The sequence below is a fragment of the Falco rusticolus genome, chromosome 3, assembly GCF_015220075.1.
Source record: "Falco rusticolus isolate bFalRus1 chromosome 3, bFalRus1.pri, whole genome shotgun sequence".
Classification (NCBI taxonomy): domain Eukaryota; kingdom Metazoa; phylum Chordata; class Aves; order Falconiformes; family Falconidae; genus Falco; species Falco rusticolus.
In genome coordinates this window covers 75,722,821-75,935,305 of record NC_051189.1, presented here as the reverse complement: position 1 = coordinate 75,935,305, position 212,485 = coordinate 75,722,821, and the positions used below count along the sequence as shown (strand labels likewise).

At 41.5% G+C, this 212,485-nt stretch overlaps 1 protein-coding gene across 2 annotated transcripts; it reads right to left on the bottom strand.

The window, feature by feature from the left end:
* Positions 1–23,538: 23,538 nt before the first annotated feature.
* Positions 23,539–195,882, bottom strand: EPB41L4B (erythrocyte membrane protein band 4.1 like 4B). 2 transcript variants are annotated; one of them, XM_037380279.1, is made up of 25 exons: positions 195,502–195,882; positions 140,556–140,660; positions 132,548–132,590; positions 130,224–130,302; positions 127,550–127,594; positions 126,726–126,778; positions 122,339–122,459; positions 121,591–121,678; positions 120,973–121,061; positions 120,575–120,644; positions 120,243–120,412; positions 120,033–120,142; positions 118,275–118,305; positions 117,764–117,797; positions 116,648–116,715; positions 98,149–98,330; positions 92,620–92,735; positions 83,036–83,161; positions 71,874–71,941; positions 59,419–59,523; positions 54,899–55,034; positions 54,377–54,454; positions 33,980–34,048; positions 30,021–30,184; positions 23,539–28,415 (listed from the first exon to the last, which is right to left on the bottom strand). In XM_037380279.1, the coding sequence occupies exons 1-25, from the start codon at positions 195,793–195,795 to the stop codon at positions 28,346–28,348; spliced, it is 2,514 nt and encodes an 837-aa protein (XP_037236176.1). In that variant the 5' UTR covers positions 195,796–195,882; the 3' UTR covers positions 23,539–28,345. The 2 variants fall into 2 exon arrangements, with proteins under 2 accessions (XP_037236176.1, XP_037236174.1); XM_037380277.1 differs by lacking the exons at positions 23,539–28,415; positions 30,021–30,184; positions 33,980–34,048; ... (5 more) ...; positions 92,620–92,735; positions 98,149–98,330 and adding an exon at positions 113,530–113,853 and having other exon boundaries at positions 195,502–195,873.
* Between the last annotated feature and the right edge of the window lie 16,603 nt (positions 195,883–212,485).

Genomic DNA, 212,485 nt, shown 5'->3' with positions numbered 1-212,485 from the left:
TTGTATTTTTTGCAGTGGCACTGCAGCGGTACAAACGTGCTGAAAACCCGGCAGGACTGAGAGAGCCCAGCTCGAGCCCCCACGGTTTGCTTGGGCTCTCCTGAGTGTGGCTGGACGCGCAGCTAGGCGTTGAGGAGACCTTTGCGTTCTCGCTGTGCCGTGATGTCTCTGGGTTGATGGAGGAGCAATGACCGTTCATCACCCGCGTTCGCTAAAGTGGCTCTTTTCTCGTGTTTGGGTTGCTATCTTCTGTTTATAACTGTAATTTCTTTTTTGTTTTGTTATGCATGGTTACACTCCCTCCTCTGAGAGTCTGGAAGCAAAACACCAGCGGGGAGGGAGGGAAAGAGAAGAAGACGCAGCGGTTGGCAATATTCTGAGAATTAAAATAGCCTTCAGTTTAAATATCTTTTTTTTTTTTTAGTATCAGTGACTCAACCGACTTACTTTTTGATGGGCCACTGAGACTGCCCGAGACCTAGGCTGCATTAGGAAGAAGTTCATTCCCTTGGGCTGAGCCATTGCTTGTAATACCCGAGTGTGCTCAGCCACATCGAATGGAGGGCGTTAATTCATGTCTCCTGCTTTAGTCTGGTGGAGTAGCGTCCTATCTCACTGCAAATAGAGGACCAGCCACACAGAAGTAAAAAAGAAGTTGCAGAAGCAATTTCGATTGCATGCAAATTCAACATGTTCCATAGTATCGTGTGGAAAAACCTATGCGAGAGCAACACCAAGCTCAAGTGCAAAATAACGAGTCCCTTTTTCCCACCTCGCTGAGCTTGGCAAACTTGACCAAGTGGAAAACAGGCAAACAAATGGCAATAGAAAAACCCTTATAAATCAAGCTAACAGGAAAACAAGGCTGCAGCTTATTCTTTCTGGCAATAATACACTCTGATGAAGGCCTCCTGTCTCCTTTTTGAAATAGCTAGCTGAGGGTTGTGATGCCTGTGAAGAAGCATTTGCTGAGTGAAGGAACAGCTGTCAGCTGCATGCTGGTTTTTCTTCCCTGGAAACAGACTTTAGCACACTGCAATACAGGCAATGCTTCACAGTCATAGTAAACACTTAGGATATTTATCATGTATTGTTTGTACCTACATGACAGCTATCATTTTAAACCTGACAGCTAAGATAACTGTCTGTGATTACAGTGGAGCTGCACTGATTTCCTAAGGTGAAGAAGATACGGCTAAAAGACTGACCCTATTACAAGTGCCTCCCTCCTAGTAAATTGTTAAAAATTAAAATACTTTAGATGCATTTTTTTCCTTAGCAGAACCTCTTGTGTTTGCCTGAAGGTTGTACAAAAATGGATTGCTTATAAGAAGCAACATCTTATTGCTGCTGGTGGAGTGCTAATGAGTACCTGCAGTTTTCAGCAGACAGGAAGGTCTATGTGGCAACTAACAGCACTGCCTATGCAGCAGCAGTTCTGCAGGGAAGATCCTTATGGGACCAAGCAGTTGAGGCAGCCATCAAAAAAAGCATTAGCAGAAGTTGTCCACACTGCAGTTGCATGAGCAGCATTAATCCTAAAATTTCTGAATGCTGTATTTCACAGCCTGTACATGCTGGTAGCACCTTTCTTAGGTGGGGTGTACACATGCCCTGTGGGAACCTTGGGTTGGAAGGCTTCAGCATCACCATCCTCTGAAAGCAGGAGTCTTCTTGCTTTTAGCGAATTAGAGATGTGGTCATTTCTACCACTTCTTGTGCAATTACCTCCTGCCTCAGGTGAATCCAGCAGTCAAATTCACTGCATGATTAATTGCCCTAGCTTGGGCAATTCTCTGGTGCTGGCACTCAGACTAGCAGTGTCTTACCAAAATTGAGACTGGGATTATCCCCAGCCATCCCTTGAACCCACCCTGCCTTCTCTTATCGCTCTGTTTGTTACTCAAAGTACACCTTTTAACTGGAGGCTCATGCTTTTCGGGGCACTTGGACTAGAAATGAAAGCTTCAGGAATAAGTAGTGGTTTGTATAACAGACAGGAAAGAAATCTTGTCTTGGAGTCTCTAATTGCAATATTCAGGAGTGGCTGCAGCTCCCATGCTGGGGGGTAAGAGGGTAAAACCTCACTAGTCGTTTAAGAGCATGGCCTGACTAATGAAGAGAGGAGTGGGGAAAGGCCAGTGATGCTGGCAGACCATTAGGCTACAGAAAGCCCTAATACAGCATTCTCTGTGCCCACTCTTCCTTAGGGACCATGCACAACAAACAAGTTTTGCCCCCACTGCTATGGCAAATTAGGCTGGATCCTGCTCAGTCTAGTTGCTTTTCTGCTTCTGTGCATGATTTGGAGGGTTTTCTCCATTTGCTAGTCCTCTTATAAGAGGCTCAGCTTCCTTACTCAGCTCTTGATAAGTTATTGCTATTCCCAGTTCACTCCAAAAAGCCAAAGCTGGTGAAGTTCATACTGCCCTGCCTCTTCCCAGCTACTCCCTCAGCATAGCCATGCCTCAGGAACAGCTCCATGAAGTTTAGTGCTCCTGGTTCTTTCCATCAAATCCATGTGTATTTAAAAAGCAGTATGTATCCACCAGTGTTGACTAACAAAACTCCTGAGACAGCAGTTTTTGTACAACAAATTGAACCAGAATTTTTAATTCATACGCAGTTTTCTCAAACTATTACTATAACATTGTTCAATACAGTGAATGTATCTACACTACCAGTAATTTATCTTGGTCTTTCCTGTATTAATCAACAATAAATATTTTAGAAATAGAGAAATCACTTTGATTTAATTAATAGTCATTCATCTCATGCTCTACATGTGCCTATAGAAATATGCTTGCTGTGTTAGTTACTTAGACAAAGATATGTGAAAAAAATATGCTAGAAGTTTCTTGCAAGCAGAGCTTTTTCACAATGTACAAAACTGATTGACTCAGGAAAAAATGTCAAATGCCAATTCATTAAGAATGTCTCCCGTACGAAAAGTAAAAACTAAGTGATTGCCTTAGAAAAAACAAAACACTATGGAGGAAAAATATGTGTGCTATTTCTGAAAGCTTCTAAACAAAGAGATGAGTGAGCTTTTTAGAGGTATGGTACTGCTTCTGGTCTTCTGGAGAAAGGCAAGAAAATAGGAACTCTAAATATGTTATCGTCCAAACAAAAACTGCATTAGATCATTTGATATTTTTTTGCTTAGCCCTGGTAAATCTTTCTTTTCCTCCTACCATTGAGTTATGTATCTGGTCTTACTCCAAGGGCAATCGTGCCTCTGCAGCCAATACTGCTCACAACAGCATGCTTTCTTTAGAATTAATCTAATGTAAGAAAAAAGCAATGTCCTCAAGCTCTTTTCCACAAGCATAACCTACACCAATGTAAAGACTAAGTCCACCAATCTTAGACAGTGAATCAGCAAGAGTTTTGCTTTAATAAGCACTATGGACCCTTCCCAAGGTATATTAAAACTGTGTGGTTTGTGTGTGTGTGTGTGTTGGTTTACATTCGGCAGCTTATGTCTTTTCTTCCAAGACTGCATTTTTTTACCTCTGGCAATCTTTGCTACCCCAGCATGAATGCAGTGCTGGGAGGTGTACCTGCCCTGAAAGCCAGATCTGCCAGATGGTGGCACAATGTGCACCAGGAGATTTTGGAACAAAAGTTTTCACATTTCTTAAAAAGTCCTTGTTACAAAGAGGTTATTTATAGTGTTATTCTAATAAGGAGCCGAAACAGAGCAGTCTTTTATTAGAACTCGCAATAGAGGGCATTACATTAAGGCCTCCCTGTGCATAAATACCATTTACTTATTGTGCAAAAATTGGCCTGGAAAGCTGAAAAATTCAGCTCTTATTAGCAAGGAGCTCATTTAGGTAGGAATGTTTTAAAGAGTTTAAACAGTACTGGCAGAATTCAATTAATTTTGTGTTTGACAATGTCATTTCATCCTAATTAGTTAAGAACTCAGAAATAAGAAAGAAGAGAAAACCCTTTTCCTCGTGAGACTCCACCTGAAGGTTACGATAAAAGTTCTGTAAGTTTGCCTGTTGGAAAACAGTCATTTAAAACAGCCTTTCTCCAACCCAGATACCTCTGAGTCTAAATAATGATAGTAATAATAATAGTAGTAGTAGTAATAATGATAAGGATGATGATAATAACAACAACAACAACAATAATAATAATAACAACAACAACACCCTTATCTTCCAGGTGAATATAAGCAGGCAGGAGAGATCAGCAGAGAAGCCCCTACTGGCTTGCTCCTCTGCAGTCAAGTTACTTTCTATACGTCATCACTGAGGCAGCCCCTGCCAAGGGACCGGGGTCCGCAGGTCCCTTGTCCCCTCCCGGGGAAAAGCAACAGGAGGGGGGGATACTCCGCTTCAGACAGCCCAGAGAAAAATTCCTGGCTTAGGAGAGTTTTCTCTTTGTCCCGGGGGCGCTGGAGCCCAGGTGAGGGGCAGCCCCAGGCTCCTGGCTCCAAGGGGAGCTCCCAGCCTGGCTCTGGACTGGGCACCCCGGCTGCCCCGGCCGAGCCCCCCAGCGCCTCCCCCGCACCCGCCGGGGCCCGGGGCGCAAGGCGCCCGCTCTCCCCGCAAGCGCGGTAACGCGCCGCGTTACAGCTGCGAGTGTGGCTGCGTTATTTTGAGGAGGGGGCGAAGGAGAGCGGGGGGGGTGAGAGAAGCGGTGGGGGAGAAAGGGGCGAGCTCCCCCCGCACACACCCCCGCCCGGAGGACGACGCAGCCGGGAAAGCGCAGGGAGCTGCGCCCGCCGTGCCCTTCCCCCGCCGGGGGGTCCCGGCCGCTGCCCCCGGCCGCTCCCCGGGGCGCGGCACCGCCGTCCGCGGCCGCCCCGGGAAACCCGCGCCCAGGCGGCGGGCGGCGGACAGGGCTTCCCGCGGCCGCCGACCGGAGCGGGGCCGAGGGGCGCTCCCGGGCGGCCGGGCCCGGTCGGGAGCCCGAAAGGTGACGGCGAGGCCGGGGAACACGAGGCAGCCGGGGTGGTCCCTGCGCATCCCCACCTCTCTGGTCCCCGAGCACGGGCAGACCGGCCGGGGGGCGCCAGCCGTCAGAGGGGTGGGCTGAGCAAGGCGTGCGGCAAATGACCGGGAGGCACCGGCTTCTGGGGCACTCGAGCGAGTTACACAGTGCTGCAGGGAAACTCCGGCACAAATTCCAGCACAAACTCCGGCTGCTGTCTCAAGCTGCCCTCTTTGCGCATCAGTACCTAAAGGCACGTCCCCTGTCACCCGGGTGGCAGAGAGCGCCGGGTGCACAGGTGGCTTCGCTGACTTAAACGTAATCCGTTCTCTTGTTTGCATTTAAAACAAGTTCGGGAGGCTTTGGGTACCAAATTCGTACGCTAGTGGAGAAGGGACATGCCCCTTAAAAGCCTCACTGCAGGCTTTGTTAGAATCCACCATGTGGGGATGTGGGGATGAAGTAAGTGTAAAACCATTTACTCTGAAGTAGAAAAGATCCCATACATCTTCTAATGGTATAACAGCAAGCAGCTTTGGAGAGCTTCGATATATTGTTTTGAAATGCTCATAAACTAAGTTAAGAGAACTTTTCAGTGTTCTAATTTATTTAAGTTGTTACTAATATTTAAATTATCAAAGCCAGGTTTACTCCTCCTCACAATGTCAATGAAGTCAGAGTTCAACGTGGTTTATTTATCTAGAGATGCTAGAATACAGGAATGTTTTATAAAACACAGTGTTACTGAACAGAACAAAACACCGTGTAATGGCCAAGATTTAGAAACACAGCAGTTAATGTGAGGATACAAACATTGTATTGGAGGGTTGTTAGAGGAGAAGTTGCCTTCTTGAGAAAGGATCTCTAACCACAGTTACATCTCTTGTTCCTACTAACCAAAAGGTTGTAGAATTGATAAATGGTTGGAATTTTCTTGTTAAGATCTTACGTGACACCAGCAATAAGTAATACTAAACTTATGTTTTCTTGTTTCTACTGCGCAGCTACGTAATATATCCTAAGGTTACTTCAATGTTTTTCATGCAGATGTTTACAAGGATAAACCTAATTATAGAACAAGTATTTAACTGGTTTATTTTCATTTGACCATCAACATGTGCACAGAAGAAAGGTTTCCAACAGCCTAAGGTGTATGCTGTGCAATAACTTCTTCCCTTACACTTCGAATAAATGAGAGTGTATTATGAATTCTGAAGCCATTTCAGTATGTCATTAAGTCGATGCTTTTGAGTTTTGTTCTGATGCTGTTGCTATGCCACTTTGAGACAGGAAAACAGTCTCTGAGCATTTACTGGAAACAGGGCTTATCAATGGAGGAAAAAGAAAACAGGAGGGAAAAAATCCAGACAACAATCTGGTGCTTGGAGAGAAATTCACACTCCCCTGTTCTGATGGTTGGTTCTTCAACACGTGCACTGAGCCCCCTCCCTGCCACAGTGAAATATTCACATGTGTCAACGCCCCCCAAATGCAGCAGCAGAGAGCAGAAAAGCACTAAGCTGAGGCTTTCCCACCACTCCTCACAGGCAGGCTGCGGTGTTACTCTGCTGGCACCCAGAAGCTTCACTAAGCTCAGGCCACACAGGGGCAAGAACCATTTTCTGCATACGAGTAGACATGTACAAACTCCAGACCCAAATACAGGAAAAGCAATTTAGCTGGTAGTTGCTTTATGATGAAGACACTTCAAATCTGCCATCTGAGTTTTTTTCTGGACATCCCCAAGTTAGTTCGCCCACTCCCTTAGCCCTTTCATAGCCTGGCCACATGCTGAAGAGAGACATCCCAGGCGGATAGCGCTATGCGACTGGTGGGGAGGTGCCGTGATGTAATGGTGCAGGCTCCAGGCAAAGCGGTAACTGTCAGGATGCTGCTGTAGTCCCAGCTCCACGTAGCCCCTCAAGGATGGAGTTAATGTTGTGTGGCACTAGTGCTTGCGAAGCAGCACAGTGTTTTCTATCCATAGTAAACAATGCTTCTTGTTGTAAAATGTCTCAGCATTTAGCTGGACTACTTTTAGAAGCGTTCACATTTGCTAAAACAACACAAAGTGAAAAACCTCAACTCAGAATTCTCATCTGAAGTGAAGTATCAGTATTGGTAATATTTTCAAAGTAAAAGTCAAGAACAAGGTTTCAATTTTCTTATTTTCTTTAGGGAATCAGAGTTCTTTGATTTTTTTGCTCAAACCATTTTGTTCAAACTCTCGACATCATACTGTTCTTATTATATTCATATTTATTTTGTTTGGCATTATCCAAAGAGTTTAGCAACATCAGAAAACTGAATTTGGATCCTTTTTTTTCAGTTTTATGCATGGGAAATTTTTTATTTTCATTCTCAGTTAGAAGGAGATTCTTAAAACAGAAGAAACTCTTGCTTCTGACCAGCTCTCCTCTGAAGATCAGCCTGTGCTGAAGTTAAAGTTGCTAGCAGTTGCCCCAGCCCCTCTACTTGCATGACTTAACTTCTAATGACACAATCACACATGAGTTTTTCCACACCGCCTGCCCCATTTGACAGCCTGCAATGAATGGAAGGGTTGAGCAATGTTTATTTTCATATTTTCTTTTATATTTGAGCTCTGCTTTGGAGGAAACTGCCAAAAGCCTATTTAACTGCTTACTTTTAAAAATTTGCACACATCCTTCCAGTCTTGGCCCTGCACTTATGAAGTTAACCTTCAGAACTACAGCTAAGCAAAGTTACAATTTTTTAGTAGAAGACTTTACCTTTCCAATTATATTAAATAAGGGACACAGGAGCATGTTGCACTTCTCATAAGGAAACCAGGAGACCCGTGTAGGCTTGAGATGCAGTATTAGTATTTCAACTTTGGGCAGAGAAGGCAGCCCTTCCAGCTCTTCCACAGCACCGTAGTTTTGAGAGAGTCATCCTGCCCCATTTCACAAAGGAACACTGTTACAGGTGTTGCACATAAAACATTTAGCAGGACAGCTGGCCGGGGCCCGAGGGATGCTCACAGGGAGGCTAGCTAGACAAGTGCTAATTGAACAAATGTGTAGGCAGGACCGCAAACCCAAATATTTCTGGTTCTTCCTTGATCTTTGTTTGAATGATTGATGCTCATATCACTTTCCCTTTTCTTCACTGGTTGTCCTCTGTTGTCAGAGGTCTCATCTCCTTGTGCTGTTCTCCTAACTGTTCCCATACTGGGATGGTTTGACAGGTACCTGACTCCAAGAGGGGGCTGGCAGAGGGCCTGAATGGATGCTGTGTGCTCTCTGCAAACCCTCAACATCTTCTCTTACCTCAAAATTTCCTCTTCAATCATGGCAGTTCTTCCCCTCAAGTCCACCTGCTGCCTCCCACTGCTAGGTATCTGCAGGCATCCTCTGGTTGTGCATGACCATGGCAGGCAGCAGCTCACCCGGCAGCCTGTTCTGGCTCCTCAGGTGTGCTGCTCAGCCAACAGAAATAGCAAAGTGTATATCCTTCTAGCGTAAGAAATGTACAGCAAAACCTTTGCTATGTAATGCTTGCATAGATGAGAGCGTGAGAATTTTGATCCATTCGTCGAGTGCTTTCACTTCTCCACTTGCCAGAAGGAGAAAGTATAATAACCCTTTTGGGGCTGTGCAGGGGACCGAACCCTAAAACTTCCACGCTTTGGAATAACAATTCCCATTTACTCATGTCAACCCCTGTTTACGGATTAGTCCTGCAGACCTCTGTGACCAGGTGGCAAAGGAGCAGTTCAGTCACAGAACCGTATCATTCATTAGCGCTGACCAGGTTCGTTGCTTTCTCTGGCATGATGGGTGAGCAGGTTGGCTAGTTTCCTAACACATGCAAGCACCTGCGGTCCCTATTTGTACAGCTGTGTATCCTTCAGGTGAGCTGTGCACCTAACCTGGCATTGTCAGATGCCTGAATTGTATTGCAGGTAAGTAAAAAGGAAAGCACTCTCCTGGATGCAACTGCATACAGTGACTCCATTTGCACACTGCTTTGCTTTCAGCATGTGGTAGAAGAAAGTAGAAAGTGAAATTATGACATTTACGGTAGCTGTCAGTGGAAAAAAATGGGAGGCTTTATTAAAAAAACCCTCTTTTCCAGTTATTATTCACATTCACATCTAACAGCAGTTTTTCAGGAACCTTCCCATTCTGCCTCCCATTCTTCTCCCCCAGATTTCTGCTCAGTAGGTACCGCAGGGGTAATAAGTAACCAAGATCTCTATTTATAAACTATTGGTTGTTATTGTCATACGAGGCCCACAGATGAGATCAAGGCTTCATTGTTCCAGGTGATGCATCCACATGGATGTCATGGGTCCCTGCTGGCACTGAAATGAGGCAGCAGGTCACAGCAAGCTTTGAAATACTATCCCCAGCTGCTAGCTCAAGGTTCAACTAAGCCAGCAAAGTTCCCCAGAGAGTGACATTACCAAAATCTCTTGATGAGCTGACTCCACAGGCTAGAAGGGAAGAATAATATTTCAAATAAGTGGACTGGCAGAGTTCAAAAGGATAATAAGTATTTAAATTCAGCATGAAAGACATCTTCCTCTGCGGAGCTTTAGGATGGAGTGTAGCCAGGAAGATAAACTATTTAAAAGCTCCTTTAATCAAGGCTATTAACATGGAGATTTTTGTCTTAATTAAAAATATCCCTTTTATTCAATCACATTAAAGAGAAAGTGATACAAAATGTAATTTATTTTTCTATTTGAATTTTTATAAAAGAACAGTAAAAACATTTTTCCTTGCAGAGAATCACATCATGATTAACAACTATCTTTGAGAGAAGTTTCATATCTATTCCGTTGCTCACATTTTAATTTGCAGTGGACTGTCATACTCATACTTCAATGGAAAAGGTAGGAAGCCTACTTTTTGGCTTCCCAAATGTTTCATTTTCTGCCCATAAGCAATAGTGAGACATCCTAAAAAGAAAAGTTTTCCTGGGATCTCAAAAGATGTAGAAAACAATGCTAGATCATGTATAAAGCACATTGTGTGTGTGCTTTTGGAAGCAAACCATGTTAAAAGGAGCATTCTGCAGAAAGCAAATCAGTCAGAATATTTCCACGCACTTGGATTCAGCAAAGCCTTCAGCTGAGCACCCAAAAGGGGAGACAACGCTACAGGAGCCAGAGAGGACTGCCAGCACACCTCCCTCCTTTCCTCAGTTAGGGCCTCAAAGTCCTGCCTGCCACCAGGCTCCTCTCTTCCCTCCAAAATAGCTGTCGACTATTTATCTCTCAATGATGAAGTCCAAGAGGAAAATGAGTAGGACCAGGGAAGCCCTTGCAGAGCGGTCGCGGCAGGGATACTTCACATAGAAACATGACATCTGAATGGAAGTAGGCAGTCCTTAGCAGGACAAGGGTTGCTGTTCACTTTATTTTCAGCCCCATTTGCAGACCTGTGTGGTTACAAAGGAAGATTAGCATATGGAACATGTGAAACCTCACTGAACCTCCCACACAGTGCTAAACCTGCCAGAAAAGAAAACTAACCCTGGGCAGGGAAAATATCACGCTCTGCAGAGCTTTTCCAGTGTGAAATAGCACTTCTCACAAGCTGAGAAGTGGTTCAGTGGGACAGCTGTGCTGAAGCTGAGGACATACCCTGTTGGTGTTACTAGACCTGAAGAGGTTGCAGGGTCATTTGCTCATCAAGCTCTTATTGCTTTGCACTCTTCAGACTTTTAGGTAATGCCTTTGCTGTGAATCCATCTTCATACCCAAGATGATACTGACTAAACTGGCAGATCCAGAAGAAGGAGCTTATACGGCAATATATCAGACGCATCAGTACGGTGCTACATCTGGTTTATATCACAGCCGTTTGCTGACTCAGCTACGTTGCTTTGACCCTGGGACTTGGTTGGTCAGCTTCTGCAAAAAGCCTTCTGTCAGGTTGCAGAAAACTTAAAAATAGCTTTGAAAATGCCCCATGTTCTCCATGAGGTCTTCAGCAGTGCAATGTCAAGGTGCATCTTGGTGCATCTCATGGTGCCCACGGTGATCAAACATCCCCTTACCCAAACTGAGCAGTGCTGGAGCAACAGCATAACTAAGCACCTGCTTGGTAAAGTGGAATGTCCCCGCACAACAACCCATCCGTACAGCCTGGCTCTTCCATACCTTCCTCAGCCCTACCACACTTTGCAAAGCTAGCTTCAAATGGCAAACATTTCAGCTTTGCTGCCTTGCAATAGTTGCATTAACTTTGTCCTGCATTAACTTTGTAGCTGCCCTGTCTGGGCAGGAGAATGTATGTTGGATGGCAACTGCATTCTGAGGTTGCTGCCTGACAGGGCTCTTCAAAGAGGGAGGTTGCTCTCTGGAGCTCACTAGAAATGTGTGTGTATATCTTGTCCCATAGATCTGCGTGGGTACAGAGCAGCATCTACCTTTTTACAGTGAAGGAGCATCTGCATCCTAATGTCTACATTAAGTTGTCTACAAACTTAATGTAATATTTTCCAAGCAGGTCTAAATCACAGGCATCATATTCCTTTACTAGACAGCTTAGTCCTCTATCTTAGCCCTTAGAAACTTGATGAAACATGTTAATTTCCACTAGGCTTTATTTGCTCCTGTTTCTTAGAAGGTGTTTGTGCAGGCCACGAGATGAACAGAGTTGTGCCAGCTTACGGCAGCAGGCATCTGGCCCATACACTCTTGTGAGCCATGGTAAGACTTGCTTACTAATCCTTGAGCGTTGCCTTGCTCTGCCTGGTGCGTTACAGACAACCTTTCCTTGAGCATACATTTCTGGAGGAACAGAAGAGGCAGGACCTGCCTGAGGTGTTTGTGTAGCTCCTAGGCATTAAATCTATTTAGTTGCTACTTGAAACTAAATCCATTTGAGGGTTGTTCAATGACTTTAGTTAATTAACCAGGCTTTTATTTGATGCTGGTTACTCTTAACATTCAATGAAAAAAGATTATTTCCAGTATTGTCTCTTCAGATAAAAATTAGCTGCTTTTTCTGATATAATCACCTCTTAGTAAGTAGCCAAGAAAGATTCATTATTGCCTCTTGAAGCTAAAGAAATGTCAGAGGTATTAAAACATTGACATTTTGTTGCAGTGAGAGCTGTGATAATAGCCAGACATCTGCCTGAAGGCAGCTCCAAGATTACTCATCCGATTTTGTTGCTGTGATATGGTATCGTGCCATACGATTGCTGTGACTCAACTCCCTTCCCTGTCAAGCTACACACAAAAGGCTTTGCCCCATTTTGTTGTGATTATAATGGACTCGAAAGGCCCAGAACTAGAAACTCAGAGCTGTGTGTGGTGCTGGTTCTGATAATGAAATAAAAGCTTGCTAGAAGTGCAAAATGAAATGCTGCACATGACCTGATAGGCAGATGCTGAGAAAAACAGTATTAAATCCTTTGGGTGCAGGTGTTTTGGATAGCTCAGCAATGTCTAAATGCCCTAAGAAATGATTATTTCTTCTAAAAGACTTTCCTCCCTCCCTCCCTCCCTCCCTTCCTTCCTTCCTTCCTTCCTTCCTTCCTTCCTTCTTTCCCTCCACCTTCCCTGGTCCCATTTTCATTTTATTACAGTCCTTTCCAAGAGCAATGAGAAGATGATTTAAAAAACCTTGCTTGGTGAGAAAAGCTCACCTGTCTGTGTGTCCAAGATGCCCATTCTTCTTGGTCACCTACTGTGGACTCTGGATACTGTTCAGCTATAGCTCTGCCCTTCAACCTTGTGCTGATGCCTTTCAGTTTACCATTGCTCATATTTTTGGTCTTGATCACATTAGACCACACAAATGCAGACAGTGTCATCCAGCATGTAGAAGCGGCCTCAGTTTCTCTGTCTGCTGGCCAGGACAGCCTGTGGGGTGCCCTTGGCTTAATTCACCAGTTCTCCAGGCTGCCTGAAACTGTCACAGGTCACAGTGGGACATCCATTTCACTAGCACATTTCTTCCCTTTTTCTGATTGTGTGTTTTAGAGACATTGAATACTATTGGGCATCACTTTCTTTTTCACAGAAGAAAAAAGGATGAATAGGTTTTTTTGACAGTTTGAAAAAAGCAGTTTTACTTTTCTCCTTTTCTTTGTGGAAGGAGGTGTTAAGTGATGTGCTGTAGCAGTACAGCAATGAGATTCAGCTGGCAGCCATTTCTTCTCCCCTAACCTACCATCTAGCTGGGCACACAAACCTGTGCAAAAGCAGAGGCCTGAGTTACACTAAGATCTTTCCTCAAATCCCCATTTTTGAACTGGAATGGGGTTTAAGATAAAAAAATCCCAGCACCACCATCACTGTAGTCCTTACAGAGTAAGGAAACTCTGCTCAAGCTACAGCAAGACCTTACTTACTGTCTTCTAACTAACTCTGCTCTTGGCCTTGGTGTTTCTACTGCATTTTGTGCAATGGTTCAGAGCAGTGCAGTAAAGTCCAGGAAATGCACTTTTTCTCAGCTGAATATTTTTAAGTCTTACATATCTTTTGAAAGGTTTGAAGCCCAATCCACACAGGAGCATGGTACATTTACAGATTGTGGTTGTATGGGTTTTTCTAAGCTAAGTAGTAGCAGGCATTCTCCAGGTTTCTCTCTCCTGCCCAGTATGCAAAGCCTTGTCACCATGGTCACAGTATAAATCAAATAGGAAGACAGTTTCTTCTAAATCTTTCCTTGTCCCCAAAGGCCCCCAGAGCTCTTTCCTTGAGCCTGACCTCAAGGCAGCAGTTACCACTGCTTGTGCCTGGGATGTCTGGCTGCCTTTTATCCTGTTCCATTTTTGCCTCTGCCTTTGCATTTACAGACCATGGTAGCTCTGAGGAAAAGCAAAATGTAAACGCTTCTCAGCAGGACTGGTGAGTAGCTGCACCTTGCCAGCTTGTACATGGAGCAGATAGCTCTGCCCACAGAAGGGCTTTATTCTCATGCATGTTTACACAGCCGTTGTGCAGAAAAATGCAATGAAGTTTAAAAATGCTAGCAAACCATCATCTGCTACCTCTGTGAAGTACAAAGCAGAGCAGGCTGAGGGTAATCCCTTCAGGCAGAAAGAAAGTCCATAGATTAGAGAATGCAAGTATGGCTATGGATGAAGCCTTTTCCAGTGAGTTTGGAAGGCCATCAAAACAAATACACCCGGTTGTTTATTCTTCATTGGTTCCTTCACGGATGTGGACATGTGCATTTATCCACATGTAGAGAGTCATCCTAATTCTGCCTCTTTATTTCCTAAGGTTTTAGGTTTTGTGCTGGTTTTCCTCTTTGAGTATTTCTGAAACACTGGTCATGCTGCAGTATGACCTTCTCTGGCTAGTGCCAATCCTTAAGTCTTCTTTCTCAGGAGAAGAGGTCTTTCAGTTTGGAATGGCACTTTCTTCAGAGTGGAGGCAATGCTATATTCCTCTCAGCTCCTGAGCAAGCCTGACAACAGCAGGGTGTATCTTGTGCCCACAAGAAAGGGATTTACATCCGTCTCTATCCCCCTGGGGCCATTCAGCCAAGGAAGTTCTGCCAAGATATAACCTCCTTGCCTCACTGCAGACTGCGGGTACCTCTGTTACCAACAGTTTCTGTCCATTTTAGAGTGTTTTTCAGTAGTGAGACCTCTCCCTGCCTCATAAGAGCCCAAAGGCAAGAAAAGCTTATTCAGTAGGGCTGCCATGACTGTGGGTTTCAGTTTGTTTTGTAAGTCATCCCATGTTAATCACCAGTCTTTGCCTTTGGAAGGATCCTCAACACCAATGCATCCTGCTTATACATCTCTTTCTGGGGCTACAGCTGGTCTTTCTGCAGCTGAACTATCTTCAGACAACAAGAGCTGAACCACCATGCTATTCTTTATATCTCGCTGGTATTTCACCCAGTAGAAAATCTGTTAACCAACTGCAGTTTTCACATTTTCCAAACTTCAAGACAAATTCATGGTGCTGGCAAACCAGAAGTTCTCAAGGTTAGCTGTTTAGACATCGTCTCCTGTGTCAGCAACCCAGTTGCTCCAGACTGGGCCACAACTGCACTGTTGTGAGGCAGTTGCTGCATTTTCCCAATGTCTTTCCACTGCAGGAATGCCAGTACCAGGATTTTCTTTAGATTTCTCTACACTCCTTCTTTTTCTGAGAGCTCACACTTCTTTGGGTTCAATAAATACATAAATCCTTAGGTTCAAAAAATTCATATGTCCATTGCATGTCTTTCTGAAGTGGTCCTGTTTCCATGTAGATGCTTTAGATGAAATCCCATTGTTTAAAGTTTATTTCTGTTGTAACCGTGTACACACAAGAAAGAGAAACCCAGGAACACAAAAATAAGTCAAGTATGGCAGAGTAACTGCAAGCCAAAAGCTATCTTTTATTGCTTTCAAAGCATTAAAAGGCCCAGAGAATTATTTCTCCTGTCTTTCAAGTCCATTTCCACTTGCCAACACACATTTTAAAAGTATTGTATTAATAAAAAATAAAAAGAAAGAATACTACAAGTTAACACAGCATGCTGGGCTCATCTATTTGTACCAACATAGAAAAATTACCCACAAAACAGCCGTAGTTTACTGCTGCCTGTGCAGACTCTGGTGCAATTCTCTTTCCCAGCCCTTTCTCTCAGTTCAAAAACCAGGAGTCTGAACAGTCTGTACAGGCACTTGTACCCCTGCCTACTTTCTCTGTTGGATAAGGAGAACATTTCCTGTTCTCTAACTAGGGGTTCAGACTAACTGCTTTGAGGAACGTCCTCTAAAAAGACAGTCGATGACTTAAAGAATTGCTTTCTCCCTGCAGGAATGGTTCAGCCCCTACCAGGCCTTTGCTCAGCCATTGATGAGCGTTTCGCTTTGTGTTTGGGCTCCTGCTGCCTCTTGGAAATGCTCACAAAACAAAGTGGGGCAAGATCCTCTTTTCCCATTTGAATTTTAGTTGCTCAAGTATCTGCAAGACATTTCATAAGAGCCCTCGACCATTCCCCACTGCTCCCTTGCTGGACCGCAGCCATAGCTGCTATGGCAGCAGGTACGGCCCCTGCCCCAAGGAGGAAAGGGCACAAAAACAGCCGAGTCACCCTGGGCTCTGCAAGCCAGGGGTCACAGATACATTTCCCACATTTGAGCCGGAACCTCCCACAGACTCTGTTTGAGAAACGCATTCTGTACCCAGAGTCCTCTCCACATCCCCTCTTCCTCACCCAAGTTTCATGGTCATGTCTTGGCCTTGATTTTGGGTTTAAAAAAAGATATCTCAGAACATCCCTAAAAGCCTCTCGCCATGTATCCAGGGCCAGACGCAACCTGCACGCAGCCTCAAACTTGGCAGGGGAGCCAGGGCTCACAGCGAACCCAGGCTGGCACCAGCATATGCGGCATGGATGTGACCAGGAGAGGGACATCACCAAACAAACAGCAGCAGTCCACATCACAGCTTCCAGTCCTCCTCTGCTTTTCTGTAGCCTCCCCTGCCTTCAGAGTGCAGAGGATGGGGTGTATGCCCTGTAACACACCTTAGAAAAAAGTCAAAGTAAAAAAACCAGCCTTCTGGGCTTTAGCTGCTTTTGGATCTCCTTTCTCCTGCGCCCTGGACCCTGGAGACACCCAGGTACCCCAGCCAAGCCTCCCACCCCAGGCCTGCCCACAGCACTGCACTCCTTTCCTTTAATTTCCTAGCCAAGTTGTCCCTCCACATGGTGCCCGACTAACCCTCCTCCCCAGGGCTCCTGCCCCACATCCCCACAGCCTCCACCCTCGTGCGGTCCGTGCTCAGCCCTCAGGATTTATCCAAACCTGGCCAGGCCAGGTACAGAAAGAGCAACAACGCACCTATCTTGCCTGGAGCAGGCTGCAACTTCTCATCTCTGTTACGTGTTATTCTCGTCATCAGCAAAAAAGCATGCAGGAAAACAGCCAAATGTAACTTATTAATGTGCCTACTAATATATCTCGTGATTTAAAGCCTTGGCACAGCACACAGCACAGGCAAGTGCTTTCGCTGCGACTGTTTGAATTACCCCAGCTGTTTGGGAGGGAGGCTGGGGAGGCTGGTCCCAGCCTGAAGCTGGGCATGTGTCAGCGCCTTGCTGAACCCAGGCCAACTTCTTTCCCTAGAAGAAAAAGACAGTTTGTATAAGCATGGAGGAAAAAAAAAAAAGTAATCTTGTCCATTCTTTTTCCCATGAGGCATGGATATAAGGAACAAATCAACAGTAAATTAGCTAGAGATGCACATTTGGATTCAGATTTCATAAGCTTGCACATCTGCCTGATAACGAGGTGTGATTTATTGGAAGCTTGTAGCAGATGTATGGGCCTCTGTTTAGTGATTAGGGAGAGGAGCCCCCCTCCCACTCCCAATTGCTTTGTTTCCTGTTTTAATTGCATAATGGACAGTTTGAATTTTCTACAAACACTAAATGGGATCTGTTTTCTCTTGTGGGAGTTTGCTCCACCACATTTGGTAAACAAGAGATGAGAGGGAAGCAGCCTTTAGCAGAAGATTGATGGCACAGCCCTGGGCACAGTCTGCTGGGATGGGCTCGGCAATGCTGCGAGAGCAACTGTCTGCCTTGGTGGGGAAGATTTTCGGTTTACTCCAAAGGACAGCAAAGTGTTTATAAAAAGACATTCTTTGATATTAATGGAATGACTTGTGGTAAGTTTGCTGAAAGCTGAACTGAGCCCCAGGCATCTGACAGTGACATTAGGCACTGCGGTGTAGGGGCAGCAGTGCTGGCCCTGGGCTGTTTTGGGGAGCTGCAGGTGCTGGGACTTTTCCACCACCAAGCCCCGTCCTCCTGTCCTGTCCTTGCTGGGCTGCTGCAGTTCTCAGCCAGCCCATGGGTCCCACAGAAGTCTTTACACCCCAAAACTGCAGGATGTTACCGCCAGCACAGCCCCATGGGGGCCAGGCATTGGTAGCCCACCCCACTGCTTTCCTTCCCAGGAACTCTGCACCCTTAAATAGCCTGATTTTTAAGTCTGATGTTGTACAAGTCGCCTGAAAGGCAGTCTCCACCCTCCTGAGAGGGACACTGGTGGGATAAGATTTGCATCCCTTGTCAGACACCTGAGAACACAGAAATGCACAGGTAACTCCATGCAACCCTGCATATGTTCTTGTTTACTCCTAGAGAAAATTTAGCCGGCAGCGTTAGGTGTGCAAGTGAAAAATGAAGCAGCCGTGGGTTTCACACTGTAGCGAGTGCTGAATGTGCTTAGATACTGCTCAAGCCCACACAGTTACAGGCTGTAGAGAAGATACATGCATAATTCATATACTTTTAATTAAACAGTAGTATCTTTCAATATATTACATTTATCTCTTCACACTCTTTGACCTACTGAAGCATTGCTTTTTCTTTCTTTCAGTTAATATCAGCATAAACAACAGTAATTCAACTTTAGGACTAGACTTGCCAAAGGATGCTCAGAGCTGTGCCAGGCTTTCCTCACTGGAGAGAGCAGTGCCAGAATGGGATGCCCAAGAGCTGCTCAGGGAGACAGGAGCTGCCCTGAGATGGCCCACAGCTGCAGGGGACAAGTCCTGCATGATCTAAAGCTCCTCATGGGGCTTGGGCACAGCTTCCTTGGAAGGGTTTTCAAGCAAATAAAGCTGTCCAGCAAGAGCTTTGTTCAAGCAGAGACTGCTGTGCAGCCAAGGCTCTGCAAGCAGGGGTGAACTGGCCAAGTGGGGACAGTGGCTTCGGGTTGGCAGAGATCCCTTGGAGATCAACTGAGCCATCTTAGTGTTGCAGAAAGACTTCTTTCAGGAGCAGGGTGTCCTTAGAAAGTGGAGCCTTGAGCTTTTGTCACTCCCTTCATAGGTAATGCACACAGCTAGAAGATCGGGCTTCTGAGACCTACCATGGCAAGCTCTTCTCTGCCAAATTTATTGCCGAGCTTCTCAGGGTCTTACGATGGGACCTACCAGGTCCCATGAAGGGACAGCTTACCTGCACCTGCGAGCGTCTGGGTCTGCTGAGCTGGGCAGGCCAAGGAGCAGCAGCTGTGGGGACAGCTCTTGTGTGGGAAGATGTTTCAAGCCACTGTGAATAGGACACAGGACCAGCAGTGCAGGGGTTCAAGTCACTGTGCAGCTTTTCCAGAGAGGAACCAAGACCACAACAGGAACAAGAATGTACATTGTCTGGAAATGTCCTTCTGACTGTAAGAAGAGTTTTTTTCCATTCTACAGGCCTGTTTTTGTTTTGTTTTGTTTTTCTGAGCACACAGACGCAAAGGAAAAAAAAGCAATTAATACTGTTTCACTGAGACTGAAGGATATGTCTCTCATGTGAGACCAGGTGGACAAACCCTGAATTTTGTTACTGATTTCATTGCCAGAGCAGTAGTTTGGGTTTAGCAGGTGAGAAGTTGTGCACTTAAAAAATGAAACAAAAAAAAGGAGGGAGAAAAGAAAGAAAAAAAAAGAAGAATAAAAGAAGAAAAGCACCCAGCTTGGGCTGCCCTCATGATTTATTACCACATAATATGTAGCAAGATTAATTTCAGCTGTGTTGCTTTGGGAAAAGAGCACTTGAGATCACCTGAAGGGGATTAATGAGTTGGTAGTTTGGCTTTATGAAGAGGTGAGACCTCTCCTTCTCTCAGCCCGCCCCCCATTTCTTTCCAGTGCTCCAAAGTTTGGTGCAGCAGTGTGAAACAGCACAGCCACAGACCTCATCCAGCTGTAGGCAGATGTAAAGGGATGGCCATGGCTACCTGGCAGGAGTCTGGGGTGGAGAGGGAGGCTGCTGGAACACACTGTCTGAAGAAAGAAAGAAGGCAAGCAAAGGTATCTTTGGTCATATTTCTTTGGGGTCCCTCTGTTCACTGAGGCCTTACTGTTAAAATGGAGCTTAATCCTCCAAAACATGAGAGCAAAATCACTCACGCCAGCATCCCCTCTTTAAATCTACTCCTCCATGCCCTTCCTGCCTCTGGTGCCATGGAACAGGCAGGAGCATCACCAGGGCTGAGCACTGCACCCACAGGTGTTTCGGCTGGACTCAAGGAGAGCTGCTGTGGCTGGTAGTGAACCCTTGGCAGGCAGCTGGTCCCTAATGAGAGGTCATCTCATGTTTCTGGCTGACAAGGAAACCTGTTGTGCTGTAATGCTTGGCAGATGCCGGTCCCAGGGAAGGATGGAAGCCTGACAGTGATGAGCAGGTAGTGAGCCAAGGCAACCATGATGCGGATAGAGCTAGCCAGGGGTGGGACAGACGAAGGGGAAATGGAGAGATGAGTGAGACACAGCAGAAGGGTAGAAGACAAGTGTGGATGGAGGAGCAGCTACTGAGGTCCAGGGAAAGCAGGGGCTAGCAAGGGGCTTCAGAAACCCAAAAGATTTTCATCTGGAAAGCGAACAAAGCCAGAGGTGTTTGTGTGGGAGAGGAGGGATGTTCATGGGGGTGAAGGAAGCAGGTGTGTGTGCACCAGTCAGCAGTTGAGTGCTGAGGAGGGAAAAGGATTAGCAAAATGGCATGGAGAGACATGAAGGGGCTGAGGAGCAGGTGGCTAGAGGAGATACGTTGTGCTCCTGGTGGCTTGCGATAACCAGGGCAAGTTGTTGAGGTGGCCAAGGCCCACACTGAGCCTTGGCTTGTCAGGCTGGAAATGAAAAAGAAGGACCCCTCTTTGGCTGTGAAGCTGTCAGCTCCAGGGCTCCTCCTCCCTGTTTTCACACACCAGCATCCTTGGCGGAGGTGCTTCTCAGGAGTTGTCATCCTTGCATTGCCACAAAAGAGCTGTGAGCCAGTGTGATGAGGGCACTGCCAGTCTCATTCAGAGCAGGCACGTGTGCAGCCAAAGCACTGACTGCAGCGCCGCCACAGACCTCGCTCTGTTCCTTGAGCAAAGACCGTATCTGTGGGGTTTAGTTGGTTTGAAGGGCACAAGTCTGAAACCCTTTTGCAGGAGGGAGGAGTGACCAGTCTCACAGTGATGACCCTGCCATTAAATCCCCAATTTTGTACAGCCAGGTAGAGGGCAGCTCATGCTGACCTTTCTCCCCAGAGCCTCCACATCCTTTCAGGCCCATGCAACCTGGGAGCAAGGCAGCCTCCAAAATCTCCAGAGCTCCAGCTCTTACATGTACCTCTTGCATCCATAAGCACCACAACCCTCAGCCCCAAACCCTCCCCAGGTGACCCTGGAGCTGCAAGCATCTTCCCAGCTCCCAGCAGGGCAGTGCACATCCCATCTTGGACGATGCAGAGGTTGTGTCAGCCACAGTAAGAAGTGTGCCTCAGGAGGGAAGGAAGTGCTGGGGTGGTGTTGGCAGCCCACCCCCCAAAAAAACCCCCAACAACCCTTGTTCTCTTCCACCAAGCCACCCCGTGCCCTTGCCAAGCCTGGCACTGCTGGAGGGGGCCAGCAGCCAGAGCAGAGTGGGATGCAGTTAGCTCAGAAATCATGGGTTTTTTGTTGTCATTTTCAAAAGCAGCAAGGCAATGATTTTATAAAAAGAAGATACTCCTGTTCTTCACATCATTGAGGCCCTGTGATGCTAAGCATAACTGATCAAACATCTTTAAAGAAAGGAATTTGTGCTGTGTTTTCCTTGGATTTCCAGAAGAGTATGCTAATGAGAGGCAAAGGAAGAACGATGAAGGAGGGTAAGTGGCTCTCTGCTTGAAGAGCTGGATAATCAGCGCATGAAACAGTAAAGATCCACGTGGCTTTTACACCTCACTGCTGTGCCAGATACTCTGATGGCAGAGCTGTGCAGTCACTGGCATTGTATACCACACACACTGTAGAAAGCCCATTAAAAAATACATAATTAGTATTGATTGCATATTACCTATGTAATCTCGCAATTTTATATATGTAATTTTAAAATCAAGCGGCAAACACTGTTTTAGGCAGTGCTTTGCCATCAGGCCACCCAGCAGGTGATGGTGAAGGTTGCTTGCTGCTCTCTTTCTCCCTGTTGTTTTCCTCCCTGACCTTTGCAGACCCTAAAATCTGGTGAGAAGGCACCTCACATACCATATGTGCTACTGGCAGCACATAAGACATAGCTGCAATGGTCAGGGTTGTCAAACGCCTGATGCTGTGGCTAAGCTGATCCCACGCTCTGTGTCTCACAAAAAGGGCAAGTCCTCTCTCCTCATGGGACACCAGCAGCTGGGGATGCTCCAATGAACCTTTCCTGGGGAAGGGCAATGGCTGATCTTTTATTATCCTCATTCCCTGGTGTTTCCTCCAGCTGGTCTGGTGACAGCCAGCCCTGACACTGGGTTTGCTGTAGGGCTGCCCTTTAGGGCAAGTTGTACTTGGATGTGGGGATCCCAGTGCTGGCCAGCCCCAAAAGCTCCACTGTGCTTGGCGAAAGCATGGTTGTTGCCTTTTGCAAGGGTTGGGGCTGTTCCACCCATCTGCACCTACATCCATATGGGCGCCTTCCTGCCCCACTGTTGCAGCAGGATTTGTGCAACGCAGCCAGCTGGTAACTGTTGCCTCACCTTCCCCTCCTGCCCCGAGTTAATAGTGCCTGCAAGCAAAGTCTGTTTTCTGCTCTAGAAAGCATGTCCCCTGAGAAACAGAATTTATCTCAAGTACCTTGTGCCCAGTCCCATAGATCAGTCACCTGATAATAAACGAAAAAAATTGTTCAGATTTACGTCTTTGAAGTCCTCATGCTTCTCAGTTGCAGCCAAGTTACATGGGAGTATTTGCTGACACTTTAGTGCACGGCTTCTCATTCCCCTGCACCCCAGAACACTATTTCTTTAGCAAAGACATGTATTAATGGGAATTAATTAACTAGGTTTGCTGGCTGGATAATCAGTTTTCTTGGTATAAATTGAGTACTGATGGAAGAACGCTGCTCTGCTGCTCCACTGCTTTCCCCGCATAGAGATTAAAAATAGAAGAACACCCAGCTGGAGAATTTGGGATGGGATCATATTCCTTCCAAATATAGAGTTTTGGCAACCTCAGAAAATGGGGTGAACATTACTGGGATTACATTTCATCAGTGCACTAGGAAAGTTAATGTCAAAATGTCCTAATTTAGAGATCTTTGAACAAAAGAAAAAGGAAACATTTCATTCTGAAGCAACTTTTCATATAGACATTTAAAGAATGGCAAAATCAAGGCAAAAATCTGAGTGAAATGTTTTAGTTGTGTTAAAACAAATATTTACAATGAACAGGCCTTGTTTGTTGTGGGGGACTTGTTTTGTTTGTTTGTTTTAATTTTCCTTCACCGAGCAGTTTCATAACTTGGGGTCTCTCGGCCCTGTGTGAAAAAGATTTATACCCACCCTTTCCACTTCAGTAATGCTTTTTGCTACCTTTTGCGTCCCATCTGAAAGACCAGCAACATACCATGTTTCATGGTTCTCTACTTTGATCCTGCCAGTGTTTTTCCAGCTCTGGTATTCAGCAAAGCATGCCCCAACTAATGACCCAACAGATGATTGGCATCCTACAACACTGGTCTGTAACTTTAAGTTACCCTCTGGGCTTTTTGAAGAAATTCTCGATTTTATCTTTAGGTTGTGTTTTTTTAGTGAAGGTGGATCTATTCTATTAGCAACCAAATGTTTCCTTTAGTTGACATACTGCCCCATGCCTCCTAAGTGACTGATTTGACTACAAATTGCTCAGACTCCATGATTTATTTTTCATCTCATTTATTGCAGGCATGAATACAGGAACAGGTAAACAGCTGAGCCGTAAAAGTTTCTCTCTAGGCATGTTTTCAACAAAATGCCATCATACATTGTTTGGTGATACACGCTGCTACTCAGATGAAACGAAATGGTGTGAGCAATCTTACTTTAAAGCTGCTACCCACCAGTCAAAGCTGCAGCTGCCGAAGAAGCCTTCTCCTCCACTTACTTTCTCCCTTCCCTCCTTCTCCATGTCATCCACAGGTTCTTTTACGGCACTTAACTTTACAAAACACAGTTGTGAGGCTGATCTTACATGCAATTACAGATCAGCTTCAGTATATTTATTGCAAACTCCTTGAACATCAGGACATTAAAAAAAAAGAAAAAAGAAAAAAGAAAGAAACAATATCCCATTGCATAATTACGAGTAGATTTTTGTAGCCAATGAACCAGAAATGTATTCAGGAAAAAAGAAAAAAAGAAAAAAAGAAAAAACAAGAATATTTGTAAACAGTTCAAACAAAACACGATGCTGCCTCCAATGAAACATTTCACTGCAGTGCCGGCTCTGTTTTAAATGGGCACGTAGGCATTCTGTTGCAAGAGAGTTGTGAAGCCACAAACTGAAACCTTGGAGTAGTTAATTTTCAAACATTGCACTTTCAGGGTCTAAGTATGTTCAAAATGTGAAAAATCTGCACACACTGTGGGATCTGATAGAGATGTGGGATCTCAAAAGACATTTCTAAAGAAAACCTGGTTATTCCTTTTAAAACAAGATAGTGAAAACTGCTGAACCACACAAAAACAAAGCACAATTGGTTGGCTTCCGTAAGAGACTGCAATATGAGAAAATATTTAACTCCTTGCATAGCTATTTAAATGGCCAATAAATTTTGCTGGAATCACCCAAACATGACAACATTGCATTCTGCCACTTAGAGACTTCACGCTGGAAAGCTAGGATCTGCTGACCGGGTCAGAGCATCACTCAGGGCACTGCTAAAAGCCAAGGCCACCCCTTTGCCAGCGTGGCTATAGCGGGAGGTTTCATCAACCAGCTACTCCTAGACTCAGTGCAACTATAATGAAGCCTCCGTGCTTATGCCACTGTGAGTTACTCCACGTCTCTGTTCTCCCCATAAGGGATAAAAGCTGTTCTGACAACAGGGTGTTTCTGGTAGTATATTTACACCTAATGTTCAAGGCTTTTTCTGGCAGAGCTACACTGATCACAAATCATACCTCAAAGCACTCTGGATGATGTAGCCACATTGGCCAGGGTTTGCAACGTAGACCTAACCAGAGGGACGGTGAGCAGGATTCATCTCACTGAAGTTTAAGCAATATAAAGGTAGACATTTAAGTCAGAGGCACCTCTGGAAGACAGTTCCTTTGATCTCTCGTCAGGTGAGAGTTGGGCATATTAACATCAGGTGACATGAACCCCTTTCCAGGAGGGCTGAAGAGATGAACTTTCAGCCACTCTTACCTGTCACCAGCTCTGCACACTATGCTTCAGAAGGCTGCTCTTCAAATGTGTTATCTTTACACGTGTCAATGTACATGATAATGATAGCCTGTGCTGGGCTTCATGCTGCCACAACTACGTATGCAAGCTCATTAAAGCTAGCTCAGATACTTCTGCACTATTACATAGACATACCCTCAGGCAGAGTATCCTTTAACACCTGTAAAGTTCAAGTCCAGGGGCAAATCTAGACTATCTGCCCCTCAGCATCTGTTCACGTTGACATTGTCTTGTTTACTGTAGTTTTGGGTAACAGGTGTCCTAACACTGTAATTCCCAACCAGAGGCGAGGCAGGAGTGTTTATTCAGAGGATTTGAAAACTGAGACACTGAAGAGTGGCTGAAGAAAGTACATAGTAAAGAAAGAACAAGGTGATGACATTCCACAGGTAAAAGCTTAGTTTGATACCAGTAAAACAGTTTTAATAAAGCTCCATTAGACTGCAGAATAGGAAACGATGGCAGCCAGTGGATAAGACACTAAAACAAGACAAGGCAACGTACCTGGGGTTGTTCTGTGGAAAACATTCCACAGGAACTAAGCGGCCACGTGAGCCTTTCCTTCCTGTCCTGGGGGGAAGCCAGGAGGGAGAAGTCTCTGCTCTTTCTCAGCTGTGCCAGAGCATGCCTCAGCTATAAAGACTTGGCCACTGTAAAGTAACCTTGGTTCATGTTTCTTGTTTTCCAGTTCTGTTTCAGCTGAAGAATTTTTACACAACGGGAGCGAATTGTTGCATTTACAAGAACAAACTAACAGCTTGTTTACAAGCCAGAACATCTGATGGGCTGGTCTGAGTCAGGCATTCAGTTTTGTTAAAGGCTTTTGCTTATGTGACCAAACCGCCCTAATGCAGGTAAACAGATCTGTTTGCCCCAAACCTGAAGGCATATTGCCAGGTTTTCAAAGTCCGCTCCATGGCAATCAGAACGACCGAAGTGTGTGTTCAGATCTGTTTTTTCTGGTTTTGCTTGACAATGACTTTGTGAAACTGCTGCCAGTTCACACACAAATGAGGGCTGCTTAAGAGCAGGCAGAAGATCAGATTCAGCAAGAATCAGTGCTGTGCCATTCTCAACCTTACTTTGCTTTCCTCTCCCGAAACAGCACCTGTAACTACAATTTTCTTCTATTTCTTCTTCACAACGCTCACTTTTACTTGGGAGCAGACAAAATGTGCTGCAGCTTCTCTCTCCCCCAGTACCTTCTGGGAAGTGGTGAGAAAAGAGTAACAGGACATGGAAGGTGCAGCCTTTTGTGTCTGTTGCATTTTCCCCACCTTTTTGATTTCTTCACAGAGATTTAATGTTCCTAATCCATTTTTAATAACCTTGGGTTGATGGAGCAGTACATTAAAACATTAGGACAGAAGTGTCCCGGCACCGTAACTAGAAGGTGGACAGCATACAAGTCGTATCTAATTATCCAGCAGAGTCACGTGAGCACTCCGAAATCTGCAGTCCAGGTCTATTCCTATGGCTTCTTGTGCCCATCACTCACGCAGAGCTACTCCATTACATTTACTGTGAGTTTCTACCTAACACTTGTGCTATTTATTTTGCCCTGTTTTACGGCAACCAGAAAGTTTTGGGTTTGTTAACTGGGGAGCCTAACACTAATTTCTTGTCCCAGGAAATATAAAATAGACAAGTCATTTTATACCTCCACACTGCAATCCACAGTCCTACAATGCTCATTTCATTTCATTTCATTTCATTTCATTTCATTTCATTTCATGCTTCGAACTCTCATTTCAGAAAAAAAGCACAAGCTATCTCTGAAGGAAACCCAGTCTCACAGCAGTCACTTCCCAGCCTTCACACAAACAAACTGCTTAAGCTAAATCCATCATAATCAGTGTCAAATTAAGGGCAATCTTTTATCTTAATACAAACAAGAGAACATAGTGTACAGAGTAACAGAAAAATATACATCTTCAGCCATACAAAACACACAAAAGCTTTCCTGTTGGAAGAGTACCTTGCAGCTGACAGTTGTTAGTAGCTTTCTAGATGACCCTGCACTACTGAACAGGGGGAAATGGAGAATTTCTTTCTTCTTTTTGTTCCTAGGAAATAGTTGGTAGTGTTACCTGTACACCATAAACACCCTCCCTAGGGCTGCAGTTCTGCTAGTGCTGGACCACCCACCCCACCTGACGCCTGAGATAGCTCCACTGAACGCAGAGGCTGCTTGTGTGCTGGAGGTGAACGGGACGTACAACCAGGCGTACCCTCCACAGGTTTGCCAGTACACACGTGCTGATTAGTAAAGTGAAAAAATGGGTGTAGACACAGCCATGCCATAAACTATCATTGTTATTATCCTTTTGATCAATCAATTCATGTCAGACAGGAAGGTGGTTTATCTACCCAGGAAGGAAAAAATCCTCCCTGCGGGAGCTACGTCCACACTGCTGAGGCTCTGCAACCCTCAGCGCGGGCACAGAAGCTCTCTGAGTGTGGGCGCACCCTAATGCCTAGGCAACCTGGAGAAGGTAAAACTTCTCAGTTAAAAAAAGTCAGTATCAAGCTAGAAAGTCAGTAGCAAATTACTTTAAACAACTGATTTATTTTTTTTTTTTATTAATGGAAATACGGTAAGATTTAGTCAAAGGTTTATGTCAAGATGACAAACTATAGGGAGTGTTGTGTGTGTATACCTGTATGGTGGGGTGTCTCTCCCCCTTGCAGCTATTTATATCTCTGAGTGAAGGTTAAGGTTAGGAATTTAATAAGACAGCCATTTATTCTTCTGTGGAGACTAACAGTCCTGGGGTTAGGATGTAATAATCATTCTTCTGCTTTAAAAATGGTTCTTTAACAAATAGCAGTAGCTCATTGCAATTTTCAGTTGTACAAAATGACGTATTTTCTATGTTACTATCAAAATATTCTGCATAACATTAATTTCTGTGCACTTATTAACATATGTACAGAACAGTGTTTCCCAATAGAAATCAGTATGCTCCTTGCTGATCCTTTTTGCCCTAGATTTACCAAAACCAAACCAGAAATTAATTGTGTTAATAGTATAAAATCTCAGGAGAGATAAAGGATTGAAGGTTTATTTCCCAGCAGCAAATGAATGAGGGAACTCCTTCAAGTTAAAGTCTAGCCGAGACTCAATTTTAACCAACCACGGTGAATCCAGGCGAGCCAGGAATATCACACATTTTCCCGATGCATTATGTTGAGTACACAGAAGCAGAGGAATGTAAACAGACAGAAGGCACATGAAAGGCCCCAATCCATTTTCCATCTGACGGAAGTGTGAATTTCATAATTCTGTCATCAAGAGTCTTTTCATCATTTTCTCTCTCTCAAGTTCACGCCTCAGAGTCTCAGCACTGTGTAATTAATGCACAAACAGCCAATTATGGGAACAACAATAAGTCTCAGATTTCAATTTAAAATAATTAACATTTTCAAAATACCAAAGGAGGGGGAAAAAGGTCAGACTCAATTCAGTGAAAAGGCTGATAACTGATGGCTGATTGAAAAACAAGTACCGCTTGATATTTCTGAAGAGCAAACAGAGGCAAGAAAAAGGACATAAAAAGAGGCACATGGATAAAACAGTTCGGGGTTTAATCTCACCCCCATTAAAGGCAACTGATTTCAAAGGAAGCTGGATTAGGTCTATAAAAATGAAACAGCTACAGTAAATGCCATCCCAAAAGACTGGTGTTACAGCCTTCTGTTCCTCAGCACGGTTGGATACTGGGGGACGTCTGTATACGCTGAATTTACTACAGTCCCGCACACATCGAGGTGTGGGAAGCAGAGCCGAAGTCCTTGCTCTCACACACTGACACACTCTGTAGAGTCCCCAGGCTCTGCAACACTGGGAATACCCTGGGTTAGTGATCCCATTTCTTAGTAAATAGTGTGGGGGAAAAAATTCTGTTTGCTCTGTTGTTACAAGAGTTAGGTATCTAATGCTTGTAAAAGAGATTGGAGATTTGAACTGCACTGCAGAAACCTTGCAGCCCATTCATGGACAATCAAGGGTGGAATCACCCATTTGTGCTCACGACAACCTGCAGAAGCTGAGTTCAGCACTACAGCTTCAGAAGTACACTTCCACTGGAATGATAAATTTTAAGATGAGTTAGCAACGTTGAACAAGTGTGCAGGTGCAATTAAACCAACATCTGCAAAAAATAATTAACAAATGAAAATGGGAATTGTCTGTGAATCCAAAAGCAAAAAAGGCTCATTTATTATGATGCCAAAAAAATCTTTTCTCTTCAGCACAAGGCTGGGATTCTTTGTGCTCCAGAAGTATTGAGTATATCCACTCCTACATTTGTATTCAGTAAATGATCACCTTGGGAAATTCAGCTTTGATTAAATTCTAGAATAAGAAGCCAGCATGCAAAAATGGTAGGATGGAAGAACAGAAAACTGAAAGCAGGCTGCCTGTGGAAAGATGAGGTGGCTTGTTTGTCTGAGAAACTACAAAAAAGACCACAGTACCTTGACATTACTAAAAAAAAAAAAAAATGACGAGGAAAAAGAAAGAAATCCAGTGACTGTTTTTAATTTAGAAAAGCAGGCATTTCTCCACCTCAGCTTTCCCCTACAGACATTTAATTTCAAAAAAACAAATTGCAACAGCAATTATTAAAAGAAAACCTTTGTGGTTCAGACAAAATAACTTGCCTGAGGAAAATCTGCACAGCCCTCTCTCTCCAGGCCACTGGCCACAGAAGTGGTATGCTGCTGGCTGCAGCAGTTAATTAAGGTAGGGTTTTTTTCTTGGAGCAGATATGACTTCCAGATCTCTTTATATAACCCACGTATTCTGAAGTAGGTGTCAAACAGCAACTGGAAATCTTTTGGTATGAGGGAAAATGGCATTTTATGGTAATTATAACAGAAAAAGAGAAATCAAGCTGATACCTTTAATGCAGAAAGCATAGTATTTCTGTGAAAGAACTGCACAATACCTGTCTGCCAGTGAAATCGGTTTATGCGACGTATATATTGTCTGGACCGTTGGAGTTGGTATAGTCTCTGCCAAAGATCTCAGTACAGGTGACGGGGTTACCAGTGTTATCTTAGGAGATGACGGCACCGCACAGCATTGTACTTTGCTGTCTGCAAATTCTGCCTACAAAAAAATGTATAGACACAGAAAGAAAAAAAGCATAGATAAATGTCTGCTACCTTTCTGCTCTTGCTACCTTTCAGCATCCAATTTATTGCCAAACACTCAGTAACAACAACGAATAAGAAGAACAAACAGGTGGCTGTAGCTATAGCTGCTCAGTGCAACCCCTGTAGACGCTGAACAGCCATCTCTTTTGATGGCTTTTTCAGAGCTATGCCTGAGGGACGACCCTGATGGCAACATGCACTATATGAGATGAAACTCCACGTACGGGGCTGGCAGCATTCAGGTAAAAGACATAATCTGTTTGGAGAAGGCTGCTTATCTTCACTGCATTTTCCCTAAAAATAATGCAGGATGATGACCATATGAGATTTCTGGACTGTTTTTCAGAAATCCTATACAATTCCCTGGTGGGTCCTCTCACTACTGTATGTTTTTTAACAGCCAGGAGTCTGGGCTTGTAGGAGTCTGGGTTTCAAAGTGCCCACCTCTTTCCCACATCTGCTAACTGGAGCATGCCTCAGGAGGAGTATTATTGCAGTATCTAGTGACAGGCAACTTTAAAGCAATAGTGGAAGTGCTAGTTTAAGACAAACAGCAAGCAACCATCTCCTGTCTTTCAGGTGAGGCATATCAGCGCTGCAGTATTACAGCAAAGGCTGGGCCAGCCTATGCAACTGAAGGGGAGGATCCCTAAAAATAAAACAGCCCTGCCTTGCATTTTGGCATGGACTATTTCTCATGCCAAATCACAATGGCTAGTGGCTGTGGTGCATGTATGACTGTGACCCGGGAAGAACAGAGCAGCTGCAGTTTGTCAGTGCATCAGCACCATTAGGACATGCTCCTACTGATATCAGCTGCATTCCTTTCTTGACGACTTTTTCTTTTGAACTTGGTTCAGACTTGAAGGCAGGGAGGAAAAAAAGTCACCACCATAAGGGAGCAGTTATTTGAATAACAACTTTTTCGTTTTCTTTGTCTTAATTATTTCTCAAATTCTGCAAGCCACACAGGATCAATGCTAAACACAAACAAATCAGTTTGATCAATGGGACAATTATTTGAGCTCAGGGAAATATGCTGTGTTAGGTTTGCTTGCTTATTGTCATTTTTTAATATGTCTCTGCTTGTATTTCAGCTAAACACATCTGATATGCTCCAAAACAACTTCTGAAGCAAAAGGAATTCCATTAATTCCACAAAAACAGTAAAATGGAGAATGTAAAACCAGCTAAAGAAACTCTCACTCCAACCCTGGCCAGTTACGTGCGTTAATACTGGCCAATAGAACCTGTTCAAACTTTTCTGTCATTTAACTTTTAAAATTCAACCATATAAGCTGCAGGGGTATCAGATTTGGTGTTCCTGTGCTCTGAGGACTGCCAGATCTTGCTTTATGGCATGAGAAGGAGGCATCACTCTGTGAAGCTGATGTAAATTCTCCCAGCCTGAAATTAGCAGAGCAATGACAAATTATATTTCCTGAAGATTTGCCCTGAGTCCTAAAGTGTATTTACTCTAGATAACGTTTTTATGGTATATATCCAAAATATCTTTTAAAATATATCTGCTTGCATAATATATCTGAGCCAAATATTTAACTGGTATAATTAGATGGCTCATACCAGCCTGTGAATATGGTCATCAAGCCTGCCATCTCTCTACAGAAATCTCTGAAATTCAGAGGGGTTCCTGGCATGAAGGCTTATTTTTAAACTTTCCAGGCAACCAAGCTGTCTAATTTTTCCTCCAATAAAATCAACACAACTGCATATAAACCACCACATTAAAAGCTTTACACAAAAGTTAAAGTATTCCAAATGTCACCGTTCATAAACCTTTTTTCCCTCAGTAACATTTCAATATTCTGTTCCAAGCAAAAAAACCAACCAACCAAACAAAAAAAGTAAAGGAGAAGCAAAGAAAAGAGAAAAAAAAGAACAAAACAGAACAAGGGAACAGATTAATAAAAGTTTCCATTTGGGACTGTGTGTGACTGGAGAACATTCAAAGTTAGATCTGCCTGCAAGTTCTAACACTGATCTAGATCTTTCCGGCCTGTGGTGTAGCAATCTTCAAGCCCTTGGCAAAGCCCATGCATCAAAATAAACTGAAACGCTACTGGGGAGCAGCACATCTCTTTGGGCTGGGGCAGAGGACCATGAAACACAGGACTGAAGTCCAATTAACCTTCCTCATTGTTTTCCCATCTTTATGCAGTCCTCTAGGTAGCTGCTCGTTTACCACAGATATTCGTGCATAACTCATTAGCAGGAATGTATGGAATCATATGATGGATCACACACTGTTAGATTTTTATTATAATGGTGGTTTAAATATTTGTGATCTGGATTTTCTGCCCTCCACCCTGCCCAGGGAAATAGGACTGTATGGGGAAAAGAGGGAATTTCAGAAAGATTAGTTTGAATTTCACTTTTCTGCTTCTTTCCTGACAGAGCATAACAAAATCTCAACATTTGAATTTGCTATGAAACAGCCATTTTCTACAAGATGGAAATTTCTGTGGATGAGTGTATCAGGATACCTTCTGTTTATATTTTAAAGTTCTACACACACACACACCCCCAACGATAAAAATATATTTTATATAGCCCTCCTAAATTTTGCTTTCATCATAACTGTCATAGGCAGGTAAATATTTTCCTGACAATCATTATTAATTAGTGGGAAAGCGATTCTGGGCATATCTTTCTGCTTATATAAGCATGAAAGACACAAACACTGTAACTCTGGTTTAGCTTTTACCACAATTGTACTATCCGGACTTGGCTGACCTAGTGAAAAGCTGCTGTGGCATAGTCCTGTGTATTTTCAGATACCTTTAATTAGAGCTCGACAGTGGCACTGACACAGCTTGGGGAGCCTAACTATGCCTTTAAAATACCTATTTGGAGAAAAACAACATTTAGATCAAATCCAATGATCAAGTTTATTGTGAAAGAAAAGCTTTTTTTTAAATCATCAAATGCAGTTACTGCACATGGGCCAACAATGATTGAAGTTTACTGTTCTCTGATTATATGTCAGATATAGATTGCTGCTACTGGTAGAAGTTAAGGTTAAAGTCTGTAATGCTTCATTTTGTGAATATAATTTAAAAACTGGAAGTCAGTTACGGTGGTTTATAATTATAATCAGGGAGTGTTTCTTATACAGTAGATAATTTTGTCATACTTATTAGATAATGCCTCTACCCTTAAAGTAGGACTTAGATCGCACTTATTTTTTAAATTGGCAAATAATTGTTTCCTGTATGCAGTTTACCAACCCTACTTGATTCAAGTTATTAGGTAAACATGGAAGTTTGTACAAAGATACCATTGTAGTCATCAATACACTAACTATAATTCCTTAAAATTCAGATGTAAATGCAATGAAAATCAAGCCCCCCTTTTTGCGATGATGGCACAGCAAGCAGTTTCAGGCAGAAGGCCATGCAATTGCTAGACAGAGGACTAAGTCTTCCCATTCCCTTATTGCTCTTTGGAAAGATTCTGTGGAGCTTCACAGGTGTCCTCTACAGTCTCACATTAGTAGTGAGACTTGACCTTTAACTCTTAATCCTCTGTCTAGTAAGCAGCAATGTCTGAATGCAGACAAGTTGATTATTTGTATAATGGGAATATTTAACTGATTTACACTCTAATTTCTACCTGGAATCTATTTTTTTTTTTTTTTGAGGACTGCTTAGCACATAAATTTCTGACACTTAAAAAATCAGTTGGAATTGTGTTAAATACACAGTTTTTAGTTGCACGTTCTACTTACAGAAAACTGTGGTACTGTTGTAAAAGGATCGAAAAAAGGATTAGATGTATCAGCAGGGAATGTCTTTATCTTTAAAAAAGATAAAGAAAAAGATGTTATTTTCAGAGCATAAAAATGCAAAAGAAAAAAAAAAGTAGCAAAGCATTGCAACTACAGTGACATATCCAACAAATTAGAGCAGTTCAGCAGTGCTTGGACCAGACCAAAAAAGACCCCTTCAAAAATGCATACAGAAAGCTGATGGTGAATAGTCAAACCGTAAATATGAAAACTTGATAAATTGATTTTACCATGTAATTAAATCTATTGTGCAAATACAGAACTGACTTCATACAATGTATCTTCCAATTCTGTTAACAGCCATTGGATCATTATCTGCTTCCTTCAGCCAGCACTACCTTTTGAAATATGTAATATGAAGTGCAGGAACAAATTCTGGAGTGAGGAACTCTGGCTAAAGAACCTTGTGCTTCACATATTTCAGACTTCTAAATTTTCAGTTACACAGTTGCTGCCAAAGGCAATCAATCACGTAAGGTGTAATCAAAAGAAAACCACATACAAAAAAAGTATTGGGGACAACTGTTTGCTTTGGGCAGCTATGAGGCCCTGTGTTGAGAGAAGGGTTGTGGATAATGGATGACTTTTGGAATTTTTTTTCAAAATGTGCCTGGAGACAGGGAGGTGAGAGACCAACACATTCATGTGCCAAGAAGCTCGAGAACTCTCAGGGCTTGGTTCATGAGCATATGGCCACCGGTGTGACCAGGCCCTGCTGGAAGTCACTTCTGCCCTTAAAATAATTTCAACATTTACTGAAGTTAAAGAAATATTAAAAGCAGCAACAATCTCTGTCCCACTTAATTGTAAATGCTGTTTCTCATGTTTTTCCTCTTTAGAATGTAGATATTATTAATTAATTCAAAGAGAGGACAAAATAGCAAATATAGGTGTCAGTTTTGAAGTGCCCTTAATACTTTCCGTTTGGAAAACCACATTTTTCACTGTAAAGGTGTGTTTTTTACTTTATTATAGAAACTGCTGTACATTTGTTTGTTATGCATGTCTTCAGGCATAATTCACTAACTACAGCTATATATCTGTTGTTTAATAATGAGGAAAGCTACCTCGAGGGCCCTGAGCCCTTGTAGGCCAAAGCAAAACCTGAAATTATGACGTCAAATATAATTAAGTAAATGTATAGTGTTTATTTGGTAAATAAAATAACAGAAACATATTGGCTTATAAGGATGCCAAGGGAAATTAACAGCCATCTGTGGGCCCACTTCTGCAAACGTGGAATTAATCTTGGCATTAATTGTCAGGCTTCTTACACACAAGAAGTATGGATAGCAAAGATACAGTCAAGCATGTAAATAACTTTTTAGCAGAATAAAGGTGTTTTTAAGTCAATTACACAGGTGCAAATGAACAAAAACTGTGCAAGAGAGTAATTCTTTTAAATCACAATTTTCTATGCAAACATATTAAAGAAAATTTCACACTCCTGTTGTAGTCCTGTGTTCCTGTCTGTTCACAAAGTGTAGGCATACTACATTGCTGATTGAACCTACTCATTGGATTGAAGCAATAGTTCCTTGCAAGTTTGTTATTACTCCACACCCAGAGCCAAGTCTGTCACTGCAAAACACGGAGAGCTATAGCATGTCTCACTCTTTTGAGAGACAGCAAATACCCACGAGCCCAGGCTGTCATTCTCAGGTTGTAAAAGGTTTACAATATGATGTTACAGTACAAAATACAAGTGCACTCCATTACAAACACAGTCTCTGAGCCAAAGGCAAACAGGGATGGGAAGTTGGTTGCTCATATGCAGTATGAGTTTGATATTCTACAGCCAATACCTCTCTAATTTTGCATGTTTGTCTCGTTAAGGAAATGAAGCACAGTTACTGAATACTGAAAAGAAAGATGACACAACAATATTCAAGAGCCTGCTGGGATTTGGGACCAGAGGCACATAAAAGGAGTCAGCCCTGATGACATGCTGCAGCAGACAGCCATGCAGGATACTCTCTTGCAAAATCAGTACTTCAATCTGTGGATGTGCCTGGCGCCAGCCTATGTATCAAAACATGGCAAAACATGGTTCATTTGGCTTAGTTATTAGTGTGAGCTCCTCTCGCAGGGATCTGTGCTTATTTAATCTCAGGAATAAGACAGTCTCGACAAATGAAAGGTTCTCTAGGTTCTAAACTCACCGATTACCAGCATTTTAAAGAAACTGAAAACAGAAATTAAGGAACACAGAGAAAAAACCCCATACTTGTGTTCAATTTAAGAGTGATAAACAGAAACCATCTGCCTCATGATTTACTTTATGATTTACTCTTTCTTCCTCTCATCTTTTTCCCTCTGAGAAGAGACCACTGTTACTCAAACGGCACAACGGAATTTACTGGTTTGGTCCAGGTCTTGATAGGAGCGCTGCTGCCAGCTCCCACAGGCAAAGGGGAGAGACAACACTTGTTTTCTGCTGAGCACTGGTGAGAGGTTCTTATCTATTGATGGCTTGGCTCTTTTGAGTAGGAAGTAGGTACAACATCCTCATGCATACAACAGCAGAAAAATTCTGTATATTTGAGAATACTTTTCAGTCTAAGAATATGCAGGATGTGGAGGCAGTATCATGGAAAACATTAGTTAAGCAACTGATTTATGTGAAACTGCGTTTGGAAATTTGAAAGGTCTTTTCACCCAGAACAGTACTTTGGCCTGACTGTCCTGCATGCCCACCATGGCCAGCAGTGTGCTGATGGCAGCAGCAGTTGCCAGCACCTGGGAGGAGGAAGAAAACCCTGTGATTCCCAACCCACCACACAAGGAAAGCAGCACCATGTGTGAGTCTCTTCCTGACCCTTGTCTTGGGGCTGAGTTTCTTGTATGGAGTCAAAACTCTCAGAGTAGCTCAGAAAGCAAAACAACTCCCTGATCAGAACAGGAGGTGAAGACCTAAATGTTATGCATTCCCCACACAGTACATAGACCCTCTCCTTGCACTAGCAGGAAGACGCACCATACCTTTAAACATCTCTTGACTCACAGGGCAGAAGCAGACCCTAAACTTCTGGGTGTTTTCTTCTCCCTGCTGCAGCAGCATCTGTTGAAAGATGCCACCTGGGGACTGAAAAAGGAAGAAGAGCAGAGCCATCTCCACCACCTACCACAAACCTACAGTTCCTCCAGCCTCTGAAGACCTTTAGCAGCTTCCAGGCTTTACCTGGGATTGCAAACACAAGGGAAAAGGAAAGAGGAAAGAGGAGGTGGGCAGCTGCTCAATTCAGCTGCTCAGACTAGCAAAACACAGTAGCTGTTAGTGCGTGGATTGCCCATAGATAAGCTGCTGAGGTATTCTGTCTACGTTGGTATAAGATAAAACAAGTCAAATAACAGCTTTGAAGTTTACAGCTGAGCAGAGAAATTCCTGTGGTGGCAGGTGGAGCAGCAATCGTGTCCACATTGCAGAGCTGCTCAGATGAGCCTGTTCTGGCACAGTCAGGCTCTTCCACAGGAGCAAAAGGGACTAACTGGTGTCACAGGGGCTACAGAAATATCATGAGCAACAAGAGGTCAGAGCTGTGCTCTTGGTAACAGCATAGACAGGCTTTTAAGTATAAAACTTGATTTCAAGCACATCTGCTCTCTCTGCAGGAATGATAACAGTCTTGCAGCTGAAGTCACAACCATAAAACCTTTAAGGCAGGTCCCATAAGTAACTGTCACATCACAGGGACACAGTTGGGAGTAAAGCTGAAATGGGAGTAAAGGAATTTGGCGTTCCAGCAGCATCTCACATCCTAAGGGCTTGTTTCACAACCTCAAATGCACCTTACCTGAAAGGTCAGGGTGCATTACCACAGCAGAACTGCTTTGGACAAGCATCTCCTTGTCTGGAATATTTAGCTTGGCAAGTTGAGAATTTGCTAAGCTTAAAAGAACAGTTGACTCTTGGCAAAAAGAAAGGAAAAAAGAAAAGAATAGTACAAAAAGGATCAGCACAGTCTCAGGAAAACTCCAATGGTTGAGTAATCTTTAAGGAGAAAAATCTGAAAACCAGTCAATGTAACGGTCACATTGATTTTGTGGGAAAATGAGTCAAATCTTATTCCTCTGTGGATAATTTTCTGCTAGTACTCAAAGATTCTTGTTGCATTATTAAATGACTATTGGGGTGACATATTTTGGAGGCAACTTTGCCACAACCAGAAAGAATTAACAGCACTAATTTTCTTTGTATTTATACCATGAGGAAGAACAAAGGAAGGTAAGAAAGAAAAGGGGCAACGGAACAAGAACCTTCCCGTTTTCTTTGCATTTGTGCAAAGAGTTCTTCTGGACAGAATTTACAATGGTACTTTCCTGAAACATCTTGTAGAAGGGCTAGGAGAAAAAACTAACTTTCTCATAAAAGCAAATGGAAGTGGAGGGAGACAAAGAAAGAGTACTTTAATCAAGTTAATTGATATAAAACTAGCTAATTTTGGTATTTCTATCAAAAGATAATATTACAAATGTCCTTGCTGTGACAAAAAAAATACCACTTTTAGGAGAAGTGGGCTTAATTTGGATATGTCCTTTTACATTTGGGGTAGTCAGTATATTCACTGCCCTGCCACAACTTACTTCCTTTCTATAAAGGTCCAGTAACATTTTCTGCCGATGTCACTCCCATTCCCTGCACCTTGACTGGAGGTTGTTATAACACGATGGATAAAATGTGTGATCTCAGTGGGTTTGCACTGTCACTTTGTATACCAGCCAGACGGAAGTCAAACTTTACGCCAAACACTTCACTAAATTCCTGAGCATCACAGCAGAAGCAGAGATGCTAACACCTGAAGTGGTGTCAAAAACACAGCCCTCAGTACACACATATAGCCAGAAGAATATTCCATGGTGCTTTATTTCAAAATACTTGTTATAAGTTTAATACCATCACATCCATACAGCACAGAAACTTGTTTGTACTCATCAAATTGGAAAAGATCAGCAGCCAAAACTTCTGGAGTATGTTGCATTAGCATTTCCCAGTCCTGACATGTGATGTGACTAAAACCATCAGTTAACTATTAGTCCTGGTTTCCAAAACCAGTGATATGATTCTGGACTCTGCAATTGTTCAGTAAAGCTCCTTGTCTGCTGTCATACCATTTCAGTGGCTGAAATGAAAAATGAGGTGGAAATGTAAAATGAGAGTTTCTGGTATTTTTCACTATGCAATACCCTCATAGCCAAAAAAATTCTTTTGAGTGGGAGTAGTTCCTGGCTCCAGTGATCGATCACTCAGGTAATATCAACCCCAGTTCACTCCCTTTGCAACAAAGTGGCAACAAAACCAGTGTGATAGTAGGCAGGTGTAATCACTGCCTGGATGCACAGGGCAAACATCAGACCAAACCAGTGCAGTTCAATAAACTTTTACCAGTATGGAGATGTAAATCAGTAATACCATCAGCTAATCAGTCTTGGAAAAGGCTATGCAAACTGAATGCCTTAATGAACCATACTTGGTGTGAATCCCATATGCATTGCATCACAGGCCAGCTTCTTTTCATGGGATTCAGGGTTTCTTCCATTTGTTGAAACAATATCCAGGTGTTAGTATCAGCAGACAGATTTCATTCACACACATTAAAGATGGGCAGTTGTACAGAAATGTACTGTTGAAAACACCCTAAGGCACCAAATGTGAAGTTTCTGAAGAGGACAGGTTTCTGTGCAAGCCACTAAGCCAGGGAGACACTACACGTTCAGAACCTCCCTGCCTACTGTCACTCCCTCTGGGGATATAACACTAAGAAATCTCTCTTCTAGCTCTATCTGGTTTTTGGGCCTCCCTTGCTCATCTTGCAAATAACTGGTGGAGACTGGAGTTCAAGGAACTGCTTCGAACAACATTCATCGACACCGAAGAACCAGTGTAAGTGAATCCTACAGTTTGACTCATTTGACTTATCTGCTTTGCCTGAGTTTCCACAAGACTGCAGGACTGCAGTACAGAGTCCCCTCCCCACAGGTACCACTTAATTCTTTGTGGTAAACTGAGAAAGCTCCACCTTGAAATTCACGTCCATTCCATGGTATCCTTGCTGAGCCAAGTTCTCCTGGGGTCCCCTCAAATGGTGAGCTTGCCGTTCTTCTGCTCACTGACGTACACCAGCCCTTCTCTGGACCTTGCCGCAGGCTGAGTCCACCTGTTCTGCAATGTGCCCTGGCAGCATACACCACGTTCTTGGTGTCTCACTGGGTGCTTGTACAACAGAGTTAATACCTTCCATCACATATTTTCCTCCCTCTTGAGCGTCTTTGCGCAACACTTCCTAACACCGAGGCATTGTCAGGAGGTGGCCGTGTGGCTCCTTGGCTGTGCCCCAGTGACTTCTGGCTCCCAAACAGGTGTTTAAGGGAGTTCACAGGAGTGATGTACAAGGTTCAGCCTCTGCTGAAGCTTGGCTTTGCTGCAGTTATAGCATTTTGCAGATACTTAATGCATAGTAGTTTGTGCCTACAGTATAAGCTACTATTTACAAGCAGGTCCAACTAAAATACAGAAGTTAAGATGTCCCGGATAAAATCCTGAATCTTCATGCCAACTTTTGTACTAATTTGCAAGGGCAGCCTTGCAAATTGTGTTGGTGCTAGTATCCCTCTTATGCTGCTTTTAAAGATGGAGTACTCTGTTGATCTGCACTCTAAGGATTGCAATTATGGGTTGCTAGCAAAGCGATTTCAAAGGTATTGGGAGGGGACAGGGGATGATGCTAGCAGCATTATTAAGCCAGGCCAGCATCTCTACAGCACATTGGAAAGGAATGCATGTCCTGGGTCATTTTTACAATGTAGCTTTGTCTTGAGACTATTTTTGAGAAGGCATTCTTCAAAAGAATACAGAATAAGAACAATTATATTGTGACAAAAGCCAGACAGCATCCATGCTTTCACAGTCTTCAGGATTTTCAGTACTCTCTTGCTGATGCTGTGAATGCAAGCAAGCTTAAACAGAACATAACTTCAGCATGGGCTGCCAGCCCAGTCACCATCCCCTGAGGAAAACATGGCAAGGCAAACTGACGTCACAGTCTTGATGTGTCGGCTAAAACGTAGAATACAGATTGCAGCATTTGCTTGGTCTTTGTTTAAAACACAGAAATGAAGCAAACAAAAAGTAGTAGGTATAATTGCTGGATACGGTTGCTCTCAAACAGTGCTGAAGAGTAAGTTAGTTGCATTTCCAGGACAGCTAATGCACAGTTACCTTTTTGCCCCTTGGTCTTTACCAATGAAATCAATGACGATCCAGTGCCAGGTGTCTAGATCATGTGCACAGCCAACAAAATCAAATGGCATCTTCTGCAGATGGAGGCTGTTGTCATAGAAGAAAGTCACTAAAGATGGATAACATGAAGAGGAGGAAATGAATACTGTGATTCCTGCCAGCTGAGAGTGCCCCCAGGTAAGCCATATATTTCCCAATTTCACTGCCAGCAAGCAGACTGTACATGCACTTTGCACCAGATGGAAACTCTCCACTAGCCATACCTGATTATTTCTAAGCATAGACACTGAAAGCTCATTATCCAATAACTGTTGGTTCACCGTGCCTTATTAACACAGAGACTTCAAGCCCTGGGACATTTCAACAAAGGCTAATAACCACATGACATTGCTGCACTTTTTCAAAAAGCATCAGGATCACATTCCTCTGTTGAAAAGTTACGAGAGATTGACGCAAACAGTGCACTGCTTGACCCTGCCCAACACAAACAAATAGTTTGGCTTTCTACTGTAATCAATCTCTACTTGTGTAACAGTAAAAGCTGGCTGAAAGTCCTTAAGTGTCCAGGAGCTCAACCAGTCACAGTCTCCTTGAATGTCAGGATAGCAAGAAATACTTTGCATTAATTTTCCGTCCTATTTTTCTGGGCTATTGAGCTCTGCCAAAATCCCCAGGAGTTTATACAGCTCATTATTCTAAAGGAAAAGAATAGCACAGGTAGATTATAGTCAGTGGAGCTGCAGAAAAAGTGTTTAAAATTACAAACGGGTGCACTACTTATATATCTATTCAGAAGGACACTTGAGCATATTTCCAACTTCAGCATGTGACTAGTCCAAGTGACTACTGCAGCCTTAATCTATGTATGTGCCCACAAATTTTTGTGACCTCTCATGGATTAGGGTCTCCTAAATGCACATATGAGTGCAGACTGCTGCGCTGTGCTGCAGTTTGCCAGTCTCACTATGCTAAAATTCTGCTCTGAATTAAGCTTCTATATGACAATAATCCTTTCCCATGACAATATGCCACCCTTTCCAACACGCATCATGGAAACAGAACACTGCTTCTTTAAATGTAGTAAATACAAAACTATTTGATCTTATCAGTAAGACCAACTCCAGTAGAAGCTGGAAGTCTAGAAGGATCAATGTTTTGCTTGATTTAAGAGTCATGCATGAACAAATCCAATCCCATATGTAGTAAATCTTTTGTGATAAATGTTATGTATAGAAATCTATTTATTCATAACCTCACACCCTTGGCTATGGCATCATTCATATTGCCAGCCACCAAGCACTGAAAAAACACAAAGATTCTGTATTAACTGCAAGTAAAATCTTGTTGTGTTCCAACACAAGAGCTCATTAGGCACATACATTTACAGATTCAAACACCTGCATTGTAATATTTTGCCAGTTTGGTGCCATGAAACTCATTAAATGTTTCTGTGTCTGTCAAGTCCCTCATTAAAGCAATCCAATATCAAAGTAAATGTATTGTTGCTTTTCCCAGCTTATTTCCATCTTTTCAAGAACAAATAGGGATGCTACCTTAAGAGCCAGTCTCCTAATCTGGATACTGTACTCAGAGATACTGTACTCAGAGATTAGTCCCAACCAAGGGATAATCCCAAGTGATAATCCCAATTGATTAGGGCTATTAGCACATAGCTCACTCTCACCCATCCTTAGTTACAGCAGAAATTTCTCTCTTGGACTGACAGGAAACGTACAGAACTCTTCTGCTTGGTCCAGGAACAACAGCGGTTTCGATGCCAGAAGGCTGCTCCATCATTTGAGCAGAGCTCTGCTTCCCCATAATTTGTTTATTGGGAAAAGGATCCAGGGGATCCATTATTAAAGACATCTCTATGAAAGTGACTGAAGACTATAATACCGCAGTGAAGGGGAGAAGAAAAGGGAAATGGGAGAGAGGCCAAACAATGACAGTCCTCTCCCTGGAGGCCTGCTTGTGGCACTTCTTCAGGGGAAGAAATACACTGTGAATAAAATGTCACAGGCAGATCCTGGTCCCCAGTCAGTGATTTCCTGCCCATCCCAGCAGGAGCTCACAGGGAAGCCAACCTGGGAGCTGGGGATTTCCTGCAAGGCACGTTTCCAGCACTGCTGCCTCCAAGGCCCCTTCCCAGCACCATGTGGTGATGGAGGAGGCCAAAACACACTGTTGTCTGGCAACCTCTGCTGATGTTACGGTTCCTGGGAAGATTATAGTTAACTCATTTGATTCAGAAAATCCTTTTAACACTTTCTAAAATGTAACAGGAGCAGAAACTTGTCCTGTCAACTTCATAACAGGGGAACAATGAGGGGGCTCGCAGCAATTACTTTTAACTTTCTCCTCAAGAGCCCTGGAATAGATGAAAGCTATGACCTGGGATACCTGGTTTTCTTGTTGGAGGGTCATTCTAATTTGTTGTTGGGTTTTGGTTGTGGGTTTTTTTGTTGTTGTCGGTGGTGGGTTTTTTTGTTTTATTTTGTTGTTTTGTAATCCTGTGCCTGCTGCTTTCTCAGTGTGCTCTCCAAGATCTTGGGAACTAACTGTTCTTGGTGCAGGAGTATGCCCACTTCAACCACACTGTAGATGTGAAGAAAAGCCTTTAACCACACTGCCTCAGTGTCCCTGTTCTTGGTGAGGGAGGAAGGAGAAAGCACAGTTTCTGCAACCCTTTTCCAAACCAGTAGCAGCAAGACAGGAGAGATCTGAAGGACAAAATGACTTTAGAAGCACACACAAACATGGGCTCTGCTGGTCACAGCCATTTTGAAGAGAACAAGCTTTGACTGAGGTCTGGGCAGCTCAGCCACTGACACAAACACATGGACTCTATGTGGATGTGAGCACTTGAGCTTCATAGTTATTGATTTTGACAGTTTCCTTGACTCAGATATAGCATGAGTGCCAAATTGTGCATAAATTCAGGTGGTCAGAAGCCCACTGTACTTGGCACACAATTTCCCATCTCCAGCACTGCCAACAGGGTTCTCAGCAGAGCACATGCACATGGCTTGGTGCATGCGCCAGATGGCATGGGCAGCTTCTTCATCAAAATCCACCCTGGTAATACCTGGCACTTTGCCAGAACTGTCCAGGTGATGTTCCACAGCATCAGAGCACTTGCAAGACTCTAGCCAACTTTTTGGCAGAGGAACAATAAATGACATCAACTTGCTAAATTACTTTTGTAGAGGTTCATTTTCCTGAACCCACTGGCTGTTCCTCTGGGGAGGTGGGGTGGGGTTCGGTTGCTGAACATGAGATGAATGCCATGCCATAAAGGAAGCCATAAATTCACAGTTCTGCCATAGCGATGGTTTTGTGGCCAAACTGCAAGGAATAACTCTAGTAAGTACTGTTTTCTAGTCATCATGTTTAAATTGGATGTACAGGACATCTACCTACATAGAAATTTTCTTGCTCAGCAGAAAACAGTTTAGCATTTTGTTTTTCAAATGAAGGGTAGTGAACAGAAGAGGACCCTTTCTGCTGCATTCAGTGGTTTTCAATCCAGTTACCATGATTAGCTGGTGTCGTGGTTTAACCCCAGCTGTCAACCAAGCCCCACGCAGCTGCTTGCTCAGGATCAGAAAGGAATGTAAAACTTGAGGGTTGAGGTAAGAACAAATAGGGAAAGCAGAAGCCGCTCATGCAAGCAAAGCAAAGCAATGAATTCATTCACCACTTCCCACGGGCAGGCAGGTGTTCGGCCATCCCCAGGAAAGCCGGGCTCCATCACGCGTAACGGTTACTCAAGAAGACAAACGCCATAATGCCAAATGTCCCCCCCTTCCTACTTCCTCCCTTAGTTTATACACCCAGGATGATGCCATATGGTACAGAATACCTCTTTGGCTAGTTCGGGTCACCTGTCCTGGCTGTGCCCCCTCCCAATTTCTTGTGCCCCTCCAGCCCTCTCACTGGCAGGGCCCAAGAAACTGAAAAGTCCTTGATTTAGTATAAACATCACCCAGCAACAACCAAACCCATCAGTGTGCTGTCCTCACATCAGAGGCAAAACACAGCACTGTACTAGCCACTAAGAAGAAAGTTAACTCTGTCACAGCTGAAAGCAGGACAGCTGGAATTAAGCCACTTCTGTTTTCTTCCTTCCACAATTAAATTGCAATTTTCCTCTATGATCTACAATATTTGGGACATGGCACAGAAACTGTGGGATTACTACAGACATGCTGAGATTTATGCAAACTTCAATTTATCAGTTTAATTTACTAGTTATTTCTACTACTGCAATTCCTCCAGGTTCTAAGACTTGTACTAGGCTCTGTACAAAGTCAAAGCAAAAGATCTGTCCTGATGTAAATCTCACAAGCCAATGACTAGGTCTCTGTTTCGTTCTTGCTTGCTAGTAGCAGGCAGACTACAACAAATTAAATAATTATTGTGCTTCAGTAGGGAATGATCCCACTGTTATGATAACAGTAAAAAGCAGAGGATGAATCAGTAGATAAGCCATGAGAGAAGATCTCTGGTCACTTATGCACCACTTGCGGTTCATCAGAAGAGACTGCTACTGGAAATGCTTCAGAATTCTCATCAAAAAATGCCTAGTTATTCAAACTGAATGTCTTACAAAAGAATTGGCGCTGATACAATTTTCTCTATACTTAAAACCTCCCATATTTTAAAAGGGTTCCACTCAGCATTTTGTTAGAGGAGTTTTTAGTGCCTACTTTAGAAAGGACATTTTGTTTGGAAACATGAGCTCACTGATATTAATTAACAGACATTACTTGAAACTAAAACACTTCACAACTGCTAAAATGAAAACATTTCAAACTGGTCTGATCCTTCTCTCTACCATTCTTACCACTCTTGGACATCTGGTTCAGGATGTCTTCCAAAGTACAGGCTTTTGAAAGAAAATGTAGATCAACCAGATTTTACTTTAATCAAAGAAGAAAAAGAAGAAGAAGAGAAAAAAAAGAAGTTTCCTATCAGTTCTGATTATTCAATTGAGTGGCAAATGAAAAGAAAGTTTACTTGCTCTTTTTTGCTGGTTGTACAAGTTGAGTCACCCAGCCACTTAAAAAACAGCTCGGGAAGCAGATGTTTCCATTTTCTGTTGGAGCTTGGAGGCATTCAGTTGAAATTCCACAGAACAGCCAAGCAGTTTACATCACACTTGCTATCACACTGGAAAAATGTGAATTAGAATTACACATATATCAATTCATTAGTGGGTTGGAAAGAAAACAAACACAAGAGTTACTCACTGGAGTCTAAATGCAATTGTTACTGATCACAGTGAGAAAGAGAGATTATGAACTTCATAGCTGCTGAGACAAAAGGAATTATGTACTTCTCAGGCCAAAGGAAAGGTGATTAATATGCCTTTATCAAAAGACTTTGAGACGTAATAGCTTCATCACTATACTTGTCTCATTGAGAGCAAATATAAAGAGATATATCTAGTTTCAAGTAGGCTTTTGCACAGAAGCTGAACATTTTTCTATTACACTGATTATTGTAGACAGGAAAAGGAAACTCTGCCAGTACATCCAAAAGTTGATGGTCTATGTCTGAAAAGCCCTGTCTACTCACTTTTATTCTACTTAGGCAGATGTTACATCTGCTTACGGCTGCTAAGGACATTAAACATTCATTTGAAAAGTAAAGCAATAATCTGAAATAAAAAAAATATATGAAGCAGAAGTATGATTGAACATATCACACGATTTACAATATGCAGGTTCTAAAAGATTTGCTAAAGATTTGCCTTCTCAGCTTCCAGCAGGAGGTAGATGTCAGCCAGCTTAAAATCTGTTTGCTTGCATTTTCTTGATCTCCTTCATTTTCTCTGATGTTAATTTCAAGCAAAAGAGAAGCTGCTGCTGTCACGGAATGATCAAGTTTTTGATGAGGAGGTAGGAGAAAGGGATTGCAGGTAGCATTTTCTATTTATTTTTTTTTAAGCTACAATGATGTTTATGATCCTCAAGTTTTCTGACTTTCCTAAGCACTGCTGAAGTGACGCCAATCTGTATCACTTCAGAGGCACTTAGAAAAGCTTTGGACTAGAAATGGTTATTGCACTTTTTACATGAAAAGAGAAGCACACAGTCTTGCACTGCCCTGTCTAAGGTGTTAGGCAGTTTCAGATGCTCTGCATTGTTAGGGAGCAATCTCCCTAGGATCTTGCCTGTCAGTTGGCCTTAAGTCACTGTTATTGCAGTCAGATAGACTCCCTCTCTTAAACTGATCAAACTTCATTTTAAAGTTACTTCAACAGGCAAAGTAGACCCCAGTCTGGAGTACTACTCCAGGAACTACACTGCTTGCAAATGTGCTTTATCACTCCCAGAGTCCTCAGGAGAACCACCTGTGAAACCCTGTGGTTTCACAGATGATTTGACCTAAAGCTAAAAAATTTTGTCTGTGGGGTTAGTGTTCAGCTGGATCAGTGATCCAGCTCCTGTCACAGCCCCACTAAGGAAGCTGGGACAGATGAAACCATCCAGTCCCCATCTACAGAAAGATCTACATGGTCAGCTGTGAAACCACAACCTCAGTCCTCCAGCTTCATAGGCAAGTCTGTTAAATGGCCATCAAACCACCCACTGTACAGACACAGCATACATCCCGCCACTATTCAACAATCTCACAGGCTTTAGTTACAGAGCAGTAGCCATTCTCTAAGCTATTTTCCTGGCTCTATCTCCCTGCAGGCACACAGGTGGTAGAAGACCCACCAGTGCTGCAGTGTAAATGACTTCCCAAATGAGCTCCCACCATGTGGCAGGCCTGCTATGGAGTCCAGCCAAAGTTTTAAGATCCAGGACCAGCTCTGCTTGCAAGATCTGGCAGAAACTGGATTTATGGATAGGCATTTGCTTATTTTATAATTTCTACAGGCATGGGGCAGGCACACGGAATGCCAGAGGATGGTTAAGACAGCATTTTAAAATGTACAAAGGTGACTAAAAATAATTGTACGTGGCAGAATTTATCACCTCTCCAGGGAAAGGCTTTTGATCCAGACTACCTTCTGACATTCCACCCTTAACTTCATCTCAAGTTTTATAAAAAGTTAGCTGGTGGGCCATTCATTATTTAAAAGCAGTGAATTAGAAGATATAAAGTAGGCACAGTGCACCATCACACGCCTGCACTTTTTTCCACTTAACACCTTCCCATCTTTTCAGTACTTTCTCTTGCTCATGTACACATCATATCCAATTTATCACAGTGTCCACTGGTGCAAAGTCAGCAATAGATTTCACTTTGTGGATCTTTTTATTTCTTGCAGAATTCACTTTCAGTAAGTTAAAGAAATAGGCAAGTGTTGAATCATCTGTCACACATCTATAGAACACACTGAGTTCTTCTGCTCAGCATACACATAACGGGGAAAAAACATTAGTTGAGCCAATGAATTTAAATCACTTAGAGGCAAAATAAAAAGTAAATCTAGATATTTACAGTTCATCTTTTAGCATTCTCTCATTTTGTTTCTTCACTGACTCTGTGTGTCCTTCTATAATGGATGAATGAGAGCAAATTCCCAAATAGCTGCGTAGCAGTCAAAGGAGTTTTACATTTTTTTAGCGAATGATCAAATAAGATCCAAGAGGCAGTCTCTGAGCCTGACACTCAGTTATGTTGCACATTAGTAATTCAACAGACAGCTTATGAGACTGGCATCCACCAATAAAGACCTGTGCTTGAACATGCAAAGACACATATTAATTGTAAGTCCTATTTATAATGCTTTAATCTGTGCAGCTACCAGGGAGTGTGAAAGCCCAGTCCAAAATGTATTCACCCAATATTCTGGCTGCCCAAGTGCCATGACTGTTTTTAAATGTGCTATGTCCCCTCTTTAGTTATTAGCATGCTTTATATAACCTAAATGATGCTCAGGTAATTTGTATTTGCTTGATTCAGACTGTGTGCTCCCAGGAGCCTTGCACTGCATGCAGCACTGAGCACTTGTTGCAAACCTTCAGTCAGTATCTCGTACTCAGTTTGACTGGGCATTACAGTGCACCCCTTTGAATTGTGTTCTTATCTGGTTGTAGCCCTTTTCTTGCAGCAAAAAAAATGGTCCTTTGGAACATTAGTAAATTTAGTAAAATTTTCCTTTAGTTCATATGGAACTAGATTTATTGCCTATTGCTACAACATTTTTGCATGAAAGTTGTTTGCTTAAAGCAATTGCTGCTCTTTGTTTTTTCTTAGTTTAATATGGAGTTAAAGGGTGTGAACTTGAAACTGGGAATAAATGCACATTTGACACGTTGCTTACTTCTTTTGGTTCTTAATGGTATGTATAACAAACAGACTGCTTTTTTGTGCAAATTCCTTTGCTCATAATGGGCCATTGCATATCAGCTTGAATGTGCAAATACAGTTAACTGAGAAGCTGGCTTGGAAAATAGCATTTTTGAACATTCTGCTTTGAATCCAGGTCATGGTTACTGTTCCCAATACATCTTGTACTAAGGAAAAATATATTTTCTTGTTATGAAGAAGTAGAAGTAGAAAGCTTCTAATTCTTAAATATATATCACACAGCCTTCATAAGTTTATGAGGAAGACCTATTTTATCTTCAGTATGTAGTTCACCATAAATAAAGCATTTATAAATTCATCTCTGACTGAGATGTTTTAAAGACTTTTGGGGCATGCAGAGATAGCTGATAAATACTTTCAGCCAGTTAGACAGGAGATACATGCTATCTAATGCTCTTATCAAATATTAGTCTTGAATTCCATTACAGCCACTTTTTCTTAGAATTCAATATGAAAAGGACTTGTTATGGAAGTATTAGAGTTTGATATGTTTGCTTGTCTTTCACTGAAAAATTGCGTTGCACAGTAAGTGAACAATTCTTTAAAATGAAAGCAAGAAATACTGAACTCATTTCCTACTCTTTGGCTTATTGCAACCTTGCAAAACCATCATAAAAATTTAGCAACTAAAAATCCCATCAACTTTTCTTTATAAATATAACAAATGTTAAAGGGGAGTGGCATGAAAAGGTTCCTTACCCATTCTCCGCTATTCACTACTCCTTGCTTGCTCTAACTATCTAATGAGAGTTTGCAAGGATGTTTTATTGCCTCCATAAAGATACTAATACTTCTCAGAACTTCACCATGAGATGATTGGCTTTTGACCTGGTTACCTTCACTTTGTTTCCAAAATAGTAGATATTAATGCATCAAATTCTGTACTCTTTCAGACTCAGTGAGATTGCTTTCAATGAATAGAATTGCATAGGCTAGTAATGCTGCCACTGAAATAGAAATATTAGTTTCCAACTCATCTTAAATAAAAATATCTAGTTTTACACTGAAGACCATTTATTTTTCTTTTTAAAATTATCATACCAATAATTTATACCTCTTAAATATTTTATCTCGTTTTGAAAAGGAAAATAATTTTCTACTTCCCGTTTTCCACCAATAGATGGCAGGTGAAGCTCTAGAAATTTATTGACTCGATAGAGGATGAAAAAAGAACACCTATAGTTCGCAAGTACATAGCCAGCTGTAAATCAGTGCTCTCTTGATATCTCTTCAGATGTGATCATGATTTAGTCCTAGACCACACACTTTGCATTATAAACTTTAGTCCCAGTTTAGGAATAGCTACATTTTATATACAGAACTGTTCATTCTTATTTCTTTTTTCCTGTTCAATTAGGTCAAGCCAAAGTTTGCACACTGTCTCTTTTGGTTGAGAAGGTATTTGTCAGCATGGTGTAGCAGCTGTTACATTCATTTAGGGTGGTAGGACTGAGCTTTCTGTAATTAAACAAGACAGCTCTGCATTCATACCCATGTCACAAATCACACTGATTGTAATCTGGAACAGAATAGCTTGAAGCTCAAGCTCTGATTTCCAGTTCCATAAAAGCTAGAAACACAAGGGGTATGGGGGCTGGCAGAAAGACCCTACTACACTGATAAAATTAATTTTTATAAACCACAATAAAGATGCTCATAATGGGTTACTACAGTTCTTCATATATAATTCTGTATTTTTTTAAAAAAATCTATTTCTTTTCTGAAACATAGAAGCAGGAGGGATTAAATCTTGTTTATATACAAGCCAGGTACAGTGCTCAAAGTCACAATGGAGTGGTATAAAAACATAGAGATTTTCTTCTGCACATGTTACCACACTTTTAAGGACAGCAAGTAATGCATTGTAGTCAACTAATTGTAAGATATACTTGAAAAATGAAATGTGAATAAACCACGTGGTTTGAGAAGTGCAGAGCACAAAAAGGCACCTTTCTTTCTAGGCAATTTGCATTAGTAAATGTACATTATTTCTTCTGCAAAGTTATTTCCTGAAATATTTTTTTTCTGAAATCATCAATTGCTCTGCTGTTACTGGCAGTCTAAGTATTGATGACTAAGTGACCATTATAGATCAGATGGTTCTTGTGTATGTATCACAGTAGCTCCTCCAGGCTGACTAAGTAGACAAATTTGACTGCTCTGATCCCTGCATGGCAGCCTGAATGAATCCTATTAATCCAACCCATTCACTAATCTTTCCATTTTTATATGTTAATTTGGTTTTGTGAGCTCCAATTCTAACTGTAACTCTCAGCATGCATTAAAGCTTCCACTATATGGGCAACAGCAGCAAAACACGGATAAAACCCAAGGCCATCAAGAAGCATCATTGATTAGACACTGAACAACAAAGATCATGCAGTTGAGTCAGTAACTATTAATCACTCTCTACCAGTAAAATTATAGAAGAGAAGGGAGGAAGACTGAAACTGCTTCAAATTAACAGCTCTCCAGTGAACTGGGGAAATTTGGCAGCATATATCATGATGAAAAGAAAAAAAAAGAAAAAAAAAGTTGATTTTAGGTGTCTAATTTATGTGCCTTGTCTCTTGTCATCTAGTCCAGATGACAAAGACAGCTGTTTTAACACCCCTCTGCAGGAAACCCCCTGACTGTGTAGGAACCTGAATTTCCAACACTATCACCTCAGGCAAATACCCCAAATCCAGTGGCGTGAATGACACCTATTATATTGTACCTGTCACTGAACGTGAAACAAATGGGTGCAACAAACAAGCAATACCCCAAGGGCCAGGTCATAGCATGTAAAACCAGCACACTACCACCACCGACAGCAGCACGATGTTAAACTGTACATGATCTTGACCCTATTATTAAATAATCAGACTGGCTCAAAGTTACACATTTCCCCTTAGCTTGCCTTTGTTTGGAGCCTCTCCCCCTGAAGAGTAAACTTTTTATTCAAACTTCAATGGAGAGCAGCCTGCAGCCAGTGAAATTGCAGAGAAAGGTCTGTAAACAATAACTGCTCTGTAGAGAACAAGCTGACCTTTATAGATGTTAAACAAAACAATGAGGGCTGATTGATGCTGTGCAGTACATGCTCTCCAAAATATTAAACCCAAGAAAGTCATGGAAGGTTAGTTTATGAACATACGGCATGATAAATTATGTCAGCGGACGGTGGGGTAGGGGAGGGGAAAGCATGATTAGGTAAAATATTTAGGGAAAAAAACTTGTATTCTCAGCTGGAAACGGAAAAGTGTGTAATGCTGACTTCTATTAATGGAAACAAAAAACAATCCTATGTTGCCTAGAGCAGGTCAGTTGCTTAAGCCTCCATGCCTCATTTTAAAAAATTCTGATTAACACAGGAAGATACGGTATAATGTTTTTTAGAATAAGAAATCTATTAGCACTTTGATGGAAGGTGATGAACATACTTATTGAACCTCTGAAGTTATAGAAGGACCACCAAGTGCCCTCAAGGACTCTGTGAAGAAACAATTCCACAGGCTTGAAACTACATATGAGAGGACAGCTTTGCAGATCTCGCTGTCCTTCTAGGGAGGGGTGTCCATTCCCAAACTGCGGTATACCAGGCACAGTCTCAGCTGCTCCCTAGTTTCTGCCCAGTCCCCTACGTCAAACATGTCTTCCCATCTACAGCAGCAAGTCTTTAGGCATAGTACACCCTGTGCCCACCTCAACCTGCCTCTGAAGCCAAAAAAGCCACAGCTGAATATTCACATCCCTTTTTTGAAGTAGGGAGAGGCCTAGGAGGGGTAAGCCTTCACTTCATCAGACCTGCAGGGGAAGCCACATCTCTTACCCAGTGGTAACAGGACACACGCAGTTACTTACAGACAGGTACCTCACCGTCTTTGAAGCAAAAGGTACATCCCCACAACGCCTTTCTAAAACTGTAAACAAGGACCTAACAATGTAGTGAAAGCAATGCCCAGGACAGAATACTCTTAATGTATCTTAATACGAAAGTCTTTATGCCAAAAACATAGTACTTTCCTTGTTGTGCTTTTTATGTGCTTTAAACATGGTTTGTAGAAGACAGCAAAAATGGCTTTGGACAGCAGAGGAGCTATCTGGCATTAGAGCTATTTGCAATGCAGGATGACTTGGAGAAAGTTAAGGATCATACTGCGATCCTTCAAGTAATCTGCTCGGAATCAGAGATGAAATCCTGGGATCACTGGAGAGCATTTTGACTTCAGTGGGACCTGCATCTCTCCTTGGCTTTTAAGAAAACAAACAAACAAAACACGTTCCTCTAAAAAAAAGAAGTTAATAATAAACATGTTATAGACTATTTTGCCTTAAAGTGAAGCAAAGGAATCTGCTAATGAAACGTGGAAGTGCAGGTACACGTCTTTGGATTGTCTAGTGGGTAAGTCTGAAGAAAACTTGTGGGGAGAAGGGACTTTTCAGACAACACTCCCAAAAGCAATCTGTGATCACATTAGGAACCTACGTTAAAAGGACAAAGAAGCTCCTGAAACCAGTGCAACAAGGTGTAGAGATACCCAGGTAGGAGAGAGAAATGAGAAGTTATCCAACAATAAAAAAAAAGCACACAGAAGATCATTGTTCTTGTGGACCGATTTTCAGAGATACTGAGCTGAGTTTGAAGGATGCATTCAATATCAAGGAAAATTATGTCATTCCTGTGCACTATCCAACACATTGCACAGTATCTCATTCTCTTAGCTGCAGAAAAATTATTGAAAACTGTTAAATTTTCCTGGTTGCAAACTGAAACTATTTACCATAGGTGTGGCCTCTGTGAAATCCATCAGGAGGTCACCTGGCTCCAAAGCAAAGGTACTTCCAGCATCTGTGGAACTCTAAGGGCAAAGAAGAAACCCAGCATTGAAAAAAAACCCATTTAATTTCTGTAATTCTGTTTGTTGTTTGGTTGGGCTTTTTTTAATTCATTAAAGCATAGATTGCCAAATGTATTTCAAATTTCCCACCATGTTTTTTAAGGATGGCTATTCAGGAAAGACAGACAACAAAATTATGCACTTTTGAAACCAAGGTAAACATTAACTGAATCCAGATCCACTGCCCCCTAATGTTGATGAGAAACTGTTACTGATTTTAGCTGGGCCTTGGAGCAGGCTCTAAACATTTCTTACACAACAGGTTAAATGTATTACTGCAACTCTGCATTAAAAACTACTAAACGTGGACTTACTCCACCCGAGGAGAACATGTTATCTGCAACTCCCTCTGTCCCCTCCTGAATACTCTCTCAACAGAAATAAGCTGATTTCTTTGTGTATTACCTTGCCACCAGGTGAAACCTGTGTTTGTCCTTCTGATGTCTGTGGCGTACAAGTTTTCTGTGACCCAGGAGATGCTGAAGACACAGGTGTCGATGCTGCTGCTGCTGCCAGTGCTGGAGGAAGGTCATCTTCATCACTGCAGTTGATAAAAGCAGACAGATCTTCTCACTAGAATATGTCACTGGACTTTGACAGTACTTGTGCTGGAGGAGGCCCTGGTAACCTGTCAGCTGTAGTACTTTGCAATGAGTTCTATTTATTCTTCCATCTGTAATGAAACTAACTTTTCAAGTAAATTAGATTTTTAAGCTTTAAATATTCCATAGAAGTGGATTGGCTAGGTAACTCCCATCTGCAAATGGAAATCTTACGGGTATGATGTGCAAGCAGTGTTTCTATGAAGTATGTATATATACATAAATGAACTTATTTGATATTACTGTACTTCATTCTTTTCTGCAGAGGCTGGCAGTATTGATAAGAACAGATCTGGTTCAATTCATCCATGGGACTGACTGCTTCATTGGCTTTAGACCAATGGAAGATTTGATGCCTATTACTCAGCTAGTCTATGCTATTGTTTTCAAACTGTTTTTAAAGGACTTTGATTGACTCCCAAAATGAGCTCTTTAGAAACATTCTTGTGAGGGTATCTTTTTCATGTCCCATTTATTCCATTTACAAAGAAAATATTTTATTTAAAACCAGATTGCATGCTTCCCTTGGGCTCTAGGCCATCAAGCTGAACTCTTTTGTCTCACCTACTGTCACCTCTAAATGAAGGCCAATAGAGAATATTATATCTTCATTTACTTTTGTAGAGTCCCATTGACTACAAATGATTGGGATCAATCAGCCCTGAGTCAAGAATATTTCCAATTGCTAATTGCAATTGCGTGGAGGTAAAAAGAGTCACAATTTGGCCTACAGAATCTGTATTACCAGGACTGATGTGTTAAAAGGAAAGGCTACAGCTTGACAGTTTAAAGAGAGGGAAAAAATGGTGAGAAAAAATACTTCTTATAAAATGGCATCAATTTTAACTACCAGTTAGGTAGTCACAGTGCACAGAAGCCTGCCATGCCAGTATAACAGACATTTCCAGAACTGAACAGTACTTGGTTTAGTGCTACTTGAAGACGGCATGCCTGGGCCACACGGTACGGCAACTACGTGACATAACAGGGTACACAGCCTTAGGGTAGGTTGTTTGGGTGATAGCGATGGGTTTTTTTATTATGATATAAAGCTATGGTGATTAATGTTATCTTTTCCAACTTCGTTTTTTACTTCTTCTGAATAAGGATAGAATTCAGCACCAGAGCATGTACAACACACTGTTTTTATGCTGGAAAGAAAATGCAAAATCTTTTGGACCTGTTCAATAGATGTTTTATTAATGCAACAAGCCAGAGTTGGGCTGTTGACCTAGTTAATCTCAGAAACATTGTAGCTGACATTTTATCAGTCCTTGTTCCCTCTCTCAGCTGGAACACACCGGTATCCTTGCTGGGTAAAGCTGCTCTGTTGCATACAATGAAGTGGAAAACTGTTGAGAATTTGCCAGTTCAGAAAGGCTTCTTAGTGTCTGTGATCCAAAGCTAAGGGTTGGGGTCCAGTCTTCTCAGTCATGAAATATTAGCATGCTAGCTATAAGACTGAGAATTGGCCTTTCTCACTATATTTCTTTCACAATACTCCATCACTGTTTCTTTGCATTTCCTGTATTTGCATTCCAGACACAAGATAATTTCAATTGCATAGAATTTGGGTCTGCCAAAAAAAAAATTAAAAAATATCACAGCCTGTATTTTTGACTAATGACTCTTCAGCCCTACACACGAGCATAGCATAGGTGACAAGTTTGGTTAGATGTGTTTATGTGCTGTTCCTCATGACTAACACCGGACAACTGAAAATCCACATGGGGGCAAGGCATGCTCAGAACTGGTTCCTCAAAAATCACAATCAAAAATTGAGAATTCACTCCTGAATACATAATTTTTTTAAAATATACTGTTTAAATGTTGCTTGTCTGTGTGTGTGTATCAACACCACCGCCTTTTCCACCACATGACCCTGCCTCTAGTCTCCTTTCCATTCTACTTGCCTCCCACCGCACTGTTCATCACTTCAGCTCTTGCCTTCTCACATTCTCCTCTGCCCACACACTACTGAATTATATGTGGCATTGTTACTCGCAGTGGCCCCTGGCATTGTTTCCCTTCTCTCGAGGACAACCTCTCACCCATTTTCATTTACCCTCTCCTCCTTCCCTCAGTGCGTGGGGCCACTTGTTCTGCAGGTGCTCAGCAGCTCTGGGGGACCAGCCGACTGTTCATGTACAGAAAACGGAGGTGTTGGTCTCTGGTCCAAGGATTTTCTCTTTGCCCTTTAAGAGCAGGTTAACTAAACACTTTCTCAGACAAGAACGATCTAGTAATAGCTGATTATGCTATCGCTTCAGGGATGACCCCCTGAGGTACCTATTTTCATTATTTGATGTCCTATTACCTATTCCTCTCCTTTGGTTGTTACCTTCTATTTAATGGTAAACACACCCTCTCCAGCAGTAACCTACCCAAGAGCAATTTTTTTCATCCAGATTCTTACAAACTGATTTCTCAGTAGCTACATTTGCCATGTAGCAGTATTTGAGGACCAGGTTTAACAACCTGTTTAGGTTAAAACTTAAATCAAAAACTTTTCCAAGTGTGTGTACAAAACCTGTGATTATACCTGCAGTAGAACATTAATTCTTGCCTGTCCTTACACATCAGTGTCTTCAATGAATAGGATCAACCGCTACATCCCGTTGCATTACCTGCTATATGAAGAGCATCAAATAATTGGTTCTTCTCAATGTCACAGCCTTTTCCTTTGCTGACTGCTATCTACAGGTCCCTGCATTATACAAAACTCTGAAAAATCAGATGCATCTTGAAATATGTAGGAGATTTCCTTCCCCTGGCTTGTAGAAAAAGACGTAGAAGTGGTGTTTTGTTCAAGAAAAGCGTACTGCTGTCTGAACTATGCTAGGCAGAGTGAGTGAGCAGGTTCATTCAGGCCTTAGGAAACTTCTCCTACCAAATGCTGCCAAGTTCCCTGTCACACATTACCTTCAGGATTAGCAAATAGTAAGGGAAACTGAGTTCTCTTCCAAGCTTGAATTGACAATTCCCATCTCCTGTAGTAGGAAAAATTTCTTCACAGAAAGTAGTCAAGCCCTGGAACAGGCTGCCCAGGGAAGTGATTGAGTCCCCATCCTTGGAGGTATTTAATAGACATTTAGATGTGGCACTTAGGAACATGGTTTAGTGGTGGACTTGGAAGTGCTAGGTTAATAGTTGGACTCAATGATCTTAAAGTTTTTTTCCAATCTATTTCCAACCAATTTTACGATTCTATGTATCATAGTAAAAGACAGAATGTTATGTGGTCTGCTGACCAAGCTGTGGCTGTGTGTTCCTGTATGTCAGCCTTGGTCTCTTGGACAAATACCAGTTTGGCTAATTACTCATTTTCCTCTTAGTTTCAATTTGATTCATTCTTCTGTTTCTTCTCCTGAATAATTTCTTGGGTTTCGTGATGCAGGTTGTTACTTTTTTTCCATAACAAAAGCCAGTGTTCTTAATAGTGAGACAGAAAATAATTACATACTGAAATTCATTAGAATCTTTCTGGAGAGAAGAAAAACTTTTGCTAATGTTGCTGTATATTTAGTGATGCTAGAATGTTAAATTGCTAGAGGGACTAACAGTTGCCATTCCATGTAGAAAGCATACATATTTTTTTCTTCATTATGGTATTGGCGTTCTTGTACTAATTAGTTTATGCTGACATTATCCCTTTTTTTCCCTAGTTTCTGGTGGCTTTGCCTGTCCTTTCATATGAATGACAAATCAACAAACTTATTTCCACATCTCTTCGGTACCTCACATCTCTAGAGACTCTCAAATCGGATGAAATATGTGTAAATGGGATGCCAAAGCCCTATAGGCACACATCACAGATCACTCTTACCAGATCTAAGGGACTTTGCTGAGCTGCTACAGCTACAGCCAGTAATTTCCGCTTATGACAAAACGATAGAGAGAGAGAGCGCACTTTCTGAGAAATAATGGCTGACAGCACAGCTTGACCACCCAACAACTCAGGACTATTTTCCTCATTTTGCAAATGGGGTTGTAATGAAGCAGACACAGCAGCTTGCTCCAGCTCACACCAGGTCTTTGACTTTTCATGCGGAAAAGAGTTTTTTAATTCCTAACCTATAAACTCAGAAAAAGGCAGCAGGCCTGCAGTGCTGAGGGTTAGCAACTGCTTAGGGCCGGCAAATTCATTTTGTATTAAAAGCTTGAAGATTCTCAGTGATGAAAGGAACTGTATCAGTATAAGATCATTATCATGTAATTGCACTCATGCCTTTCAGAAGGCATAGCTAGAGCAATAATTAGCATCCCCATTCATTTTCAGCTGTAGTAGGCAAAAACACAAAGACCATGCTACACGTTACTCACAAACTGTACTGCCTCGTTAACTTCCTCACACGAGAAACTTTAATCTCCTGCTTTTCTGTAGGGCCAGTTGATGGCGTAGTTTCAGGTCGCACTGGAGCAGGACTTCTAAAAATAACAAGAAAAATACATGTGGCACAGTCTTTATTTAAACTACTTCAGGCATATCAACAAAGTTCTAACCCATCAACACATATTTATCTTGCAAAGTGGCAAGTGCTCATTGAAGTTCATCCTTTTGTTCCATTTATAGTTCACAAGCCAGTGTGCATGAACAGAAAAGGATATGCGAACTCACCCTCCTGTGCATTGCATACCATTTATAAAAGCAGCAACTGATTACAAATGCAGAGCCTATGTAAGAGACCATGTGGAAATGTCACTGTTTCCAAAATACAACATTTTAATAACAGCCCAGCAATTCAGTCATGTCAGAAATACTTTTACAAAAAATGCATTTAACAAAAAACTATTTTATGAATAGTGAAGCCTGCTCTGTTTAAAATAGTTTTTACCTGAAATTAAACATTATCCTTCTGCATTTGAAAGAGCAGCTCAAGGGAAATGAACTAATGGATTTGATCCAAGAAGAGGATTGCTAGAAAAAGATGGCTTGCTAGAAAAAAAGCAACACTCAGACAAGTTTCAGATGCTCATGAATGTTAAACACATTTGCAGATCTCCAGCAAAGTATAGAAACGGGAATGAGGAGACCCACACAAAAGGATCTCCTCTTTAACCATTTATTAGTAGAGTTAACTAACACTTGAGTACAAATAGCATAAACACTAGATACAAGATCTTCATGGCCTTGGGAGGAAACCATTTCAACTGTGAGCTTGAGTGGCACAAAGACACATGAATCATCTTATCTACTGCTTTTGTTTGAAGCAACACATTATGATTAAATACACCTATGTGTATTACAAATGCTATAAACATAATAAATGTGCCAAACATTAAGAGATTAATTTGAAAGTATTGATTGAGAATTTGTGAAATGGTATTCTGCCATCGAATCTTAAGTCAGATACTAAGTACTTCCACAGCCCCGCTGACTGCTAGTGGGACTGCTCATGCACTGAGGCACATCCACAACTGGCAGAAGTGGCACAATGTTGTCTCTAACACTACAAATTTGGGTTGATTTTTTTGAGTCTTAGCAACGTGTTAGTCTTCCAAAGCCATAATAAGATAAGCATATTTAATTTTCACAATTGCAGCTCCCTCTGATGCCCTTGTAAGTTTTAAACTTCATTAACTCTCCCCAGTAACTTCTGAACCTGCTGTCCAGCTACAACAGAACCTACTGGGATGGCACAACCTTCAGATTACATCTTCAGTTTGGCGGTGCTTTTCAGTCTTTGGGGAGGTCACAGAGCATAAGATGGAGCAATGGGAAGTAAGTATTAGAGTATAACCGGCATACGTAATTCATAACCCAAAAGTTTATACATAAAGTTCTACTTCTCATGGAACAATTTTTGTCATTTTTTTCTTTCTGCTTTTTGATCCCATTAATTTCAAGAAGTCAGTACAGATAACAGGAAGATTCATATCTTGCCCCTTCCCAAATTCCAATAGGGCCAGTCATTTATATCTCAGATTCACAGTGAGATTAATGCAGAACAATCCATTCAGATTTTCAGATGTTTTGCTGAGCTTGTTAGGCTGGCAAATAAAGGGAGGATAAGAGAAGAAAAGCGTCCAAATCGTCTTGTTTTTATCTTGAAGTCAGTATGTCTGATCTGGAAATCAACATCGTGATGGAAACTTCCAATGTAATTTTCATTGTAGATGACTGCTCTAGCTATTCTTTTCTTAGACAACTTTGCTCAAACAAAGGTAGCTTTTAACAACTGAAAAAAATTACTAGTTCTATTTACCTAAAGCGATTTTCAATTCAAGTTCTGACATAAGAAGTATAAATATGTTAAGATCCATTTAAAAACTAGATCTGATGGTCAGATCCTCAAGGGGTGTGAATGTGTGTAATGCCACGATTTTTACCTCATGTCTCCTGAAATACATTAGCTGAAATTCTTGCTTCAAAGGAGTAGTCCTCACAATTCTCCAATACCTTTATAAGAGGGTACTCACAAGCTTTAAATCTTTTCATCAAACCAGTGAAAGCAGGAACAAAAATAGCAGTATAAACTACACGGGAGCTGAAAAATGTTTCCTCAAAATGATAACAAGTGATGCACTAATACTATCAAGGGGTTCAGGAAACAGCAGTGTGCAACAGCAAAGCTGGTAACAAATATATTTCCAGTTCATGGCTACTTCAAATTTCTCAAGGCAACTTTATAATCTGTAATGAAAGTAAATCAGATATTTTCACACAAAGGAAGAATTGAAATGATAATTTCAGTTCCTTTAAAAAGTTTCATTTTTCAAAGCCTATATATCTCCTTTTGAATCTCATGTTTTGCAATTTAAAAAAAGCGCAGGAGATGGGACTTTCGAAGCATTTATTTCAATTGTCAAAATCAAACTTTTGTTTGAACAGATATTGTGCAATTTTGTAACTAAAGCAGTTTATAATTATTTCAAAGTGAGTTATGAAACTGATTTTATATGTGAAACATTTAAAAGTTCTAAGTCTGAATTAATCCTGAAAAATGTTCCACATAAAAAATTTCACTCAACTGTGATTAAAAGTGTTTGAGACCCAAACACGTCTTACTCTCTAATCCAACAAATCGATGGAAAAGTTATTATTTTCCTTTGAATGCTGCAAATTTTGAAGTGAACAATAGGAAAAAAAAAGCCAAGATACAGTAACACTGGGCACACCTACTCCTGTTTCAGTGGTTGTAACTGCTCAGATAAACTTTACTTGTATTTTGTAACATGCCAGTAAAGTATCCCATTTACTTGTTTTACAAAAGCAACACAATTTTAAGAGCAAAAACTTCTTTCCCTTTATTATAAAATGTTGCCATCATTTTTGTTGGAGGCTGGATGCAGTGACTATCTTTGTCCTGATAGTTATCAGGCCTCTGGGAGAGACACAAGTGCTATTTAATGATGCATTTGAGAAGCTGCAGGTTAGCTAGGGTGTAAATTCAAGCTACCTCTGAATGAAAAGGAGCAGTGGCAATGCCTCTACCTGAAGAGGCCACTAGCACGAGATGAAATGTTAGACTAGCCATACCAACTGCAGAGCTGGATTTTTGCCCTCATTAAAACCTTGCTAAGTTAGCTCTTTTCACACCAGCCTAAAAATTCCATGACACCTCCTGTTTCATCTACAAACACTCTTCCTCAGTCTGAAAGTGCTCAAGGCTGTTCCTACTCTCACATCAGCAACAAGATGCACGAAGTGCTCATCTTGATCCACTCAGAGCCTGATCTGTGTTTAAAAATGGCAGACTTTTAATATCATACAAACTCTTAAAAAAGATCTCACTGATACTCCTGAAAAAGAAGCAACTATAAAGCAGAGTAACATCTATTGTTATGTTTTGAATTCTAAGCTAGAATGTATTATCTTATATAGAAATAAATGGCTCTTGAAGAGAAGCCTTGTAATTGTACCAGCTATTTAAATTGTCATTATATGTAGATATCACCATTTGTAGTTTATAGCTGTATAAACTACATAGCTATAGTCTTATATAAACTATATAGCTTGAACAAAACCTGAAGCGTTGAAGGATCAATGGGACTCGAAAAAGAAAATGTGCAGTGTATTACAGTTCCTTTATAAGGATATTTTTCGATGTCATTAATTCATAAGAAACCTTTTTCCTGTAACAGTATCCAACCACTACAGCAGAAAAATGAAGGTACTGAACCAAGACAGAGTTACTTAATGACCTGGCACCTTACATAAAAATCTGTCACTTCCTGGTGAGAATGACAATAACAACCACGAATGTCAGCATGCAGTGGCAGGTCATCAGAAACTGCCTGTGCACTAAGAGCCCCAGCACACTTCTGAGCAGCAGCCAGCATGCTCCACTGAACTGGCTTCGGCCCGTTTCACAAGCCTGCACAGGAACATAAGTCATAGAGAGAGATCCCCCCAAACCCGAGGAATTTGTTTTGTTCTCAGAGCAGCCAACAGGGCTATTGAAACCAAAACTGCTCACAAAAAACACGCATTGTGGAACATTTCAAGTGACCACAGATGTCCGCTGTTTTAGCTTGAATAATATTCCTTGGGGACATGATGTACATGCTTGTGCCGAGGGACTCAGGGTATCTCACCCCACCCTGGCCCAGCTGTAATGGGCAGACTGGTTCAGAGGGCTGGGGCTATGCTGCTGCCTGCACCACCCCTTGGTGCACCCTGGCTTCTACAGACTGACATGCCCTCCTCGTCCACTAAGCCAGCTCTGGGCAGACCTCCATACTTGTTTGAAATGTGGCAAGTGGGCTGTGTGGGAGCAAGTGATTGGGCACCTAATAAGCTGAAAGGGATGAAATAACTTCTCTTTCCCTGGAGGATCCAGTATAGAATTTTAAAGCCACCAAAGTCTGCTGGGGGAACCTGCTTTCTGCATTTGTTTTTAACAGGTTTTGTCCTCTTCCCTTCTGTTTGTGCTGATTTTGCTGTCTGGAGCAATCTCTCTCCCTCCACCCTCCCAGACTAAGGCCAAGAGGCAGAAGCTAAAAGCCCCATGATTTACAAGGGTACAGCCATCTGCATGAAGGTTGACCTGCCTTCGGGTACCGAGTCATAGGGGAAAAAACCAACAACCAACCAACCAAAAAAACACCGTCTGATTTTTGGTTTCAGAACTCGCTTTGAGTGAAAATATGGTAGTGAAATCTTGGGAAGGAAAAGCAAGGAAGAAAGAAGAGGAAAAATATTTGATAGATGCATTCTTGTGTGTATCAAAGATACAGCCTAATAAGCTAAGCAAACACACACAAACATGTAAATCTTTTCTTAGTCAGTTCTCTAAGTGTTTCACACTTAATTCTTTTCCAAAGTAATGGCCATCTGAAGTTAAGAAACAATAATACGTGCTTTTTTGCTTCAATAAAGTAGTGTTTCTCAGAAGTCAGGTTAGCTCTCCAAAAAGTTATTTGGACATTTGAAAGCTATCACCAGCATCAAACTTTCTGAATAAAGGTTTTTTCTTCTTTTTACCTCTCACCCTCCCATATAGATTGCAGATGTACAACAAACCTCCTTGTTACAGAGCAGCAGCCTAATCAAAAAACAGCTTGCGGGCTTTCCTTACCCTCCTCACTTGAGTTCTTTTTGTTTTCAAGGAAAAAATTCTCTCCCTTCCCTTGTCCTTATAATGAAAATGTATCTGCAGTCTAGATGAAAATGTGATGCTCCCATGGTCTGACAGATAGATAATGATGATACAGAAACTGCTCTCCCCCAGCTCAGAGTAACCTTGCAGGTCAACATCCAGTACCTAAGGTTAAACTGAGCTACAAATCCTCTCTCTCTCCATACAGCAACCAGGACAGTCACTATAAATGCTGTGGTTTCCAAAGAGCCTAGGCACAGTTTAAGGGACACAGCCAAAGACATGCACCTTGAGTGGGTTATTTCATCAATTTAACTTAATCTGAAAGGTCTGGGTATTGCTCCTTTCTTTGCAGTTCAGAGATTAAGAATACAATTACAAATAATTCATCAGCATCTGACTTCAAGCAACAGGACAAAGTGGTCTTTAATACTTGGGAATGAAGTCAAAGAACATATCGAGGTGCCCTATCTGCAATCTGTAATGAAGACTGGCATGCAAAGGGTACAGAAGATTTCAGCTAGAAATTATGATTTTGACGCAGAAATTACTGCATGGGTTTCCTACAAAAAGCCAGAGTAGCAGATCCATTAACCTGTTCACTGGATTGAGGCCAGGCTGCTGTGTATTTAGCTATTCATTTTGTATTGGGAAATGCTGGCTATTATTTTCCAGTTGGAGAATGAATGTTTTTTATTTTTTAGGATGCAGGTTGAATGAAAAAGGAACTTCTTATAAAAGCAATTACTATTTGTTAGGAAGAAGTCAACATAGATAATGTTTTTAGTTTTCTTAGAATATTTCACAATACATTAGAAGGAGATACTTAAATGTTATGTTTCAGACTCTGCCTCATAGAGTTAAGTCCATTCAGATTCTAGGAAAACAACCTGCTTGAATTCACTGAAGCTTATGTCAGATCAAACCAAGCACATAGTTTCTGATCAGCTTTAATTCTCACCTGCCAAAAAGTTTTTGTACATATCTGTTTTTCTAGGGAACTGAAGTCTTTGACTTGGAGAAACGAGCTGTCCATAATCATCGGGTGACATGCCTATTAGCCTCCAAATGTCAACGTGGACATCTACCACAGCTCTTGCTGGATGCCTGGTCCAAAACTTCAGTTCTGTGATGCTTAGAAACTACCTACCTACCTAGAAACTCCATGGTATCAGTTTGCAGTCTTTTTAAGAACTGCTGTTAGATAGTGTCCAAGACAGCTTTGTGAGCCACAGCCTTCTCTATCAATTGAAATTTCTAAATAAAAATCAGTTATTGTACCTTGAAGTCTTGAGCAGCTGGTAAGCAGCTGTATAATAAGTTCCACTTCTCTAAGAATACTACTCCCACCGCAGAACCCTAGCTTTCCTTACAAAAAAGAAAATAATAAAAAAGTCAGTGTTCAGAGTACATATTGTTGGATAAGCTAGAACAAACTCCCTGAGCACATACCTATATGCTGTTGGAAAGCTACCCTGACATTCACTGGATATATACTGTATATATACACTGTATATATAAAGACAGATACTGAGGTGTTAGTTTCAGATCCAAAACATGTACAAATTAGGCAAACATCAGTTTGCTTCTTGCTTATATGGTCACGTCCTGAGAGCACCTGCAGAAAGCCAAAGTTCTCTGAAAATCTGGTTCAGATTCACACTGCACCAGGTATGTCAGCAGGATGTTAGCTCAGATACCAAAAGATGATAACTCAAATATAGTCTGTGTACGTGAGAAAGGAAAGACAAAAACACAGGAATGCAGACATTACTTTGAGTGATGCTCCTCCCTTGATGATACAGGAAAGTTATATGTAAGAACTATCATCACTTTGGTCAGAAAAAGTGTAGGACATATTCACGTAAATTGAAAGGCAGCCAAATTCAAAGTCTACCGAAGATGCACAAGCCACAGCAGGGAATCATATTCTGAAATCTGCATGAGTAAGGCTTACTCTGCATTGGCCATTCAGAAGGGTGCCTGCAATTACTTCTCCTGATGCATCTGTACCCTGTATAACTTGATATAATTTAATATTTCCCACCCTTATTTTCTGGTGTGCAGCATCATCAGGCTCTGTGAGATAACATTTAATTTTACGTTACATGTTGAGCAGCTCCTAATGTAATTAGTCTTAATGTAATAACGTAATTCGGTTTTGGATGGGAAGATTTACAAAGAAAATTAGAATAAATGAATGTACAAAGCACCAGCTGGTGCTTATACCTACTCCAACATAAGAAGAATATTGCTATTTGCAATCCTATGAAAGATGAGATAATTTGGATAACAAGGATCAACAAAGGGTGATGCAGCAGTTGGTCTAAAAGGAAAGAAATCCACAGACAAATCCTGAACCATGTGGGAAGCAAAGCACGCCAAAGCTGTTTGCAATCCAAAAGCATGTTATAAGGGAAAATAAATATTGCAGTCCATGAATGTACCACATGGCGCACAACAGCAAGTGGCAACAGTGACAAGAACAGTAATAGCTGACCAGTCAACTTGAGGACTTCTGTTGAAGAGGGCTTTTGACAACAACACTTGGGCACCTGCCTCAGAAATGCAGGAACTTGCATTTACACATTTGATCAGTACTTTGATAAGAAACTGGGTGACTACAATTTTCATTTTTATATTTCCTACAATATTTTATACTTCCTTCATAATACTAATTTTCTGGCAGACAGCCTAAACCCTGATCTCTCAAGGCTAAAAGAATCAAACGAGAAAATCCCAGTTGGAGGCAGGTGATGAAAGCCTTACCAAAACTATACATAAGAACATGCAGTAACTTCAAACTTGAATTAAATTAGATATCTAATCAGTAAATTCTCCCTGAGCACTTCTTTAACATTTCCATCTGAACGCCGAGTCAGATACCTGGGTGTAAGGAAGTTTCTAACAGACAGGGAAATGCCTCTGTTACTTCCTCATAATCCCTTCTGGCCCATTCAGTGTCAGACAGTGACAGACTTCTCTTACAACACTAAAGAAGAAAATGTTCTGTTAGAAAGGCTTTTCTAGCTATAGTGGAAGATTAATTCCTCCTGCTGGCCATAAAAAGGACTGGCATGATAACTGCCTCCCTTGCAGACCTGGGCGCTACACCCCAAAAGGAATACTGTTCAAAACCATTGCAAAATGACTGACATTGCAAATTCCAAACTTGACCAATGTTCACACAAACACATTTTTACTACATGCCTTAACAAAGCATGCCTCACTACGCAAGGTGGTAACTATAGACTAACTGTATCTCTTCTTGATTAGACACAGGCAATATAAAAAGCAAGACAAAACAAGTACATAAAGAACATGTTTTTTTCTGGCATTTCTTCTGTAAACAAACATTATATTCTGCCTTGTTCAAAATGCTTATGCCCCAGCTCTATAGCGGGGTTGTACTTCTCTGTATGTATTACTTAGGTGTTGATGAAAATGTGTGTGCTTTGAAGTTCTGTTACAACAGAGCTGTAATAAAGATACGTCTAACTCTTCTTGGTAGGACTCCTGTGTCTTATCAAGATAACTCGTGGCTCTCCTACTTAACCTGCTTTTGAAATTCCCCTCCCACTAGTTGCTCTCATTTGACTTCAGCTGACAGCTCTGTCATGTGCAGCCCAGTGGGTCCAGCTGAGGTAACCATACGACTTCCCCACTGCCACTGTTCAGATCTGCTGCTTGCTAGGGGTTATCGGCGAAGCAGCAGGGTCAATAAGGGGAATGTATGACTGCGTCCCAACTCACGGTGCGCTCTATCAATCTTAACTGAGGATTAAAGAAAGTGTAAACTAGGACACTGCAGCACATATTGGGTTACTGAGTCACCAGCATTTTCCTCACCGAATGTGGGAACCAGCACTTGAAACAGTCTGGGAGAAAAAAAAACAACTATCCAGAGGAGGGAAAGCTATAGACATGCAGCACTGCTCTCCAAAAGCAAAAATTCTGTGGTCCCACATCCTCTCCTGCAGCTTAATCTGATGTGTACAAGTTAGCTATTAACAGGAAGATCAGGATGCAACCTTGCACTTCCAGCCTGCGCACCGAATGACAGAGCAATTTTCAAAGCTTTCCCCTCCTGAAAGCTGACAAAATAGTACGATTTCAGCTTCAGCTGTGTTTTTTCCCCTCATAATTAAAATGAGTTAGATACAGAAGTATCTATGGTTTGCCAACAGATGCAGAAAACAAGCAAATAAACTGGCTGATAAATGACAGCTTTGCATAAGCACAACATTATTCTGAGGCCATGCCCAACAAAATTATTGAAGACCTTCTTGTAATCAAAGTAGCTATACCACACATACATATGAGTAATTACTAGTTGAACCAGAACTAATTCTACAAAGAGCTATAGCAATTGTTAGCCAAATTGAGTCTGCTGTGGCAGATGCTAAAATAATTGCTCTGGGGGATTACAGGTCATATCCAAGCAGTTAATTCACTAGAAGTGCAATATTCACCGTGGCAATGGACGAGCAGACAAAATGGTAGCAAAGAGAGCATAGCTCTTTAATCAAACAAGCACTACTGCCCTCCTTCCTCATCCTCCATTTCCCTATTTGTACGAACAGTTCATGCTTCAGTTAATTGTCAAAACTGCCTATGTTTGCTTACTAGCTAGCCTGAACAAATTTCCCAGCGTCTTGAGTTTGGAAGAAAGAGAGCATTTTGCTAGCGCATTGTACAGTCATCAGTAATCAAATACATGCAGTGACTCTCCCTGCTAAAAATCCCTTGCATGAAAAGAATGGAGTATTTTTGAAAAGCTGTGACAGATACTAGTTTCAGCTGGCAAGATATTTCAGCAAACAAACATTCCTCAAACGTCCACACAGGTATTGCTGCAGGAATGTCTGCATAGGTACTTGCAGGAATAAAAATCATATTCCAAGGGGAGAGCTTTTTTATAAAGGATACTTGTGTATTTCTCAACTAAAGAAGATAAAACCTCCTAAGTGACTTGTTTGAGCACTACAAACAAACCCTTGGCTCTACTCAGATGCAATTCTTAGCAGAGCAAAGGCTATTGATGTCCATCCAAGTCCACAAAACAGAGGTTATAGAGGATGTTATTGGCAAATAGGTCACATGCTGGCTGTCTGCAAGGATGCGTATGTCCCTGAAGAGAGGGAAGCCACTTGAAGGAGAAAGAGAATTGGTTAGACACTGAATTTATTTTGCATTATTCTCTGAGTTTTGAATGCAGACTGTTAAAATTGGTCTATCCCTGAACATTGATTACTTGTATATTTGCACCTCCAGGACACAGACAGAAAGCAATAAAACAATACAATTTCATTTGGCTCAACTGACTGTAGGGGAAACAATGCTTGACATAAACCAGATAAAAATAAATATTAGACAAATATACACCAGACTGCTGCATACTGAGAACTCCAAAGTGGCTTTTATGAGTTTATGTGCTTGGATGTGTGCAAAATAAAACATTAAAATTAGCTTTGCAGCCAGGTTGGCATCCTTTCTCATGTTGAATAGTACTTCACACAAGTCATTTACAGCTCAGCATGATGAAGCAGGAGAGAATCTATTAAAAAATGTGAAATAGAAAGGGTAGATGTTATGCAGAAATTCAGCAAAGGTAAGGAAAACAAGTCTGTAGCCAAGTACCAAATCACACAGAGCTTTACAAACCAGGTCCTCCTGAACTGCTTCTGGAAGTGACAGCAACCCAACAAAAGGTGTTGTGGCAAAGACAGTACATGACACCCAGTTCTATTAAACAAAGAAATAGGCCACTGTGTAACATACATAATTAGTCAGTGGTTTAAGAAAGTTTTGCAGAGGTCTAAAAAGGGCAGTGGCACAGGAGGAAAGTGGGTGATTCTAAATATCAACTAGACTTTGCAGTCACTTGGACAAACAAATGGGAAAAATCACAGCCTGCCAGGCTAGAAGTTACAGCTCTCCAGGGTGTCCTGAGATGAGAGACGTGGGGAACCGGGAATAACAGCTGCACTGCAGGCAAGTCAGGGACTGCCACGGAAAGCAAAAGCATCACCTCTCATGTCTCCTCCTGCCTCAGCACCACCAAGCATCTTCACCATTCTTCTCTAGGTAGCTGCTTTCACTAAGCAAACGTAGCAGCTCTGCTAGTCCAATCTGACCAGAAAGGCATTTTTTGAATGAAATGTTTTTTGAAGACTGTTGCTGATTTATTACCTTATGGGAAAGACACATTTGAAAAAAGGGTTGACAAATTTTCACAACCATAACTCTTTCTTTTTGTAGTTCAAAATGATTTGTCAAACATAATTCATTACCCCTCTCATCCAGACTTTTCTATAAAATGCTTAAATGTTTGCTTTCAGTTGCAAGAGTCACCACTAGAAAGTTATAAAATAAAATCATGAGATGACTAGTGCTCTAGCATGTATGTATATTACATATGCATAAACATATATATAGCATATACACTAGCATAATTAGCTGATTAGCAGCCAGTGTGATTGCCATGCATTACATCCATGGTTTTTTTCATCAAACTCTCCTCTCAGATTTGGATACTAAAGATGTCCAAAGTGATGACACTACCTACATATAGAGGCAAGCAATTTCCAAATACCCATGCTGTAACCTCCTCTCTAACCACCTGCTGAAAAACAGCATACTCTGCCATCCAAATAATGTTTACAATTAATGTGCCTCTTCAAAATGGCCACCCCCAAAAAGGAAGATTATTATCTACCGTCAACAAAATAAAAGTACAATCCAAAGTAGTCACTACTGCCTGCAAATGAGATGTTTTTCTGAAGGCTGTATACTAAAGGCATTTTCTTCTGAAAAAAAAAACCCTTTCCACACATCAGAAAAACACCAACACAAGGATATTCCAGCTTGGACAGCTAGCATGTTTCTGATACAAAAGTTAGGAACACTGACTTATTTTTATATTAGCTTTTCTAAGTTTGCCACCAGACCTTATTTTTTACCTTGAGCTTTTGTCAACTTAAGTACATATACTTGGTCTGATTTTTAAAGTTGAGTTTTTATTAATTCTTCAACTATATCAGACGTATGTGTATAAAATAAGCACCCTGCTAACAGATACCTTCTCCTCAGGTCACTGCTTGGTGAACTTTACCTAGCAACTTGGGGATGATGAGCAAATTGACATGTAACACCTGTCTGAGATAATTTTTGGAAAATGCCTCACTATATCATGCATTTATTTGATGTTTTCCCTACGGACAAGAAGCAACAGACCTTACATTAGGGTCCTGCAGGCTGGAGGTCTTACTGGGATTTACAAAAGAGGTCTCTTCTTTCACAGCCTGTTAAAAGAAGGAGCCAAAGTTTAGTACAACACCCATACACTTAGGATATTACAACTGTGTAATGAAGAAATATTCCTGTAAGCACCCCAGAAAACTGCGATACCCAAAATGCCTACTCTGCCCAGATTAAAAAGCACAGTAATTTTTTTTATCATCTCCTACATCTGAGATTCACTGTGATGAGCTACAATATACAATATGCAGAGCAATAGTGTTAGGAAGAGACTTGATAAGGATGAAGGAGGAGAAAGAAAGTAACACTGGTATTTATGGTTCCTCCAGAAACCATTTGCACAGAAATAATAAAAATCAACCCAAGCAAACATACTGTAGTTGAGTTGCTCTGTTAATTGGAGTAGAATAAATATTTATGTAGTCTAATCAAAATAATGATGCCAACTTTTCATTCAGTCTTTGAAAAATTAGTTGAAAAAACAGATCCCCTACATATAATCACACTACATGCAATTCACAGAAAATCTCACCCACTGCTGCTCTCTACTAAATTACAGAGTCCTGCCTCTCACATACCATTTGTCTATAGAATTGAAAATACTACTATTGCAAAATGACTTACATGAAAATTGCTTGATTACCCAGGAAATGCCCAATTCAGGCAGGTGTTGGTAGATTATACTCTTCAACTGAGATGCAGGGTTCCACAATTCATGTGTAAATGCCAGTGTCAGTGCAACACTGCACCCATCTAGAGAAAATACTGGTTGAAGACACAAAAGTATCTCCAAATCAGTAATGGACCTGGCAGGTTGTGACATTTCCATTCTGCTAAATGGACAGAAGGACCCGATGTAGTCCTATGACAGAGTGATTTTTCAGTGTTCAATATCTGTACCATAGTAATTTGAGGTCAACAGTCCAGATCAAATTGGATTAAATGTGTCAGTCTCATCCTCTTCGAAAAGGATGAGACAGGTTTCTTCAAATCCATCAAATCCAAATCAAAGGATTTTACAGGCATGTAAAAATACCGTAAATCTGACATGAAACTTTCCATTCAACACAAATTGATATATTTCATTTGAGGGCACTTACAACAAAAAGAAACAAAATTAAAGCTGAGTTTCTTCTAAGCCCTTAGCAATGAACTACAAAGTATCACTAGGGATGCTCAGTGAGTGTGGAAGTTGCCAAGTTGTGATAGTTTTAGGTTTGTTTTTCTCTTGTGCCAGAGAGGTAGAAATCATTACCAGAGAGAACTCATTACCACTTCCCAGGTCATTATTTACCAGAGCATCAGCCATGGTGGGAACAGACTTTTGTAGCTTGTGCACACTATTAACTTTATGGGAAATTAAACTGGAACCACTGGGCGCCTGGCAGAAAGTGAACTTTGCTCTGGGCCTACTCCAGCCCAGACAAGCACCTGAGGTGATGGGTTAGGGAACGTGTTGAGATAAGTCCCTCTGTAACCCTTCCTGTTAGAGCTGTCACACCTTCTATATTGATAGCAAACCCACCATCAGTAGAGAGGGGACCCTCTGAACCTCATCAGCATCTTTGTCCCTCTCCTAGGGGGCTAGTTTGCACAGAGGGAGCTAGTTTATTCACAGAACAGGATCAGCAGTAGGTACTGGAGAAGCTCCACCCCAACATAGTGCTCTTACATATTTGGGTTTAATCTCCCTCAACCAGAGGTTTCTGCAGTCCTGGGAAAATGCTCTAAACATGAAGGAATCAGATAAAAGTGGGACATAATCACACCACCATCACCATTGTAAACTCAATCACCAAATGTTTTGCATCTAAGGTTTTCAGTGAATCAGTGTCACGCTGTGCATAATTTCAGGACCAGTAGTGTAATTGTTAAATTTTAATAAATTCATAACTTTAAGAAATATAGTTCAGCTATAGAGAACTTTTTTCTTATAGTCTTCTAGTAGCTCTGTCTAGCATAAAGTTTATTCAAAATCTAGTGCTTTCTTGAAAGGCAAGAAAATATTTTTTTAAGGAATCAAGATAAAGCTTTGAAAATAATTCTTTGTTGGCATAGACGAGCACTGAAGTAAAATTTATTTGTTCTACAGAAATTACAATGCTTTTCATAAAGCTATTGGGTTTCTTCTGAAAGCTGTGAACATGAATCCAACTGTCAGGAACTTAATATGCAGTCTCTTCTTCCATGCTGATGTCTTAACAACATTTTATTGTTACGCCTGACAAGTTAGCTGCTTATTATGTGTCAAATTGGCTACTTTTCAAAACCATAAATTTTACTTTTTTCCAATTTTCACCAAATTACTTGAGTTGCGTTTTAAGATGCAGTTGAACACAACAACAGGAAAGAGAATAGGGATATCAAGGACACAGTGCAGGGGCTGTGACCAGTAATTAAATGATTAAAATTCCACCTACTTAAACACTATAAGCCATGGAACTCACTAGCCAGTTGAGAGGGCTTCACTGTATTAGTCCCTAATAGCTGACCCTTGGTTTCTTCTCACCTCCGTGACTACATCACTACTCTCTTTCGCCTTCTCTGCAGTGGAAGGCTAAGCCTGCATCTCAGGAAGTGGTATATTCCTAAAAGGCATGATCAACGTCCTGAGGAACTTCACTTGGCATTGATTTTCTCCATTATTACTCATGCTTTAGAGAACAGAAAAGACTCCTGCACCCACAAGTAAGTACTGCAGCCTGGTGAGCAAGTAATCCCACTCTAAACTGGAGGGAGAGAGAAAGCATGCAAAGAAATGGAGAGGCCAGAACAGCCTCAGGTGATGAGGCATGCACGCTGGGTGACACGGGTGTGCATTGACAGGTACATGTTAATAAGAATGGGCTAGTTCTCCTCGCCCTGCGCCTCTGCTCCATGTCTATGGATGAACAGACATAGGAAAATGTTATACCTGCAAACATGTTTACAAAGGACTTCAGCCATTAGAACCTGTACTGCCCTTGCTTTATTGTTGGCTTCTTAGCTTTTCATTTCAGGTTTTGTTTGTTTTCAGAAGGGGGTCAGTAAGTCATCAGGTGAGAGCATGTTTCTTTTATTTTTCCTCCTAGCTCCACGAATCACACTCACTAATCACACAAGATTTACTCAGCCTTACTGAAAAAATGTGAACGTAAAAAAAGGGTTATATTTGTACACCGTTCTCACAATAAAATTCCTGGATGGTTTGCCTTCATTTGAATACAAGTGCATGTGCTAGGGCCAGGATTTGGGTTTCCACTGCAAGATGCCCTCCATCAGAGGAGCAAGGAAGTTCAGCCAAGGCTAGCAGGAAGTACGTGGTGGGGAATGGATACGGAGAGCTGGGCAGAGGCACAACCCCAGGAAGCCCAGCATTGAGCTGTGTAAGGACAGAGGCAGAAGCATGGAGCTGCTCAGATCTCCTTAACTAAGGCAGAGTCTCCCCTCACCCAGAGGCTGCTGCTCTGAAAGGGAGAGGTTTCAGGGCATAGCAGTCCCGGAAACTTCATTTATATAGAAGCAGATTCATTTAATAATTACTCAAAGAGAAACAAACTGACTCTTCTATCTACCAGACTGCAAACCAAACAAAACCTAAGATTGATCCAAATAATGTATCCACACAACATCATTCTCTTTCCTTACCTGCCCTGGGCCCAGAGCAAAACAAAAATTACTAATGTTCCAAATTCATATGCCATGAGCTTTCTGGATGGTGTTAGAAACAAAGGTAAAGCATTACTTTATCATACTAGAGACAAGAAACATGCCTGGGTAGAAATGCCATTGTACAGTCTCTCTTCATAGATGATTGCTAAGAAATACAAGTTTCACCAAAAGATGAAAAGAAGAGAAAAACATCTAAGTAATACCAAATTTTGCCTGCAGCTGACTAAGCGATCTACTTATGGGCTGACAGTTTTCAGACTGCTTTTCAGTTGACTGCTGGGCACCCATAACCGCTGCTGGTGTTCCAGCAGCCAGGTCCTTTGGAGCCTTAGAAAGGGGGTGAATCCTCCAGGGACACTACATCAGACCTTGCTGAACTTTTCAGCATGGGTGGGAACACTTTCTGGAACGTGGGAGCAACTCCATGTATGAATTCATAGGCCTTGGTGGCTGGATTTGCCTAGTGAACAGCAGCTCCTTCTATCTTCTTCTGAAGGAAGACTTAGCCCCAGGATGATGGGGAACAGAGCCTCAAAAAGGGAACTGGTTGCACTGGGCATGTACCAAGTGGGAGAATACAAGAAAGACACAGCTTTGGCTGCAGCCTTCTGTGCACAGACAACTAATTCTGGCTGGGACTGTGGGCTGGTGAGCCTGCAGTGGGGCACTGTGCAAGTCAGGCTGTGTTCTTCAAACCCCAAGAAAGCACCTCAGGGAGCTAGTGCCCTCTGTGCCTCTACTCCATCACACTGTGGCTCTCATCCTGTCTGATCCACAATAGGAATATGTTGAATAAGCAAAAAAGACTGCACAAACAATCTGATCACTGCAGCCAGGGTGTGCGTGTCAGGTTCTCATCTGAGAAAGGCAAGGGTCTGGAAGGCTTATATGAAACATATGATGCCTCTTATTTAGCAATTTCACAAAATTCCCATTTGCAGAAAGGAGGGGGAAGCAACACAGCTTTCACATGTTTGGAGGTCTTCAAAGGCAAGGAAGCAATGGCTCTCACTGTAGTGGCCTGAAAATGCTTCTTTATCTTGGCTCCTTTTGGGTCTGTAACGATGCTAAGAAGGCCTGAAGCATATCAGATTTTTCAGCTCTTAATCAACATTTTTGCAATTTGTCAGCCAGGCTGATTGTTGGCTGAGCTCATTGGATAATACAGGCAAAGCAACGTATCATCAGGAAGAATTAGTAAGGTAAACCTACCTTGGTGATTGAATATGTCAAATGTATCCTTTCAGGCAGAAAAGCATCACGGTTAAGTCTCTTAGGAACAGACTACTCTGTTTTTTCTGCCTTCGAACAGGGCCTGGCACCATGTATCTCCTGGGCTATGGCGGGGCTCCTACACATCACCACAATTAACAGCACTTGTCTCGTCATGTACTAGCACATGCCAGCTAAGAGACAAAGCTGATCCATCCACAATGCGTTGTCACAGTCTTGTGACACCACTGCCACATTTGCCTCCAGTATCCCAGGGAATAAATGAAAGACCTACCTTCTCCCACATTCTGTTTATCTAAAACCTCTTGTACCTCAGCAGGGCTGCCGCATCATTTCCTCAGCTCCTTCCCTGACTGTGAGGTATCATTGCTGACACACTTCTAATGAACTGCCATGTATCATATATTGATCATCCTGGCCCACACACATTCAAAATCTTGTGTTTTTATACCTCTGACACCCTTCATTTCCTGTAGCCTCACTTTTAAAGCCGAGCAAACTTGTTTCCCTGTAGAAAATGAACACAGAGAATCTGAAGCTGAGCCATTTTTAAATTCCATTGTTATGAGCAATTATAACTGACGTGATGTTGTGCTCACTGCTGTTCCAGTTGACAGTCCCAGTGCAGTTGCTTCTTTTTACTTAGCCTGAAATTCACCACTGAGTTTATTGCTCATCCAAGCTGGTGACTAACAACAGCAACAGCTTTAGCAAGGAAGGCGTCGCGTACATAAGGAGCTGTGCAAGCTTCCCCCACAGCCTGAACACCTCAGCTGTGACCTGTTACACTCATGTAATTCCAGTTGCGATCTCTGTGCAAAGGCTGTCAAATTGTGCAGTAGCTCTGTGCTGTGAATAAGGACGGGTGGAGGAAGGGAGGAAACGGAAGCAAACAGCATCTAATTTGTGATGGAAAGAGGTTAAAATGTTGGAAAAGCTGATCCTTTCAAGGTACTTAAGTCAACATCTAATGAAAGCTAAGAACTCCTCTAGGGATCCAGAAGGATTTGTTTAAGTCCTATTATAAAAAAGATCGCATAAGATTATAAATTCTCAAGTGTCTTCCCCTCACCTACTCTATTTTCATTCATGACCTGATTAGAGTTTGAATCCAGATCCCCTTAAGTGAATAAAGCTCCAAAGACCCAGCTCATATAAAGACAGTGATTTTTTTCTACAAATACATGGCAAAAGCACCTGGACTTTGAAGCTGACATGTCCTTACACTTGAATCTTTCCTTAAAGGAGACAGCACAAAGAAAAAAAGGCAAAGAATCATAAAAAATGTAGCTAAGACAGACTAGCTGTGAGTCACCTCACTTATGCACCCTTTCTACCATAAATAATGCATAGATCCCAGTATCATTTACCTTTGCAGCCATGGCTTGCATCTATGTAGAGAGCACAGGCTTCAGGATGGCACCAGTACCCATGCATGTCCTGAGACATTTTTCTGCACTACAGTCCAGTCCTTTCCTCGAGGCAACTGTAGACAGCACAAGCAACCTGCACTTACCCATATATTTGCAATACTAAAGCAAAATGATGTGATCATCCGTCAGTACTCCTTTCTAGGACAGGGAGGAAAAAGAGAGATGGCTATCGACCTGACCTAAAAATTTGCATGTGTATAAGCTTGTGAGGAAAGTTAGTGTGTGAAAGGGGCTAGAGGATTGAACTCCCTTTGTTCAGAGGAACTGGTAAATGTCCCTTCGTTTATTGAGAACCTAGACAGGGGAATCAGTTGCTCAAGAACCCAAACCTGGCTGACAGAAGATACGTCTCACCAGCCCAGAATTTCCCTTGGGGTTGATAAAGCAGAATTGAATGTGATTTTGTATGGTCTTTGTAAATAACTCCACACCCCCAAACTACCTTTCCCACCACCTTTTTTACTCAACAATCCATAACGTCCAATAAGAAACAGCTTGGTGGTAATGTCACCTCTGTGTTCCACAAACTGCACTTCAAAAATTAGCTTGGCCTTCCTTTGTCTGCAGACAGAGAAAGATGTGAGTAATGCAAAAATCAGCTCCAGTAGATTTCAGTTCCTTCCCTGTGCTAACCTGCTAGACTTAGATCAATGCGAGGATTTAGAAAAGCTTGGGTAACAGGTGGAGAATACAAACACTACTTGTAGATGACAAACTACTAGAACACAACACACACTGCCCGCCAAAAGAAAAAGCCCTGCTGACGCAGCTGTACATTTGCTCAGGAGGCTGTGCTTAATTCTAAGGATAATTAGGATTTGCCCAGAGGCAAAGTGGATATAAATAGCAATCAAAACCTGCTAGTATCTTTCCTCTGTCAGTTGGGCCATGAACTGTTTGGCAAAAGGGACTCTGTGATACTAACAAGTCGTCTGCTCAATCACAGCATATCAGCACTGACTCATGCAAGCTGCAAAGGGGTTTTAAATGCCAGGGAGAGCTGGTCTTTTGTATTCTGGCAGCTTCTTACTGCTGCTTTATACCACTTCCTCTCAAATGAAGAGTCTGGAATAAATGCAAAAAAAGGAAGGAAAAAATAAGATATCAGTTGATTCACAGCGTTTAGTGTTCCCCTTGAGCTTAATTTTGTGGGAACTGTGATATGCAGTCTGTCAGCTAGAAGGTGGCAGATCCCTGTGATGCAGTTTGAAAGGTGTGCTGTGAAACACTATTCTTTGCTCCAGGCCTACAGATACTGTAGTACGGCATGCCCTGTGCAAACCACAGGTTTCAGCAGTTGTGTGCGGGTTTCTCACATTTCTCACCTATGGTGTCTGCAGCAGTGTGCTCCCAGGCTCATATTCCAGCATCCTCATCCACACTTTAGTTTAATTCTCCATCAAGTAGAATAGCACATAAATATTTCCACCTTCACCAAATACACAAACTCACTTGTGTTACTTTCCTGCTGCTCTATAACTAAACCACATGCAGGGCTCAGTGATAGGCACCATAAACTTACAAATTTTCAGTCTCTACGTCAGGACTATAGCCGTGGGAGATGGGTCATTGCTCCCTAGGAATGTGATAAACAGCTCTTCAGCATAATTCTGAACAAAAGCAGTGCAGACACCATCTTCCAGAATGTCTTTTCAAATGTATGCCATAATTTCCCCCGATTCTTTTTGAAATCATAAGCATTGGAATCATTAATTTCTAAGGCTCACTCTTGTGTTGGTGTCTAGCTGCCACAAAGAAAGAAAACTACAGAAAATTTCTGTCCCCGTTTGTATTTTCCACTTGCAAACATTCAGTCCATTCTCAGAATTAACAACAAACAGCTTCTTCCTCTACCACATGCAGGAGATCCCTTCATAAACTTGTCACATCCTGATGTTAGTAGCATATGGTATTGAAAATATTCCTACTGCTTAGAAAGAGAGCTGTTACAAATATTTCAAGCAACAGTTTGTTAATTTTGGATCTGATCCTAGAGTGCACCAATATTTTTGTCATGCTTTTATACCTAACTGTATGATGAAGATGCCCCATGAAGTTCCATAAAGGACCAGTTAGACCATAGAGTTTTGGGGCCTTTCAAAGCACATTTAGTTTCAAATCGTGTGTGTATAAGAGTCTGATTCTTTCTTCTTCCTTTTACAAAGTGGAGAGGAACAAATCCTCATCGTTCTTGTGATACCATGAGATAAAGGAAGATCTGTGCTGTACATGAGGAAAATCAGCCTGTCTTGGTTTACAGCTTAAGGAAATAGGCCGTGCCTTACGGAACCTAGATATACTTCTTTCCCTGGCTACCTCGTAAGTTAAAATACAACAGTACAGAAAACAAGATATGAGAAATCGGAGTCTTACAAATAAGGCCAAAAGGCAGGATTTCTCAGGGATTTAATATGGAACCAGAGTCAAGATAGAATTGCGCCTAGGACAACACCGTTAGTTCGCCAGATACACTGGGCAGCAGGATGTGTCAGATGTGGTCAAAGAGGGCCAGGATCAAAGCCCTGGAGGAATACATGGAGTTGTTGTCTTTCATGAAGAAACTATTTCTCACCTGCTCGCTCAAAAGTGCTCATCGTGTCTCTAAGCAGTGTAATGCCATCCCAGCTTACTTTTTCCAGAAGATGACTGCACTGCCACTGGGAAATGGCTAAACTACTGGTATTTAGCTGGCTGTTTGGCAGGAGGGGAGGTGGGTGTGGGTAGAGAAGGTAACTGGGTGGTTTTATGGTGTGCTGGTACAGTGGTTTATCTGGGCCTCCAGTAGCCCCCTTCCCTCCTCCCATTTTCTAGGTGATGGATGGTGTGCTTCTACTCATTCCTTCACCATGAACATTTTGCCGATCCTTCCCTGCGCTTACGTAGCCACAGCTTCTTACTGTAATGGCTGACCATTGCCTAGCCTCTAAATACTTATTTTTACAGTGTATCTGAGAAGGGTAATCTTTCGTACTTGGCAGGAGGGGAGCTCAAATGCAGAACTCATCTCTAGTTACACAAACAATTTTGTGGCTAAGCAGGGAGTTGAATGAAGATTTCTGAGATTTAAGGTGACATCCTAATTTACTGGCTATAACTCTTAAGCTATACTTCGTTAGCACTTTAAGCTTCAGGAATTTCAAACTGAACTGTATGCCATTATTTTTCCACAATACATGCTATCCTGCAACAGTCTTCTTTCCCCTCCTTCCCCCTGAAATCATAAGATTTTTCTCACTGAAGCCTAGAGACATCTATTTAATCCAATATGACTGCTAAAGCCTTGTGCAAAACAGGTAAGAAGGAAAAAAGGAATGCTCAGCTTGCTCTGAAACTTATTTACAACATAGCAGCAGCTAAAGAATACAGTTATGGCATGCGTGCAAAAGCAGCCCAGGATGTTCTCACTTGGAAAGCCTCAGAGTGAACAATTAAGGCAGGGCAGGTGAACTGAGAGATGCATATGTTAAGCACATTTCCTATCTTGCCTTAGTAATGCTGTATTCTGAATGCAGCAGCACACACTGCTTCCAGTCTTTAACTACCCAGTCAAACATGACCATTAAATATATTCAGGAGAAAATACAAATGTGAGGAATATACCACAACATCCTGTAGAAAAGACACACAGGAAAAACAGAGGGCAAACCCAAGGGCAATCAAAGAAGAAACATGCTGCATAAAACACAGTTGAGGCAACACAAAATTTAGAGAGGCGAGAGAACTGCTTTAAGTAAAAACTAAAAGAAAAAAACACAATTTTCTTCCCCCACATGCTGTCAGATTTATGGTTCCTGTTCTTGAAATCTAGGGCAGTTAGAATAACCAGATTTTGATACTTCCTTAGGCCTAGCTGGGCCAGATGTAATCTAGCTCTCAGATGAAAGATCTGCCAGGGAACAACAAAAACACAGAGATGATTGTTAACAAAATCCTTTGCAGGGCAAGTTGACCTGATACGTTATTATGAAAAGAAACAAAGTGTTGGAAATACAAAGTTTGTATTCAAAGAGAGTAGTATGCACAAGGATACCACAGGAACTTGGGATAAGAGTCATACCAATCTTTCTGCCTCTACTTTTGTACCTAAAGCATTCTATTTGGCTTTATTTTTGGCACCAATGGCATTATCTTTTGTCCATGAATTACAATTGAAAAGAATCACATATTTTAGGTTTCACTTAGATTTACCTCTGATTGGGAAATTAACTTTTTACAGTCATGCCATCTAGCAGCAATTTTTAGTTACATGATGTCATTACAGGACTTGTGGTGTTTTTGAAACAGGATGCACCTGATGTAAACACTGACCAAGCAGTGAAAATAACAGCTTAAAATACAGTTTAAAGCACAGAAACAAGTAAGAAAACAATAGACTAGCTAACATTCACACTCAGACATGTAAAGTTAATCCCCTAAAATAAAGGTTGCATCAGGATGCATAGATATAACTTTAGAACACCCTTAAGCACAATTTCCATGAATGGTGGCTAGCCTCAGAAAACTCCACACATTACTGTTTCTCAGCTACAAAATAAGTAAAAGCTACAGTGACAAAATCAAAACATGGACATTTCCTGGGGCCCTCTCTCCTATTTTTCAGCCTCTCCTGGTGGTATTAATCATGTCAGTTAGGACAAATTTCCTACTTCCATTATATCAAGCACTTTGAGTTACCTAAGAAACTGCAGAGCAGCTAGAGAAAGCTAGGTCAATGTGGATACTTGAGATAAAATAAGGTGCTTCCTCAGGAATGGTATAATTTTGGAAAACTGGTGTAAGTTGTTCCAAACCTATAAAGGCGAAATATTAAACAAAGATTACCTGGGCGCCTACTCTAAAAGCAGCTTCCACTTGAGCTTTAAGGATGTTGCACTTCATATGGTCAGGTAGAGATGAAGGTGACACAGGGGCATGAAGAGTTTTTTCAGATACTTTCTTGTCTTCACCCTATATTTAATATAAAAGACAAACACAGTGACATATATGAGATAAGTTAAGAAAATGGTCAGGTCAAAGGGCAAATTTTCACTCAATTCATTAACTGGATAAAACTTCCCTGTACATACCCTGATAGATACATCTTAGAATAAAAAGTTTTCAAAATATTTAATGACTTGATACTATTTTCAAGAAAGAAAAGCCTCAGGGAAGCCTGAGTAATAGAAGTAAGAAACTGATGTGGGATTAAAACAAATGGAAAAAGCCCAGCCAGGCTCTGGAGTGGTTGCCCAAACCTGGGGTCATACTGAGGAAGCAAAACATTGTCTCAAAATATCTCATAGCAGGCCGTAGAGGAAAAGGTTCACATCACTCAACTATAGTGAACATTGGTTTCTTACAACACCCTAAGAATGTAAAGGGGCTTTGCAAATTTAACCAGAGGGATCTGAAGGTATCTCCACATAATTGCAAGCCAAGCAAAACCTGTCATCAGAAAGAAAAATCCAGGGAGTTTAAATATTGTTGCTGCTGTTTCTACTTGATGTCAACCCTTTACCCATGCAGTGATCTGGATCAGAAACCTAAAGCTTCAGGACAGCTAGTTTAGTGACCTGTTCAAATATGACCTAAAAGTCTTGTGCCTTGAACAAACTACATTCAGCAGAAATGCCAGCATGGATAAACTTCCCATGCAGAAAAGAAAGAAATAGGAAAAAAAAAAAAAAAAAAAAAAAAGGACAATGTAATACTAATGTACAAACAAACAGGGTATGAATGGTACCAGGATTGTAAATGTGAAGTCTTAAACAATCACGCTGTAATATACTATAGATTTTTAAGGAAGAATTAGACAATGGCATAACAGCAATTGCAAACTTTTCTATTCTTCCTAGAAATAAGACCTGAATTAGAACTGAGGAACAGCCTAGCTAAGCATTCATTTTCCACTTTCATTGCTGCGAAGAGTGTTTGTATACACCCAGACAGAACAGATATGTAATACTGCCATTCAGATTTCAGTCAAAACAGGAACAAGGCATCAGTAAACCAGGTCCAGAGAATCCTTGAGGTTCATCTCTGGCAAGTATTTCAAGACAGAACCAGTAATTTTTTTAGCCACTGAAATTACCATATGATTAGCCCTTTAACTTCAAAACTCGCCTCCTTTATCCTGCCTTCTGCCCTTCCCCATTGCATCATGCTGTCTGACAGTAACTACAATCTTACTGGCTCTTCTCTCAAGTCCAGGAACAATCACAGAAAAAAGGGAACATCAAGATTTAGGGGACATTTTCCACAAGTGGAGCAAATTACCGATGCAATCATGTTGCCTGAGGAAACTGTTTTGCAAACACTGGGGAGGGAAAGAGCCAGACCTATGCAGAACTCTATTGAGACTACAAGGTATTTCTCACATGTAAGCAAAGTTGGTCTAGCAGACTTCTGCATCCAAAATACCACAGCTGCCAGGTATGATTTTGAACAACTGTTTGTTAAAGGATTGCTCATCATAAGGGGTTTTTTTTCTTATTTCTAATAATTCTTAAATGTTTATTTTCTAAGCCTCATTTACTGGTTTCAGTGGAAGATATTTTTGGAGTTTTAATTCTTCCCACTTTCTTCCTAAGGGGAAAAGAAAATACTTAAAACGAAAAGTGATGGCATCTAGCTGGAGCAACTTATGGAACTGTAGTCATCTATCCAGTCTTAAATATAACATAGTTCTGGCAAAGACATGAAAAAAGACATGAAATATTTGTTTGCCATAGATGTCTTTTCCAGGGTACTCATGAAGCTGAGAAGTAGAGATACTCAAAAGGACAAAATTAAATGTAAAGAAAACACAGCTTTTCCTTCACCAATAGGCTTGGTAGTTACAGTGCACTACTACACACTTTAAAAGGGTGGCTATTATTGTCAACTTTTAAGTGTATTGATTTCTAACAGCAGAAAGAACAATGCACTAAGCAGTGGCATTTCTAAAGGCCATGCAAAATTCCACCTTTGTTTTAATACTGTATACTAATTAAATATCATTTCAGTCAAACAAGATTAAGCAACTGTATTTTACTAGCTAAATCAATACAGTCTATGCTTGTTTAGGACATAAACTTGCTCTGTAACTTAAAAAGTTCCTAAGTCCCATCCATCTGTTATTCACATGCATATGGGTATTTTTCAGTCCTTCTGTTTTTCCACATTGACCAAGAGCAAGATGGAAGTCCTCAGGGCTGCCTTGCAGCTGGGAACCCTCAAAAGGTCTAAATGTTCTGCTGTATTCAGGATCATACCAGATGACTCCACGTAATACAGACTGTCCCCGCTGCAGGATCTGATGCACAATTCTCACATTGAGATTCTCACTTGAGAGGTCCAAACGCTGATGCTCGCTGACCTAGCTGAAAAGAGAAAGCTGCTGCTGCTGCAGATTTCTTAGAAGTCATTCCTGGGCATTCAGTTCTGCTTTAGCTGTTGTTTGAGTCACTTTTTAAGGGTTTCACCTTCAAGGCAGCAAAATTTGCTTTGCTTGCACCCCAACAGTAGCAGCAGCACCTTTAGTGGCTGATCACACATGAAGAACAGACACTGCTGCAATCGCTGCTTGGCCTTGTCCTGCTCGCCAGATGCTGAGCCAGCAGCAGAAGGCCACCACCTCCCCGCACTGCAGTGGAAACGCTGACTGCACACAAACCCCGTGTGGGGCTTGGGAGCGCTCAACCTGACCCAGACCTCCTCTAACTTCTGAGCATACGTGAGAGGCTTCTTTGCCAGCCTGCCTTGGCAATGATGGACTTTTCTGACACAGTGCAGCACACCCTGAATCATTACTGAATTCTGCTCTCACACAGCTGATTAGCTGGGACAGTTACACCTATAGTCAGTGGCTCTGAAGATCCAGACCAGAAGTGAACTCAAATCACAGAACAAAGCAGCACCTCTTTACTGCACACTATTAGCACTTCTAAGTATCTGTATGATTCTGTTGTTCCTTAATGCCACTAAACTTTACACATAAGTCCGTTCATCCCCCAATTTAACTCCTAAAGTACAATTGCCATCAAGAAGGGAAAAGAAGAAAAATATTTTAGTACTATACAAAACCATACAGTACCTTCTATGGTTTGTTTCACCAGTTTACAAGAAAATGAAAGATCTAAAACCTGCCTGCATTAGGAATCTCTATATACTATTGCTGCAAGAATGAAGGCTGTAATCTACTTTATTTTGCTGTAATAAAAAACCTTATATTTCCATAATCCTTATTGCTTGTAGAGATGAGTGAAACATAAAGATAGCAGCTGGGTATTCAAATGTTATAACAAGTTGGCAGTTATTAAAATTTTATTTTAATTTATAAACTAAGTGCATTCTATGTGTAAGTAATTATAGAACTAAACGTGTCATAATGTCAATAAAAATTCCAATTTTGTAATCTCTTATTATGTAATTTCAAAGAATCTGAGATGTCCCTTTCAAGTGAATGTCCAAGAGTCAAACCTGCATTTGAAAGAAATATTCTTTTTGCTTAAAATTGCCATCTAAACTCATCCCAAAAGATTTAGAAATAAGGAAAAAAAGACTAAGTTAAGATATGTGATAACACTCCAATTTTCCATCTCCAGTGCTAAAAAATAACAATGTGTTCACATCACTTTTACCATTGATGCAGAACTTCATTTTTCCAGAGAAAGAGAACGTTAGCGAACTGCATTTAAATGGGTTTGATAGAAGAGGGTTGAACAAGCTCAGATATATACAGACATAAAACTAGATGCCTTTTTTTCTTTTTATAATTGAGGTCTTAGGTTTGCTTTTCTCCTCCCAAACATTTACTTTAAATTCAATTACATTTGCTGATACTAGAACCAAAGGGAGATTTGTACATCATTAGATAACGATGACAGTGGCTTTGGTTTGCAAAGCTAACTGAATATTAAGTACACATACAAAATATAAAAATAGTTGCATGAAACACAGCAATACCACTCCTGTACTTAACATTTCCATTCTCTCTGCTTTAAAAAGTTCATGCTTTGTTCCACATCAAACTTTGTACCAAGAGCAGGATTCACGATCTTCTGCCTCTGCGAATTTATCAATAGTCTCTTCTTAGCCAAATGATATGTTTAAAACACGTATTTAGCTGGAGGTGTCTGAAGAACAGAATTACTTGTTCAGGAATGCAGGTCTATTCTTTGTTGCTAGTCATCACTACTAGTAGGAGGTAAAATTTTAATGAAGACAACACAGATATATAGGTTTTGAATAAACATTAGCTATGTAAGGTCAAACCCTTTGCTTTCCCAGGACTCAACATCTGCAAATGTGCATGAAAATCTACAGACTCTTGTCCCTTTTCCACCAGGAGATTTATTGATTTTCTTCCATGTCATAGCTAAGACCAATTACGAACAGATACCACAACGGTAAAACCTGTATGATTATGTGCTACTCTTATTTGAGGCAAAGTTTGCAAGCAGAAGCTGTATTTTTTATTAGAAAAATACATTTGGAAAAACAAATAAACAAAAAAACCCCTCATTAAGCCATCAGATACACAAGACCTTCCTCAGGTCAACTATCAATTGGTCTAACAAAAGATGTAACTCCCAATAAATCCTGCTTATTTAATGCAAAGATTATAAGTAAAAATGCTTATACCCTTAGAGCAAACATCTTTAGTTCCTGGTATCAAATTTATTTTAGAAAATGCTATTGGTTAATATTATTAGACCCTGCATTTGTCAGTGCCAAGCTTGGGTATACCCTCTGATCAGTGTATCACACAGAAGAGTCTCTGATATATCAACCAAGTGAGTTCGTTTTGTGTTTGTTTTTAAGCCATAAATGATTTTTTTTGGAACTGCAGTAGATTTAGGTCTTGCAGCTATGCATGGGGCAGATAGCTCCACAGCTTTTTTGCAAGTGGTACCATTTGCAAGCAGTCAGTAGCAAAACTGGGTAGCGCTGGAATATGGCATTGCCAGGCTAGCAAAAGGCCATAATCTTTGAACAGAGTTTGCAAAGCCATTCAGGCTCATCAGGCTTGCTATGTCTGAACCTTTCTTGATCTGCCTGCAGCTTTGTTTTACTAGGTTTAGCTGTAACAGCAATAATTTTATACAGAAAACCGTAACACAAGCAGTTATTCTTTGAAGAATGAGATATTTATGAGCCTAACACAATGATGTAGTATAAACAAACACAGGGCTGGTATGATAACAAAGGCTTTGAAAAGTGGCGACACAGGAGGTGGTGTAGAGGAGTGCAGGCATGGGGTGATAGCACAAGTGGCACAGGCTGGCACTGGAGACCCCACAGCTATAAACAACTCACCAGCAGCCATTTAAAGAAGTGCAGACCTGGAGCTGGAGAAAATTGGGTTTAGGGGTAATGAAGAGAGTGAAGACATAGTATCTAGCGTATATATGTAAGAGCTACCATGTATACTGAATTTGGGTCTAACATGAAGATGCAGAACAACAAAGAAAGAGCAAGGTGTGAAAGCATGTTTGCAAACATACAAAAGGACCCGAAGTAGATCCTAACATGAGGAATAACAATCCATGAACATGATTGCATGGAACACTGGAACAGGCTGCCCAGGGATGTGGTTGAGTCACCATCCCTGAAGGTATTTAAAAGACTTGTAGATGTGGCTCTTAGTGACATGTTTTAGTGGTGGACTTGGCAGTGCTAGGTTAACAGTTGGACCTGATGATCTTAAGGTCTTTTCCAACCTAAACGATTCTATGATTCTGTGACCATCACAACACCCCCTCTGACCCCACCAGAGTGATACCACCAATCTTAGGGCAGGGGCGTAAGGGAAGGGTGAGCATAACACCAGGAAAAGGGGTAGAGACAATATGAATGGTATTAGTATTCCTTCTTTTTATGTAATAATTACATCTGGACTAATTATTATCAGACTCCCAAGATTTCAGAAAAGCTAATAATACATTTTTGGCTTTATATTATATATATATACATACACATATGGAGCAAGAGGGGATGGGAGAACATGTTTTTTCTAATGAAAGTCTTGCAAGAAAGAAAATCGGAAACGCATTCACAGTTACATTTAGGCTTGTCTTTCCTGGAGATTAAGGAGTCTGTTAGCACCAAAGGCCATGAAAGGCATGTTGAAGCTGACTTTTATCATTCAGTAAGTGGACAGACGCGTCTACCATACCAAACAGCTCTGGAAAAGAAACCGGACACATCCATTCATCATTCCCATGAGACGAAGTCTGCTGTAGTGGACAATCAAATTAATTAACCGCTGAATCTAATTTACCCTGTTTCTTGTTAATTCTCCTATGGGTTCATTATTAAGCCTGACAAATTCCAGCCCCAAAGCACGTTGCTTGAAAAAATAATAATTAGCAGCAGGAAGAGAGGGTGTGAAAGTTGAGACTCCACAACAGATGTGGAAATCATCGCTTTATTTTCAAAAATAGAGCAAATGAAGCAGCTTCATAACTGCTTCACTGTTCTTCTTTAAGCATAATATTTCAGAGGATGCAAAACTAGGGAATAAAAAGCACTTGGTAGAAGTCAATGGAGTGGTGGAAAAGAGCTGTTAACATTTCAATTTTTTTTTTTGCCAGAAACTAGACACAACTGACCGCTCATTAAATCTGTTCGCTGCTGGGCTGAGTAGCTAGTTTACCATAACCAAAGGAGCGTTAAAGGCTACCCTCTCAGTGAAAAATGCTTGTCACAGTTCAGGGCTGTTCAATCCTGCCTAACCTGCCCTGCTGCCTTTGTGCTAGGTAGTGCTCCACAGCCCTTCAGCCTAAGGTTAGCCCAATGTTTATAGCATGGCCGTCTCTCACTGGAGAAGCCATCTGCTGAGGCGACTCCAGGCTCTGCTCAGAGCTCAAAGACCTGCGGTTTGTTTGGTTTAGCTTAACGAGCTCTGTGTACACATTTCACTAGGATCGAGGTCAGGAAACAGTGCTTGAAGAAGAAACCACAAGCGAGGGGCCAAACGAACTTCAGAATGATTTGTCAGTCACAACCCACAGCCTGTAAGTAACACGAGGGCTTGATCGCTGAGCTGCTTTCCAGTGGTGATTCTGGGCCTGTTTCAAGAGCACATAACATTTTCAGATGGCTCAAAATGGGTATTTTAATAAATTTTGAGGGGCTGGCCTCCTTTGCATTCACATGGTAACCACTGTTCACGGGAAAGCTGCCCAGCTCTTTAAACCCAAACCTTCTATGACTGCCAGGAGAGGGTTTTTTATCAGACAGCCCATGTCTCTAGCCTTGCCTTCTGCTGAGCTTCTGCCAGAAACAGAAGCATTTAGCAGCTCCTAGTGCTCATTGCAAGACTTTTTCGTCAGCTAAAATTTGACTGATGGCAGTCTCACCACAGCAGACACAGGCTGCATTTACTGTGCAGCTGCATTTATTGTGAAGCACTGACTTGCTATGATACTGGGTTCTGCTTATTAATCCTTAAATAAGTAATCCATCCAACTGTGGACAAGATTCTAAGGCTGTCAGGACAAGCCAAAGAAAACCACTAGTTATAGAAGAGCTGCGTTCTCCCTCCAGGGCTTTTCAGAGAAGAGCGAGAGGTTCAGAGGTCAGGCTTTGCCAGGCAGAAGTTGCAGGGACTCTACTAGACTACTTGCACAGTGCAGAGGAATACAGGACCAAAATGTTTTAAGCTTTCACTTGTGGAAAGAAAAAAGGCCATAAAACTACTCATTTTAAAATCGTAATACCATTGAGATTATCTCTTCGGATCTTTTGTGCAACACAGGCCAGACTGGTTTATCCACTTGGGCACTGTGGTCAACATAGAGAGAGTCCTCCCACTTCTTCACTTCAGCCCTTTATATGTGCCAAACTGAGCTGTCAATAAGCTCAATAGTGTAGGACAGTCCTTTAAGACATGTTTTGGACATTGAAACTAAGTGAATGTTCTCAGCTGGGGTTCAGATAGAGTACCAGTAATTACATCTGAACTTCAGCGCTCCTCTCAGAAGAGCTGGGTATTCACTGCATGTGTCTGCAAGGTGAAGAATTTTCCTTGGACAAACTATGTCAACATCAATTAGCTTTGCCTGTAAAAAACTGTACTTATTACCAGTTAAGATTATTTCTTAGAAGAAGAACTTGAGAAATGTCCATGGGAAAAAGATGACTTCTTTTCCATTTCACCTCATTTTGTTTACATCATGTTTTAACTTTTTTATCCCCACTCAAACCAACCAGTCAGACAAAATGACAGCTCCTCACAGGTGATAACTAAATCGATCTGGCAAAAAGTCATATTCCACCTTCATCTGTTCATTTAGAAGTCTCCAAAAGTCATGACATAGGTCATTGCCTCACGACCACATTCATAAGGCATAGGGACTGCAGTCCTTAGCTGAACTACACCACCACCCCAGGACACACCCTGAACATGGTTCTTCAAGCAGATCTTCATGACGGAAAATCCACTCCATTACGGATTAACTTCAATTAACTATAATGTAGAGAAAAGTATTCCAAGATTTCAGGTTTTATTAGAAACACCTGACTCACTGATTTTCAGCCTTGACTTCCATCTCCTGGATTCTCTCAACCAGAGAAAAGAAAGATTATGCTACATAGATATACACCCCCTTTGTGCTTGTATTTTTGATACACTTTGCCACCTCTCCTTTCATTTTAATTTCCCTAATGCTTGTTGAAATAATATAAAAACAAAACCTAGGTAAAGTAATTTAATTGCGTTCTGCCTTGAACTGACAGAAAACTCTCAGAACATCATGTTTCTTTAACAGGTCTGTGTACTCATCAGGGGCCCAGACCCACTTTCTTTGAAGCCAGTGGCAATGCTCTCAGTGACATCACTGGCTCCAGCTTAGGACAGACATGGCTGCAAACCAGAGGTCCAGGTCTCCGTGGCTCTATCCAGACTCAGCTCAAGGCACTCCACAGTGCAGGCACAGTGGATTTTGCCTCACATGGGTACAAGAAGCCACTGACCTGCTGGCCTCTGATCTCTGGCAGAAACAGTGGGACACCACCGTTTTGCCACCTGTGCAAAAACTCACTCATAAAACACCCACTAACATCAGATGCCAGAGGGGTTTTAAGGTGTAACACGAACTCCTCATGTAGAAACCCAAGATTTTTTAAAATCACTTAAAGTGTTGTTATTTTTTTACAGCTCTGGGCTGCCTAGATGACTAACTTCACAACTAAACTAAAACTACATCATAACATTGTTGCAGCAGCTTCTGAAATTTTAAAAAGCAAAGTTGAAGGAAATACCAACTCTAAAACCCAACCCCCAGTCCCATAAAGCAATGGTGAGGGGTGATTAAAAAGCAAGCCAGTTGCAGATGAATGTTGATTTGAATTGGAGGTGAAAAAGCAGCAGCTGTTGAATATGAAGTGACAAAAGGGCCCTCTGCCATATATATGTAAAAATATAAATGTACATTCTATACCTTGTTCATGCTGATGTGCAGGGCGGGCCATGGTCCAACTACCTTCACACTCTCCGTTTCTATTTTCTTCAGATGAGAAGTTTCATCATAAAGATGGGGAAGTCCTGAGCTCAGTTCTAAAAACATGCCCAAAAGAAAGGAAGAAAGAAAAAAACACAGTCTGAAGGAGGGCTACAGAAGAACTGCAGAGCAAGACACTCAACTGCATTTGAAGAGACAGTGGTCAGCAAACCATCCTCCCTGCAAAGACCCTCTCAAATGTTTCATAATTATGCCTGTCAGGTCGTTTTGCCTTTTTCTATTTAGCAAACAATTCCTCCCCCTCCTCCTTCTGGCCAATCCCTTCATCTCAGCAGGACTTTTGCCAGCTTTGGGCTAGATACTTCTCTCCTTACCTACCCCCTCCACCCCCTCTGTATTCTAAAACTCAGTTGACACCAGTGGGATTATTTATGCAGCCAAGGTGCCACTCTCAGAACATGCGATGTGTAAAGAGATCAGAGTATAGCTTTTGGCTTCTCTCAGACATCTTTATTTATGTCAGCCTCTTTAAGACTGTTGTCAGGAATTTGCTGTGCTTTGTCAACAGAGATTTTGAGCAAGCCACCGACACAGAAAGACAAGGAAAAATATTTTTTGAGACAGCTCTGAAAGGTCTCTACCGACATCTTGGGGATGGTGTGGCATATATATGTATATTTGCAAGTACTCTGAGAAAAATGAGCTTCATCATGTGTCAATTTAACTAATCTCTGCATCCTGCATTTTTTTTTGCCACGGATACTAGGTAATAACAGTTGGGAACAATCTGGTTATCTCTGGAATCTGCTTCAAAGCTCACTGAAATCAATAAAAACCTTGCACTGGCTGCATTTTGGTTTGGATCAGGTTCTTAAGCTGTCCTAAAGATATTAAATATTACTCACTCAAGATCTAATTCTACAGCTGTTTAAATATACATTAAGGGCTTTGCTGACTAAAGACAAACTGCTAAAACCAGCTTATAGGGATATAAGCAAAAAGCTGGTTTTGGCATAGGTTAAACATTATCAGACCCTGAGGTAGTAATGTCCTAGAAGGGGTTAAATAGCAGCATTGACCTCCCCTTGGTGGTCTCCCGTCACACGTTAGGGGTGACAGTTTGGCGTTTTTCACATCACAGCTTCTTCTGTGGATATGAGACTGTGAAACTGCCTGATGATACCCGGGAATAAATCACCACAGCCATAAGATAAGACAAGATGATGGGGTTGTTTTTTTGTGAAGAAACACATTCATTCTATTTTCCTGTCAAGAGAAAAGCATAAAAGGGAAAAAGTGCCCTATATTCAAGTTTGCTATGATTTAAAACTGACTTTAGAGTTGTTTTTTTGTTTAAAGAGGGAGCTCCAGAAATCAAGCTAGCCAGTTTAGCCTTTTAACTCAACCTTGAAAATAGATTTTTAAAAAAGGCAAAAAAATGAAGTTCTACAAAAGGCATACATTTCCTGAGTCAGCATTAAGTCTGGGCAAATCCAGGCTTTCATCTCGAGAAAGGATCTGGCAGCACTGTGTTTTTTCAAAGCACCGTTTTCAGCCTGAAACTCAGTCTGTATTACACCATTCTCAGGGTTACACAAGGACTTTTGTAGTGAGCAGTTCAGAAATAAAAGATGTCTTTTTTTTAAGTGATAACCTGCAAGATCAGCCCAGAGTTCCAGATGCAAGCTGGGTCCCCTCTTCTCATTCCATCACCTTCCATCAGAGAAATTCTGCGAGCTACATTGCATACTTGTTGGCATCTGCTTTCAGTGATAGCCCCAGCTGCTGCCGCTGGAGCTGCTCGTGTGCACCTGGTAACCCATGCACGACACTGCCATGCCAATTAAGCTTAGCAAGCGGCTCACCCTCCCTGTGTGGCCGTGCTGATGCTGTAAGGCTAACTGCTGCTGAATACAGTGGTCCCTGGGACTGGGATTCTGTGAATACACCGGGGGAAGATCTGCTGCATAAAACGATGTGATCTGTGTATGTTAGCTTGGAGGTGAAGGGCAGCATCAGAAATACAATAATCAGGCTGAATGCAGGAAAACAACATCTTCTGCTGAACTGCCTTCATAAACGCACACGTCAGATTTGTTTCACCAGATTTCACTTCTTCCAGTAATTGAAGTAGACAAATTACTTGGAATGTGAAAAATCAGGCAGGTCTGGCCTGGATTTGTTTTCTGTAACAAAATCGCAGGCCGTGTGTTTACTGAGAAATATGCACCAGTATTTAAAGGGAACCTTGGCTGGGTATAATGTTGTTCCCCTCTCTCCTGCCCATTCCCTGTGAATTGTACTGGAATTTTGGCATTTAGCAGAATAGGTGAAGGAAAAGCAGACACTTTCTCCCTCTCTCAACCTGATGCTCCCCCCATGAGACCTTTTGGCTCTCCAGGAATTTCCACTTGAGATATTTTGGTCACAAGCACCCTCTTTCCCAAAGAGTGTCCCCAGGTTAGTGACCACTTATTTCCTAGAAACACTTTCCCATCAGTGGCCTTTCCACACAGCCTGGAGCCAGACATCAGTCCTCCGTGTCCCCACGTTCCTGATGCAGGTCCCTGAGAGTGTCTCCTCTCTGCCTGGGTTTTTCTTGTCCCACAGACTGTGCCATGTGTGCTGTGCTACATAATTGACTGTCAGCCAGCATGCTCCCAACTGTTCCAGCACTATGAGTCCTTTCCACAAGCTCTCTACAAGATGGTTTTCTCAGCATTTTAATGAACCCATTAAAAACAAAACAAACCAAAACAACCCCCCTGACCACCAACCCTGAAAAAGCACCCAGACCTGTCACCCCAAACTGCAAATGAGTAACTGATTCTGTTTTAAGGGAAGTGGTCCTACTCATACACTGCCACCACTGCTCTAATGGCATACATGTGCCAGGTCTAACTGCAGGCTGGCTTTTCAAGGTAGACCAGCTTTGTGCCTCCAGCCAGGTGCACAGGTACAGGTCTCCTCAGGGGATCAGCGATGGGTTGCTGTGGGGCAGCATGCCTGCGCTGAGACCAGCCAGTGCACGGCAGCACAGCTACCTACCCAAACAACGCAGCTGGGTGCAGCCGGCATGCCTGCACCACGGCTTTCCCCCAGAGGTGCCCCGTCTCCTTCTCTCCTGTAAAGAAACTGGGAATTGGCATATGGCGCTACTGGCATTAGGTCATGCCAGGAACCAGAGCCCATTCCCTTTCTCTAATCAAATATTCAGCACAAACCAGACAAGCAAACAAAACAAAGAGAAAAGTAAAGCCACCTCCAGGAACAGGTGCTACCTGTGTTTCTTGGCTGCTGAAGTCCCCGCAGAGCATCGCAGCTGCTGGGCAGGCTGGGGGCCTGCGCCCCACGATGGTGCGGGGTTCAGGGGGGAGAGCTTGTGCTCTCCATGCCTGGGGCGATGCAGCCTCCTGGGCCCCACAATTCACCTCCCAGGTAACACTGGCTTTGCCCTTATGCTTTTCTAAGTTTTTCCCAAGGTTCTTTCAGCAATAAGGAGGAGTAAGAAAGCAGTGCAGCCTAAGAGGAGACACAGAGCTGGTATAAACACCCTGTACAGTGTTTTTAGCTGTTGTTTCTTTAATCACCTTCTGCCCTAGAGCCAGGCTTGGCTCGGCATAGCCCATGGCAGGGCAGCGGGGAGCTGGAGACCAGCCCGGCTGCTGGGGCAGAAGCTGAGGCCCCGGGGGCTGATGTGGGGGCCTGGGCTGTGGGCAGGATGGGAGGAGACCCCACGAGGGGACAGGGCCAGCAAGGCCTGCAGTGCCCTCAAGGCCAGGATGCTCATCATCAGCATAGCTGGCTCTGACCAAATTTCCTGTCATGCTTCAACTCTAATTTGGGAAAGAAAAAAATATGGGCTGGCACACCCCCCAGAAAGGTCACTGCCTCCTGCCGTACCACGCCGTCAGCCCAGGCAAGGCTTTCCAGCTCAGCCTTGCCAGCATCCCTCTGCTGCCAGTGCTCAGCCACCACTTGTGGTGGCCCTGTGACCAGCCAGCCAAGGCCCAGCAGGTGCACAGCCAAGGCGAGCTGCCCACAGTCACCCCGCAGGATGGTGGCACTGCCCGCCCTCCCGCATGGCACCGAGCCCACGGCCAAGCTGCAGGTGCCTGCCGGCAGCACAGGGGTGCCCAGTGGGCTGGGCCGGGCAGGGAGCCGTGCTGGCAGCATGCCATGCCAGCCCCACCAGTTTGCCAGCACCAAGGTACGCCAGAGTGGAGCGTATGATCAGCAGGAGACAGAAAATCTCCTGGAGGCTGCTCCCAAGAAAGCAGCTCTACCAAAATCCCCAGCAAGCAATTCATATTGCTGCTGAGGATTCCATCCTTCAACATCTACAATGCCTCACGTTTTGTTCCTCGAGCTTCCCTCCTAAAAACTGTTCTCTCCCTCTCCTTGGGAAAGAAAATTAAATAAAATGTTTCTGGATTTCTGAAACAAAGTCTGATTGAAACAAAGTGCTTGCGCAGATAGATGCCTGTGCATCACCGTTGGTGTCGGACAGCCTACGGTCAGGGTCACCCAGTACCGTCTATTACAAGACGCAGATTTCAGAAATTTGCAAGTTGTCAGATTAACTGCCCAGGCTGAAAGTTATCTCAGGGTGATTTACAATTATAAAGTCAAAAATTGGGCAAAGGAAGAACTTACCATCATCCCCTTGAGGCAAGGAAAACAACAGATCATGCCTTGCTTTGCCCATCTTCTGAAATTCTGACACAGCTTTAGCATCTCACACACAGCAGAGTGCAGAGATTATAACTTTGGAAAGCAAGAAGTAGGATTGCTCAATGGCAGGGATGTTTCTTTTCCAGTTCCTGTGTAAACCTACAAACACTTGGCCAAGCTATATACCCTTTAAAAAGTCTGTACACATTCAGCAGCTGAGACTTACACCCAAAGTCCCCAAGGCTGCATCAGGAACAGATAGGCTTCTCTCCTCTTTGCTTTCTACAAGCCAAGAATTTCTCTACTGAGCAAGCAAGCATACTCCAGGCATAAGGCTAAGCAGGAATTGTTCCCATTACCCAAAATAAGAGCAAGATGCTGTTTGTCCAGGGCTCTAAAACTTTTGCTCTTTATGCCCATACATGAAAGCAAGAGTCAAATCCAAACAATGAGGGCTGAAGGCCAGCTCAGCAGATCAGCAAAAGACAGCAGATGAGGACAGGCTTGTGAAACTAAACAAATAAATAGCAACAACAAAAATATAGCCTGTGCCGAGTGGCTGGAGACTCCTATCTGTGACTAATTGGGTGTTTGTTCAGCTACGGAACATCAGTCTAACACCAAATCCCGCAACACTGTAGCAAAACCAGGAAATTGCAAATCTTGTCTCATTTGCACATGCTACAAAGCTAGCAAATAGTAACAGGAAGCATGTTCTTCAAGGAGAGGAACTGAAACGCATGTTGTTTTCCTTTCTTTTCCTTCGCCTCCTTGCCAGAGGCAAATCTGAAAGCAGCAGAGTTACTGAAATGACATTCACTGCAGTGGACTTACTGTTTGGGTTTGGAACTCCAGAAACAATGTCTTTGCTGTCAGGAGCAAGGGCGCCGTAATTTGTGTGGTGGTGGTGATGGCGGTGATGGTGGTGGTGCCTTGCAGGCATTTTTGTGGTATATGGTGCTCCACCATTTTCCTCAATGTTGAACTGATGCAGATCACTGTTGTTCAAGGGATAGCTACAAAATAAATTCAGTTCAAATTAGAGCGGTAAACAGTAGGACTTTTGGAGAGACAGAGTACAAACTTTCTCAGAGAAAAAAAAAAAGCATAGCTTTTTTGTAAATAATTTTTTAATGAGGTATATCCCAAATCTTTACAGTTTTCTGTTAACAGGAGACTGTAAGATGAGGAAAAAGGATGCCTCTGCTTGTTTGGCATCAGAATTATTTTTGCATATTTTTTCAGACTTCAGCATCAGGATTTTTTTTGATTTTACACACTACACATAATCTCTGCTAGACTCTTACACTGAGTCAGATTCTGACTTACGGAATATGATTCTCAAAACCATCAAAATTTGTCCTGCAGGACTTTTCAACTTTACCTGGGATAGCAAAGTGGTCAGGCAAACAATAACTCCTTTGAAGTGAAAATGTCAGAAGAGCAGACTAAGGAAAGTCCCAGAATAACATTACATTCCTGAGAACGTTTTGGCCTCCAAATTTACTGTACAAAATAGCTGAATGAAAAATCTGTGACTTGGGGGAAAATGGAGAAATCTCCCATTGGAAATAAAAGGTTTTACAGGTAACAACATACAAAATAGCACTTAGTCAAAAAAGGAATCACACCTGTGCTGGTAAACTAGCTGGTTTTTTGTTTTTTGGTGGGTTTTGGTTTTCTTTGCTTATATTTAGTTAGGAGATTAACTGTTTTCAGTTAACAATATATAGAGAAATGGAGACATGTTGAAATTTTAATTCGTCATCTCCAGCTCAGAGGTGTCAAATGACATTGCTGATTTTCTTCAATAGTTAACTGATGCTGTTTCAGTTTATTGCTTGAAATGACAATGAATTTCTAGAAATTATATTTTCTCTCCATGCCAGCAACCAAAAAAGACTGAGATAACTCTATGTAGATACTGCAAATGACTTGAATGTGCTTTTCTCAGAGGAGTGCTTAGAATTTTTATAAGGTTTTAACTTATTCTATACTATTGCACTAGACAGTAGTTGCAGTAAATCAATTCATTCCAAGAAAAGATGAATCCCCTGCCCATTTGAAAAATGTGGCATGGGTTTTCAGTTTGCTTTTATTACTAACAGCAGCTGAAAACCTGACAATATGGAATAAAGACAAACGATAATTAAAGGAACAATGAATAAATTATACCTAGCTACTTGCTACATATGTTCTCTGCAGATTACTTACTGATTCAAAGCAAAATTAACCAGTCATCTGCAAATGAACATATCTGTACAATTTCCAAAGGTATGCTGAAGCACGCAATTTGGTACATCATTAATAACCACTGTCTTCTTAGTAACATCTGACAATACGAGGTTTCTGACTGGGTAGTAATTGAATAACACTTTTATGCTGGTTACTTTTTGCAAGCAGGAGGCAGGGAGAGGAATGTTGTGTATATTAATCTTGGCAGATTCCCAGCATGTGGCAACAACTGCCAATAAAGGCACTTCTGATGCCTTATTTGCCTTAAGGAAACAATACAAGTAGGTGTCTGTTCCACAGGGGACAGCTTTGGTGAGCTCAGATAATCCAGGACAGGCCTGTCTTTTGAAACTGCACTATATCTTCACTGTTCTAATCAAATCAAGCAAGTGTCTACTGGGGGAAAATGGTAGAGGTTAATAAAATTGCACACTAATTGTAACAGCTCTCCTGCACTCTCTCTTCAAGCGCCTTGAATTGAAGTGACATTTTTTGACTTAGAGGATAGCTGGGTTTTTTCACACAGTTAAAACCCTTCTTGGAAATAAGATCAGTTTTGGGCTGGAGACTCAGCACATCCTTTTTTTCAGTCTGTGATTCAATTTTTTTTTTTTCAAGCCACAAAACCTCACGTGCTTGGGAGTTGCTTTCATTTTACCTGTTGGCAGGCTGGTTTAGCAGACATTTGACTGGTCTTTTCAAAATGAATGAGATCACACCAAATCCTTACATTGACTCTTACTGCTATGGGCATGAGGTAGTTTCCATGCTAAAATGGGAATGAGCTGAGCAACTGAAAGAACTTAAACCCCTCTGGCATGTCAAGCATGCACCAAATTCCCTAGACTTATTTCTTGACTGTCCAGAGAGGAGTGCTCACACCATGTAAAATGCAGGGAGACCATTACTTCAAAGAAGTAAAAAGATAGCCCAGCAAAGCTGATACTCAGGTATGCACTGAAATCCTTGAGGACAGTAAGTCACAAAGCTCCAGTCAGGATTTCAATACCCAGGCAGTGCACTTTGATGTGATATCCCATGTTGAAACTGTTGGCCCATTTAAAAGGATGTGATCATCTGCACTCTTCCAGGGCTGGCAGCAAATAGCAGATACTGAGGCAAACTCAGTGGTCAGTCAGCTCCTGCACATCTGATGGATATGGGGTTGCGCTGAGGAAGACTTTTGCACCCTTACTCTCACCGCTAGACTGATGAGTTACTGAACAATCATAAACGACACGGCTTGCAGCAGCCCCAGAGCCAGACTGCTAGAAGAGTTGACAATGCCCAAATAAAAATATCATGAGTAGTCCAAATCCCTTTTCAGTGTACTCTCTACTATAATTTAGGGGGACACTGGACATTTTAGTGCAGTTTCTACAAGGCAGCATCATTATTATCTTATATCATGTCTGTTTTTCACTTGTTATTCTGTTCTTCTACTGTCTTAAATCTAGAGTCTTGAGACTTTTCCCCTCAATGCACCTTTTTGCTACTAACTTCTCTTTCTATTGCTTGCTTCCATCTGACTTACCTGAACAGATAATGTGCTCATGCATCCTTCCCAACCCATTCATGCAAATAAATCACTATTTTCAACAAACCAACTTTCTGACCATATCCTAAGTCCTCCAGGTTTTCCTACTTGCTCCCAAGACACCAAGTAGTGCTCTCAGACTATGTGCATGCATAGACAGGTATCAGTTTTCATCCTTTCTCTTGTATTTGTCTTTTGGCCCTCCTAGTATGCCAACCTTATACCTTTGTTTTACCCTTTAATAGTCATTTGGCTGTCCTGCAGCTTTCCTCTTTTTTCTCTGTTATTTACCTGTGTAGTTCTCTCAACAAGCTTCAGCTGCTTTCTATACAACCAACTCCTGTCCTTCAAGGAAAATGAGGCTGGGCCCTACAGGCTATTATGTAAAGAAAGAAAAAATTTCTAGCTTCTCTGTCCCTCCCTCCGGCAAAACACTCCTGAGGATTCAGATATTGGAGGCTGAACTTTCAAAAAAGCCAGGCAAAGTTCACAAGACACTTGGTATTGCCTTTCGTCTCAAACTCACATACTTACTTTCCTCTGACCAAAAAGGCAGCATATTGAGGAGCAAACAATATGAGGGCAAATAACATGCATCTTCTGATTACTTTTTCAATTTTTTAAAATGTTATTTACATTACTAGTGCTGTACCCCAATTTTATACTCTGCACCCTTTGCTTTAAAAGGTATTTGCAGTTGACATGCTTGCATTTCATGTGCTCCAGTCATCTACTGCCTTATCAAACCATGCCTCTAGCATGCAACTCACACATACAGCAGTGTTAGGACATTATTAAAAAAGTGGAGAACAGAAAGGTATTTGAAAGACTGAAGTATGCACCTTTCTTCTCAAAGTCAAATTAAGCCAGCCTGTGTTACCCTAGCTGATTGTCTGAACTGATTCTTCAACATCTTCGCTAGCAGAGACTCCATGACCTGCTTGTGCAATTGATTTCAGTGTCTCACCATGCCTACACTTACTGCTTTGTTCGTCCTGTCTCCTTTACTGCAATTTAAGCCTGCTATTTCCTGTCCCATCCATCGCAGATGCAATGAACAGGCTATTTCTTGCTACAGAAACCTGTGTTTTCGAAAATGGCTCTTCATATCTCCCTTCAGAGTCTGAAGAGCTCTGAATTCTTCAGTTGCTCCTCACAGGCCACACATGTCCTACAGCTCTGATACATCTTGCCATCCCACCCACCCAGCTGCCCCCTGCTCGGCCTCCGATGTGTGCTCAGAACCAGGTACTCCATTCCAGCTGAGGCCTTGCAAATGCATTGCAAAGAGGAAGGGCTGCTTCCAATGTTCTATGGGCTCTACTCCTCTTTATACACTGGAACATGAGATTTTTTTTTTGCATAAGTAGCCTAGGATCGTTGACTCATGTTCAACTTCTAACCCTCAAGACTCCTAAAGTGGCCAGGTTTCCAGCCCCCACAACCTCAGCTGTGAAGAAGGTTACTCCTACCTAACAGCACAAACTGACTACGATTCTTCCTGAGCTGTCTCCTAAATTTTCGCATGTGCTAAGACCATAACCTGTCCAGGACTTTCCTCTCAAACATGATAGGCCTGGTGTGACAGGATTTCCTGTTTTGGTGTAATCTTTGAGTAAGTGACAAGAGATATTTTTTTTCCCCAAAAAACCAACTGCCTTTCTGTGTCATCCTTCCAGCTGCCATCCTCGTTCTTCTGTAGAACATAACCATGTAGCCCTGCACGAATACAGAGTAATGAAGGCAGGTTAATTAACACTGATCATATACAGCTGTGGGCTGGCTTCAGGGGCAGTGGGTTGGCTGACCTGGATAAGGTGCAGCTGTGGCTGGATCCTGCTAAGGAGTTAAATAGCCCCAAGGGGTATGGAAGAGGAGCACTGGATGAAGAGAAACCTGGAAGAAGCAGATGGAGAGGAGAGTATGCCCTGGATGAAGGAGAGGCCTCAGGAGAAAGCAGGGAGAAGAAGGGGGCCTGGATGAGGATAGGCTGGCTGGGAGAGGAGCCTGGAGAAGGAAGACTCTGGATGCAGCAGAGGCAAGAAGCAGGGTAGACTGGCCTGAAAAGGATGAAGAAACAGCATGGACAGCAGACAAACTTTTGAAACCTTCGGGGGGTTTGGTGGCTGTGCTAGGTCAAGGCGTGGGAACTACTTATTGAAGCTAACCTGGTATGGGATGATGAAAGTCTTGTTGCACCTGGCTAGTTTTGATAGTGCTGCAGCACAGGAACATCTTTCACCTGTGTCCCAGAGCAGGCTTACTCTTGCACCCTGTTTGTGTCCCCTTCTTCCACGCTCCTCCTGTAGGCATCTCCCACCTGTCTGAAGTTACGCTTGGAGAGCAGAGTGGGGCTTTCTTCTCTCCCCTCCTTGGGGAGGCTGGTGGGGCAATAGCAGAAGGCAGGCTCAAACTATGGTGCCTCTTGGATGACTCTGCATTTTTAGACCCTCCCTGCTATGGCAAACAGTGCTTTAAAAATAACCCCAGGCTTCTAGGTCTGGTTGTGATGCTTGTGTGGGACCACGCCCATCTCTATTCTTCACTTTGAACACTGCTTCTACACCAAACCACTGCAATTTTCTAATATTTAAAAATCCTCAAAATTTACACAAACATCTTCACAACTCCCCTCAGTCCTCCCCCAGCTGCAGCTCTGAGTAAGCCTGACTGTGACTTGGGCAGCTTTCAGCAGGTCAAATCCAGACTGCAGACTTTGGGCTGAATGTGTTTGGAGGCTCCCCCAACCACTTCGCTCCCTAATAGGAGACATTTCACCCACCACCATATCATAACAACACTTTCTCCAACATTGAAATGGGCTTTAGAAGTGCTCCTAAATAGCAGTCGGTGGAACTGTTAAAGTATATATTAAGGTGTATGCATGGAGGAGAGGCTCTCAGGAGTTTAACAAAAGCAGCCACTGCCTGTGAAGCTTCAGTGTGGCAGCTGGGGGGATGAGACTTGTCAGCTGTATTAAGCTAAATGTTCATTTTGGGGGCTTAATCTCCTCCTTTGGGAAATGGAAAAAAACATAAAAAGTAAAAAAAAATGTCCTTGGGTTTATCCCCTGCCCATTCTTCAAAAGAAGTTAAAAAAAACCCCAAACCCAAGTGAATTTTTAGCCAGGCTTGCTTCAATCATGTTTAAGAATCTCTCATACCCCTTGTGTTGCTAGAGCATGTATAGCAGCACAGAGAGCCTAAGCATTTTGCATACCCTGGAAATTTCCCTGTGGAGAGGAATGAAGAGGAAATAGGGGGACAGGCAGAAGCTGGTATTCTGCGTTATCAGTTATGGGCCAGAGTCACTGGACTTTGCTTCAATGCAAAAGACTTTGAGAGGACCAAGCATTATACAACAAGGGAACACAGACCATGGCAAGAGGGCTGCTTATAAAAGAGGAATGATGAAGTTTCATTTTTGCAGCCAAGAACTGGGACCACCTATAAAAGCAATGAATGTTCTAGGAACACTAAGGAAAGGATTGGGATCACTAAAAACAAACTTAGTTGTTATTTTTTTTCCCTGCACTGTGTAACAAAGATTTCTTTGCTGGCCAGAACTGGTTTCCTAAACTGTGAGAAGTAAAATTAAAGCTGACAGCGCTGCTACACTTCCACACTCTGCCCTGACACCACCAGATGACAGCAGGGCTGGCCCACTTGCTTCCTTCAGAGAAGGCCTGGGAAGATGTGTTGCTGCCAGGGACCATCAGCAGTCCCCGTCCGTTCCCAGGGACACCTCAGAAAGCACAGTAGGCAGTCATTAGCCTTCTCCCAGACAGACAAACCAACCTTGGAAGGAAATAGAAAATGGCGATGAGGAACTATGTATTCAAAAATGGTGATGGGAGCAGGGGGAATTTCTCCTGTAGGAGATAAAAGTATATCCAGCAGCAGCCTGCATTACAAGATGCTGAACTAAGTTTTGAAGCAGGAGTAGTCTGGAATTCTCTCCAAGAAGAACAGAGCCTGCAGCAAAGCATGTTCTAATAAAATACCAAGAAACAAATCTTGACTCGACAAAGCCATTGTCCTCATAGATTTCACCTTATCTACATAAAGATCATTAAAAAAATACTGCCTTGCAAAACTGTCACGCAAAATATGCCTGCTGGGGAACGAAACTGGCTTTTCTACATTTACAAATGGTTTTAATTAATGATAACGATAGCTAATGATATTTAATCACCTGTCAAAAATATTCATTGTCCCAAATGCCCTTGCAGATCAGAAAAGCTCTGAAAAGCGGACACAAAATTTTCTAAGACAGATGAAATCCTCCCCCAAGTCAGCACTGCCTTCCCCTTTCCGTCAGAGGCAGACAATGCATGCCTGGCCCTGGGAAATAAAACAGCTTGGGGTGGCTAACCCAAGCAAGCTAACTCAGGTTAAAACAGGAGCAAAACCTAGGGAGGAACTTTGGCCTTCAAGACATTGTGCAGCTGCCCCCAGGGTGCTAACCACAGTACAGCCTCTTCCACCTCTTAACCGTTAGGTAACTCAGGCCCTGTGAGCTACGCACATCCCTCTCTCTCTCCCCCCTTCTCAGTGTCACACACCGGCCAAGGCACGCAGACAGAGCCAGGAAGAGGCCTGAGGCTTAGCTAACAGAGGAGAATATGAGAAACCATGGGATGTGACAGAAGACGCTGCCCCATCATACACAGATGAAAGCGTAAGCAGCTAACAAATGTTACAGAGCATGCCCTGGGCTGCTGGATTTCACAGTTCACTATGGGAGACCTACAAGAGAAATGGCCAAACTTCACAGGGCACTGAAGGAGAGCACTGGGGGCTTTTCGGTGAGGACAACCTTGCAAGGCCAACACTGCCTAGGACACCGTATCAGTAAGGTCACATAAGATCCAAACTACCCAGGTAGCCTTAGGAAATTTAAGTATGGACTGCGAGCAGTGTGGGGAAAAAGCAGGGGTTACTGAGAGGAGACAAGGGAAAGGGATGGGATATCAGGGAAGAACAAGCATGGGAAAATGGAGAGGAGGGGGAGAAAAGGGACCAGCCACATGTAAGCAAGCTGCTCATCAGTATGCTTGGCTGGTCAAGCCCCAACCACTGCAGTCTGGGCCACCATCTTAACTGTAGTCCTATTTTCTGGGGGAGTGCGTGCAAGCAGGATTGAGCTTTCTGTGCTGCCCCATGTTTGTGTGCTGCTGCTATGTCTGGGGGTAGTGCTAAAGGCACTTCTCTCCTGTTTTGCTCTGCGTGGCTGGCTGGATGTGTGCTCTATGTGTATTTACATCTCTGGAGTACGCGCTCAGCACCTCTACAGACTAGGCTTGGAAACCAGGATCTACAGCAGCCTCACATCCGGCAGATTAGGAAGGTGAAATCACTTTAGCCTTAAAGCCAGTCCACTGGATTTGCTTCCTTTAACAGTATGCTTCCATCTTACAAGATCTCCTTTCCGTCTCTGTCCCTACAAAGGTGAAATTTCTTGGGAAAAAAAGTTTTTAAAGGAATAAATCAAACTGTAGATGTTTCATGCTTTAAATTATTCAGAATGTGAATGTTGCTAATGTTCTACAAAGAAATATGAGGTCTTCTGAATTTCCAGTAATTTTTCATAACTTCAAAGTCCAGTGTGAACACACATATGACTTCCATTTAGGTTACAGATTTTTGCCCCTTTAGCATGCTACCAGTAAAGCCACTGAATACGTACAGCGTGCAGCAACTTCACTTCGTTGCTCAGACAGTATCAACAGGTAAAAGTAACACAAAATCAATCACTCAGCACAGCAAGGGCTCCCTTATTTACAAACTTGAGACCTTTCCTATCTCTGCGCTTACTGCAACACTTGGGCAACTCATCTCAGTTACAGCAAGAAACTGTTCATTTTATTTTAAAAGCAATTTTCAGACCTTTTTTTTTTTAAAGTCAGAAGTTGAGAATGAGACACATTAAATACAACAGCAGAATCTGAAAGTGAGCGATAACAAATGGATCCCTCCTGGGCTCAACATTTTGATACAAAAACAGCATCCAGTTTTACATTCAAGTTCCTTGAAGCCTCGCTTTGAATCACCCTTGCTTATTGATTCAGTGAGCTCCAGGTGATGAAGACACGGATGCTGAAGTCTCAAAGCTCCCCTGCCTCTTTCATTCCTCCTCTCCATTCCCACAGTCTCTAGCAGACTTCATTGCTTTTTCTTTTCCAGTTCCTCCCATTGCACATTCCATTGTAAAACTGCTTCACCTAAACTCCCTTGAGCTTTTTGTCTCCCTGGCCCATATTATTTCTGAGCTCTCCCTTCCTTCCTGTCCTACTCCTACGCTCCTACTGATGAGACTCAGCTTGGAGACACCATGATGCTGGCCCTGATGGCTGCCAGCAAGGCCCCACAATTCAGGGGCTTGGCCCCTGGAGATGGAAAGAAACAACAGCTACTTTGTCATCCGTTTAGCTACTGAGCTCACTGCTATGTCATTACACAATTTAGAGAGCACTGGACATGTACTGATGTTTTGCAATTCTACTTCTCTAAGGTTCTCAGAATTGCAGAAATTGGCAATGGCAGGTAAACCATTATGATTATAATTCCAGCACAGACTATTATGGGTTCAGTGAGGAGTAAATAATTTATAAATAATTAGGTTCTTACTGGAGTTTAATTCTAACTAGATGTGGCTATTTCTTTCATTTTCTTCAAGGTGCAGGAAGTAAAAGATGCCTTTCACTGCTCCATTAAAACAACAACTGTTTTTTATAATTCATCAACATATGACAATGTTAAGCCAGGAACTATGGGTTTTCCAAACTGTTCCTATCCGAAACATCTACTCTTGCCTAATCCAATACATCTTCATCTTTGACACAATGAGCTGCAGGTTTTGCTGTTTCACAGTTTAAGGCCAAAGGTCATATTACTAGTGCTACGAAAAGGAAAAGGAAAAGGAAGAGAAAAAGGAAGAGGAAAAGGAAAACCAAGTACATTACAAACTAGAAATATAGAAACCACAAAAAACAATCAAAAGTGGAAATGTAATTGTGGTGGCAATTTGGAAACAACCCTCGGGGCACTTCCATTGGTTCCCCAATAGCCTTAGCTCAACATTCATCTTATTTTTAAATTGGCAGATTCCTCAGTTCTCAGAAGGTGTGATGGCCAAGGCAGTCATCATGAATCCTTCTTCTGCTAGAGAGAAAATGAATTAAGATTTCTTCTGGAAAGATAGATGCAACAGATCATGGAAGGTAAGATGCCACCAAAACAAAAGGAGTAGTTGACACAGAGTCAAGAGAAAGCCGTTATTCCACAAGCACAAAACAAAGAAGTAACAGTGGGTCTAAGATACCAGGTTGGTGGAACTTCCCATCTCCACCAATCTGTGTGCCAAGTCTACCAAGACTCTATCTGAAAATAATATAAATAAAAAAAATCACCATCTTTAGGGACGTTGGATGAGAGATACAGTATTTTTTTAAAAAACACCTTTTCCTCCTGTTCAAAATTGAAGGTATATTACATGCGGAAACTAAAAGCAGGATGTAAGTTATTACAGACATACTTGCATTTTCTGTAGCAACCTACCAGTATGTGCACTGGACAGTCCAGAGAGCCTTGACTTGTGAACTTTACAACTAAACTCAGATTAATGTTTGTGAAAACAACTGTTTGAAAATAAGCCGTTTTGCTTTAAAGGACAGTCATGAAACAGTCATTAGTAACTACCTGAGAGCAGCATTTAGCCTACAGAAGCTTTATTATAGGAAATGACTCATATCAAGAACTCCAGCTGAATCAAGTTTTTATCTGGTTTTTTTTTTTTTTCATGCAGTAGCAAAAAGAGCAACACCACATGCACTCGGGAAGCAAGCCTTTCTGGCCAGTCACTCCAAGGTACAACAGTATGTGGAAAACAAGGGAAGGCAAAGAAGGTCTTCATCATTACCACACACTACTTTGCAATGTACTGCAAGAGGCAGACAGAAGAGTGTGGTCTGTTGCTTTACGTGTTTTTTCTTATCTACTTTGACTAGTATTGTTTCTGTCCAAAAGCTGCAACTTCCTACATGTCTGGTGCCTGCGGAGCAAGGAGGGCTGTTTTTCCTGCCGACCCTTCGCCACTAAAACTTGGAAGCATGAATAAAAGCACTGTGTTTTTCTACGCATTTACAGTTTTGACTGTAAAGTAGGAAACCGTATTTATTCTGAAATGGCGCAAAGTCCTGCTCCTCACACTGTGGCACAAGTTGGGTTAGGGTGCAGAGGCCTGACCAGCAGAGCGCTAGTTCAAGCTGGCTCTCAAAGATGGTTCACGGCTAGCACAGTCTTAACAAAAGATGCTGGGGTCCTGGGAGATCAATCCCTTTCCAAAGCACACCACACAGAGTCCGAGATCAATTTTGAAAAAAATACAGCTCCTATTTTATGTCCATTAATGCCAGCTGGTCTGTGGCAGCTCTGGCTCAGTCTGTTTGGCTACCATTAGCAATGCTGCAGTGACAGCATTCCCCTACAAGTCTGCTTTCCTTGGTCCTCCTTTGCAGAGTAAGAGGAAAACCACACATCATCAACAGCCTTTCCAGAGATCTGGTGTGTCAGGTTAGATGGATGTGCACTGAAACTTCTCTCCTTTGAGCTAGGTAGCAGTACCCTGCTTGCTTGATACACAAACTGGAATTTGTGGGAAACCTCCCCTGAAAACAGATGATTGTGGTGCTGAACTGTCTTCCTCCTCTTCCTCAGAGGACTCTATCTAACTGATGCCTGAGAAGCAAGTGATATACTCATTTGCCCCGTCTTAAGGTGTTTCCAACTTGTTCCTTGCCAGCAGCTGATGTTCCATTTCCAAAATCACTTGCAAGCTCTAACGCTCCTTCTCTTGCAGGCTAAAGAGACATCTTCTGCAACACTCACCCAGAAGGAAGCAAAAATGACATTTTACATTGCAAAGCCGTAATATATGGTTTGTTCCCATCCACAGTGTGGGAAAGCAATCCTCCTTTTGGTCATTTCGCACATGGGTTCACTGACAAAAGGGTCTGGAAGGACTTGCCAATTGCTTTCCTTGTTTGCAAAGCCCCAACCGCCAGCTTTGGAAACGCATTACAAAACCTGATCCCTTTGTTCACTTTGCCTGTGACTCACAGCAACTAGAGAAAAAACAGCTGAAAATGAAAGTTTAAAGAAAAAGCCCACACTAAAACAATTTACTGAAAGTGCCAACATTTTCAGTATTGTATTTCGGTATTCAATGTAAGTCATTAGGTTTGCAGCCCAACTTACAGATGCAGTATCGCCTGTTTTTTAATCCCACCAACGGTTCCTGGGGGAGAGGATGCAAGATGACAGGTATTACAGGGCAAGAGTAAGCCCCCTGCAAATCCCAATACAGAGTGGAGAGCCAGGCCTGAGATCTGCTGGGGAAGAACTGGCTTCCAGCTTCATCGAACACAGGAGAAAGGTATGCAGAGAGATGATCAGAAGATACTCTCAGCCAAGATGTACCAAGCAATTCTGCTGTGCGGAACGCAACCGATTACATGCTGAACTTCAGATCAGTGTAATTTCTCAGATGTACTAGCACTGTACTCACACGCACTGCCCTGTCCCCCCTAAGCTGATGTGCAGATAGTGTTTATCACCTGTAATCAGATTACAGAAGAGTTTCTAAACGTATGCTGGTCTTGTAAAAAGAGGATTTCAGACTTGTACAACAAATACACTTCAGAACGGGATGGAGCAAGTTCACACGCACAGTTCCACAGGTACTCCTGAGAACATGCTTCATTTCAATTCAGAAGGCAAACTCCTTCAGGCAGTTTGCAAGGCTTTTTTAAAACCTCTCTGCGTATTTAGAACTCTTTCAAAATGTGTTGATTTCTCTGTACCTAGAATGACTGCGTAGCATGCTCTTTGGTAAAAATCCTGTGGCATTTCCTCATGAGGAACTTCCAACACAACACAAACACTCACACACCAGGGCCATCAAGTCCCTGTACTGAGCTTGTGCATCTACAAACTACCAGTGGCTTCTTTTAGTAGCACGAATTAAGCATGTAGTACTGACTGATAATTGCCACTGCTTTCCCAGTATTCTATTCGTAAACAAAAGGTGTTACTACTTTTAACAGCTGAGTTAACCAGTATTTTCCACCCTTCTCCTCTCTCCCCTCATACTTTGTTTTTCACCTGCATTATTTTGTTTCTTGAAACACAAAATTGTATTCCTAACATCACAAGACCTGTATTAGTCACTTGTTAAAAACAATACTTTGTTAGTAACAAGTGTGCTAATTTTAGAAAAAAAAAAAAACCACGTGCTTTTAACTTTACTTGTACTACCCTGTTCAGATGGGTAATACCCCTTTATCCATCTTTGTTCGGGTGATGCAAGCTGCACAGGTTAGTCAGAGCAATGCTGGGGTCAGAGAGGAAACAGGTAGACAGACATGCTCCCTCTTCCCAACCGCAGCCCAGCCCACTTGCTTCAAGAAGACAACTACTACAGCAAGGAAGGACAGAGAAATCGATCTCTTCTTACCTATCTGATCACTCAGTGACTTTGCTGGTACAGATTTCTGCGGACAGCAAGGTGGATGTGGCATGAAAAAGTGCAAGGGGAGCGCAGAGTGTGTGAGCTCCTTCTCCAGAGAAGCAGAATGACAAGTGCTTCCCTTGAGGTGACACGCACAAACTGCAGAACACACGTGTCCCACAGGTTGTTCTTCACCCATGTGCAGACCTCCTGCACGAGGCATTTTAACACTTAAGGACCGGTTAAGCCTTGTGCTGCCTTTTCTTGCGATCTGTCAGGGAGATCCCTCGTTCAGTGCACCTTCAGCAATAAACCAAAGCACAGATAACAACACATGACGAGGAGGAACACTGACAGCAAACCACACAGAGGCCAGTGAAGTTATATGACAAGAATGATACTGTATTACGAATGTAGGTGTGTGAATCATGAAGCAACAATGCTCCGCTTTAATGTGAGTATTCAAAAAACAAACTCCTTCGGAGGGCATTCAGAGCAGCAGCTAAACTAGGCTCTTCTTCCAATGACTCCAACAAAGTTCCTTTCTTCCTTTCCCAAATAAAATGCTGCTGAAAGAGAGGAAGACTAGCCTGGGGAAACTGAAGTTAGCTTCTGTGATTACCCACCTTAGGCTTACTCTGGCATTTTCACATCTCAGTGCACAATTGCATTATTGTTTTCCCCTGCTCTACAGGGAGGAAACATCGATCCAGCACAGCATTAGTGATTCCAGGGCAAAACAGGTACAAGCACAAGGTGCATCATATCTATTCACCCTCCCCCAAAATTCTTCAAAAATCAATAAAGCATCATAACAAGAACAAGAAGATTGAAGATTTTTATTTATACAAGCACATACAGGAAAGATCAAAACACATATTAAAAGATAGCATCTGTAAACAAATATATTTCACAAAAAGTTATACACTATCAAATCTTCTCTGAAAAAAATTCACGGTTATAGCTGTTTATAAATGTGTATTTATCAAAATCAAGTTAAAAACTACTTCATTTTTAAAATATCCCAAATGAAGACTCATTCATTCCAACAACTTCACAGAGACCACAGGTGTAAGGCCTAATTAAAACAAATGCACAAGTGAAGATGGCACTATGATTTCCAGTTTAAAAAAAATAAAAATAAAAATCGTCAAGTGATCAAAATACCAGCCAAGCCTATTTAAAGACCTAGGTCTGTAAAATATACATTCAACTTCGCAAACATCTAACTTTAAAAAAATAGAGCTATTCCACTGGATCATCCTCATCTTGTAGCGTACCGATTATGAGCTGTGGTTTTGAATCCACTCAGAAAAGTTAACAGTAGGTAGTTTGATGCGATTATATAGTTCACTTTCATAATCACATTAAAAATAAGAAGACAGCAGCACCCTTTTATAGCAAGGATTCATTTTTAACATTCTTGCCTTTATAGCAGCAGGTATGGTTTGGGGCAACGCTATCAATATAATTAGGAAGTAAAAAAAAGAAGGAACACACATACTCTGTTAAGTTTATTGTAGTATTCTTTCCCTATAGTTGTTTTCAAAGTTAGGCAAGCACCTCTATTTTTGCTGTAGAACACAAAATTAAAAACAAATGATACCCAAACCTATGACTACCTCAGTCGGCTCCCTTTGTTGGTGGTCCACAAGCCATTTTGATTGCCAGTACGAATTCTGTTTTTCCCTCCCTCCAATCTCCTATTTGCATACCAACTAAAAAATAAAAATTTCTCAAACTTCATCTACTAATTTGACTCAAAAGCAACAAGATATTAAAAATAACTAAGGCACAAATGGCTGATCTTCAACAGCGAGCAGAGGGTCACAGATTGCAAAGTATGGTAGAATGTAAATCCCCAGAAATATTTCTGGTCTCGAGGCACTGAAAACTCTTACCAGCTTTCACAAAAGGTTTTTCAAGATTTTTTTACAAGGATACGGAAAATACTTTTCCCAAGAATGTCCATGAACACTAAACAAGGATGGATGTACATACAAAGACACACACTTTATGCACAATACACTTTGAACATACTGCAGACAGACAAGGACCATGGAATGCAATGATCGCCTAAAATGGCAGGTGAAATGAAGGTGGCTGTTTTTCAGAGAGTCGTCATGAGTTTATCTTGGTACACCATGCTTTGGACTCCTCCTAAATTCTTCTGGTTCTGTTCCTGGATATATCGTAAATTGCTGTCCTCTCCACTTGGGGGGGGGTTCCAATATGGCCTGTCATCATGATAGGGTGGCCTGTACCATTTGCACAGTTATTGGTTAGTGAGAGATGGAAGTAAACTTGTGAGTGCTACACAGCAACATGAGTTCATCCAGCAAGTGCTAAGCATGCAAACGGTGTGATGGGCAGCTATCGGTAAGGGGAAAAAAGGGGACAGATCTACAGAGGTCTGATGCAGAAGCCGCAGAAGCAACTCACAATCTTTTAGTTGATTTCAAAAAGGCTTTGAATCAGAGCTCAGTCATTAAAAACCCTCTCTGTTTTCAAGTGTCATAGACAAGTGTTGTGCATCAATGCTCCTGCATCCCACAGGGATAGGGGGAGGGAAGAGGTGGCCATCGGAACGCTAAAGTGTGTACAACAAACAAGTAAAATAAACCATGTCATGCAAAAAGCTGAGCTCATGAAAATACATCCTTAAGGTCTAAAAAAATTAAAAAAGGCAATCCTAGTAAGAATGGAAATTGCTCTTCCGTAAATACTGCCATTCGTTCAGCACCAGTGCAGTTAACTACATTGAAGCAGCCTGTAAGTTACACAGTCGCACTTCGTTAAGATGAACACCTAGCGTCCATAGTTAGTACAGGTATTTCTCTGTGACTATGTAGTGAAACTTGCAAAAGTACCAAGAGGAAAAATATTTTTTCCTTATTTGTTCATTACTTATTGCTGCTTTGAGATATTAACCTCAACTACTCCTACAGTGTCTCCTGAATCATTGGCCGGGGGAGGAGGGTGATAAATAAATAAAACTTTTGAACAGTATGTAGAAAACCACAACATTTAAGATTCCCTTGTTACCAAACTTAGGTTGCACTTTTTATTTTGGTTATTTCTTTATGCTAACAGAAATACAGGCAGGTTTAGATTTTACCTTTTTTTTGGAGACATTTTAAAGTTACATAATGACAACAGTTAATTGGAATGAATTTTCTCAGAAGACTTAACATTAAGTTAACTGCGAGCAAATACTTTCACTGAAAGGGTTTTACTGAGAAGACTGGGACACAATTCTACATATTTCACAAATACTCAACATCCCCCCCATATATAACATGTATTGCACAGGTAGTCCCATTTTAGCCCTTGGTCCATTCTAGATTTGCATGAAAGAATTTCATGCATCTGTGGTTTGATGTCAAGTTCATAGCCAGATAGATTAAGATTTCTCAAATCAAGCTATTCAAGATGTTAAACGCTGAACCCTTCCACTTTCAGTCCAAGTTAGAATAACTTGAAGCTTCCACTTTAACCACGCATTTAAATGCTTCTACCTGAGCGGGACAAAAATTCTGAGCACCTTTTCTACTGAGCTTGCATGACTGAGCTATTAAGTGTGTTTTTTAGCCTTACAAGCCTAGCTATAAAAAAGCCATTGTTCATATTTCACTGACCTTAATCTTTGCCCAGGCAGCAGAGGGGCTGAAGGGGGAGGTTGTCTGCACACATTACAATACATTTTTGTGCTTATTTCACTATCACTCTGCTCCAGGGTGAACTATTTGGCTTTAAAATGTTACAGACTAGTATCATAAGTGAGGAAATCTTTAGAAAAACTTCAGCAAAACCTCTAATGATTTGTAAAATCATTAGCCTCTCTCAGCAATCACTCTTCTGTAATGTGAAATTGTACACTTTAAATCATACAGAATTAAATGGACAAGTAAACCCTAACCCAAGAAGAATCTTGAACATGAATTACAGGCAAAACTAATTACCCAATTTTAAGTCTTCTGTTTCTAGCATGTATTTATTACCTGCTTTACTGCTATATGCAGGGATTTTTGAGATGACAATGAGTATGCCTGCTTCTCTGCCTAGTATGTATTTCTAATAACATATTTGCCTCTTTCCTGCACTCTCAGATCCAATCTTGGATCAAATTGTCTTTTCATCCATTTTAATCTCCTCATCTCTAGAGCCTGCCTACACTAAGAACAAAGTCTAACTATCCTGATGTAAGAATACAAAGATAAAAATATAACATGAATAGGAATGAAGATTAGAGTACTGGTATTTTTCAGTCAAGACAATAATTATTTGTCTAAAAAACGGAGTAACCTAAAAAGGTTATTTTTATTAGGATAAAATAGCAGCTGATTTCTATCACGTGTCCATGCACAGACACATACCGACCAGCAGGTGCGTGCCTCCACTGGGCATTCTACCAAGCTGGTTCTGACTTGGACCGAATTTCTTCCAAAATTTCTTTTCACTTGATTTCTCTCATTACTAGTTAGTATAAAATAAAAAAGTATGCCAGAAAATAGTACAATAGCATATACAGGTTTTCTTTTTTTGTGAAACAGTTCACAGAACCTCAGTGTTATAATTTCACTAATTATCTGTAAAGTGCCTGATACACTGTTCACATACATGTTTTTCTATACGTATCTCTGCAAAAGATGAAAAAGTGCTGCAATGCAAGAACCTGCTCACTCATAACTTTATCCTAAAATAAGTTTTCTTCTTTGTTTTAGCAGATTAATTACTGATCAAATTGCAGTTAGTTTTACTGAAGCTACTGAGCATCTTCCCATCCAACATACTCCCTACAGAAATCCACTGAAGTTGTATTTCAAATTCTGTATTAAAAATCACCCCCCCAAATTCTCATCAAGGAGATTAGGACATCCCAAAGCAAAATCTAAATAGAAGTTATTTAATACTGCCTCTACAACACATATTTCTAACTTCTGCTTGCTTTTCATGTGCAGACAATTGCCCAATATGCCCACCAAAGCTTCATGCCAACAGATTCAGAAAGAAAGAAGTAATAGACTTTTTCACGAAGTGAAGACTGCTTACCTTACATTCACAGGTGTATGTGGATGCCAGTGTGGCTGAGCAGGATGTATATTAGGATGATACTGTGGCTGCAAGTGGAAACATTGAACCCAGTTAATGAAACAATGTAAGAACTTTCTATTAACTTTAACTTTTTATTTTGCTGGGGCTGTGATGAACATGCTCGCTGTGAGCCCTAGAAACCCCACTGTGGCAGACCTTCTCCCATGCCATTAAGCATATACATGAGACCTCTTGGTGATGAGCTTGCTTGTTAGGAGACACTCACGGGAAAATGCAAAGAAAATGGGTTTTCTGTTTGAGAGTCAACCTGGCACATCTAGTGCTTCTCATACAAAGCACATCAAAAGAATGTCAGCTTTAATCAAAGGTGGAGAGTGAGAAAGGTTACTATTATAATAGCAGTCTTCAGAAGGTCACCTATCTTTGGTGACAGCATTTCTCTCTCATATCCATGAGATCTTGAGGACAGACAGTGAAACAAAATCACTAGTGAGGCTTTTAATAAAGAACAAGTGTTAAGACTAATTTCTCATTCACACACTCCGTCTGGACGAAAGCACAGCTTGCTTTCTCAGTAGCACTCCCTACTAGTATCACAGATGAAAACTGGGTAAGGTGTTTCTCTGAAGTGTATGAAGGAGCTTGTTTAAAAAACAACAAACAAACATTTGACCAGCAATGAACTCCTTAAGTGTTATGATGGGGGAGATAACTGCAACTTTGAACTCGTTGTCACCAGATCACCCAACATAAGAGGCTGCTCTAGACAAAAGCTTGCTCACAGAGCAGTCTCCTGGAGTCCATCATATTCACAGTCACAAAGGCTTTCACCTGTGATTTCACAGAAAGGGAAGGGAAGGGAAAGAGGATGGCAAATGGAGTGTGTTCAGCTTGCAGAGCATCCAAGAACACAGGGGAAGAGGGTGAGAAGAGTCTCTCCACTTTCCCCTTAATTCCCAATGGGATGTTGTTTATTCCTGAACCATCTCAGAGAATCTTACCCAACAGTAAGGAAAGGGGACCAAAACAGCCATACAAATTATAGAGAACAAAAATATGAACCACTAAGTAAGAAAATGACAATATCCTCCTCAACAATTGTTATGCCCTTACCTGGTAGTTATGGACTTCAGGAGTATTTTTAGCACTAAGGGGAAAAAAAAAAATAGCTTTTATGTAATTTATAGTTCAGGGTTCTACAATTCAGGAATTTATTACAGTGAAGTAACATTCATATTCTTAAGGACATCAATATCTTAATCAAGATATACACCACAGCAATTACAGTCCAAGAAAGAGGAGTGCAAAACTTCATTGTACACTTAGGAAACAGGAATAAATAATGTTAGGTAAGTTAGCATAATAGCAATAAGCAGAAATGTGTTTTACTTTAGTCTGATATCAAACACAAAAAGAAAAAAAAACCCACCTAAAAATGGAAGCACTTAAAAGTTTCACAGGCAGTACCCAAGAAGAATCTGGTGCTGCATAATGAGATCCCAAAGCAATTCATGCTGCACCAGAGAATTTGTTTTGACAAATCCTAATGCAGAAATGGTCTTCAGAACCCTTTTTGCCTAATAACAGCAATTGAGAAGTAGAGAGAACTTGGGCAGTCACTTACCACAGTTGTGCTGCTTTCACAGGATTGTTTGCTTGAAAAGAAACAAAAAACTTGTAAGACGGATGACAAAAACAGTAATTTTGCAGCTACTGTGACTGGGATGTTACACTACAGCTTAAGCAAATTCTCAGACATATTTTCACAAATGCATCAGAATCTCAAGTGCAGCCCTGTGCTTTCTAGTATTCCTGTGTGAGTACATAAAGTACAAGGCAGACCCAAACCTCCCTCTGCTTCTGCAAGAGTCAAAGCCCACCAAAGATGAGAACAGACAAAGAGTATTCTTCCCAAACGTCACAAAGGAAGGACTTTAGCCAGAGTCAGTTTTGCATGACCAGAACCCTACCTTTCTCACCTTGCTGTAGCTACCACGTCAATACCATTGAGTCCCTTGGAAATCAGAAGCTACCCCTCGCAGAAATTTTGCATCTTACAGAAACCAGAGTATTCCTGAAGCTGGTAATGGCCTGTGTCTTATTACAATGAACAATGGTAGCCAAAAAAGCCCATCAGTTTGGAATATGGGAAGGCAGTGAGCAATCTTGAGCAACAAGTTCTTGGCTTGTGCTTTGGACAGGCTAGAGAGAACATTGAAGGCAGGAGCTGAGTAACTGGGATGTATTATTTATTTTTCCTGAAAAGCAGCATATTTTTCAAGAGCACTGAAAACCAGCTGAAAACCCAAGTCTCTGCTGAATGTAGGAAGTGAATGACAAACTTAATGAGACACTGTAGAAGTCTGAAAGAGACTGAGCTAGGACAGAATCCAACGTTTGTAGGCTGCAACTAGGTACAGATCTTAATGGCCAAGAAATGCATGAAAGACAATACAGGGAGTTTTTGCATTAACTTAACAAACACGCTGTTGAGCTCTCTGGAGGGAGATCATCTGGGTATGACAGAAGTTCTGGCTGGCTGCTATGCACAGAGAACTAAACTGAGCGGAAGCCACGCTTTCTCTCTTCTCCCCCGGTCTCACAGACATAAATACAGAAGCACTGAGACACGAGGTCTGACAGATGCTTCACCACCCTTTCAGTGAAGAAATTTTTCCTAATATCCAATCTAAACCTGCCCTGGCGCAACTTGAGGCCATTTCCTCTTCTCCTATCACTTGTTACTTGGGGGAAGAGACCTACCCCCACCTGTCTGCAACCTCCTTTCAGGTAGTTGTAGAGTGTGACAAGGTCCCTGTTAAGCCTCCCCCTCTCCACACTAAACAACCCCAGTTCCCTCAGCTGCCCCTCATAAGGCTTGTGCTCCAGACCCTTCACCAGCTCCGTTGCCCATCTCTGGACACGCTCCAGCACCTCTGCGTCCCTCTTGGAGTGAGTGGCCCAAAACTGAACTGAACACAGTATTCAAGGTGCGGCCTCACCAGTGCAGAGTGCAGGGGGACAATCACTTCTCTAGTCCTGCGCACCACAGGGTTTCAGATACAAAAATGTTACACGCTTTCCTTCACTGAATTTGATACAACTTTTCTTTCCTCCCCATCAGAGCAACTAAAGAAACCCTATAGCTACCTTGTTCTCCATAGATGGGGGATGGAAGAATTAAGTATAGACAGAGATAGAAACAGTAGAAATGGACTCTTGACTGAGAGAAAAAAACCCATGTACATTCTGATTTTTAGATGATCTGACATATTTTTCATTTTATACTGTGGTACAGATTTTATGGTTGTAATACAACACTTATATGAGTTAACAGGACACCTGCATGACAAGTTCAGTGAACACATGTACAAACACTTACCCTTAAAAGTTGAATGCCTTCGAGAAGGATATCGTTTGCTGGGCCTTCTTTCAAACGTACTAGTTCTGCGTAATCGTGTCCCATGTGTTGCTTGATACTCTGTCCGCCCACTTAAAATACAGAAACAAAAGTTAACTACTGCCTTCTGTTGGATGCTGTACCTGCTCCATTGTACAAAAACAAATAGATTGCTGTTACTTTGCTAAATACCTGAATCTGAAGCGTGATCCCAGCCTTATGAAGTCAGATCTACTAGATTTGCTGTTTGCTGGGGCTCGCAATCTGAAGAAAGCATGGTGTTCCACTGCACACTTCCACAAATGTTTGCATGTTTTGGCACTGTCTAACCGGAAAACAAATGTGTGCTCTTGCTCTCTGCCCTAGATGCAGAAACAAAAGCTTTGGAAGTTGGCATGCATGATATTAGTTACTGTCCTTGGCAGGAGAAATACAGCCTGGGCCAACAGCGTGCTTGTGTTCTTACCAGCCTGAGCACACACCATACTTTGTTGGATCAGGCCCAAGTAAGGGAAGAAAGTTACCTGTTCATCATCTTCTACAACCACAAGCGTTAGTTTGCTCTTTTTAAAGTCCATTTTTGTGATTTTAGGCCTAAACACAAGAAGCAAATAGAAAATTAATGGAAAAATAGCATTTTGTAATCTAGGATCCCCCAAAACATATGAGGGATTTGCAGCCCTGCAACACTTCAAGAATTGTAATGGAAGTATGATTTCTTGGAAATGTAACTGTTTTTCAACAAATATTTCACATTTGAGAGTGGTGCTTCTAAACAGGCCCACTTAACTTCAGATTTAACCTTGGTATTTTAATTTTGTAGATCCAATCTACACCACAAAATACAGTCAAGATCCCCTTACATAAAGGAGAAAGATCTGAGCATTTTAACAGAAAGGAATAAAACACAAAAACCGATTACCAAAAGAATAAGCCTATTTTGTTGGCTCCTTCAAAGATCAATATGCCTGTTGGTGTCAGTCCAAGAGCATATTCACAACCATCTCTTCCCTGCAAGCAAACACAGAACCAATAATCAGTGTGCCTTTGGTAGTGTAAATCTTACTACAGTATTATGTCAAAATCCACAGATTTTAAACTCAACAATAAGGTTTGAAATTTTTTTTTAACATTACAGAGCAGAAGAACATTTATCTGTGTTGGGTGCAAACTGGCAGGCTTTGGCAACAGAAGGCTGCAGGATGCCCTGCATGGGAGGAGGCAGAGTGCTGCCTGAGGTAGCGCTGATGCTGGTGGAAATGGCCCTGCACCAACACTCCAGCCAGGGGAGCCCAGACCTCGGCTCACCTGTGTTTAAGAGCAAGCAGTAGCTACCAGGGAAAAGAGACACAAAAGGAAAAAATTGAGGAACATGGGAAAAGGCATGTGGAAAGGGAGGAGGCCTGCAAGGAGAAGGTACTTTTGAGGGACCACGGCCCAAGGGGCAACCCACACCACAACAAGTACACCCCCGAGGGACTGACCCACACCAAGGCACGTACCCCACATTAATAACAAAAAAGCATCACATGGAACTTACCTTAACTACATGCATATCTACACCATACATTTCTAACCATTTAGCTTTGTTCAAGTAGCACAATTCAGCCTGCGCTGGGCTCTTTCCCCTAAGAATATAAAATTTATTTATACTTAATGTTATGAAATTTTTGTGCATTTTAAACATTTTAAAATTCATTCTCCTAACTCTGTTCTTTGGGCTCTCAATCTTAAAAATGCTAAATGGTATTTCAAGCTTAGTTTATGTTTTTACTCTCTTCCCCCCAAATGAAAATAAATCAGAGGGACCAAAATTGAAAAAAGATTTAAAATTTCCAATAAGGACGAAAGTTCAGGTAAGACAGCAACACCAAAATGTACCATATTTATTAACAAAAGACAGGAAAAAGAGTTTGCTGCTACCCTGAGCACAAAACTTTACATGTACATGTGTGCAAGGAGGGAAAGAAAGATAATTATTTCCAACATAAACAGGAAAAAGATCTGATGGCTTAAACTGTTATAAAGTCATCTAAACAACAAGAACAAACAATCCTCCCCCCAAAAAAACAAACAACAAGTTACAATTAATCCCACCAACCTTCCTTAAATTACTGTTTGCCATTTCTAGGGAAGGAGAATGCTCAAAATCTATTTACAGTACCTTCAACTGACAAATATAATCACTGTTTCATGTCTGTTGAAGGGGCTCTTGTGGACATATATGCCTTTGGAAGAGAAGAAAACCTCCTGTTGCTAGAGACACCACTCCCACATAGGTACCGTACCTGCACTCTTTCCATTTCTGAAAAATGTCGAATTCCATTGCTTCGGTCTGGTTTGGTGCAAACCTGAATTCAGACACGAGTTCTGGTGTGTGCTCTGGGTGCTCACACTCTCCCAGCTCAGCTGCAATCGGTCAATTGAAAAGTTACAAATATAAAAATCATGGGATGACCAGAAATACTTAATTCCATAATCTCCACAAAGACAGTGATAGTTTGTAAGTTTCTAAGTACGTTTAGAAGAATGCATTTGTGCCAGTGCTGTAAGTGAACATCCCTGTCCCTCTGCCCCCAAACTCAAACCAGATTTTACAGTAAAAGTCAGACAAACTCATTTGCAGGAGCAGTGTAAGGTTATGGTACAGAATTCTGACATTCAGGAATGTTAGGACTAAAGCAGCTTCACTAATGCCTTTTCTCTGTTTTTTAAAGCATTTGAAGGAATAAAGTTTCTATTAAAGACAAAAAGCAATGCACTACTGTTTCGAAGAGGTTACTTTGAAACTTCCTCTCATTGCAACGAAGTCATACTTTTCATTCCAAACCACTTTCCATTCTATTGCATGCTTTGTTTGTGTCAAAACATGAAGATAATAATACCTAATCTCAAGAAACCAGTGATAAAGTTGTGTTTTGTTTTGTTTTTAAAAAAACAGAGTGGTGGTGTAATAGTCAGATTAAGTCAGTTTAAAGAAAGAGATGGCGAAGTGTTAACATAACTCAGGTGTCACTTTCTGTTTATTTACTTAGGGCCTGGTATCTTCTTTTCTAGGAGCAGAACACTTGCAGACTCTACTGAGCTCAGCAGGAGATGCAAGTGCTGAGTATCTTGGTGACTGACGCCCTTAACTGTCTCGTGCCTGCCACATGCTTTGCTCCTGGAACCTCTCAGCTATATGAAGAGTCCACAATGTCACTGCCTTCAGACTGTGAAACAAACATCAATGGCAAATACATGCCACCTGACACACGATGTGACTCCAAACCAGGCCTTGTCAGTTGGCGTTTCTTGACTACTACTACCACAAAAACCAAACCAACCCAAAACCACCACCACAAACATGAGGGGAAATTAATCCCATGAAGTAAAAACAGTTGCAAAAATTTAATTCACTTTCAGTTTTAAAAAATACCTAGCAGGATACATTAGAACATAGGGAGTTACATTTAAAATGCATTCTGACTGATACATCTACTAAGTGGTTTTGAGCCCTTGAGCTTCACTCAAACATTTAGCATTCCTGAGGATATTAAACAGATTGAGTTCACTGATCTTTATTTCTAACTACTGCCTCACACACACTTTTTCTCTTCAACAGTAATCTTCCATGGTGAATTACAGTACTATTATCTGTATGTCTTTTCCCTTAACAGAGAGATCTCAGCTCTGCTGCTGTTTCACTGAAGTTGGAAGCCTATTTAACAGAGCTGTTGCTAGGAATTACTGGCAGTCCAGTCTCCAGTACGTAAGAGAGCCACAACACACACATCAGCATTGAGGACTTCAGGAGAAAAAAACTAAGAATATGAAGTTTGATGTTTTGACAACCATCTAGGAAAAACATGAGAGATTTCTCTACTAGTTAACTGAGAGAGAAGGCGGGGAATGAAGGCTGACTGTGCCATGAAGAGGATGTGTAAGGATGAGAAGAATCATAAGCATGTAAGACAAAAGATACGCAGAGAAGCTAGGGCAGAAATATTAGGCAAAGGAAAAATACCACCCTTGTTTCTCAATAGCTGCACTCACTGTATACTCACTTTCAGTCAAACAAACCATGTCATCATTGTGATCTCAAAGAAACAAGTCTTGAGAATAAAAGCCAGTAAGTCTCACCAGCTCAACACAGGGTAGAAGGGCAGCGGAAGAAGGGGGAAGCACGGGCTCCACACGGGTATGCTCAGCCATCTTCCCTGATGGAATTACACTCCCCGAATGCCTCAGCAGTACTATTTTTCAGCACAAACTCACAGCAGAGGACCCATCTCTTCATTTGCAGTTCTATGACAAAGTGTCATGCTTTCACATGCTCCTTCTCTGGTCTTGTTTATGGGGGCAGGTGGGTGGGGGGTGGGTGGCGGGCAGGGAGAGTTGTAACATAACATGTTTATATACATTATCCATGCTCTTAAATAAATAAATGCATAAACTAGGGGACATTTTAAAAAGGCATTTTCCTAGAAAGTTTTTGAGAACTGCAAAACCATGGTTACTTGTAAATATATTGATTCTTTTGCACAGAAGAAAAAAAAAAAAAGAGCTATCCCATGAAGATGTCTTATGGTTAGAACTGACCACTGGAGAACTGAGAAAAAGTCTTCCTTTTGAGTTTAATTAGCAGTTTCAAAAGTATACCTGGTTAAATCCGAAAGCCACGCAAGACTAACGAGGTAGTTAAAAAAAATTATTCTAACAGTGACGATTCAAGTTTGATTACAATCCTTCTGTAGCTAATAAACCCTAAGTGAAGCCTACAACTATGTATCCGCTTCACAAGTTACCCCATACTACAAATTGATGTTATTTGTTACAGAAGTTCCTTCATGGAACTAGCAACAAACCAAAAATTTATGTTTGAAAGATGATTCACACAAAAAGCCAGCCTTGGAAACTGTTGTTTGAAACCAAGAATTACCCTAATAGAACAACTTGATAAAGAAAATGTATGAAGTTCAAAGCTGTGCTGTGAAGAAAAAGGCTTTTCTTTCAGAGAGCTTAGAATACCATTTCTTAAATAATTATTTATGACTTTTTCTTCACTCTTGGAAAAGCCACACTAAGGAGCAAGATCAGATTTTCAGAGTAAATGTAACCTGCTGAGGAGGGCATAACCATTTGATATTTCTTTAAACTCTTTTGCTTAATTAAGTTTCCAATGTCAATAAGATGTAACAAATGTTCTACTACAAAACACTGATCATAACATATATCAACAGAGATAATAAATTAGTTGTAATAATGAAATAATTTTAGAGAAACTTCTTGTGATGATGTCAAAATAGTGGAAAAATGAAACTGGAAAAAAAGACACCAGAAAAGTAAAAAAGTATGTTCCCACAGATAATGCAAAGAAGTGCTAGTTTTGGTACCTAGTTGGAGACATTATAAACATGATGTATGGCTACTGTATTACATTTACAGAATAATCACAGGGGTCAGTTACTACCCAAAATGTTGAGCCATCACACTATTATTCTTTGCTTGGTTTTCTCCTTGCTTAGACCAGGGGTAAGGTTACCAGTGTTTTTACCTGCGAAAATGGAAGCAACGAATCAAATATGGGCTCCAAATTTTCTCCACCTCAGAAAGACAGAGCTTGCCTGCAGCAGTTGTTCGCACACCTAACAATGACAGCTGTGCCATACTGGTGCAAAAAAATAACCCACTGCCTTAAGATCTACAGCTGTTGCTGTCTGGAACAGAATTCTTAGTTTTGCCTGTCAAGTCCACCTAGAATCACCAGGTTATCTCCACTGCTGTACTAAACTAAGAGACTGTGCCTACGCACTCCGTGTGCCACTGCTAGCCACCAGAGGAATAGGAAGAGTGTTTTTAATTTTGATTCATTTTGCTGCTGATATGCCTAGAATGGTCCAGCTCACTGCATTTACTTTTTTAGAAAAAAAAAAAAAAAAAAAAAAAGAACTTTACTTGAGCTTCATTACACAAGTTTCTTTCCCATCTACAAAACAGTCTGAAATGGCATGAATATTTGTATTGATGTGTTTGCAGCAATAAAAACCCAAACCTTCTTCCTACAATAAACTAATCAAACCTAGTGTCCTAGGATGCTTTTTTTTTTTAATCTTGTAACCCTTGGTCCTGACACAGAAGTAATCTTAGTTCTCACCTTCCCATTTAAGTCCCTCCTCTCCAGTGCACCTGCCACCCCCTCCTTCCTGCCCTGTAACCATCTCCCAGGTCACACCACAGAGGTTTGCTCTCCCAAGCACTGGCCAGGCAGCGGGAAGCCCATGTTCAAAGCTACACCTGCAGGGACACACCTGCATGCTGAAGGGCCAGCTGGCTCTCCAGGCTGAAGTGGTAAACTGTGCACACACCACAGCCTCTGCCTCCGTGGGGAACTACCTAGGGGCACTTCCTCCCTGGTCAGCCCCTGGTTTCCATGAAACCTTCCATGAAACCTTTGTCTCCCCATGCCTTTAAGGCTCCTTTGCCTTGGCAAGCGTGCCAATGTTGGCTACTATAGTTTAGTAGTTATGATTGGAAGGCAGGCAGGAAAGTGATCTCCCTCAAATTCTTCTCCTCAGGTAAAGGAATGGCATTTACATATGACCAATGAGAAAGCGTTAGTAACGGAGTGAAAAGAGACTAGAAGATGAGTTTTTTTAATACATCAAGACAAACTACTTCCAAAAAATTGCATACCTTGAAGACACAGAGCTGCTAGTTCAACAGCAGTTTCATACGGGCATTTCAGTCTTAAAAAGAAAAAAAAGAAGCTATAAAAATCAGGTCTTTTTTCTCAGTGAAATCCTCTTGCAATAAAGTTTAAAAGTAGTCTGATATAAGAAATGGAAACATTAACTTCCACAAACTACTAATGATATGAAACATCTACAATCTATTTTTACTTGCATGATTATTTCCTCATTTGGTACATCCTAATTAGCACTAAACACATGATATGTTCCACCATAAAACAAGCTTGAAATAATAGAGACAACATTAAATCAACTAAGAAATCATTTTTGCTTCAACGCTATTTTAGAACATATAGTTTTAAGGAGTTTTTTGTAATTAAAAAAACATACAGCAGGTGTGAACTTACAGGCCTAGGTGAGACTATAAACACATGAAATATTTTTACAGGCTTGACCTGTACAGAAAGTGTTGCACTTCATCATCTTTTCCTCCTCTATTTTGCCTACCATACTGAAAAATATGGTAAGCCCATGTTACATTTTCAAGTCATAAAAATCAGGACATCAGGACAGTCTTTGCTCTCTTTATAAACTTCCATCACCTGGTCAATCCATCAAAGGTCTTTACTCATTCTATTTGTCAGTAATAAAGTCAAGGTGCACATAAAATCATGTATCTCTGCATTCTAAAGGGAAAAAAAACCGCATGTGGAACTGTAAATCACATTTATAATCTGTGCATGAATAAAATTTAAATAAAATTTTAAATCACTAAGAGATTAACTATTATAAATTAAATTACAGATGCAAGAGCAAAGAGGTACTTACTTCCCTGAAAGAATGTCTTGCCGGAGCTGTAATACAAACAGGTACCTGACAAATAAAAATTCAGAAAGTCAAAAGTATATATAATGACATCTTTCTAGCCCCAACGGCCAGAAAAATACCCCAATTCATTGAGTAGTCACAACATTTTAATTAACTTGCTTTTAAACAAAGGGTCTTCGGGATACATATTGCAACCTTCAAAGTGCCCACAGCTTTCACTAAAAACAAAAAGAGAACATTTTTCATTGTCCAAAGTCTTGCTGTTTAGGGATGTGCTCTATCTGAGCATTCACCACAGCAGCCTAAACGTTATTGACACTCCAATGTTCTCGTGAACTAGGTCTTGCCCAATTCAAGCAAGAATTGAACTACAGGATCTAGAGACAAAACACAGATAAAGGCATGAAGACTTCAGGGCTACCTTCTCAAACACAAAGAAAGAACATGGAAAAAGTCCAAACTGGGCAAAAGGAAGAGCTCAGACTGATATTTCATTCAAAATAGCAGAAAAGTTCTGAATAAAAGAAAATAGAAGAATTCCATAGAGCCCAGACATTTATTTAGGAGGCCAAGTAACAAATTACAGCCTTTAAATTGTAGTAGTATTTTAAGCTGTTGCTAATCTTCGGTTCTAGGTATGCTTCATGTTCTACAGCCACTCAAGAGTTGGGTTTAGAGGCATGTGTTTTTAAATTGGAAAAAGACAGTGGGTGAAGGATTCCACACATCCCCATTACTGTGCTAATTACGAAAATGTGATGTTTACAGTTTCACTATGAACTGGAATCTACTAGAAAATCTCCACAAGGAATTCCAAACATCCTTCCAATCAGGCCAGTTCATGGTTATTGTTAATTATTGTTTTTCTTCCTCCCCTTACTCCACTCCACTTCCACTTGGAATAGTTCTGAGAATACAGTTGTTAATCTTCACATTTTACTCAACACGTTACATGGAAAATATGATCCAGCCAGCATAAAGACTCTTAAAAAAACAACAACATTCAAAATTACTTTCCCCAGCGAAAAAGAAAAATGCAACTATTTGTTCACTGTAAAATCAATTTCCAGCTCAGTTTCATTTTCCTTCCATAGTTTCACAGAGGTCTTCTGTCAAACTTATCATAATAAAAAAAAAATTGTTCATAATACTGAAAATTTAGCTGACTAAAGTGTTTTTCTAATTAAAATAGTCTTCTGAAATGTCACCTTTCAGCAATAATTACATCACAAAGCATGAGAGTTTAATACTTCCAGAGGAAATGTCTTACTTGATCACAGCAATGATCACATAGCTCAGAAACTGACATCTCGCAGTGACTAGGATCATACGCTTCAAAGGATTAAGCAAGAAATCTTGTGGTAGGCAGTAATGGAATAATTTGACCACTGGGGAAATATAATACTTGTCAGACATGCACCCTGATGTATGAAGACTTACATCAATTTTCAGAAAATATATATCATTCCTACTAATTTAAGTGATTTTCTCATTAGAGATGCCCCAAAATCATCCAGGTTTTTGGATTCTCTTAAGACCTTATACTCAATTACATAAGTGGCAGGGAAATCTATAGGTTAATTATGCATTGTATACGAACAGACCCTTTTATTGAATTAACACTGCTGCACTAAACTGATAATGGATATTAAAGCCTCCATGTCAGTATCATAAGGTGGTGACAATTAGTTCTGGTGTTGTCTTGGGCAGTGAAAGAAAATACACAGTCAACACAGCAGACAGGAAAGAAGACAGTAAACATATGCCTGCAGTGGTAAGTTTAATGTAAACATCACATGCACATGAACCACAACAACCAAATCTTTAAACACCTTACGCTGATGGGAAGAACACTGATTATTGCCATGCAAATTAGAAGACAAAGTGCCCTACGGTGAGAAACTGAACAAAAAAACCCCACAAGATAAAATAACATTAAGATAAATGAGTACTATACAAAGATGACACAAAGCTGGCAGATACTAAGCACAGCTGCTCCTTTCCCAGTTTTCCGAATATCCTCTAGATCACACCAGGATGCTACAAACCCAGTAAGGTATAGTCCTCACAGCCCAGAAAACAGTCCACCAGATTGAAACAAAAGACCTCCAGGTATTCTAAGGTGACTTCATACAATGCAGTCTTTACACCTCTTGCACCACAGAGAACTTGTGGGGAAGTGGAAGAGATTCAATCAACCGTTAACCAAGAAGTAAAGCTGTCTATTGCCCACAGTTCTGTGGCCTTTGTATTATTATTAAATCACCCCAAGTCTTGGAGCAAGGGGGACACAGCAGAGCACTGGCATTTTAACAGGACACAGACATGGTGGGAAATCCTCTCAGAGGTATGGCAGGTGTCATTGGTGTAAAGAGCAGCTGTCTCCCAGCTGCAGCCCTCCCTACCCAACATTGCCTTTATTTGCAAACTTCAAAGAATAAGAACATAGCATCTCCTACACATTAAAACACTTGGAGAAACTCATGAATGGGTTTTGGCATCAAGTAAAAAAAAGATGATGTTTCTCTGACAGTAGGAAAACACCTAGGAAGTCAGACAAAATGACCATTCTTAATAAGAAAGCTCAAATCACCTGCTTACAGTACCCCCATGTACCTTAGATGTCTTATTTACCACTCTGCCAGTCCCCCAGTTAACCATGCACAGTTCCTACCTTGTAAACTCCTCATGAAGGTTGTTCGGTTCTGATGAATAGTACTTAATTCGAAAATGCAACGTGTACGGAGGTCCAACTGTATATGCAGAGATTTTAAATGGGGAAATAAGAGTTTATACTAGTTGTGGTTCTGCAAAGGCAGAACAACAGCCACCATCCCACAACCCAAGAAACCCAAAATGAACTATGCTTTTCAAATTCTTCAAAGCAGCAAATATTTCATGTTTTTAAATTTAAAAATGCATGCAATAAAACCCCTAGATGATTTCCATAGTTCACGATACTCTAATCATTAGGTTAATCAAGCAATAGTCTATCTGGCAAACACATTTTTGTTCAGGTGTGCCCAGCAGCACACTGTGGATGACAGCAAGTTCCAGGTACACTGCCTGTTGCCAGGGGCAGAAGAAGATGGAATGGAAAGGAAGAGGATGATGCTTCTTGTTAAAGAGGCACAAACACATCTTAAAAAAAAAAACCAAAAAAACCCCCACCAAAAAACCAAAACAACCACCCAAAAGATCAGTTTTTGACTGATACACGTGAATGAGAGAAGGTAAATTAAGGTGAAAAGTGCTGGAGAGGACTCTAGAAGGCACCCATGAACATAGAAAGCTAACAAATTCCATGAAGTGAAGTTGCAAGAATTGTTTTCTAACCACCTTTCAGAAGGTGAATGCTAGGTCTGACTTTCCACGTAACAGAGATAAACCAGTACCAAACTACCATGAGACTATAACAAATGTATCCTTGTCTGCCTAAGCCTCATCTTCCAGACCAACAGCCTGCTAGTGTATTAAGTGCTGGAAAAATGATTCTTTTTCACACCTTTCTAAGGTCTTCTGTAACACCAGAACACAGTATATACGTGCTTATTAATGATCCATTCTACTAGACAATGTGCAGCCAAAACTCAAAATAATTAGGGCTTTGACACTGCAATGATAGCTCCTAGAAAACAGATTATAGCACCCTAGGCTGACAGTTTGGCAACACTGGTAGGGTCTACATCAGCAAGATGATGGCTCCTACCTACCCGCTGCTGGGAAAAAGAGCAGTGAGCAACATCCATTGTTAAAGAGAAACCCTTGTGAAGGCACCTGCTGAAGACAAGGCAAAAGTATCCTGTTGTGAGACACACCTTTAGAACACTCATCAAACTGCTTCCCTCTTCCTTGTTCCCCAGGGCAGGGCTTGGCCAATTGCTTTTCAAAACAGGCCCTTCATAGATTAAACACAAACAAAACAGTCCAACTAAACAAGTCCAAGGTGTTACAGAATTGTTGATTTTCCACATTTTAAGACATATCAAGAAAAAAGACAAAGCTATTACAGAAAGTGCACCTGCAAATCACTTAGTCACTTAAGGTAAAGCAGTCTGCGATGTGATGAAAAGGCGAGAGAAAGCCAACCACTAAAACCCGGCCCATGGCAGCTATCTTTACCATCTGTTCTAGGAGACTGACACCCATGCACCATGGGCTGAAAGCAAACTGTCCTAAAGGCCACTGAAGAACTCCTCCACCATTTAAAAAAATCATCTAGATATTTGGATCATTATCAGAAAGAAAGGCAAACCACCGCTGAAGCAATCAAGACCCATCTCTGTGAGGTCCTGCAAGGGGGTCAACAACTTCCTTGCAAAATGCTTATTATCATCTCATAGAAGCAATATTATCAGTTGGGCTATGGCTGTTGACAACTGCAATATATTAACAAAACACATTAGTGCTGATGCTGTGCTGTATTGTACCCAAGGTTGCAACCAAATTGTTAAGAGATGAAGGAACAACTTGCCTGCCTTAGCCAAGCTTCACAAAAAACTCAGTAGACAAACCCAATTTCTTCACCCAAAACTCCCTTTGATGAAACAGAAGGTATTTCTGCTAATTTTATTTATAATACAGGAAAAAAAAGGTTAACCATTACACAATGAAGTATTTTCCATTTACTCTTTGGAAAAAAACCCAACCAACAAACATCAGGAAATCCATTCTGGATCAGAAGTGGTGACAGAAACCATGATCTGTGTCCAGGCAACCTGATTTCATAGATCAGACTGAAATTACCTGGTAACCTACTCTGCCTTAGAGAAACAGCACATTTTATGAGGGCTACTGAAGGCTGGTTTGTTGCTTGTAAGTGCTCCTGCATTTAGACATGATATAGTCAGCCAATTAACTATTAAATTAAATCTATTTCCTAAGAAATATTTATTCCATTAAAGACCATATTTAAACACTCATAATCATGTTCAAATACTCTAATTTCAAATTCCTATAGGAAATAACAAAATAAACAGGCAGAGACATGGTACTCACTTTTTATTTGCTTCTTAATGAATTTTGAATGGTCCAACCAGTGCTAAAAGAAGAAAATCCACATTTTAGAACAGTCCCATTTCAAGATTTTGTTGGCACAATGAACTAATTACAGTAAAATTTAACAGAAAAAAACACCCACTTTTAAAAAGGAATATTGCCATATGCGTTTGCTAAACTTCACATTTTTGAAAGTGTTTATTCGTACATTTACCAACATACCTTCTTTCATGAGGAAAGCCTAACTTAGAAATGCTTCAGCCCTGCCAGGGAAGTTTCACTCTTCCAGAGAGGAAACCTCAAAACCCAAACCCACAAAGTAGTGGTGTGCAAGGAGAACACTCTTTCGTCCCCAGGTTTAACTATTGCCCAGGTGGCCCCTGAGGAGAGCAGGCCAAACCCCCTGCGTTTCATTCTCCTTTCAACTCCACTGTCTGACAGCAACCCTCCACATCCTGTACTATTCTGCCTTCCATTGCTCCATAGCCAAGGTTTTACAAGAAGAGGATGAAGACTTAACCTCTACTAAATGCATTTGGGTAACACTGATGCAGATCCTCCACCCCTTTTTCAACTAATGGCAAAAGGTCTTGAATAGATGCAACTATGATGACAAAAAAGCTTGCTTCTCAGCAAAGTTTATGCACTCTCTCATCTGTGCAAACTGCATCTACAGAAGAGTAGCAATAAATACTCTCCAATGTAAATTTAGCTTAAATTTTTGACTGTCTCTGCACAATGTCCTACACAAGGCTGCAATCTGATTTGAAGCAACTCCATGTAAATAAATGCCTCTGTCACACAAGGTAATAAAACAGTATTTGGGTTTTCTTGAAATAGATGCTTTTCTATCTTTATGAATATATTAATTTTAAAAGAATAACCTAGGTACTATGGAAAAAAAGTCTTAGAAAAAACCATCCCTTCCTCCCTACTAAAGCATTCATGCTTTCAGAAAGAGGAGAACCTCTGAATGACTACTTACCATTCCACTAGCACTGTGATACCATGACTAAATAAATGCGTAAAACCATTTGTTGCATGGTAATGCTGGTATTTATTTACTAAGCATGCCCTAAGCAAAAATTTATTTATCACAGGTACAGAAGAGTATAGATCGAAAGTCTGACAACTTATGACCCTTGAGGTAAATAAATCTCACAAAAAGAGAGAGAGAAAGAAAAATGGAACAATTATTCTGAAGGTGCTTTTATTTGCGTGATACTTGCTAGACTCCCTTAGGTGAGGCTGCCAAGGAATCCATCCTTAGAATATAAGAAACTCTACCAGAGTGGAAATAAAACATTAAAGCAGCTCATACAAATATATTCCTTAAGAGTGCAAGTAATCTATTCTGTCTCTACTTTTCTCTCAGGAAAAACCACACCAGAAACCACAGGAGTTCACAGCAGCTTTGTGAAATTTGAAATTTTTGATAAGGAAAAAAATATCAACATTGAAACTTTGCTTTTTTACTGAAATTATACAAATTGTTACTTTCTTACCTCCAGGACAGATTAATTTTTTTATGCTTCAAATACCTAGCTACAAAAATGTCTCTCTCCTCAATATTTATTTTGGCTAAAGATAAATCACTCGCAAAGACAAATATACTGATTCCCTTAAAAGAAAAGTTTATTTTCACAATAAATAAATCCAGACAGGAATAATACCTATACTACAAGTAAAAATCCTCCAATAACTTTTCATCTGTGGTTCATGTTAGCACCATGTTCAGAAATAAGCACCACACCATCTGAACTGCAGTAACTCCCAATTAAATAACGATCCAATAGTCCCCATCTTGAATGTGGTGTTCTTAAAACTCAACTAACAGCAAGTTTCGAATTGATTATTTGTAAGTGTAAACACTTCAAAGAAGGTTTAAAAATAACTAATAAGACTCTGGGAACTACTTGTGCAGACCATTATATGAGACTATAGCCTAGACAGGAAACCATCATTCATTCTCTGTACCCAAGCAGCCAGGGGCAGACTGCTCCAGGAGATAAACCACAGCAAGCATTAAATTCATCTCTCTTCAGAAGCAAGAATGAGCTGCTGTTTTACTTCCATCCCACATTGCACATCATAGCTGTGTGTGATGTGGCTATGACACAGAACACAAACTAAAAATACAGAGGTAGACCATGGACTGGCAGTATTATTGGCCCAGAGTTCCCAGGCCTGGCAGTTTTCATGCAGATTTGCAAACCAACACCATTTTAAAAGTCAGGTATTTTGTGCAACTGTGAAAATCGGGCTGAATCTCAACACTCCTTTGTCTCAGGTAATGTCAGAGGGCTGCTTCACACTAGAAATCATACCAACTTTCCAAATGTCCTTCTGATCTCAAAAGATTTCATAGCATTTTAGTTGAAGCCAGAAAAAGGTTTGGGCTTGGCTACATACTGCACGCTGACTCAAGAACAGGAAAGTAAAAGCAATGAATTCTGAAGTCTCACCAGGAAGATTAATAAAACCAGAGGGAACTTCTCTCTCTCAGCACCTATGACTGTACTCTGCCTGTCTTGTGCTCTGGCAAAACAACTTGTGCATCATTTCAGGATCCAAACTCATCGAAGAAATTTAACTATGTATGTCACAGTGTAGGACCGAAGCTGACCACAGCCACTTCAACCATACAACGCCACACTCCTCAGTCTGGACTCAGAAGTACCAGTGCAGAACAAGGAGGAGGAAAGAGATTAATTGGTTTAGGGCTCTGTTGTGATAGGAAGACAGTGTCTAAGCTACTTTGCCCACAGTAAGGGGAAAAAATCCCCAAACGTGGTCAAACTGCAGGTAGCCAAAGTTCTATGATTACTTTAGAATAGAACGGAACAAACATTTCAGTTGGAAGGGACCTACAATGATCATCTAGTCCAACTGCCTGACCATGCTATCAAGGGCACTGTTCAAATGCCTCTTAAACACTGACAGGCATAGGGCATTAACCACCCTCTCGGTAAAGAAATGCTTTTTAATGTCCAGTTTAAACCTCCCCTGGCACAGCTTCGAACCATTCCCATGCATCCTGCCACTGCATCCCAGGGAGAAGAGATCAGCACCTCTCTTTCCACTTCCCCTCCCCAGGGAGCTGTAGGGGAACTACACTGAGGTCACTCCTTTAATTCTGTAAAGTAAATCGGAACTTCAAATGCTGGATTAACTACCATTTATTCCTGTTTAATCCCAGTATCATTTATTTTCTTTGCCAAATGAATACCGTTTCCTATGGTATTAACTGACATAAAACAGTAGACTGGTTGGGATTCATGTGTTGAAAAACACACACCAATCAATTCCATATGAAAGAAACACCGTCTAAAAAAATAATTCTTAAAATACTGGAAGCAGGGTGCTCTCCTGGTGATCACTCATTCGAACTAAATGAAGAGGAAAAAATAAGCAACTCATTGCTTCGTAAGTGGCAGCAACCAGTATCTTCTCAAAATAGTCACACAGCAAGGGAAAGATGTATTTGTGTCAAGATACAACAAATAAACTATAGCTACTACAGCAGTCTATGTAAGGACCACAGTGACTGCCAAATGAAGACTGAAAGGGAGAGTACCGCAGGTTGACACAAACCATCACACACCTGACCTCTGCAAATTCCACTGCCTCTCTATTTGCTTCCTAAAAGAATGAAAAACTCTTATCTTGATCTATACAGCCCTCAAAGCTGACCTGAAAAGGAAAAAAACCCTTGTGTTTGATCCTTTTGGGTTAGCTTGCTTTACTGATTTAAAATGCACAAAGAATGTCTTGAATAGGCCGTTTTCCCTTATGCTTACTTATGTGTTTAACTATCAGCAAGGCAAAGCCCATTCTTACTGGAAGTTTTATTTGCCCTTTGAAAAATACTGCTTAAATGCTTTCTCAAGCCTTACCTGGAGATACAGGAGGGAGAACTGTGCTAAATGTTCAGGTTCAGAAAAGAAGGTGTGCTAAACAAAAGCTGGCACCTTTAAAACCTGAAGTCAATTATCCCTTCCAATACCTTCTTTCTGTCCGATTTCCTAGGCACCTGTATCATACCAAGCTGACTGCCATGAACCACATCATCTTCTAAAGCAGAGGATAAAAATGCAACACATGGGAGGAAGGAATAACCAAAAACCAATGAATAAACCCCCTACCTGCTAAACCACAGTTTGGGGACTTCTTTACTTTACTTTAAACGTATAAAGTTTAAAAGTAGCAAAGGAGAAATTTTCCTTTCCTCTTTTCTTCTGAAGGTCACCTTTTAAGTATTACTCAACATGATCAATCCTTCTGTTCTGAATTCCCATAGAACAGGGAGGGGGCTGGGAGGGTATCCATGTTTTGCTATCACAGGACAGACAATTGCAACAAAGAATGCAACTGAAGAAATGGCGATATCTATATCCTGAGAGAATCCTACAATATATTGCAGGTCATAAGAAGCTGTAAAGCACAAACCTCCTTTTTCTAATGATGATCTGGAATAAGAAACAAAGAAAGGACAAGCCTGGACAGAAGACAAATAAACATTAGCTATCAGCAGCCTAAAATTAATGTCAAATATCCAAACTAACCATAGAATATGTTGCATATGACCAGTTTCTGCAAAGAACAATAAAATACTTGCTCATGGCAACTTAACTTCGATAGTATGGTCTCACAAGATTTTATTACTGCTTTTTCCAGCCTCAACTAAAACTTTCAAGGCCTCCAGCTTTGCTTGCACCTCATAGTAAAAGTAATTAAAACCCCAGTAAGCTTTGCATTTCTTCTAAACCACTGCAGAGACCTCCTGCGTAAGACTGACACTCTTCAATCACCCCAAGCACTACTTCCCTGTTTAAGTCCTGTAACAGCTGAACAAGAAATTATTTCTTTAATTCCCGCTTCCTTCCTTCACTCCTCCTCTCCTTCTCTTTCTCTCCCTTCCACAAACAGGAGGAACAGAAAAGGAGACCAGGGGTTTTGTTACAAAACAATGGAAACACTTGAAGGACCTTAGAATGTTTCCAGACTTGCTACAGTTGTCCTAGAACAGTGGTCTCCAAACTTTTTTGAGAGCGCTAAAGGTAAAGAAGTTTTTGAGCACACAATATATGCATATTTATAAATAAATTATACAGATGCCCCACTGTACTACTATATTACGCACATTATAAAACAGACAGGAAAAGAGAAATTAAAAAAGGATGAGTATGATGGAAGAACCACCATTAAAATAACTGCAGAGCACAAAGTCTCAGGAATTTTGTTACTGAGTCTGGTAGAAAAAAAAGAGTTGGTCCAAAGCCATTATTAATGCAACTACAGCAAGATGCAAGTTTTATTGCTCACTATAACCTGTAAATTGTGATCAGTCAAGGTGCTGAAGATGAGCAGGCAATGTATCTGTGCCGCTTTTTAAACCTCACTTAGGAAAAGGTTTTCCACTAGATCAAGTTCTTCCAAACACTAACAACACTTAACAACCCCTCTGCCCCTGAGTATTTCACTTCTGGAGTTAATAGCAGATAACTTAAAATACAGCAGTACACAAAGTTTGCTTTAGAATAAACTACTAGGTGATTGTCTACATCCTTCTATTCACGGGTATCTTCAAAGAGCACAAGATGCAAACTGATGTTCACTGAATAGTCTTTACAGTATTTTCTGTCTTACTGCTGACACCTTGCTTTTCATAACTTTGTTTTTTGGTTGTACTGAAAATTTATTTGTTTGGGGGGTATTAAAAATAAGCTGTTCAAACACAAAGTTTTTTTCTCTTTCAAAGCACTTAAGATGTAATTCTGATTTTCCTTCCTAAACCACAGCTATCAATACTGCTTGTCCCAACTTTGGCAAAGTTACAGGACTGCCAAGAAACAAAAGCTGCTGTCCTTTGAGCCACAGAAGCCATCTCCACTATTCAAAGACTACTCTAGGCTCTCCTTATTTATAATGGTGGCTTAAAGATGTTTAGCACTTAACAATACATAAAAAAGAGAAAGGCTTAGAGCCTCAAGGAGTTTACACAACTTTAATCTCCCAGTCCTGCAATTGCCACTGTGTGGCTGGAGCTGGCCCTAAGCAGAAGCACATGGAGGCTATGCATTACTTGCTATACAAATTAAATGAGTGGGTCACAAGTTCAAAACAGACCAAGGAAGGCTGTTAAAGCATGGAACCTTTTTGCACAGGGTGCTGAGGAAGATAATAAACTTGTGCCTTGAAGCTCTCTTAGGCTCTACTTTCTGCCCAACTTGAGCCAGACCAAAAAAAAACCCAGAGAAAACACAAACGAATGAGAGCTTTCAGCCTGGCACTCCAGTGAAAGTGAAGAACTCTGCCCTCAACACTCCTCTATAATCCAGGAAACCATAACCCTGCTCCCAAAGGCCTGCAACCAGGGTTGGCTTTTTTAGGCGCCCCAGAGTCTATTCATAGCCCTTAACATCTACAGTTAGAAGGATATGATTTACTTCCCCCTCTAATACAGAGGGAAGAAATAGCACAAAAAGCTAAAATACTTGCACATATAGGCACATTTTTTCCCAAACTCCAGGGACAGAGCTATCTACAGAAAACATACTTGCTCAAATCTCTGCTTCATCTTTCTTAACATTCAAAAGAGCCCTTCCATTTTGCAAAGATGAAAGAAAATGAGCATTTTCTGGTTCCTCAGCCAGGTCTTCTGCTTCTATCTTTTCTCTTTCTTGCTAGGAAAGGAGGTTTCACCCTCCCCTTCTGCTTCCCTTCTTTCAGAACATTACAGATTGGTAACTATTCCTAGTTACCAAGATCCCAATTAGGTGATTTGACAATCAGTGACAATAGAATATGTTTTTCTTATTATAAGCAGGCTCTGCCCTATTAGCAGTGTCTTTATGATCAGGTCCATCAGAGGACACCCAATGTATGTAGTATAAATTTTATCAGGAACACTCACACATAACTTCCTAAAAACGCCAAACCCATTACAGATATACTTCATTTAAACATCAGTTCCCAGTGATAAATACATACCCTTAAATTAACTGGGATATCAGAACAATGTTTAAATAGATTATACCAGTTTTCCTTAAAAGGATAGATTCCCTTTCTCAATATCAAGTCGTTATAATATCTGGACAGGTTTCGTGTTTGTTGTTTGAAGCTATTGGTAAAACACAGATGATAGTGCAGCTGGTAAAACACTGATCTGACCTATTGACATTGACCCAAGCTTGCTAGTGAATAAAGCTGAGAATTCGGAGATGATAAAGTTAGTACCCACATTTGACAAAGTATCAATATTGTGGGTATATTTTGACATTATTTTATTTTAATAGCACACAATACATCTGTCTTCTGTTGCTTTATGGAAAAAACATTTACATACTGACCAGACAGCCTAAAAGCAAACACTTGTTTTCCAAATCTGCATATTCTTTATTCACAACCCAGGTTGCTGCCATATCAACACCTCAGCACATAAGGTGAACGAAGAAAAAGATTAAGTATATAGCAATATGGTTTAACCACAAGGTTGCAGTCTTTTAACCCTATCTTATTAATGTATCTGTCTACTTGCATCTGTAAATACAATCCCTCCGCTTTTGATTTTCTTTTACCTGTAGATGCTGGAAGGCATTGGATAGGGGAAGAAAAGGAATTTTTTCCTCTATTGCAAACGAAACTAAAAAGCTACAGAGCAACACAATCTGTGCATGGAACAGCAAAGATAGGAATTAGAAGAAATGCTTGCTTGCAAGAGATTTAACCCACTTTTAATACCATGAACCTAATAAACATAAAGCACATTTTTCTTTACCCACAATTATTGCTTTTTCACTTATATGTGATCAATTCATGTGCATATCGTATAAAATAACACATGACTCGTTTATAGCATTTGGCATATGTGCAAGAACCAAACAGATCAGTTGTTTCAGCCATATGTCCCATAATGCCTACATCTTTCCCTGAAACTGCACCAGTAATTTATAACAGGCAACACAAACTACTGCAAAACATAACAATTAACTGAAGTTATACTTACTGTAACCTGGGAAGCATCCATGAATTGTAGGCCAAAGTAATCAGTTTCCACAAGGTCCAAATGATACACAATCTGGTCAAACAACTCCTGTCCCTTTGCATTTTTCTGTAACAGAAAAGAAAGCGTTTGTTTCTTTTGGTTTTTTTTTGTTTGTTTGTTTGTTTAATGGGTGGGCGTGGATTAGTTTGCTTGGGTAGGTTTCTTTTTAATTTCAAATGGGGGAGAGGATATGTACAATAGAAAATAATACCTAAATAGTAATTCTATTTATTCTAAAGGATTGCATTGACTTTCCTTTTTATTTTCTTCAAGAAGGACACAGTGACATGTTTTTTCTTGTCTGCAGCTATTCAAACAGCATCAAACTTCATTCTCAAAGAAAATTTTCAAATTTCACTGTAACTCAAAATGGAGGAAAGAAAGGAACGGCTTGTGTCCTGTAAGTGTCTTAAGTCACAGACCAAACATTTTAAAGCCAGGAAGCCAAATCCTCTCATAAAACCTCGCTTGACACACTGCCTGAAATCTGCTGACAGTTATCACGTATCGACTGCAGTCATGCAGTGCCATACCACTACTTGAGCTGCAAAATAAATTCTGGACAGCTTGAAAACTTGAAGAGTACTGCGAGGAAAATTAATGGTATTTGATAAGAATCCTTCAGTAATGTAGCTAACTCCTATCACAGTTAGTCTTTAAAAAGAGAAACAAAAAAGGCCAAAAAACCTCATTTACTTGCCATGCCATCTGAAACACATAGGCATGGAAACAAAACTAGCCCCAGTCATGGGCTTTGGGTAATAGTAGAAAAGTTAACTGATCTTAAAGCTAGGTGGCATTCACCTCTGTACTTGTTCTGAGGTTGAAACAAGAATTTAGATACCCAGTGCTTCAGCTTCAAGCACTAGAAACCAGCACAACTTTATACAGGAAAGTACAGAACTGGAACCACTTTTGTGCTTGTTGTCCTCTCATACAACTTTGAGGGTTTTTTTTTTATTATTTTTATTTTTTAAAGCTCTAACATATTAGGCATTCCCACTGCATCCCAAAATGTAGCAAGATTCACTGATTTCAGCCAAAAGAGCGCTACAGAGTCTAGTTTGTAAAAAGAACTGGAAGAAAGAAAGAAGAAAGAAGGCCTTTCGTTCGGCCTTCTGCATAAAAACAGCATTAATCCTAACATACAGAACTCCTGTCCAGGATTCAAAGCTATCTAAAATCTGTCTTTTCCCCACAACAGACAAGATGAAGAGTTTAATCTCTATTTTTCCAAGAGGGTCAAGCAAGCTTAGGTGTAGGTAACAAATCTTGAGTTTTTTAAGGGTTGGGTATGGGTGGGTGTAGTAAGGTTGTTGTTGTTGTTGTGTTTTTTTAATAACAAAGCAGAAGCACCGAATCTTACCAAATTTCAGGAACAGCATTAGGAGTTCCATTAAAACAAGCTTCAAAAACTTAAAACAAGCATTACATCGTCATCGTAAGATACTACTTTGTATTTTTGGGAGGCAGGGAGTGAATAATAGGCATTCTTAACCAAAGCTCAATGTGCAATTGAAGGCATATGAGAAGACAACAGCTTCTTAAAGCAGTACATTGCTAAGAAACCATCATCTCTGGTTTACAGCAAGTATTATACATCTACACAGAAAGTTTGTTAACAAGTACACAAAACATTTTCTCCTATGTAGCAAATTCAGCACTTGTTAACAGAAGTCAAACCAAAGTACAACAGAATTTAAACTGCTCAAATGAGGGAGAAGAAAGCCCTCCAACACAGTAAAAAAGAAATGCCAAGACATGAGGAATTCACGGAACTAGGAAAAACTGATTTGGTGCCCTATGATCATTCTATTCCTGGTTGCTTGCTTTATGGCATTGACTACCAGTATGTTTAACTTCAACTGCCACACACCCAATAGAAATCAGAGAGCACACTCCACCTTCTGTACCCAAATAGTAGTTAATGTTCAACGTATGTGTTACATGGAGAACAGCTCTCCACTGCACAGCCAGACGATAAAATGTAGTTTTAAATACATAGCTTACAGGAGATTGTAACATTTAATTTGTCACTAAATAAGCCTTCCTGGCAACTCATACCACTTGAATGAGAAAGCTGCTGCAGCCAACCAATTGCTGACAAAAAAAATTTCTTGAGGTGTTACACTAAAGGGGGAGATAAAAGTGACTAACTCCTTTCCTCTGCTAACAGTATAGGGTGATCTGTTCTCCTTTACTCTGCTTCTTTACTGCCTGACAATCTAGGCAGTCAGACCGCTGACTGGTAACGTGGTACTTGTGCATTGAATGAATTGGCTGGTATAAGCAAAGTAGAAGGGTTTCTCCTCAGGAATTACATATGCATTAAAGTTGCCTCTAATGGAGAAAACATCCGTATTACGAGAAACTTCGTATTTTCAGGGTCTTTTCCTCCTCCCCTCCTTCTAGATAACACAGAAGCTAAAAAATTGCTTCCTCTTTCAAAACCTGGTAACACATAAAGAATATGAAACTGATTTCATAAAAGGCAATTTTTATAGTAGATATAATCAGTTGGACTTCAACAAATCACACTTTCTCTAAAGGCCTTCGACTTGTGCATATTTTTTTAAGATACATCTAAAAAACCTCAACCTGAAACTAACAGTATTTTACAGTTCTACATTTCTAGACAGATGGTTCAGAACTGTCAGATGTAAAAGACCTGCATAACTTACATCTCAAAAAAGGGAGTATATGGCAGCAAACAATATACATATACTATTATATACAGTTACTACTTTGTTGTTCTGAAAGTTACTATAATTGGAAACTGATATATGGAAAGCTGCAAAACATTGCTTGGTTTTGTGGTTGGTTTGTTGGGGTTTTTTGTCTTTGCTTTTTTTTTTTTAAAAAGGCAACAATTAAACCACTGCCAGTATCTGGAGGAGTGTTCCTTGGAACCTAAGAGAATTTGTGTGAGCACCATGAAACCTCACAGCCAAACACTGGAGGGGCATTTAAAACGTCCAGCTTACAAAACTACAGCAGCAACACAAGGTAAAATTGAGCTAGCATGAGGTAGTCCTTGTGTTCCTTTTTGCCTCCTTGTCCTAGAAGAAACATACAAAGACTGAATTACACTTGCAGGTTGGGAAGCTCCGTGATAATGGCATGATCATGAGGGACTACTAAGAGAAAGAAAGGGGCGGGTGGGGGGGAAGCTTTTCTTATGTCAGTCAGCCCTTTGTATCCTGGCAGTTTGTCATCATATTTTCTTTGGGACCATGAATCATGGCATCAAAGAAAATTCTTATATGAGGACTTATTGCTGGGTCTCCCTACAGCAGGACTCAAATCGGTATAGGTATAAAGCACCTTGTAGAGCCACAGCGACAGCTGCATGGCCCATGTTTCATATAGGCTAGATTTTTAGCTGCCAAAGGCTTCCAGTCTCAGGGAATCTATGGACATTCTCATCAGCTAAAGCCTGACAAAATGAAGATTATCTTCTCCAATTAGAGACTCTTCCAGACCTGACATTTGAATAAGCAAGAGATTTTAACGTGCTTTTGGTGAACACGAAGGAAAAGGCAAATTCATCAGCCAGGGACATTTTACACCAACTGGCTCTGTCTAAACAGGCTGATCAGTGTTGATTTTAGCTATTCCAGAGTTGTTTGAAAGGTTTTTGCCAAAGGGCATGAAAAGGGGACATACAAGCCAGAAAAGTCCCATTTTAGTGCAAATACAGTGCAAGAATGCCATCGATCACTCTCAGAGCACACTGCAAAGCTGGAGAGCTTCTGTACACACCTTCCCCAAACTGGAGCACAATGCACAGTATGTAGCATCCCAGCACAGTGTGCTACATGAATCCAACTGGAGTGCTTGAAACTGAGTCATATTAAGGAGCTTAGATTAGAGCATTACAAACAAACAATTAACAGATTTCAGAAATCTGAAGTTGTGCTTGGGAAAACAACTTGTCAAATAGGCCAGAAGACATGAAATAGCCTGCAAGTTGACAGAATCGTAACAAAAGAAGGAAAATAAACAACTGCCAAGAAAAAAAGTTAAATCCAATTAACTGTAATGTGTCCCAAACTGAATAGTGAGGAGTAGCAGAAATGAGTAGGTAGGGTAGATTTAGTTTCTTTTTCTAAAGGAAAGCACAGGATTATGTATTCTGCAAGACATAAAATGTTTTTGCAGACTGAGCTACGATCTCATGGTCACAGACACCAGGTTTAGCTTCTAGTAAGTTAGTAAACGATCATTTTTAGCTACCAATTCTCTGTTCCAGAGGCCTGATATTGCTCTGCTTTGACAGCATCAGCGTTTCCTCGCCTTGACACTTCCTGGAACAGGGTAGCCCAGTAATGTTCTGCGCAGTCCTCTTACACCTGAACTGCTATTAACTAATTTTTCAAACCTACAACTAAGGCTGTCTCTGCTGGCCATATTGCTTAGTAATGAGAATTTGCTTTGCCTTTTCACAGTCACTGGCAATGTTGTTTCCCTGCATTTCAGACATACTCCAGGCTAAACATGCATAAAGCCATCTGGGCTTCTAATTAGCCTCGACTCCTGGTGCTCATTATCATCTGTCCTTTAACCTGCTTTTCTTGTAGACAGTCAAGCCCTCAGTTTCTCACGCACATTCACTTTTACTGTAACAAAGCCATATTTGCAAAATTTTAAGCACAGAAATGCAACTATCTCTATATTCTTATAAATCTGTTCATTAGGTCCCTTGTGAAGAGGGCGGGACAGACATCACCCTCTGCACCCTCTAAGCTTGGTCGTGGAAGGGTATGTGATTACAGTGAAGTCATCCTTTGGATCATGACTCTTGCAAGCATGTCAGAGCTAGCTCTTAAGTAAAAAGCACTGCCTGTTATATAGCACAATTGCTGTGAAATCTAACAGCTTCAGCCAAGTACACATTTGAGGCCATGGCTGGGCTTGCAAAAGCTGCACTGAAAACCATGCTATCCATCCCAGCAATGCTGCTATAGGTAGTATTGTCAAAGATGGTTAACATATTTTCAAGTTCCATTTTCCATGCCACCATCCAAAGATAACACTCTGCAGAGGGCATGCTGCTCTCTGCAAACTAGCCATGACCTTGGTGCCTGTCCCACCCTCCTCCCAAGGGACCTCACAAACAGATTCATAAGAATGTGGAAAGAGTTGCATTTTTGTGCTTGAAATTATGCGAATATTACTTCCTTTCCACATACAATAAATTAAATGTTAAGACTAAAAGAAAAGCAAATTATTTCCCAACACATTATATTTCCATGAGGGTGGCTAACTTGCTCAAGCTACATGAAGATGTTAGGTTATCTTCTTACCAGTCAACCACTGACTCAAGTTTTCAGATCTGGCTCTTAAGCTCACTTGAAAACATGACAGTGCAAATAACCATTAAGCCTCTCACACCCTGTCATGGCACAACAGCAGCACTGCTTCAGAGCCTGCTAACTGCATGCAAATTTTATTACGAATGTAGCACAGGCCATAGAAACAAGCATTCCTGGATGTGGCCAGAAGAAAATGCAACTGATGACACGTGAACTTTCAGCGGAAGGAGAACAAAATTCATTCTAGCCCCTTTGAGAAATTAGCTAAAAACAAAAGCCAAAATCACCTTAACCTACTCTTGCAAAAAAAAAACAAACAACCCAAACAAATGCAAAACAAAAAATTCCAAATGCATATACACCACCAAAACCACAGCCCTTCAACAGAAAACAAAAAAATCCCCTGAATGGCATTTACTTGTCATGACTCTGAAAGTACAAACATTTTGCTCCCACTCATTTTTGTCAAGGCCTCAAACTAAAATAGCCATTTCCTGAGCAAAAGCAGCTTATAAGCAAAGTTAAGGAACCCCTCAAAAAATGACAAAGCACCAAAGCAAAAAAAACCTTCTAACCAGCAAACCAATCCATTTCCTTCAAATTACTCTCAAAGCCTATGATAAAACTAGGACTCTCAAAAACTAGGACTCTCACAAGTCACATCCCGTCGAGGGGATAGGGGGAACCTCAAATAAAGCAGCAGCACACTACTATTTAAATATATTCTCTCTGCAGGCAGATTGGCACGTAACAGCAGAAGTGAGCTGGGTTTCTGTGACTAAGATGCCAGTGAGAATTTGCAGATAGATATTAAGAAAAATAAATAAACCCCCAAACAGTGGCTATAGTAAACAGCTCACTATTGCTGCACAGCAGCATTTCTCAACAGCACTCAAACTCTCATCTCTCCACCAGTTATTGGCAAGAAGAATCAATGTTCACTCCCTGCTAAAGAAGATGGAAATAAGGATTAATGACTGCAAAAGACAAGTAGCATCTCTGCTGCTTTTCACAGGACAGCAAGGACTGAGGATTGAAAGACTATAGAACCGGTATGGAGAAGTAGTCTAAAAGAGAACAAACAAATAGGTCACCGTATTTTATATGTACTACACAAGGCGCTACATAAACCCAAATGGCACTGGCTTTCTAGTCAGATCACAATACCTTTAACCATGCCAGCACGACATTGGTCAAGTCTCTCACATCATCCTAAGCTTTCTACCTGCTATGTAAGGGCAGTCGCTTCTGAATAAAACCCCCAAAATTAATAATAAAACCAAGAAGTCCAAACCACAAATAATTATGGTTGGGGAAGAATAATAAGCTATTTTCAAACTCTGCAATAAAAATGAAGAAAAGATTTTTAATTATTCATAAAGTATAAACTCATTGAGATGAATCAAAGTTTGGAACGGCAGCACAGCATCGTAGAACTTGCACGGAAAATATAGCAGAGAAGGAACTACCTTACATGCACAACAACCACTAAAGACCCCAAAATAATTCCAAGTAACCGGTTGGAAAGATATCGTATGTACAGCAACATTTAAAATACAATACAGATTCAAGTAAGTCAGGTGAAAAAAAGAGTGAGTATAGGGATGCCTTTGCTAGTTCACTCACCCCTGCTATAAGTCACTTCCTTCCCTGCCTCTGAACGGGCAAGTACCTGTAGACCAGTTGTGTAAAATGATCTGCACAATGCTAACTTTTTTTGAAAGTTGGTTTTGCACAGTTGTTTTCAATGTATGTACTTTCACTAACCAAGTTTTATAGTACAGCCCTTCAAAAACTAATTGTAGTAGCATACCTAGAACCTCAGAAGTCCATTTTGTTGGTGAAAAAAAGAGCATGAAACTATCACGTCTCAAGACCTACAGCATGTGGAAGGAAGAATTTCACCACTTGCTTAAGTTTTTTTCAGGGGCTGCCCCAGGCTGGTTACAGATGGTTCCAGCATCTCCACGATGGACCCACTGGCTGGTGCTGGTGGTGGGAAGGAAGCGGGTACAAAAGTCATGAGTGAAGGAGTGGATTTGAGCCTGGGAAAAAGCTGTCTTTATCTTGACCCATGACCATTCTTGTTTCTGTTTTTCCTTTATATTTTCTTCCCCCATCCTGCACATGGAGGGACTGGATGGGAGCCTGGCTGTTGGCTATGGCTAACCCACCACAGCAGGGAAACCCTTATGCAGGGCAATTTTCCATTTTGATCATGTCAGCAGTCATCTCAAGGGCATGCTGTCTTTGAAGAGCTTTCAATCTCTCCAAAAGCCAACAGAGGGCAAGCAGATGGATGTCCTGTAAGTGCAAATACTATTGGCAACATCAATATCAGCACTGACATTTTTATTTTATTGGACTCAGATGAAGGTTAGAGTTTCTGTTTACTGTCCTTATCACTTACATGTACTACTGGCAACACAGACCTCTTCCATGACAAAAGCACTGTCAACACTTCTAAACTGAATCCTCAAGCAATGGATAAAAACTATGATCAGCCACAGAACAATGCAGTAAAAGAACCCTTATTTTTATCCTTATGTTCTAGAAGTGGGTCTAGACTACTGTTATTTCAGATACAGACAGGTTACTCCAACATATTTCTACACTCAGAGGCACAATGAAAATAGTTATTTGTATGGAGAGAAGATTCTTTTTCACCCCTAGCCTGTCAGCTCCCTCTCCTGACCTGCCTGAAATATTACATGCCCCTCAGGTTCAAGCACACAGCTGAGGAAACAGAAAGTAGTTAGGATGCAGAGAACAAAAACCTATGCTGAGACTTTTTGACCTACACAAGTTCACCTGAAATACAATTTACAGTTCTACATCCCCAGAGGAAGAGGCAGAACTTGTTAAAGCTAAGCCATGGGTGCTGAAGTGGCAGCCACCTCTAAGAGACAATACTATCAAACAGATAACACAACATTATGCTTCCCTTGCATGACTTGCCCATTGTCCTCCTGCACAAATCATGCTGGCATACAGGTGCCATATTGCTGGAAAGCTAGAGAAGATTCTAGGTAATGACTTCAAATTGCATTTGAGAAATAACAGAAAACACTGGCATAAGCTAAGTTGACCTAAAATACAAGGAGAAAGAGGCAAATGCTACCAAAAGAAAATCCCAGGAGAGTTTAGCAAAGACTCTCTGCTTCCCTATGCTAATGGTAGTACCCAAGTTTCAAAAGATATCTTTGCTTTTTTGTATGTCTGCATTTGAATGCTCCATGAGTAGAAACAGCTTTAAATAGATACAAAGTACAAACAGAATTCTCCATAGAGACACGTCTTTCAGATACATTTTGCACCTATGTGTGCCTGACTCAACACTTTCCGATTTTTTTAACTTGTTTTTAAATAGGATGCTTATGACTGTCTACAATAAAACACTTTACCGATAAGGCTCTAGTAGGAACCTTCCTCTAGCACAGACTCAGCTCTAAGACCAGCTAGTAATGCCCAGTCACACATACATGCAATATAAGCCAGAGTACTTTACACAAAGGAAGCGCGCAGGGTCCCTGCTGTCCCAGGCAGCCAAATCACAGGTTCTGTTTCTGACTCTCACCCAAGAGGTTTGCCAGTGCAGCTGTACAGCCTAGGAAAGAACTGCCTACAGGGGGAAGTTACATCGTTACTAATTTAGGCTAACAAGGCTTTCAAACCCCCTCCCCACACAAACATTCACTTAGGGGCCACACTGTACAGCCTGGCATGGGGCCTGGCATGCCAAAAGCTGTTTCTCAAGCACTGGGTATCAAGGCAAAGGAGGAGGCCGCAAAGCTGTGTTGTGGCTGGAAGGCAAAAACCTAGAAGGGCTGCTCTAAGAACCAGTATCTTATACAATGTCTTACAGATCATCGCTTTGAGTGTATAGAACAGGATCCCCACTACCACCACCTGTTGATCCATAAAAACAAAAAGGTACAGATTCCTTTAGAATATCACATCGTGTATGCTCCAGGAATTCACTTTTATCTATGTCTGGAGAAAACTAAAATTTCCTTAGAACCACTCCTCTCCCCCAGCATAATACTGCATACTGTTTATGTTCACGTAATTCACATTCAATTCTTTCTATGTCTGGTTTTGTTTTTTGGGGGTGTTTTTTGGGTTTTTTTTGTTTGGTTGGTTGGTTTGTTGGTTTTTTTATTTAAATAATACATTCTATTTGTGGCACTTTTCATAGCAGAAATTTAGTTCCACATGCATGCCAACATTAGCATTAATTACCTATTCCCTCATCTGGCACAAAGTCTTACAAAATGTTAAATCTTCCATATAAATCATATTAATTATTGATCACCCTGACAGATACAGCTGGTAAATGAAGTTCAAAGATGTAAAACAGAAGCAGTAACCTCAACAGGAGTTTAGAACTTGAGGACAAAGAAGGTGGTCCTTCCTCAGAAGCTCTATGGATTTAAACTGCAAAGACAAACTCTTTTAGAAGTTACCTATTTATTCAGACAGCCAACAGACTTCAGCACTCTTCACTCTGTACTTTCATACATTAAGTCACAACACCTCTCCAAAGAATCAACTCCAATTATTTCCTTCTCTCTGATGAGAACCATAAACCCAGAGATTCAGAAAAGTCAGTAGTACCTCTCAAACTGCAGGTTTATAATCAGCAGTTTAAAAACCAGAGGAACACCAGGGAAGTTTGCCACTAAAAGTATTCTACTTAGTGGACAGCCAGGAAGTCGTGATTCTTTCTAAACACAAATATAATTAGCCAAGTATATGCAATTAAGGAAGATTGCTACAAATTACCTTTCTTCTAGAAAGGCAGAAGATGCAATAGGAACAGTCATGTGTTTTTTATATATTACAAAAAAACCCTCACTGGTATAACTAAAAATTCAGAGTAAACAATAGTTCAAACTTATAGAAATCACCTTTCAAATGATGCCACCACTCAGTGAAAAAAAAACCTAGCCAGACCAAGGTTTATTATCTTGAAAAGAAGTCCAGCACTCTAATCTTCTCACTGCTTCAAAGGAATTGTATGAGACACAAGAAATTTTCACTATGAATTTAACATCTTGCTTTTTATAAATATTCAGTTCTGAAGGAGAAATGAATACCTCACAGCACTGAAATAGTAGGCATGGCAGCACAATGTTCTGTTTATCTTTATTTTGACAAATGAGCAAGAACTGATGTGCTTTTTTTTTTAATTAAGGAAAAAACACATTTCTGTTAGAAGTTCTGAGTATCAACATGAGGATCAGAAAGATTGGGTTATAGCTAAAATTGATTTCTTGTATTTCATGTCAACCAACAGATCAACTAATCAAGCCAGAGGCCACGAAGACAAAAGCAGTGATTATTAACAAAACCTCTAACCCCACAGTTAGTATGCAGAAAAGTACAGTAGTGATCAGAACCTGGAAAAAGTGGCTTTTTCAAAAAAGGCGAGAAAGAACCACAAATCTGAGCAAGTGTCAGACTTCTCCTGGCAGGTTCCCTGCAAGCTACAACTTTTTGCTGCCTGCTTAGAGGGAATTACCATATGCAAGCACTTCCTTTGGATGTAATTTGAAAGATTGTTCTTCAGACCTTTTTAGGCAAAAATACAGATGAAAAGGAAAATACATGATCAAAGGTACATGATACACGTACATACATTCCAGAGTAAAGATAGATTACCTATAGTTAGAAGGCTACCCTGCATATGGTTTGATTCGAAAGTCCATTTGATGAACAATGCAGGTTTTAGTAATTTTAGGAAGGTTTGAGTTTTGTCTTTCACTTTGAGGTTTGGCTGCCCTGTCTCCATGCCGTTAATGGATGTCAGCTATTTACATGTCAAGGGAAACAAAACAGAATCCAAAAGACTACAGTGGAAATTAAACCCAAGCACCATAAAGGAGTAAAAAAATAAAGTATCAGCTTTTCAGCTTGCTTATTTTACCTGTGTATTAACACCACCTCAGCAGGAGTTTATATTCTTGATTCAGAGCACCACACAAACAAGAAAACTTTGCTATTGCCACAGTGATTGCAGAGATTTAGTAGAACTCATTAAGCTGGCAACACTCCCAGTTTACAGGTTAATGGGGCATTCCTTGTGGCTGGCTCTTTCCACCTGGGCATTTTACCTCAACGTAAGTTTTTCTATGCTTGACAACTTCTGCAAAAATCTTTTTCTCAGTGTCTAGACCTCAAGACAGATCATATCAAACACACCAAACTGGCCAGTCACACATGGTTCAGCTGCTACCATCTCAGTTGTTTAAATTCATAACCTGGTCTTCCAGTCAAACCTTTTTTTCCCCCTCCTTAAATTCAGGGTAACAAATGGCAAGAATTCCTTACTCACAGAATATCAGATCATGCTAGCATGGTCAAGTCTGTACCAAAAAGCCACTGTAACATGAAGCCACACCACAGCACAGCTTTTAGCTGAAGGGAAGAACTAGTTAAAAATGAAATCACTCTGTGGCAGCCCCAACAAAGGCTGTACCACCAGTTCTTGCAGTTGCAAGAGAGCCTCCAAGCAGATACTAACAAAAACTTTTGTTTTTAAAGCAGACAAACAAAATCCCTAAGCGGCTCTTTGTCTCAGAATAATTCTGTTTCACAATGGAAGCGAGCACTGGATCAGAGAATTCCCACAAACTCACAATACTTCAATTAAATATTCAATATTCAATTAAATTGAAACCACAATTAACATCAAGTGCTCTGACTGTCTGAAAAGTGATGAAGTCACTAAAGGATCAGGTTTTACTGTCCTAATTCCTTGTTCTATCACTAATCATAGAATCATAGGATAAGAGGTTGGAAGGGACCTCAAGGATCATATGGTCCAACCTTTCTTGGCAAAGACACTGTCGACAAGATGGCCCAGAGCCCTGTCCAGCCGAATCTCAAAAGCATCCAGTGTTGGGGAATCCACCACTTCCCTGGGGAAGATGAATAGAAACGACGTTTCTCATTTCCAGACTCGCAGACTGGGACAACAGAGCCAAAAGCAAATTCAAGTTCTTCTGTTGGAGTAAAGTTATACAAGCCAAACTTTGACTGTAGTGACAATTTTGCTGTCTAATCGCTTTTAAATAACACTGACAACTCAGCTGACTTCAAAGTCATACACGTGCAGCCAGCAGAGCCTTCAACTGCAACTGAATACAACATTGTACCAATGACGCAGGAAGAACAAGTGTCAACTCACTTGTTCAGCTGTGTCGATTCAGAAAAAGACAGCATATGATGAAGTTTATTCAGGCTGAGCAACAAAGCACATAAGACGATACAGCCAGAGAATCTGAGACTCAGTTTTTCATCTCACTGTATAGAAAATACCATATGTTGGGGGAAAACAAGTAATTCAGATGAAGACAGAGATAAACTGAATGCTCAATCACTCACCAGTCATGCACACTGAAGATCTTAAATTATGGCCTCCTTTTAAATCTTGGATGAAAGACCAGAAAAAGTTGTTTATCTTGACTGTTGAGTATTCAGCATGGTCTCCCACAACATCCTTGCATCCAAGCTGGGATATTATAGTCTAGATAGGTGGATTACTGGACGGCTGGATTACTGGGCTCACAGGGTAGTGATTATTGGATTTTACACTATGTGGGAACCAGGGGAATTCCTTAGGGATCTACCCTGGAACCTATCTTGTTTAATACCTTCATCTACCCTATGGAGGCAGAGATGGAACACATCTTCACTGACTTCTTGGAAGACACTAAGCTGGGGTGTGCAGGTGACTTGTGTGAAGGCAGTACACAAGGATGCTGACAACCTAGGGATCAGGGAAGGGTTGCAATGGTGTTATGAGGCTGAACCATATGCCCCATTGGGTCAAGACAAGTACTGGAAGATCGTTACCATGACAGGCAAAACAGACTCAACTTGTGGAAGATAACTGCCAATTAATAACAGTAGGATAGCAAGAAATAAAAACTGGAATAAACCCACGTCCCTCTCCCTGCTTCCCCCTTTCTTCCCAGGCTCAACTTCACTCCTGACTCTCTACCTTCTCGTCCCCTGCTGAGTGACACTGGGGAACAGGGACAGCAGTCAGTCTGTAACACTTCATCTCTGCTGGTCCTTCCTCCTTATGCTGTTGCCTGGCTCCAGCATGGGGTCCATGCCATGGGATACGGTCCTTCATGGACTTCTCTGATGTGGGTCCTTGTCATGGTTTGCAGCTCTTCAGGAATGGCTCCAGCATGGGATCCTTCCACAGGGCACAGTCTTTCAGGAACAGACTGCTGCAGCTCAGGTGCCCAGAGGCCGCAGGTCTTTCCAGGAGCCTGATCCAGCATGGGCTTTCCACAGGGTCACAGTCTCCTTCCAGGTACATCTACCTGCTCCTGTGTGGGGTTCTCAATGGGCTGCAGGTGGGTATCTGCTTCCCTGTTAACCTCCACAGGCTGCAGGAGGACAGCCTGCCTCACCGCGGTCCTCTTCCAAGGCTTTAGGGGAATCTCTGCTCCAGTGCCTGCAGCACCTCCTCCCCCTCTTTCCTCCTTGGTGTTTGCAGGGCTGTTACCTTCACATTTTTCTTGCTCCTCTCTCTCAGCTGCTATGTAATGTTTTTTTCCCCTTCTTAAATATGTTATCACAGAGGTGTTACCAACACCACTGATGGGCTCAGCGTTAGCCAGTGGCAGCTCTATCTTGGAGCCACCTGGAACTGGCTCCATCTGACATGGGGACAGCTTCTGGCAGCTTCTCATAGAAGCCATCCCTGCAGCCTACCTGCTACCAAATCCTTGCCATGTAAACCCAATACAAATGCCTACCCTTCCTCGCAGACTCCATAGTCTTGACTTCTCATACATCATGTACAGAGTACTAGGCCTTCAGTATGCGATTTAAAATAGCCAATATTCAGGGGGAGGGGTGGAGAGCAGGCAGTCACCTCAGTCACTCCTGCTGTCCTAGCTCCGGAAAAGGTTATCTTAAATCTGCCATACTCATAGTTACTGAAAGGCAATACTCTCTACTAACAATACAGACCACTGAACTCAAGTCCTCAATGAGTGATAAAAACTCTTTCACTGTCCCAAGAAACAGGATGGCTCCTTTGTCAGTCTCTCTCATCCTCCCTCCCCACCCTCAACATTCAGAGAAAGAAATGACTCCACTCTGTTATTCAATAACTATGGGCATTCAATTAAAAGACAGCTTTTTTAAAAAATAGTATTTACTGATGCAAACACAACCCACCAGAATACAAATGAATCTGATGTGACAGCACTTTCCTTCCTGCTCAGATTCCACACAAAGTGAAGTGCCAAGACTGCATGGGCCACAGAGAGTTGGTGGGGAGCACACAAGTACATGCAAGCAACACCAAATGCTTTCCAGCCTCATTTTCACAACATCCAGGGGCTGCAAAATCTTGTGGGTTTGAAATTATCCTTCCCCAGCCTGAATTATTCTCTCATTTCCAGTGAATCACAAACCCACAAAATTGACAAACTACAATATGACAAATATTTAACATTTTAAAAGTATTTTTAAAGCTTTATGTTACCGTAAATGTAAACGTAGGTTTAGATTTATTATCTCCCAAGCCATGTGAGTCAAACTCTCCCACTTTCCCCTACCCCCTTAATTTAAGCTTCCTGCAAGTGAACAGACATAAGATTGACAGTTTGTTGGTAACAAGCCTTTCCTAACTTTCTGTGTAACTCATACTGAATTAATGCAGTTTTGTTTATAGTGCAGCATTTAGAAGCAAAGCATTTTCTCATGTTATGTTCCAGTTGTCTTCTAGCTTTCATCAATGTTAAAGCTGCTGGTTGTTTTGAATTTTCAGGATAAACCATGAATAAGGGAAAGTATTAAATTGTAGGAATTTACTGAAGCATAAGGATAATGGTAGGCATCAAACTAACCTAAACAATCATCTCTATTATTCTACCCCAAAATGTCTATTTAGCCAAGTGTAAGTGCAAGAAGAATGGAAGCCTAACTACACAAAGCAAGCATTTTTGAAAAAATCCATTGGTGTAATACACGTGGTTCCCAAGACATATGAAATCAAATAACAGTGTTCAGAAAGGTGCATGTCTAACCAATTTGTTTTCATCCAACACAGTCAATGCTTAAAACATCATCTTCCAGAGAGCTGCTAGTTGTTTTCAAGACCCTGGAAGGGATGCACAAATGAAGGAATGAGTTACGGCTTGTTTACATTCTGGATACTGACCACAAAACCCTAGGAAAGCATCCCTCTAAAATAACTGACATTCCACTTCCCTCATGGAGAGGTTGTGCTAGAAGCAATTTATTCTGGAGTAACTTCTGCAACTCGGAAAGAGCAAGCTCTCAGAAAGCTGAGCACCCATTTCAGAACAGGAGGTCTGCAATGTAACTGCAGAAGAACAACTCTGCTAGAACTACTGTGGCTAAGTTCTTTATGCTGTTAAGTCTTAATGCTAAAAAAACAGGTTAAAAGCACATCATTTTCCACTGCATGAGACTGACTCATTCAAAAGGGTTCAAAGGGCAACCAAAGACACTGCTCAAATAAAGAAATCCCTACCAAAAATAAATAATCTACCAAACAGTCCTGAATATAACCTATCAAGATGAGTAAGATCTGAGTACTATGTAGAGTACTTAGTGGCATTTTTCACTAGCAATGTTTACATCATACCCGGAGATGAGAATTTACACAATTTGCAAACGTCTTCTTCACTTTGGAAGATATCAGCAGGTATGCTGCACCTTGTGAAGCTTCATAAGGAAACTAGAACTGCCTTACATGTCAGAACAAGCTGGCGCACATATAACACTATGTAATGGAAGAGACATCACATTTACATACAAGATCAAAATTTTATCATGCACTAAAACCACAGCTTAATTTTTTTCCAGCAGCTCTAGACAGCATCTGTATTTTTTGTACTTAGTAGCAGCACAGTTATTGATCCCATATTCTTTTTCCAGAATCTTGATAAACAGATTAAAACTTTGATGTTTTCAGACAGGGTAGGGATTAGTGGAGCCAAACAGTCTTTCACTCATGTAATGTTACAATATTAATATAAAAGGAGGGGTTTTTTTTCTGTATTAAGGCAGATCGGCTATCTAGCAAAGAAAGCATGCCATACCAGGAGTACACATCTAACACCTCGAACGCTACTGATCCAGAAACTGAAGAGTCAAAGTCACTGCTGTGAAGTAGAGGAGAAAGGCTTTTAACTGAAAGAAGTGAAAGCTGTGACTATGTGGAACATTTAAGAGGCAAGAGAAGACAGTAATAAAACTGAGAAGAGGGAAACAAAAGCCACAGAAGCAGGTATAAAGTTTGACATATATGAGGTACAATTGAGGAACGCAACTTGAGGAAGAGACAATGTAGAGAAAACACAGGAAACCAGCCAATCTTCTACTAGCCTGGAACCCACAGGGGTAACTAGCAATAATGCAACAAACATTTTTCTCTATTAGATGGTATACACATTTTATTCAGTCTTACAAGAACTGTTTAAGGTCATGAATTTAATCTTGCTGCCTGATCCTGAAATGCTCAGTATAACCATGCCTTAATGGTGCCCGCCTGGGCACCATTAACATGATTTAGATGCTCATACTACAGCCTTGCACAGCTGTAGGATTTGAGAGGAGACATTCTATCTAACTTCTGCCTAAACAGTTATTGTAAGTTTAACCTACTTAAGAACAATTTTAATTACAAAAGCAAATGTAAAAGCCAAATCTGGGAGCCTCAGATGGGGGAAGAAGATGGCATTGGAAAAATAAAGCACACAAGATATTTACAGACAAATTCATTAAAACTGACAAAAATTTTCCAAAAAATTCTTGCACGTGTAAAGAATTGTACTGGAGAACAGATTGCAAGACAAGAATCAAGGTACAGGAGGGAAATGAGTTGGGCAATCAGTTGGCAGAAGGCCCTGAATCAACAACCCATACTCAAAGGATTGCCCAAACAACACATTGCCCAGACAAACAGCTCCAGAAAACTGTGCAACAAATTCTGAAGTGCCAGTACCTCAAATTAAGATGAAGCACAGCTCTCACATAACCCACTACCCTGGTATGGCTTTCAAACAGAAACTCATGAGCAACTCGCTTGGATTTTGTGCTTCAGGTTCACAACACACACGCACTAAAGAATACCTAGACTTAAAGATCAGTACAAAATTATGATCAGTTCCAGACAAAAATATCAGGTGTGGAGGTATAGAATACTACTTCTGAAAGATAATAATTAAACAGCAACTAAGATGAAGGCAGGGGGACAATCAGTGTTGTACAGTCAGAATGAAGGATTATTTCATATTAAACATATTAAGCAGAGATTTGGACTATCCGGCTGTAGCAAGCCAATATTTATATTCAGAAAGTAAACTCAATCTTCTGGTGTGAATATAGTCTTTACTAACTCTTGAGCCCACAAACAGAGATTACTGAACATACTCTTCAGAAATCAGCAGTTCTCTACCGCTTTCAAGTTTCTTGCTTCCTATTATGCTGAACTTGAATGGCCATCCATCAGTGACAGAGATGCAGATTTTAGTGAAATACAAGCAGCTTAAGACAAAACTGCTTCTGAGGAATTCGCAGCTCCCCAAAGCAGTCAAACGTGTGCATGGGTGCACGTGTGAAGATACCCATGGACACTTAAGATCCCACTTTCTCAGTCCCATTTCAGTTAAGAGGCTGATTTGAATTAAGGCCTATAAGGATACTAAGAATTCCCAAACAGCACTATTAGAACTCCATTACTAATAGGAAATTTCCCATTGTTATGGGGAAGATTAAACCCCCCCCTCCAAAAAACAAAACAAAACAAAACACACACACCCCACACACACACAACCAAAACACTCTGCCTAGACTCCAGCCTCCTGATAGGAAGAAAAGCCAGCCTGCAATTCTGAAGCCAGAAGGATTATCACGTTCCCCTAGGACAAAGCTCAAAAGACTACTGGTGCCAATGATGAACAAAGCATTCTCGTTCAAAGGACACAACTGTGTTGTTATTTTTCTTTCCCCACCTCTTCCCCTACACACTGGAGGTACATTAATTAACTGCAAAGCTCACTGCTAGAGCATGTTAAAGCATCTCCACTGTATTCAGAGGTTTCACATCTATGCATACACACTCCCAAGCAAAACAAAAGAAAAATAACCTAAAATATTGTAAAATTATGTAAAGACAGGAGGCTCCAATACATCCCTTGCCTTGCAGATCCAGACACAATAAGGATAGATAGAACAGGCAACTCCTCAAAACCTTTAAGGGTAGAGATCTCATGGCTTCTCTGAATAACCTGCTCTAGTACTACACTACCTTCCCAGTGGAGAAATTTTTCATAACGTCCAGTGTGAACTTCTTGAACTGAAAACAGGTCTTTGGTCTCATTGCATCATCTGCCACTACCAAGACATGCTTGGCTCCATCATCTTTGGAACTGTCCTCCAAAGAGCTGCAGGCTGCTATTGGATCACCCCTTAGCCTACTTTACATCAGACAAAGCTCACTCCCTTAGCCTTCCCTTGCAGGTCAGGCAAACCACCCCGGTAATCATCCACTGAAACTTCTGCAATTTCTTGACATTTCCTTTAAACTTGTGGGCCCAGAAGGAATGTTCCTGGTGTAGGCTCATCAGTGCCAAGTGCAGAAGAACAATAACTGCCCTTGATCTGCTGGCCACGCTCCTAACGTAGCATAGTACCAGATTTATCAACAATGACAGCACACCACTGGTTGATATTCAACTTAGTTTCAACCATAATCCCCAGTCCTTTTGAGCAAAGCTGCCACTTAGCCCATCAGTTCCCAGCCTGTACTGATTCATGGTATTGTTATGCTTCAGGTGCACAGCTTCGCACTTTGTGTTCAACTTCATGAAGCCTCTGATGGCCCAATCCTTAAGTCTCTCAGGATGCCTTAGGATTTATGCTTTGCCATGTCATGACAGTCACTCCCACCAATTTAGTGTCATTTGCAAATACATGTCATCATCCAAATCACTAGGTATTGAAAAATATGGACCCCAGAATCAACCCTTGGTGTAGTGCTCTCAGCTGCCAGCTGGATGTTGAGCTATTGATAATAGTCCAAATGATTTTCCACCGATTAAGCAGATTGTTCAGCCCAGACCATACTTCCCTCAACTTCTAAATGTGATACAGTTGCTGACAGTATCCAAAGCCTTAGTAAACTCAAAAGGTAATGTATTCACTGTTCTTCTGTCATTCATATAGCCAGCCATTTTGCCACAGAAGGCAATAAGACTGCATAAGCATACTCTTTGTTAAATGCACGGTACTAATTTCTTGACCACGTATTAAGAAATGGAACCCAAGTGGAGACAAGCCACGAATCCTCCAGGGACTGAAGTAAGACTGACAAGCCTGTATCTTTCAGAGTTTTGCCTGACTTTCTTGCAGATAGGTGTAGCGTTAGCTTTTTTCCATGATTTTTCACCTTGCAGTCAGATTGCCAACTCTTTCAGCTTCCTAAGGTGAATTCGATCGATCCAGCACCACAGATCTCAGTGTATCCAGTTAAGCAGTCTTTAACTTGTTGCTCCCTAATGTGATGGCCCATCTCCTTCCCAGTCTGTAGCAGTACACACAAAGGTGTGAGACCTGGCTCTCATCTGCAAAGACAAAGGCAAGAAAGGCATTGAATACACCAGTCTTTCCCACACGTCTATCACTAGGTTGTCTCGTTTTCTCCCCCACTTTATCACTGGATCTGTACTCCCCTTGAACTTCCTTCTTCTACTAGCATAACTGTAGAAGGCCTTCCTGTTAATCCTCATTAGGATTAACTCTGGCTGGGCTTTGGCCTTCCAGTTTTCACCCTTAAATACCTGAGTAATGCTTTTATACTCCTCTTCTGTTGCTGGTCCATGTTTCCACTTCTCATATGTCCCTTTTCTGTGGTTTTGTTCATCAAGAAGCCTCTTGCTCAAGTGGGCTTTCTGTTCAAAGTCCTGATCTCCCTGGAAAATGAGATGGTCTGTTCTTGAGCTGTCCATGCATTTTCTTTAAAAAGATTTTCAAATTTCCTTTTTAAGCCACTTATTGGCTACCTCCCCATGGACTCTAATTCAGCAAATCCTCAGATAAGCCACAGTCCACAGGCCTGATTTTACTGCTAAGCTTCCCAGCCTTCTCCAAATCCTGAACTCAGTCATCTCATGATTATTTAAACTCAAGATCCACCAGCCTCTTCCATTTTTGTGGTCAAATAGGTCAAACAGAGCACTACCCCTGGCTGCTAGGAATTCACCATCTACACCTAGGAACCTCCAACATGGTCTGCCCAAAGTTTTAAGGCCTTCCCAGAAGATGTTTGGATGGCTGAAAGCCTCTGTAAGGTATAATGGGCAGGAGACCTCTAGTTGTTTGCAGAAAGCATTAACCACAACTTCCACCTTCTCAGGCAATCTGTAAAACCTCCCAAACACCACTGCTTGTGCTCCCTCCTCTCAGATTCTGCCCCACAGACTCAACGAGTATGTCTCTGCTTTCATACTAGAGATCTCTACGCAGACAAAGCTACCTAACGTAGAGTGCAGCTTTCTCTCTCTTTTTCTTCCAACACTTCCTAAGGAGCCTACACCTATCCATGACTGTGTTCCACCCATACATGCTACCTCACCAAGTCTCTGGAATTCAAGCAACTGCTGCAACTCTACTGGATATAACTTTAATTTGGGTTATGTCCACTCTATTAAAAGAAAGACTTAAAACGAAAGCCACGCAGTAAGTATTTGTGCTTTTTAAAAGGGAATGGGCATAAGAGTTCCAATATTTAACTGAAATGTTCATTTTGTTACTTTTTTAATTTAAAAAAATACATTTTTAATTTCCCCACTGTATATTTTGGCTACAGTACCTCGAAGGTAGAGAACAGTCACCATAGGTTGGTTTACAAACAGCATGGGACAATACCTTTATTAAGAAGTTTTTGACCCTTCCATTCACTAAATAGGTGTTTCAGATCACCAATAACTCCCTGTGCTTGAGACACTTGGAAAAGGCTGTGGAGACTGGAGAAGATTCCAAATAACTAGGGAAAAGCAACATGCATTCATCTTCAAAAAGGGTAAACACACAATCTGAAGAACTGTTGGTCAGCCTCACTCAATCTGCGTGAAAATCATGAAATGCATCCTCTTGGAAAATACTATAGGGCACACAAGCCGACGACGATGGGGGGAAAACACTTGCACCGGAATTACCAAGGATAAATCGCGCTTGATCAACCTGATTAATGTTATGATAAGATGACTAGATCTGTGGATGAGAAGAGAACAGCCAAATGTTGCTTACTACCCTGACTATACAACTTCAACATGGTCTCTGACAGCATCCTAGAATCCAGGTTGTGTATTAGAGTCTGGATGGGTTATCCACCAAGTGGATTGAAACACTGGTTGGAGGCGTGGCTCAGGAGGCAGCAGTTTAAAGACTAGTTACAGTTGAGTTCCCCTCAGTTGTAATGCATCCTTATTAAGTTTTGGGAAGACATCAGGCTGGGAGGTTGCAGCTGACATACTGAAGGGTAGGGCTGCCATTCAAAGCAACCTAAACAGGCTGGCAGAACAGGCCAGTAAGGACCACATGAAAATCAAATATAACAAAGTTCTGCACTTGGGACAGGCTAACCCTCTGCAGTGGTACATACTGAGGTCTGATTAGTTGCAGAGGCAGCTCTGCTGGAATACCTGAGGGCCTCCCAACCAGACAGCAAGATGAACACAACCAGAAGCATACCCTGGCAAACGATGAAGGCCACAAGCATAGTGGACTGTATCAACAGCAGCATAGCAGGTAGATTGAAGAACTCACTATTCCTCTTTAATTAGTGCTTGTTAGATCACGTCTGGGAGATGGCACCCGTTTGGGACAAGTAACAGAATGATGGTGATAACTGGAGTAGGTTCTGTGAAGGACCACCAATCATAAGGGGACCGCAGTACTTTGCCTGTGAAGAACGGCTGAAGGAACTGGGTTTGTTTAGCCTAGAGAACAAAGAATTTGGAAACAGATGAACAAACTTCTGGTACCTAAGCAAAGTAAACTGCAAAGACAGACAGAGCCAGGCTTTTTGCTGAGATGCACGGTAAGAGAACAAGACACAAACTGAAAAGAATAGGTTTCAACCAGGTATACTAAAAACTTCTCACTAGGCTGCCCAAAGAAATTGTAGAATCTCCATTCTTTTCAAGTTTTCAAGACAGGACAAAGCCCTCAGGTCTGAATTCAAATGAAAAACTCGTCTACAGTTTTGACTCTGCTCTGAGTAAGAGTTTGGACTACCATTCCAAACCATGACTATAAACTGAAAGCACCTGGAAAGGTCTCCAACAACAAGAATATACTCCAGTTATGCTAAGCATTTTCCTGTTTAACATTCTCTGAAGGGACAAGTTTTGGAGAGCACCTTTATCTCCTTATATATCACATTTTTTCTTCCACTGGAGAAATCCAAATGGTTTTATAGCTTTCAGGATTTTACAATTTTGGAGCTTACAAAGTATCACCTTATGACAGTTCATTATGGCCTCTAAACTTACATTACACCAAAGAAAAATCTAAATTCAAAGAGGGAAGGAAAACACCTCTCCACATAAAGATAGTTTGAGGTCATTCTTTGACAAAAAAGATCAGAATGAGTATCTGTATCTACTGATAAAAGGAGGGATTCGAAAAATTTTCCAATATTTTTAAAGCACTTCTGTACTGAAAGTACAGAAACAACAGCCAATGTGTTGCCACATGATACACATGACACCACACACCACAGTATGTTTCCCACCCCCCCTAACAGAGGAGGGAGCGCTCTTCAATTCCTAGTCCTTTCTGACAGGAATAGAAAGGCTAATAAAAATACTGCACTGACCAGCAGTCAACAGAACAATGCTTAATGTATGCTCAGAGATCCCTGCAGCGGATGCCATTTTGTGGTGAAAAGAAGAAATGGCATTTTCTGCAAAAGGGCTGGGAACAACCGATTTCAAAATAAGGATGACAACTTGTGAGGTATCTCTTGATTTGCAGACGCTCCACAAAGCATCTGCTTTACAGTATCTATAGTTTTGAATAGAAGGGACCACAGTGAGAATCCTTCTGCTCTATTACAGATGGAGGGATCCACATGCAATTACATCTCAGCAACACGAGCCTCAAAAATGCCTCCTAGCTGGCTTCTTCCAGAGATGCAGACTGCTCCAGGACCCTGCATCTTCACACCCTCACTGTTAAGCTGGCAGCATTTCAAAAGAAGTTTTGCACTGTTAACGCCAAACTTCCATAGGCCATTTTTCAAGAATCCCTACTATTAAAAAGGAAAAAACATTTATTTTTTTTTACCTTTATCAACCTAGGATACCAGAAAAGCAAAGCTGCTTTCATAACCCGTTCTTCTATGAGAAAAGTTACCACTGAAGTGGAAAACAGCAATATCCAAAGTAAACCCTCATAACAAAACAGCAGCACTTCAATGAGATGAATACAAAAGGAAAAGCTCCCAAAATATAAAACAGTCCACTCCTAGAAGGCAGTTTAAGTAAGCCATTCCACAGTACTGGATCCTATCTCTACTCATTACTAGCAAGCAAATCCACATTAAAAAGAACAAAGAAAAAAATTCCTCTGATATACAAATCAGGTACCACGTTCACTTAGAACAAAGGTCCTGGACAAATAGCTCTTAATTTTTTTTGTGTTTATTTATTCTCAGTATACCTTGGAGGGGTTTTGATTTATCTACTAAATTTTATAGCAAATAATATGAAGACAACTGCATTTACAAGCTAGGAGCCTACTGATACACTATTTCTTCCATCCTACTACCTAACTAAAAAGCCAAAACTCTTTAAGTGCTACCTTCTCGTGGCCTCTATCAGAACGGGGAGGACTGCCCTCTTTCCATAGTCAGAATTGGTTACTTCTGCATATTCTCAGTATTTCATGTTTCACTGTAAAATACTTGGCCTCTCTTCACAGTAGTACATAACAGATGTTACATTATGCGGTTTTTTTCCTTCTTTTTTGTCCTCCCTCAGACAAGGGCATTTTAAGTATTTCCAAAGGACATATTACTTTCAAGGATTCCACAGGAATCCAGGTTTCCCACTTGAGTCCAAATGACCACAATGCAGAAGATGTATCTAATGGAGGATTAAGATGGATGTAACCTCATAGCAGAGTTTGTTCTTTCTATTCCAACAAAGCAGTTAACCCAAAGGTTGAAAGAAAACTACAGGTGAAGTACAGCTCTATTTTAATAGGTTCCCAACATGATCTTCCCTAAATACTCTCACATGAACAAGTTAGAGGAATATGGTCTAAAATATAACAACGTGGGGACTCATATGGTTGATCAACTGCACTCACAAGACAGCAGTTAAATAACCAGCAGTAGGGTATTTCAAGTGATTTCCTGGATCTGGTTCTTTCCAAGAGTTTTAATTAGTGGTTTGGATGACAGAATGGGTACGCTTTTAAACATTTATAGATGGCATCAAGACTGCAGCTCAAATAACTTCAGCGAATTTGTCCAAAAAAACCAAGTCTGCACCAAGAATTTTTTTTAAAGATTACACTAAAAAGTCAAAGTGGTACTAGTGAAGTAAGTATCTAACAAAAGAGGTTGAAACACACACACACACACAAAAAATATCAAAGGTAAGATACTATACAAAGGAGATAAATCAATAAAGCAAATACAGCAAAGGAGAATGGGGTGCTCACAGTGGATTAAAAACTGTGCAAGGTCAGTACCAGACTGCTGCCAAAAGAAGCAAGTCCCATTTCTAGGAGGAGTGTTGACTAGACAATCAGTGAGTTCTGGAAAGCAATTCTAGTTCCTTGGTACCAATAACAAACCAGAACTGGAATCCCATACTCAGTGTGGGGCTCCACTTTTTAAACTGCTGACAAAGAGAAAGCACCCAAGACAGCACTGCAAGGATAATGGCCTTAGCAGATGTGGTTTATAAGGAACGAGTAACAAGTCTGTTTGGATGTTTGTCTCAAAAATGCAAAAAGCTATCCTGCCTACCACCTAAGAACCCACAGCCCAACCACAACAGTCTGAATGTTTACTGTTTCAATACACAGAATTCTATGAAGAGGACAGCAATCAGCAATGTTCTGAATGGAATAGGAAAGTTCAAACTTGCAGCTGAGATTATTTGGGTAAGAATGAAGTTTTCATAGTTAGAACACTAAAACAAAGGAACAAGATACCCAAGGGTGTTGTGGTTCTCTAGCCTTTGCTAATTTCCAAGAACAAGACTGACAAATGGCCCAAAGATACTTAATTCTGCCGCAGTATCATGGGCAAATGATCACCATCATCTTGCATCTCTGTGGTCCCAATCACCTTTGCGGTATTCAGTCCCTAGTATCTTCAGGGTGACTTTCTTCTTTAACAACTGTCCACATTAGGAACAGAATCAGAATGATTAAGGTTGGAAGGTACCTCTAAGGTCATCTGGTCCAACCCCCTTCTCAAGTAGGGCCAACTATAGCACATTGTCCAGAATTGTGTCCAGATTGCTTCCAACTACCTCCGTGAATGGAGACTCCATGACCTCTCACTCCACAACCCGTTCCAGTGCTTGGTCACCCTCACAGTAAAAGCTTTTCCTGATGTTCAGATGGAGCCTCCTGTGTTTCAGTTTGTGCGTATTTCCTCTGGTCCTATCACTGGGCACCACTGAAAAGAGCCTGGCTCCATCTTCTTTGCACCCTCCCTTCAGGTATTTATACACATTGATAAGATCTACCCCAAGTCTTCTCTTGTCCAGGCGAAAAAGTCCCAGCTCTCTTGGCCTTTCTTCCTATGACATACTCTAGTCCCTTCATCAACTTAGCAGTCATTTGCTCTAGTCTCTCTGGTATCGCTGTGTCTCTCTTGTACTGAGGAGCCCAGAACTGGACCCAGTACTCCAGGTGTGGCCTCACCAGTGCAGAGCAGAGGGAAAGGATAACCTCCTTTGAGCTGCTGGCAGCGCTCCACCTAATGCAGCCCAGGATGCCATTAGCCTTCTTTGCAGCAAGGGCACATCGCTGGCTCATGTTCCACTTGGTGTCCGCCATGACTCCCAGGTCCTTTTCTGCAAAGCTGGTTTTCCAGCTGGTCAGCCCCCAGTATGTACTGATGCACAGGGTTGTTCCTCCCCAGGTGCAGGACTTAGCACTTGCCTTTGCTAAGGGACAGGAACAGGAAGGTAGACTTCCTACCAAGTAACAAGCCAGCCTATGACTCTTAGCAAAGCTAAAAGATTAAATGGTTTCTAAATTCTGTCTCCCTACCAGTGCTGAGAGAGAGGACATGGGCTCCTTCTGTGCTTTAGTGCAAGAGTCAGGAGTCACAAGATGCAAAGGTCCTGACAGACCAGTTCAAACCACTGAAGTCTCACCTGCACATAGATGAGAACAGACAATGCCACATCGCATTTAGGCATATTTTAAAGAGAGAAAAGACTGAAATACTTTTTTCTCCTTTTTTATTCCTCTTTTTAATTTCTACTTCATAATTTTTTTTTCATCCTTTTTAGTAGCCTAGCTTTAAGGTAAATAGCAGAACTTTCTTTCTCAAAGTTATTTCAAAGTTATTTTCTTCTTTTCAAGATTGACTTGAGCAATCTGTTTCCCAAGTGTCTTATTTTAATACTTTATCCATTCTCTATTTTTTCCAGTATTTTTCATCTTCTAGAAAATCTTTCTTCTGTTCCCTGCATCATTTAACAACTCTTAATACTTCAGAGCTGCAAACTCCTTACAGATCACATTTGCCTTACCACAACTTACACTTCCAGATCTTGTCAAGCCTGTTCTTCAAGGTGCACACACCTTCAAGCTAAACTAAATATATTTAAATGAAGTCTGAAATTAACTACTTGATAAACAGCACTGCACTTGTACAGTGGGCTCAGATGTGACTCATCTCTACCAGGGGGCTAATATTATGCATGCCAAGATCAAATAGAACAAAACAAATGCCATCAAGATTAAAAAGAAGCACACGTACACAGAGTTTGGTATTTACAAGGCAGCCAAAGGAGCATGGCGCCCAACTGAAATTAAGTGAAATTTGGGCACACACCACCACCCTCCAAGGCACGTAACCTTCAGCTATACTTCAGGTTCCAATGAAGACAAATAAATAAAATTAAAAAAATCAAGGCAACAACCAACAGAATAACTCAGTGCTTGGGAGGCAAACTTCTGATTTTCAACCCTAGATTTTGATATTGCTTCAGCCCCTTATTTTTCAAATTCGTTAAACTGCTGTCCTGCGAAGTTTTGAGATTTAAACAATGTAGAGCACAGGCAGAGGTCTATACCACTTTCAATTAAGCCTGCACAAACACTCCAAATAATTTCACTGAGAATGTATTTTATAAAAGGTTTTACTGTTCCTACATATTATTGCGAGTAATAGGATCTGTATCCTGTGTCACTATGCATGTCTGTCTGCTTCCAAGGTATGAAAGCAAACTCTCAGCTATCACTCCTGTTTCAACACCCAAAACTCAGATGCAGAGATTCAGGTTTGTATGATTCTTTTTACCTAAGTTTCTCCTGTGTGTTACACTCTGCTACAAGCAAGCTATGACTGGTACAAGCCTGCTTTATTCCAGGTACTGAATAGCTCTGAGTTCATAGCTCCTTCAACATATGAGGTACATTTCTTGATAATACACATCAAATAATCCGGAGTGTGGGTTTAGCTTCACCTGAAACACCGCTACTTTATTACAAGCAATCAGGCCAGTTTCTACAGTCAAAAGCTTTAATTAACTGAAACTTCTAACTTCTCTGCTATCCTGGGATTTCAGTACCTTTACTGGCAGAAAAGTATTCCATACCCTTCTGGTTTATTTTGGGGAAAACCAAAGGCTCTAATTGTCTTAGTAATTCATTCTCATACATGAAAGCAAAAAAAATTAAATATAAAATTACTAAACTGCTTCTGGTTTTGTAAATACTACTAGCTTTCAGGAAAAAGATTTACTGTATTCAGAAAATCGAATCACATGTAAATATTTATGTGAAATAGATTAAGAGTCCTTTATTCCAAGAGTGTAACTCTAACATCTCAGAGGAAGTACATCAAGAAATTAATGAAAATGAGTTCTCTCAAAATCACATTTAAAAAAAAAACAAACCAGCAATGCCTCCTGGTATGTGTGTCATTCAGGAGCAGAAAAGAAAAGCAATCAGGAATCAGAACAGGTGTCACTAGTAAGAGCTGTATCGTTAATGTCTTTTTCAATTTGCACAGACACACACACAAGAACAAACAACATTCCAGCCTCATTCAAGTTTAAATTAAGATTCAGAATACCTAAAGGCTGGTATGAAAGCAACCATTAATTCAGTCTTTTTTCAGGGGAGGAGGGGTAAAGACACAATCTCTTGTTTATTTAAGCAGACATTCCAAGAAAACTTCCTGTCTTTCTAAGGAAATGTTGATACCTCTGTCTTTTCATTCAACAACTGAACCAGTCATACATACCTGTATTACATAACAGGACTGAGGCATGCACTCAGAAAAAACCCAAAAATCTTTTTGGATGCTTTTAGCAAAATTTTATTTATACGGTAATAGATTAAAAAGAGATGGAAGTGTTTATACTATTATCTCCTTTACAGTAGATCATAGAACAAGTGCACAGTGAACATGCTGGAGATTTGTCAGAGTACAACAGAAGTAGAACACCATTAAAATCTGTGCTTTAGCTTGAAACATCGCAAAACCTACCCTGTAAGTACAGAGGCAGGTTCTGAAACCCATCTCGTTATCACAGGCAAGCATGGCACCTGTGCAAATTACAGGATTTCTTGTCAAAGGCCATTTGTGATGACCAGACAAGGTTATAAAGCCGTTTGCATCCAACACATCAATTCTGTGTGGATAGCGCTGTGATTCCCCGCCCCGCCCCCCCCCCCCCCCCCCCCCATACACAAACATATAGCTATGAAATAAAATTAAGTCTGCAGCACAATGAGCTTAAAAAATCATTATGTGCTTCTGTTATGTTCTGGATGGCTAATTATCATACAAGAAAGCACTTTATGACATGAAAGGCATATACCAAAGGTTAGAATTGTGACATTTACCTGCAGTTTCCGTGTTTATCAGAAGGCAGGCAGGAGATAAGGGAATTAAAACTCATTTTGGTTTCAATGCCCAGCAACGTTCCTCTGTTCTGAACCTGTGCTCACCACAGCAGCTACTATGCCCTCTCTCGCTATTGGAAAGAGCAGAATATGGTGCCCCATTGTACACAGGGAAAAGGTTCCCCACCATTACCTCTCTTCAGTAACTGGGTCTCCCTAAGGAAAACATGCCTCTGTGGATTGCGTATCTCCACAGCAAGCACCTCAAACTTTTCAGGCAGTATCCAATTGGCATTGTCCTGGGAGACTGCTCACCCGTGCACAGCACAGGCTCTACAACTTCTCAATCACCCCAATGTACGTAGCTTCTATATAAAGGTAGCTTAGTCTCTGCTGTCCCACTTCCCTTGCTAATGCCTCATCTCAGCATCAATCGTGCTGAAGAAACGGGGGCAGAAGATGAACGCAAGCCAAGTAAGACTCGCATAAGAGTCCGAACAACCACAGGTTGTGTAAGATCTGTTCCCTCACATTCTGCCTACTCTCATCCCACTTATGGCAACAAACAGTAAATCGCTAGGTCTTCAAGATAAGAATCAGTTGAGTCTTAGCTACCTTTAGCCACCTAAATAAGAACAAAAGAACTGGGGCTCCTGCTGAATTATTTTGGGGAAACAAACACCCACCATGAAGCAGCAGCCCTGCAGACATCCAATATACAAACACTTTTTTATGCAGATAAAAAGGAAGCTGCCAGGACTTCTTTTTGACGTTGAGAAGAGCACCTCTGTTAGCCAGCCGTCTTGGACAACTTGGACAAACCAGGAACAGTCCTGCTTTTCCCTACCAACAAAACTAACGGACCTAAAGATCTTCCAGGTGTAAAACTGACTTGGGGAAGAATAAGCACAACTAAAAGACTGGTTTAACTTAAACAAAACCAACCTGCTAAGCAACAGAAAAGTGTAGGAAAAGGAGGTAGAAGGATCACAGCATTACCTTAACCCAAGTTAACTAAAGCAGACAGCAGCTCACCTAGCTCTTCAGACTGAACTGATTTCAGCGAGTAAGCTTCAGGAACCAGCAAACGAACATAGTACATTAGCAGGGCTCAAAAATGGCTTACTATATAGGCTGCAACACTGGCAAGACAAAAAATGCTTAAGACACAGGAACTGGAGCTAGCATAAAACACCCTCCTAGAAATTTTTTAAAAAGTGAAATGTAAGATAGAAGCTCAGCTGAAAAACACCTACTTTTATCAGTAATGCAATCTTGCAATGGGTTTCTAATGCATCGTTGACCAGTACTTGGGTCTATTCTCTTAAAAAAAGTTTCCAAAATGGAAGACAGTGAATCTGAGTGGCATCTAAATGCTGTTGACTGCTAGACCTGCACTGACTCTCTACTTTCTCAAATCCTCACCCCCCAAAACATACTTAAAAAGAAGTAGGCATAGAGAAGACACAGACAACAAAGGCAGTCTGAAGCTTGAGACCTGCTTCAGAGCACCAGGCATGATATTTTCTGTATAGAGAAACGGATCTACACCAAATCTGAACCATGGAAGAGAAACTCATCATGGCTGGCTGCCTATGATCTGCCAAGATATTCAACCAGATCTGTGTTTGTTCTGAGCAGGTGAAAGGCCTATTGAGATAATACTGTTTGCACTGCCAGCTTGCCTCCCGACAAGGGTGGGGCACTGGAATAAGCAGGTCCCAGCTTGCTGGCACCACAATAAACTCAGCAATAGTCATCTTACCCTGGTTCTGTCCAGAAATGTTAGTTGTGTCTTCCTGAGTTTCAAGTACAGTGTTCTGGAGTCGAACAGTTCACTGGGACCAAGAACTATAATGAAGTAAGACCTGAGTCACTGTTTCAAGGAGGAGAATGCAAAAGCATATAGGCTATATACATGATGCTATTAGACAAAAAGAACACAATCTCAATATGCCCAAACTGTACATAATAAAAAAATGTATCCATTCCATTGGCTAAAAATACTCAATTACGAACAACTACAATTCACTGACATTAGCAATGACATACTTTCACCACAAGCCTCTATTTAAATAGCAGTCCTAAGACTACTCACATTTACCATCAAGACTGACAGTATGACACCAGATCAACTTGCTTAGATCCTTCAGTTAAGCGGACACACTACAACTTTTCCTCAAGTGTTTTTTTCCCCCTTGCCTCCCACCTTCTTACTTCACACTCTTTGGGAAAGTAAAAGCATCATGCTAAACATCCATCCAGTGTCACAAGCAGCTACCTTACATCTGCAGTAAGAATGAACACTGGCCTTACATTAAGGCTCATTTACAATACAGCTGGATCAGTTCTTTCCTAGTTAATTTGCCTTCAATATGGACTTCATTCTCAATTCAAATGACAAATTGCTCCAGCAAGCACATATACACAATGGCTTCCTCAAGCCTGGCATTTTTAGGTTTAATAGAGCCTTTTAAATTGCCAATGTTTTAATTACTATATAACAATATATACTTGTTAATTACTTTGGAAGACCTGTGCAGAGTAGACAAGCATTCAACTTCAGCACATAAATACTGCAGCCAAGGATGTTTTAAATACTGAATAGCAATCATATTGTTGATTTGTTTCATCTTTGATGAGTTCATCTGGCAAAAAGCTTCTAACATGAATGAAAAGAAAATAATCCCTTAAACATCAGGAATAAAACCAATTCTGTTGACCTGAATCTGTTCCCATCAACTTCCTTTATCTGAAATTGGCAGTCATGCTAGATGGACAATATAAATAACAGCATTTAATGATTGGTCTTTTCAGGAGAAGCTGCCATTTCTTTTCCAAATCACTCTAGGATTTGTTAAAGCAATGATCTTATTCAGATATTGCACCCTACTAAATATTTTCCTTTTTGCTCATTTTGGGCTGCCAGAATTATCCATGTCAGAAGAAAGATGGCACAGTCATCCCAGTTTCTCAACAAAATAGCATCATAATCTGTACTTTATCTTTGCTGGACTTTCAAATTGTACAAAGTGCTTGTGAAAACCCTTATCACTAGACATCACAATTACTGCAGGAGGGAGGGGGTAGGGGAGAGAATCAGGATTGGAGCACACTACAGGTGTGTACCTTGCCTGCATTTGTTATTAGCAAAGTGTAACATTCAGCGTGATTAGTCAGGCAGCACAAGTCTTGCTTCATTCTATGACACTGGCAGAAGTGCACTGAGGTGGTGACTACCAACAAAGCAAGCTTGTGATCTGGAGCCACTAAAGGTGTGCACATGCTGCAGCCAGCCACCAAAGTCACGTTCTTAACTGCCTTTGCCCTTCCTCTCACTTTCACTGCTCTTTTATTCATGTGACATTTTAAATTAACACAAAGTTCCTAATCTTTACACCACACCTTTCACAGCAGAGGTTGTAGTCTCGTTAGTTTCCAGAAACCCTTATGTCAACCCTGATTTTAAAAAACAGTGTTAGGATAAAATATTTAAGGGAAGAAAAAAAAAAATAAGCAAGCCTGACAGTTCAACCTAACACACACAGAGAAGATCCTCTCTGGCTGTAGCAGAATCTATGTAATAAAGGCAACCAGAAATTATTTGTCTGCTAATAGACTATAGAAGATTATTATCCTAATGACAGTAGTCAAGTTTCCCCCTATCAAAGAATCTTTTTCTTTCAGGAATACAAATCCAGCTTTGACCACAAACCTTTCCTTGCTTCCTTCACTTCTCCCCTCAAACTAAACAAGTACATCCTCTACACTTGAAGAACAAAGGCAACCATTTTTCTTTTTCTAAATAAACTCATAATTTATCTTCCCAAGTTCAGGTTTGCTTTTACATCAAAGACAGTTTTCCCAACACGGTGCTAATTACTTGTGTAAGTTTGTTTATCTACTGATTTAGAAGTAAGTTTTTATCACTCTGTAGATCTTTAGGTCCCAGAGCTGTACTTGGAGTTTCCTTTGCCCAAAGCAAGTACAGAATGCACCAACATACAATTAAGATTGGAAGCCAGGAAACAGTCATTAAAAATTCATGTGAAGAGCACAACAGCTTCAGAAAGAGAACGTAAAAACCAGAAATTGTTAGGTGTCATGAGTTTGTTTTGTCATCACAGCCACTCCCCAAATGAGTCATGGTAACTCAAAACAGAGATTATTAGATAGTGACAAAGAATACATAATGAAGTTGTATTGAACAACAGGTGCACTTTAGCATTAAAGCAAAACCACTAAGTTACTGATTCTGTGAGCATAAGATCACAGAAAGCAGTAGAATTTATCCAAATTTACCAAGTGTTTATGTATTTTTTAAAAAATCCAAATACCAAAGCTTTCCCAACTCACATCATCTCACGTTTGCGCCTATTTGTATGGAAGTTAGCACACATTTTTAAGGGTGGGGAAAAACCCACACTTGACAATCTCAGGTTGTTTTTTTTTTTTCTTAAAAGTGTACGGCAAATTGAAGACACATTATCTTTTTGTCAAGACTGCAGCATGAGCATGCAAATTCAATGTGCCAAAAAGAAGAATGATCATGCTGAGTTGCACAGTTTGTAACATTCTTTCTTACTATTGTAAACAAATTATGATAAATTATATAGGCTTGAACTAGAGTTAATGCAATCTCTGCCTTCATTACAAAAATATAATAGTTCATCTTTGTTTAGAAAAATGCACTTTAAATGGATTGCTATAAGCTGTTCGGTTTCTAACTTCAGTATTTTGCCATTAATCTTTTCATGTGTTAATGCTTAACATTCCATTTAACTAAATCCAAGTATCACTAAGGTTGTAAAAACCAGTTTAACCCACCTTTTGACTGTTTTGGTTTTTTGTTGGTTTTGTTTTTTTTTTAAATTGAGCTTCAAGACATGGTCTTATTCAACAGAAGGCCTAACCAGAACAATTTGTTAAATCTTTCCCCTAAGGTTAAACAAATTCCGCACACCAAAGTCCCAAACTCCAGAGCATTGTAAGGGTCTCTACTACTTGACTGTCTGAGTAATACTTTATCTGCCAATCCCCATAGATTTCTCCTCATCTAATCAAAGCAAATACAATACTTCTACCTCACTTGAAGTATTACCTAAATATACTTTAGCAGTCTGAGGTTGGCAGCGTCATTCTCCTGCCGTTGTTCTTAAAAGACGCTTTATAGATGATAGTCATAAGGAACGCTTTCCACAGAAATGAAATTTCCTCCACAGGTTTAGTTTTTGAAGGAGCCAAATTCCTCAAGAACAAGATCCCTGATAAAGTTAAGACATGGGCGTTAAACACTTCTTCAACATAACTGTCATCAAGTATCAAAACCATGCTTCATATCATAAAACCCACAAGTTCTAGTCTTGAAACATTTCTAACAAAATATAAAGTTCAACGTAAAACATCAAGAGAAAAGAGTATGCTTCTGAAGATGGAAGAAGGTAACTACCGTTTCACAGACTCATTTCCCACAGTACTTAGGCAAGTATACATTCTGTCCACAACAATATGCTATGAGCTTGACAAACCAGCACAGAGAGTATTTCAAATTTAGAACTGGTGTGAGAAGGACAATCACTGGGAAAGACAGGTTACCTCTGTTAGAGGCATACTAGGACAAAAATCCACCTACAGCACCAGACACATTAATGTACAGTCTTGAATATATTGACCAACGCAGCTGAATCTGATGGGAAAGGATTATCACAGTAAAATAGCTGTCTTCTGTGTCAGCAGCATGAAATTTGGAGAAAGCTGCAGTGAACACTTGACACGTTCTTAGAGGTTTACATATCAAGAGTGGAACATCCACGTCTCTTAAATACTGCTCAGGAACATGCAGAAAAAAAACCCGAACTGGACACAACACTAAGAAAAACAAAAAGTGGTGATACCCCTCCCCCATCCTAATTAGCAATAAGAAAAAAAAAACAGTGGACAAGCCTGAAAAGCAGCTCTATTTAAACAGTAACTTTGAGAAAAGGACATGATCTGAACTCCTTTTTTTGAGTATATTCCTTAAGTTCTGTTCAATCTGTTACCCACATACAAAGCCAGTAACAAGTCACTCACACAAATTTAAGACTCAGATGATAGCTTAAATCTTAATCATAATTTATTGTGACAACTTCATACCAAAAGTATCAAAAAAAAAAAGGGGTCTAGTTTGAATGAAACATCAGGTTGAATTTGAATGAAGATCAGCTCAGAGACAAGGAGAGGAGGAACAGAAGAAAATAAGAGGTTGTTCTTCCTCTCCTCAGATTCCTTAATGTGAGATTCAATTAATAGCATTCAACTCCACAGCACTACAGGAATGGCCCTTTTCAGACCAAGACTGTCCTTGAAAAAGCATGTGAAGATAGTAAATTAAAATACTGGAAGCAACACTAACTTTTTTGTTCTCTGTAGGTAGTTACCCAATACAGGAAGTACTATGAAGCTTTTACACTTGGCACCTAGTACACCCAAATAAAGGCAGCAGTTTCCTATCTAAATGCAGAAGCTTAAAAGAAACATTGGCAATAAATAGAAAAAGTTATTGTTTTATAAGGGAAAGGAAGGAGCTTAACTACAGGGCTTTAGCAACTCTTAGGCCCAGTGCAGCCCGACCAAAAAGAAATACATTGAGATTTAGTTGAAATATGTCAGTTCCCTACCCTTAACCTCATGGTTATTACAAACCATATACAAGTATATATACATATACATTAATACATAAACAAATTTACAAACACACGAATGGCACAGTGGACTGATTTGTCATCTCTATCGCAATTGCAGACAGCCCTCATGCTACTAGTTTATCTGAACTACACACTGAACTTAGCAGAGTGAAACCAATTTGACAGAAGTCTGCCAATTTACAAGCACATACCTACTTCACTGAAGTCTATTAAAGCATTTTAGAAAATGCACAAGATACGACAGTATTGCATTTATACTTTGCCTATTTTGATTTATTTTACACTGACAGAATGAACTAGTAATTTGTGTGTTTAGACAAGTCATAAACTTACATAAACTCAGATGAGGGACTTTGTTTCCTCTCCCTCTCAGAATCAGCTGAAATGTTTAACAGAAGTCTCAAAGCAACCAGAGAGCTTAACTTCATTAATGTGGAACTGCCTCCCCAACCCCACCCCATTATCCTAAAGCACTTGGGCTGGGGGAATATTGGAAGTGTTTACCAAGTCACTGATATATACTTAGAATACTTACAATCTAGATCAGTTGTAGCACGGTCAGAATTGTATTTTTGTAAATTATCAGTTTAGTCTATGCTTTAACACTGTTCTTAATGAAATTCTTCATGGCCAGGTTCATGTAAAATGTTTTAAGTTTTTAATGTAGGCTTATTGTCTGTTCCACAATGAAAGCTCATCTTTTCCGCCCTACAAGGTTATCACAAGACAGTCACCTCAATCCAATAAAGAATGTCAAAGTAAAAGGAACTTTGTACTGTAATACTGCAATACCTTTAGTCAACTTCCAGTATTTGTGTAAGGTGAAATTCTGCTTATATAACAAAGTCCAAACAAAAAGGTACTACAGCTAAACCTATTTCCTCTACTTCATGCAGTCAAGAGGCTTTGCACCTACAGACTATGTCTTGTTTCTGTAATTTATCAATCCAATTTCTCTTGCAGTGTTTCAGATCCCATTTTGGCCAGTGTAAAACTCAAAATTTGTTCCTGAAGTACATTTGTAGCAGTTCCCAGGGGCTTTCCAGACAAAAATCCCTACCAAGGAATACTGTGAATGCAGGAAGAGCAGTCCAGAATCATATCAAGAAGCCTAACAGTACAAGCAACTGCTGCTCCAAGCTCCTCAGAGAACCACAACGGTGCTCAGCTCCTATTGCATGTGTCACACTGAAGGCACAGAGCTCCTAAACTAAAACAGTGAGCTCATGGTAACACAAGAACAAAAGATTTGGTGACTTCCATTCATGGGATTGTCTTCACTCAAGGATCTGGGTGTACTTGGTGGGTAATGCAGAAATATGGAGAGACTCAGTATGTGCCTCAAGGCAATTTAACCCTGGGGGAAAAAAATAATGTAATGCGAGTTGTACGTTGTGGGAAGTAGTGCAGCAGGAGTGACCTAAACCAACAGAGAGAGATTCACAAGGAACCAGATGAGTGCAATGATGACCCAAGCTGAGCTGGTGCTGGTGCCAACAATCAAACATACTGCTTCTTCTGTCCTGAGTACCCATATTGACAGATGAGATGGAGTTCAAGTCATAGTCTCTTGCAAACATCTGAAGGACTAAAGGAAGCTCATGGAACAGAAGTAACATCTATCTGTTAAAGGGCAAGGGACAGTAGTTAATGAGAATATATAAATCTGTGTGTTGGGTATAAAGACGTTTTAGGTATGTAGTTTAAGTTGTAAGTGTTGCTAAGAAGGATTTTCAGTAATGATAATTAAATACAATAGAATGTTGAGAAAACATATACATATGTATTGTTATGTGGGACCTAAACATGACACAAGTGGTATGGAATAAGGGGTGGAGATTGTATTGGGTCTGGCTGAGCCCCATAGCAGCCCTCATACATAGTGCTGTGCTTGCACTGGTAGCTAGAAAGGTGGTGATAACACACCAGTGTTTTGGCTACTGCTCAGCAGGGCTCACACAGCACCAAGGCTGTCTCTCCAGCCTTCCCCCCTGCTGCCCTCACCAGCAGGCTTGTGGTGGGTGAGAACTTGGGAGGGGACATAGCCAGGGGAGCTGACCCAAAGTGTTCAATGGGATATTCCATATGATATGATGTCTGCTCAGATATAACACCTAAAAGAAAGGAGGAGGGAGGGGGGCGAGGGGGGCATTCGTTATTTACATTTGTCTTCCAGAGCAACTGCTATGTGTACTGAAGCCCTGCTTCCTGCGAAGTGGCTGAACACCACCTGCTGATGGGAAGTAGAGAATAACATCTTCTGTTTTCCTTCACTTCTGTGTGTGCAACTTTTGCTATTGCTTCATCAAACTGCCTTTATCTTGACCCACAAGGGTTCCCCCCCCCCCCCCCCCCCCCATCTTTTCTACCCTTCTGTTCTGCTGAGGAGAGTGATGGAGCAGCTTGGTGAGCATCTAGCATCCAGCCAAGGTAAACCCACCACACTGGTGAAGCATGCTAGAAGAGCAGACTTTTCCTTATTAAGACGGAGGCCAAGATGGGCAATCTTGCTGCAGCTGTCAAATAGCTCTGTACTCTCTACATAGCGCATGCTTCCCATGACTCTGCTGGAGATCATAATTTCCTCCACAACACAAAATATGTACTTTTATCTCAGTCGCTGCAGTGCAGTATCTTATGGTTTAAACTCGTATCTGGTTATTCAACAGACAGGCTAAGATACAGGTGCACACACATCCTCCTGACGGTTTAGTCACAGAGCAAGACAGCCAAAAGCAATAACATCTTAGGCAATCTCCAGTAATCTTTTTGCAGCGATTTATCAAAGCCTCAAGTCTTTCTGTCCAGGTAGGGATTACAGACTTTGTCATCTTACTACCCAGACAGTGTAACACCTCCAAAGATGCTTTGGGAGCATCACAACAGCAGCAGCAAATGCCTATGGCTTAAAATAAATAATAATAGTTTAAAAATAATAATAAAAAAAATCTTAAATTGGAAATCTTCACCCATGAACTTAAAACAGCACTTCAGCTCTCTGGTCAGCATGCATTCACCCTTTAGCTTCCCAGACCAGGAACTCAAATTGATCTCCCTCACCCTGCAGTTGCAGCACAATGTCCCTGACTGTACATGGATGCAGGCATGCTTGTGCACAAAGATGCACCAGATGGCCTGAGAACTCCATTTTCTCAAGCATTTTGAAAATTGGATTTATTCCACAAGCCATCAGAACACCACCACCAGCTGGTCATAAGAATGAAAAATCTGAAGCAAAACTTTGTTCCCTTGTTTTCCCCTCCAAAATAATAATAAATAAATGAAAAGGAGGCATGTTGGATGTTCGTTCAAATGTTTAATATAGTTGTCATTGTAACTGAGACCTGCCTTTCTAACCTAACTTGTGGATTTGGAGTTGAAAGCATATTTTCCACTGGAACCCCTTCAGCATGATTCAGAACTGTCCATTTATGCTTTCAAGACATAAATAATCTTCCACCTGCTTCTTAAAAAGTGTTGGTTTAGATCATGTTCTTAAAGTTTCTTTCCATAAATATAACATAATCATTAAACCTTGTAAGGTTAAGTTGGAAAATGCAACATGAAATCAAACCCATCCAGCTTAATTTCCAAGTAATAGACTAAACTAAAAATAACTGAGGAATTAGAAACGTCAATTCAAATTTTTTATCTTGCCATTTTACTCACAATCAAGAATTACTGAATTTGTACTAGCAGCAGGACTCATTTCTGCAATATCTACAAATAAAGATTTACAATTAACCTCACACCACTTGAATTTCATGGATCTCTGACAGGGTAGGAATCCAGGATCTGCTCAACAGCATAGTTGTCTTTCACCTGCACTTCCAGCCAGCCTCAAAGGGATAAGGAATGTAGGAGAAGTACTCCATCACAGGATATCTGCATCACGTAACGACCATAAGATCTTTTCAGCCTGGGTTCTATTTGAACCTTCAGTGGTGGAACCTAGAAAAAGGTGACTTTCTCTAAAATTCCTTGATTTTTTCTAATTTCAGTATCAGCTTTGTTATCCTTACCAATTCTGGCTCCCTGTTAGATTCTGAGAAACTAGAGATGGCTGGGTCCAGTCAGCAATAAATTAGATGAAAGCAGCATAATTTATACCACTCATGATTTCAAGAAAATTAAGTCTCATGAAACAAGTCTTATCTTCTTCCTCCACAAGACTACATTTTTATTTGATTATGGCAATAAAGAGCCTTTTTTTTCTGCAAGGTATCTAACTCTGGCATAGATGAGCTCTTGCAGATCTAGTCTAGCTTGAGCTACTTGCCACGACTTCTGTCACTGAACCACACTGCTGCAGCAACTAAGCATTTCTTCTCCACTTCATACTAATCTGCCTGACTTTAGTGGGGCAGATGAGGAGCACTCACATGATCAAGCTATGACAGCACTAAGTACATGAATCAAACCATTCCTAAAGTGATTATTTATACCCTCAAGGCTCAACTCAACAACACAGGGGCTTTTATAGTACTTTTTCCTGACAGAGCTCCCATGCCTTCTGTCAGGTTTCACCCTACTGCTTGGCCCCTTATTTATGCCATACTTTTAACAAATTGCTGACATGCAATGTTGCAAAAAGCATTTTTTTACAGTGAAACATCCTTGGATCTGATCCCTGACCTGGTTTTCAGCACAGCCCCACAAACAACTGAAAGGGCAGGTATCTGCCTGCAGCACCAAGACGGGCACAAGAAGCCAAGAACTCTTTGAACTTGTAGTGATCATGAAACACCTGTATTGACCATGAAACACCTGTAATGCCAAAACACAGCCTATGAGAGAGTCCAACAAAAGCAAGTATAAGCATTCCTAAAATAAATGCATGTAGTCCACAACAGGCAGATTTCTTTTTTAAAAATTCTTCAGGAAGGGAAAGGAGGAAAGCAGTCAGCCAGCAGCACTGTCAGTGCAATCCTGAAGTGTTCTGCTCACAGTCAGTCACCAGTTTTCCCTGTGAACAAACTAATAAAATCACTCCTGCTGAACTTCACAAAACTGGCACAGTAGTAGAAGATGATGGGTCTTGTTGGCTGTACATTCTGATTTGCATCTCTTGGGGATGCAGAACTGCATCAACACACTGTAGCTCAATTCAGTGAAATCACAGGTCACCCACAGAGAGACAAGTTTCACTCACACTCACTAGGTTTAAAGATGGTGCCCTGGATTTCAGCAGCACTCTAAGAACTCTGGTGTAACAACAGAAAAACAACTGACCATGAGCTCTCAGTCTAATGCTACAGCCAAGAAAGTAAACATGAGCCATGAATGCATTACAAAGTAACATTAAGTAAGGAGCAATGCCATTTCATAAAACATTCAGCAAACCATTATAACAAACATTGCTGTGCCCAGTTGAAATGTCTGCACGTTATGCACAAAGTCAGAAAAAAGCTACAAGAATAATTCCAAGTCTGGAAAGCATCTGGAAATAAATTTTGTTTCTAGCTATCTAGACAACCAAATATAAGAGTAAGAGGTGGCTTGCATATGAATTTCACATACCTTCATGTGAAGAATATTTTTCCTCATAGTTCCAGAACTTTTTGTCACATGCCTGCTTAGGTACCAAGACAGGAAATAACAGGGACCATACAAATATCAGCTACAATAAAAGACCGGTTATTATTCTGAAGTTTCTATGTAGAACCCAAGTAAGTAACTGTTCTTCATTAAAGAAACTCAGAAGCAGACAAACTAATGAGATCCAAGCAGAGGGCTTATGCTAAAAAGTTACAGGCTTAAAATACATTCTTGGAGGAAGTTCTAGGGACTGATCCAGGAAGAACCAATTAGAGTGTTCACAATGATCCTTTCCGACCTGAAGCAAATGTACAGTTCAGAACCTATTTCTTTACAAGCCATCCATATGACTAACTCTCCAGTGTAATTTAAAGAGTGATAGTCCAAATGATATCTAGGGAGAACAGTCAGCTGACTTCCATTTAAGATCATCATAACAGCTTTAACAAAAGCTGTTAAAAGGAGGGACAAATGGAAACAGAGACAGATGGAACCTTTGCTAGTCACTTATCCAAAGCAAATTTTCTTAGTTAGCAAATAAAGTAGCTCTATCAGAAGTGGCAATGAAGCTATAATTGCTTGTAAAAACAAAAAGTCTTGTTGGTATGTGTAAGTTTGTATTCAGTCAGGTCATAAGAAAATTGTTTTGTTCCCTCCCTAATCAAGTATAAAACCAAAATATGCACCATACATCCTAGCTACCTCAAACATCCATTCCACTCCTTACTGCCACCAGGAACCAGCAGCCTCGCAAGGGCTTTTGGGGTACAAAAGTCAGTTTGAATAACACCATAAATTCATTTAGCTCTGTAGCCAAAGCTGCACGCTTGCCTCCTAGCACTAGCTATGGTGGCTGTTTCTTCATTGATAACCTATCCTTCAGTGATAAAACCACTCCAAGTTTATTAGCACTGCTGGTTATGTCCACGTATAGGACAAACTGAAGTATACTCCAGAGCACACCCTTCCTCAACAGCCCTGCACCCAGTGTCCCACTCCCTGGTTCGTCTCTCAAAGAGCTTTTCCACTAGCACCTGTGCAGAGGCAGAGGTTACCAAGTTCGGAATTTCACAGAACGTACTTCTCAAGCAAAGCAGGCGACAGTCTTGGAAGTAGACAGAGCGGTCACATCTTGTCCCTCCAGAACTGCACTGAATTCGTATTTTGTCTTCAGGGTCATTTTTTCAGCACCACAAACTGCTGTTGGATTACGTGGGGTCAGTCAAACATTTGTTTCCAATGACTGTTTTCCCTTTATGTACAAGACCACAGAAAACAAAGAACATCAGTCTCCATCTCAACTGTATCAGCTCTGCAATGTAGACAGACTATTGCACCGTTTCACAAACCAGTACAAAAACGCTGCAGTTTTCTAAGACTCACTGAAGGAAAAGTGGGAGAAAAGCTTTCTTCCCTAATATATATCTGGACTTGGGAGTCTGACCCAAAACTGCAGGAAAGCAGGCGGCACTGTTCAGAGAGCTGCTCTCTGTAGGGAGAGCTCCCCCAGGCCTGGGACTTCTCATGAAATCTATATTTGGTAGCTCCCACAACTCATTTAGTGCTGCCCTACTCTTGACAGCCTTATCCAGTTAATTAGGTTAGTGCATATGCAATAAAGAGGAATTCATACTCTTTAAATATTGTCCTATCTCCCTTGGAAGCTAACCAATCATTTGCCCTGTATCTTGCAAAAACAGCTTTCCGAACACCTTGCTGAAGGTTTTAGTACTATTTGAAAGCTCTATCTGCCTTCAATTAAGAAATAACTTTTGATTTCAGTAAACAGTAAAATGCCTTGGAAATCTTGAAAGCAAAATAAGTATAGTTCATTTTGAGGGCTGCCCTTCAAGATAGCACTTGCACTTCACCTTGCCCACTTTCAACAGCTCCTGAAAGTCAACAGTGAAGCCACAGAAGTTCTTCAGACTATTTTCTCTTCCTAGGCAGCTTCCAGCCCTCAGCTTCCTGAAGCAGCCAGGAAAGTTCTCCACTCCTGGCATTACACAAATGCTGAGAAATTGACAGCTGTAACAGGGAAAAAATTGCTTTCTGAAACAAACTTCTGATTAATAGTATTTTCTAGTTATGAAAGACCACAGCTTTCTGTTCTGTCTGACAGTTTTCAGATTATGATCATGCTGGAAATGTTACCAGATGTTCTGTTTCTCTCTGTCAAGGCAAGATGAAATTCTTCTAGAAGAAATACTTCTATCAGTAGCTAATACCATAACATGTGGGGGGAAGAAATCAAAGTCAAGAAATCCAGTTATAAACCAAAACATGCTGGGTGTTTAATGTGAAAATACACCAAAATCCAAGCACACAAGCTGTAAAGTGAAAATATCTGCTGGCAAATTTCAAAAGCAGCAAACAAAAAACTCACTTTTTTTGTTTCTCAGCACTGAATTTTTCTGTTCCCACTCCCCTCCAAGGAATGCAGTCATCAACTTCAGTGTATTTTTCACTAATACACAGACAAATGCTTGAACTCTTTCCTTGTTTTCCCCATACTTCGAAAATATCTTTACTTTTCAAAGCCAGAAATGATGCATCAGAAAGGTTTTATTATAAGAAAAATTTATAACGCACATTGTGCATCAACATGCTACACAGGAAAAAAGTGATTGCAAGCAATACTATCAAAAGAGGAGATGGCTCAGAGAATTCAAGAGAAAGAAGTGAAGGCGGTAAGTAACCTCAATTTGTTTGCAGTTCTAAAGTTAAGAATACTGTAAAAATACTTGTTCAGATTATTTCCTCATACATTGACTTCCTAAAATATATTAAGCACCTTTCATGAACTATCAAAATAATCAATTTTTTCCCCTCCAAACGCCTACTGTTTGCAACAAACAATTTGAGTACTGTGACAAATGTTCTGATGTCCCAAAGGCTCCCCCATTTTCACACTAAAAACAAAGGTTTGATTCCCTATCGTACAAGTTTTGTAACAGTTCATCCAACAGAGAAAAGCCAACTATGAAGTATCATTGTATGAGAGGAAGGGAGCGAAGGGAGGCAGCAGACATACAGGCAGGTGATCACTTAAGCAATCAGCTTAAAGGAGAATGGGAAAAGTGCTACAGTCAACGTTTAGTAGCTTCAGTGGCCTCTCTGCAAGGAATCAGCAGTCTCTGCTGTCTTAGTAAGCAGGTCTCCCCATTGGAAAAAAACCCCACTATCAAAATTAACACCTTCTAATTAACTGGAAGTCAAGAACAGAACTCCAACACGCTGCTGAGGGCTGTGTGCAGAATTAATTGTGCAAGGCGGACACTGGAAAACACGTAGAGCCACCCTGCAGCAAGGTGTTCTCAGCTGCAGCTCACAACATGGCCTTGGCAGACAAGACTGTGGGCTCAGGAGCAGTCACAGAGGGGACACTCCTCCTTGGAGAAAGCAGCTGTCAGTAACAAACAAGAAAACATCCTGCCACCCTCTCTTCATTGTTGAAGAACAGGGAAAGAAAAAGAAAAAAAGGAAAAAAAAGAACAAACAAGCCCAGTATATGAAATAGCAGGAAGAGAGAGGTAAAGAAACAAGTCTTTTGCACAACAAAGAAGTTATATTGCTAGTGTATTAAAAAGAGCTCTTCCCTCCACAGAGCTACAGCAATATGTCTGGATTCACACAAATACACATCCAAAGACCACAACATGAGAGAAGGTAAACAGATACTGCCCACTGGACTTTACACTTCCAGGGTGTTTGTTGCCTATCCTAGTGATACGACCTATTTTGAAGAACACCACCACTCTTCACTTACTTGCTTAATTCAAGCAGATAACAGACTCATCATTCATCGTCTCTCAAAGCAAAGCACTCATGGAGGGTTCATTATTCGGGAAGAATTTCCACTCAGTAAGTAGCCTGAATATAAAACCTACATACTAAGGATTTGCATCTCTACTGAATAGTAATCTTTGTTGTAACACAACAATTGTACAAAGTACTAGTGTTTTCAGATCTGCTTACAAAAATAGAAGTTCTTGGGCTTGGTTGTTTGGTTTTTTTTTTACAGAAATGTAAGCCCTCAATTTAAAATCATACCATATCACAGCTCTGGGAACCACTAACAAGGTAAGAAAGATACATTTAAATGACAGAAAACAGCCTTGACCTGGATGGCAACAAGGGAGAAAAAAAGAGAACTTAACAGAGCTACTCCTTTTCTCAGAAACTGTGGAAAATTCGCATGCACAGTTGAGGCAGGTTAACATTTGGACATTAATTTTGTTCAGACTTAGCAACAACAGAAAAGATGTGATGCAGTTAATATGTTTATTTTATCCATCAATATTAAAATGAGAATTTGTTCACAGCCTAGGATAATGTTAAAGCTTAACACTACCATATTAAACTGCCTATGGTCTAACACATAACGTACTAGACCTCAAATTTGAAATGCACACAGTAAGAAAATTTAAACTTAAAAATGGGAAGTGGTTTCCTTGTTTAGTCTCAGTTTAGGCAGAAAAATAAATAGGTGTTTTCCCAGCCAAGACCGCTAAACTACAAAATTCCTCTCAAGTCTACATTTGTTTTTTTTGTAACTAACACACACCAAGGAAAATAACACATATAATCAATTACTAGTACTACGAAGAACTACTGTGAAAAGCATTATTTTCAACAGCCACAAAAGAATTCAACCTTGGGTAAGTTATCCTTTGAAATAATATTGCATTCTACAATAATTTAATTACAGGTCACAGTCCCCAAGCTATAACACTATGCTTTTCTAACTGTGCATTTGATACTGGTTCATATGAGTCCATGTTCTTCAAAGGCAAGGACCTACACTCCGCAAATACTTGTGTAGAATTAGTTGCCTTTCATAAACATTACATTGGACCTTCCATTAGGATTTTCAGTCTCTTATTTATTATATAACCTGTCACACGTATTAAAATAATGAAACACAGTAACAACTCAATTCAACGTGTTTGTCAGTATACTAAAAAAAAAAAGAAAAAAAGACTACATTTAGTATTTGTTTGGATAAACTATCTGTGGTTCCATAACAGGGAAGGGAAATAAACTGAATCTGTACAGATAAAAAACATACACAGCCAGTAAAAATTAACTCTTAATAATTTTCATGCTTCATAGCTGGAGCCTGAATCTAGAACTTCAAGAAATATTTCAAAATAATCTCATCACAATGTAGCTAATGGTCCAGGACATATTTAAATTGATGCATAGAAATAAATGGAAATAGCAAGTCAAATGAAGAGCAGATGGTCACTCTAAACACTTCATTACCTTCCAACCCTTTTATTTCTAATGTGGAAAGAATAAAAGAACATTTACCATTGTCTGCACTGGAAAACAAATACTAAAAAAACCCATGTGTTTCTCAAGTAATTTAAAATACTAACCCAACAACACTGCACATATAGTTAACAGCTGTTGACTTCATCCTTTGAGCAAAAAATAAATTATTTGTACTTATCCCTATATTTTGCTTTCAAGTGGTCTACGAATTCAATGACATACATGTTCTCCCTTTTTCTCTCAGCCTCTTTCCCATGCCATTTTAGTTTTCAGGTCCATTTTTGTTGTCTCATATGAAACCATGCATTTTTAAAGTGGGGAGGTTTAACCTTTGAATTAACTATTTCACTGATCACTACCAGTGTTCCCCTAATGTCTGCTCTACAACTGAGAATGTTCAGAACCAGCAGTCACCTGTGCCATTTGTGCTCTGACAGACAGGGCACTTTGCTAGTCAAGCTGGCTGAATGAGCTGCTGTGCCAGCCACAGACCCCTGGCCACAGCATTTTCATAGGGAAGGAACAGGACTGAGGAGCATTTCAAATTTCTGGCAGCTGCAGAGAACCACACAAGTGATCTAAACTGACAGGAGAGAATGGGACAGAGAACTATGCTTGAGGCCCAAACCAGAAGGAAGCAAACCTCTCATGCTTATTAAAGTGCCTCCTAGACGAGATACTCCATGGTGAACTGTTTCACAGCTTACGTAGCTGCTCATCGGATGCAAAGAAAACTGCTCTTATGGATTGGGAAAACAGGGTTGAGTAAGAAAACCCCACAAAACTAAAAGACATTAGCTCTTACTAAAAAGAAAATTCAGTAGGGACCATGCTAGTAATACAGATCATATCCATACAGAAAAAGTATAGAGAATTTGGCCAGGGAGAAGACTGTGAAGAAAGGTGGGTGGAAATGGTTGGGAATTTAAAAACAGAAGCCCCAAATCAGCAAATGGACCTATGCTTGGAGAAAGCAAGACACTAAATGAAGCCAGCCGCTCAGAGAAAGTTACAGAAAAAGTGATAGTTACAGAGGCGCTCCAAGTAGAAGCAGAAGGAAGCACATGAGGAAGAAAAGCACACACAGAGAAGCAGGAGTAGAGATATCTGTCCTCACTGTTTCAGAGAACTGGATTGACAATATATCCCATACTTTATGCACCATTTCTAGTGTCTTCAACGTTTCAGCCCGTTTCTTCCTGACCTACCTCCTGCAATCCAAACAAAACTAGCTATCTGCTTGCTCTTCTGTATGGAAGGGCTGCCACTTCCAAACTCTCTTTCCTCCTATTTCCTGCCTCATAGGAACTTTTTACATGACATTGTTTTTCTTTTTCAGGACCACCACTAAGAGCCTGAGGCTACAGGTTTGCTACACAGCCATCTAGTCCAGAACCAACCACTGGGGGCAAAGAAAACACAAACACCAAACCCAAAACATGAGATGGACACTGTTTACAAGAAACTCGTATTTTCTAGCTGCTCTGAAAGTTTCCTTCTTATTGACCGTCTCCATTCAAACCCATGGTGGTCTTCAGAGTTTCTTCAGTGTTCATGATCACATAGTTAAGGCCAGGGCAAACAGCTGCTACTAAAATGCATTTTGTGGCAACAAACAAAAGGCCTAGCCACACCGACTTTTCACATGGTTACTCTCCAAAGCATAGCTGTGTTCTAGTCCATTATAAAAAAAAGGCTTCCAAAAGAATGCCTTATACAACCTTATCTTCTCCTGATCACTCCAAACACATAAGCTCTCCATCAGAGAATCAGTACCAGGTGCTCATACTTCTGTCTTTGCAGTACATTAGTCTCACCATTGGCTTTCTCCACCTTACTGGTTGTCAACTCCTTGCGGCAGCAGTCCTGTTATCCTGTCTACCTATACTGCATTGAAAAATGGTATTGGTTTCCATAAAAAACTAATGGAACTCACACGCAGATTTTATCTAACATATGCCAAAACAAAACACTGTGCATTGTCTCCCTGTTCTACTATGTACTGTTGAAATGCCTTTTAGCTGCTGTAGATTTATTGGGGATGTTTGGTGAGCACATCAAGAGCTGAAATTCCCTCTTCTCTCTCAAGAAGCTAATGCTGTGCATTTCTGAAGCACATCTGCAGTCACATGTGCACACCCCACCTCATTCCTATTTCTCTGGGGCTGTACGTCCCTGATTCTGTACGTGATTCTACTACGAATGCTTTTTACACACCTTCAGTATACACAGCAATGCATCAAAGCATACGGTACATGGAAAAGATAATTAAAGGCTACTGCCAGAAGACAACACATCGAGCTCTAGCTACAGTTACTTGATCAGAGCTGTAAGGTAATGAAAAGGCATTTCAACATGAGCTGCAGAAGCAAAATACCCAACTCCTCCTACAAATGGAGCTTTATCAGTTTATAAAGGGGATTACAGGTGCTGGTGCCTGCAGGAGTTCATGAACATGAGAGACCATTCCAGTGCAGCAAATATGCTTTTAACATTTTCCAGCAAGTATTCTAATTTTATGCTGTTGAAAGGTAACTTCTGCATAAAGGCATATTATCAATTTCACTTTAAGTGATAAAAGGTTTAAAGAATTAATAAAAAATCATGTTCCCCATCTGATGTAATATATCTATTTGGGTGGGGACTAACTCCTCAGTTAGGAGACTCCAGAGAATGACTTAAATCTAAGTGTCTACATGCATATTAGTGCATTTCTCTAGAATTACTATTCCTGAAACATCATTAGAAAAACATGTGTGATAAAAAAAAAAAAATGAGTTTTACTTCTCTCCTGAAATTTCTAACTTTATCAGGTCAAAAATATATTAACCAATAATTACAAGATAGACATGACTACACAAGAGTTAACATTTACATTTAATGTAAGCATAGAAGCCAGACAGCAAATTTTGTTATGTTCTTGTTACTCCAACAAAAAAAGGATACAATGCATAGGTAACTAGAGATTAGAAAACGGTACTGAAGAACATTTACTATCCCTGTCCTGAAGTGTTTCCATAGCAGCCAAAACAATTATTAAAACAGACCAAAAGGAAGGCAAAGAAATAATGCAAAAGCTATCCATCTGAAAACAATTCATAGATTTGAGGAGTTATATTTGCCTTGTTCATTAATTTAACCATTAAACATCACCTACTTGCTAATACATCACACCGGTCTTTCTAATGACGTTCATAGCAGCACAGAAATTTATCAGAGCAAGAAGATTTTTAGGATGGAGTATTTATGACAGACAACATGTTGACTGCTGTGGCTTCATGTCACAGAAAATTTAAAGTATCCTCTATCTGCTCTGCAGGATGAGGATCCCTCTTTTGCATCCCGCTTACACAAACCCAAGTCATTCCCCTCCTGCCCTCCCCCAGCTTACACAGAATACTATTTTCAGTGGCATTAAGAAGAGAGATATCAATTCCTGCTATTCTGGACAGCCCCACTGAATAGCTATCTTTCATATATCCTCCCTTAAAGCTTTAGTAAGATGCACTGAACTAAAAAGTAGGAGACTCAGTTTTTAGAAATGCCAGCAACCATGTCTTAAAGTCAACAAAAGTTTGGCTTTTTGGCCTCATCTGAGCACCATTTATAGACTGTTCCATTTACGTGTTAACTAGCAGGCATCATCACCACTGCGTAAATGTCAATGCTCTTTCCTTGCATTTTTATGTAAGAACACAGCATCAACCATAACCAGGTTTTTTTTTTCGTTAAAAGGCATGAGTCCTCCAGAAGAACAGAGGCAAGACTGTTCTGACAGCAGTAGGCAAGTGGCCTTCCAACCTACCTACAGCTGAGTTACACTCTAAACAAGTAACAGCCTCCAATGCAAGCAAAGATGCAACACAAAAGGTACTAAACAGGTTCTCAATGGTAAAAAATACACTGATACCTATGTGAGAAGGAGGAAAGGACGGTTTCTCATCTAAGTATTTTTCTCCATGTGTCAGTTCTTATAACTAGATTTCAGATGTACAGAGATGTGGTGTCAGGTCAAGAGGAAGTAATGACACCATTTATGCTCCCCTTCCCATGGGAAATCACCCCACAGCAACAGAACCGGTCAACTGCCACTCACTCCTATACAACAGATCCAACCTTAATAGCATCTCACATTCAATACAGGGCCCTGAGGAACTCGTGGGTTTAAAAAGCCATCCAGTGCATTATTCTATTTAGAAAGAATACTTTCAAAGTACACGATTCTTGCTCTAAGAGTGAACAAAAAAGCCCGCATCATTAAGCAATCCTTGAAATTTCATGGAGAAGCTGAGTATAGAAACGGTTATCCAGGGGTATCTACAGTGCTCAGAACAATTTTATGTTGACATCTGTATGGGCAGGAAATAAGTTCAGGAAAGGTAGAGAACACCTACAAGTGAAAGACTACACAGCACCATAGGAGGGCAGGCTGGCAGATGCAGTAGTCTGAAGGCAGAGGACATGCAGCAAAAAGAATAAAGTGCAAACGCCCCAGAAGGAAGTGAGCGTGGAAATGCATACAAGAAAAAACGTGACTGGTCACAATACTGCTATACAGCCTAGAGAAGAACAAGCTAAGGAAGGACTTGGGGATCAGGGTAGATCTATGCTTCTGTTATCACCATGAGCAGACAGGAGCTTACCAGATGTGCTTGCTGTTTCTAATACAGATACTATCACATAAATGATAACGTTAACCCAAAGACAGTTATCAACCTACCGATATAGGATTTCTTTTTCCAACACCAGCATCAGCCCTCACATATGAGAAAACACTGCGGCAGAACCCGATACATTTAACCTGGACAAAAGTTTCAGGGTTTCAGTTTTACTTGAATACTAAAAAAATCCCACACAGTAAGTCAACAAAAAAAACTGAAACTTTTTTTTTCTACACATATAGCTAAAGTTTTCCCTCAGTTGTGTCTTTTCTGTCATTCATCCACACAAACAAGTACATCCTGTCATCTTCAAAATCTAATAAACCTTTCAGTTACTTCTAGTGAAGTCTTAGCCTAAAAAGTTGTAGTTGGAAGAGTACCATATCCTAATACCAACAAGTTCCTATTTTCCACTGGAAAGACAACTGGGGTGTAATGTTTGCAGGTAGTAAAAAGAACACATTTTACAGATGCCAGTATCTCCTGAAAAAAGTGCTTGTGAACACAGCCAGCAGCTCAGTGAAGTCCTCTGCAATTATCTACAAATTTGACTTCATGGGTAAACTGCTCACTGGTGACAAAGCCCACACGCCCTCCCTTTCAACAAAACTTGAGCTGAAATGGAAAGAAACCACCATAAGCTTTTTTTTTTTTTTTTTTTAATGGAAAAGATGCTACTGAATTCATTCTGTATCACCGAATGTACCACTGAATACAGTCCTGTACCACAGCTTTGGAGTATTGAAGCATGTTCTGCTTCAGGCCCCAATCCCATAAAATCTAGAGCTGCAAAGCTGAGAGAAACTTTACTGATCAACTTTATAAATGGTGCAACGCCTCTTTCAGTTTTTCTGACTCTCAGTGTGGGTGTTACTTTCCGTGAAAGAAAGGGGAAAAGCACGAGGAAGATACGTAATTCAACAGAACAGTTTTTAATGCTCAACATATTGACAGTTATTACGTGCTCCAGAGTCCTCCACCAGTCTAGGAATTTCAATGGAAAAAAATACCAACTTCCTACCCTATCCTTGGACAAATCAACCACAACCACCACGTTGTGCAGTTCACATTCTGAAAACACTGGCAGTCTAGGCTTCATTTGGAGGTCAAATGCAAGCAAGAGTGCTCCACAGTTTCTTTACTGGACCAAGCAGGTACTTCCATATACTTTCAAAACTCAAGGACTAAGAAGAGTGCCATTACCTCATTTTCTGATGCTTCAAAACCACAGACCATCTTAAACAGGCTCTACAGCAAAAGCTGAACTCTGATAAATCAGAGGAAGTATAACCTTAAGCAAAATACTTACTGAGCTTATCTACACAGACCTCTGTAAGTAAATCCGTAGCATGCTGATAACATTCAAGTCTTTAGAAAAGATTTGTGCAGAAATGTTAGGAGGACTGCAGCAACTTGTGAAGGAGATGTGAGGGGAGGAAATATATTAGCATTTCAAATATCTGGAAACGCGTGATCTAGTCTTTAAGGCAAGGGAGGCCTGACAGTTCTGCAGCAAGTATCTCTAGGTGGCTCCATTCACATGCTTCTAATTTCACTTGTAAGAGTCTCACCCCATCTCTTCAGTTTCTTTCAAGCAGAAACCATAGGGTTGTGAAATTCCACGTTTTAGTGAAATGATGCCAATGTACACAAATAATTATTAATATGAAAAACACCTAACAAGATTCAAAAGATACTCTGAAAAAAACACTTTTTTACACTCCCAGAGAATGAAGTAGTGCACAATTTATCAGGTTGTTTCACTCATTAATGGTAAGCTTCCCCACCTGCTTTTGCAGACCAACTGTTAATGGCTGGTGATTATTCGGGTAGAAGATTAAATATTTTTCAAATATGATGAACTCTGACACTATTCCACAAGAAATTTGGTTTTCAAGAAGGGCGGGGGGGGGGCGTCGGGGGGGCGGGGAAGGTCAGCAACAGAGGACGGGTGTCGAGTATTTAGTAGCTGCGGGGAACGAACGTCTGGCAAACCCTGACTCTGTACGTTAGTAATATACACGGTGCAGTTTCCTTGAAGAGAGGTAAAAGGGCACGCAACGGGCTCTGGGGGTGCCGAAAGACTCACAAACGCGGCCGGGCTTCAGAGCAGGCGAACACAAACACACGCAGAGCCGCGCTGGCCGGCACCGTCCCTTCCTCGTTCCTCAGGCGCGGCGGCGGGAGGGGGAAAAGTTCAGCGCCGGCCCCGGCCCCGCACCCGCCCGAGCCGCGGCCCCGGCCCCCGCCGCCGCCTGAGGCGCTGACGGCCCCGCCGCCCCCTCACGGCCGGGCCGGGCCGCCCCCCGGGCCAGGGACTGCAGGGCGGGCGGGCGGGCGGACCCTGCCCCGGAGCCGTAGGGGTTACCTGGGACCGCGGCCCTGCAGCAGCCGGGCGGGGCGGCCCGCACGGGGCGGCCGCTGGCCCGGGATGGGAGAAGCGCCTCAGGCTGCCCCCCCGGGCGGAGGGCAACGCGGGCCGTGCGCGGCTCCGCGTCACACACCCGAGCGAGGCCCCTCGGCCAGCCCCGCTCATCTCCCGCCGGCAGGGGGGCGGCGGGGGCGTTAGAAAACAAGAAATAAAGAGGCGGTGCCCCCGCAGACCCCTGCCGCGGCAGGCGCAGCGCGGCCTCGCCTCACGGCTGGCCTCGCCTCGCTCTCCCGCCGGCGCCACAGGTGCTGCGGGGCTGGGAGCCGCCCCTCCGCCGGCCGCAAGCCGGGGCGCAGCGAGGCCAAAGGCACCGCTCCCCCGCAGAGGCTCGGCTCCGGCCCCCGCGGCACGCCGTGGTGCTCCTAAGGCCAGCGGTGCCGTCGGGCGGGGTCTGCGGGCAGCCCCCCCACCCCCGGCCGGGGCGACACACAGGCAGCGCCCCGCAGCGCAGGGGCAGCCCCTCCTGGGAGAGACGCCGCCGAAAGCAACGCTGCAGGGGGCTGTTTTCTGGCTGCGAGGGGGGAGGCGAGCAGGCGCCCACCTCCACGGGGGCTCCGGGGGAAGGGATGAGGGACGCAGCAGGCTGCAGCCGGCGGGAAGGGGGCGGGGGGCGAGCGGAGAGGCGGTCATGGCGGGGAGGCACTCCGCGCACCTGGCAGCAGGTGCTTGCAGGCAGCTACGGCGGCGAGGACGCCCGCGGTGGGGAGGAAAAAACTAGCTGGGCTTGCCCGGAGAACGGCGCATGTCGTGCAGCCGCGGGGGGGGCACTCGCGGGGACCTGTCACCGAAGGGGACGACGACGACGATGCGGAGGAGGGGAGAGGGCAGATGCAAGTGCTGTTTTGCAGGCAGGGGAGGCAAGCGCGCGTTACTCACCGGCAGCTCCACGTTGACTTCGGTCCCGTCCAGGAGGAGGACGCGGCACTGCAGCACCGGCTTACTGCCGCCGGCCGCCGGGATGTGAACGGGGGCTCCGGCGCTGTGCACGACTCCTCCGGGGTGCGGCGAGGAGGGGAAGCCTCCCGAGCCGGCGGCGGCGGCTCCTCGTAGCCCCCCGTCCCGCTCGTCCCCCTCGCCGCCGAGCCCACCTCGCCCGGCTCCGCGCCCGGCTCCTCGCCCGTAGCGCTGCATCGATCTCCGGCCAAAGGTCCTGCGCAGGAACCGCAGCATCCTGGGGGCGCCCTGCCCGGCCGCTCACACCCCCGAGCCCGCAGCTCCGCGCCCGGCCCCGCGCCGCCTCCCAGAGCAACGCAGCAGCGCCGCCCGCCGGGAGCCGGCCCGCGCCGGGAGCCGGCCGGCCCGGCCCGCCCCGACCGACCGCTCCGCCCTCTGCAGCGCCGCCCGCCACCGGCACGGCGGGGCGGGCCGCGCCGCGGCCCCTCCTGCCGCCGCCGAGGTGGGCGAGCTCGGGCGGCGGGCAGGGGGCGCTGCTGAGGCGGGCGACGGGAGGCCACCTGTGGTGGTGGCGGCGGCCGGGGCGCTCGCCCTCAGCCCGCCGGCCCCCTGCCCCTCAGCCCCGCTCGCCCCGCTGCGGGGGGGAGCGCTGAGCCCCGCGGCGCCTCCAACAACTGCCGCGGCGATCGCGCCGGCCGTTGAGGCGGCGTCTGCGCGGTGGCTGGCCCTCGCCGCCGCCTCCGGGCCGGGGAGGGGAGAGGAGCGGCGGCGGGGCAGGGGCGCGGGGCCTCCCCCGGCTGGGCCTTCCGCCGGGCCCGTGGCCTGGGGGCGCCGCGCTCCGCGCCGGGGCGGCCCGTCCTGCGCGCCGAGCTGGAGGCTCTGCCCCCGCCCCGCGTCCCCCCCGCCCCGGGCTGCCGCTCCCGCCCCTTCGGGCGGGCGGGAGAGGGGATGGGGGAAGTTAATCGCGAAATAAAAAACGGCGAGGGCTGAAGAACGGACAAGCCCCAGCGCAGCCGGGAGGACACGGCTCGCCTGTGCCGGGGAGGCCGAAGCGGCGTGTCCCGCCGCGGGGCGGGGGGGTCACGGCACCGCACCGCCTCCCCCCTCCCCTCCCGCCGCCGCCCGTGTCCCTGGCGTGTCCCCCTGAAATGCTCCCGCGTTCTGCGTTGCCGCCGGCGCGGTCCGGTGGTTTGGGGAAACTAACGTGTTCCCGTGGAAAAAAAAACAACCCTACACACACACACACACACACACACGCTCACACACACCCCGGGGTCTCGCTCCCTTTCCGCAGCTGTAAGTGTGGAAGCAATACGGGTTTATAAATGCCATAGCAAATCCATAGGTATACTCGCTCACACAGTCGCGCCGCCGATAAGTTAAACCTTTATGTATTCTGGCTCGGGTGGGAACACTTCTGAACTGCGGTGTATAAAATACTGGACATGAATCATGTCTCATGAAAACAATCAGCGGGACTAATTCTGCCACTCTATGGTCAGATACGATCAAAGGGGCTTTGGACTGAAATAATTTGCTGCTTCTAAAGTTTTTTTCTGCTATGGATTTACTTCCTTTAACCTTACTTCTAGGCCGGTTTACACAAGCATTGTCCTATTAGGTATTCCGAAAGCCTGCCAAAATGTCTCAGCTTGTCATTTTTTATTGAGACTTGACAGTATTAGGTAACTGCCTGCTGCTTCTGCATCCTTTCCCGTGTTTATTCAATGCACTGGATCAGGTCTTGAAGTGTCACATCAGCCAAGACTGACACTAAACTGCATGATCTTTGGCAGGGATGCATCTGCAGCCCTTCTGCACTGTATAGCTGCATAAAAGAGCTTTTATAGAAACGGAGTGGAAAGGTGCTGATCTTTGCCTGCTGCTATTCACAATGAAGAGTAGACACTTATTACAGATTATGGTTTGGGGTTTTTGTTTTGGTTTGGGTTTTTTTTTTTGCGCTAGGGGCAGAACTTGAGTTTTCTTTCAGATCCTGGAATGGTGCAGCATACCTTGGGGTTCTTTCTGTGCTTTGAACACTGTGAAGATATCACAGTACGCTTGTTTGCATACTGTAAGCAACGCAAATGATCTTAAAGGTTGGAAATTCAGCAGAAATACTGTTGTCTCTTGAAAGAGCTACAGCAACCCTGGTGCAAAGGAGAGTGGGGTAGAAGGGAGGTCTGGCATCACTTGGGACTGGGCTGGCAGAAAACCAAGCGAGTCTTTTGCAGCACTAAAAAGCTTCTTTACTCATCTGTGAGACTTCAGCCCTTTGTCTTTTTAATCTGTTGTCATGATAACAGAAGTCTGATATTTTAAAATGCATAGACCTAGGCTTGCTTGACTTGCACTAGCAGCACACATGATACAAGCCAGTGGCCATAACCCAGAGGCAGTGCTGTGTGTACAGAACTGCCACAGAGATGCTGAGGTCCTGTTAAACCTCATGTTGAGCAATATGAGATAATGCTTATGGTAAAAGATCTTCTGGAAGGAGCTGGTGGTGGGAGGAAATAAAGCTGGTTCGTTAGGAGACCCAGCCTTTCTTGGAGTAAAACAATTCCACCATTATTTTGTCTCATGTTACCAGCAGAGCTATCTTTAGCCCTGAAACAAGAGCCTTGAGCAACTGTGGGAACTGAGGATGCTATGATACATTTATTGCAAGCTGAGAGGTATTTAAACTATTTGTTTGTATTTTTACATTCCACCCATCTACATCCTTTCTTCGTTTTCAAGTTGACAAGCCCTAAAGTGATTTGATTTGCTGGTACCTCTGTCCTGCAGTCCCTCATCAGAGTGCCTACTACTTGCTTGCTTTCCAATGAGACACACAAGCAGAAACTGCAGCAGTCCTCATCTGTGCTGTAAAGTCATTACTTTTAAATATTTATCAAAATAGCCCTCCACTGCAACATCTACCTCCCATGGAGTATTCCAGTCTCCTGGGAGTCATGATTTGATGGCTACCACAGGAAAGGTGGTCACCTAGGTGAGCAATTTGTAATGACCCATGTCACAGTTCTGGAAGCAATCCCTGCGAGTAACCAGCCTTACTGATGGCTTTGCCGTAATGCTAAGCAGTGTGTAAATGGGAGAGTATTTACCAAAATCCTTACTGACATTTGTGTAGTAGCAGCACGAAGGAGGATCTGTAACTGTTGGAAGCACTATTGCTGCTCATGGCTAAATAACCGAATAAAAGTGTGACAAGCACTCCATTCTTGCCCTTTCGTTCAGGGTTTTGCTTTTGTTCAAATCTTGTCTTGTTGCTTTTTGAAAGCTTTGTAATGGAGGCAGCCACCTAATAGGGAATGAGAGCTAACCACTGACAGTCCCATAAAGAGACTTCTCCCACACTGGGTGCGCCTGGACATCGGAGACCTCTTTCTTGTTTTACTTTTTGTCACTGCAATCACATTTATGGATTGTTCCTGGCCTGCCAGGATTTCACTATCTGCAAAGGAGTGATCTAAATTTAATTTGTGTGCAGCTGGAGTTTCTTTTTCTGCAGTTTTGAAGAACTGTTATCTTTACTGAGTAACTTACAGGCTTATATTTTGCAAGCTTCTGCAAGGATGTGTTTTCTTACAGTCGTTACTAAAGAAAACTCATTTAAAGGATTCAAAGAGCAAATGTCTGTGTTAATAAAGGGGGGTGAGAAACTTGAGTTATGCTGTACATTCACTCACACTTTCAGATCATTCACTCACACTTTCAGATATGAGTTTGTTGAGTTTTGTTTTCTAAACTTATAAATGAAATTAAATTGTTTTGTCAAAAAAAATCATTAAAGGGGATACTTTTCAGCATGAACGTTCATTGGATTACAGCATTCATGTAGCAGTTGGCAGTTCTGTTTGTTTTCCCTAAAAGCATGTCAGTCATATGAGCAGATATGATGTCACTGTTTTTCAGGATTGCTTTATACACAGATGTAGATCAAGAATAAAATGCAAAGGTAATTTGGAGTTACACAGCTAAGGATAATTTGCATTTCTGTGCCATCCTTTAGCTAGAGAGATCCCAAAGCACTTTCATTAAAAAAAAAAAAAAAAAAAAAAAAGAAAAATTACATGTAGAACCATTTCATCAACACTGAAATGTAGCAGCTATTTAACAGCAGAGAAAAATACTAAGAATCTCTCTTATACAATTGTAATGGAAATATGAATTTGGATAGGCAGGAAGTTATTACACAAATCACATGGCTGCGATGCTGAGGCTCGTGGATGTATTTCTGTGGAAGGTACCACACAATCTTAGGTAGTCAGGGCTTTACTTTATAATACATCAACTATCTCCTCCAAGTGTTACAAAATAACTGCATTAGGAAAGAAATGTAATACTTTTGTATTTGGAATAATACCAGTGTTGCAGTAGGCATGAATTTTGGTAGCTATTGCTGTTCATGTTAATCCTTATTCTGGAAAAACAAAACAAAACAAAAAGATTTTTCCTGTTGGAGTAAATAAAAAGGTAACTTATTCCAGAATAAGGGTGTCCACTCAAAGAGCTGTTCTAGTATATCCAGAGAGGTCTGTTGATAAAGGTGTAAGAGCAAAACCCTTTCCATTAGAAAATCTACAGAAATAAAATGTTTCTTGCTGAGTGAACACTTTGCAATGCCTCGTGTCCATCTAATAAGCAGGTTCAATATGACTTAATCGGATGTTCTTTCCTTTAGTGAGGATTTTATCAGGTTTGTACTGACCTCAATGCAGCATTAAAAATGTTTTCAGTGCTGTGTTAAATTACAAAGGTATCAGAAGCTCAGCTGAAAAATCAAAGCATCTTTCCACTGGTGAACTGTTTTGACTTTAATCTTAGGGGAACCTGGAAGACTGCTCAGAATATTACCTATAAACAAATATCGCATGCTGAAACACTAATGTTTCCTTTAAATATTCTCTAACAGTAATTATGTGTCTTTTAATTATATCTCCACTGAAATGAGATATCCATACCTTTTTGTGCTGTGCAGAAATTAGTTAAGATCTGAATTTTGCAACAAAGATCCCTTTGACTGATACAGCAATGCTGAATGGCACCTTGTATGGGTGCGATGGGACAATGAACTGGTTGCAAAAGCTGCTAGAAATCATCATCATATATTGAAAATCATTCTAGAAATAAAACAAAGGTGACAGTTATGATGAATAAACATCAGATTAGATTCAATAATTAAAAGAAGCTTAAGTAAGATGCTCAAGAGCTTTTACTCCATGGCCAAGTCATTAAGCCTACAACAGGATGGGGATCCTCTCCTCATGTGGAGACTTGGACGCTTCATCCCTTGGACTGTTTCAGAGTCAGAGAACAAGGGACAGAAGAAGGACAGGGTGCTGTACTTGCAAGAGGAGGAACTTGCTGGAGACAAACTAATCAACAAATGAAAAGTTAAGTCAAGAAATTTATTTCTAAGGGAACAAAAAGGGAAAAGATACAGCCACTGACACGGCTGCCAAGTCAGTTTGTTTGTCCTGTGTCTACCATTAACAAGAAAACAGGAAGGAAAAATCAGGACTGAAAGACTGAATCATCAAAGCCACTAGTTTTAAAAAAAATATTTAAAAGAACAATACAATCTTTTTTTTTCCAATTTGTAAATTTATATTATCTAGCACAGGTTTTGCTGAAATCTGGGGGATGTGGAACCCAACTGCTGAATTGTTACAAAGTTGCTTTGTAAAGTAGAAATGTTCTGTAACTGTTGTTTTTTAGAAACAGCATTTTCCTAGACAGCAAACCGCTCATTTTAGAACATAAAATGTGTATTAATTAAAATGTAGTCTCTATCTGTCTGATAACCGGAGTATAAAATGAAGTAACACCCTGTACTTCCCATTGAACAAGAAACTGATGCACAAGTGGAATCTGCATTGATGTTCGTAAGAGAAAAATCAAAGGAGAGCTGAATCACTTATTCACCCCACAGCATGGCCTTTCATTTCTGTCACATGGCACATCGATGGGGAATGTACAGTCCTCTGTTGTGTATATATGAACTTCAGCTTCCAAAAATTATTGTCAGATACAAATCCAAATTTATTTTTCAGTAAAAATCCATGTTAGGGTTGGAGAGCAGTATCTCTTCATAATATATGACCTAGAGGGGAAAAATATTTTAAAGATGTTAAATGACTTAACAGCAACTTGATCACTTCAGTTTTCTGACATGCTGCTTTCCTACTGACTTTGTGGGATTTTTGTTTCATAAGAAGTACAGCACCAGCTGAAGGCATTTTTTCTGAATCCTTCTCCTCCCCTTCCTCCATCAAATACTAATAGGTACATATATATACTGCTGACAGAGGTTCCTTCTTGACCAACATTTTCCTCTTCTTATTGCCCTGCACTGCGCTATGCACGCTGTCCTATGCCATTTTGGAATGATGGCCTCGGAATGCTCTTTAATGTTCTTCTGAGGCTCTTTTCTTTCTCTTGTCACATTAACACATTTTTATTTAACAGGATTTTTATTCTTTCTAGATCTTCTGTCAGATGATGGCAGTGTAAGGTGGAGAGATGCTTAGACCACAGAAAGAGCCATGATGCTGCTGAGGGTAGAAAAGGGTTCCTCTCATCTTTCTCTTGAGATCTTCCCATGGTTATGACAATTTACCAGTCGGAGTCACTGGGCAAAGCTGGCAGGCTTGCAGAAGCCCTTTCCCAAAACAAAAAATGAAGTAATGTAGACTGTCCAGAGCATGCAGAAAGATCCTCCTTACATCACTGGAAAGAAATTTGTATCCTGTGAATTTCTTCAGGAGGAAAGGCAGTGAGTCCCAAGCACACAAAGAAATTAATTTGTTTTCCTGATCTTTCAAAGTCAGACAGTGATACAGAAAGACATGTTTTCTCTAAAAAAACAAACATTGAAAGGCATTTGATGAAGAACTGGTTCTGCTCAGAAGGCATGGTTGCATAATGACATACAGCAAAGTGCTGGGTACCACATCTTGATCAGGGCAAGTTAGGGAAAAAAAAAGATTAATGTCATAAGTATCTCAATACTTTATTATAAATAAATGTTTAAATTATATTTTCATAAGAAAGCTTTATATCTTTGGCAATATTATAACACATTGCTGAAAAGACAGAAACAACTATTTCTTTGGTTACCTACATTTCCCTTAAGTGTAGTCCAAGTTACAGCACACAAGAATTATGCCTAAAAAATCAAGTCACTCTAAAAACAAGCATGACTGATAAAGAGAATTCTACCTGAAATTAACAAATCCATTTACACACCTTCACTTTTTATAAGAACAATAATCCCCATAGGTATTTGCTCCGAAATACTTGGCATGCTTTCAGCCACACCTGAACTTAGTTGACTGAGTGCAGATACGTTTCAAACGCACTGGCCTGACCCCTTTACAAGTTTGAGCATGTGAACACTTCTAACAGCTGCAGCGCAGAAAACATCTGTCTTAAAGCCTGATAGCTGGGACCACTTGCAGACATGGGGAAATCGCTGGGTGGCTTTAGGTGAAGCTTGGAGATTTGGGGAGCATTCCTTTCTTGTTTGCTGGTGTGAAGCCATGCAGAGAGAAGTTTGCTGGGCTAGGCAGGATTTTTTTACCCTGGCAGCTCATGAAAGAGTAAGGCATGTGTCATCCAAATTATTAATATATAGTGAAAATAATTGTAAGCCTATTTAAATGTAAGTTCTTTTATATTGTGTGTAAGAGCACTGTGTTAAAACTCTTAGCAATTAAAGAAAAAAAATCCAAGCCAGAAATAAAGAAGATGTCAGTAGTTGTATTTCACTGTAATTCCTCCTCCTGCTGAAAGCACAACAGATGTTTGATTCCCATGTTTACAGCTTTGGAGGCAAGCGTAAAAAAATTGTACTAATAGGTAGGCAACCATAAATATTTTCTGTTGGGGTATTTAAGTATTCTCACTATCATAGAGGAGCAAAATGAAAAGGGAAAATAGGCTGGGCTGTAAACGTTTGTCCCCTGCGGCTGCCCTGCGCAGAGTGATGCAGAGGATCAGGGAAAGGCAGGGAGGGTTTTGAGCTGCTTCACTGACATGGGGGCTGCAAGGTGGGCAGCCGGGGTCACTGGCTGCTCCCCCCTGTGTGCTGGCAAGTGAGGGGGCAATTTGAAGAGAGGTGGGAAAAAAAGGGAGATCTTAGATCTCCTAGACCTGATCCTCCGCAGGGCTATAGCACCATGATACCATCTCAGTCAGGGCACTAGTTGTACAAAACTTATCCCAGGACCATCAAGCCACACATTAGGGTCTATCAGACCTGGAACCACCTAACATTCAAGCCCCAGGGTCTTCAGGCTGGTATGCTATTTAATGGAGAACCAGAGCCAATATATTGCATTTGACCTGAGTGGAAACAAGTGGCAGTATGCTACTGGTATGTCTCTTGAATGTGGAGAAATGGACTGCTTACCTTTTGCCAGGAGCTCTAATGTCTTCTCAGGTTGCTGGGAAATTAAATTAAAAATGAAAAAAACAGGGGTCTGTGGCTTCTCAATGTCTTTTGAAACTGCTGAGCAGGTTTATAAAGTTATCCAGAAAAGTAAACAGAAAGTTACTGAATTAGGTTTACATGTAGACATGGAGATAAAGCATTACGATTAAAATCTTGCTTTCACCATCTCTCTTAAATGTTAGCAGCTGATGTGTATTCTCAGCAATTGATGTTTTATTGCATTTGAAAACTGGAGCAGAGAGACTCTTAAATACAGAGCTGGAACAAGTACATCCAGTGACAGCAGCTAGCAAAACCCAGGTTCAAACAGAAGCAGAGGCAAATGCTGATCACAGTGATCCAGTCTTCAGTGGTGACAGAGCACAGGCTCTAGGCAGCTGTTGGATACAGTGGGAAGCTGGGATCAAGTCCCTCTCCAGAGTGTGGGAACACCAGAGCTGCATTTGCCTAATGGTGCAAGCTAATAGTAGGAGCAGCTGGGCTCCCAAGCAGGAGTTTGCCAAGGGTTCCTTCACTGTGGGAGGAAGACTCAGCTCTCAGGTTAAAAAACAAAAATAAAAATAATGGGGACAGAGATGAGTGTTTACTTGTTGATGTACAAGTTCTTTGAAAGTCCAAGTTCTTAGAAAATTGTGTTTTGAATGAATGCACCTGGCCCCCTCAGCCAGTCAGTGTCCGTGAAAGACCTGCTTAGGCATGGGGAGGAAAGGTGATCCCATTTTATTTACCAAGGGCAACAGAAGAAATGGGACTGTGCGTAGCCTTACCTAGAGCCTGGTTCTCTCAGAGTGTCCCTGTCCTCTCTCTTAACGTTGTGCCATGGCCTCTTGCACATCACCCTTCCATCGAAGGCTGAAACTAAGCATGCATTTTATTCCTTCTCTGGCCCAATCGTGGAAATCTGAGTTTTTCATAAGGATAAAAACTCTGAATTTTTCAAGCACCTTAGAGGCTTCAGATAACCCGGATAGGAGCATTGCCAGATGTAAGCTAGAACCGAGATGTAGCTCTGGAGAACTGCCACTTATCTATCTACATAACAAGGGCCATCTCCTTGCATGGTGAAGTAACTCCCTACTCACCAAGACCAAATGTGTAGCTGAGGTATTTATTCAGTTCCTAAAGTGTACCTATACCTGCCTGAAGACACATCTACACAGACTACGGAGCTGTTTACATAAAAGCAAGAAAGGGAACCCAAAGCAATATAGCCTCCTCTGGCGAAAAGTCAGACCAAAAAAATCCCACTCACTCCTGAGGACCGAAACCCCTTCAGGCCTGGCTTCAGGCAAAAAACCCTCCACAGATAAGATAAGCCTGGCAGCAATCCCAAACTGGATCTCAAACTGGAGCCCTGCCCAGCCAACTGGGAGAGCTGGGAGCCGTCCAGGGGTAATACCTCCCACTCTGAGATACAAAGCAAGTGTCAGAAGGGGTGAGAAAAGCTCCCTGGCTGCTTCTGCAGCAGGTGGGGGAAAAGGGTGAGCAGGGCGGTAGCCACAGTCCAGATCATAAATAGCCTTACTGCAGAGTAAAACCACTGATGGAGCAGACACTGCAACCTGTGAGACACCAGCGGTGAGTTTTCCCCAGCAGGAGTACATCATGGCAGGTGGGCAGCCGGGCTGCGGGTGTCTGTTAGTGGCCTTGAAGTGTAGCCCCAGGTAAAGTCCATCCTAAAAGCTGATGCAGGACAGAGCTAATGATCGCACCAACAGTGGCCTGCATTTGGCTTTCTGGCTTGAGTCTTCCTACTGCCTCCTTTGGCAGGCATAGTTAATAGCGCAATTATAGATCTCAGCTATCAGCTAATGTATAATTTTACAAATCTCAATCAGCAGTTGATGAGAACCTCACTGCCAGCCTGAAACCTGGCTCTTCACTCATAAGCTGCAGGGTTATCTAACATAACACATTACAACAGGAAAAGGGCCCCCCGTTCTGGTCTTCCTAAAACAGAGATATTTGAAGGAGGCATTTGGAGGTATAAGATCATTCAAAATGAAAAAAAATTAAAAATCATTAAAAATAGATTTCAAAATAAATCAAAAGAAAATAATCAAATAATATTTTAAATAATAAAATAAACTAATCTTACAATATGAACATGGCAAAGAAAAGAATAAAGCTCCAAAGAATAAAATCAAAGAAATATAGGACTGCTTTTCTGTTCTCCCCCATGTCCACCTGGTGTTGTTGTAGCAGCATGCAAGGGAGCTAAAGCTACACTAGTCTTCCCTCCTCAGAAGCATCAGGAGAGCTGGGAGTCTGTCCTACCCCTGTGCCTGTAGGGAGCTGTATCACTATTTCTTCCATCGATCCTGAGGTGAGCATGATCTGATATCCCATCTACAAGCGGAGGAGGAGTCATCATGGTCATGTTGCTTGCCGAACAGGGTGGCCAGTCATTTTTAGTTGGTTCAGAAACAGCATTATTTGTGCATAGGGAAAAGGAAGGGTTGCACTCTCCCAGCCTAGTCGGTTGCTAGCTCGAAGCCCGTGCTGATCCTGAAAACAGCATGCCAGGATGTACCAGCGCGTCAGACCTCTCTGCTTGGGAAGGCTGGTTCTCTGCTTCCCTCCGGCGCTGCTTAGGAAGAAGGTATTGTGTGGGTCGCTCTTGCTCCTGTGTGAAGGGGAAGGATTGCCATGTGTGGACGTAGAGGAGTTACCGTTCTCCTCTTCCTTCTCTCCCACAAGCACAAGAATAGATGTAGCAAGACGTTGTCGAGTGAAGGGTGTGCTTGAACAGTAGGCTCTTTTGTCAAGTGCAAAGCAACTACAGCTTAGGTATACTTCAGTTTGCCTTTTTAGGTGGAATGAACAGAGTTCACGTGCACCCCTCCCTCAGTCTGTTTCTGGTCTTTGCTAGTTTATGTAACAAAACTTTCACATCAGTCTGGGCCCAGATCCCATAAGAGTATTCTGGCCAGATTTGAAGGTTAGGTGAAGGTCACAAGGAAACAGAAGTAAATACACAGCCAGGAGTGTGCCTGTGGCAGAGGAATGGACTGCATGCCTTTGCTAATGATAGGATCTGCAATTTTATCTGGCTTGGCTGTGCAGGGAGAAGTGACTGGAACGTCTGAGAGCTACTCGCTTGTTATGCCAATGTGCAGACACCTTTGTTTTTCTCAGCTAGATTTCTGTTGTCTGATGGCACCCAAAAATTATAAAATAAAATGAACTAAAACCCGGATATAAAAACTCACAGCAGCACTGAACTTTGCATAGTTTAATTAAAATGCCTAATTGGACTAGCAAACAATAACTTGGGTTATTTACCACACAACAGTTTTCAAATGCATGATGAATCTCAACAAGTGTTGATCTCTGTTAAGCGGGGCAGCAGTTGGAGTTCTCTTATTCTTCGTATTCTCTTATTCTTCCTGTATCTTGGAAACATCTTTCTGAAACCATTAAAAACAAAGAAAAAAGGGGAGCAGGGTGTTTCTCAGGAACACTTTATAAACAAAAAACTTGACAGAAACTTTGCTCTAAATCCGTGATTATCAATAGCATCTACTCATTTGTTCTGCCTGACTTGTAGCTCACTTCAACAGCTTGATTTTTCAGGCTGGACTAAGCATCTCTCCTTTGAAACTGTGTGTCCATGTATACCACATCACTCAGCAGCAACATCAAACATTTTAAATCATTAGTCTTCACCTGTGGTCATTGCTCTGACTCTGTATCCACTGCTCTGAAGAATCTTGCCTAAAAATTAAAAGAAGATATTGCGCTAATGCTTAGCCTTGAGAATACCTGGGAGCCAAGGTGTCTATAGTAGAACCAGCAAACAAACAGCATGGATTTAACTAGATGAGTGGCTGCTGATCTTTCCAGACAATAATCTTTCATATCTGACAAAAGAAAAACTGATTTAGATGTCTGACATTTTGTGAAATTGGTTAAAATATAAAGAACAGAAACACAGCGAGGAAGTCTGGCACTCGTCACAATACAAAACCCCAAAGCCAGTCAGATGTCTGATTCCTAAAGAAATGCCTAGGAATTGGAAATGCTGCAAACAGATTTTCACTGTAGAAGCTCACAGGAAATGTCACCAAAATATGATTTCCAGTAATTATTTGTAGCTCTGGACAAGTAGTATTGTTCCTGACCAGTAGTGTGAAAGTAACATAAAGTGAGTATGTGGAATTCTGCCTAAAACAAACAACTCGACATTATTTGCTCAGCTAGAGAGGAGTATTGTTTCTGTGAATACCAGCCATAATAGAAGTCTGAGCACAATATTTCAATAATAGCTTAAATAATCCTTGATCAAAGAGCAACGGGGTGGTATTAAGAGCCAGACAGATTAAATCTTCCTCAGAGAAGAATATGGAGTCCCAGACCTCACCACTGCTCCAGATGAGTTAATTGGAGGGTCTGGTCCTTTCTCATGCTCCTGAGGGATGCAAGTAGACAGTGATGGAGCAGGGAGGGAGCGGGGCCAGGCCACGGTCCCTGGGCAAGGCTGCAGTGGCACCTACACCTCTGTAGGTGTAGAAGAAGGATGGTGAAAGGTTCCCACTGAGAGGCACATTGTCCCCACAGTGTCCCTGTGACTGACTGCCTCCCGCAGCCTGAGGGACCAGAGGCACAGCTTGGGCCTGAATTACCTTTGGCTGTCGGATTTGAAGTGCTGGTCCCAGTCCGGACTCTCATGGGGATGCCTTTCTCCATCCACTTACTCTTATTTTTTGGTGTAGCTCATAGCAGCTAATTCTTTCCCTGGCCCAAAAAGCAGAGAAGGAACTGGAAGAAAGATGTGAGGATGACAGTTACCACCCGCTGCCTGCTGCAAGGTGCAAAATGAAAGGCAGTGTCCGGATGGACTTAGAGCTGTGAGACACTGTATTTGAATAGATTTAGGTGATAGTCACCCCTCTGCTGAGTACTGCCAGATGCCCAAAGCCTTGCTGGCTGGCTTCCCAGTGTAGGGAAAATAGTGGTGTAAAGTCTGAGCGCATGTGAAGAGTTGACGAAAGCAGGCAGGGCAATCCCTTCCCTCTCCCTGCAGCTCCCTGCAGAGATGCCCTGTGAGAAACTCTGCCTCAGCCACCTTGCACGAGTTACAGCCCAGGGCAGAGGAGGGTCTGTGGCTGTGTGGTGACAGCAAAGCAGAGCAGCTCCATCGCAAAACATTACTCCTGTTCACACACTAATGAAAAGGCATTTGCATGTAATACCGTTGCCTTGTAATACCTGCTGTCGCAGTACAGAAATTAGTTAGTTTCCTACCTGTAATGTGTATGTCCCTGTGGCTTTCCCTATGCACAGAAACAGGGGATCAGAAAGGACATTGTGCATTCAGTCCTTGGTATTGCAAACTATCCCACCATCTGGCATTGTACCTCATTTTAAGGTGGTTTTTGGTAAATCGAATTGTTTGCTGTCTGCAAAACACAGAAAAACAAGGTGGGCAGTGAATGTAAGTGCTTCTGCTTAGGAAGAGGCACTCCCAAACTGAACCCTGCCCGCCCAAGGCCCAAGCCCTGTTAACGCTTATCTTTGAAGGTCTAAAGAATAACAGTTCGTAGTGCATACAGACAGATCGTGAGTTATTCGGGCAAGTCTGGCAGCTCTGCATCAGCCAGTTTAAGCAAATAATCTACTCATTCTTAGTGCTTTCCCTCATTAAAGCACTTTACAAACCCTGCCTTAATTAAAGTTCACAGCAGTCCTGCGAGTTAGTAAAATGTCATTATCCCAATTTTACAGATGAAAAAATTGCAACAGAGAGGTGAAACACTGTGCTTGAGGCCGCAGAAGGAGACAGTTTTAGAGGCAGGATTAACCATTGGGAGCTTTTGGCTCTGTGCAGCATAGCCAGCCTCCGAAGGCCCTGAACAGGCTCTCAAAGGGAGATGCTGAAAACATTGCTCCTCCCTTAGGGCTCCCTTGCAGTCTCTGTATACTGGCTCTAAGGTCACAAACAAAACTGATCTGGGTGCTGACATCTCCTGTTATCCTGTGCGTACCTTTCAGAACCAGGCCATCCCAGGTACATGCTAAGGAGAAGGAAGAAATCAGCAACGTGAACTTGCTCAGGCTATTGTGGAGTCTCAGAGAGCTGCCCTGTGAACAAAAAGGGGCCACAAACAAGTTACAGCAGCTTCTGAGGCTGGGCCAAGCCACAGCAGGCACTGTACCACCTTTGACCGCTGCTGGATTCAGTGGTGGCTCAGGATTTAACCCCCCAAACCATGCTGCCTCGCTGAGCCAAAAACGTAATGGTGATCACAAACATATCAAGGATGGTTAGGGAGCTGATGCAAACACTGATCCAAATGGTGTGCCATTTGCAACCCATATGGAGTGATGCAGGATGCAAACTTCTACTCTGAGTCATGCAGCAGAGATGTGAAGCTGGGTCTCCCACCTTCTGAGCCACCACCCTAGCCAGAAGGCCCAGATGGGTGCAGCTGACACTCCTACACTTTCCATTTTCATGTAAATGTTTAAAAGGTTTCCTTTTTTCCCAATAAGAAATGAAAATCCCTTTCTACATGTCAAAAAAAAAAAAAATTCACCACAAAGCAGGATCATCACCCCCTACTCAGGTTAACATAAAACATGTGGGTAAAAAGATACCTCAGGCCATCTCTAGTGCCACCTCCTGCTCAAAGCAGGGTCAGCTCTGTCATCAGACCGGGTTGCTCAGGGTTTTATCCAGTTGTGTCTTGAAAACTTCCAAAGATGGAGATTGCACAGCAACCTGCTCCAGTGCCTGATTTTCTTCATGGTGATTTGTTTTTCTTTGTATCCAGTTGGAATCAGTGGGATTATTGTCCTAGAAAGAAACACATCTTTTCACCTGGTTGTGGCCACCTCCAGTTATTTTTTTGTTTGTTTGAACCTCTGCTTAAAAATAATAAAAAGACCTCAGAAACTTTTCAGTATGGATTTTAGCACGGTAGCTCACTGTCAAGATCTCTTGCTGCAGGCTCATGATTACATCAGAAATCTGATAAGAACCTATCTTTTTGGTGGCCGAATGAGCAGCTTTATAAAGACTCAAGTGTCATTTCATTTCCCCTCTTTGTTTTAATGAGACACTGCTTTCAGATCCCTGTAATGGAACACAGATCAGAGGTCTATAAAGCTCTCAAGTTTACATCACATCTTAATACCCTAAGGCATAGGTATCTTGGTTGTGATTTACTGCTGAAATTCACCTATTATATTTATGTTGCATCACTAATATTTCTCACCTGTTACTTTCTGGAAATTCTCTTATAGAAACATAATACTCAAATTTTCTTGTGGAGTTCTTTCTATGTTTACTTTCCTGACTTGGAGGGGGTGGGAGGGGGGATGGTGGGGAAGCAGAGTGTGGGATCTAAACTTCACCTGAATCACCACTTAATAATTATACATCCACCAAAACCGGGAACTCCATACGTTATGTGGATGAAGGAGGAACATGGGTCTCATTTGGCTTTGACTGTTGTAACAAACCACACCATTAATTCTGTGTCGGCATAACCCTAACATCAATCCAGTTGTGCCTGTAACTGCATATCACATAGCTGCGAAATACTCTGCTGTGTTTACTTGGTCCTGTGTGCAGGAGCTGCTGCACTCGCCTGGCAGGAGGCAGTGCTGTGGTTCGGTTCCAGGCACCCGAAGTGCAGCAGCTGAGCATGCACCAGACCCGCAGCCACCTGTAAGAGGACCATAAGATGTGCCACTTGCCTGGGGTGTTAAATGCTGATGTTTGGAGAAGTGCCAGAGGGAGACAAAATGTGGCATGGGTTCTACCAGAAATTGATGGACAAGAGTGTGAGGAGCTGGGTGTAACTGATGGGAGTGGGATGGCGGGGGGGACAGGTAGCAGAAGTAAGGAAAGGCTATTCTGCCATTGGTATCTCCTGGGGGGTGTAAGAAAAGGATGCTTCCTGTGGAGTGAAATACAGAGGGATACTGTGCTAAATCTGGTGTGGCTCAGCCTTCAGACACTGCCGCCTGCTCATGTGTCTTGAGGTCCATGGCCTCCTGCGCCTCAGATACTGCAAATGAAGGAGCAGTAACTAGTGGCCACATGTACCGATGAGCGCTGAAACCCCAGCGTGAGTCACCCAAGACATTACTCTGCTTTCCTCTCCTTCATGAGTTCCTCACCACCATCACTGTCTTTTCCCTGTCTCTCAGCTTTCATCTGATCTGCACCGCATCAGCAGGAGGAAACCATGCAGGACAGCTTGCTCTGCCATGCCTGGGAAGGAGAAATGAAGCAGGGAAGCCTGGTCAGAGCAATGGGCCGATGTCCCTGAGTAGCAAAGGGAGTCAGCGTCCTAAAACTGTGGCTTACTGGTTAACCCAGAGCAGCTGCCATGACTGCCCTTGTTCTAGAGAATACTGATTTTTTTTCATTTTCACTGTCCCTTTTCCTCCTTTTCTTGCTGTTTGCACTGTTTCTTCACCTTGGTGAGGGTCGGAGAGACAAAGCTGTGAGCTGGCTTAGGCACTGCTTAGACCCTAGGTGCTGCA

What these genes read in the sequence shown, in the direction of transcription:
- EPB41L4B (XM_037380279.1), bottom strand. Translation starts at nt 195,795, where the DNA reads ATGCTGCGGTTCCTGCGCAGGACCTTTGGCCGGAGATCGATGCAGCGC. An exon ending in TTGTAGAAGATGATGAACAG is followed by an intron (nt 120,413 to 120,574) that starts GTAACTTTCTTC and finishes TTCTGCATCTAG; the next exon opens with GGCAGAGAGCAAGAGCACAC. An exon ending in AAGGCATTCAACTTTTAAGG is followed by an intron (nt 118,306 to 120,032) that starts GTAAGTGTTTGT and finishes TTTCTTTTCAAG; the next exon opens with CAAACAATCCTGTGAAAGCA.